The following is a 257,446-nucleotide window of genomic DNA, read 5'->3' on the forward strand; positions in this document are numbered from 1 at the left end:
GGGGTGTTGTCAGTAGAATTTTGAGGGGGAAAAAATGAATTTACTTCATTTTGGAATCAGGCTGTAACACAACAAAATGTGGGAAAAGTGAAGCGCTGTGAATACTTTCTGGATGCACTGTATAATTTTAAGTTGATCTTATTTTTGTCAAACTTTAACTTCTCAAATGAATAAACAGCGGAGACCTTGCTGCACATCTGAGCAGCTTTTGTCATCATCTAGAGGATAATGAGCGCATTTAAGGGCTTCTGGTACGTTTCCTACTTGAAACCAAAAATGTAGTAACAAAAGCAGATACCTAGAGCTTTGACGTCCCATTATTAATATAGAAAAATTGCAATTTTGAGAGTTTTACGGTTTGAGTTTTCCATCCATCCATCCATTTTTTTCCGCTTTATCCGGAGTTGGGTCGCGGGGGCAGCAGCTCAAGCAAAGCCGCCCAGACCTCCCGATCCACACACACCTCCCCCAGCTCCTCCAGGGGGAACCCCAAGGCGTTCCCAAGCCAGCCGAGAGATGTAGTCCCTCCAGCATGTCCTGTGTCTTCCCCGGGTCCTCCTCCCAATGGGACGTGCCCGGAACACCTCTCCAGCGAGGCGTCCAGGGGGCATCCGGAAAAGATGCCCGAGCCACCTCAACTGACTCCTTTCCACGTGGAGGAGCAGCGGCTCGACTCCAAGCTCCTCCCAAGTGACCGAGCTCCTCACCCTATCTCTAAAGGAGCGCCCAGCCACCCTGCGGAAGAAACTCATCTCGGCCGCTTGTACTCGCGATCTCATTCTTTCGGTCATGAGCCAAATCTCATGACCATAGGTGAGGATCGGAACGTAGATCGATCGGTAAATCGAGAGCTTTGCCCCTCTACTCAGCTCTCTCTTCACCACGACGATCCGATACAGCGACTGCATCACTGCAGACGCTGCACCGATCCGTCTATCGATCTCACGCTCCATCCGTCCCTCACTCGTGAACAAGACCCCGAGATACTTAAACTCCTCCACTTGAGGCAAGGACACTCCACCGACCTGTTTGAGTTTTAAGATATGAAAATTTGCCAGAAGAACGTACAGGAGTGCGGAATTCGTCTGGACAAGCACAACATGTTGGTGTGAATATATTTTTAGTGCAGGGATATTATGCAGCATTTTTGTAAAAATGATGTTTAATTGTTTGAATCTTATCTAATTCAATCCAATAAATGGGTCACAAGTCTTCCCAGTGCTGGAGCCGGGATCCAAACCCTTGCAAAGCCAAAGAACACTAAGTTTCAAAACAGTTGTCATACCCATGCAGGATAATAGTCTTCATAACCAGCCTTGTCAGTTGCTGTGATTGCATTAAAATCCTCAGAGATTAGTAGTGTCACCTCTGAAGTAGTCATTGATCACCAAGTAAAGCTTTGAGTAAAATGTCTCCCTCACTGAGATATCACTCATCACAGTTTGAGCAGACAATGCCCAGACTACAAATAGGAGTATCCACAAACTGAGCTCTGGCCACTTTCAGGTCTGCAGACCTCCGAGAGTGCTGCCACTGCAAAACAGCTTTGAAAACACAATCGAGAGTAGTGGAAGTTGGTCAACCTTGCTGATAAGAAGGAGGTTACAGTTTATCTGAATGAGCTGTCTGGGTGCCATGACATCACTGTGCAGTAGACAATCCCTCAACACCACAGCAGTCCTTCTCCATTGAAAGGACCCTTGGTACTCTCTGGTGGTTTCTCATTTTCCAGAAGCAAAGATCCAAACAGCTGTCCCGTGTCCCCTTCATAACGCATACGCCATCCGATGGAAAGCAACAGCAGAGCTCTTTTTCCATGTTGAGCTCTGTGAAGGTTTTTAAATGGTGGTTGCAGGGCCAACCATGATACAAACACTGAAAAGAAATAAAATAAGAGTTACCTGCAGACTGAAAGACCAACTGCCTGCAGAGTAAGATTGTGCACAGAAGCTAAAGTACTGTCGGCACTAAGTGACAACACGTGAGACAACCCACTACAACTAACAAGGTTAAATAAATGCAATAAAAAAGAAACATGACCTGAATGAGAATGATATCTTTATTTAAAATTCTCTGGTTCAAAGCTGTTAATCTATACACAAAAAGCACAAGAAGAACGAATTAGACAATTTGACATAGAAACTGAAGGTTGGCGCATTAGTGCCATTCCTGAAGCACTAATGTACTAAAGCGTGATAACACATGGAGCCACGTCACTGAGAGCACTTCCAGCTGAGGGCTTATTTCCATGAAGCTGGAAGGGAACCAGACACCACGATGTTTCTACATTTACGTTTGGGCTGTTAGTACGGCTGCAGTAAAGCAGATTATTTAGATGTAAGGAGCAGGGGAGGGGGCCTGCACCGCCACACTTGAGTGCAACCAGTTCCAGCTGTCTCATGTTGTAAAGTGTTTTAAGAGAATAAAAGTCCTCGGGGACCTGTGTTCATGAAAGGATACCCCTCCTCCCCCAAAGTAGCCTCTAGAGGCCTCACAATCACTGCCAGGTGAGTCCTCCTGTCTGCTCTGTCAGACCATCGGGGATCTGCACTGCTGCACAACAACAGCAGACGAAACATTATTAACAAGTGAACCCAACTTTTAACACAGGAAAGGGGAAAGGAACATACTGCAGATCAATCTTTTGAAGTGGGAATGCAGCAGCAGCAGCAGCGTTAGTAGCTTCACAAACATAGTTTGGAACGGAAGCTTTTGTCAATACAAAAGCCCTTTAAAGCCCCGAGAGGGCACCTGGCTTATGTTTGGATGCGCCATCAGATCCTTTTGTGTGAGAACTCACACAGGCACTGTTTTGAGAAGGCACCAGTGTAGTACACGACTAAAATTTAACAACATGTACAGTAAAAACATACAAGCATATATATATATATATATATATATATATATATATATATATATATATATATATATATATATATATTTATATATAAAAATCCTTCATGCAGTGTGTAACATATCTCATAGGATGAGTAGATTCCGCATGTGGTGAGTAGTGGCAAGCAAGAAAGATTGCACAAAAGCCTTAACAGTGACATTCAGAGATTTGAAGAGTGAATTTAAAAAAGTTACATATAAAATAAACACCACTTTCAAAGTGGTTGTCTTATACCATGTTTCTTCTAATTTGGCAAAAACGTGTTAGAAAAAAATGGCAAAGTCCAAATTTCTACTTAGTGTTTCACAAAGTGGTGCCTCAACTCTTAAAGCATAATTCCAGGAAATTACAACCTAGGGTGTCTTTTTAGATGTGTTGGGGAGGGTGTAATGTTTTCACTTGGGACAAAAGGATTTTAACTGGTGCATTATTTATTATCAGGTTAGCAAGCAGAAACTTTTGGTCACACATGTCACTGTGGAATTGTCTTGTGTATCAGTTTTTTGTTATTGTTGAGTTTGTGTGCCAAATAAATTCATTCATTCATTCATTCAAAGCTAATCAGCTCATTTATCTTACTGGATGTGGCGTTAATAATTCAGTAAACCACTTTTTGAAACTGCTGAACAGGTAAAAATGCTGTTAGTAGTGTCCAGTTTCATCAACATGCACTTGTTTACCTCACTAAATGTGAATCTTTTAAAAATGACTGATTACACAGTTAGCTTCTTAATGTAGCCTCTTATCCTCTGACCCGCGCTGCTGTCATGCTAAGTGTTTACAGATTGAGTTTGAGGGGGAGGAGGGGGGGTTTCTTGCAGCGTAAGCTCCTACTCAGCAGCTAACTTGTAATCGCTCATGGACAGTCCCAACAGAGATGATGACGTTTTCGCAATTTGCTCTGGGTTGTTATTGCCCCATCGTGCAATATTGATTAGCTAGTTATCTTCTGCTTGCAAACTCAGTGTTTGCATTCAAAACAAAATAATCCACAGAGTTCTCCTGAGTGAAAAGATGACCCCCCCCACCCAAAATATCTACAAACTGGGCCTCGGTTGGGGGGGGGGGGGGATTCTACTTTAACATACAACAAATTAAACATACCCACAATAACTGTTTTGGACCTGTGCAGTCTGTTTCACACAATTACAAAACAAACATTCTGTAGTGTTTGGATATTTCAGAAAGAGACAAATTAGTTTTCCATATGCAGCATGTAATACATATCTTAAATAGCCCCAGTTGCTCATTACTGTGGAAATCACAACTACTAAATAGTGTTAGACTGTACGTGTACAAAACCTCGTTGATTATAGCATCAGACTTGCAGACACTGGCTGAATGATTTAGTACAACATTCTTCTATCTAGACACAGTCCGATACGAATTTCCAGTGATGCAATGCAATAGGCTGGAAAGATGACATCACTCCTGTAGTTGCCAATTAAAAGAGCCGTTGAAATCCACCGGTGCTTGTGAGTCAGCACTGATAACAATAGTGTGTTATCTGGCATGAATAGCAAAGTTTAACAGCCCCACTGTTTGTCCATTTCTCTGTGACATTTAAGCAGACAGAAATATCTCGTCACCTAATGTCAAAGTTTTTTTTCAGAATGCGTGCTGTATTCTTTAAGTTCATGGGTCTTTCCATTCTGAATCAGCTTTCTTGTAAAGCTACAACTTTCAGGTGAAGCATGATGGCGGCAACTTAGCTAAGTTTCCCAAAGTGCAATGTCCATTACTGCTTTACAGTAGTGTTCAGAATAATAGTAGTGCTATGTGACTAAAAAGATTAATCCAGGTTTTGAGTATATTTCTTATTGTTACATGGGAAACAAGGTACCAGTAGATTCAGTAGATTCTCACAAATCCAACAAGACCAAGCATTCATGATATGTACGCTCTTAAGGCTATGAAACTGGGCTATTAGTAAAAAAAGTAGAAAAGGGGGTGTTCACAATAATAGCATCTGCTGTTGACGCTATAAACTCAGCAGTTCGAACATAATAATTTTATGTTCAAACTGCTTTTTTAGCAATCCTGTGAATCACTAAACTAGTATTTAGTTGTATAACCACAGTTTTTCATGATTTCTTCACATCTGCGAGGCATTAATTTTGTTGGTTTGGAACCAAGATTTTGCTCGTTTACTTGTGCGCTTAGGGTCATTGTCTTGTTGAAACACCCATTTCAAAGGCATGTCCTCTTCAGCATAAGGCAACATGACCTCTTCAAGTATTTTGACATATCCAAACTGATCCATGACATCTGGTATGCGATATATAGGCCCAACACCATAGTAGGAGAAACATGCCCATATCATGATGCTTGCACCACCATGCTTCACTGTCTTCACTGTGAACTGTGGCTTAAATTCAGAGTTTGGGGGTCGTCTAACGAACTGTCTGCGGCCCTTGGACCCAAAAAGAATAATTTTACACTCATCAGTCCACAAAATATTCCTCCATTTCTCTTTAGGCCAGTTGATGTATTCTTTGGCAAATTGTAACCTCTTCTGCACATGTCTTTTATTTAACAGAGGGACTTTGCAAGGGATTCTTGAAAATAAATTAGCTTCACACAGGCTTGTTCTAACTGTCACAGCACTTACAGGTAACTCCAGACTGTCTTTGATCATCCTGGAGCTGATCAATGGGTGAACCTTTGCCATTCTGGTTATTCTTCTATCCATTTTGATGGGTGTTTTCCGTTTTCTTCCACACGTCTCTGTTTTTTTGTCCATTTTTAAGCATTGGAGATCATTGTAGATGAACAGCCTATAATTTTTTGCACCTGCGTATAAGTTTTCCCCGCTCCAGTCAACTTTTTAATCAAACTACGCTGTTCTTCTGAACAATGTCTTGAACGTCCCATTTTCCTCAGGCTTTCAAAGAGAAAAGCATGTTCAACAGGTACTGGCTTCATCCTTAAATAGGGGACACCTGATTCACACCTGTTTATTCTACAAAATTGACGAACTCACTGACTGAATGCCACACTAGTATTATTGTGAACATCCCCTTTTCTACTTTTTTTTTTTTTACGAATAGCCCAAATTCATAGCCTTAAGAGTGTGCATATCATGAATGCTTGGTCTTGTTGGATTTGTGAGAATCTACTGAATCTACTGGTACCTTGTTTCCCATGTAACAATAAGAAATATACTCAAAACCTGGATTAATCTTTTTAGTCACATAGCACTACTATTATTCTGAAAACTACTGTATATCTAAGAGGCCGACATAAAAAAAAAAGAATATTTATTCATCTAGTGTTGCCATTTCCAAGGCAGCATGGGGGCCAAGTCGTAAGTGCACTTGTTTCTAGAACAGAAGGTTCCTGGTTCAAGGTCACTCGTGTCCATACTCCATGGAACGTGGAGTTGTGTCAGGAAGGGCATCCGGTTTAAAACGTATGTCAAATCAACATACGGATGCATGGATCTGTTATGGCAACTCTGAGCAAAAAGGAATAAGTAAAAGGAACTATTTATTCAATGTTGCTATTTCCACAATTTATGTTTTGCAGACGTCTTTTAGTGTGTAACCAGTATAAGGTGCTCGAACATGAGGCCAACTAATGGAAGCACTCCGTTAACCTATAAACACTCCTTCATCCTCTCATTCTGACATTTATGTTACCATAAAAAACAACTTGATTTTCTAGACAGAGATGTTAAAAAGATAAACATTTAAAGCTCCATTAAGAGACAGATGTGAGTGTCAAAGGTAAAAACAATCACTTAATGCAGCTTTAAGCAGAAATGCTTCAACATCAACAATGATGTTTTCAAATTAAAATGCTCCTCTCTCTCTTACAGGAGAAAAGGGGGTCATCACGTGTGAGCAGGGGTCAGGCACCTGGTAATGAGATACAGCCCCTCTAGTCAGTCCAGTGGTTTTTGGAGCAGGCAGCGCACGAGTGGTTGACGTGAAGGGAGCTGTAGCACCGAGGCTGCAACCTACAGACCCAAGACCCAAAGCTTTAGCCCTTTGAAACATAATTACATAATCGTGGTTGAGCACTATAAACTTAATCTGACGTGACAACCTACAGAATAACATGACCTCTGTTATCATCACCCTTTACACATTTAAGTAAATGATGCTAACTGCACAATCCGAGTCTAAGCCCCTCAGATGGATCCCATGACATGGGTTCTGCATGCTGCAGCTTTCGTTGTCCAGCTACAACCCTGATCGCAAAGACCTGGTATTGGGGTGATGAAAGTTGTAATGATTGCAGTGCTCAGAGTCTGCAAGGTGCAAGCTGGGTTTCCTCTCTGGATCTTCACTGTCAGCCGGGTCTGGCCGAGTGCAAGGTGGAGGACGCTTCTTAAAGAAGTCTGACACAAAGTACACCTGCAGGGCACAGCAAAAGAGAAGACATTTTTGGAAACAGCAATGTCCCACAGGCTGGAAAATATGACTGCATATATGTCTGGACAGATCTGTACACAGCTGGTTGCCGACACGCGCACACGCACACACACACACGCGCGCACACGCGCACACACACACACACACACACACACACACACACACACACACACACACACACACACACACACACACACACACACACACATCTGAGAAGAACACACAAGAGAGCAACCACAACCCCTGTAGGCCATAAAACACTATGCCCACAAGGCTCTGCACAGCACTGTGAAGGCCAAAGGTGTGTGATCACATTGCAATTAATCATATAAGCACTCGCATAAGCATGCAGGACCACTGTAGAATTTCCTTTAGACATTGGGTGTTGACAGCAGCTCCTTCAAAACAGGAAAGGGGCTAAACAGTAAAGACGTCCAGCTGGATGAATTGAACAGAATGTTGTATTTCCTAAGAAATTGCCCGTGTGTGTTTGTATCAAGCCCCACTTTGTTTTGTAACTGTTGCACTTTAGTTCACTCATGCTTCCTGCCAATACAGGTGTTTGTTTACAGTGAGAGTATTTACAGTGAGTTTTCTGGTTTGAAGCTTCATCCGAACCACCTATGTAATTTTAAATAGTGATTACTGAAATAAGTATTGATTGATTAACGCTTTAAAATGCAGTGAGGGAATGAAAACAACATTTTGCATCTCAACAAATTAAAAGGCCATATAATGAGAACAAACCCTGAAAAGTTATTTTGTTCTACCAGTGTAATATCCCATAGTCATGTCTACCACCTGCTGAATGGTTAGTGGACGCTGTGTTGATGATGGATTAGGAACAGGTGTGGCTATGACAATAAGTGACCATTTATGCAAGCAAATATAATAAATAAGAGAAGTCAACTGTTATTTTTGGATTGTTTCCACCATCATTATGTACTAAAACTCAAAGTCACAGGAGTGTACCAATTATGGGCCCCTTCACACATAGTGCATATTTGGTCGACTTACGGTGAAACAGCGCAAAACAGAGCGAAACAGTTTGGAATTAGCGCACCATGAAACATTGCGCCGACGGGCAGCCATGCACGATCCCGGTGCAATGTTTAGTGCACGCGATGGTGTCTTTTGAGCGGAACGCAGCTGCACGGGCTGTGGAACGAGCTGCACCACGTTGCACTGCTGATGTGGAGGAAAATAAAATAAAAACCACCTGTATAATTAGTGAATATCACTGGGTTGATATAAATAATACATAAAAGGCGACGCAATGCAGAACCCCACGGTTAAATAACCCTGGGTAAATAAAAATAAAATAAAATAAATGCCACTAACGGGATTTGAACCCACACGCTCTGATTACCAGATGGAAACTTTACCACTGCATCACAATCACTGTCTCATAACAGGAGTGTGAAATGGTTAAAATCAACAAGCAGATAAACGTATTTTCTAAAAAAGAAAAAAGCGCTGTGATAACTGACCAAACAGCATTTGTTATGGCATATTTCTGCTGATTTGTGATTGAAAGTGGCGTATTTGTCACACTGTTGGCCTGTTATATGGCCCTGTGGTGCGCCGCTCACTGTCCTTCAGACAGACGTGACATTCAGATCGCCTGCTGCATGTCCACATGAACTGGTGGTCCAGTCCAGCTGGAACAGTCTGTCAATGTGTGTGTTGTGTGTGCTGTGTGGTTTTGAACTTGTCAGTTTATTTTACTCCCAAAGCCAAAACCTGGTGGCCATCAAGGCCACCAAGACATATTATGTTATACTGTGTTGATATCATACAGGAATTTATCAGTGGCTCCCTGGAAGTAAGCAGTTCTTGGCACTCACATTGAAAAGAGCAACCAGTGCCCCCTGCAGGAGCCCCACCAGCACATCACTCCAGTGGTGCTTGTAGTCAGAAACCCGGGTGTAACCCACATACACAGCAAAGGCCACCAAGAAGAACTGGATTGTGGGCCGGACAAGTCTGGCCCACTTAGCCACCAATCTTGCCTGGACATAAAGCTGGAAAGAGAGATAAAGTTGAACAATGAAGAGGGCTGAAGTGACAGAAAAGAAGAACACATGTTTATATTAGTAATATTTTTCTGTCTATTCAATCATTACATTGTTGAAAGAAGCCAAGATTGATTTGGATTGTGAACAGTTTTACCGAATCAGGTTAAAATAATGTCTCTAGTGTTTGCACCAACACCTGTTTGCTTTGACTCAATCTTACATATGTAACGTAAGAGTGATATAAATCACCACCACAATTTCTGTTTTGCTGAAGTCATCCACAGAACAATGTAAGCTATAAACCAGCTCACAAACCACAGAACACTGTGCAGGCTTTTAGAGCAGACACCATCATAGTCCAAGCAGAAACAAAGTTCAGCCCCTATTCTAATTTTTTTGGTTATATATTCCAGAAGGTCACAGTTTGAAACCTTTTCCATACCTTGGAAAACCACTGAGGGTCCAGTTGGTTACCTGGAGATATTCTGTCATTGTCCCATGCTGTTTGAACTGTGGCAGGATTTTCAAGATGTTAAAATAGTTTTTTGCTTCCCATCACGAACTGTGATGTACTTTCATAATTCCTTGCATTTAAATGGACCCACTACTGTCACCGTACATGCTGTGAGGTCACTGAGAGGATTTCTGAGCACACCGAACTTGTGCTAAAGTCATACTACAGGTGTACTATCACGGTGGTGGTCAACAGGTTTGTACACTTGCTTCCAAAATCACCAGTCTTAATTTCAAACTTTGGTCCAAAGTATTACTTTTTACAGGGGCTTTCTTTGGCGTACTGAAGCCTACAGGATAGCAGGCGTGCCCGTCTTAAAAGAATTAAAGATAATGAATTTGATAGGCACAGATGAGACAACATTAAACCTTTTTCACTTTCTGCAAATGGTCTGAGATCATTTCACTTAATGTCGGCATTCTTTTCCCGAGTCCTTGACTCATCCTTTATGTATACAGACACAAACCATGGGCCTGCTTTTTACTTCTTAATTATCTGCTGAGCAGTGATCCAAAATCTTAAGCCTGCACTCACATGAGCTCATGTGGGGACCATTAGGCCTGATTCACATGAAGTTTCCATGGAGACAATAAAAGTTAAAAGAAGTGTGGGGGGGATATATGTACTATAATTTATAGGTTGCTCAGAGAGGATGACACGGAGCTTTGAAAATACTTAAGAAATTTGAATTATACTTCATCAAGTTAAGTTTGGTTTGGATTGGTGCCATGGCACCAGCTGCCTCTTCTCTGCCTGCAACCCAGAACAGAGATTCCAGCTGCACATTCAAAACACACTTACACAGGACTAAGGGTAGGTACAAATAAATGAACTATTAATCATCATTGTACGGTGAATGGTCTAAATCAATTAATCAAATTCAAAAAGTACTTAATTTATGCCATTCCTTTCAGTGAAAGCACAGCTTGCGGGTACACATTTTATTTTATTTTATACATTGGGTAGTGTCTATAAAATAGGTAACTGACATTTTTCAAGCATGGTAATAAATTATGCAAAGTTTCTATAATGAGTTGGAATGGTGTGCGAGTCCAGAATGTTTTTAAAACCTTATACCTCAACAGTTTTTAGAGGAAGAACTCAACCCTTTTATTTATTTCTTGTTACTTCTATTTTGTCATTTGATATTTAAATGGACCACAATGGAAATGAGTGTTTTCACTTTCTTGTGTCATCCATGCATTTTTAATGTATTTACAATTATATTATGTACTTACATTAAACTTACAAAATAAAATCACACATGCACGTGACCATGTGGTTAGTGCACTTGGTTGCAGTACGGAAGGTTCTCGGTTCAAACCCCACCCCTACCACATTTCTTCATGTAATGTGGGGTTGCGTCAGGAAGTGCATTTGGCGTAAAACTACTGCCATTTAAACATACAGATCCACCTCAGATTTGCTAGGGCAACCCCAAGTGAAAACAAAGAAGCAGCCGAAGGGACTTACTTTTTTTTTTTTTTTTTTAAACGCACACACGCGTGTATACACATACAAAGACGCCACTTTGCTTTTAATATATAGATGATTTACCGCCCCTTGCTGGAACGGCATGCAAGTCCAGAATGTAATTAGCAATGTCGAGTGTTGCATATCCATACTTTTTCCAAAAATATTAGTCTGATCAACTTTCCATTTTTGCAGCATTCATCTTTGACCCAAAATACATAAGCATACGAAATGGCAAAGGTCAGCTCTCCCCAGTTTGTCTGTGACTGAAGCCCTACATGCACACAGAGGCCACTTGGCCACATCTGCTGCAATTCAACTTATTTTATTAGTATAGCACCAAAACACAACAAAACTGTCTCAAGGTTTTTCATATGAGTAAGGTCTAAGCTTACCAACCCCACTGAGCAAGCACACAGGTGACAGTGGTAAGGAAAAACTCCCTCTGGTGATAATGAGGAAGAAACCTCAAGCAGACCAGACCCAGAGGGGTGACCCACTGCTTAGGCCATTCTAAGAGTTACAAGGTTTTAACAGATTGTACAAAAAACAAACAAACAAAAAACAAAACAAAACAAACAAACAAAAAAACAGAATCCTTAATTGAAAATACAGTACAGTCTATTTTGAGTATATAATAATGTCCAGCACCGGTATGCTGCAAGGCCAGGACCTCCGGTCAGTCATGGAACAGGTGTCGCATCCCAAGGTCTGTCCTCAGACCTTCTTGCCACACTGCAAGACGGTCTGTCGTTCAATTCCATATATGCTCAGTTCCTTTCTGTGTGGAAATTACAAATTCCATACAAAAAGGACCAGGTTGGAAGTGAACCCAGGACATTGTTACTGTGAAGCAACAGTGCTAATCACTAAGACATTGTGCTGCCCACAGTCCTGGCAAAATATCTTGAAATTATGTATTTGGCATATTGGCTAACCCCTGCAAAGATGCAGCCACCTTTTCACAATGGAGAACTACATTGCTGCCATCATGTTAAAATCCGTGTAATTGTGAAAACCATATTGGAAAATACAAGCCATCAGCAGAAGTGTAACATAATCTGACTATTTGACACTGTAGTAAGGAAAAATAGAAGTGCTGTGGCAATTCAGGATTTTTGCTGAAGTGGGCTGACTCACTTTGTAATTGCTGGGAGAACCCTGTAAAATTACACAGCATTTTATAAGACTATGTAAGTAACCATGGCAAGCTCATGAACTGTACTCACCGCTAGGAAGAGCATGCAGTACATTCCAAAAGAGGAATGGCCTGAGTAGAAGGACAACCTGAAAAACAACAGGAACCAAGGCTAAATGTATCTTATACTATTTTAGCATCTTCTTAGCATCAGTAACAGGTAAAATGTAGGTTTCAAATTTCCCCGAAAAGTGTTTCACACTATTCTTCCGTATGCAAAGTATAGTGCTGGGGTGTCAGTTCTACCATGTATTACAAACACATATTGATATATACACATTTTTAACACCTTGTCTATATACGAGGTATGTTGGAAAAGTATCCAACCTTTTTATTTTTTGCAAAAACCATATGGATTTGAATCACGTGTGATTGCATCAGCCAAGCTTGAACCTTCGTGCGCATGCGTGAGTTTTTTCACACCTGTCAGTTGCGTCATTCGCCTGTGAGCACGCTTTGTGGGAGGAGGGGTCCAGCCCCCTCGGCGGATTTTTATTGTCAGGAAAATGGCTGAGCGACTGCCGCTTTGCTGCATCAAACTTTTTTCAGAAACTGTGAGAGACAGCCAGGTGGAAACCATTCGGAAAATTCAGATGGCTTTCTGTGAAGATCTTATGGGCATCACACAGATTAAGGAGCATTAGAACCGGATTAAAGACGGCCCACAGCGGCTGAGGGTGCGCCGCGCTTCGAGCGGCCATCGACAGGCTGAAACGACCAGATCATTTCCAAAGTGAAGGCTGTGTTGATCCGGGACGTCGTCTGACTACCAGAGAAATGGCAAGAGAGGTGGACATAGCACTTTTTTGGCACATTACACTGTTACAGGAGATTTTGTAATGAAAGACGTGCGGCGGAATTCGCGCGTCAGGATGGAGCTGCGTAATGGCGCAGAACAAAAAGCACCTCCGTGTTGGAAGTCTCACGGGACATGCCCAGCTCTTCCACCATTCGGATTCAGATGGCTTTGGGTGGCTTCTCAGTCGAGTGAGTATCCGAGAAATTGTCGAAGAGCTGAACATGTCACAACATGTCCTGTGAGACCAACACAGAGGTGCTTTCGTTCCGCGCCATTAGCGGCTCCGTGGCGAATTCCTCCGCTCCTGTTTTCATGACAAAATCTCCTTTAACAGTGGAATGTGCCGGGAAAGTGCTATGTCCACCTTTTCTGCCATTTCTCTGGTAGTCAGACAACGTCCCGGATCAACACAGCATTCAGTTTGGAAATGATCTGGTCATTTCAGCCTGTCGATCGCCGCTCGGAGCGCCCTCCGCCATTGTGCGCCGTCTTTAAACCGGCTGTAACACTCCTTAATCTGTGTGATGCCCATAAAATCATCCCTGAAAGCCATCTGGCTTTCCACCTGGCTGTCTCTCAAAGTTTCTGGAAAAATTTGATGCAGCGCTGCTCCAGCCATTCAGACATTTTCCTCACAATGAAAATCCGACGAGGGGGGAGGACCAGTGCTCACTCAAAGCCTTCTCACAGGCAAATGACGCAACCGACAGGCATGAAAAAACTCAAGCATGCGCACAAAGGTTCAAGCTTGGCTGATGCAATCACACGTGATTCAAATCCATATGGTCTTTGCAAAAAATAAAAAGGTCGGATACTTTTATAACAGACCTCGTATATCACACTTGAGTATGAGGCACAGACACTTCATACCAGTAGCATATTGCAAGCACTTGCAAAACTTTAATTCTTGTTTTTCTTCCGATACCTGGACTCCATGATGTCTTGATGTCTGCCCGTACAGTTGATCACCTGCATGTATCCTGTGCAGATTTTGGGGGCGCACATAGCCATGAAGTTGGGTCTCGGGCGGCCGATTGTGAACTTGGCCAAGTCTGTAAATGACTGACTGACAGCTGCTCCAAACAAAAAGGTTCCTACTACTTTGTATAGGGCAGCTACATACTGGTTAAAGCTCGAGTTTGAGTAAATCTTCTTACTGTAAACAAGATATGCTTCTCCTGAAGTGATCTGTGGGAAGAAACAGACAATGTAAAAGACAAATACAAAATACAGTTTCAATTTTTGTTTTAGAAATTAAAATACAATTTCTAAATAATAAGTTAATATTTACTCCATTCCTGTGGCTATTTATCATTGTGACAAACAGTTCAAATTACACCAGGAGCTAACTGGGGTGAGAGGAATAAAGTTATGACAAAGCTTTGGGCAAAACTTACAATGACAACAGTGCAGGAGATGGTGACAGCAGCCAACATGGTATGAGTAATGGTGTCTTCTTTTATGGGATACATGATGCTCTGGTCATCACAGTAAATCCCTCTGTGATACGGCTTGTTCAGAATGTTCAAAATGATGAAGGGCAATGCAGCTGTATTGAAAACCAAGCAGAAAAACAGTGTGATTACACTGGGATACATTATGAATTGAAGTTGATAGCATTTGCAGAAATGGTGGAGGATAATATTGGTCAACACGATTTTTCTTGCATGGAGTTTTTCAACGGATTTTGTGTCATTTGGAGGCACTGAATCTGAATCTGGTGTTAGTTTCATCAATGACGAAATCTTTTTGAGATATGAAAACATATTTCTCGTATCAAGCATTGAAGCAAAAGCTGCAGGCTCACACACCTCTTCAGCGCCATAAACGATATTACGGCATAAGTATTCATAGCCTTTGCTATGAAGCCTTTGTCCAATTACTTAAATGCAATGGAGGGAATAAAAATTGCTGTAACTCCTCACTGCCTGATGTTTTGTTAAACCCCTTGAATTAAAGCTGAAAGTATATACTCCAGACATATCTGGATTGTTCCGCTTCAGCTAAGTCGTGGTGGTGTACACAGGCACAATTACAAAATTGTCACTGCCAAAATACTTAAGGACCCAAATGTAGATACTACTTCCACAATTAGGACTGAGGAAATGGGCTGAATCAAGATAAAAAAGTGTTGTTTTCAAACATGCATTCCTCTTTTTTGCACATTTTCAAACATTATGCTATTTGCTAATCTGCAAAGTGAATATGTCTGTTCAATGGCAGGCAGATTGTTTTATCACTCCCTCAGGACCTTCTGTTCTAAAACAGTCAAGACTCAGTTGTTCAATGTCAAGGCAGAAACACAGACACCACAGAATTGCAAAAATAAACAGTGAAAAATAGCATAAAAATCCATTTGTAAATCCATGTTCAAACACAAGACCACAGACACAAATTACTGTACATACACAAACATACAACACTTCAAATGATGTGGCTATATGCAAAAATAAGACCAAATATAGCTATTGAAGGTTGGGGAGTGCATGCATAATGTCAGTGAAGTGTCTAAAAACATCCATCCTACAAACTCTCCTTAGATCTCTGATGTGTACATGTGCAGTAATTCCACTGTACTTTTTTTTTGGGGGGGGGGGGGGGGTTCACCCATAGGTTTTCAGAAAAGCTGGTTTGTAGCTGGTTTGCCAGCATCTTGGCAATGACTGACGCCGCCTAACTGCTGGCCAATGCATGAATTGATAAAGGGTGGAGCATGGGCGAGATGAATGAAGCCTGAACATGCCCCCATTTCGGACTTACCAAACAAGTTAAAGCTAACAGGCAAATCTTGGTTCAGGTGTTTATTAAATATTATTGCAGACTCAGAGCTGGTTTTCATAACGGGTGGTTTGGGTACAGGTATTAAAATTTATGGCCAGTATATTTCCTCAGTAAACATGGCATAATAGTAGGGCTGCCACGATTAGTCGAATAGTCATGATTACATCGACTATCAAAATAGTCGGTGACTAATTTAATAATCAACATAATCGTTTATTTTTTTTAAGTTTTTTTTTCCTCTCAAAACTGCTGCTGCATCTTCTGTTGCCTTTCTGTCCTTGATGCACATGCGCAGTAGTGGTTATCCGGGTCAGCCGTGATGTCACCGGAAAAGTTATGCCCAAACAATATCACGGCTTACCGGAAACAAAGCTCAAAACTTTGGGGGCATTTTAACCACATTAAGAGAAAAACATGCAATGCAAAATCTGCAAGGCAGAACTTGCCTTCCACGGCAGTACAACAGCGATACAAGAGCATCTGAGAAGGAAAGATGTTGATTCTGATGAAGTGAGAGTTGTCTCGGTAAGCAAATTGGGTAGTTAGCTGCGAACATTAACATCTACAGTGAGCTACTTAGCTGTAAACGTTAACATTAACGATGATGATTTCATTAGCCTTAGCACACTTAGCGATGTCATGTTTAAATAGAAACTGTAATAAACACTAATATTTTTTATTTATTTAATCCTTTATTTAGACAGGAAAATCTCTTGAGACGTAATGTCTCATTTACAAGAGAGACCTGTTTTTATTTTATAATGCTACGTTACAGTGCTAAAAAAATATGTTTCACTTCAATGAACGACTGTTACCAAGTAAAAGTTGAATGAACTATCATCTTAATTGTCTTTATTTTTTATTTAGCACATAAGAGCAGCTGCATGCTGGTGCATTAAGCAGCATTTTACGTATGATCCGATTAGTCAACTAATCGCAAAAATAATCGGTGACTAGTTGATTATGAAAATAATTACTTGTGGCAGACCTACAGAATAGTGAAGATAACTTCACCAAGCTCTTGACACCTGTCAATAGCTCTAATATACAAATTAAATAATACTCAACAGAAATACTGGAGCACAGACCTAAAAGGTCTGTTAGTCCAATTAAACAGAGGAAGTCATAGTACCTCAGACATTTGTAATAAAATGCTCATAAAGTACAAATGCAGTTGTCAGGAAACTTTATAACCTTATGCAACCTTGTGATAGCATCTTTGGGACAGAGTGTTTTTTTTTTGTTGTTGTTGTTTGCATAAAGGAACTGCTGGAACCCATGAATTACTCATCGTGCCAGTGCAAGAAATTCTTGTGATTGTCTTCCCAGATACATGTTGTAAAAACTGTGTCCCGACCACAGGCTAATCTTGTGAAACCCAACAAGCTATCCATACATGATGAAATCAAATGAGCCATACATGCCTGCATAATATGTGTTGTACTGGCAGTTTCATGCTCCTCCTCTATAAGAGTTTGTGAGCCCAGAGCTCAGTGAACAACTTTGGACTGTATGTTGATTATTGTTGCCTTGCATCAAGTATTAATCTTGCTCATTCCGTCTCGTGTGATCTGTGACTCCTATTGAGTTTTTATTCTGACAGCAATCGAGTCCACAGCGGATAGCTACCTTTGTTGGCAAGTGGCTGCCTGCCTCAATACATTAGCACACACTAACAGTCACTAAAAGTGACCACAGCCCTAATTATTCCTAACTTTATGGATTAAAATCACTTCAACTGGCAAGTTATATAAAAATGCACCCCGTTTAGTTGACATAAATGGGAAATGAGTTACAGAGACCAAAACAATTTGTTGTACCAAGCAGTAAACATGGTTATTTCCTGAAAAGGGGCAACATTTTTAAATGAATTTTACAGTTTGGGAGTGATTACAATCGCTAAATGACTTGTTCCGGGGAGAACGGAGGCTCTCGCCTCACAGGGATCTCATTCTGTGTTTCGCAGTTATGAATCTCGTGCCATCTCGCGGTCCGTGACTCACGCGAGAGATCAGTTTCAGCAGAGTTCCGGTTCAGGGCACAATGCAAACAAAGGTCGTGAAGTGTGGCCAACAAGAAAACACTGGGCATGGCAGAAATTAATCATAGGGGCTACACCACCTCTAGATAACCCTCTCAATTTGGGAGAACGTGTCATCATCATAATCGCCCATGAATTCGCTGGATCAATGCCATCCATGTCCTCGTTAGTCATTACGTGGTCTGCCCAGAAATTAACAGTCCTTTTTATTTTTTTTAAAAACTATATGGATTTCATTCATATGTTTTTACGTCAGACATGCTTGAACCCTCGTGCGCATGCGTGAGTTTTTCCACGCCTGTCGGTGACGTCATTCGCCTGTGAGCACGCCTTGTGGAAGGAGTGGTCCCGCCTCCTCGTCGGATTTTCATTGTCTGGAAATGGCGGAATGAAAAGGACTTTTTTTCCATCAGAATTTTTTCAGAAGCTGTTAGAGACTGGCACCTGGAAACCATTCGAAAAATTTATCTGGCTTTCAGTGAAAATTTTACGGGTTTCACAGAGAATAAGGACTTTAACTACAGGTTTAAGGACCCCTTTAAGGACGGTCAGTGCGCCGTGCTGCGAGCTGCGACGATGCGGCACAAACCACTGGATCATTTCTAAGCTGATGGCTTTGTGGATACGAGACCGTCATGTGCTCTTTCTCTGGTTATCACAAGACCTGGACATCAGCCATTTTCCGGCAGATTTCACTTTTAACAAGAGATTTTGTCATGGAAAGCCGCGCGGAGGCTTCGCGCGTCACGACCGATTCGCTGATGAAGCGAGACAAAGGAACACCTCCGTTTCGGAGTGTTAGAGGACAAGTTGGGACATGTCCAACTCTCCACAAGTTCTTTTATACTCACTCGACTGGTAAGCACTGAAAGCCAAGACAGACATGTCCCAACTTGTCCTCTAACACTCCGAAACGGAGGTGTTCCTTTGTCTCGCTTCATCAGCGAATCGGTCGTGACGCGCGAAGCCTCCGCGCGGCTTTCCATGACAAAATCTCTTGTTAAAAGTGAAATCTGCCGGAAAATGGCTGATGTCCAGGTCTTGTGATAACCAGAGAAAGAGCACACGACGGTCTCGTATCCACAGAGCCATCAGCTTAGAAATGATCCAGTGGTTTGTGCCGCATCGTCGCAGCTTGCACCGCGGCGCACCGACCGTCCTTAAAGGGGTCTTTAAACCTGTAGTTAGTCCTTATTCTCTGTGAAGCCCGTAAAATTTTCACTGAAAGCCAGATAAATTTTTCGAATGGTTTTCAGGTGCCAGTCTCTAACAGCTTCTGAAAAAATTCTGATGGAAAAAAAGTCCTTTTCATTCCGCCATTTCCAGACAATGAAAATCCGACGAGGGGGCGGGACCACTCCTTCCACAAGGCGTGCTCACAGGCGAATGACGTCACCGACAGGCGTGGAAAAGCTCACGCATGCGCACGAGTGTTGAAGCATGTCTGACGTAAAAACATATGAATGAAATCCATATAGTTTTTGGAAAAAATAAAAAGGTACGATACTTTATGGACAGACCTCGTATTTACATGGATTTGAAACGCTGGTATCGCCGACCGAACGGTCCCCCTAAAAATCGGTTCACGGAATATCACCTCGTTTCTGCTTCAAACTGCACTCCCTTCATCATCTGTCTAAGCGACAGATATCTGAAACTTTTGTACAACAATCACTTCCACATAAATTCAGCATTATTTAATTATAAAAGGCAGCGAAAGCGATCAGAGCGCCACGGCTGATGCGTTCACTGCGCGTCGGTCATTTAAAGCGTCACGGAATTTCACAGGGTTTCTGCTTAAAATGGCCTTTACCTTTATCATCTGATGGTTAATAATCCCATTAATCCATTTGATTGCTTTGGGTGAAGAGACTTCGTCTCAGACGTGCTGCTGTGGTCCGAAATGACGCATGTGCAGATGCAAAGGCAGACCGATTTTTTAGGGGCGGACCGTTCAGTCTGCGACACTGGAACTCTGCTGGTGCTGCGGAGCTTTCTGGGAAGTGCAGGGGGATTATGGGAATTGTTAAAGTACTGAATGGCGGAAAACCAGCGTTGCAACTTCAGGGACACTAACCCGGTCTCCTTCTAGTGAGAAAGCTTCGAGTCTCGCAAGAAACATGAACTGCTTTACGGCACTATACAACCCCTCCTTTTGAGGCACCAGTTAGCCATCAGCTATAAGAAGAAGCCAATGATGGCTTTATTTCTTACATGTTCATCCTCAAAGCAAAGGCATCAAAAGAAGCAGAAAACGCTGTCGGAGGAAGCGAGGAAGAGAGAAAAAGCATGTGATCGAGCGAGAGTTCTCACACACACACACACACACGCACACACACACACACACGAGTCAACCTCTATTGGGCTTTCTCAGAAAGGTGAGAGCTGAAAGACGAAAGAACTGTGCAAAACTGAGGCAGACCTGGTGTTCTAGCTGAGGCACTTATTATATTGAGATAAACCCTCTGTTCTCTAAGTATTTCTATATACTGTCGTTTTCTTGACATGGCTCCATGGATTGCGTTTACCGGCTCCGATGAAAACAAATGTACATGTAGAGAGGGAGTTTTGCGACTTCTTTTGTGACATGTATACTCTGAGCTGTAAAGGGAGCTCCATAGAGATGAATGTGATAACAACAAAACAAAAAACCAAACAAACATAAAACCCTGCAAAAACAGCACAAAACTGACCAGAGTTGCAGAGTGCCTCTTTAACATGGGTTTTGGGTTACTTGGAGTGATTCCTTTTGGAGTAAGCCTCAAGTGACCATACAAGGAGCTGCAAGATTTGATATTTCCACACTGGCTTCATTTTTCCCCACAGGAGGTTATGGCTTCATAAATGCACACAAATCTTGGTGTTTATTATTAATAATAAAGCCTTCGTGTCATTGTACATATACATACATACATGCAAAATATTCCTCTGCATTTAACCCATCCTCGTTAGACACAATCCAACCACTAAGAGCAGTGGGCAGTCACAGTACGGCACCCAGGGAAAGGACAAATTCCAGTTGTTACTAGGGTTACTAGAAAGTTTGATAAATTACATGCAATTTGTTGCAATTCGTAAGCTAAATTACATATTTCTCAGTCCCATCCCCCCCTCTTCATTTTAGTCATAAAAAGTACATTTTTCCATATTGGTGACATCATAGGACCAGAGTCCATAGTCTGTCACATGGATTCGAATATGGTATTATTACTATTCAATAAAACCACATATTTGCATTGGACTGTTCCTGGTCTATTTCTACACTCTACAAGTTAAGCTTTTATAACACAACTGATGATGTAGTAACATGGATTTTTCTGCCCTGCGCTGACATCAGCATTTCTGGGCAAAGTGGCATAAAAGTTTTTCACATCAATATTTGACTTCCACAAGCATGTTAAATGTTTATATTTTTTCATGCCCATGTAACAGAAGAACCATAAATTAAGAATAATTTAGCAGGCTAAACATAGAGTTTGCATGAAAACCATTTGAAGTAAATTCATCTCAAAGACCGACTGAGAGATTTAAATAACTTTAATCATGTCAACTGACAACAGATTCATGGAGAATATTGATGCTTGTGCTGCAGTGGTGGGCACAGTTCCGCTAATCTGCTAACCGCTAATTCGCAAAGCTAACTTTTTCGTTAGATTATCTTTTCAGATAATTTTGAAAACTATCAGTGGATTAATTAGCTTCTGCTAAATTTAATTCCGCTAACTTTTAGTCCGCTAACATTTCTTTGCTGGCATAGTGAATAAGACCGAATGGCTAAACCATTTGTGAACCCTAAAACTAAACATTAATTCCTGTCTATAAAGTGTTTTGCAACAGCCAAGCTGCCATAAAGAACTCAGCCCTCCACCCACGCTTTAGTCAAAGTACATTTGCGTTTTTAAACATCATCAATAGTTCAGGGCTCTCCCTGCTAAGCAATGGCACAATGTCGCTGCACCAAAGTGTTGACTTTTTGCTGAAATGGTGATGGGTGTGTCTTTGGTTTGTTTTATTAACCTTTTTTTTTTCATTAGTGTTGGTGGACAGGGTCCCTGCGTGATATTTTTTAATCCCTCTTTCTCTACAATTCAGCAGATACATTTCAGCTGGAGGTTGAACATGGAAGCCTCGCAGTCAGTTATAGTACATGTACAACCCCTGGCAAAAATTATGGAATCACCGGCCTCGGAGGATGTTCATTCAGTTGTTTAATTTTGTAGGAAAAAAGCAGATCACAGACATGACACAAAACTAAAGTCATTTCAAATGGCAACTTTCTGGCTTTAAGAAACACTATAAGAAATCAGGAAAAAAAATTGTGGCAGTCAGTAACGGTTACTTTTTTAGACCAAGCAGAGGAAAAAATATATGGAATCACTCAATTCTGCGGAAAAAATTATGGAATCGTGAAAAACAAAAGAACGCTCCAATACATCACTAGTATTTTGTTGCACCACCTCTGGCTTTTATAACAGCTTGCAGTCTCTGAGGCATGGACTTAATGAGTGACAAACAGTACTCTTCATCAATCTGGCTCCAACTTTCTCTGATTGCTGTTGCCAGATCAGCTTTGCAGGCTGGAGCCTTGTCATGGACCATTTTCTTCAACTTCCACCAAAGATTTTTTGGATTAAGATCCAGACTATTTGCAGGCCATGACATTGACCCTATGTGTCTTTTTGCAAGGAATGTTTTCACAGTTTTTGCTAGATGCATTATCATCTTGAAAAATGATTTCATCATCCCCAAACATCCTTTCAATTGATGGGATAAGAAAAGTGTCCAAAATATCAACGTAAACTTGTGCATTTATTGATGATGTAATGACAGCCATCTCCCCAGTGCCTTTACCTGACATGCAGCCCCATATCATCAATGACTGTGGAAATTTACATGTTCTCTTCAGGCAGTCATCTTTATAAATCTCATTGGAACGGCACCAAACAAAAGTTCCAGCATCATCACCTTGCCCAATGCAGATTCGAGATTCATCACTGAATATGACTTTCATCCAGTCATCCACAGTCCACGATTGCTTTTCCTTAGCCCATTGTAACCTTGTTTTTTTCTGTTTAGGTGTTAATGATGGCTTTCATTTAGCTTTTCTGTATGTAAATCCCATTTCCTTTAGGCGGTTTCTTACAGTTCGGTCACAGATGTTGACTCCAGTTTCCTCCCATTCGTTCCTCATTTGTTTTGTTGTGCATTTTCGATTTTTGAGACATATTGCTTTAAATTTTCTGTCTTGACGCTTTGATGTCTTCCTTGGTCTACCAGTATGTTTGCCTTTAACAACCTTCCCATGTTGTTTGTATTTGGTCCAGAGTTTAGACACAGCTGACTGTGAACAACCAACATCTTTTGCAACATTGCATGATGATTTAACCTCTTAAGAGTTTGACAATCCTCTCCTTTGTTTCAATTGACATCTCTCGTGTTGGAGCCATGATTCACGTCAGTCCACTTGGTGCAACAGCTCTCCAAGGTGTGATCACTCCTTTTTAGATGCAGACTAACGAGCAGATCTGATTTGATGCAGGTGTTAGTTTGGAAATGAAAATTTACAGGGTGATTCTATAATTTATTCCTCAGAATTGAGTGAGTCCATATTTTTTTTCCCCTCTGCTTGGTCTAAAAAGCTAACTGTTACTGACTGCCACAATTTTTTTTCTTGATTTCTTATAGTGTTTCTTAAAGCCAGAAAGTTGCCATTTGAAATGACTTTAGTTTTGTGTCATGTCTGTGATCAGCTTTTTTCTACAAAATTAAACAATTGAATGAACATCCTCCAAGGCCGATGATTCCATAATTTTTGCCAGGGGTTGTAGTAGGGGCAGGTGTGCCATCTGGCGTCCGAGAGATGAAAATTCTGTCAGTCTGCTCCATTTCGTTAAGTTTTACCCCATTTCGCTATTATCAGTCCCCATTTCATCCCATTTAGCTAAAAAAAATGTAATAAATGTACTTAATTGAATCATATTTGGAGTCAGTCTATTTCAATTTGCGACGTTTAACCCCCATTTCGCTCCAATTTACTTAAAAATAATGAAATAAAAGTAATATAGCTGTGTGACAGGGCTCCCCTCACACTGGGCAGAGAGACAGCAGCCGGCAGCATAGTCACTCCCCACAGCAGACCGTGAGTTTTAAAAAAATACGAGGTCTGTCAATAAAGTATAGGTCCTTTTTATTTTTTTCAAAAACTATATGGATTTCATTCATACACTCAACAAAAATATAAACGCAACACTTTTGGTTTTGCTCCCATTTTGTATGAGATGAACTCAAAGATCTAAAACTTTTTCCACATACACAATATCACCATTTCCCTCACATATTGTTCACAAACCAGTCTAAATCTGTGATAGTGAGCACTTCTCCTTTGCTGAGATAATCCATCCCACCTCACAGCTGTGCCATATCAAGATGCTGATTAGACACCATGATTAGTACACAGGTGTGCCTTAGACTGTCCACAGTAAAAGGCCACTCTGAAAGGTGCAGTTTTGTTTTATTGGGGGGGGGGGATACCAGTCAGGATCTGGTGTGACCACCATTTGCCTCATGCAGTGCAATACATCTCCTTCGCATAGAGTTGATCAGGTTGTCAATTGTGGCCTGTGGAATGTTGGTCTACTCCTCTTCAATGGCTGTGCGAAGTTGCTGGGTATTGGCAGGAACTGGTACTCGCTGTCGTATACGCCGGTCCAGAGCATCCCAAACATGCTCAATGGGTGACATGTCCGGTGAGTATGCTGGCCATGCAAGAACTGGGACATTTTCAGCTTCCAAGAATTGTGTACAGATCCTTGCAACATGGGGCCGTGCATTATCCTGCTGCAGCATGAGGTGATGTTCTTGGATGTATGGCACAACAATGGGCCTCAGGATCTCGTCACGGTATCTCTGTGCATTCAAAATGCCATCAGTAAAATGCACCTGTGTTCTTCGTCCATAACAGACGCCTGCCCATACCATAACCCCACCGCCACCATGGGCCACTCGATCCACAACATTGACATCAGAAAACCGCTCACCCACACGACGCCACACACGCTGTCTGCCATCTGCCCTGAACAGTGTGAACCGGGATTTATCCGTGAAGAGAACACCTCTCCAACGTGCCAAACGCCAGCGAATGTGAGCATTTGCCCACTCAAGTCGGTTACGACGAACTGGAGTCAGGTCGAGACCCCGATGAGGACAACGAGCATGCAGATGAGCTTCCCTGAGATGGTTTCTGACAGTTTGTGCAGAAATTCTTTGGTTATGCAAACCGATTGTTTCAGCAGCTGTCCGAGTGGCTGGTCTCAGACGATCTTGGAGGTGAACATGCTGGATGTGGAGGTCCTGGGCTGGTGTGGTTACACGTGGTCTGCGGTTGTGAGGCTGGTTGGATGTACTGTCAAATTCTCTGAAACGCCTTTGGAGACAGCTTATGGTAGAGAAATGAACATTCAATACACGAGCAACAGCTCTGGTTGACATTCCTACTGTCAGCATGCCAATTGCATGCTCCCTCAAATCTTGCGACATCTGTGGCATTGTGCTGTGTGATAAAACTGCACCTTTCACAGTGGTCACACCAGATACTGACTGGTATCCCCCCAATAAAACAAAACTGCACCTTTCAGAGTGGCCTTTTATTGTGGACAGTCTAAGGCACACCTGTGCACTAATCATGGTGTCTAATCAGCATCTTGGTATGGCACACCTGTGAGGTGGGATGGATTATCTCAGCAAAGGAGAAGTGCTCACTATCACAGATTTAGACTGGTTTGTGAACAATATTTGAGGGAAATGGTTATATTGTGTATGTGGAAAAAGTTTTAGATCTTTGAGTTCATCTCATACAAAATGGGAGCAAAACCAAAAGTGTTGCGTTTATATTTTTGTTGAGTGTATGTTTTTACGTCAGACATGCTTGAACCCTCGTGCGCATGCGTGAGTTTTTCCACGCCTGTCGGTGACGTCATTCGCCTGTGAGCACTCCTTGTGGGAGGAGTCGTCCAGCCCCTCGTCGGAATTCCTTTGTCTGACAAGTTGCTGAGAGACTGACGCTTTGTTTGATCAAAATTTTTTCTAAACCTGTGAGACACATCGAAGTGGACACGGTTAGAAAAATTAAGCTGGTTTTCGGTGAAAATTTTAACGGCTGATGAAAGATTTTGAGGTGATACTGTCGCTTTAAGGACTTCCCACGGAGCGAGACGTCGTGCAGCACTCCCAGGCGCCGTCGTCAGCCTGTTTCAAGCTGAAAACCTCCACATTTCAGGCTCTATTGATCCAGGACGTCGTGAGAGAACAGAGAAGTTTCAGAAGAAGTCGGTTTCAGCATTTTATCCGGATATTCCACTGTTAAAGGAGATTTTTTTAATGAAAGACGTGCGGGCGGATTGCAGCGTCGGCTCGCAGCCGCCACGACACTCCGCCACAGGAAAAACACCTCCGTTGGAAGCCTTAAGGACAAGTTGGAACATGTCCAGCTGTTAAACAATTTCTCATATACTCACTCCACTGAAAGCCATCAAAAGCCGCCTGGATTTTACAAATGGTTATCAACACGGAGGTGTTTTTCCTGTGCCGCCGCACCGCGCTGGCTGCGTCCCGACGCGCGGACCTTGTATAGGAAGAGCACTGATCGGAATTCCATTTTGCATGGCAAGTCATTTCATCCAGTGTCTCTGAAGAGAAGTGTACCTATTTCACAATTTAATTGTATACGTTGTATTTGCAGTTCAGATTCTGATTATTTAGTATAAGCGAATGATCTCGTACACCGGTTCTGACAGAGAGAATGCAATCCTTTGTGGATCAGTGAAGCTCGTAATAGATTTGATACCGTTACCCAAACTGAATGTTTGCATTATAAACGAAATAAAACTTTGATCACTGGATTGAACTGTATTACACAATATTCACTGTTGAGTAGGGAATTCAATAAAGTAAAAAACAAAACAAAACATTGGCACATCAATGAAACTGGTCCACATTTGAAGAATGTAACAGCGTTCTCTACACCACCTAGGATTGTACATAGGAGGCCACCTAATTTAACCAGCATGTTGGTACGCTCAAATTTGCTGCCTCTCACGGATTCTTGCTCTTTACCCAAGATATTGGAGGGTAGTCAATGTAATTTCACATATCAGACAGAAACTTTTCAACATCCCAGGACAGGTAAGATATTTAAAATCAAGGGAGTTATCACATGTGAGACATCCAATGTTATTTATATGTTGAAATGTACGTGTGGACTAGTCTACATTGGAAAAACCACTAGGCCTTTAAAAACAAGAATTTCGGAGCATAGATCCAAAATTCGTAATCATGACAACAAAAGTCCTGTGGCTGTGCACTTTTCTGTGAAAAATCATAATGTGAGTTCACTCAGATACTTGGGTACAGAGCATGTACAACTTAATAATCTTAGTGGAGATATTAATAATTTGCTTCTGAAAAGAGAAGCCTTTTGGATTTATACTCTTAGTACACTTTCCCCTAAGGGTTTAAATGAGGATTTCGATCTGAGACCGTTTTTGTAAACTTTTTTTTTTTTAAACCACCAAGTAGTTTTATGATGTATTGATTGTCTGGTTTGTACTTTTGCCATTATTTTGTTATCTTGTATTGTTCTGTATTTTATTTTATCAGTATGTGCTTTGCATTAGTGTCTTTGTTTTCTTTTCTTTTGTCTTTGTCAGCTTTGGCGTTTATCTGATTGCTCTTATTAATTTGTGAGGATGTCTGCATCAGATAATTGGATCAGATGTTTTTAATTTGTTTGATTGGTCTTCAGCTGGGAGCAATCAATAATTATGTCAATATTTAGACAGGTGTGTAACAAGGAACATGCTGTCTGACGAAGGGCGTTCGCCTGAAACGTTACATTTATTTTTTGTTAAATAAAAATTTTTCTGTCTGGGAGTGCTGTGGCTGTGCGGATCATTTGGTTTTTCACTGTGATAGATTTTTTGTCCTGCACGCCTCTTTAGGTGCTTTGGATGTGCGTGTCTCCATTGCATTAACAGAATTTGCCTAGAACATTTTTTGTAATTTAATTATTTGAGTTTACTCGACTAATCGTTTCAGCCCTATAATCCACCACTAAAAACCTGCACAAACAACCTGAAACATAAATTAAATGAAGCATTGACCATGAAAACAAGGAAAAGAATACCATTCATGGTGGTTTTGGATTACTACTGATGAAACAAAGAGCAAAATACAGATTGCAAAAATACAATCGAGAAGCTTCCAAACCATGAATTTGAATCTAGAAATAAACTATGTTCCACTCAAAATATTTTACTATAATTTTCAGCTCTTGTTCAGTACATTCAAAGGTTTCAGAAAAACATCAGTTCGCTACTATTGCAATTTCTTTTGGATTAGGCCCATATTTTGCATAAATTGACTGGACTATAAGCACCAATAACAACAACATCATTAACTGCATTTGTAATTGTACAATAAAAAGAAGAAGAATAAAAGTGGCCTTTACTGTGATTGTATCACATCCCCTTCGGCTGCTCCCTTGTTTGCACTCGGGGTCGCCACAGCAAATCCAAGGTGGATCTGCATGTTGAATTGGCACAAGTTTTACACCGGATGCCCTTCCTGACGCAACTCCACATAACATGGAGAAATGTGGCAGGGGTGGGATTTGAACCCGGAACCTTCTGAACTGAAACCAAGCGCATTAACCACTTGGCCACCACCCCTGCCTTTACTGTGATTGTATATACAACAAAATTTGTCCTCTCCATTTAACCCAGCCTAATTACAGTTAGACACAGTCCAACCACTAGGAGCAGCGGGCAACCACAGTGCGGGACCCGGGGACCAACTCCAGATGCAGATGTTGCCTTGGTCAAGGGCAGAAAAAAAAGCAGACAACTTGCAATTTTGATGGTGGGAGGAAACCAGAGTGGCCGGAGGAAACCCACACAGACACGGGGAGAACATGCAAACTCTTCTCATAAAGGAAGTGGATATGGGTGGAATCACATCCTAGACCTTCTTGCTGTGAGGCAAGAGTGCTAACCACTGAGCTACTGTTCTGCCCAAACTTGAAAATGTTGAATAGGACTGATATATGTTCATGGGGTTGATGTAAAACACACACATCACTGTATATAAACTTGAAATCAGCACAGTTACACTAGCCAACCATTCAAATCAGGATGAGATTTGTACTTAAAAAAAACAAAAACAAAAACAGCACATTTATAAATCAACTTTGAAATCTTCACCACATCACTACATTGTGCATCTTTCACAAAATCTGTGAAGTGCACGCTGTTCCAACAAAAACCAAAGCGCCACGCCACCCACACAAAAACTGGTCATTTGTAACATGTCTCTCAACAACGGTAAAAGAGCTTTCAACATCAAATAACACCGGCGGCTCTAAAGGTCAACTGGAAATCAAGCACAGGCTGATGAGTGAGTAGCACACACAAACACACACTCACAATAGTGGCTTCTTTTTGCTTTCTAAAAGGTAATTTGATAATTGTCCTTTGTTCAGATTTTGAAACCTGACTTGCATCTTTATGAGAAGCAGCTGGGTGACACCTGTCCCCGTCTGTCAGCTTCACACCGCTACTACCCACAAGACGTCTGCTGGAACCCTGTTTAAACTATGGCTTCCCCGACAGGAAGTGGTAAACAAGTATAAAGGCTTGTTTCACGTTTTCATCTTAGTATCATCAAGCTACTCGTGGTGCCACCCACAGGACGATGTATAGTGTCTCCCTAACATCCTGTCTGAGATGACTCAGGACAGCAGCCTGATACAAATTTACTGATATAATTACACAAATGCAGAACCTGAAAAGTCACAACAGCAAATTCATCCAAAAATTCTGCCACCATGTACAAATGTTTGCCAGTTTAGCTTGAGAATATCTCTGTTGCAGAGTTGTTGCCATGGAAATATAGACCTGGAATGGACGTGCGCGCCTATTAGCGTTGCTCAGGACAGGGCAGCGCCATTGCTAAGGGTGGAGATGTGCAGATCATAAATAATAAAATGACCACTTGTTTCGCATTAGTGTCGCTACTTCTTAATGAATTTTAATAAATGTAGGCTTGTTTTAAAGCCCTTTGAAAGCTCTTTCCAATGAACCTATGCATGTGTGGGTGAAAAAAGTTTTATGTAAAATGAAGAAATTTGGGGAAATTATGACAAACTTCTGCTTTTCTCGCTCTATTGTTGCCATTTGTTAACAGGTTTGAATAAAAGTAGGCTTGTTTTAAAGCCCTTTAATTGCTCTTTCTAATGAACCCATACATGCCTGGGTAGAAAAAAAGTGTTTTATGTAAATTTGGAAATTTGGGGAAAAATATGCCATTATGTTCATTTACTGTGATGTTTTTTTCCCTGTCATCATAATTCTCGATGGATTTTTATAAATGAAACTTTGTAAGTTGTATTCAAGAAGATTAAAAGCTCTAATGAACCCATACATGCCTGGATAAAAAATCCTTATGTATTAAAATATAAATCTGAAGTATGCCTTGCCATTGTGGTCATTTACCTTGCTGAGTTTTCCACTGTAATATTATTGCTAGTCTTTTAATGACAACAACATGTATATGATTTTTACTAACATTTTATTACAAGTAGATATAAAGCCATTCAGAATGTATGACTTTTGACCCTCAGTCAGGGTAAAAAGTACCACCCCCATCCCCTCCAACCACACTGTTAAAATTTAAATGCCACCTGTGACCACCATGTACATATCATATTAAACAACAACTGCAAGTATATATATATATATATATATATATATATATATATATATATATATATATAAATAAACATTTTTGTTTCCGTATTTGTATGCACGTGAACGCAGCTTAATGAAAAGAACTTATGGCATCGAGTTACAGTCTCAGTATATCGATATTAAATTGAGACATAATGACTTTAAAATAGACATTTGTTTTACATAATTACTCTACATTAAGGCTATTGTACAGTTCATTTTAGTGCAGTTGATGGTGAAGCACTGGCTGCCTTTTTTCCCCTCTCATTTCGCTTCTGTTTAACAGGTGCGCTCTCTCCACCCTTAGTAATGGCCGCTGTGCGGCACGCCGCTAGACACGTGACGTCCATTCCAGGTCTATATTTCCATGGTTGTTGCCGTCTCTGTAGCTCAGTTTCAAAATAATTTATTACAAAAAAGTGAAGCTAAACAGCCTGGTGAAGTTTTCAGTGACATCTAGTGGTGAGGTTTCAGATTGCAACCAAGAGATGCAAGCGTGTGCGCGCATACACACACGTCACTGTGTATCAAACTAATGGTTACTCAGGGACACTCGGATGAGGCTTTTACTTGTATGACCATAAAGCCTGCATTGCTTAGCATAATGGGGTTGTTCCACAGATCGCCCATCATTCCCGTTTAATCCCGATTAGCAAATAGGGGCATGTTTTGAAGCATCATCGTAACATCTTTGTCAATATTGAACAAACTTGGTATACGTAGTAGTTTCGGCCATGAACAGCACCAGTTTTGAAATTGGGGTGAAAATTTTGAGCTGTTCAAAAATTTAATTCAAGATTCACCAAAACATCACTAGTGCATGGTAACATCCAGGTGTTTGTTGTCTTTACAGTTTCAATCAAGTTTGAACGTCTTTAATCGGGGTATTCCTATGTGCCAGGTTTGCACTTTATAAGCCGGGCAGGTTGCCAGGTCTGCACTTTATAAGCCAGCCTGTTCGGAGGCAAGCTGGAGTAAGCAGTTCCATCCTGTTTTTGCACTTTTTTGGGGGGTGGGGTGGGGGGGATCGTGGGCAATCATAATAAGATGCTGCCCTGTGGAATAGGGGTGGAACCAGCAAGCAAATGCCTCACTGCTGAGGAAACCCAGAAACTACACACACACAAAAAAACAAAAACAAAAAAACAAAACAAAAAAAGGCCAAAGGGACCTTGTATCACCTAGGTGGTTCTGTAATGTGGAGGATGCAGCGATGCAAAGTACAAGCCCATGCTTCTAGTTGCAACTCAGGTGAACATTTGTTAAATGCAGTCAAAACCACTTCAACATGGTAAAAGAGCATGCTGATATAAGTCACATGGTGCAATAATTCAAAGTGTTTTATGAAATGCGTTATACTTAAGGAAAGCTTTTAATTAAACAGTGAGGTACAACAATAAAGTCAAAGGCTTCAAAGCAAAAGAGTTTAAAAACAGTCTAGCACCAGTTTCATTCTGGGATTACACATTTATCTATTTAGCCACAAGTTAAAGGTGTTCAAAGCACCCTTGCTTTTTTAATGTTATGTAAAATGTTAGCCAAAATAACATTTATAGGCCTTGGATCTTGACCAGTATACAAACAGTTCATGGACTGAGTGAAGTCAGAGCACACCCAGGGGATGTAAAAACAAACAAACAAAAACAAAAAACTTCTTTATTTCTATTCTATTTAATTTCTTTTAATTTCTGCAGTAATAATAAAGCACAGATTCAACTCACTTTATATTATTAAACACAAATTTGAAGTTTGGATGAAAGCACTCAGATGATATCATCCATCAAGTCTGGACTTCTGTCACAGCTTTAGGTGTGTGCATCATGAGCAGTGCCCCTGTGGGTGATATTTACACCAGACAAACCGGCTACTCTCTTGAAAGTAGACAGACATACACACTGTTAATAGACAAAAATAGACCCGTCAACAGACAAACTTGGTCTCCAAGAGACCACGAGACAACCACACAGCCCAAACAACTGACCCTGTTCCAGAGTCTCTGCTTCAAGGCAGTGTGCCGTTTCTCAAACTCATAACTCTGGGATGTTTCATAAAGGATTTTTCTGTTCAATCCTCAAGAACAGTCACTATCCAAATGCTTCTGTGATTAAATACCTGAACTAAAATATGATGTACATATAGAAAAAAACACAACCTCCCCTTGAAGATGTAGGAGTCAAATTATTTTTCCATAAATCTTTATATACGGTGAAATCCAGGGACTGATTTAAGACATCGTCAGACAGATGGACAAATGGATGGAAAGACCAGGTGATTCCTAGAAACTGGGGGGGGGGGGGGGGGGGGGGGGGGTATAAATGTAGAAATAGAGTGTAGGAATGAAAGTGGGAAAAACACAGAAGAACCACTTATTCATACAAAAAAGAAGAAAAAAAAAAAGCCCAATTCTTTGGATGAAAAGAAGGAAATTATGCAGAGAGTTAATCACCAGCAGCCATCAAGATAATCTTCATCATGAGACTTATTATATGAAGTCACAGTATGCACACTTGAAGCCTTTGGGCTTTTAAAACAAGTTTAGTCTTTCACCTGACTGCAAATTTAGCATTCATCCACTGTGGCACCTCAGTATCTATCCCCACCGAAATAACAACTACTACAAGAGGGTCTCCAAAGAATACCACTGAGCACCAACATCAATGATGAGTCAAAATTTCAACATTAATACAACAATGGCAAATCTACCAGTGTGTGAAAGATTTTGTTCTCGTTTTCCTCAAGTTGGCTAGGCTGTTTCTCATCCTTTATTCACAGTCATTATTTTTTCTCTTCAACTCTGTCATTCTACTTGCAATTCTCTTGTTTGCAGCATTGTCCCACGCACTTCTTTTTATGTTGAAAATATAGAGGTCTCAATGGCCGGCTGCCAGATGTGCAATTACACGACATGATTTGTACCACAATCGCTCTCTGGGGCTGTGACTTTAGACTTGGCCTCTCCTTTTCTCTTTCTTTCTGTCAAGTTAACTTATTGCAACATATTTCCCAAGTCTAACTGCCTTGACCTGAATCAATGATTGAATTAAATCACAGGGATTATGGTGAGACTGGTACAGTAATGTGGAAGGGAGAGTTGATCCAGAGTAGTTGGTATGGTTTCTCTGACATAACCTGGAGTACTACATGTAGTATTTGTTGTTATTAAGGGTGTAACAATACATGTATTTGTATTGAACCATTTTGGTACAGGATGTTCATTTGGTACAGGGCTGTGCACGGGTGAGTTTTCGTTGCCTGTGTTTACATTCAATGTTGCCAACTTGGCGGCTTTCTCGCTAAATCTGGCGACTTTCCAAACCCTCTTGATGACTTATTTTCTCAAAAGCGACTAGCGACAAATCTACCTATTTTTCCTGGCATTACTGGAGACTTTTCTGATGTTTGGTGACTGAAAGTGAAAGTTTCTGTTGTTACTGAGCAGCAGCAGGTCTCCCCTCCTCTGCTGCAGCAGCCTGTAAAGTGCTGAGTGGAGGGATAGCTACAATCCTCCTCACTCGGACTCGCTCAGCCTACTGACCTTGTTTGCTGCGCTGTGATTAAATAGTCCCCAGACTTTGAGAAGCCCTGGCCTTGGGAAGTTATTTTATTTTAATAAGTGATGACCAATTTTAATGGCAAAATAAATAAACAAACCAAGAATCAAGTTTATTTGTGGTTCTAAAGGTGGTTTTACTCACTTTTTGTTTGCCTCTCCCACAATGTTTTTGTTTTGAAAACTTTATTTAAAAATATATATTAATAAACATTAAAAGAACAGTTAATAGAAAGAGATAATAAATAAAATAAATTGTACAAAAGTTAAGGGATTCTTTAACATTAATTCTCTTAAAAAAATCCTTATAGAGTGTGACAGTTTTAGACAAGTTCATTTTTCTATCAACAAATATGAAGGTTGAATAAAATTGAACAGGGCTTCATGCTGGAACTGTTGGGCTGCGCTTTACTTGTGGAAAGGTTTTGTTAAAAGCTGTTTACTAGGAATTAATTTGTTATAATATTTCATACATTTGCTGTTTATTTGAGAACATTTTATTTAACTTATTACAAGGCAGCACTTTGCAATTATTTTATTTTCCTGTTTGTATAATGTTACAATAAATTGTTGGTTTAAACAACAAGCAAATTTAGGTTTTACATTTTGTTCCCATACTGTACCGAAAATGAACCGAACCATGACCTCAAAACCGAGGTACATATCGAACTGTGACTTTTGTGCATTGTTATACCCCTAGTTGTTATAGTATTTGGTTTGGGGGAAAAAAGTGTCTTATCTGGGTGCTTGTTTGGCATATTCAGAAGGCATGTCATGCCTGTTTGCAGTGGTGGGCACAGTTCCGATAATCCGATAACAGATAATTATCGAAGATAATGTTTTCATTATCTGATTATCTTTTTAGATAACTTTAAAAATCATTATCGGACTAATTATCTTCCGATAACGTTTAGACCGATAACGTAGTAAACAAAGCTGAACAGCAACAAACATTTTTAAAACTTAAAATCAGTTGAGTACCTACCTGTTAAAAGTTTCCTAACATATGTATAGTTCTACCCTCTGCAAACAGAAGAGAGCTGCTTCTGTGACAAACTGCTCTATCCTCTGCAGGCTAAGGTGAACTGGTCAAAAAAAAAAAAAAATTCCTTTAACACCATACTGATACGCTGGCAATATCACCCAAGTCATCCAGAGGCACACATTTTTAAGTTATGGTTCAAAATGTAACCAAACTAATTTCGGACAAGTTATTTAAAATTACTGTCACATCTGAAGTTTTATAAAGTGAAAATATCAGCTATATGTTTTAGTTTTAAAGTAATGCGCAAATTTTTAAGGTTTTAGTGGGCACATGCTGTGCCCGGTGCATTATGAGTAGGACAGGGTAATCTCAGTATGTTCACAACAGGACAAATGCATTTCAGACACTCTGTTCAGGCGCCACGGACAACAGTATTAAACTCTAGTGCCTAAACTCTTCTGAATATATTCTCTGGGTTTACAGACGTTGTTATTGTATTTGCGTTTGTTAAAGTCCATGCATCTTAAATGTAGCAGACATGGATTATGTGGAATTTTGTTTTGGCAAATTTTCACTGTCTCTACTGCCATCTACTGGCCAGTAGTGTTCATGGAAGTTCATGGCTGTATTCGTCCTGAAGCTGGGCAGACACTGTATGATATTTTAATCACTGTACTTGGTTTCAGTTCAAACTGTACCAAAGAACTGTACAGTGTAAAAGTTCAGAGCGCCCGATTTATGTTCTCACACACATTGTACGTTCAAAAACCACACGTCGACTTGTGTTTCCAGAAGCAAAACGTAAGCTTTTTTCAAACTTAATTTACAAAAACTCTCGATGGGAGACATCAAAGTTTAAAACAAAACATTACAAGACAGCTCTGCGGTGTTTGCACATGCACAGTGCGAGCAGTTGGATGCTTGTTGCTCTTCAGCAGCAGGATACCCTCACGACGGCCGAACAGAATAATAGGGGTGCTAGGAAAAAAAAAATAGATTCACGTCCGAATTGCAATTCTTATTTATTACGATTCTGAATTGATCCAAAATGTCCAAGAATCGATTTTTAAAAAGCATTTTTTTTAAAACATTTTCTTGCTTACTTGCTGCGTGTACTGTTTGTCAGGCAATGGCTTCCGTACTACAGCATCCCCGGTCCGGCGTGCTTCAAACATTTGTGAGCTGCAGCTTAGCATGGCGGATGAAGAGTTAATTCAGCCAGCACCGTCTTTGCTGAAGGCAAATGTTTGCGCGCATTTTGGATTTTATTATTTGCTGCGTAAGAAGGAGCTTGACATGACTTATGCAGTGTGCAAAATCTGCAAAATGAAAGTCAAGTACTTTGCAAACACTTCAAATCCACAAGTCCACATGCTACGCCATCACTCAGAGATAAAAGGAGCGGAGCAGCGGTCTCTGCCGACTACTGACCAGTGCTTCGCTAAACTGCCAGCCAACTCTGAACGAGCAAAGCAGATGAGTAAATTTACATCTAGAATCACTTGATTAACCTTGTAAAGCTGCATTTTCTTAAACATAAACATTTTTAAAGTAATATAACTATTTCTCAGAGCTCTTTGAATCGAAAATCGATTCTGAATCGAATCGTCACCCCAAGAATTGGAATCGAATTGAATCGTGAGTTGTTGTACGATTCCCATCCCTACAGAATAATATCAAACAGGTTTGATTTTCATTCGACCATACGATCAGCGATCAGGAGGTGGTCATGAGACGTTAAACGTAGCTTGTCACGATGCAGGACGCGTCATTAACCTGAAACTCGGTCCAAAAAATTCTCGCACGAATGAAAAATCATCTGAAAAAGAGCCAAAACTCGCACAGTGTAAAGTCAACATTTATGTGTCAAGACAATATTGAGTGCATGTTTTACAACATCATAAAACGTGCACACATTCTTTCCACATGCAAAATATTTTGCGATGACACTTCCAGGGCTCCGAAAAATGCCTGTTTTTGCAAATAAAAAATGGAATATTTTACAAAAGCACATTTATCTGTAAACACCAACACACGACACACATCACATTAACGTGTTGGTTTACATAATGAATGACTGAACCAATAAGTGTTTAGCAGAGGCACATTTTACCCAGAATCCTTTGCGATCTGTCTGTGTTTGTTACAAAACCTCAGAATTAGTGCATTATTCAACATTAAAAGATATATGTTATATTTTAACTTGTACAAATGACAGAATTGACATTAATGGAGTTATTCTATCAGTATTAATGTTATTTATAAATCAAAACCATAAGTCAGCATGGCTTTATTTTCCAAGACCTCCGCCTGACCGGAGCGTTGTGATTGGTAGAGAGCTGGGCTTTGGCTGCTCTAAGCTTGCGACTGTCCTGGAAGCTGTGTAGTAAACAAGAGCTTCCAGCAGGGGGCAAGATGTTCAAAGACTGGATTGAGGGCTCATTGTTTGGGTTTATTGTCACTTTTGATGCTTTCAGAAGCGATCGTGGTGTTAAAACTCAAATTCAGTTTGTTAGTAGTTGCAAATGTACCATAGACAATACTGGAATTCATCGGTTATCTGTAACTTCTGATACATTTTTGGGTGGTTTATCGTTTTATCTTTATCAAACCCTAACTTTTCAGTTATCTGATTATCTGTTATCGAAGTTAATTTTTTGGTTATCTGTGCCCACCATTGCCTGTATGTGAGTTGTGTTCAAGGGCATTCTCATGCCCCTGGGCACTCCTGCATCATGAAACTTTCCTATATAAGGTCACTGCTGGAATACTTGCTGCAAAACTGGACACCTTTTGTGAGGACCCTACACAGCAAACAGGTCAGTTGAGGATGCAGTCAACATGGAACTGCATTACATCCTGCAGCACCTGGACTCTGCATGGACATATGTGTGTTCAACACCATCATCCCCGGCATTATCCACCAAAAACTCTCCAACCTCTCTGTACCAGCTTCTACCAGTCAGTGGATCTCCAACTTCCTCACAGACAAGACACAGCAGGTGAGGCTGGGGAGCATCACATCCAGCACATGGACAATCAGCACTGGTGCCCCTCAAGGGTGTGTGCTCTTCCCACTGCTCTCTCTACACAAACGACTGCACCTCAGGGAACCCCCTCTGTTAAACTCCTGAAGTTTGCAGAACATACCACCGTCAGTGGTCTCATCCAGGATGGTGATGAGGCTGCATACAGACAGGAGGTAGAACAGTTGGTCCTCTGACATGGTCAGAACAACCTGAAACTGAACCTGCACACCCACCCACACACACACACACACACACACACACACACACACACACACATAGACTCCATCAGGAAGGCACAGCAGAGGACGTACTTCCTCAGACAACTCAGGAAGTTGAACCTGCCCCAGGAACTGCTCATCATCTTTTACACTTCTATCATCCAGTCTATCCTGTGCATCCCCATCTCTGTTTGATTTCCCTCTGCTTCCGAACCTGCCCCAGGAACTGCTCATCATCTTTTACACTTCTATCATCCAGTCTATCCTGTGCATCCCCATCTCTGTTTGATTTCCCTCTGCTTCCAAAGAGGTCTACCAAAAAAAAAAAAAAAAAAAGTCATCGAAGCCAGCCTGCCCTCCATCCAGGACTTATACTGGTCCAGGACCAGGAAGCAAGCTGGTAGCATCTCTGCAGACCCCTCACACCCTGGACACACACTGGTTAAACGCCTCTCCTCTGGTTGATGTTACAGAGCTCTGTACATCAGAACAACGAGACACAGGAACAGTTTCTTTCCACAGGTCATCACACAGATGAACAATTTAACCTGCCAAAAAACTCGCTAATTCATACCTCATGTACAACATCAATCTGCTTGTCTGTTTCTCCTTTGCACATTTTTATTGTGAATTATTTTTAGTGTTTAGTGTTAAAGTATATATGCTTGTACAGAGAGAGTGCATTCAAATTGGAGTCAAATTCCTTGTATTCTTTGAAGACACTTGGCAAATAAAGGCTATTCTGATTCTGATTGCTGAAAGAAAGGCCTGAGTATATGACAGCAATGCCGCACAACAGTGTTGCTTTTGGCTGACAAAGCAAAAAGAATTATAGGTAATTAACAAGCACAGATGCTTTCTGACAGAATGACATGCTACACGCAGGACAATCAAATTCATGTTGTCATACTACAGGTCATGTGATGGTCATGTACAGGTCAGGTCTGGAAACATGTGCTGATGATACAAGTCGCCACATGACCCACATGACAGAACCATTTTGGGAACTGGATGGCAACCCCAAGTCAGACAACCGCTCCATTCTCATCTCTTGAAAGTAACCTATCTGCTGTAGTCAAGTCTCCAATGGCCTTTTCCAGGTGCTGGGGTCCTCAACACTGAGACACCTGCATGCTGAATCATGTGCACAAAAATGTGCCATATGGACAAAATATCACAGCTGATTTTTCTGCACAATGCAAACATAATCATCATCTGAGCCTCAGTTCACTGGTGTGAACCATGAAGAAAAAAAAAAAAAAAAAAAAAAAAATAATCAAATAATGGAGAAGATGGAACAACTCCATCTTCACACCAAACATCAAGAAGCAGATGAATTCCAGCACACAGGAAACACAGATAAATGCTAAGTAATAAGATGCTATGCTAAAAAGCTCAAAATGATTTCTAGTCTGTGTTAATTCTGTGTTGTACTTTCTGGCAGTGTATGTCACTTCCCATTGTGCTAATTTGGAAGTAGGGAGGCAGGCAAACATGCAACCACCTGCTCACATTGGTCAAGATCACACCGGGATGCAGCGTTTGTGTGGTGTACCTAGGGCTGTCACGATTATTACAATATTCGTCAATCGCGATTATTTTTCATATTCGATTACCGTGATTTATTTTATCCACAATTTGCATAAAATGACTCAGAATCTAACGTCACTGTGGCTGCAGCCTCGCTCTCGTCTTAAGGCGATCCATCTTGCTGTTTGGACGGCCGTCTTCTCAAAAGCCATCTAAAATGCGGAGCTGTCGGTGTGTGTGTCTGTGTGTGTATGCGCGCGGAGTCAACAGGCTGCAGCGCAGTCTGCAGGCTGTTGGGATGGGGTGCGTGAGGGAGATTCCTGAATGCAGGCGCGACACGTTACAGTCTGAGAACCATCAGTGCACAGCGAGCGCGGAGCAGAGAGACGATTTTAACCCGCGTGAACATGTTAACAAAACCAAAACATGAAGCTTTTACTTCTCTCTGAACTTTCTCTAAAGGTGTGATTCTGCCGTTACCATCCTGTTCACACCAAGTGCGTGTCGTATGCTGAATTTATGAGATCATGAGATGAAATAAACAGTCAAATATCTTTAAAAACATATTTAAAAATGAGAATATATGAATGAACTGAGCCACAAAAAAAAAAAAAAAAAAAAACCCTGACATGGTGATGTGTTGTTCAGAAGCACAGATCACAAAAAGCAGCTGAGAACTCTGAACTTTAACAGCTGTTATTTTCCAAAGGTATTTATTTGTTCAATCTTGAGCTTAATGTAGTGTTTAAGCACAAAACGTGACTGATGAGGAGAAACAGTTTCAGAAATGCAACAGAAACAACCACAAATCAGAAAAAGTTGGGACTGTATGAAATGAAGATAAAAATAAAAATGGTGCACGTTCCCAGTTTCTCCACTCACAGAAGCCAAACGTTCTTCCAGAGTTGTGTAATTATACTACAATAGTAGAATATAAAGAAGGGGAAAAAAAGAAAAAAAAAATAGACAATATATTCGTCAATCGCAATTATTTGTCTGACAATTAATCGTCTCCAGAAATTCCTAATCGTGACAGCCCTAGGTGTACCAAGGCCTTACGGCTCCAACCCCCTTCTGCTTCCAATTTGCTAGAACACAACACTCAGACATTTTTCTTTGTGTTGCAGTTATTGTGCTGTCCATCGGCTCTTGCCTCCTCTCTCCATTTCAAATATGCTTTGTTGAGAAGAAAGAACAAACTTGCACAGCTAAAGTCATAAAGTGTCAACACAGCTGATATCACCGATAAGCAAAAGATGGACATGTAATAAAACACTGCCACTTTCTGAATGTCTCACCCCAAACTGGACTGACTAATGCAGAAGGTATGTGCTGAGCCAACAACCTCTGGTGTAGTTGGCCTCTGGAATTCCAATTCACACGAGGAACGCCCAACTTCAGTCACACCAAATCCTGTTGCTGCTGCCCACTCTTTATTTTTAATCCTGCCATTTTACTCTGTCCATCATTTACACATACTTAGCTCCAAGAAGTGCAAACCGACACACAGACAGACAGGAAAGGCTGTACAAGTGGTGGGGAAGCAGCTCAATGTGGGAGGATGGATAAAACATGAATAGTTTGGTTTGAGAGGATCAAAGAGATGGTCAACAGGTTTAAACCTAAACCCATAAAGTTCTGCAGAGTCAGTTAACGTTTGCGTGAATACATTCAACAGACTGAAAAGTTAAAGGTTATCTTAAATAAATAAATAACAATGCAGCACTGTGTGCTACATTGTCAGCGACTGATGGAGATTTTTGAGTGGTTTTCAGAGTTGTCTCGGTGTGTTTCTACTTCTTTCCACAGTTCAATAACTTGCAGATTAGATGGACTGCTGACAAAACTGGACACCTTTTGTGAGAAGGAATGATGGAGTCTGTCTCTTTTAGTACTGTGATGGACTGGTGATTCCCAGGTGAACCACAGTTCACGTGGGAATACAGTGAATACAGGATTTTGGTGCCTGTGACCAACAACAGAATAAGTGGGAAAAAAAACTTGGCTGGATGTAGGGATGGGTATCGATACCATTATCGATTCTGCTTATCGATCCAATTCCCTTATCGATACCTCTTGTGAATTTTTTGTGTACTAAAAGTAGGCTTTACAGGTTTTATATGTCAGCGGGTCAAAGAGCTTTTTCTTATCGTGCACCCGCTCTGTGGAACGGTCTTCCTGTGACCGTGAGGCAGTCGGAGACCATGGACATTTTTAAGTTAAGACTTAAAGCCTATTTTTATTCTCTTTCTTATGAACTGTTTTTTTTTTATCTGTTTTATTTATTTACTTCTGTTTTTAATTATGTATTTGAATTTTTTAATTTTTATTTATTGATTTTCATTTTTTATGTTGAACTGTTGTCGTAGGTGTGCATGTGGGTGTGTCTGTGTTTGTTTGTCTATGTGGCCCTGTGACAGACTAGCGTCCTGTCCTGGGTGTGCCCCACCTCGTGCTCTATGACTGCTGGGATAGGCTCCAGCCCCCCATGACCCTTAATTGGACTAAGCGGATGAAGATGTGTGTGTGTGTGTGTGTGTGTGTGTGTGTGTGTGTGTGTGTGTGTGTGTGTGTGTGTGTGTGTGTGTGTGTGTGTGTGTGTGTGTGAGAACCGTTGTATGTGAGGCGCCTTGAGACGGCTTTTGTTGTGATTTGGCACTTTATAAGGTGATTAAATTGAAATTGAACAACATTTTATTGAGTCTTAAAGTAAATAAATATGAAATTGGTCACTGGATTCTTAAACTTTGGACATAATAAACTCTACATGGTGGATCCTTGATCTCTGGACATAAACAGAAAAACAAAATCTGTAGTGTTGTCAAAAGCATTTCCTTTCAGAAATTATTGGCATGAATGTCTTTCCATACGTCTGAGCTGAGCTCTTAAAGGTGATTGTGCTACATGTCAGGATGTAATTTGTAAAGAATGCAGGATGTCTCATTTTGGGAGGAAAAAAACGTTTTAGTCGATTGTAATTTCTTGTCTGTATTACGTTTGTAAGAGGTGTCATTTTATTTAAAACGGCAATTCATTTTAAAGTTATTTCCGACCGGACTCTGTCTCAGCAGAGAGCCACACAGCGTTTGGAGCTGTGCCAACGGAACAAAGGACAATTCTCATTTCTTGAGTGCAACAAGACAAGAGTCCCAGTTAGTAACTTTAATCCACACAAAAGTGACTCATGATATTTTAATGGCTTTGAGAGGGGTTAAGAAGCGGACTTTCCGTTTCTGAAGAACAGCGAATCAAAGACGCAATGAGCTAGTAGATTGAAGCACTGTTTCATTGGTTCATGCTTCAAAGTGGTGTCGCGCTGCAGAAACGGTTGATTACAGACCCGCTGCAGGGTCTGTAATCACCATCGAGGAATGATCATTTTCCCCAATAAACACCCTCAAAAACAACGGCTGCTCTGAAAGACCGATAAGGGAATTGTTAACCAAAAAGGCTATCGATATGGGTGGATCGAATAATTTCTTAACGATACTCGAAAAGAACCGGTTCTCGATACCCAACCCTAGCTGGATGGATACACTGACTCAAGTTGCACAATCTAATCTGCAACTGCCACTCACAAATCCAGAAATGGTCATAATTAAATTCAAAATGATGGACAGGCAGATAGTTTTCTTATAGACGGTGTGGTAAATATAACAGCGTATTTCCCAATGTCATAATTCTAGGCCCCCAAAATATTCTAGAAACTAATAAAGTGAAACTTGTACTGACCTGGTGAGACTTTTGAAGTGTAATTTCAATCAAATTTAACGCATCAGTGACTGAGGAGAAAAAAAAACAGAATAAAAAAAAGTAGAATTAATGTTCAGCCAGCCCAGTCTTACGTTTTTTTCATGCCCTGTCACCAAAAGCGCTCCATTTTCGCAATACTTTTTTTTGTTTTTTTCATTTTGCTATTTATAATCCTTCCCCTTCGCTTAACCATAACCATAGCATAAAGCCCTGGTCCCACCGAATAATAAAGCCATGAATAATAAGCCACGTATGGATTTGTCAGAAATTTCAGTGATTATTCAAATAATGAGCTATGTATATGAACATTGCGCAAACAATTAAAAAACACTGCATGCAAGTGATTGCGTCAGTCCATTGCATCACAGCGCAACTCATCTGATCAATTATAACAAGATGTTAAATTTATCATAAACATACTTTTACAGCTGCTCATAAGAAGGAATGAAAATGCAACTGTTTTACCAAGCTATTACAATATAAACATTACATACACTTACCTTTTAGACAATTTTTTACATAATTACCTTTTAGACTTTTCCAAATACGTTCTCCACCTCATGAAGCACAGGAGAGAGAGAGAGAGAGGGAGAGACAGAGAAAAAAAGCTCCAGCTGAAACGATCCTCTGTGATTCCAGAAGCAATTACAGGTGTTTTCAACAGGTGTTTTCTGAGAAAATGATTAATCCACTACAAAATAATTATTTTATATACACAGCGTCCAGCGCACAAAGCATGGCATCCAGCGGAACAAAGTGGGTGCGACTGTCACGACGAAGCGCGCGAGAGTGTGGCGCCAAAACAGCCTGTCCTGTCCTCGTAGCCGCCAGGTACTTGGATAATGGGCTTCTAACAGCCTCGTACTCATCACAAACATGCCTCCAACATCCTCGCAGTACCCCATACACAAACTGCCCCACGCTGTTTTTGTTCAATTTTGAACTTCTCAAAATTAGCGCCACGCTCAGAGATGAGCCTCGTTAGCCGAATATTGCGCCTCTAAGAGCTACTATTCTCTCACGTTTGTTGAATAACTGGACTCGTACCAAAAAAAACATGCTACGTGGCACATTATTCGGTGGGACCAGGGCTTAAGTGTGTCTCCTCCCCTAAACTCCCCCATAACCCCCATTATCACGAAATGAAATCATGCCGTCATGAACAGCACCCCATTTTCATGCCCCCATCACAAAACCATAGATTAATGTACTTTTTGTAATGCCACCATGAATTGCCGTGAGACTGGGTTGCGTTTTTTGTTCCTCATTTGTTTTGTTGTGCATTTTTGATTTTTGAGACATATTGCTTTAAGTTTTCTGTCTTGACACTTTGATGTCTTCCTTGGTCTACCAGTATGTTTGCCTTTAACAACCTTCCCATGTTGTTTGTATTTGGTCCAGAGTTTAGACACAGCTGACTGTGAACAACCAACATCTTTTGCAATATTGTGTGATTTACCCTCTTTTAAGAATATGATAATCCTCTCCTTTGTTTCAATTGACATCTCTCGTGTTGGAGCCATGATTCATGTCAGTCCACTTGGTGCAACAGCTCTCCAAGGTGTGATCACTCCTTTTTATATGCAGACTAAAGAGCAGATCTGATTTGATGCAGGTGTTAGTTTTGGGGATGAAAATTTACAGGGTGATTCCATAATGTTTTCCTCAGAATTGAGTGAGTCCATATTTTTTTCCCCTCTGCTTGGTCTAAAAAAGTAACCGTTACTGACTGCCATAATTTTTTTTTCCTGATTTCTTATAGTGTTTCTTAAACCCAGAAAGTTGCCATTTGAAATTACTTTAGTTTTGTGTCATGTCTGTGATCTGCTTTTTTCTACAAAATTAAACAACTGAATGAACATCCTCCGAGGCCGGTGATTCCATAATTTTTGCCAGGGGTTGTATCTAGAGAGCCCTGTGACAGACTGGTGTCCTGTCTAGAGTGTACCCCGCCTCACACCCTATGACTGCTGGGATAGGCTACAGCCCCCCATGACCCTTGACTGAAGTAAGTGGGCATATACAATGGATGGATATATCTGAAAGACTGACCATTTACTAGAAAAACTACCCACCATATGGTATTGTGCAAAGGTTGTGGAAACCCTGAAATTTTGATCAAAAATGAGTATCGGATGTTTCTGACATTTTTCTTGCACACACACACACACACACACACACACACACACACACACACACACACACACACACACACACACACACACACACACACACACACACACACACACACACACACACACACACACACACACACACACACACACACACATTATTTGCTAATACTAGCTACCAAACTGTGAAAATGTCTGACATCGTATAGTGTGTGTGTTTAACAGAACTGGTTTGTCAAAACATACTTTAGAAAACAGCAAGAACAATTAAAATGTGTGTCAGCATATGCTGCGACAAAGCTTTGCCTCAACGCTGCTTAGTCACTCAGTAACTAAAGTACCCAGAACACTACGTAACAGCTCACTGGCATTCATACTGTGTATGGCGGTATAAATATAAGACACACCAGTGTGACCCATCAAACTCCTCTACTACACATACAAATATGAGCAAGCAGAGAAAGGTTTAGCCCCATCTTCTCTCTCCATTTTCATCCAACACCCACCATCTATTTGTACCAAGTGTAGACTTACAGGCAAGGCAAGAAGAAGGAGGGATGGACAAACTAGAGACAGAATAGTAAAAGACTTATGGAGGAAATAAGGCAGGGCAAGGTGTACTGTGAACAAATCTCAAATATAAGACAGATATTTGAAAAGCAAATCCAACTGAAACATCCTTCTTTCCAGATAAATGTTATTATAAACATGACAGAATTATTCAGAAATCAAATCCAGCCATGGCTGCAGGCAGATATTTCTATCAGATGTCTCCATTAAAGGGTCAGTAATTGTGTTTTATTTTAAGAACATCTTGTGAGGAAGCATGTCCTTCAGCTGTTTGTGCATCTTATTCACATAAACACCCACAGTGTTGAGTTGAAAGCGTGGAGAAGTGATTTGAGCACAGAAAGCAAGCAGCAGAAATCTGTGCTTTGATTTTATTTGACCCTTTGCATATTTAATGTCTAAAGAGATACAAACTCAAAGAATCACATTCAGAGGTTCAAACGTATAATAGCAGGAGGAAGAAAAAACGCCAAAGCATACAGAGTGGAATAACTGAAGCAGACAGTGTGTGAATTTTGTGGTTTTAAGCACAGGAAATGTATAGATGCAAATATGCAGACAAATCCTGAACCACTCAAAAAAACTGTTTCCATATAAGCACACGGTCAGCATAACTATAAGTTATACCCAGCTGTTAATGCACGGCTGCGGCTGTCTCACAAGCTTGGTTTTGACTCGGTATGTATTTGGCTTAGTGAGGTGGGTGGCAAAGGGGAAGGGAGAGGCACAGGGTGGGATGGAGCTACTGAGAGACTTGACTAACCAACCACCCACCCAACCTTAATTCCTGAATTGCGACAGTAAAATGTCAAGGCTTTTCAAGTTCACCTGATTGGATGTTGTCAAGCTTGAAAAATACCCCAAATCGCTGCATAAGATAGAAGGGATCCCAAACCACAGAAGCGATACACACATGAATATAGCATCAATCCACTCTCTACTTCCCTCAAAGTTCACCATGGTTCTGGGATTACCACAGCAAAACCAGCACCCCACCACAGTGGTACAATCCACATAAACAGAAAACGGTGTTGAATGCGTAAAAAGACAGGTTTACTTTGTTGGTTCCATTATCAAAAGCTTATCTTTTGGGCTACACCAATCCACTTTTCCCTGCCAAAAGCCTTTTTGATACCAAGCACTGCCCTGTTACCGGTGGACATCTAAAACTGCTTAGAAAATCTCTCCACTTCCATGTGGAAAACATTAAAATAATTTCCTGATTTCAAATACTGTATTTTCTGGAGTATTATTCACATTGGCGTCAGGGTTCTCCCCAAACAATGGAATAACAGTGCTCAGCCGTTATACTCTGGCATCATCTCAAGATGTTTGTTTATTTGACAGGGCTTGACATTGCCATTTTCATGCTGGTCTGGCGGCGATTTGGCCCACTTGGACCCCTACAAATATTTGTAAAATTCTGTTTATTTGACCATTTTTACATTGCCATTTTCATGCTGGTCTGGCAGCGATTTGGCCCACTTGGACCCCTACAAATATTTGTAAAATTCTGTTTATTTTACCATTTTTACCGGCAGCAAAGACAAATTTCTTCACATCTCTGTGACATTAATCTTTAACAGTTTCTGCACAGGGAAGAAATGGCTCAGACCACTCGTCATGATGAAAACACGCTTGTTTTTGTCTCGCACACAATCCGCTGAGGAATCAAGATTAGCTGCACAATCAATGGGTCCGAGTCTGACAACAGATATGAGTAAATTAAGTAGTTTTATTTATTTAGTTATTTTAGAGGTTTCTTGAGGCATTTTGTAAATGTGGAAATGCTCTCCGACCTCAAAATGTTCCCCTGTGAAATAAATCAAGCGCATCCTCTCTTCTTCTATGGCGTGTAATGCCAGCCGGCATCCTTAATGTTGCATTAGCACCACCTTCTGCATCAGCCTGCTATAGCAGTACTAAATCCTCTCGATGAGTCCAATGTCTTTCAAGTATTTAAAAAGCCAACACTTCCCCCTCCCACTTGACTTTATGTCTAAAATACTTCCTACAGAAACTGCTTTAAGGCATATTCTTCTAAATTCTGAGAGGTCTTGCCTTTCTCTGGAATATTTATTACAATGCATGAGGACATCTCTAATCACCAAAAAGAACATCCTAAATAAGGCCTTGCCAACTCTTGGATGAACCTGTCCCAATACTCTTGATAGCTGACACAGAGTCAATTCAATGTGCACTGTATTTTATTAAATGTATTTAAGTAATATCACTGTGTGACGTTACTGCCTGAGCACTCTTTAATCATATCTTTTACAGAAATGTACATGTAACTGCTTTAGTTTCAATAAATGTTGTTGTGAGCTCATGATTTGGGTGCTATTGTGATTTTAAGTACCTGACTGTCCAATATATTGGAGACATGCCAAAAATGCACTGCCTTGGGTGATAATTACCAACAGCACCGCTATACTAAAAATTTCTGGGGAGAACCCTGCTGGAGTGCAAGTCACACCTTTTTTTTGTGTTGTCAGTTCCCTAATTTAGAATTTCTGTGCATTATTAAAGTGTACTTTTATTATCAACATTATTATGGACAGGTTAATGCAGGAGATCTATTATCAACACTGCTGAAAAAAATGCCAAGATACACGCAAAACTGCTCAAAATATTTGATATCCATCAAATTTTTGTTCAGTATTTTTGCAATGCAGCCAAAGCATACACAAAACACAACAATCACATCCACTGCTCACAATGAGCTACTTCAAAGTCATTTGATGAGATCATGTAGCCTACTGATTATGCAGTCCTGGCATTTGGTTACAAGTTAGCATTAAATTGTGTTTTTAAACACTCAAACAGATCCCAAATCAGCCCAGAGCTGCTTTCACCCACAAAATAAAATTCAAAACACTTGGGGCTTCTCTTTGGCCAAAAACTGTAATAATATTGCAGGGAAACACTGGATATTAAACACATTTTAAAGCAAGACAGAAATCCTTCTCACATCAAAATGGGTTTTTAACAGATAAAGTGAATTTTCACATTTGATAAAATGAAAAGTTAAAATGTGTAAGTTGAATTTTCAGTCAATAACCTAATTGTTTGTGTACTACTGTGTTAACCTTGCAGGCATTATGCTGACTGGACGTTAACATGGGAAAGAGTACCAAGTACATAGGTTGTGTTTGACTAACACTCGAGACAAAATAAGGGCCAGTGTTAGTGTGCCTGTATTACAACCCCTGGCAAAAATTATGGAATCACCGGCCTCGGAGGATGTTCATTCAGTTGTTTAATTTTGTAGAAAAAAAAGCAGATCACAGACATGACACAAAACTAAAGTCATTTCAAATGGCAACTTTCTGGCTTTAAGAAACACTATAAGAAATCAAGAAAAAAAGATTGTGGCAGTCAGTAACGGTTACTTTTTTAGACCAAGCAGAGGAAAAAAATATGGAATCACTCAATTCTGAGGAAAAAATTATGGAATCACCCTGTAAATTTTCATCCCTAAAACTAACACCTGCATCATATCAGATCTGCTCGTTAGTCTGCATCTAAAAAGGAGTGAACACACCTTGGAGAGCTGTTGCACCAAGTGGACTGATATGAATCATGGCTCCAACACGAGAGATGTCAATTGAAACAAAGGAGAGGATTATCAAACTCTTAAAAGAGAGTAAATCATCACGCAATGTTGCAAAAGATGTTGGTTGTTCACAGTCAGCTGTGTCTAAACTCTGGACCAAATACAAACAACATGGGAAGGTTGTTAAAGGCAAACATACTGGTAGACCAAGGAAGACATCAAAGCGTCAAGACAGAAAACTTAAAGCAATATGTCTCAAAAATCGAAAAATGTACAACAAAACAAATGAGGAACGAATGGGAGGAACCTGGAGTCAACATCTGTGACCGAACTGTAAGAAACCACCTAAAGGAAATGGGATTTACATACAGAAAAGCTAAACGAAAGGCATCATTAACACCTAAACAGAAAAAAAACAAGGTTACAATGGGCTAAGGAAAAGCAATTGTGGACTGTGGATGACTGGATGAAAGTCATATTCAGTGATGAATCTCAAATCTGCATTGGGCAAGGTGATGATGCTGGAACTTTTGTTTGGTGCCTTTCCAATGAGATTTATAAAGATGACTGCCTGAAGAGAACATGTAAATTTCCACAGTCATTGATGATATGGGGCTGCATGTCAGGTAAAGGCACTGGGGAGATGGCTGTCATTACATCATCAATAAATGCACAAGTTTATGTTGATATTTTGGACAATTGAAAGGATGTTTGGGGATGATGAAATCATTTTTCAAGATGATAATGCATCTTGCCATAGAGCAAAAACTGCAAAAACATTCCTTGCAAAAAGACACATAGGGTCAATGTCATGGCATAGGGTCAATGTCAATGAGCAGATCTGATTTGATGCAGGTGTTAATTTGGGGGATGAAAATTTACAGGGTGATTCCATAATTTTTTCCTCAGAATTGAGTGATTCCATATTTTTTTCCTCTGCTTGGTCTAAAAAAGTAACCGTTACTGACTGCCACAATCTTTTTTTCTTGATTTCTTATAGTGTTTCTTAAAACCAGAAAGTTGCCATTTGAAATGACTTTAGTTTTGTGTCATGTCTGTGATCTGCTTTTTTTCTAAAAAATTAAACAATTGAATGAACATCCTCTGAGGCCGGTGATTCCATAACTTTTGCCAGGGGTTGTACTCACCCACAACTACTACTATTAATTCTAGTCAAAAATCACAATCTGTGTAATTCATGGTTCATTTTCACCAGATCATGAGTCAAAGGGGAAAAGAGACAACTTTCATGACAAACTGAACAGTAATGATATGCCCTACTTACAAGAACAATGGCTCATAAAAGAACATCCTTGAAAATGAGAGAAAAAAAGGGACAGTGTGTGAGGAACAAGTAGAAACAACAGCAAAAGAAATATACTGAATGGAGAAAGTGGTACATTCCTGACAGGATTCGTGGCAGACAAAATATTAAAAGGAAACTGGGGGAGATAAGCGGTGTATATACACACACACGCATATCAACTTTCTATAAACATTTAGTTTCCTCTTTAAAGTCCTGCAAAGATGGTGAGTAGGCTGAATAATGAGAATGACATTTCCTCTCTCAAGATAAGACATTTCACTGGACAACATTATTGTTAAGAGCTGCACAAACAAACAGGAAAGGTAGGGTCCACTATAAGTGGAAGAAGTCTACTTCATATGGATTTTAAAGACAAAATTAAAACAAGTTTAATAATACATGAACAATACATGAATCTCTGGACTCAATCACATTTAGAGGATGGTCAGCAATTCATTTCAATTTATTGCTAACAGCACCAAATCACAGGTTACCTCCATAAACTGTATACGAGGTCTGTCCGTAAAGTATAGGTCCTTTTTATTTTTTTCAAAAACTATATGGATTTCATTCATATGTTTTTACGTCAGACATGCTTGAACCCTCGTGCGCATGCGTGAGTTTTTCCACGCCTGTCGGTGACGTCATTCGCCTGTGAGCACTCCTTGTGGGAGGAGTCATCCAGCCCCTCGTCGGAATTCCTTTGTCTGAGAAGTTGCTGAGAGACTGGCGCTTTGTTTGATCAAAATTTTTTCTAAACCTGTGAGACACATCGAAGTGGACATGGTTCGAAAAATTAAGCTGGTTTTCAGTGAAAATTTTAACAGCTGATGAGAGATTTTGAGGTGATTCTGTCGCTTTAAGGACTTTTCACGGTGCGAGACGTCGCGCAGCGCTCTCAGGCAGCGTCATCAGCCTGTTTCAAGCTTAAAACCTCCACATTTCAGGCTCTGTTGATCCAGGACGTCGTGCGAGAACAGAGAAGTTTCAGAAGAAGTCGGTTTCAGCATTTTATCCGGATATTCCACTGTTAAAGGAGATTTTTTTAATGAAAGACGTGCGGGCGGATTGCAGCGTCGGCTCGCAGCCGCCGCGACGCTCCGTCACAGGAAAAACACCTCTGCTGGAAGCCTTAAGGACAAGTTGGAACATCTCCAGCTGATAAACAATTTCTCATATACTCACTCCACTGAAAGCCATCAAAAGCCAACTGGATTTTAACAAATGGTTATCAACACGGAGGTGTTTTTCCTGTGCCGCCGTGCCGCGTCGGCTGCGTCCCGACGCGCGGACCTGTCCGCACGTATTTCATTAAAAAAATCTCCTTTAACAGTGGAATATCCGGATAAAATGCTGAAACCGACTTCTTCTGAAACGTCTCTGTTCTCTCACGACGTCCTGGATCAATAGAGCCTGAAATGTGGAGGTTTTAAGCTTGAAACAGGCTGACGACGACGCCTGAGAGCGCTGCGCGACGTCTCGCACCGTGGGAAGTCCTTAAAGCGACAGAATCACCTCAAAATCTCTCATCGGCTGTTAAAATTTTCACTGAAAACCAGCTTAATTTTTCGAACCATGTCCACTTCGATGTGTCTCACAGGTTTAGAAAAAATTTTGATCAAACAAAGCGCCAGTCTCTCAGCAACTTCTCAGACAAAGGAATTCCGACGAGGAGCTGGACGACTCCTCCCACAAGGAGTGCTCACAGGCGAATGACGTCACCGACAGGCGTGGAAAAACTCACGCATGCGCACGAGGGTTCAAGCATGTCTGACGTAAAAACATATGAATGAAATCCATATAGATTTTGAAAAAAATAAAAAGGACCTATACTTTACGGACAGCCCTCGTATATACTGGACAAAGCCTGCATGACATCACCCATAGACTCTCCACAGAGACCCAGAACAGCCCATATAAAGCCCATATCTGGGCGTCACCATGTTGACAGCAGCGGCAACTCATTAATGCATAAAGGGGAGGAGTATGGGTGTGATGAAACACGCAGCCCGAATACGCTCCTCTTTTTGAATACGAATTACCCAAGCTAACAGGCTAACCTTGGTTCAGGTGTTTATTAAATCATATTTTTAGGGGATGTGCAGCAGTTCTACTACTGATTTCCTTTGGTCTGGACATTAAGAATTATGAGCCGCTATTTTTTTCAGTGTGCATTAACAAGGGTTCAAAGGTTCAATCTGACCAGCTACCGCTTAGCCAAGGTTCATGTGTCATACATCATATGGACAAAGTGAGGAACCTTGGTGTAATTTTTGATCCTACGTTGTCTTTTGGCCTCCATATTAGAGATATTACGAGGACTGCTTTCTTCCATCTGCGAAATATAGTGAAGATTCTTCCCATCCTGTCTATGGCTGATGCTGACCCTGATTCATGCATTTGTCTCTTCTAGATTGGATTACAGTGGTCCCTCGCTATAACGCGGTTCACCTTTCGCGGCCTCGCAGTTTCACAGATTTTTTTTTTTTGTGCAATTTTGCATGCTTTTTTTTTTTTTAAACAGTGCATTGTGTTCTGCATCCTTATCAGGCGGGCCGGTCGCGGCACCGGTCAGCATCACCGCGATTGCTCTCACTGCCTCCGGTGTGCTTTCTGCGGGCTCGGTAAACGCAGCAGCGGTCCACTCACACCGCCCTCCTGTCTGCTGTGCAGAACTGCGCCAAATCTGGCAACAGGTCCAGAGACTACGCTCGCTGTTTTGATGCGGATGTTGACCACAGCCGCAGAGCTCCGTGGCCACCGAGAGAGGACTTGGATTCTTTGCGGGTCTCGCATCCGTACCTCCGGAGGCAGTGAACAAAGGGAAAGCACACGCATTGTGTTCTGCATGTGTCTGTTTATAATATTCTCGCACAGAAGAAAAAAGAGAGTGTTTACCCAGGAGAGAAAAGTGAGAAAATGTTAATGCCTGTTTGAGAAAAGTGTATAAAGTGTGTAGTGAGGGGTTTTACAGCCTCAAAACATCTATAATAATTGCAAAAAATAGCGCTGACTACTTCGCGGATTTCGCTTATCGTGGGTTCTTTTTAGAACGTAACTCCCACAATAAACGAGGGACCACTGTATTACAATGTTCTATTTTCTGGGTTGCCGCAGTCCAGAACTTGGGGTCTTCAACTGGTTCAAAATGATGCTGCCAGACTTTTGACATGGAGCAGAAAGTTTGACCGCATTACTCCCATTTTGGCCTCTCTTCACTGGCTTCCTGTCTCTGAAATCAGATTTTAAGGTCCTGTTACTGGCCTATAAAATTGTTCACGGACTGGCACAGCCCTATTTAGCTGATCTACTTAAACCCTACGTACCGGCCCGGGCTTTGCGTTCACAGGATGCAGGATTAGTTTGTGTCCCTAGGGTGAATAAAAAGTCTGAAGGTCAAAAGTGCCTTCTCTTATTGTGCCCCTGTTCTGTGGGAGGATCTCCTTGCATCAGTGAGGCAGTCGGACTCTGTGGACACTTTCAAACCAGATTGAAGATACATTTGTTTTCTCTTTTATATGATTAGCATATTGTGTTATTATGCTTTTTATTTTTTACTCTTTCATTGTGCTTTTAATCTTTTAATTATGCTCTTTGATCTTTTGGGCCATTTGTTTTGTTTTTTTTAGTTGTTTTCTGTGAAGCACCTTGAGGTAACGCTGTTGTGATTTGGCGCTCTATAAGTTGAATAAATTAAATTGAATAAAGGATCAGGCTACCGACATTGTCAGCTTACAACACAAGACAAGAGCTTCATTCAGCACAAAGATTGCAGCAGGGACATCTTAGAAGATCTGTTAGGATGTTTCACCACACAACAAGCCATATTATCCCGGGTGTTTATAATAAAATACTCCAAATGACAGACACACCCTCCACCACGTCTGAGGTAAAGGTGCCACAACAGGTGGAGACACTTGGCTGAGCTGCTGCCACTCAAAGGGACCACACTCCTAATTTTATAGAACCTATTTGTTTAAAACATCTTAAACTAAGAAGTTAAAAAAAAAAGTCATCCCCCCTGTAGAGCTGTTATGGAGGAGGGAACTATGTATAGAGACCAAAACAGCTTCTTTGCACCAGGCTGTAAACATGTTTATTTCTGCTCTACAGTTGGTCATTTTAACATGGACTCCTATGGGAATGTGGTCTCTTTTGGAACCAGCCTCAAATGGTCACTTAAGGAGCTGCAACTCTTTCTTCTTGAGGGAGGCCATCACAAGTTATCACTGGTACACCTCAAAGCGCTGCACACGAATATGACTGAGACCTTACCCACCCATGAGTACTGCACATGAGCAACAATGGTAAAGAAAACCCCGAAAGGGTTTTTTTTAATTCATTGATTTATTTTAATTTTATAGGAAAAACCCTCAAATGGACCAGATTCTGTGGGGTGGCCATCTGATATCGGAATTGAAAGATAACAGAGCAGAAGGCACAACACAAGACTCATGCATGAACCCAGCTTTCTTCACAACAAACAAATTAGAAATATATGAGACAAAACAAGTTTTTTTTTCATTAACTGAACATTCTGACTTTGTTGAAAAAAGAATTCATACAATTACTGTAATTAATTGCATACTTCTTTTCAGATCCACTTAAAAAAATAAATAAAAGGAAAACAATCGAATGAAGAAAAAAATGTAAATGATAAATAATAATAATAAAAATTATACTATGGACCATACAAATGAACTCTTGAAAACACAAGCTATAAAATTTCAAGATCTGATTAATTTTAAAACAGCAAAAATAACATTCAAAGCAAGGAAAAATCTACTTCCAAATAAAATCAAGAAATTTTTAGAGGTTTTTAGAGAGAGAACAGAGGTATAATTTCAGAGAAGAACTGAATTAAAAATGCTGTGTGTCAGAACAACTTTGAAAAGTATGTGTTTTTGTGTCAGGGGTAAAATTATAGAATAGTCTAACAGATGAACTTAAGCAAAGCAGAAACATTCATCAGTTTAAAAGAAAATACAAAATACAAATTTTAAATATATATCAAGATGGGGGGCTTCCGGTGATGGCTGCTTAGGGGAAAGACGTGCCTGTGGGAGCTGCGCCAATGCCTTAAGATATATTTCCTTTCTTGTTGGAGCTTAACTTACTTTACTGTTACTAAGGTTGTATTATGACTTTAGAACTCTTTTGGACCAAACAACACCAAACGATGTCGCAGAAACGCAAAACTAATAAGCAGACAAGCGGGGAGGACGAGAGCTTGGGCTCATCTCAACATGCCGAATCCACAGAGGAGCCAGGATGTGTGAGTGACGGTCATGAACTAGACCCTGCGCTCGCTAAAGCCTTTGAAATCATGACCTCAAGAATTATGGCATCTATCAATGAGAAGCTGGACCCTCTAACCAGTACAGTCAAGAAACATTCGGCTGATTTAAAGAAAGTTGACGAGCGACTGGATGAAGCGGAAGCTAGCGTGCTAAAGCTAGAAGATGCTAACGAGCCCCTCCATGCTAAGCTTCAAACACTAGAAAAACGAGTTGAAAATTTAACAGATGAAGTTGATATGCTTGAAAACAGGGGGCGTCATAAAAATATCCGCATATTTAACATCCCTGAGTGTATGGAGGGGAGCAATGCTTTAGACTTCTTTGAACAGCAGCTGCCGAGTTTCCTTGGTTTTGATGCGGCAGGAGGCAGAGTCAAGCTGGAGCGTGCACACCGGAGCGCAGCGCCTCCGCCTGGTGAGGGACAGCGGCCGCGACAGGTCATTATCAGGTTCCACGCATTCCCAGAGAAACAACGGGTAATGGCAGCAGTGCGACGAAAGGCAGCACAAGGCGACATCGTCCTGGAGGGGAGGAAAATCTCATTCTACCACGACCTGTCTGCGATGGTGGTGAGGAAGCGTAAGTCATTTGCAGCAGCGAAACAACGTCTATGTGAAATCGGCGCAGATTACACCATGTTGTTCCCGGTGAAGCTCAAAGTAATGTTCAATGGTACGCAGAAGATCTTCCTCTCACCAGCAGAGGTCCTCTCCTACGCATCCAGCGTAACTGACCAGAGCTGAAGGAGAAATTACTGGGCACAGACTGGTGGGTTTTGTTTGTTACAGGGTTAACTCCGTTGTATCTGATAAACTTATTATAACCTGTTTTATGTTCTATACCACTGTCACAACCCACCATGCCTGAAACCCCCTTTGACTAATAAGTTACTCCGATATGTTTATTCAGGGCACGCAGCTCCCCACAGACTGTATGCCATCTAATTTGCTAGTTTTGCACCCAGGTTTGGTGTGTTACAGGACAGCAATCCCCACACAACTTGGGGAAAGCCCCTTTCAAATTAGTTTTGTCATTTTACATACTTAATATGTTAATGTTCAGTGTTCCTGTTCTATTTAACTCAGCCTTGATCCACTTTTGTGTTTATACATTAAGATATGTACCACGCAGGTTTTATTTATTTTTTATTTCAAAGGTCATACTTTCATAATTTATAAGTATGTTTTGATAAATTAGACTCTGTTCTTGGAATGTAAGAGGTTTACAGAAAAGAATTAAGCAAAGAAAAGTTTTTGCTACACTCAAAAGAAGGAAAATTGATATAGCACTACTCCAAGAAACCCATCTGGATGATGTTGAGCATCAGAAGCTTAAACATGGTTGGGTTAATCAGGTATATTTTGCTTCCTTTACAACAAATAATAGAGGTGTTATAATACTTATTAACAAGAGAACTGCTTTTCAATTACAATCTTGCAAAAAGGACCAGTATGGAAGATATGTGATTATTAATGGTACTATCCAGGGTGAAAAAGCTACTATAATGAATATATACTGCCCTCCAAATTACACCCCAATTTTTTTGTCAAAGGCCTTTATGGAATTTTCAGAATTGTCTAACCCATTAGCCTTAGTGGGTGGGGATTTTAACTGCCTACTTCAGCCCACGGTAGACCAACATCCTTCCCGTAACTCTCCCTTAACCAATCAAGCCAATGCCCTCTCCGCTATTTGTAGGGAGATGGGCCTGACAGATGTATGGAGAACTCTCCATCCAAATGATAAGGAATTTACCTTCTATTCTCCACATAAGTGTCACACTCGAATTGATTACTTTTTTCCCCATATCCCAAATTCAGCAAATCACCTCCTGTGAAATAGGAAATATTGTGGTAAGTGACCATGCAATGTTAAGCCTGGAGCTGGTTACTGATACTATTTCTAATAAAAGTAGAAGATGGAGATTTGATGTTCGTCTTTTAAAAGATGAAAAATTTATATCATACATGACTCGTGAATTTAAAATATTTTTTGATATTAACTCAAAAACCAATGATAACCCCTCTTTACTTTGGGAAACATCTAAGGCATTTATTAGGGGTCTAACTATTGGCTACGCAGCTGCCAAAAAACGGAAGCAAATGGAGCAACAACAAAATCTCGAAAAAGAATTATATAATATAAAAAGTGTGCTAACCACATCTTTAGATCCACATTTATTGCAGAAAAAATGTGCATTACAAGCTGCTTTGGATGCCTTGTTAACACAACAAGCTAAAACTGCTACACTTTTCTCTAGACAGAGATTATATGAATCTGGTAACAAATCAACCAAATATTTATCATTTCTAACCAAAGCCCCTAATGATCCACAAACCATTACTTCTATAGTTGACTCTGACAATAACCGTCATTTTGATAATATGCAAATTAACCATTTATTTAAGGAATTCTATGAACAATTATATGAATCAAACCTACGACCGGGAGCCTCTGATGTTATGGAATAATTCTTATCTGAGCTCACTCTTCCCACTATATCTGATGCTCAAGGAGCCATGTTGAATGCTCCTATTACTAAAGAGGAGGCACTCCTAGCACTTAAAAAACTACAATCAGGGAAGACTCCCGGAACAGATGGAATATCATGTGACTTTTACAAAGAGTTCCACCATATATTATTAGACCCCTTTCTCTCTATGTTGGATCATTCATTTACCACATGCTTCCTTCCTCGAACTTTAAGGGAAGCTGATATCACACTGATCCATAAAAAAGGTAAAAACCCTGAACATTGCTCCAGTTACCAACCCATTGCTCTTTTAAATCAAGATCTTAAATTATTATCTAAAATTTTGGCGCTGCGCTTAGAAAAAGTTTTACCTTATATTGTTAAAGAAGATCAGACAGGTTTTATTAAGGGGAGAAGTTCAAGCCACAATATTCGAAGGCTTTTAAATATAATAACTATTTGTCAGGCACGAGATGAGGACAGTTTGGTCATCTCTTTAGACGCGGAGAAGGCCTTCGACTGTGTCGAATGGCCTTATCTGTTTCGCATCTTGCAAACATTTGATTTGGGGGACACATTCATTAGCTGGATTAAATTATTATACAGTAACCCTATGGCCTCTGTAATTACTAATTCTGTTATATATTAGTATATAATACTAGTATAGTAGTAGAACTAGTAATACTAGTTCTGTCATGGCGGACAGTGGCATAAAATCTCCTTGTACGCTGATGACGTATTATTATATATAACTGAGCCCAAATCCTCAATTCCTAGACTGATCGAGCAAATTCAAAGATTTGGAATGTTCTCTGGCTATAAAATAAACTTTTCTAAATCCCTTGCTATGCCAATGGGCAGCCTTCGAGAAAGAATTAACACATTAACTTCTTTTCCATTCCAGTGGTCATTATCTGGTTTTGTTTACCTTGGTATTCACATCACTCCCATGTTTCATCAAATGTTCAAGGCTAACTTTACACCTCTTTTGGACAATATCAGAAAAGACTTAAATAGGTGGAACACTCTTCCTTTGTCCTTGCTGGGTAGAGTGGCCATGATCAAAATGAATGTGCTCCCCTTGTATCCTTTACAAATGATTCCGTTATTGATTTCAAACAAAAATATCAAATTACTCAATGGTTGGCTAAGTGAATTTATTTGGCACAAAAGAAAACCACGACTGAAATTCTCAAAACTATTATCCCCCATCTCTGAAGGTGGTCTCGATGTACCAGATTTTAAGATGTATCAGCTGGCATCTAATTTGAGGTTTATAGTTGAATGGATTAGGGAGAACCCCACATCTGTGTGGCTTAATCTTGAAAAATCACAGATTCAATGTTCTCTTCTTGGTCTTTTGTCTTGTAAAAATGTAAAATCCTCAAGAAATTTGTGCAATAATAACCCCATTATTGTCAATACAGTGAAATCATGGTTTATGGCCAGGCGACTGGAGGGGAAATCTCTTTTAACTCCTTTGCTCTCGCCAATACAAGGGAATCCAGACTTTTTACCAGGTATGATAGACTCAAGTTTTATTGCTTGGGCAAACAAGGGAATTAAAAAGATGGGTGATTTTTTTAGATACCTGCAAGTTAGAGACTTTATTCATAAGAAAACAATTTTGATGTCTGATGCCAGTCCCTCACCATTAGAAAAATTAATCCTAAACTGTCCTACAAAGAAAATAATTACTTAACTCTATCGTACATTAATTAAATGTAATTCATCAACTTTATTAGAGGTTAAACAAAAATGGGAATCAGAAATGGGTATAGTCCTTGATGAAGAAAAAGTTGAAGTTCCATCTGTTGTCAGACAAAATATATTTCGGTTTGCAATCATGCTAGATTGCTCCAATTTAAAATAATTCACAGACCGCAAATATCTCCACACAAAAGACATTTGATGTATCCTCAAACCTCACCTTTATGTTTGAAATGTAAATCTGCCACTGGGACGTATGCTCATTGTGTTTGGTTTTGTCCTAAAATCCAATTGTACTGGAAGGACATTTTGGTGGATTTAAGACATATTTTTGGAATATCCTTACCTTTGGACCCTGTTTCTTTGCTACTGGGATACAGATCAACAAGCCTCGGTTCACCCCCTCGTAACAGATTATTTAACATCCTAACATTTGCTGCATGTAAAAATATTTTTCTTACATGGATCAGCGATAAGCCACCATCCAAAGCCACATGGCACAAACTCATTATTGAACTCTTTCCTCTGGAATACTTGACTTGTTACATACGCCACACTAAAAGCATCTTTATGGACATATGGACACCGTACCTTCGCTTCACTGACCAATCTGTATCTTCATTACTGAACAGTGCAATCGTTGATTGCTGATTTTGAACATTCTCACAATGTTTTTTTTTTGTATTTTTTTTTCTTTTTGTTTATTTATATACATGTATATGTTTATTTATATATATGTATGTATCTTAAGATTTTATTTGAAACCTGTCTGGATCAAGGGTTTGCTGAGCTATGTTTGTTAAGAAAATGTTAAAAAGCAAATAAACATATTTGGGGGAAAAAAAAAAAAATATATATATATATATATATATATATATATATATATATATATATATATATATATATATATATATATATATATATATATCTCTCTCAAGATGAAGTGCAGCCAGTTTAATCCAGGGCAGTAATGTACTGGAAAAAAAACAAACTGTTTTGTTCTTTTTTCTTTGTTTTCGATAAGAAAACTGAACATTGTTTCGAAACTGTAATAGTTGATACAATGGTAAAGTGGTTTGCTAAGCTGAGTTATGTAAAGGCGTACGAATATGTAAGTTTATACTTTCACCTACTCCGTTATGAACATGTCAGGAGAAGGAAATGTGAAAATGTTTGAAATAAATAAAATAAAATTCAGCACACTGTTGCTGTAAGATATGGATTTGACTAATGACAAACAATATGAACCTCACAAAACAAACACTTGTTTGAATGGATTCATTCTTAAATGAATTGTCAGAGCTGCTGTTTTAGTTTGAAAATTATACATCAATGCTAGATAAAAATACACCATTAATTATTGAAACTAATCAAATGTAATTAGTCTGAGGTATGGTTCAAAAATTGCCAGAATGTTGAGTGACTGAACCAAAATTTTGGATCATAGCTGTCATTTCTTAATTTGCTAAAAAATAAGCAAAAAAACAAAACAAACAAACACCCCCCCCCCCCCCCCCCCCCAAAAAAAAAACAAACAAAAAAACAAAACAAAACCGTGTGGGGAGTCACACTTTTTTTGCCAGAGGTTACTATAAGACACTTAACCAGCAGAGTGTAAACAAACAAAACACGGAGAACCTCACAGTCACAGGAGTGTGTGCCAAGAACATCAGACATCAAGAGGAAGATCTGCTGATCACGTCATAAAGCTTATTGTCAACTCACCGAGGACACAAGACAACACGTCCACCACCACGTACAGCTTCTTCTTCCACAGCTCCTCCATCTTTGCTTTTCGGTCTTTTTACTTTTTAAAAATAGTTATAACCGAGAACTATTCTGTGGTTAAAAGGCATTTAGGCGCTCTTCGCTCGTTTTTCTTGTAATAAAATTACAGGTTGTTGTACACACGAACAACCTGCACTACGAGTTCTTCTTCTTCTTTTTCTTCTTTTTCCGGGATGACGTCACTTCTACGCTTCACTACCTGCGCTCGCGCTGACATCGACACCGAATGGTTAACTCCGCAGTTTGTTTTAAAAAGTCGTTTCTGAGAAGATACGCGGCGGTTGTGAAGCCTCGGGACCCGCTGGTGGCATTACGTTTCAGGAGGCTGTCTGAAAACTGTTGCTTCGGGATCAGAGTGGACGACAAATCTGCGGAGACTCCGAGTCTCCACGACGCCACTGTTGCCAGATATCGCGAGATAAACCAGCAGCCATATAATCCCAACAGAAGAGCAACTTTAAAATGCTCAATTGATCTAATTAACTTTAATTTTATCTTATTACACACGTACCCCAAATAATTATATTTTACTACCGGCTGCAACAGAATAAACGTGAAAGAATCTTGGAGTTTGTATAGATAACAAACAATATTGATTGAGAATCATAACAAAATAAACAAGGCCAATAGAATTTCTAGTCTATTGGTCCACTATTCTATTCATAACAGTTAAATAAAAAATAATTACTGTAGGCAAGCACATTAAAACTGAAGTTATTAAAAATACATGATTTCTTTCTTACAACCATAACTAATTATACAACACGATTGGAAATAAGTAAAAGACTAATACAACAGAAAATCCACTTACTAAAGTTAGGGTTTAGGTTTGATACTTGTTAATATTATCAGGAAGATGATTCCACTCTGATGTAGTATGAAAGCCAAAGTTTCTACTCTCAAAAGTTATTTACATTTACTCTTATGTGCGCTACAGTTTGAGGATTTCATCATTGCGAGACATTATTTAGTACAGTTAGGATTATAAAGACATTTAGACACCCGACATACAAATTAATCATTGATACAACAATAGAAATCTACATTCCAGGAATCTTACTAAGTCAGCAATAATATTCTACTATTAATCTATGCCTTACAGTCATTATCAAAACATCTGGATGCTGCTTGTAAAGCCATTACTCACACCCAGCTCTTCACAAAGCTGCTTGTGAATGTTCATCTAGTCATCAAAATCTGTTATGTTTAGCCAGTGTTGTTTCAAATCAGGCTTCACTGAGTGTTTTTGCAGTGCCTGTTGCTGACCAGCAACATACCTGCAAATGTCAATGCAGAGCCCGTGCTGAATGCAACTATTAAATAATTCATAATTTGAAAAGGATGCACATTTGTTAACCATCCAGCAGGTGCCAGTGCTCAGCTCTGGAACAATGTTTTGAAATAGATTTAAAAATGCCCCTAAACAGTGTTTCAATTTTGGCATCACTAATTTGCAGTACTGATGAAAAACCTTGGCATCATATCGAACCAAAGATTGTATCGATTCTTCATTCTGTTTTATGTATCATCCCATGTTTGTCTGGGCATCATGTTACACAGCTATTATCACACACCCTCAAGTTTCAATTTCCTCTGCCAGAGTAATCCCTTAAGTGATGAAAGGGGAAACTGCTAGATAAACTTTTCCCATGGGGGTTGAGAATTTTTGCTCCCTGGTCCCTATCCTCCTCTGATATCAAACAGATTAGTAGGCTTGTAAATACCCATGGAGACACATAATTACACTTGTCTGGTTTGTAAAAACATGTTTGTATGAATAAGGTGAGAAATAAAGGGAGCTTCTCTTTCCTGTTGCAAATACTGTAAAGGTGCAAATATTCACGTGGGATTTATTATGCGAATTTCGCGAGTTAAACAAGGTCGCCAAATTAAATACCGCTATTTTAATACATAACGTACATATTCATAATGTAAACGCGAATATTAATACTGCTAAATACGAGGTCTGTTAGAAAACTGACCTTTATATTTTTTGCAAAAAAATTATATGGATTTGAATCATGTGCGTTTGCATCAGCCAAGCTTGAACTTTCGTGCGCATGCGTCAGTTTTTTCACGCCTGTTGGTTGCGTCATTCGCAACCGACAGGCAGGTATAAAGTTTGCATTAATGTTATCTTGGTTCTTCCTGGGTGGTTCTTATGGCAACTGATCCAATCCCAAGCAAGGACTATTTGTATATAAAAATGTATTTCCTAAAATGATACATTTTGGGTTTCAAATGAAATTTATGTAGCTTTTTACCCCTCGAAATCCTCAAAAAGCTTCTGCGTCGGGGGGCTTCGCCCCCCTGAGCCCCCCACAAGGGCATTGCCCCTCGACCCCACCGGGGGCCCTGCGGCCCACTGGACCTCCAACCTAAGGATTTGAACCCCCCCTTTCACATTCCTATGTACGGCCCTGCGTCTCCCACCAAAAAGTCAAAAGTCGCTTTTTATAAGCAGACCTGGCAACACAAGTAACTGTTGACGGCGAGGCTACTGCAGCTTCGTCTTTGAAACGTTTGAAGAGTCGAAAACCAGCTGTTTGATGCATTACCGCCATCACCTGAATCGGAGTGTGGACCAGATCGACAAGAAAATAAATCCTACACGAATAACAAGCAAACATCAAACGAAATAACAACATGAAATCATCTTAACTTCATGTGTTTTTTCTGTGTAACGGACCATCACTAATTCCTGTGTTATTGCTTGCGTCCTCCGTGAAACTTGTTTTGGAATCTGCCATAAATGGGGCCCTTTGTCTTCAAACCATACAACCTGTGCCAGTCAAGTCATGAATCAGCAAGTCCCAAGTTAAGTCTCAAGTCATAATGACCACCTTTGACAGCTGACTCAGGACTTGCAGATTGAAGACTTGAGAATGACTTGACTTGAGTCCCACCTCTGACCTGTGAGGTCCTTTCCTGCTTCTCACTCCCAAGAAAAATTGCAGCACCTTCAACCCTGCCACCTTTAACGCCGCCTCCTGTTTTTTGTTAGTGCCACCACCTGTAAGCCATACAACTTTCCGTTGTCACTCTCGCATATACCTCCATCCATCACTCCAGACCAGACATGACACCTCAGCCTGTTCCCTGTTGTCATGATAAATCACAATGTCATCTGGAAGCACAGTAGTCCGTGGACACGCTTGTCTGGTCTCTTCCATCAACCTGTCCATCATCACTGCAAAGAAGAAAGGACCCAAAACTGATCCTTGAAGTATCCCACCTCCATCTTGATCATGGTCATCATTCATCCTGGAAACCTCACCGCTGCCAAACCCTCACATACTCTTTTGCTACTCCCATCTTCCTCAATGTCAGAACTGTTCTGGCACCTTTTCATTGGGTTTCTCAAAATTCACAAAGAGAAAATGCAACTCTTTCAGACCTTATCCATCCTTCTCAATCAGCGCTCTCACAGGAACATTGTACCTGTATTGTTCTTTCTTGAGATGAAACCATATTGCTGGTCACAGATCTTCACCTCTGGTCACTGATCAGTTTTATGGCTCTGTAGTTACAACAGGACTGCACGTCTCTCTTATTCTTAAAAATTAGGACCAGTACACTTATCTTTTCTCCTCTTAGATTCTCATTTTCCAAAATGTTATTAAATAATCTGGTTAAAAGTTCTACTGCCATCTCTCCTAAAGATTGCCTTGCCTTCAGTGGTATATATGGGCCAACCACCTTTCCAATCTGAAGCATCTTCATAGCTGTCCTCATCCTTACTAATTTGTTGCACTTCCTGATTTACTCTCTCCACAAATCAACTTCCTCTCTCTCATTTTCTTCATTCATCAGCTTCTCAAAGTACTCCCTCGACCTTCTCAACACACTCTAGTCACTTGTCAGCACATTACCATGTGCATCCTTTGTCACCCTAACCTGCCGCACATCCTTTCCAGCTCAGTCACTCTGTCTGGTGAGTCACTACAAGTCCTTTTCTTCTTCGTCTTCTACTTTACGTACATTTTGCCATACAGTAGTGTTCAGAATAGTAGTAGTGCTATGTGACTACAATGATTAATCCAGGTTTTGAGTATATTTCTTATTGTTACATGGGAAACAAGGTACCAGTAGATTCAGTAGATTCTCACAAATCCAGCAAGACCAAGCATTCATGATATGCACACTCTTAAGGCTATGAAATTGGGCTATTAGTAAAAAAAAGTAGAAAAGGGGGTGTTCACAATAATAGTAGTGTGGCATTCAGTCAGTGAGTTCGTCAATTTTGTGGAACAAACAGGTGTGACTCAGGTGTCCCCTATTTAAGGATGAAGCCAGCACCTGTTGAACATGCTTTTCTCTTTGAAAGCCTGAGGAAAATGGGACGTTCAAGACATTGTTCAGAAGAACAGCGTAGTTTGATTAAAAAGTTGATTGGAGAGGGGAAAACATATACGCAGGTGCAAAAAATTATAGGCTGTTCATCTACAATGATCTCCAATGCTTTAAAATGGACAAAAAAAAAACCAAAAAAACAGAGATGCGTGGAAGAAAATGGAAAACAACCATCAAAATGGATAGAAGAATAACCAGAATGGCAAAGGCTCACCCATTGATCAGCTCCAGGATGATCAAAGACAATCTGGAGTTACCTGTAAGTACTGTGACAGTTACAAGACACCTGTGTGAAGCTAATTTATTTGCAAGAATCCCCCGCAAAGTCCCTCTGTTAAATAAAAGATGTGCAGAAGAGGTTACAATTTGCCAAAGAACACATCAACTGGCCTAAAGAGAAATGGAGGAATATTTTGTGGACTGATGAGCGTAAAATTGTTCTTTTTGGGTCCAAGGGCCGCAGACAATTTGTGAGACGACCCCGAAACACTGAATTGAAGCCACAGTTCACAGTGAAGCATGGTGGTGCAAGCATCATGATATGGGCATGTTTCTCCTACTATGGTGTTGGGCCTATATATCGCATACCAGGTATCATGGATCAGTTTGGATATGTCAAAATACTTGAAGAGGTCATGTTGCCTTATGCTGAAGAAGACATGCCCTTGAAATGGGTGTTTCAACAAGACAATGACCCTAAGCACACTAGTAAACCAGCAAAATCTTGGTTTCAAACCAACAAAATTAATGTTTTGGAGTGGCCTGCCCAATCCCCGGACCTAAATCCAATTGAGAACTTGTGGGGTGAGATCTACAAAGCTGTTTCTGATGCTACTATTATTGTGAACACCCCGTTTTCTACTTTTTTTTTTTTTACTAATAGCCCAATTTCATAGCCTTAAGATTGTGCATATCATGAATGCTTGGTCTTGTTGGATTTGTGAGAATCTACTGAATCTACTGGTACCTTGTTTCCCATGTAACAATAAGAAATATACTCAAAACCTGGATTAATCGTTTTAGTCACATAGCACTACTATTATTCTGAACACTACTGTATGTATTTTCCTTAGCTTTTGTCACCTCTCTTTCTTCACTTTGAATATCTCAAACACGTGCAGTGTGCAGCGTAAAAGGCCCTTTAAGCATTCGACGTGGTGTAGTTTGTTGCCATCTGCTGGCAAATATTTAATATTACTTGCATTTAAAGTGCTCTTGAAAGCGACTCAAAACAGAAATTAAATTATTTGAGTGATTGTTTACGTTTTTCAGTAGCTCAACAACAGTTCAAAAATCTGTGTGGTCTATGGTGATGTATGCCTTGTTGCTAGTTTTGGGTTGAGACAATGATAGTATTAATAATAATAATAATAATAATAAAAATTCATTCATTCATTTTCTTTACCTGCTTACTGCAATAAGGGTAATATGGTAATACTACTACTAATAATAATACATATTTTGTGTGTTTTTCACAGTTGTGTCTTTGCTCTTCCTAGATAATGTCAGCTTTACTCGGCTAAACCCTTAAGGTCACTCTCGCTCACACACACACACACACACACACACACACACACACACACACACACACACACACACACACACACACACACACACACACACACACACACACACACACACACACACACACACACACACACACACACACACACACACACACATATATATATACAGTGAGGAAAATAAGTATTTGAACACCCTGCGATTTTGCAAGTTCGCCCACTTAGAAATCATGGAGGGATCTGAAATTTTCATCTTAGGTGCATGTCCACTGTGAGAGACATCTGAAAAAAAAATCCGGAAATCACATTGTATGATTTTTTTTTTAAATAATTTATTTGTATGTTACTGCTGCAAATAAGTATTTGAACACCTGTGAAAATCAGTGTTAATATTTGGTACAGTAGCCTTTCTTTGCAATTACAGAGGCCAAATGTTTCCTGTAGTTTTTCACCAGGTTTGCGCACACTGCAGCAGGGATTTTGTCCCATTCCTCCATACAGATCTTCTCTAGATCAGCCAGGTTACTGGGCTGTTGCTGAGAAACATGGTGTTTGAGCTCCCTCCAAAGACTTTCTATTAGGTTTAGGTCTGGAGACTGGCTAGGCCACTCCAGAACCTTGATATGCTTCTTACGGAGCCACTCCTTAGTTATCCTGGCTGTGTGCTTCAGGTCATTGTTGTGTTGGAAGACCCATCCATGACCCATCTTCAATGCTCTAACTGAGGGAAGGAGGTTGTTCCCCAAAATCTCGCAATACATGGCCCCGGTCATCCTCTCCTTAATACAGTGCATTCCTCTATTGCTTTGACAAAGTGTGATCTAGATCTGACCCAGATTGTGGATTTTGTGGACATTTGAATTTAATATTGAAAAGCCCATTTGATGTACATTTTGCATTATGTCTCAATCAAAAGTGCCTCCATCATTCTCATTTGTGACAATGAGGTGCAAACTGGCACAATGAATGGACTACCTTTGATCCGCATCTGATCGGTATTGCGGACTTAGCTGATATTTGATTTTAACACTGAAAAGCCCTTTTGGTTTACATTTTCTATTATATTTTAACTTAAGAAAAATCACTTCTAATAGGACTTTGACCTTGAAATTTTTTTCCAAGGTAAAAATTTGTGGAATTGGAAACTTGTGTCGGCGGGGGGTTTGCACTGTACGAGTGTGGTACTCTAGTATTTATTTTTTCTGAAGTATTCTTGTGGCTGGAGTCTGACTTGTTAGTCTTGGGACTGGGATTCTTTGCCATTACGCATGAGGTTCCTTTAACCATCAGCTGACTTAACTATGGGAGGGGTTGCATTGCTATAGTGATGAATTGCAGTTATATATAGCAGTGCTCTGAGGTAATGGGTCTAATATTGCTAAATTGGAAGCTTGCCTGATGCAGTGTAAAATAACAACGGTTGGTTAGAAGTTAGAGATGATACCTGTGTGGGCTGTGCTCCTTTGTGCAAAGTAGAAAATACAACCCCAAATCAGAAAAATTTGTGACTACGGAAAATGCAAAATAAGTGAAGCACATTGATTCTTGCATTTACTTTAACTTGTTTTCTTTGCAGACCATATAAACCCAATATACCCTGTATATAATACAAACATGACACAGCTCTCTCACATAGAGAGAAAGCTGTCATGTTTTGTGTGGTCAACTTCATTCCCATATTTAATAAATGCAGTACGCTAAAAACAACCAAAGAAAAGTTGGCATGGGGTCAATTTATGGTGAGTAATGGGTTAAAAAAAATTACGTAATGATGCCATTTCAACCAGGTGGTCAACAGGTGATACAAAAGTAGTGTCCACTATGAAATACACAACAAGAGACATCATTGTCAGATACGTTGGACTACCAAGAAGTGTCCACTAAAGACTGAGGCTTTGAGAAGCAAAGGTGGGCAGAGAATCTCCAGTTTGTCAATAAATGAGTGAGAAAATTATTGAAATAATTAAATACAATGTTGCTCAAAGAACGATTGGAAAGGATTTGCATATTTCTCTCTTTACAGTGCATATCAGTAAACAATTCCGGTTATATGAAGGAGTTTCATTGCATTAAGAGCAAGAACACGAGCTTATGCTGAACACCCTTTATCCCCAATCTCTCAGACGGCACTGTATCAAGAACTGACATTCATCAATAGCTGACATAACCACATGTACAAGGGATTACTTTGGGCAACCTTTGTCAATAATGTTAATATAGCATTATATTCACAAATGCTAATAAAAACTTTACTGAGCAAAAAAAAGAAGCCTTATGTAAACCTTGTCCAGAAGCCGTGTTGTAGAAAGAATCTGGATTGTACCATCGCACAGTGGACACATGTATTGTGGCTAGATAAATCAGTATTCCAGATCTTTTTTGGAAGAATGTGACATCTTGGGCTCTGGAGCAGAAGCTAAAAGCACCATCCAGACTATTATCGGCAACAAGTCCAAATGAGGCTGTCGCTCAACATGGTAAAAGTACTTTACACTTCTGTGTTGGCAGAATTAATGCAGAAAAGTACACTGAGATTTTTCAGCATCATATGCTGCCTTCAAGACCACATCTCCGACAACATTCATGCACTTTTTTAACAAGACAATGCAAAACAAAATTTTGCCCACATATAGTACTGTACATTTACTAGACTCGCCTGGCTGCACTCCTAACCTGTACCCAATAGAGAAGGTCTGGAGAATTTTGAAATGTACTGTTGGACACCTTAAGACATGTTTGCAGGAAGAGTGGGGCAACATACCACCTGCAACACTTCATGGATTGCTATCCTCAATCTTAGCCTCTTTTTTTTTTTAATAGAAGGAATGGCAACATTACAAAGTGGTAAATGCTTTAAAGTTCCAACTTTTTTTGGAATGTATTACACTCCTTAAAGGTATGAACAGGTGCATATTAATAAATGAAGTTGACCAGAAAAAACTATTAAATATTTTTGATTCACCCTGTTCAAAGTAAGCTCAAAGTCAATGTAAGAATCACTGCTTTTTTTTATTTTGCATTTTCCATACCATCTCAGGTTTTTTTTTTTCTGATTTGGGGGTCATAGAACCCATCAGCAGAAATTTCACCTGATTATTCACAAATAAGTAGTGCTTCTCACAGGACACAATTCATCTCACAAACATCTGCAAGGAAATCAGTCTTCCAAACAATGGCAAAATTGTTCATTTTGATAGTGAAGTTTTCCCTTTTAGTCAGCACGATGGTTTAGTGGTTAGCACTGTTGCCTCACAGCAAGAAGGTCCTGGGATCAATTCTCACCTGTGGCCATTCTGTGTGGAGTTTGCGCGTTCTCCCCGTGTTTGCGTGGGTCCTCCCACATCCAAAGACATGCAGCTTAGGTGGATTTTAAACTTTAAACTCCCTGTAAGTGCAGGTGTGAATGTGTTTGTTTGTCTATACGTGGCCCTGTGACAGACTGGTGTCCTGTCCAGGGTGTACCCCGCCTCACACCCCAGGACTGCTGGGATAGCTCCAGCACCTTATGACCCTTAATTGGAGTAAGCGGTTAAAGATAAGTGAGTGAGTTAACCCTTTTTCTTTCTTGCTTTTGCCATTTTTATTTTACAAAATATAATTAGAAACATAATACCAGGCATTCATTTTATAAATTGCTGCAAAAGCAGAAATAAACTATTCAACAGATTGCAGTAATTATATTCCACATCCTGCCTGAATCCTCACAGCCTCTGTCTAAACAAAGAAAAAACACTGAAACGGCCTTGGCTTTAAGAGAAGAGCACATTTTAAGACAGGTCAGGAAAAACAGTGGCACAGATAAAGCAGATGGAAAGATAAATTTAAACAACCAGGCAAAATGTTCCCCGCCTGCAAAAACTTCACTGAAATCCTTACACACACACGACCTAAAAATATATCGATTTGCATAAAAAATAAATACATATGTATGAATTTTTTTTTTTGTAAATTAGCTACATTTTTTTTATGTTCTCAACTGCATTTTATATGTAAATATCCTGTACAATGCAATTTAAAATAGTTTAAAAACAGTTAGTCAAAGCTTGATGCATCAGTCAATTAGATTCTCATCAACACAACATCCTTAGATTGTCTCAATCTTCTGCTTGTGAATCAGACTGTTACATTGACCTTTGTCTCATAAATGCACACAAGGTTCAAAGAACATTTCCTGTACTCACTAATCATAAACTTCCTTTGTGCTCTGGAAAAAAACAACATAATGTGATGATATAAAAATGGCTGTAGTCTTAATACGTCTCAAAATCAATCGGCTTCACAATTTTGGTACCAACTGTAGACATGGAAATATTGACAGAGAATTTGTGACAGTTTAGACATTTAATTTCTGGACACCACAGCATTGTGTCCCAACACACTTTTAAATATTGTACTGTTTAATGCATAGACATAGGTGAGGCTTTCCCCCAAATAAAGTTTTCTGTGCATTTTTACAAGATGAAAAGGTGAGTAACCTTGTTTGTTCAGATTGTTCTGTTGTCTAACGATAATGGCATGTTCCTTTGTTCACATAATTTTACTTATGATTAATTCAGACTTCTTGATCTAATTCTCTCTATTCATGCTGCAGTTCCCAAAAGCAAATCAACATTATGCTCATCAATATTCTGCATAATTATGCGATCTGTGGTGTTTTACAAAACACAGAAACAGTTGGACGGTGGATGAGGTCAAACACATTACTGTAAAACTATCAAAGGCAAACAAACAGGGGTGCCAGAACTGTTCACTCTCATCTGGAACACATCTTTAATTACCTATGTTGTATTACAGTTCTTTGCAAATAGCTGAGCCTTAATCCAAAAAAACATGTACCAACGTTTCTATAATACTTGTCTGGAGGACGTAATGGAAAAATTGGTGATCATCAATATTTGGATAATATGGTAATCTGTGTTTGGATGAAATCGATTCCTCTCGTGTGATCACTGCTGTCCATTTGTCGTGGCTAAAATTTGAAAATTGCTTTTGAGATGAGAACAACATTTGTAGTCATTCAATCCCTGTGCCAAGAAAGAGTTGAGCAAATTTTGGCAGTGATGCAACTTCGCCTCCAAAATATTTCATTTAATCTCCTCCTTTAAATATTTGAGATGGCCTTTCAGATACTTGAAAAAGACCTGGACAGATTTCCAATAACTCTGGAGCACTGGTCTGTCTTGGGTCGAGGAACAGTTGCTACAACTCTGAAGTAGATGCAAATCCAGAGTAGTATTTAATATTTTTTAAAATGTCTCCCATTGATTTCCATGTTATTTGTGCTTTGGCAAAACAGTGCCCCCACCAGGACTTAAACAGAGGACTGTTGCACCTTGGTAGAGGTAAGCCTTCTCTTACCGTTGTCTCGTTTTATACTGTACAAATGCTCGACGTTTAAAAGAGACTTTTAACTGCAATAAGAAACTGTTCACAATGACACAATGACGGGTCATGACACTGTACCTTCAAACAACTAAAAAACAACAGCAGCAACAAAAAAAAAGCACAGGGAGAACGGAAATTAAAAAAGAAAAATATGTGTGCCAAATCTGCAAACGTTGAACACTTTGCTCCCAGTTATTTGAGTTTCTTCACTTTCAAAACTTCACATGCAGTCAAAAAATTACTATGGGAATGAAGCTTTGAGCCAGAAATATGGAGTGGACAAGGCTGGAATAGCAGAAAAAAGTCAAGAGCTCCAACTGAAGAAAGGCTGATTAATTCAGGGACGGTTTGAAGGAACAGATTTTTCCATTGTGAGCAGACTGCCAGCAACCAAATCACTGTTTTACACTCCACCAAACAAATCTGAAGCAGCTGCTGTGTCAAATGTGCTGCAGAAAGAAATGAAGAAGCACAAGAGTGACTCCTGCTGGATGATGCTCTGTAAAAGGTGAACAACAGTCAAATGTTTAGACATGGATCAATGAGAAAAAGAGGCAACAGTGGTTAAACATTATCCAAAATCTCTCTGCTGTACAAGTCATTTGGCTTTGTTGCTTCCAAGATCAATGTCATCACATGATTTGTGCTTCCAAAAGTACAAAATCGTATCGAAACAAACGTTTCTTTGTGGTTGCTCTAATCCCAGCAGCATAAATGATCTCCTCACAGAGAAAACCACGAAGGGTTCTACTCATAAATTCATCCTTCCCATGTTCCCTCACTGTGTGAGAGGCTGAGAGGGGTGGGCAGGAGGAAGGCTCAAGAGGCTGCTCAATGCCTGGAAGCGTGATGGGAGGGCAGCGGATGAGGGAGGCAGCAGGCTGTAGTCCACTTCCAACTTATTGGGGATGTGAGGTCCACTGTACCCTGGTTCACAGCCAGGGTCCTCAGAAACCAAAGTTCCACCATGCATGTGCAACTGGTAGAAACAGGAGCTTGGGAGGCGGTGGTCGTTGCAGTGGGATGGAGCACTGCTGCAGCCCCAGTGGGAGCTCTGCTGAGAGGACTGGGGCTGGAGCTGACATGGAGCCGTGTGACAACAAGCATCTGAGCAATGGTCCTGTAGATCATCCATGGGTGGGAGAGAGAAGGAACAGCCACAGAGCTTCTGAGGACACCCATCGCTGCAAAGGTCTGAGAGCCCCATCACCAACTCACCCCCTGCCAGGAATTTAAGAGGTTATATTAACATGAAAGACAAGTTAAAGTACTGATTTAGTACTGCTTTACTGCTTATTCCAAAACTTTTTTTTTTTTTCTTCAGTCTTAAAGAAGCTGTTAGTTTTCTTAATTTATTTACTTGCCAATTTCAATGCATTCAACACAATTCAGATTGTGAGGACTGATGGCTGCCTCTTGTCATAAATAGTGCCTGTCAGAAAATATGCTCCAGCTATTAGGTGCTTGTGCTGCTCATGCACACATTCATCCCGAGTCTTGTATTTCGCAAGAAACTTTTCACTCCACCAAATCTGAAACACATATTGCATAGTGTTCAGCTTCAAATTCTAAGTAGCACTTTTGCTAACTGGGTAATGAGGTATAAAGGTAGAACCAGAACAGGGCTGGGTGTGCTGGACCAAGCAAAGTGTGGAGGTGTGGTTCTATGACACTGGAACACACTGTGGAGCCTTGTCTGTGTTGTGCAGCAGTGCCCACCTGATGGCACTGGAGACCAGTTATTCACTAAGTTATACATCATGGACCACCTGTGTGTTTTCTACGTCTCCCTGCTTCACACACACCTGCCCTCACTGTTGATTGGCTGATCACAGATCCTGCTTCTCAATGGAAATCATACATGCGCTGCATTGAGAACCACGACTGTAGAGTCATACTGCACATTTAAAGTACAGTAGACTAAACTAAGAGTAAGTTTGATAACAGCACTGGGTTTCAGTTACATACCACAGACATAGTACGTTTTGGTTTAACCTGGTATGTACAACATGGCTACAGTATTGGCATATAAATCTGATTTCTGCCTGTGCAGAGACCATGTGCTGGTGCTGTACGTCCACCACACTATGGTACAACCCTGTGTCCTGACTGACAACCACCACTCAATCTCCACCTTCTACAATTAGCCATCAATCTGCTGCAGCCAGGTGATACATGGACATTCCCTTGGCCTTTTCCAGTTGCTGGAGAACTCAGCACTGAGGCAACTGCATGCTGGGTAATGCTCAGGCTAACATGCTACATGGCTGTAGTGTTGTCGCTGAGGCTCCCTGACAATCCAAGCTGTACCACTTATCTGAGTTTCCCTAAGTAGCTGCTCGGTACCCATTTGGTACCCAAGGATACTCTGGAGAAACATATCATCATCATCGCCAAACGTGCCTGGCCTCATGAGTTCATAAGCTCTTTAAAGATGTTTCTCAACCTCAAAGGTTAAGGTCCCAGAAGGATGAACGTCACATCCGAGACTCAATATAAGGGCCCTTGTTAATGCAAATAATTTTTACAGCCACTTTTCCTAAGACAAGTTGGGGGAGAGAAATTACAAGCAGATCTTGATGGTTTCATTTTAACTCCAGTGTGGAAACGTAAAGAGACAAAATTACAAAACTTGTGTCACTGTACAGTTACTTATGGTCCTGAATGTTTATAAAATAAATTGACCGTGGACCGTGACTTTGAATTTTAACAAAATAAAAATCACTGTCCTTGGCTGACCCACAGTCATTCCACCAAGTTTTTAGTCCCATTTGTATTAAAACACTTATTTTGTTTGCACAGGGACGGACAAAGACAATGGGCTAAAAACAATACTCCGCATGTGCTACTGCTGTGTGTGGATGTAATAATTGGCTCCAATAAGGTATTTCCTTCACACAATTTTAAAGTCGGCATTCACATGGGTGGAAACTGTGAACAAATCTGATGGAAAATATCAAATTTTAAAAATATTTAACAAGGTTAAAGGTTAGGATGGGGTAGAATATGAAACAATTGCACATATCTGACAATATGTGTGAAATGTATATGGTACATACAGGTTAATGAAAGGTTAAGTCACCTGTGTTTGCTGCACATTTGTTTTCAATTAGTCTGACAATACATCAGAGGTAAGTAGTTGTGATATGTTCCCAATAAACATTAATTTCTCCATCTCTCATTCTCTTCCTGTCTTTACCTACAGGCCCAGCCTGCTTTCTGTGGCATGCGCCGACACAGTTCACAGCTTTAAGAGAAAGCGGGGAGTTCGTCTGCGCCGGGGACGGCCCTCCTCCTCTGGAACACCAAGTGAGGGAAGCCACAAATGCGCACGCACGCACACACACACGCGCGCGCACACACACACACACACACACACACACACACACACACACACACACACACACACACACACACACACACACACACACACACACACACACACACACACACACACACACAATGCAACACATACAGAAAAAAAACATAATAATGGGCCAAACATTTATACAAGGGTGGAAATGAACCACATTAAAACGTTTCAGAAAATAAGGTAGGAACTGATTTCAAAATAATGTCAAACTGTGAAACCAAAGCAAGTCACTTAATAGACAAAAACTAAATCGACAAAAAATGTACATGTAAAATACACAAAAATGCACATGTATCATGCAGAAAATATGATTTGGAAAATGCTTGAAATGATATTATAATGGTTCATAAACAGAAAGACGGGTGATGTCTAACAGGTGACTTATTATCCCAGAGGATTACTAATTCACATCTTCAGCCATGGCCTTAAATTTCAAGGAACATTTTTTGTGCTACTGCTCTATCCTGTATGTGCTGAGCAGTGTCCTGTATAAGCAGTAATACAAGTGATGAAAGAAAAAAAAACAAATAAAAACCAACAACCTGAACTTTGGGACTCAGGGATCAGGTGGGACCTAACCCCTGGAAAGTATTGAAGATGTACAGGCTCTGAGGTCACAAATGAATGAGGTACAGTTTTTACTTTAACAGTAATTTGACTGTAATACTTCTGTTGTTTCACTTAAATTGTGTCTGTAATTACAATGGGTTAAATTCAGAGGACAAATTACACTGTATGTATCTACAATGACAAAAAAGGCCCTTCCCTTCTCCTTCTTAAATAACCTTTTCAATACAGGACTTTTACTTTATTGTTTTATCAGGTTGCTGCTACACACTCCTGGATCCTGTCCCACTCAGATGAAGACTATCAAGATCGCATTGTGGCCTGAAAATTTTGGTGAACGCAGCGAGGACGTGATTAAAATGGAAAAAAAAAAGTATGCCGCTTTCAAGTCCATACTGTATGTTCCTGCCAGGTTCTCACCACGTCTAACACTTTCCCACTAATTTCATTCTACTGGCATGTTCACGCATGTACCAAGTCCAATTCCTTCTTGTAATGTTTTTACTGCGAACAGTCACATCGCAGTACATACCATCCCTGGTTCTCAAGACCAGGCACCTAAGTGGCTCTACTCTACTCTTTTCTACTCTTCTATTTTACTCTTCCTTTTTAGATATTTAGATATACCTTAGTATACTAGCATAGTTCCACCTTAGAATTGGAAAATAATATATAAGATATACCTCACTGGATTTTCATGCGTACCTCGTTCACACTGCATCCATCATCATTATCAATACTGAGCCACACACTGAACTTTTTCTATTCGTTCTAAAAGTTTTCTTGTGTCCACATACAGGTAGACACAAGAAAAACAGCTCTTCTGCCAAATTTGCCCATCTTTACTTAAACACACACTTAAATATGATGTGTGGGACTGTGCACATGCTTTGAAGCAACCTTCAATTTGTAGGAGAAAGTGGGGAAGAATTATTATGATCACTATTACTATTGGTTGCCTTTCAGCACCATGGACAGCAACCAGCAAATTTCACAGAGCAATCCACAGACTGCTGCTCGGAGAGTCTGTCTGCGCCACACTAATACTACGTCAATGAATTCTCCACGAGGTTTAACTATGCTGTTAACAGTCATTGCAGTTGTTACTTCATCCTTATTAAGTTCTCACTGCATCCTGATTCAAACACATCCTCATCTTCAAAGTTCGATAATATCCTCCACATTCATGTAGCTCAGGGGTGCCCACACTTTTTCGGCTTGCGAGCTACTTTTAAAATGACCAAGTCAAAATGATCTACCTATATTACAAACCATAAACATACAATGGCTCATCAATTAAACTCAGTGCAGAACTGTAGTAAAACTTACTAATAATACTGACTAAAACATTTTACTTGTTAAAATTATCCTCATTATTTATTAGCAGTATGAAAAATGTCATCAAACGTTTTGTCCAGTAATGCTATCAGTTTGCTGTCATACAGGGGTAATGACAAAAATGTTTGGAGTGGTGGATAACTGCAGGGGATACTGTAATGTTTGTTAACTTGCCATGTACTTCAAACGATACTCTTACAATGTCAGTGTGGGTCAATGTGATGGAGCAGCCACAAGATTAACTTACCTGGACTACACAATGATTCTGGGCTTTTTAAACATGTCCAAAACCTCACAACAGAATGCAAATGCTCTAATATGGGGTCTGGGAGACTTTTAATCTATAGACACGTAACAAACAGTACAGCCTGGATTAGATATCCTATTAAACTGGCTGAATTTTGCGTAAGGTCATGGATCGTCAAAGCAGCCAAACAAAATTACAAAAATGGCTGTAGTAATACATACATATATCTTCAACCCCTTATTTGGTATTGGGTCGCGGGGGCTGCAGTAGTATTGGTTTTAAAATTCTTTTGGTTTGGCATAAAGTAAACAAATGATCGGGTATCTGGGAATATCCAGAAAACCTTTAACTCTAATAAGATTATTTCATCAAATGGATCACTTGCCCTCATCTGTTCCCATAAAAGTACCAAATTTTTTAATAAACACGTTTCTGTTAATATTACTATGAGATCAATGTGATGTGTCGGGCTACAGTGACTGTAATTCTTTCTGTACTTTTACTTACATGTTATTTAGGTACATTATAAGTGTGTAAAAGTACTTTTTTTCCTCCCCTCACAACTCTTAATTCAGTCAATTTTATACTGAGATTACTACATTTTGGGAACGGATTCCGGTAGTGAAAGCACTGAATCAGTACTTTGAGAAAACATAGAGGAGTTTAGGTTACATAATGTGATTTTTACCTTGTTTGTTCAGCTCCAGTTTTGATGGAGGTAAGGGAGACTCCAACTGTATGGGGCTCACAGAGCTGCGAGACAACAAGACTTGGGAGTTGTTGCTTCCCTCCAGCTCCCCCACTTCACCATCCTGGTCGCCATCATCTCTGTATTACATAGTAGAACTACTGTCAGGCCAGAAAAGAGTACACCAACACTGAGAATGTATGGCGTTTCTCCTGGTGTTGCTATATGGCAATACCAGGAGATGATGATTACGATGATTATCACACACAGAATTCTTGTGAATCTCAATGAAACCACTCTTTTATATTTAGGTTCTCAGTAGTTATCCTTTTTAATGGTTGGTGGCAGAGGTGTCATGATAAAAATTGGCTTTTTTGGGGGGGGGGAATGAATGAATGAATGAATTTGTACTGTGATATAATCAACCAAGTCCCAGAATTTCAAAATTTGCAAACCAGCAAATAACGGATTTGTTGGCTCACGATATGGCTTATTACCGATAATTCTTACAGCTTTCTTTTGCAACAGAAATATTGGATTAGTATTAGTTCTATATGTATTTCCTCAAACCTGAACACAGTATGTCATATAGAGAACAAGTAATGTATGATACAAAATGGCCAAAGAATGTTGGGAGAGGAAGTCTTGTGCTTTCTGCAGAATTGCAATGACTTTTGACATTTTTGATTTAACATAGTTGATATGTGTTTTCCAGCTTAATTTATCATCAATATAAACACCAAGAAATTTTCATCACCTTGCCCAATGCAGATTCGAGATTCATCACTGAATACGACTTTCATCCAGTCATCCACAGTCCACGATTGCTTTTCCTTAGCCCATTGTAACCTTGTTTTTTTCTGTTTAGGTGTTAATGATGGCTTTCGTTTAGCTTTTCTGTATGTAAATCCCATTTCCTTTAGGCGGTTTCTTACAGTTCGGTCACAGACGTTGACTCCAGTTTCCTCCCATTCGTTCTTCATTTGTTTTGTTGTGCATTTTTGATTTTTGAGACATATTGCTTTAAGTTTTCTGTCTTGACACTTTGATGTCTTCCTTGGTCTACCAGTATGTTTGCCTTTAACAACCTTCCCATGTTGTTTGTATTTGGTCCAGAGTTTAGACACAGCTGACTGTGAACAACCAACATCTTTTGCAACATTGCATGATGATTTACCCTCTTTTAAGAGTTTGATAATCCTCTCCTTTGTTTCAATTGACATCTCTCATGTTAGAGCCATGATTCATGTCAGTCCACTTGGTGCAACAGCTCTCCAAGGTGTGATCACTCCTTTTTAGATGCGGACTAACGAGCAGATCCGATTTGATGCAGGTGTTAGTTTTGGGGCTGAAAATTTACAGGGTGATTCCATAATTTATTCCTCAGAATTGAGTGAGTCCCTATTTTTTTTCCCTCTGCTTGGTCTAAAAATGTAACCGTTACTGACTGCCACAATTTTTTTTTCTTGATTTTTTATAGTGCTTCTTAAAGCCAGAAAGTTGCCATTTGAAATGACTTTAGTTTTGTGTCATGTCTGTGATCTGCTTTTTTCTACAAAATTAAACAACTGAATGAACATCCTCTGAGGCCGGTGATTCCATAATTATCGCCAGGGGTTGTATAAGTAGCACGTTATCCAGTCATGTGCCAATCCCCTGATACCATACATCTTTAATTTGTCCAATAGCCAAGTATGATCAATAGTATCAAATGCTTTCTGTAATTCAAAAAGGTCCCCTACAGTATGTTGCCTATTCTCGATTGCGTTGGAAATTTGTTCAACAAAATCCATTACTGCCAGAGAAGTACTGCGATTTTTTTTTCTAAAACCGTATTGCTGCTTGCTAAGGATATGAGTTTTCATAAACTCATTCTTGCTTTTTTTTTTAGACATAGTGCATGGACCAGGGTTCTAGCTACGACCATTTTAGTGCCGGGTAAATTATGTGATTGCAGCTCACAGCTGGGGGTCCATGAGCCCGCTTAAAGAAACCTGATGGTGTCCCGGATCAACACCCTGGCATGGGTCGAGGGGGTGGAGACCCCCAAAAGCTATAGGGTTTTATTCCTCTAAAATGTTATTGGAAAGCCCTATTTTAACTAATTTTGCGTGGTTTTAGATACACTGCAAGCAAGAATAATAGACAAAAAATTATATTTATGCTGTAATATTTGTAATATCAAAGTTCTTTTTTGCACGTTTCTGTCAAAGTCTAAGTTAACAAAATAAATAACATTGAAAAGGTCATAAATAACTCTGAAAGGTTTAAAAACACATTAATATTTGATGGACACAGCATTTGCTCTCTTCAAAAACGACACAGTACCTTTAATCCAGTCAAGCAGGCAGAGTTTTTCTGTCATCTTGACAGTTTTGTTTTTTTGGTTTTGTGTTTTTTGTGGGATTGCATTACTTTAATATAACCCTTAATTGTCTTGTTGGAACAAGGGCTGAACCTGGACTGATTTGATTGTCAAACCTGCTCTTCCAAAGATGAAACCTGGATGAAGAACTTTCTGAATCAGTTTCTCACACTTTCCTGATCACACTGTTGATCGTTTATGATCATTAAGTTTAACAAGCGTGTAGCGCTGAAGTCCGCTGTTCACACAAAGGATCATGAGATCATTTGTAAACAGTTTGTACAGTTTGTAAACAGTTCCAATGAAAGCTATTAACTTTTCAAGTGAAAATGAGTGAAGCCCCGCTCCATCTCTGTCCCCCCCCGTCTCTCTCTGCTGTTTGCGGCTGATTTGATATCAAGAAAATGAGAAATACATTTCTTATTTCTTTAATTATCATATCAGCCTTGTCACTTTTTAGCCCTAACAAAACTACTATAATCATTACATCACTGCAAAACAGCATCTGAAGTGTTGATGCAGGTGAGGTTGTACTTTGTGTTGTCTGCATTATAATGCAAACAACCTCTGAAATAAACCACAAACTACAGTGTGTGACAGACTGAGCTCGTAGCCTGTGTATCTGTTCTACTCACATGTTCCCTGGCTGTAGACTGTACTTTCTACGGCTGAGCCTGGTGGCCTGCTGGGTAAAGTACTCGTGGTGTTCAGACTTCTTCCACATGTAGTAGTACTCCACACACTCCCCCACAGAGCGCGTTCGTACCTCGAGAAAAACAGTGAACATTTTCTTTAATTCAAGCAGCAACGTGACACCTTCTCAAATATTCAAATAAGTACAACAAGTCATCTGTCTGCAAAAACTCAAAAGAAACACATCAGTATCTTGTGTCCTGAGAGCTCACCTTATTGGCCTGAATGAGGTGGAAATTTTTCCCATAAACCCGATAGCCTTGTTCAAACTTCCTGGATTCATCTTCACTCCAGCCACACAGCTCCCCTAAAGAAAACGGTCAAGAAGTAAAACTAAATATTCATTTCATTTGGTTTTGATCATGTGATACTGATATGAATTTAGTTTTTGTGTTTCTTTAATACTTCTGAAATATTTAACCCTTCTGAGTGGAATGAAACAGGAATAATATTGGTCTGAATGATAGAATATGATTAGTGTTATCATACCAATTACAACTGACCAGGAGGCCATGCTTTCACTTGTCTAATTGTTTGCTTGACTGCTTCTCAGCTAGATTACAGAAAGAAAAAAAAAAAAAAAACTACTGATGTGATTTTCATTACACTTGGTGAAGAAGAGGGGTGGAAGCCCTTCTGACTTGGACCTGCATAAAAGGACAGATTGAAACTTTCCCTCCCACCTTCTTAAATACCATAACAGAGGCAATTTTTATGATACTTTTCATATTTTTTTAACAACTGCAGATTCCAAGATCATCAGGTCAAACAACTGTACGCAAGTAAAACTTAGATGTGCCACCACTTTGCCAAGGTCTGGAAGAAGACCCACACTGTCACCCTCAGATGAGAGGACATTGGTTAGAATGTTCAGGAACAAACAAGAAACCACCAAGGCTCAGGCCTGTCATGAACTGGAAATTGCTGCAACACCAGCATCACTGTCCATAGTGAAGCAAGTTTTATATTCCCATGGACTGAGAGGGTGCCGATCAAGAAAGAAGGCCCTGCTTCAAAATTGACACCTTCAAGTTAGACTGGAATTTGTAACTGCTCACATGGACAAGCCAAATGTCTTTTGGAGAAAAGTTTTATGGCCACATAAGACCAAGATTGAACTATTTGGCCACAAATGACAAGAGGTATGTTTGGAGGAGTAAAGGTGAGGCTTTCAAATGTAAGAACATTGTACCAGCTGTCAATCATGGTGGGTGTAGCATCATGCTCTGGAGATGTTTTGCTGCCAGTGGTACTGGTGCATTGCACAAAGTGGATAGAACAATGAAGAAGGAGGACTACCTTCAAATTCTTCAACATCACCTCAAATCAACAGCTAGATGGTTGAAATTTGACCACAACTGGACAATGATCACTACTGCACAACAAAACTGGTTGTGTGTTGGATAAAGGAGGCTAAGTCTAAGCTTCTGGAATGGCCTTCCCAAAGCCCCGACCTCAGCCCCATTGAAAATTTGTGAACTACACTTAAAAGCCGGATCCATGCCAAGAAACCAACCAATTTTTATGAAATCTACCAATTCTGTCAAGACAAGCGGTCAAATATCCAGCCAGAATTATGCCAGAAGCTTGTTGATAAGTAAAATCATTTGGTCGAGGTGGAGCTTGCTAAATATTACGATGCCGCTTACAACTGAGCAAAAAGGGAAACTGGTGGAATTCAACTTTGAGACCAAATCGATTGTGTAAACCCAACGACAATATAATCCCATTTTGCAGTTAGAAAAGCTCCAGACAGAAAGACGATATGGAGGATTGGAAAGAAGTTTCAAACTGATAGAACTGTTCATAATGTTAGGGCCCCTTCACACATAACGTGATTGAAGCTAATTGGCGCACAAGGGAGGAGGAATTGCATGCCATTCGTAAAAAATCTGAGCCGCTTCAAATGCTTCGCACAGCTGTCGCCGCAACCATCCGTGCACACAAGCGGCCGAAAGACAGCGAATGCGCTGCAAGTGCCCATTTGACCCCTCTCTCGGCAGGTGTCAGCCAAATTCCAGATGCTACACATGAACATCTAACACCACTCGCCGAGCACTTAGAAAAGGCGTGGCTATTCGCGCTCCTGGCACAATAGTAGACAGCAGGCGACCACATTCGAGCTGTTTGTGAAATATGTCTAAGTGCCTCATGAGTGTGGCGTAACCTAACAACACACATGTGGCATGCCAGAGCGAACACAGAAACAGAGAGTGACACTTTGTTCTGTGCGCTGCAACAGGTGGGCTAGTTTTTCATGGTGTCGTGGCTGGTAGAATATGACAACCAATAACTACACCGTGACGTGCCGACGTCACCTTGCTGTCCTCACATGGGAATAAATTAAAACATATCGCTTCAGTTGACCACCCTGTCAATGCACCGCAACGCTGGTGAATATCATACCATGCTGAGAATCACCAAAAGGTGCGTGTCACTGTGGGATTTCCCCACATTGTAATAATTAAAACACATATCACATCTGCAACGCAGTCACCAGTGGATCACTGCGCCCTGGACACACCATGCTGGCTGATGTGTTCATGACATGGAGAGCAGACTCTTTATGAGACGAGAGCCCGGCTGATGTCTTCATGAGAGGAGCGTATCAGGTAATTCATGTAAAACATAAAAGGGAGAACAGTAATACACGTAATTTCAGTATTTCCTGGTGTACGACTAGGCGGAGGCCAACTCGGCTCTTTATAATAGGGATTAAGTATTATAAATCGTGGTGTTTTAATAATTTTTTCTCCGCTGCTGTGTGCGCGACTTTCCACGTGCTTGCACTGTGTTCGTGCATGCGAACACGAACATGCACGAAACAGTCACTGTGGTATTTTGCACGCCTGTCTGACTGTGCGTCCTTCCTGACAGCAGATGGAACGTTTTGCGGTTGCTCATTTTGTTTTTGGTTCGCGGATTTTCATCCGGTTTCTGCGTCTCTCATGTTCTGTGTGAAGGGGCCCTTAATAAAGGGAGATCTGGAACTAGTAGAGTGGTGTACGTATTGAGCACATCTTGTGAATGCCAAAACTCTTAAAACTGAGGTGAAATTAGAAATGAACACCAGAGATAAAATTCCCTGAGATATGCTTCAAGACGACTTATGACAGATATCAGCAACCAAAAGTGTATAGATTTTCTAAGGCTTTATTTTTGTGGCACATTTTTTTGGGACGCCCTGTATATAGTCGAGCCCATGTGTATAATTTTGACCCTGTGTGGATTTGAGGAGATCCAAAATAAATTAAAACTTGTGCATTCAGTTCTTGTTTTTTAAAGTCATTAATGATGTACGCTGTACAATCATTCCACCCTGGCAACAGAACAGTTCAAGGACATCATTAAATAGGCCAAAATTACCATGACATTCATGCCCATGATGAGTGCATGTAAACGTTTGGTCACAACCATATCTCTGCATTACTTTTTCCCCTTCAAATTTAAGTTTTAGAAATTTCTAATACCATCTTTTATCTGTCCATTCACATACAAAACTACATTTATAGAAACACTATGGTTCTATAAGACTTTTGCAAAAACACGTCACTGTGGAATTAATCAGCTTTGGTGGAGCTTTGCAGTATTGAGTGCCCTTTTAGTAATTAAATATTTGTGTGAGTCATTATCAGCACAACGTGTGAGAGGCTTATACTTTTTTGTCATAAGTGGGTGATTAAACTGCATGGGTCTTACCGCTGAACACTTTTACATTGAAGTGTAATCGTCTCAGTGCCTCTTCTGCATTAAAGCTGCATTTCACAAGTTCATACAGTGCCTGAGAGTTGAAAGAGAAGGGAAAAACATGCAAAAAAAGAAGCAATCAAATCAATTTTATTTATATAGCGCCAAATCAAACAAACAGTTGCCCCAAGGCGCTTTATATTGCAAGGCAAAGCCATACAATAATTACGGAAAAACCCCAACGGTCAAACGACCCCATGTGAGCAAGCACTTGGCGACAGTGGGAAGGAAAAACTCCCTTTTAACAGGAAGAAACCTCCAGCAGAACCAGGCTCAGGGAGGGGCAGTCTTCTGCTGGGACTGGCAATTCTCAAGCTTGCAGCAATGGCTGCAAGCTGTGACAGAAATAAAATTACTGCAAATGAGACGGGTCATACTGTCTAGTACTATTATTATTATTATTATTGTTTTGTAAAAATCATCATCACATCTGAGGTACATGTAGCTACTTCATGTAGTTTAATCATGAGATGAGGCATGATGAGATGTATATGTAAAACAACGTAGACAGATTTTCAAGTCTTGAGAGGAATCAGAGATCCAAACAGTACGAGTTAATATTTTGAATATTGATGTCTTTAAACCCATACAACCCACCAATGGATTTGAAAGGGACATTTTCTTTAAAAAGGGAAAAAAATACATAAAGTGTCAAAGTAGAAATTATCTTTAAGTTTACAAGTGTCTGAACATACTTGTAAGCATGCAAAATGTTTCCAGCAGGAGGGAAAGAAACAAAATTTAAGCTTAAAATAGTGATACTTAAAAAAAAATAAAAAATACACTACATGTTGCATTTGCCAACAATTAAACATTTGCATAACCCAAATCCTTTCAAAAATGAAATGCTCGCAATGACACCCACAAATCACTCGGAGATTCACAGAGGGATAAAACCAAATTTCAGCAGCTCTCCAGCTATATTGTTCACAAACCAGTCTAAATCTGTGATAGTGAGCACTTCTCCTTTGCTGAGATAATCCATCCCACCTCACAGGTGTGCCATATCAAGATGCTGATTAGACACCATGATTAGTGCACAGGTGTGCCTTAGACTGCCCACAATAAAAGGCCACTCTGAAAGGTGCAGTTTTATCACACAGCACAATGCCACAGATGTCACAAGATTTGAGGGAGCATGCAATTGGCATGCTGACAGCAGGAATGTCAACCAGAGCTGTTGCTCGTGTATTGAGTGTTCATTTCTCTACCATAATCCATCTCCAAAGACGTTTCAGAGAATTTGGCAGTACATCCAACCAGCCTCACAACCGCAGACCACGTGTAACCACACCAGCCCAGGACCTCCACATCCAGCACGTTCACCTCCAAGATCGTCTGAGACCAGCCACTCGGACAGCTGCTGAAACAATCGGTTTGCATAACCAAAGAATTTCTGCACAAACTGTCAGAAACCGTCTCAGGGAAGCTCATCTGCATGCTCGTCGTCCTCATCGGGTTCTCGACCTGACTCCAGTTCATCGTCGTAACCGACTTGATTGGGCAAATGCTCACATTCGCTGGCGTTTGGCATGTTGGAGAGGTGTTCTCTTCATGGATGAATCCCGGTTCACACTGTTCAGGGCAGATGGCAGACAGCATGTGTGGCATCGTGTGGGTGAGCGGTTTTCTGATGTCAATGTTGTGGATCGAGTGGCCCATGGTGACGGTGGGGTTATGGTATGGGCAGGCGTCTGTTATGGACGAAGAACACAGGTGCATTTTATTGATGGCATTTTGAATGCACAGAGATACCGTGACGAGATCCTGAGGCCCATTGTTGTGCCATACATCCAAGAACATCACCTCATGTTGCAGCAGGATAATGCACGGCCCCATGTTGCAAGGATCTGTACACAATTCTTGGAAGCTGAAAATGTCCCAGTTCTTGCATGGCCGGCATACTCACCGGACATGTCATCCATTGAGCATGTTTGGGATGCTCTGGACCGGCGTATACGACAGCGCGTACCAGTTCCTGTCAATATCCAGCAACTTCGCACAGCCATTGAAGAGGAGTAGACCAACATCCACAGGCCACAATTGACAACCTGCAAACTCAACTCTGTGCGAAGGAGATGTGTTGCACTGCATGAGGCAAATGGTGGTCACACCAGATACTGACTGGTATCCCCCCCCCCAATAAAACAAAACTGCACCTTTCAGACTGGGCTTTTATTGTGGGCAGTCTAAGGCACACCTGTGCACTAATCATGGTGTCTAATCAGCATCTTGATATGGCACACCTGTGAGGTGGGATGGATTATCTCAGCAAAGGAGAAGTGCTCACTATCACAGATTTAGACTGGTTTGTGAACAATATTTGAGGGAAATGGTGATATTGTGTATGTGGAAAAAGTTTTAGATCTTTGAGTTCATCTCATACAAAATGGGAGCAAAACCAAAAGTGTTGCATTTATATTTTTGTTGAGTATAGATGACAGGTTTTAATTCAAGAGAAAACGTGGTGCTGTACCACACAGCTGCTTGCTCTGCAGAAAACAAGCAACTCTGCAGCACTGTTTTGCTCATGTGAGTGGTGGTGTTTCTCAATGATGAAACTACTGTGTAGTTTCCAGTTCTGGCCATCTGGGAGCAGTAACTTGCATGTTTTCCATTTTTTTTCCTGCTCTACTCATGTTCATTTCCTGAGCACGTCAGGATGTGCAGGGTACTGGTCACCAAGGGCTGGATTTGAGACTCACTGTGACACACTTTCACACCTGTTAGCAGTAGGTTTCACTGGCAGTACCTGTTCATTGTCTTGGACAGGATCCCCTTGCCCTCCTGTGCACGTTGCCCCATCCTGCCCTTGTGAGCTCTGTGCCTTCAACAAGAACTCTTCCACTTCCTCCAAGGGCAGAATTCCTGGACTCCACAGCAACTGGTCCTCACTGTGGTAGGCTGAAGATACAGCAAGACACAATGGATAGAGTAGAAAATGTGGATGATGGACTGGAACAAAAATGAGGAGAAAAAAAAAAAAAAGAGAAATAGTGTGCAAATTAAGGGGAATCTTGTCAAATAAAATCAGATAAGTGCAGAGAAGATCTCTCTCTCTCTCTCGCTCTCTCGCTCTCGACATCATGGCGAAGAGCAGCAGGTTTGCGTCCGTGGATAATGATGACATAAATGCTCTTCTATCCAAGACAGTGAGAGTACCGCGAAAAGTATCAAGAAAAGTTCTGCACTCTTCAAGGATTTTTAGCGAAGGTCAACGAAAAAGATTTGCATGGTGTTTCACCCGATGAGTTTGAGAAGCTTCCCACTGCTGCGCTCCAAGTCTGGCCAGAGACTAAAACACAGCACCATAAACTTACTACGGTATGGGATATCCGGGTAACTTAAGGATAAGGGTACTGACATTATGGGGAATCCTGAGTTTGAACGGGAAATGACTTAGCAAATTTTTCACACAATTGTAAAGATAAATTTATTAACTACACAGATGTATAATAAAACAAATGATGACTGGTTTATCGGGCAGCATAATGGTGTCACCCCTCGGGGATCATTGTTGCCCGCGGCCTTCGGCAACACTTTCCCATTCAACTGAATGGGAAACTGTATAGGATGTTCTTTTGGCTTTTCCCTTTTGGGGTTCCCACAGCAGATCCGACTTGGATCTGCTTGTTGATCTGGCACGTTGTATGCTGGATGCCCTTCCTGACACAACTCCACATTACATGGAGAATGGGCAGTGGTGGCTTTGAACTTTCCGATCTGTTAACAAGTGCACTCACCACTTGGCCACCATGCTTACATACAGTTTCGTTCTCCTGCAAAGACATCGGCCTCCCCAAACACCTCTCTCCAGCAACCTCATAGCTCTATAAGGTCTTCCAAGGAGCTCAAAGGGAGAAGACCCAGAGACATGAATGTCCCTGACATGACATTCACATCTCTGTCAAATGAATGTCTCTAAATTGTTTCTACAACTTTTTCATGGCTAGGTGATTAAAAGCCTGGCTCTTCATTTTGATCCAGGAGAATTGCAAACCTCGTCTCTCTGGTTCCCCAGTCAGCTTCTCAAGTGCTGCAATCAGAGTATCCACTGATTCCACAAAGATCACAGCATCATCCATGAAGTCAAGGTCAGTAAACCTTTCCTCGCCAACAAAAGCAGCTAGTACCAGAACACATCCCTGATGAATGGCAGTTTTCACTGGGAAAAACTCAACAGTCTCTGCCTGCTGCCACTCTGTACAGTACTCTCAGTAACTGTGTATAGGCTGGCTATGATGTCCAGTAACTTCTTGGGGATCCCAGAAATTCTCAGGATGTCCAAGAGAGCACAGAGTGGACTGTACATGCATGGCTATTATTTCATACTGACTTTAAATACTGCATCTTTTAAAACTGTTGCCTTAATCTTGTGTGCTGCATGGCTGCTTGTTTTTGTCTTTACATTTACCTCTTGATGTTTTAAAAACCTGAATTGTAACTCTTACCATTTTATTATTCATATTTCTTAGGTTAGGTTTCCTAACCTGTATCATTGGTTCATTGGTTTTCAGGCATAAATTGTGTTTGGGTCTGCAAATTAAAATCACCTTGCTGATTGGTGCTGGTACAGATACAGAAATTAATGTGTTAATTAATGTGTAATGTTTTTGAAAGAAAGAAATAAAAGTTCTCAACACTAAATGTAAAACAGTTACTATATCACAGTGTTCAGCAAATATGGTGGAAGCAATAATAATACGCCAATTTTAAAATGGATTACCTTTGTCCTGGTAGGTGTAGGGGCAGAGAGGCGGGATTTGTGCCTGGTACATAGATCCAACCATAATCTCCTGACAAGTAAAAACAATGAGACAGTCAGCCATAGTTGTAGAATATTCGACTGACTCATAAAAGCTGAAACGTTGTTAAAGTAAGCACTCTGTGGTCATGGTTTTTGTGCAAAAGTGACTAATTAGCTATTAGTTTTTTTGGAACAGGTCAGATTTTATTGATGTGAGCATTAGTCCATATCAAAATAAAATCTTTATGCGAGCAGACCCAAAACAGGGACAACTAAAGAGTTATTCATGCATTTTTGGTAGGCCAGTGAAAAAGCAACAAATTATCGACTGCCATGTGATTCCACTGGCATCATGACAGAATCTCACCTATGAAATTATGGCCATGTGGTGCACTTCTCTTTACATTATCCAGTGTGCAGTGTGCCATGTTATCTGCCTGAGTGGTTCCACTTTGGGGCTGTCGTGATGCAGAGAAACGTAATGATGCCTGGGACTAGCACATGCTTCCAGACCTCAACTGGGATGGTTTCGATTAGGCAACATGTCAAATATTGTATTTTGTTGCTCAGGTTTTTTTTTTTTTTTTTTACAGAATTGGGTCTAAAGCCCCTTTCATACTGGGCCTGCGTACAGTTGCATTGTGCTTCATATCGAATGCGGAGGAATGGCTGCGATATTGCGCACAGCATACTGCGCAGGGGAAAGTTTGGCCCGCCTCTTCTTCTTCTTCTTCTGTGGTTTTGAAGCTTCACTGCCAGCAAAGTTCAGCAGAGTCCAGCAGGATGAATAAAATCTAGCAATGCAGGTATGTACTAATAGAAATCCTAAAGGATTTTATGCCAGACTGGTGTAGGGTAGCATACAATTGTGGAGGCATGGTGTACAGTAGAGCAGTGTTGTGTAGATTTGCGTACAGTAACAGAGTGTTGTGTAGACTCGCGTAGAGCACTGGACACATCCTTGATCGCTGTGTATTTGTTCACAGCAGGGGGCTTTGCAGGAGCACGATCAGCTTTGTTTCCGTGGAGCTGAGGGCCAACGTAATAATATTTCGTGTTGTGAGCTGTGATCTGTCAGAGCGAACTGCGCCTCCATTTATGCAAACCAGGCGGCAGTTTACAGAAGCATGACTTTCAAGTGTGGAAAAACTTCCAGCAGCAGTGGGCATTCGCATGTGAACAGCTTTGATCCACAGACATGTGACATATAAAAACAGAAACCTCAGGGTGATCGCAAATGGCTGCATTCTTTTTTGAATGACTGAGTCACTAAATCATGTACAAGGCAGCCCTTTTGTGTGCGCATGTACGTACGTGTGTGCTACAACACATCCAAACACTGAATGCATTCATCCAGAGTGAATCAGCTGGAGAGAAGGTGAAGCGCGTGGGTGTGTGTCTGATCCATGTACACAGCGCCTGTGCATGCGTGATCAGAACTGGTAATCAAACTCACGCGCATGCGTGTGACTGACTGCATGATCACACAGCCACAGCCCGGTGATCAGAAACACCAGGGTTTAAAAAAAAAGGCAGAGACACAGACAGCGTTATCCCCCTCTCTGTCTCATACGTACGCATTTTGGGTGTACAGACAGGAATTAGAGTTTTGGTATTTGAGAGATTTGAGAAATATTTGGCGTATTTGCAGCGTGTATAATTTTGGTGGAGTATTTACAGTGTGTGGTTAGTGTGGTGTTTTTTTTTGTTTTTGTTTTTGGAAAAATGAGGTGTCTTATGAATGTTGAGCAAGCGCTTCAGTTTTTTTTTTCGGGTCTTTAAGTCCTGTTAATGCACGATTCCTGAGAAAATAAGTGGCTCACAACTTTTAATGTCTATACCAAATGAAACTCTTACGACAATCACCACACAGTCCCCAATAATATGATTTAATAAATCGCCCGAAGCAAGGTTAGCCTGTTAGCTTAGCTGGTTCAGACTCAAACAGAGGGGCGTTTCTTTTGTCACACGGAGCCACCCATGCTCCACCACTTTATGCATGAATGAGTTCATCATGACATAGCCTGAGTCAGCACTGCCACCGCTGCTGCCAACACAGCACCCGCTATCAACACAACATCCTGGCAGAGCAGAGCAGCAGTCACAGTGGGCGGCTCATCTCCCTGCACTCAATCTCCTTGCACTCAAGGACTGAGTGGCACAGGAAGTCCTTCCTCCCCACAGCCATCAAACTGTTCAACACCTCAGTCGATGGCAGAGGCTCCAGAGCTGGCTGTTGTTGCCCCCTGACACTCCACATGAGCATTGTGCAATGGACTGATGTCCCTCTATTTTTTTATTATTCAATTTATTTACTGATTACGTTTTATCCTTTTATCATATTTTAAATTTTTGTAATATTTTAATATGTATATGTCGTGGACATGAATGAGCAAAGCTCTTCAGCATCTCTCCATGTCATTTAGGTCCTACCAGACTTTTTTTTTTTTGAGTAAATGCTTCAGGGGAGCATTAGTATGGCTAAAACCTTTCAGTGGACCCCCTGCCTTTTTAAACATTTTTCTTTATTTGCCTCTCACATGCCTGGAAGCTCCTCACCATCTAACCAGGTCATTTAGTTCCTTCAGACTTTTTTCCAGTAAAATGCTTCTTGGGAGCATGAGCATGCCTAAAACCTTTCAGCTTCTGGGGGGCTCCACCCCACAGACCCCCCTTAATTACAGCCCTGTAAACCCCGTCACTTTAAGCATTTTTTTAAAATGTAGATGTAAATTAATATTCAAAGTTTTAGTTGACAGTAGGGCTGTACAATATAGCCAAATTATTGTATCTCAATATTGTCATATCAATATGATATACAATATGACTATAATTTCACACAAAGTGCAGTGAAAATTAAACATTCTTAAGGGCCTCTTCACACATAGTGCGAATTTGGTCGAACTGCGCATAAAGTACACATGATGCAGGAATCGTATGCAAAACGTGTAAAATCGTACCTGCCTGTAATGCCTCATACACCTGTTGCTACAACTATTTGCGCACACTGGCGGCTGAAAGACAGAGTGTGCACTGTGCGAGCCCATCAAACCCTCTCACAGCAGGTGTCGGCCAAATTCCAGCTGACACACACTCAATAATCTGATGACATTGACTGGAATCCATGTGACCCTCAACTTTAACAAGATTCCCAGTACCTGCACTGGCTACACAGCCCCACAGCATGATGGAACCACCTCCAAATTTTACTCTAGGTAGGAAGTGTTTTTCTTGGAATGCTGTGTTCTTTTTCAGCCATGCATACCGCCCCTTGTTATGTTCAAATAACTCAATTTTAGTTTCATCAGTCCACAGCACCTTATTCCAAAATGAAGCTGGCTTGTCCAAATGTGCTTTTGCATACCTCAACCGACTCTGTTTGTGATGTGTATGCAGAAAAGGCTTCCTCTGCATTACATCATACAGCATCTCTTTGTGCAAAGTGTGCTGTATAGTTAAACGATGCACAGAGATGGTATCTGCAGCAAGATCATGTTGTAAGTCTTTGGAGCAGGTCAGTGGGTTGACTATGACTGTTCTCACCATCCTTTGCTCGCTTCAGCTTATCTGAGATATTTCTTGACCTGCCACTTCGGGCCTTAACTAGTACTCTGCCTGTGGTCTTCCGTTTCCTCACTCATGTTCCTCACAGTGGAAACTGACAGCTGAAATCTCTGAGATAGCTTTTTGTATCCTTCCCCTAAACCATGATGTTGAACAATCTTTGTTTTCAGGTCATTTGAGAGTTGTTTAGAGGCTCCCATTCTGCCACTCATTATAAGAGATGCAAAGAGGGTAAACATTTGCAAATGGCCACCTTAAATACCGTTTCTCATGACTGGATTCACCCGTGTAAGGAGGTCAAGGGTCAATGAGCTTACCAAACCAATTTTGTGTGCCAATAATTAGTGATAAATGTATTCAAATCAATAAAATGACAAGGATGACCAAATTTATGCACCTGCCCAATTTTGTTTAAATAATTATTGCACACTTACTTTAAATACTAGAAAGTCATTTCACTTCTCAAATATCACTGTGTTTGTCTGCTATATGATATATTTAACTGAAATTTCTGATCCAGACAACCAATGATTTATAAAGGAAAAATCATGAAAATTATCAGGGTGCCCAAACTTTTGCATACAACTGTATAGACAGTCTACAGTTAAGACAGCAAACTGAAATAAGTTTAAAGATCTTAGTGAACTTGAGATGCATCTGTGTGATCTACCTTATGGTCTTCATTTGAGGGAATGGAAGCATCATTTGAGTCCTCATCTGATGAGCTGACTAATATGTCTTTCTCTCCACCTGCGGGACAACATCACATGGAAAAAAAAATCACGTGAATGCACCAGAATATTAAGATTCCCTTTAAAAAGCGCGCGTGTGTGTGTGTATATACACGTGACGGTTTGGTGCACAGAACTGGACACAGAATATATGGTATGACTTTGCACACCATGATTATACACACATGCATATTTGTTTCCATAAATGACCAACACTTCATCTCATGTCCACAGACTGTGTGTCACTTTAGTTTCATGATCTGTGCAGGAGGTGGGGCTGACCCCTCAGTCTGTTGTGTGTGTCTGAAGAGTAAAGAGGTACAATGGACAAGCCAGTTGAAGCAAGCGACTGAATTATTCCAATCAGAAATGTTAGAAGCATAAACAGAATTGGTTAATTTACATTTTCCTTCCAAAATAGGATCCTAAAAGTGAAAGTGTACTGATCTGCATGTTTGTTGAACCACTTTCCCCGAATGAGATCAGCTCACGTTTAAAAAGAAATCACCACCAATGTGTTAACAAGCTGACATTTTGTATAAATTAGTGTAAAATTTCGTGAATGAGAAGACCACTGAATAACGACACTGTGTACAATGATTTCAAATCTGTACAGAGTGAGGTTTTATGAAATGCCAGCATTTGCCCAAAAATAAAACAAACTTAAAATGGACAAACTATTGAAGGCACTCTGGCTCCACGCATTGTTCGACATAAACAAACAAAAACCAAAACACTTAACACACTGCACAGTAAATTCATCCCAACGTAAATGAAAAAAGAAAGTTTACATTTACACTTTGTCTCACAGTGCTCACATGTCTCTTTGCTGCTCACAGATTGAGGCTACTACCATATTTTCCACAGTATAAGCCACACCTGTCAAAAAGTGCCTCTTGAAGAGGAAAAAAAATCATATACAAGTGGCACCTTTTTCTGTATTATGAGCTCTTTATTTTGAGATTTTTGTGCTTTTTTTGTAATGATTTTTTTTTATGACTGGCATTTATTCTTTTATTATTGGAGTTTATTTTGTTTAGTTGTTTTGTTTCTTGGGAAAGTTCAATATAAATAGTCATTATAATTATTACCATTAATAACAAACTTGTGAATTTGTGGTATATAGGTCACACCAGAGTACAAGTCGCAGGGTCTCCCAAACTATAAAAAACCCCCCCAAAAAACAGAAATACAGTATATGTAACAGGAGTGATCAGGAGTTCTTATTGATACTGCGCTAACAAGGGAGGCAATGACAATATATTGAATATCTCACTGTGACCTCGACACTGACCCCAAGTTTACCATAACTGACTGGGGTCAGGGATCACCCAAGTACACCCTTATGTTAATTATGAATGAAATTCGTCAACTGGTTCTTGAGATATCACACTAAGTGAAAACAGACAGACAGACATGCTAATCGTGATACTACCCCCCCCGTCCCCCCCATTTCATACCAGGGGGATAAAAACCAAACTTGTACCAAACCATGACAGCTACAGTGTGGAAAATAAGTATTTGACCCCCTGTCAGTTTTGCAGGTTTTCCCACCTACAAAGAATGGAGAGGTCTGTAATTTATATCGTAGGTACACCTCAACTGTGAGAGACAGAATCTTTAAAAAAAAAAATCCAGAAAATCACACTGTATGATTTTTAAATAATTAATTAGCATTTTATTGCATGAAATAAGTATTTGATCCCCAAGAAAAACAGAGCTTAACAACTGGTATAGAAACATTTGTCTGCCATTACAGAGGTCAGACATTTCCTGTAGTTCTTGACCAAGTTTTCACACACTGCAACAGGGATTTTGGCCCACTCTTCTATACAGATCTTCTCCAAATCTTTCAGGTTTGGAGTTTCAGCTCCCTCCAAAGATTTTCTATTGAGTTCAGGTCTGGAGACTGGCCAGGCCACTCCAGGACCTTGAAATGCTTCTTACGGAGCCCCTCCTTAGTTGCCCTGGCTGTGTGTTTGGGGTCATTGTCATGCTGGAAGACCCAGCCATGACCCATCTTCAATGCTCTTACTGAGGGAAGGAGGTTGTTTGCCAAAATCTCACAATACATGACCCCATCCATCCTCCCTTCAATACGGTGCAGTCGTCCTGTCCCCTTTGCAGAAGAGCAACCCCAGAGTATGATGTTTCCACCCCCATGCTTCACAGTTGGGATGGTTTTCTTGGGGTTGTTCTCATCTAAACATGGTAAATGGAGTTGACTCCAAAAGGCTCTATTCTGGTCTCATCTGACCCCATGAACTTCTCCCATGCCTCCTCTGGATCATCCAGATGGTCACTGGTGAACTTCAAACGGGCCTGGACATGTGCTGGGTTGAGCAGGGCGACCTTGCTGCCCTGCAGGATTTTAAACCATGACAGCATCATGTGTTACTAATGTCATCTTTGTTACTGTGGTCCCAGCTCTCTTCAGGTCATTGACCAGGTCCTCCTGTGTAGTTCTGAGCTTTCTCAGAATCATCCTTACCCACAAAGTGAGATCTTGCATGGAATCCCAGACTGAGGGAGATTGACAGTCATCTTGTGGTTCTTCCACTTTCTAATAAATAATCATAAAAGTTGTTGTCTTCTACCAAGCTGCTTGCCTGTTGTCCTGTAGTCCATCCCAGCCTTGTGCAGGTCTACAGTTTTGTCCCTGGTGTCCTTAGACAGCTCTTTGGTCTTGGCTATGGTGGACAGGTTGGAGTGTGATTGATTGAGTGTGTGAACATGTGTCTTTTATACAGGTGCAATTAATACAGGTAACTGCAGAATAAGAGGGGCTTCTTAAAGAAAAATTAACAGGTCTATGAGAGCCAGAATTCTTGCTGGTTGGTAGGGGATCAAATACTTATTTCATGCAATAAAATGCAAATTAATTATTTAAAAATCATACAATGTGATTGTAGAATAATTTTTAGGTCCTTATTTGAACTATGATGAACTATCAAGTGTCCTGATCTGAACTGTATGTCCTCTGGCTGAACTAGCAGGTGTTCAACCCAAAAAAAAGGGCTCTATTAGTCATTCGGTCTGTCAGGGGCTTTCCAAGGCCTTTTAGGTGCTTTCCCGCAGGCCACGTGCAGGGGCCTCAGGCCAGCTGCACCTGTGGCTGAGGCCACGTGCGGGGGGGCCTCAGGCCAGCTGCACCTGTGGCTGAAGGTCTTTTAAAAAAATCAGTTGTAAATCCTTCACGTTTTAATGGGAGCGTTTGTCACATTGAAATAATGGCCTAACACCTGCTTAGGGTTCACTAGAGGACGCTTCCAATAGAAAACCATGTCTTGGGAATGAAATAAATAAAAAAGTCGAAGGAGGAGCGATGCTCGCGGGTCTCCAATAAATAGATGAGCGCGGTTGTCACATATTCAGTCTCTCTAGTGGACTCAGTTTGTCTAAGCTCTGTGTCGAAGGCTTAAATAAACTTAAAAACTCTGTGCATTTTATCTTGCTTAAGGCTGAATTATTCTAAAGTGTTGTGTCCTTTTCTAGCATATCACTTGCAATTAGTTTGTGTTATCTAAAAGACGACATCCCGAGAAGACGAAAGACGAACCACGACAGAACTTGGCGAGCCAGCTTCAGGAGGGTCCAGGGGCATTCCGGCAGCCTGGGGCAGTCCAGCTCATCCCTCCAGACCGTAAATAACAGTGATCACGACTAAAAGGTAAGCAGAAACCTTTTATAACTTCTGCACGATCTGGAGGAGTGAGTCGGGATTTCCGCCCAAGTTGACAGGTGATATTTTTTAATTGCCTCTTACCCAAAAGAACCTGGACTAAGAAAATTGATAAGAGACTAAAAAAGATAAGATTGAAAATTATCAGGCCTTGTAGATAAAATGCTCAGAAGGTGTGTGTGTTCCCGGGAAAAAGAATGTCTGTGTGAGTGAAAGGTCAGGAATGTTCATGAACTCTGGTGCGGAAAAGAGTGCGTGGAGAACTAACCTGGATGCTTGGGGAATAATTGGTGTTGAAATTCGTTACTAACGTGCCGGCTGATAGCATGCGCTGTAGGGGTTAATTTAGGGGAGTATACTGACAAATAGATACAAGGTAATACAAGGTTATTTAAAGAGTTTAACAGAGACTGAAGTGAAATAAGTGAGAAAAAGAGTTTAACAGAGAATACGTGCAGAGGAAGCACAAGATAAGCGCCTGAGGGGGCGCAGTAGAAATACCGTACGTGATAAAGAGATTTAAAGAGAAAAGTGCAAAGTAGCACAGCTGACAGTAAGTAAAAGAGCTCAATAAAGGACGTCATTTTTTAAGAAAAGAGAAAAACTATAAAAAAAAAATAAATAAATAGAGAGTTAGTGCAGAATACATGAGAATTAATGAAGCAGAAAATAGTGCAGTAAGGCACCAAATACACGCTTGTGGGGCGTGGGAGAAGAATAAGTAATTAAGTACACAGTAATATGAGTTTTTTATAAGAAAAGAAAAAGAGAGTATTTTCAGTGCAAAGGCACATTAAGCTCACGAGGAGCTCAGTAAGTGAAAAAAAAAGTAGAAGAAAGTGCAGAAAGGCACAGGATACGCACGCGAGGCGCGGTAAGGCGTAGAAATAAATGAAATATTGTATGCTCAGAGAGGAGCTTGTGAAAAAAAAAATATATTAAGCACAGGATACGCACGCGAGGCGCGGTAAGGCGTAGAAGTAAATGAAATATTGTACGCTCAAAGAGTAGCTTGTTAAGAAAAAATAAATAAATAATATATACGAGTTGCTGGCAGCGCCGGAGAAGCTGTCTAACGTGAAGAAGAGATACATACTTAAACAGAACACATTGGTGTTGAGTGAATAAAAAGGTTGTTTAAAGCCGCGGAGTAAAGGGTGGCAGAGGTCTAGATAGAGATATATAGAAAGCTGTTTTTAATAATTTTTGTGTATAAAGCTTTTGAAGACTGGTGTGTGGGAGAGCGGAGAGTAAGCGGGGAGTTGCAGGCAAAGCTGTGAGGGCTTGCAGGCTGGCTGACATACAAGATTAATGTAAAGAGTACGAGGAGGAGGAGACGTTTAGACCCAACAGAAGGACTTGGGAGGTGCATGACAGGCAGAGAGGAAAGTGTGAAACAGAGACAGTGAAGAAAAAGACAGGAGAAGAGACTGCTATGTAAATACAGAGAAGGTAGATATTATTTCAAAGAAAGAAAACTAATAAACAAACATAGCAGAAAAAGACGAGAAGCAGAAAGTTAAAAAATTAGAAGGAAAATAGAAAGTCGGGAGCAAAGACATTAGGAAGTGTTAGGGTTGTAAGAGGAGTAAAGAAATAAAATTGGTTATAAATCAAAAGAGTTAAAGCTTAGATTATAGTGAAAAAGCTGACAGACTGATCAATGCTTGGGACAGTCATTGATGGGAGACTTAAGTGATAATGAAATAATACTCCCAGAACATTACTTGACTGACGGAGACATCGAAACCCAGGGAATCAGGACACATTTTTGGCTGGAAAGGACCTATTTTGACAGGGTAGGAGCAGAACATTGGCAGGACGAACAAGAGATCAATCAGAAATTATGGCAGATTACTAAGGTAATCAATCTGAAGCAAAAGAAAGAACAATTCCCTCTAATTAATTGGGAGCTGCTGATAAGACGTCTGTGGCATCAGGGTTTAACCCCGTGGCTGGAGCTGCTTTGTGCTGATCCTAATAAAGAAATTAGCATACCATTAAATCATTTAATAACACTGCCAACCGATCCAGGTGAAGAACTGTTTCCTAGGTTGACTCTGACTGTGGTCCCAAGGAAGGTTCGGTGGGAAACAGGTACATTTTCGTATTTAGTTAAAGAAAAAGAAGACGGGCATAACAGTTGGAAATTTAATCCTTTTAAGGGTTTAAAATACAAAACAGGTGTTACAGCCGGCAAGTTATTGGTCTGGATCAGGACAGCCCCTGAGGGACTACCAGAGCACCATAGAAACATCTCATATAGCGTTTGTCAGGGTTACATGGGTAACTCTCAAGGTCAAGGTCGGGAAAGTACCCCGCTAGACTTAGTACTAAGAAAATATCCAGGAAAACGCACTAAGGCCAACCAATGTATGAGAAAGTAGCACAAAAGGTCACATGGGGGCAGGCAATGGCCTTTGGAGGGATCATTTGATCCGGTGATGTGTGAAGCAGTTGTGGTAGAAATACAGAAAAAAGAAATTAAAGATCAGCAGAAGAACGTAAATAACAACAAAAAACGCACTGAAGAAAAAGAAGTTTTGGCCTTGTTCAAGCAGGAAGCACAGAGGCTACAGCAGAAAAGAGAAAAAATGACAGAGGAAAGATCCAAAGAGACTAAAGCCAGTGCACCGAGCTGGGAAGCAGAGCCACCCCCATATAAACGTCATGATATGGGAAAGACAGCTGGACAATTTGTATTAGGAACTCGTGAAGAGGACCAAGGCATGGATGTGGAGGGCAAATTCACACTGACACTAAAAGCTCGAGAGCCACAAGGAGACAGGTCCTCAGTCTGTCAAATGGATCATACAAGGTCTCCAAGTCCGAAAGTAAGTGGTCGCTTACTACGACCAGCAGGGGGGGCCACAAATAACAGTGACACGGAGGCAGACAAGGATAAAGAGAGAGACCTGAAGGCTCCGCCTGCACATTGAGGTCCACTGAAAACCGTCCCCTCCCACCATAAGTCAGCCGACTGGACCTTCACAGGCTATAGAGGCTCCGAAGAGTGGCACAAAAGCTTCTGTGACACACTGGATCTGGCCAGAAGAGATAATGAAGAACTAGCTGAGCAGCTTCGGCTAGCAAAGGAAAGAATACAAAGACATAGGGACGCCGAGGAAAGAAGAATATTACAACAATCGACGCCCAATCAAGGGAATCACATTATAGAGCCACCCACCCGAAAAATTTCTGGTGAGATCGTCATTGAGAGTGCAAAAGAGGCCCGACTCAGGCAAAGACAACAATGTGTAGCCAAAGACATAGCGGCTTTAGAACAGGATATAACCAACTGGATAGACTGCCTGGAACCAGTCAGTCGCACTCGATCTGGAAGACAGTATGGAGCCCCCACAGAAGAAGAGGAGGACGAAGACCTCATATGCCCATTGGTGGTTAGAAATGGTCATCATGTGTATACCCCATGGAGCTGGACAGACATGGTGGGGCTGGCCAACAGGCTGCCAGACATCACCCAAGGAGCTGGGAGATGGATAACTGCCTTAGAAGAAGGCACTGCAGGGGTAACCTTGTCTTTAGGTGACATAAAAGCCTTGCTAATGCATGTCATGGGAAAACATGACACTGAAGAATTAGCAGGAAAGGTTGGACTAACACAAATGATGGGCACTAATCAACATGATGAAGTCCCCTTTAATCGCTATAGAAACTCCATGTGGGAAGGACTGAGAAGAAAGTACCCTGAGGTCTTGGATCCCTCTAAATTGGATGATGAGGAGTGGACACCTGAAGAGTGCCCAAAGAAGTTCCTGCACTGATTCCAGAAGAGATGGGCGGAGGAAACAGGAAATGCATGGAACCATTCTCCAGCAACTGAAATCCTGTTTAAAATAACTGTAAAAAAGGCTCTACCAGATGAGGTTCAGAAAGCCCTAGATGGAGTCGTGGGACTATCAAAAATGAATTGGGCTTTATACTCTGAGCATATTTGTCACCATCTTGAAATCTACAAGAAAGAAAAACAAAAAGAAGAAGATGCAGCAAAATCCCTGACGAAAAAATTGGTGCAGATGCAGTTGGGAGAGCTAACCAAAGTCAAGAAAGAAAAAACAAAGACCCAGGCACCAATGATGACCCCTGTTCCTTCTGAGCCGGCAAGCACGGGCCCTACGGCAAACACTGCTGCCACCATACAGGCACCTGTGGTAACAGCCACACAGAGCCCCCAAGGAGCAGCAGGAAGCACTCCTACAGGAGAAGTCTCAGCACCAGTGGAGCATCACTATCACTACCATAGCACTGGCACACCCGGAAATGGACCCACCTACAGTCATGGGTGGAGAGGAGAGTCACGGAACTTTCAAGGTCAAAGAGGAGGGTGGCGAAGAGGATCTCGCCAACCTTCATTTGGAAGCAGATTCCAGAACTCAGCTCCCAGGAACAGTCAAGCGGGACCGCCTATGGGATCAACACCCCCAATAGGGGATCAACCCTCTAATGAGTGTTGGAGCTGTGGACAACCTGGACATCGAATGAGAAATTGTCCGGCCCGACCTTGGGTTGGACCCTCTGCCTATTGGCAATAGGGGGGCCTAAAGAAGACAGAGGGGGAAACGGTGGCATTGGCTATTTCGATGATACCTAAGGAAGAGCCAACCGTCACCGTTAATATACAAAACAGAGATTTCCCTTTCATGGTGGATACAGGGGCAACATACTCTTGCATAGGGAAAATGGGCGCTCATCTCCCCCTCTCTGGGTCTGTAATTAAGACCATCGGCTTCTCTGGGAAAACTCAAATAATACCTTTTACACGCCCACTTCCTGTAACGATTGCAGGAAAAACAATTGAAGCACCCCTGTTATACTCACAAAATACACCTGTGAATTTGCTGGGAAGAGACATTTTATGTAAGCTACAAACCCAGATAGTGTGTACCCATCAAGGACTGCAAATACACTTTCCTGACGAAGCACTCACCAACATTATGGTGCTTATGGACATGGAAAACAAGGTCCGACCTGTGCAACCCATGGTATACTGGCTGAAGTTACAACCAGAAAATTCAAATCTCCAACTGGAATGGGAAAAATGGAAGCCCTGGGCAGAACAACACTATGCAGCAGTATATACACCTAGTTTACCTTTACATGTCACCCTGATGTTCGATGCCAAACAAGAACAAACTGACTATGCATGCTGCTGGGATGCATTGATGAATCAACGGCTGTTTCACATAACCACCACAGAAATTTATTTAGGCCCCCAAGGGGCCGCAGCTTCTGTCAAGCTAACTTCAGCTGAACAACAATGGTATCAAGTGCCGAATGCCACGCCTCATGTGACCCTTTTAGTCTCAGAAAAGTACGAATCCCATGACCTAGGTCCAATGGTAAAGACAGCCTCAGAAGTTGAAGAATGGCAAAACATGGAAAGTCCACAAGTACATCTGTCAAAAGACCAGCAGTTTGTACGAATTAACTTAAAAGTAAATGATGAGGCTATAGCTCAAAAAGTGGAGCTCAATCCTAGACCAGAGGGACAGATGGTGTTATCGGCCCAACAAGAGAAATTGTTAGAGCAAATACCACCAGTGGTGTGGTCAAAAAGCAAAACGGATGTAGGACTAGTAAAAACAGCCTTACCAGTAAAAATAAAAGTAAAACCGGGAGCAAAACTGCCTCACCAAAGGCAGTATCCATTAAAACCTCAGGCTATTGAAGGCATAAAACCAGTAATTAAGGGACTAATGGCAGCTGGAGTTTTAATAAAAACTGCAAGCCCATGCAATACTCCTATCTATCCTATCCCTAAAAACAATACCAAAGAGTATCGGCTGGTACATGATCTGCGTCCTATCAATGCAATAATAGAAATGGATGCACCTATAGTACCTGATCCGCATACTATAATATCAAGCATCCCTGCTGGAGCAAAATGGTACACAGTAATCGATCTGTGTTCAGCCTATTTCAGTGTGCCTGTGCACCCAGACTCACAACATTTGTTTGCATTCACATTTCTGGGACAACAGCTAACGTATACACGGCTACCTCAGGGACTGAACCTGTCCCCAGCCATCTTTAACAAAGTCCTGGCTGAAGATTTACAACACCTTGACATACCCAGTACATTGGTGCAATATATGGATGATCTCCTTATTGCATCAGAGACTCAAGAACAGTGTGAAAAAGATTCATTAATTGTATTGCATGCATTGGCAGATGGAGGTCATAAAGTAAGTAAGGACAAATTGCAGTTCTGCAAACAACAAGTAGAATACTTGGGAAGACAGTTGTGTGGGACCACGCGATGTATAGCCCCAAGCCAAGTGGAGGCTATAATCAAGGCTCCCAAACCCCAAACAGTGGGACAGATGCTTTCATTCCTTGGGATGGCAGGGTACAGTCGGCCGTGGATTTGTGATTATGCTATAAAAACTGCACCTTTGCGTGCCATGATTAGAGCAGTGGGGCAAACAAGCAATGCAGCTCTCCTCGTCTGGACAGATGAGGCAACGGGAGCTTTTGAGGCCCTAAAACAGACATGCAATCTGCTCCCGCGTTAGGTAACCCAGATTATGGGAAACCTTTCCATTTGTATGTTACTGAAAAAGCTGGTTATGCTTGTGCTGTACTAATGCAGGAAACAAATGAAGGAAAACAACCATTGGCCTATTATTGTACAAAGCTTGACAACATTGAAACAGGATTGCCACCATGCTATCAGGGTCTAGCAGCAGCTGCCTTTGCATTTCAAAAAGCATCATCCATAATCATGGGACATGCAGTAACGTTGTACACGTCACATCAGTTACATGCCCTGCTAACCAGTCAACGTTTTGTCTTAACACAAGCTAGACGCACTGGATATGAAGTTGTGTTGTCCGCTCCAGAAATAACAATACAACGTTGTCACACGGTGAATCCCGCCACCAAACTGACCACACTGTTAGATGGTACTCCACATAACTGTGTGGCAGAGACAGAGAAATTTTTGAGAGCCAGAGAACATTTGTATAATCACGCCATAGATGCAGATCTAACCCTGTTCGTGGACGGCTCATGCTTTCGGGATGCCGCGGGATTGCATGCGGGTATGGGGATAGTTAAACTAAACACGGATGGCGAGACCTTTGAATTACTGGAGTCCCAAGGAATTGATCAGCCTTGTTCAGCCCAACTGGCAGAAATCAAAGCCTTAACTATGGCTTGCCAGATAGCTAAAGATCAACGTGTTAATATCTACACAGACTCAGCCTACGCTTATGGCGTATGTCATGTACATGCAAACATTTGGAAACAAAGGGGATTCCTGAGAGCAGATGGCACCCCTGTCACTCATGGAGAAGCGATTTCCCAACTGTTACATGCTCTCCAATTACCGTCTGAGGTAGCCATCATTAAATGTGCAGGTCATCAAAAGAATAATAACATCATAGCTCAAGGTAACAACCTAGCAGATGACGCAGCTTGCAAAGGAGCACAAGGAGAAAATATGTTTCCCCTGCTAACCATCCAAGATTGTGCCCCACTGGTTTCACTTGACGCACTGATAGTGGCTCAAAGTAGGGCCAGTGGAGAAGAAAAACGAATGTGGGTTAAACGAGGCGCTATTGAGACACGCAGTCAGGGGCCAGCGGACAAGCTGTGGCGCAGTAGTCATGGACATTTTGTGTTACCCACCAATTTATTACAACATGCAATCATTTGGGCCCACGGACCCGATCATTGTTCGCGAGTCCAAATTATGAACAAACTAAAAGCTGTCTGGTGGTCACCATATATGGCAGCTACAGTGGACCGTTTGTTGAATGAGTGTGAGGTATGTGCACAGTACAATGTCCGGAAATCATTCACAGCCCCTTTAGCCCACATTCCGGTCCCTGATGGGCCATTCAGACATCTTATGATGGATTTCATAGACATGGGAGCTGAAAACCGAGTTAAACGAATGAGATATGTTTTGGTAGTGATATGCAGATTCAGCCGATGGATTGAGGCAGTAGCCTCTGCAAATCAAGACCATAAAACGGTAGCCAAATTCTTGTGCCGAGATGTCTTTCCAAGATTTGGCATTCCAGATACTATCTCATCTGACAACGGTAGGGCTTTTGTAGCCAAGGTTACACAAGAAACATTCAAACAATTGGGTATCAAACAGAAGTTTGGGTGTGTTTATCACCCTCAATCAAATGGGGCGGTGGAACGGGCTAATGGCATTTTAAAGAACAAACTAGCAAAAAACATAGCAGACAGCAATGGCAAACTAACCTGGCTGGATGCGTTGCCGCTTGCTTTATTGTCAATGCGCTCATAAACTAACCGACTAACCCACTTGACACCATTTGAAGCTCTTACAGGTCGGCCGATGCCTATTCCATACCTGAAAGGACCCTACGAAGGACCATCGCTGGAGCAGCTACAAGACGAATGGCATAATTATCTGAGACAGTTAACCCAAATACACAAAACTATCTTTTTGCAGGTCAAAGGTGCTACAGAAGACAGAGAAGCAGAGATTCCACTCGAAAATCAGAGCATCCAGCCTGGTGATCTGGTTTACGTCAAAGTGTTCAAAAAGAAGTGGGACAGGCCCCGCCGAGAAGGGTTGGTGGCCCAGCGCCCCTGCGGCCTCGGCAAGCTCGTCTTGGCAGAGCCGCCGGGCCAAGGGGGGAAGCAAGAGAAGCCAGAGACCCTACAGCAGCACCGAGGGACGGCCACGCCTCCCTGCAGCCAGAAGAAGCACCGAGGGAAGGCCACGCCTCCCTGCAGCCAGGCGAACACCGGCCAAGGTGCTCACAGAGACTGATTGAACAAAGACGACGCACAGCTTCAGAGAGTAGTGGATCCCTGCCAGATAGAGCAGCGACAGACTCAGATGCAGACTCAGAAACAACTGGAGACGCAGGCCAACAGACAGACAGAAATACAGACCGACAGATAGACAGGCCACAGGAGACATCAGACTCGGACAGCAACTTAGTAGATTTACCGACAGAAGAACCACAGGAAGTACAACCCAGAGAAAGCACAGATACACCACACATCCCTAGTGACAGCTCATCTAGTGACGGCTCACTCAGTAGCACATCTAGTAGCACATCTCAACAGTCATCAGAGCAATGATTAAGGAATTATTCAAGGGATTGACAATACTACTGGTGGTCAGTATGGGAGAAAATAGACATCCAAAACATACAACGGACTGTGCCGTGGCCATGGCCGCAATAGCAGCTAAACAAGGCATTCTAAACACAGGAAAAACATATAATTTGGTATACATTAAATCAAAAGCCTACAAGAACATAGGAATACAGGGAAAGCTGGGGGATTACATATTAGGCGAAGCCATTAGCATCAAATGTGAAGAGGAGGGAACACTCAACATAGAGGTAATTTGTGATAAAAGAGGATGCAGGGAAACCAAGCAAGACGTAACTGTTACAGTACATGAAGCCACAAAATGGGTAAAAATCAAACCAAGGAAAAAGAGGACAATTAGAAGCCTAGAAACAAGCAGTCACTTAGGGAGATGGGATCCCAGTACAGACCTAGCCCGTACACAAGGGTTGAAGACAAATCTATTTTACCAATGGTTGAAATTTTTGGCTAGGCAGATCAGTGAAAAGCCGTGCATAGCCTGTCACTGGAAGGGTGTGATACCTCAGGCTAAACCCCTACCTGATATCAACAGCTGTTATAGGAGCCCCCAACATAACTCAGACCAAGCAGAATGCTATACACAATGTGTTATGAAAATGGCAGTAGGTGATGAAAAATATGCTGCCGACATTAACTTTGTCCAGTGCCCCTAAGTACAGAAGGAACCGTTCCACCTATGATTAAAATAGAGAAAGGGATGATACACCCATTCTGTATAGCTAAAGGATTAGTAGCACAATACATAAGCGATTGGCAGGTAGGGACGACCCAGTCAAAACACCACATACAGTGTATGCAAAAGCAGCAAGAATACAAACCGGCCAAAACAGCATGGAACATTACCATCTGTCACACCCTGCCAGCAGCAGGCATACAGTGTGAACAAATAGTACCGGCCACAGGGGGGTCTGTAATTGGACTGAATCTCACCCATGCTTCATGGGTATCTACTCCAAATTTAGCTAAGGGAACGGTACCCTTAGCTGACATCTTTTGGATATGCGGACAAAGAAGGAAACTCCTGTCATCGCTGTCCCCTAATTGGAAAGGCCTTTGTGCTCCTGTGATGCTCACAGGAGCTATAACAGTAATTGAAATGCCAAATTCAATACAACCCATGCCACAGAAACTTCGTAAGAAAAGAGGAATAATGACGTTTAAAACAGACTACAACATCACAGTAAGAAACGGGATACCAGAAGGGATACCCCGACAATTAGAAGCCATAGACAGTAGCAGAGTTAAAGCAGATGAAGACGCGGATAAATGGGGATGGGCATTGGCTCTGTTCGGGGTTACTCCAAAAATCCGTTCTAGGTTCCAGGAGGTGCAGTGGATTAATTACTTGTGGTATAATCAGCAAAGATACCTGAACTGGACATTGGCAGCAGTAGGAGCCTTAACCGAACAACTGCACGCCACCTCGCTAATGACAATGCAAAATAGATTAGCTATCGAGATGATGATGGCTGATGAACAAGGAGTTTGTATTATGATCAAAGCCACCGAATGTTGCACAGCTATTCCCATGCATACAGGGGAAGACGGAAATTTGACAGAGCTCTTTATCACACTTGAAGAGATGCAACAGGAACTGTTAAGTAACTCCATAGGAGGGAGAAATGAAACTGATGATTCTGGATACATTGTAGGGAATGGAATGAATATTGGCCCACTGTTTTCACTGTTTGGGGCTCTAAGGAGAGGGTGGATATCATGGAAAGACTGGTTATACCAGATAGGTGTAGTCTTGGCACTAACAGGGGTGGCGGTCTTGCTGGTAATATGTTGTGGTATTCCCTTGATAAAATTTCTGGTCAATAAATTGATTTCATCCACAGTAGGACAGCTCCCACTGTTAGCCATCCGAGCCCTAGAAGAAAGCACAAACGAAATAGACAGAGAACCAGAATATATGGAAATGGATGAAATACCAATTATCCTCCCCGACAGCCCCCAGCTCCCTAATATTGTGGCGTACACCCCAGATAGGGAGGACTGGGATGGACCGTGCTTGGTGATATTGTAGACGAGGAAGAAGACATGCACGCACATTTACATTCACACACATGCACCCACAAAAATGAGGGATAGGATAGACAGTATCTGAAAGAATGACATGGAGCTGTAATAATGAACGTATATGTATATTACTAGGACACAGGAGTATGGCTGAGAGACCAGACTCCCCTGATCAGGGACCTATGCCTGATCTGCCTCTATCAAGTCTGATTGGACTCTCAGAACTGTTTGGAGAAGAGGATATACAGGAGGGATGGTCGAGACATGATTGGTCGCCACAGCCGCCATCCATCCAGCAGCTAAACCAGTTGGCAACAGAAGGATCTTCATCGTTCCAGCACCTGGCGATGACGGCTTCACAGAATCTGCCTGCAGCAAGAGTCGGCCCAAGGACTCCACCATCACCTGAAGGACCCTTTGGACTCAGGAACACACCCCTTCCGCAGATGCCATGGAGACAGTCACATGTGCCAGTGGCAACGATACCCTCCAGGGGAGGCAGCCAAGGTCGGCCATATGCAGCAACTGCCCGAGTGCATCCTAGACCCAATTCACTGCTAGGACCTGTCCCCAGCTTTCCACCCCCAAGGCAGGAGAGATATTCTGATCAGCCCAGTGCCTCTGGAGGAGGATCAGCAGGGGTGGACCTTAGCCGAACTCACCCACCAGGACAGAGGGGAGCTTTGTACAGGCTGCTAAATGCCCAGAGTGTCCCAACCACTTGCCTGTGCGACATCAACAATACTCCCCCCACACACGAAATGCCTTCCCCCTTGTACTTCCTGTCCCCTGGACTGCACAACCTTAATCTGGTCATGGTCACCCCACTGGACATGGCAATCTTGGTTCGAGAGCTTCGTCTTCCACAAGAGTCTGTTCCAAAAACCTTGGAGCAGCTCCTGCCTCTCACAAATCACATTCCCCATGGGCTATTTGAGGAAACCATGCCACAACTGAGTCAGACAGCTGCATACCTGTTAAGGATACACCGTGACAATGCCAACATCTCTTGTGCTCAGGAGGGCCTCCATACTCAACTGTGTGGTCTTCAGTCTAGTATGGACATGCTAGCCAGTATGATGGAGCATATGGAGAGGGAACAGCTAGGGCTGGCCACCACCACCCTGAATGTGGGCAAGAATTCTCTGGGGGCCCTGTACAACCTGGCCAAGCAGCACAAGGAGCTGGAAAGATCCATCAGAGAACTGCACGACTGTCTGAAAGCCAGAATTCCTGATCCTTCCCCCACTACCCCTGAAAGGCCAACCTCCCCATATTCCCCAACTTCTCCCAAAACTTCAGACGCTGAGTAAATGCTGAGGAGCGCGGACTGACGTAATGGCACTGAACACGGACTATGATCTTGGCTCTTGAGTTTGAATTGCGGACTGGTTTCAGAAATCTGAGTGTAAATAAAAACAAAGAAGGATATATGTTAGTAACGAAGGTTGGGTAAATGTCTGTCCTTACCATCATCTGCGTAACACAGATAAAGCTAAATGCATACACATAGATATCACATTGCAAAGTTATAAAAAGGGGACCCTTACACGGCGTGTTTGTAGATTTAGTAGTAAAGATGCACCATAAGGACCCCTTTTTCTTAAATTATAGCATGCCTCAAGAGACATGCATCGCCTAAATTTGGCGTCTGGCCAAAAAGGTCATTAGAAAACAAGCTGAAAAAGAAGAAAAACAAAGTGGAAAATGTTGAGAAATGGCCTATAATGAAAACCATTATATGATTGACTAAGGCAAATGACTTAAGGACGGACATGAAGGGAAACCATTTATTGTGTTTATCATTTAACTAGACATAGCTGCGCTAACCTTAGAATAGTTTCTTGATTGGTTGACTAAATAGTGGTAACGTAGGGGTTATTTGATGCATTTAAGTAATAAATGTGTGACTCTTTAACAAAATAATATGTAGAACCAAGTATAATGGGTTGGAGCCTCTGGTTGAGTGAGACAATAGATGCCAGAAGATGATTGGTTGCACTAATGTCAATGTAAAGCCTTTACTTTTCCATGATTAAGAGGTTGCTGTAACTTGTTTTATGTGGCCATTTTAAGTGCCTTGAATTACACCAAAACTCAATGTTTGAATGTCACCTTGCGTTGATATAATCCAGCTAACTGATCACCTTGTGCCTTAGTATGTAGGTTCACCTGCACTTCAATATATTTACAGTGTGAAGTATCACTGATATTCATATCCGCACCAGAGTTATCAGTAATTCGAGTGATGTGTTTTTCTTTTTAATTGCAATGCACAAATGAAGATGTCTTGTCAGTAAACAACCCAAGAGTATAGTTGATGTAATGGGACTCTTTCGAGTCCCAGAGGAGGGACTGTAGAAGAATTTTTAGGTCCTTATTTGAACTATGATGAACTATCAAGTGTCCTGATCTGAACTGTATGTCCTCTGGCTGAACTAGCAGGTGTTCAACCCCAAAAAAAAGGGCTCTATTAGTCATTCGGTCTGTCAGGGGCTTTCCAAGGCCTTTTAGGTGCTTTCCCGCAGGCCACGTGCAGGGGCCTCAGGCCAGCTGCACCTGTGGCTGAGGCCACGTGCAGGGGGGCCTCAGGCCAGCTGCACCTGTGGCTGAGGCCACGTGCGGGGGGGCCTCAGGCCAGCTGCACCTGTGGCTGAAGGTCTTTAAAAAAAATCAGTTGTAAATCCTTCACGTTTTAATGGGAGCGTTTGTCACATTGAAATAATGGCCTAACACCTGCTTAGGGTTCACTAGAGGACGCTTCCAATAGAAAACCATGTCTTGGGAATGAAATAAATAAAAAAGTCGAAGGAGGAGCGATGCTCGCGGGTCTCCAATAAATAGATGAGCGCGGTTGTCACATATTCAGTCTCTCTAGAGGACTCAGTTTGTCTAAGCTCTGTGTCGAAGGCTTAAATAAACTTAAAAACTCTGTGCATTTTATCTTGCTTAAGGCTGAATTATTCTAAAGTGTTGTGTCCTTTTCTAGCATATCACTTGCAATTAGTTTGTGTTATCTAAAAGACGACATCCCGAGAAGACGAAAGACAAACCACGACATGATTTTCTGGATTTTGTTTTTTTAGATCCTGTCTCTCACAGTTGAAGTGTACTTATGATAAAAATTACAGACCTCTCCATTCTTTGTAGGTGGGAAAACCTGCAAAACTGACAGGGGGTCAAATACTTATTTTCCCCACTGTAAACACAAATATGAACCGAACCATGATTCTTGTTTCACACGTCACAATCACCTGAAAACATTTGTACATCTATGAGCTTTTATGGGTGAGAATTTTTTTTTGCGTTTTTCCCCAGATCAAATCTGAAAAATAAATCAGTTTTCTTTATACAGAAATTTTGAGAATGGTGAACTTTAAACTCACAGTGACAAGTAATCTCTACATCACAAATTAAAAGAATTAAAAATAAACATAAATGCCAAAATGATGGTGTGGATAAGTAAGGGCACCCTTTAGTGTAGCACATGTAAACGCTCTTTCTTACACCCCGTTTTCTTCAAATAAGTCAGGGGATGGATACATGAACATTCCCAATACACTGACTTCACACAGACACACACACACACACACACACACACACCTTCAAAAGCTTAGTCCAATTAAGGGTCGTGGGGTGCTGGAGCCTATTCCATTTACCTCAATTATTAAGAAATACAAACAGTACAGTACTTTATGTTAAATATGTCCAGAGGAGGCAGTTCCCAAACAGCGAATTGACAATAAATCATTCATGCAATTGCGTGTGAGTGTATATATATATATATATATATATATATATATATATATATATATATATATATATATATATATATATTCAATATTAAAATAGCCAAGTGGCCTCTGTGTGTGCGTGCGTATGGCTTTGATCATGGGGAAACCAGGGACAGCTGACATTTGCCATTTAGTATGCTTATGTATTTTGGGTCAAAGATGGAAGCTGCAAAAACAGAAAGTTGATAGGACAAATATTTTTTGAGAAATCAGCAATTTTAGCTAACCAGTAAACAATGGGCATTATGTTGCAATGTATCATGGGAGTTCAGGGTCTGGGGGTTTTAAATGTTACTGTGGTTCATGTTAGTTTAACAGTGTTGTTCGTGTTATGATTTATTGTGTTTTTGTAGTTCATTTGGTTTAGTCAGTTTAGTTAAGTTTCATGTTGCCATTACCAGTAGAGAGTTAAGTTTCATGTTGCCAGTACCATGACTGAAAACTGTTCTGCATTTGATGTCTTCCGTCACTGTCTGTTTGTGCATGTCTAAAAATAGAAGCACCTGCTTGCAGCAGAATGTGGAAAAGACAAAAAGCTCTCCGTGCATGTGTGCATGTAACTTCAATCACAAAGAAACTGGGGAGAGCTGACATTTGCTGTTTGGTATGCTTATGTATTTTGTGTCAAAGATGAACACTGTCAAAATTGAATGTTGACAGGACTAATATTTTTGGAGAAGCTACGGATATTAGCTAACAACACTGAACAATGAACCTTGCTAACTACATTCTGGACTCACACCCCATTCCGCTAGCATTCTCTCGTATTTTTGCTAATTTATTTATTTAACCAGGTTAGCCCCATTGAGATCGAGACCTCTTTTGCAAGGGAGACCTGGACAATTATAAAGTTTCCAATTCACCTAACCTGCATGTCTTTTAATGTGGCAGGAAACCGGAGCACCTGGAGGAAACCCACGCAAACACGGGGAGAAATATGCAAACTCCACACAGAAAGGCCACAGGTGGGATTCAAACCCATGAGCTTCCTGCTGTGAGGTAACAGTGCTAACCACTAAGTCACCGTGCTACCCAATATATGTGACACAATATACGAGATACTGCCTAATGTGACACACACACCATTGTATATGTATATACACTGTACATGTGCGATACCTTGTAGGCGTTGCAGCAGATCTGAGGTGTTTGAAGTGACAGAGGGTGTGAGATCACCGCGGGATGCTTCCTCTTCCTTCGGAAAAAGATCCTCAGTTAGCCGATCCTGTGAGTAACAACACCACAGAAGAATGAAGCCCAGGAAATGGCACATATAAAAGAATACAACGATCATTTTTGTTACATTTTTGAACATGACATTTTTGAACAACACATCCTGTGGTTCTTTAATATTTGTATACTAGTAAGAATTTTTTCAGTTTTTACACATTACAGTCTATTTTTGGTATACAACCCTGCTTTTATTCATATCTACAAAAGTATCAGAGATAGAGTTAGACACTACGTCATAATTTTTTAACAGTAATAGATGGAGCGAGATCAATCAAATGACTCTGAATTTTGTTCATGAAAGTTTAAGTATTCCAAGAGCTAAATGGACACAGCATACATCACTTAAAAGGCCTTTCTCTTGGCTGTCAATTAGTTCTTGTCATTGAAAAATCCATGTGACATTAAAGGAAAATATACTGCAGTTCCACAGTGATCTCAATCTGTTGAGATCCAAATTATCCCAGAAGTGTGCCGCTCATGCTAAGTTGCCCCTTTGCAAGATAGCTTCTAGCAGCATGTTTTGAGATGCATGTGGCAAGTGAAGGTTTGAATAAATGCACATGTAGCCAAGCCTAATCTGGTATCACCTCTTCATTATGGATGAAAGGAGGAGGAATATCTCCAGCCCGTATTATTCAGTGGTTTGCCAGCGCTGGCAAACCACAATTGATGATCTTGTAATCTCATATGGTGAAATATGAACCACCGTATCTACATATTTTTCATCATTTTGTCAACTTAGTCAGCTCATTGCAAGCATTCTTATTTATTATATACAGCTAAATCTTCAAATACACTAATAATTTTACACAGCAAAATACCTCTCAGTCATGAATGACAGACAGTGTCTTCAAAGTTGTGCAGAAATTTTTTGCTTGCATGGATTTTTCCACAATGAGAACCATTGAAAAAGCCAAGATCAAAGCCTTTCAAACTGAGATATGTTGTGTCCATTTAGCCCTTGGGATTCTGCGCCTGCCTCTGCTCATCAATAAAACAATGATACAAAATCCTAGTCTTTTTTATTATTATTATTTGGGAGGGGGTCTATTGGTAAAGCAGTGGGCTTCAGACCAGAGGATCCTCAGTTCAAGACCCCCATCAGACTAGGGAAAAAAAAAAAAAAAAAAAAAAAAAATCACTAAAGGCCCTTGGGCAAGGTCCTTAATCTCCCAGTTGCTTCAGGTGTGTAGTTGAGCACATTGCATGGCACCACCCTGACATCAGTTTGTGAGTGAATGAGTGAATGAGTGAATGTGAGGTGACAATGTAAAGCACCTTGAGCTTCTGATTCAGATGGGGGGGGGGGTACTACATAAAATGCAGTCCATTTTGTTCCCCATTTCATAGCAATATATGTTCTGGGTCTGAAAAACTCCAAACATTCACTGAAATCCACATGTATCATTTACATCTCCCCCTGGTTGCTCCCGTTAGGGTTGGTTACAGCAGATCATTCATCCGTCTCAGCCCTGTCATCTGCATGTTCCACTGTCACCACCAATGACTTGCATTTCCCTCCCTCTAACATTCATAAATCTCCTATTTGGTCTCCCTTTTCCTCCTCCTACCATCCTAAGCATCCTATCTCCCTATATACCCTGGGTACCTGCATGTCTAAACCATCTCAGACTCACAGGTTTGCCTTTGTCTCTAAAAGCGTCCAGCTGTGCTGTCCCTCTGATATGTTCCTTCCTAAACCTGTCCATCCCTGTCACTCCTAAAGAAGTCACAGCATCATTTGCTCTGTTATGTCCAATCCTGCCCCCTGCGTTTTTGTTAGTGCCATGGCCTTTAGGCTGTACAACATATCTGGTCTCAACAACTGTCTTATCTTTCCTTCATTCTTGCAGATATCCTTCAATCTCAAATCACTCCTGCCACTTTCTCCACCCACCTCCACCCTGCCTGCACTCTTTTCTTCACCTCATCTACCACTCTGCCTTACTTTGGTTGATTTAAAAATCAATGCACATACTTCTTGGAAGCAAATTCTGACATAAAAGTCTACAGAATTAGACTGGTCTTTAAGAAAACTTTACTGAATGGTATCTGCCAACTTCATGCTTAGAGGTACTTTATTAGCAAAAATTGAAAATTGGGATGTGAATGAATTAATTTATCATTTGAGGACTTAAAACATGCACAAGCCATACAGTATGACTCTCTTGAAAATAATCAGCAACCGTCAGATATGAAACACCTCCTTCTCTGGACAACCAAGACTTCAATGTGATCACCAGCAACTTTCAAGGTCTGTTTAAGGAAGAATTTGCACACTTCATTTAGTTAGCCAGCCTGTCTGCAAGTCGTGTCTGTAAATCCTCCAAGACAGATTACATGTAAATTCCTGATAAATAGCCTGATTTTAAACCCGGGAAAAATTTAATCGTGGCACTGAGGAGATGATAGTTTGTGTCATTTCAACTGGATCCTCAAGGAACCACAGATATGTGGTCAAAATTCACAAACTGGGCACTTCTATAGATCTTACAGTTCTTGCAGATGTCTCCAGAATTTCCTCATGATAACACAGTCATGCTCCTTGGCAACACCACCCATATTAAAACAAGGGTGCTCTGAGAGCACAATATCCTCCACTGGCAAATGCTGCTTTGGTACAAGTGCTTGCTACATTCTGATAACATTTCAAGGAATTGTACCAAGTTTCCTGAAATTCCTCCTAAATAGTGATAGAAGGTGATTTCAGAATGCAAGTACCCACTCACGAAACTGGCAGTGTCTAGGTTTGTTAATCAAGGGCCATAACTCTGGTAAAATGAGCCCAACTGTAATGATATGAAAATATGCGTATTACCAACCTATAACAAGGACTTGTACCACATTTCATGAAATCCTCCTATAAAGTGTGAGAGGAGTTGATTTCAGAATGCTTATATGCTTTTTGGGACGGACAGACAGACAGAAATCGCCACGACATCAATCAATCAATCAATTTTTTTTTTATATAGCGCCAAATCACAACAAACAGTTGCCCCAAGGCGCTTTATATTGTAAGGCAAGGCATACAATAATGATGTAAAACCCCAACGGTCAAAACGACCCCCTGTGAGCAAGCACTTGGCTACAGTGGGAAGGAAAACTCCCTTTTACAGGAAGAAACCTCCAGCAGAACCAGGCTCAGGGAGGGGCAGTCTTCTGCGGGGACTGGTTGGGGCTGAGGGAGAGAACCAGGAAAAAGACATGCTGTGGAGGGGAGCAGAGATCGATCACTAATGATTAAATGCAGAGTGGTGCATACAGAGCAAAAAGAGAAAGAAACAGTGCATCATGGGAACCCCCCAGCAGTCTACGTCTATAGCAGCATAACTAAGGGATGGTTCAGGGTCACCTGATCCAGCCCTAACTATAAGCTTTAGCAAAAAGGAAAGTTTTAAGCCTAATCTTAAAAGTAGAGAGGGTGTCTGTCTCCCTGATCTGAATTGGGAGCTGGTTCCACAGGAGAGGAGCCTGAAAGCTGAAGGCTCTGCCTCCCATTCTACTCTTACAAACCCTAGGAACTACAAGTAAGCCTGCAGTCTGAGAGCGAAGCGCTCTATTGGGGTGATATGGTACTACGAGGTCCCTAAGATAAGATGGGACCTGATTATTCAAAACCTTATAAGTAAGAAGAAGAATTTTAAATTCTATTCTAGAATTAACAGGAAGCCAATGAAGAGAGGCCAATATGGGTGAGATATGCTCTCTCCTTCTAGTCCCCGTCAGCACTCTAGCTGCAGCATTTTGAATTAACTGAAGGCTTTTTAGGGAACTTTTAGGACAACCTGATAATAATGAATTACAATAGTCCAGCCTAGAGGAAATAAATGCATGAATTAGTTTTTCAGCATCACTCTGAGACAAGACCTTCTGATTTTAGAGATATTGCGTAAATGCAAAAAGCAGTCCTACATATTTGTTTAATATGCGCTTTGAATGACATATCCTGATCAAAAATGACTCCAAGATTTCTCACAGTATTACTAGAGGTCAGGGTAATGCCATCCAGAGTAAGGATCTGGTTAGACACCATGTTTCTAAGATTTGTGGGGCCACGTACAATAACTTCAGTTTTATCTGAGTTTAAAAGCAGGAAATTAGAGGTCATCCATGTCTTTATGTCTGTAAGACAATCCTGCAGTTTAGCTAATTGGTGTGTGTCGTCTGGCTTCATGGATAGATAAAGCTGGGTATCATCTGCGTAACAATGAAAATTTAAGCAATACCGTCTAATAATACTGCCTAAGGGAAGCATATATAAAGTGAATAAAATTGGTCCTAGCACAGAACCTTGTGGAACTCCATAATTAACTTTAGTCTGTGAAGAAGATTCCCCATTTACATGAACAAATTGTAATCTATTAGACAAATATGATTCAAACCACCGCAGCGCAGTGCCTTTAATACCTATGGCATGCTCTAATCTCTGTAATAAAATTTTATGGTCAACAGTATCAAAAGCAGCACTGAGGTCTAACAGAACAAGCACAGAGATGAGTCCACTGTCCGAGGCCATAAGAAGATCATTTGTAACCTTCACTAATGCTGTTTCTGTACTATGATGAATTCTAAAACCTGACTGAAACTCTTCAAATAGACCATTCCTCTGCAGATGATCAGTTAGCTGTTTTACAACTACCCTTTCAAGAATTTTTGAGAGAAAAGGAAGGTTGGAGATTGGCCTATAATTAGCTAAGATAGCTGGGTCAAGTGATGGCTTTTTAAGTAATGGTTTAATTACTGCCACCTTAAAAGCCTGTGGTACATAGCCAACTAACAAAGATAGATTGATCATATTTAAGATCGAAGCATTAATAATGGTAGGGCTTCCTTGAGCAGCCTGGTAGGAATGGGTCTAATAAACATGTTGATGGTTTGGATGAAGTAACTAATGAAAATAACTCAGACAGAACAATCGGAGAGAAAGAGTCTAACCAAATACCGGCATCACTGAAAGCAGCCAAAGATAACAATACGTCTTTGGGATGGTTATGAGTAATTTTTTCTCTAATAGTTAAAATTTTGTTAGCAAAGAAAGTCATGAACTCATTACTAGTTAAAGTTAATGGAATACTCAGCTCAATAGAGCTCTGACTCTTTGTCAGCCTGGCTACAGTGCTGAAAAGAAACCTGGGGTTGTTATTTTCTTCAATTAGTGATGAGTAGAAAGATGTCCTAGCTTTACGGAGGGCTTTTTTATAGAGCAACAGACTCTTTTTCCAGGCTAAGTGAAGATCTTCTAAATTAGTGAGACGCCATTTCCTCTCCAACTTACGGGTTATCTGCTTTAAGCTACGAGTTTGAGAGTTATACCATGGAGTCAGACACTTCTGATTAAAGCTCTCTTTTTCAGAGGAGCTACAGCATCCAAAGCTGTCTTCAATGAGGATGTAAAACTATTGACGAGATACTCTATCTCCCTTACAGAGTTTAGGTAGCTACTCTGCACTGTGTTGTTATATGGCATTAGAGAACATAAAGAAGGAATCATATCCTTAACCTAGTTACAGCGCTTTCTGAAAGACTTCTAGTGTAATGAAACTTATTCCCTACTGCTGGGTAGTCCATCAGAGTAAATGTAAATGTTATTAAAAAATGATCAGACAGAAGGGAGTTTTCAGGGAATACTGTTAAGTCTTCTATTTCCATACCATAAGTCAGAACAAGATCTAAAGATATGATTAAGTGGTGGGTGGGACTCATTTACTTTTTGAGCAAAGCCAATAGAGTCTAATAATAGATTAAATGCAGTGTTGAGGCTGTCATTCTCAGCATCTGTGTGGATGTTAAAATCGCCCACTATAATTATCTTATCTGAGCTAAGCACTAAGTCAGACAAAAGGTCTGAAAATTCACAGAGAAACTCACAGTAACGACCAGGTGGACGATAGATAATAACAAATAAACTGGTTTTGGGACTTCCAATTTGGATGGACAAGACTAAGAGACAAGCTTTCAAATGAATTAAAGCTCTGTCTGGGTTTTTGATTAATTAATAAGCTGGAATTGGAAGATTGCTGCTAATCCACCGCCCCGGCCCGTGCTACGAGCATTCTGACAGTTAGTGTGACTCGGGGGTGTTGACTCATTAAACTAACATATTCATCCTGCTGTAACCAGGTTTTCTGTTAGGCAGAATAAATCAATATGTTGATTCAATTATTATATCATTTACCAACAGGACTTAGAAGAGAGAGACCTAATGTTTAATAGACCACATTTAACTGTTTTAAGTCTGTGGTGCAGTTGAAGGTGCTATATTATTTTTCTTTTTGAATTTTTATGCTTAAATAGATTTTTGCTGGTTATTGGTAGTCTGGGAGCAGGCACCGTCTCTACGGGGATGGGGTAATGAGGGGATGGCAGGGGGAGAGAAGCTGCAGAGAGGTGTGGTAAGACTACAACTCTGCTTCCTGGTCCCAACCCTGGATAGTCACGGCATAACACCATTTTTGGCCAATGGGGATAAACGCAACATCCCGCGGCGTGGGTCTGGACACTGAAATAAGGAACTAGCGACTTCTAGTAACGTAAAGCAGCTTTGAACCATTTTTTTCTGAAGGGACATTTACTTACATTTATATCAGCCTTCATGTCTCTAGGTTCTCTGCCTTTGAGATCACTATATACCTGGGGAACAGCTTATGGAGTCCTGAGGTCACTAGGTGGAAGTGTTTGGTGAAATTAGAAAGGTCTTGTCTCAGAGTGATGCTGAAAAGCTAATTCATGCATTATTTCTTCTAGGCTGGACTATTGTAAATCATTATCATCAGGTTGTCCTAAAAGTTCCCTGAAAAGCCTTCAGTTAATTCAAAATGCTGCAGCTAGAGTACTGACAGGGATTAGAAGGAGAGAGCATATTTTACCCATATTGGCTTCTCTTCATTGGCTCCCTGTTAATTCCAGAACAGAATTTAAAATTCTTCTTCTTACTTATAAGGTTTTGAATAATCAGGTCCCATCTTATCTTAGGGACCTCACAGTACCATATCACCCCAATAGAGCGCTTCGCTCTCAGACTGCAGGCTTACTTGTAGTTCCTAGGGTTTGTAAGAGTAGAATGGGAGGCAGAGCCTTCAGCTTTCAGGCTCCTCTCCTGTGGAACCAGCTCCCAATTCAGATTAGGGAGACAGACACCCTCTCTACTTAAGATTAATCTTAAAACTTTCCTTTTGCTAAAGCTTATAGTTAGGGCTGGATCAGGTGACCCTGAACCATCCCTTAGTTATGCTGCTATAGACTTAGACTGCTGGGGGGTTTCCCATGATGCACCCAGTGTTTCTTTTTATTCACCGCTTTTTGCTCTGTATGCACCACTCTGCTTTAATCATTGGTGATGATCTCTGCTGTCTTCCACAACATGTCTGTTTCCTGATTCTCTCCCCTCAGCCCAACCAGTCCCAGCAGAGAGTGCCCCTCCCTGAGCCTGGTTCTGCTGGAGGTTCTTCCTGTTAAAGGGAGTTTTCCTTCCCACTGTCGCCAAGTACTTGATCATAGGGGGTCGTTTTGACCGTTGGGGGTTTTTCTGTAATTATTGTATGGCTTTTGCCTTACAATATAAGCGCCTTGGGGGCGACTGTTTGTTGTGATTTGGCACTATATAAATAAAATTGATTTGATTTGATTTTGATTTGATTGAAATCTTTGCAAGAGAATTGTTATGTGCGACGCGAGTTGAGGAGCGCGACCAGCGTCTGACTGAACCCAGCGCTAAAATAACCAGAAAGCGGTTCCATAAACAAAACAAATTTATTTCCCTTCTGTGCAATAATTGTGTACAACATAAATGTGCGGTTGTCTGGCGAGGTGAAGGACGGCGCGCTCTCCAGCGCCCAAATGGATCGACGCCCGACGCTTCTGGACCCAGACTCACCGCCAAACACCCCCCAGGTGGACACAACAAACTGACTCTGTGAAGGATGGAAAAGGTGAGGTAAGTCAACAGCTACAACAAATATCCTTCAAAGGCACACACTATCAGCAACACATTCAGGTCTGAATTTAAGCTTTATGTAATGAGCAGCTTCTCACACAGGTGGAGGATCATCATTCCGTATGCCACGGCAGTGAGAAGCGAGCTGCACAATTCTCATCAATGTTCAAATATACTGCGTAACAAAATACCAAATTACTGTTAACACTTATTCAGACAATCATCACCTCTGATGTGTGCTGACAGCATGTGTCCCTCACCCGTCCTCCTTCACAAGCACGATGTGTCAAACCAAGGCGCGGTCCTCAGCGTCTCACAAACGAACGTCACAAGGTCGAGTTCCCGGCAATTCTGCTCGAATCACTCATGGCTTAAATGCAGAACGCCATCTCATTATCTGCTTCAGCTGAAAGTCTTTAAGTTTGCACGTGAGCATCATCCACAGGTGCTGCAAGTCATTAGGCCTGCACGTGAACATCCTCCACAAGTGCAGCCAATAATGCTGATGAGGGTGAAGGACTCTTCTGCCAGCACCTTCTCCACAGACAAAAAAAACAGTTTGCATACCACCTGGAGAGCAAAGAAAAGAAACAACACCAAAATGTCCAGCCAAACCCCCCAACACACAACAAGAATGAAGGTCCAAGTCTTTAGGGGTTCTAGTGCTTCCTGGACAACTGCATGGTTGTGAGACCTGGACACTAACCAATAACCTAAGGCAACGACTACACGTCTTTGGTACTAGGGCTCTTTCAGGACCTTTGGGTACCACTGAAATGACTTTGTGTGAAACAGTTACTTTAGGATTCTCACACAAGCAGTACTGCTAGCATTGTGAGGGAATATCAGGCACAACATTTCAGACATATGGTGCATTTCTTTTGGCATGATCCAGCACATAAGTGCCTCAGTGTTGACAAACCTACCAACTGGAGAAGGCCAAGCGGACACCCACATTTCACCTGGCTGCAGGAGATAGGTCATAAGATGGTTACTTTCAAGATGTGGGAATGGACCCGCAGTCTGTCTGGATGGTTGAAATCTAAGACCCAAGGTGGTGCTGTGATGTGGTAAATGTGGCAAAGTTCTCCACCTTTCTCAAAGAGTTGTCCGTGAGTCATCCTCGTGTTCCATAAGTATATTCACATTTAAATAAAAAAAAAAAACTTAAAAGTGTTACAATATACAGCTGTAATATACTGTTGGAGTGGTAAGCAGAAATATTGTTTTTGGATATTTGGGGAATTAGGTGGTCTGCGAGATTTTGTTTCATTGTTAAAGTGGTCCTTGGTCTGGAACAGGTTTGAGAAACACTGCCATAGGGGAAAACTCTAAAAGCAACATTATTTTTGACATACAATCATGGAAACTGTTAAGTTGTTTACAATTTACAGATGACAAGACACAGGATATTACTGAACCTTTGCAGTACTGATAATTACAATTTTATTAATAATTTGCACATACAAAAAAGTTTATAATAAATATGATTTAAACTGTAAACCTCACAGGTATACAGATGTTGGTATCAAACTTATGCCAATATCAATGCGATGTCAAGTATGCTTACTATACTATAAATGAGGTATTACTATTGAGTGCTGGAGGAAATCTGGATAATTACCAGGTGTATCTCACCTTGTCAAGAGTCATTTCTGGTAGACTGGCAGCCAAGTGACAGGTCTCATTCTCAGGCTCTGAGACGGTATATCCATACAGAGCCAGCAGCTCCTCCAAGGGAGGCTCACTGGCCTAAAACATGGGAGAAAACAAGAGATTGATTGATTGAGATTAGTGTATTGTAGCCCAGTGAATTATTGTACAATGAGAAAAAAAAAATTCAAAACTGAAGAAAGAACTCACTGTGAGACTCAATGAGTGAGAATGTGACTAAAAATGTTAAATGTGACTCAAAATGGGCCAACCCACCATAAAAACCAAAGGTTAGTATCAACTACATGACCTACTGAGTCATCTGGATAACAGTTTTTTGTTTATTTGTTTTTTTTTTTTTTTAAATGGTACATATCTAGGGTTTGTTGGATTTTCATTTGAGGCAAGTGTGACATTATATCAGATGTAACTTTAGCAGTCAGAAGAAAAGTCAGTAACAGCAATGAAATAAGAACTTTTATTATTATTATTTTTTTTGCCTAGTAACAGTAACAAAATATCTTTATTTTCCAAAGGAAATGAAGGAAACACTGCAAGATCAGAGACACAGTAGAGGACATTAGATAACATACAGACACAGATATATCCAGATGTCATCTTTGTATGTGATTACATTTTAAATCTGAATTCTAAAATAATATTTAAAACAGCAACAACAACAAAAAAAAAGAAAGTTCAATATTAATATACTTCAAATTCACACATTGACATTCACACTCAGCAATACAATGTAATTAGATTTTTTTAACTGAATTTTTTAACTGAACTGAAATTTTGAACAGGCAAATAAGATGCACCTTGTGATTGCTGTATGAATCAAATATTTCTTTCAATTAATTAATAATGTTAAAACACTGAAGGATATTGTTGAATAAGTGAGGAGAACAGAACATACAGCTGTTTCAGGAATGTCTTCTTTGCCCGCGTTAATTTGGTCATCAAATTATTTTAATGCGTCACAATAATTTTTAAGATATCTCTCAAACCACATACGGAATGAGAAAACACAAATAATTGGCCTTGCTGTTCCAATATGTCTGAAGGTGAATATAAATGGACTTTCAGGAATACTGTGTGAGTATTCTTCACTGATTTCTATATTAATCCACCAGATGGCGGACGCAGCCCCTGAGCTGTTGCCAGCAGCCGCCCTCTTGCTTAGCGTTATTACGCGTTGTCAGGTATTAGACTAAATAGAAATCGATGATGCGCTGACTTAAACTTGGGTTAAAGTGATCTTAAGAAGCCGTTTTGTGCAGAGGTCGGGTGCAGCAACAAGATGACTAAGGATTGTGGAGTGAGCTTTCATAAGTGAGAATATATGTAATATTAATGCTTTGTCGTGATAACTACTGTATCTTACATCCGTTTAGCGATTCAATTAGAAGTCTCATTTTCATGTCTCAATTTACCCATTTTTAATTAGCCTCTGGTTTTTTCTTCACATCAGGTTTTCCATCCTGAGATATTCTGTAAAGCAAATTCATAGAATGGAAATGCTTTTTCCTCTCAATTTGGTGGGTCACATGACAGTCGCTTTGATGTTGTATATTCTATTAATATAAGAATATACACGAATGAGATATACTCCTAAATTATTGAATAATCTTACTTTCACCCTGGCTGGCTTGGCTGTTTTATTTTATTTATTTTATCTGAAATTTATTTGAAATTTTCGTGGAGAAGCGCTGTGTAAAAAGCGGCACCGCAGGTGGGGTTGACAGCAGCTTTAATATTAATATGTTTAATATGAGCACCCGACGCTCTTACTTTCACCCCTGATTATTTCCCATCTTTAACTTCATAATGAAATTAATTAAGGATCAGACTAGTATCTTGTCTCGTTGCAGACATAATGTGTTTGACAAACTGATGGTATTATTTTCTATCCTGCTTCACAACATCTGGACTGGGACGAACAAATTCGTTCAATCTCTTACATAAATAGTCTGATGCTATTCTGTATTTCTTTTGACAAATAGTGGCTGTACCAAATGTGGGACTGAATTTGAATAAATCTAACAGCACAGTAATAGCACAGTAAAATGCAGATTTATGATGAAACTCTCTGAAAACATTGAGCATGCCCATCGATTTCTATTTATGCCTGGTTGTTAGACTCTAACTAAGATGGCGGCGCTCTGGCAACAACCAGTGAATGAGCAGATTGCCATGGTCTTCCAATTAGTCAGTAAATAGAAATCAATGTTATTTCTACAATTATAATGGCTGATAAAAATTTTTTTTACCCCAGTGTGGGATTGTGCTGCCATCTTCATGGGGGAGAAGGGCGACACCTCCTACTCCTCTAACATTTGCAAACGTCTCTTGCTTGTGAGGACCTCCATTGATGTACCTCAGGATCTCCACTGGGCCACAACAAACTACAAATTCAGAGGCTTTTCACCAACCTACCACACACACACACACACACACACACACACCACACCACAACACACACACACACCACACACACACACCACACACACACACACACACACACACACACACACACAACCACAACACACACACACACACCACAACACACACACACCACCACACACACCAACACACACACACACACCAACAGTCATGTAAAGCAGATGGCAGTAAAATGAAGTCATACTACTCTCTGGGCCTCTGCAGCACACGTGCGCACACAGGTAAACACAGCAAGGGATCAAATAGTGGTTGATCCTGTCTCATCCTATTACCAGATCAGCTGACTCCTGACATTTAAACTGTCCCTTTAAGAAATTTCTGAGACATACCATCAGGTGCCATGCACTCAGCACTTAAAAAGAATTGAAACTACAGTAGTGTTCAGAATAGTAGTAGTGCTATGTGACTAAAAGATTAATCCAGGTTTGAGTATATTTCTTATGGTTACAGGGAAACAAGGTACCAGTAGATTCAGTAGATTCTCACAAATCCACAAGACCAAGCATTCATGATATGCACACTATTAAGGCTATGAAATTGGGCTATTAGTAAAAAAGTAGAAAGGGGTGTTCACAATAATATTATTGTGGCATTCAGTCAGTAAGTTTGTCAATTTTGTGGAACAACAGGTATGAATCAGGTGTCCCCTATTTAAGGATGAAGCCCAGCACCTGTTGAACATGCTTTTCTGTTTGAAAGCCTGAGGAAAATGGGATGTTCAAGACACTGTTCAGAAGAACAGCGTAGTTTGATTAAAAATTATAGGCTGTTCATCTACAATGATCTCCAATGCTTTAAAATGGACAAAAAAAAAAACCAGAGACGCGTAGAAGAAACGGAAAACAACCATCAAAATTGCTAGAAGCCATAACCAGAATGGCAAAGGCTCACCCACTGATCAGCTCCAGGATGATCAAAGACAGTCTGGAGTTACCTGTAAGTGCTGTGTGACAGTTAGAAGCCGCCCTGTGTGAAGCTAATTTATTTGCAAGAATCCCCCGCAAATTCCCTCTGTTAAATAATGTGAACGTGAGGCATAATTGTAAAGCGCTTTAAGCGTCTGATGCAGATGAAAGCGCTATATAAATGCAGTCATTTACCAGTCCATTTAAAAGACGTGCAGAAGAGGTCACAATTTGCCAAAGAACACATCAAACTGGCCTAAAGAGAAATGGAGGAATATTTTGTGGACTGATGAGAGTAACAATTGTTCTTTTTGGGTCCAAGGGCTGCAGACAGTTTGTAAGAAGACCCCCAAACTCTGAATTCAAGCCACAGTTCACAGTGAAGGCAGTGAAGCATGGTGGTACAAGCATCATGATATGGGCATGTTTCTCCTACTATGGTGTGGGCCTATATATCGCATACCAGGTATCATGGATCAGTTGGATATGTCAAAATACTTGAAGAGGTCTGTTGCTTTATGCTGAAGAGGACATGCCCTTGAAATGGGTGTTCAACAAGAAATGACCCCAAGCCACTAGTAAATGAGCAAAATCTTGGTTCCAAACCAACAAAATTAATGCCTCGCAGAGTGAAAAATCATGAAAAACTGTGGTTATACAACTAAATAATAGTTATGTGATTCACAGGAGTGCTAAAAAAGCAGTTTGAACATAATAGTTTTGAGTTTGTAGCGTCAACAGCAGATGCTACTATTATTATGAACACCCCTTTTTTCTACTTTTTTTTTTATTAATAGCCCAATTTCATAGCCTTAAGAGTGTGCATATCATGAATGCTTGGTCTTGTTGGATTTGTGAGAATCTACTGAATCTACTGGTCCCCTTGTTTCCCATGTAACATTAAGAGATATACTCAAACCTGGATTAATCTTTTTAGTCACATAGCACAACTATTATTCTGAACACTACTGTATGTGATAGATTTATTTAATATACAGTGTAATTTGTCAGCATTAAGCAACAAGAAAAACAGAAGAAATACTAAGGTAATCACTGGCACTAGCCCTAGGCTTCACTAAAAGACCCAGAATTTAGATAAAGTTGAGGCTGCGGCCTGCTCGTTTCTAATAAAATGAAATTAAAAGAGTAAAAAGCATATAAACATGCTATGTCAGCATGCTAGTCATACGAAAGGGAAAATAAGTTGCGTCTTAAGTCTAGACTTGAAAGCCTACAGAATTTGACTGTTTTATTGACACAGGGAGATCATTCCACAGAACAGGGGCACGATAAGAGAAAGCTTTATGACCTGCAGACTTTTTATTCACCCTATGGACACTAAGTAGTCCTGCACCTTGAGAACGCAAAGCCATGCCGGTACGTAGGGTTTAATAAGGTCAGCTAGGCAGGGAGGTGCCAGTCCATGAACAATTTTATAGGCTAGTAGCAGAACCTTAAAATCTGATCTCACTGGGACAAGAAGCCAGTGAAGAGATGCCAAAATGGGTGTAATGTGGTCAAACTTTTTGCTTTGTGTCAAAATTCTGGCAACAGCATTTTTATCCAATTGGAGACCCCTAATGCCTGACTGCGGCAAACCAGAAAATAGAATATTGCAGTAGTCCAATGTAGAAGAGACAAACGCCATGAATCATCATCTCAGCATCAGCCATAGACGGATGGGCCAAATCTTCGCTTATTTTGTAGGTCAGGGGTGGTCAAGTTCGGTCCTCGAGAGCCACGTTCCTGACACTCTTAGTTGTCTCCCTGCTCCAACACACCTGAATCCAATGAAAGACTCGTTAGCACACTTTTAATGTGCCTTTCATTGGATTCAGGTGTGTTGGAGCAGGGACACAACTAGAGTGTCAGGAATGTGGCTCTCGAGGACCGAACTTGGCCACCCCTGCTGTAGGTGGAAGAAAGCACTCCTCATAATATCTCTAATGGGAGATCAAGGACAACGTAGGATCAAAAATTACCCCAAGGTTCCTCACTTTGCCAGTGTGATATATGACACACAAGCCTCGGCCAAGCGTTAACTGGTCAAATTGATGCCGATGTCTCACTGGACCAAGAACCATCATTTCAGTCTTATCAGAGTTTAAAAGTAGGAAGTTGCTAGACATCCAGCTTCTCACTGATACAAGGCATCTTCTAAGGATTTTATGTGGATGAGATTACCAGCATGTATCGGCATGTATAACTGAGTATCATCAGCATAGCAGTGAAAGGCAACCCCAAATTGCCACAATATGTGCCCAAGGGGGCTATATAAAGGGAGAAAAGCAGGGGGCCTAAGACGGACCCCTGTGGAACCCCAAACTCATGTCACTAAGGTTAGACGTAGTGTTATTGTACAAAACACAGTGAGAACGACTGGTCATGTATGACGTCAACCATGCAAGGGCACTCCCAGTAAGCCCAAAATGATTCTCCAGCCTATCGAGTAGAATATGATGGTCTACAGTATCAAATGCAGCACTGAGATCTAACAGCACCAGAACTGTAGTGGTGTCTGAATCCATTGCAAGTAGAAGATCATTTACTAATTTAGTGAGAGCTGTCTCTGTGGAATGATATTTACTAAAAGCACACTGGAGTGGCTCAAAAAGATTATTCTCGGTAAGGTAGCCCACAAGCTGCCATGAAACCACTTTTTCTAAAATTTTAGAGCAAAATGATAGATATGACCATTGGCCTACAGTTTTTCAAGACACTACGGTCAAGATTAGATTTCTTAAGTAATGGTTTAATCACTGCAGATTTGAAACATTTAGGAAACAGATGCAGAAGTTAATGAGAGATTAATCATTTCCAGCACAGTCAGCCCAAGAGTGGGCCACAGATCCTTAAACAGTTTTTGTTGGTATAGTATCCAATAAGCAGGTTGTGCTTTTTGTAGACATTCCGAGTTTTGTCAGCACGCCTTGTGAGATACTATCAAATTCTGTAAATCTAGGTAATGCCTCAGTAATGGCGCCCACCTCAATAGCATGGTGTAATGGCTGGGTTATGGCATGCTGGAATATGCTCAACCTAATGTCTTCTATTTTCTTCTCAAAGTAATCCAAGAAATCTTGTGCTGTAAAAGGAGAGCGAACTACAGGTGGTTGTCCATGTATAAGTGTTGCCACCATGTCGAACAAGAACTTGGTTTATGCTTGTTTTTGTTGATCAAATGAGAGTAACAGATCCGCTTTGTAGCCAGTAGTGCATTCTTATAGTCTAAGATAGCATCACGCCACGCAAGGTGGAATATTTCTGCCGTTGAACTACGCCATTTCCGTTCTAGACCTCTAGCCTTATGCTTGAGGTCACGCAAGTAGTCACTGAGCCAAGGTGACTGTGTTTTTGGGGGGGGCGTGGTTTTAACAAAGGTGGCACAATCATGTCGAGTGTAGTTTTGAGCACTGAGTTTAAACTATCCACAAGATGTTTTCCAAACGTGAAGCTAAGATATCAGGCAGTCTAGGTTCGAGTTCAGTCATAGTTGAGGAGTTGATGCATCGCCGTAGTGATAAATAAGGTTGTTGTTCCACTAAACACAGCAGAGAAACTGTAAACCTAATAAGTGAGTGATGAGAGACCACCGAAGCAAGAGGTATGATGTCAGTATTTGTATCAGCAATATCATGTGTGAGAACCAAATCCAGGGTATTTCCACTAATGTGCGTCGAGTCCAGAATGCATTGCTGAATCCTAATGCATCCACAATTTTCATAAATGATTTGCAGGGGGGATCAGAAGGCTTATTATATGAATGTTAAAGTCACTAATAATCAGAATGTTATCTGCACTCATTGACAAGTTAGAGATGAATGCACCAAATTCATCTAAGAATTCAGAGTATGGGCCAGGGGTCATACATGCAGTGACAAAGTAATACAGCTGATTTTTATTTTTCTGACCTTGGCAATACATAGCATCGTGGGCAGAGTAGAGAATCAGATGCTCAAATGTGTTATATTTGTGACCCCAACAGCTAATAAGCTAAACCTAGATTTCTAATATGTGACTAAATGTATATGTTGGTGGGGCAGGCCTCATTTAAGGGGACGACAGCTGTAGGTTTAAGCCAGGTTTCACCATAACCCAATCATATCTAAGTGATGATCCATAATTAGATCATTACTCAACAATGATTTGAGGATATGATCTTATGCTAAAGAGACCCAGACTAAGAACCTCTGTGGGGTTGACAGTTGGACTGTTTGGGTTTAGGGGTGGTTACAGAGTAGCATATATAAGATACCTGGAAGTAGGTTTAGGTTTAAGACATTCCACACGAGTGGTAGGTAGCAGACACGAAACCCTTGATATTGCGGGGCCATCCTCAGTTTCAACATCATCCAATGTAGTAATGGGTATTAAGTTTGCAAAGCATATCCCTCTATGATTTTTATGGACACGTCCTACAGAAGCAGGCCACAGTCTGAACTTGTTAAAAATAAAAAAAATTTGAATACAAGTAAATTTCACTGTGAATAAAAAGTTGATATACATTCCTTAAAACACCAAATAAACATTGTTGTTGTTGTCCATTGACAAACTAAAGCATCATCAAATAAAATATTCATCCTTAATTGCGATGTGTTTGACATATTTTAGACATGAATGGGTATTTTTTTTAACTAATCTTTAGAGATTTTAGTGATTCATTACGTAAATCTCACTCAGCAGTCAGACTTTTTCCATTACTCTGGAATGACTGTGGTCAAAATATTAAAAATTCTATGAGTAACAAAGAGAGCCTGTAACTTATTTCATACATCTGGTTACTGAAGACAATATTTCTCTTTACATAAAATCTTCCGATCCCAAGAAAGCGTTAGAGAAATCAAACAAGATCATTAGCAGTAGTTGTGCAGTCATTTGACTCTATCAATCTACAACAAGCTGATGTAAACTGTGCCTAACAGTTCCTCACACTGCAAAAACAACCAACCAAACAAACAAACAAAACCCCCCATATACATAGTTCCTCGCACATGAATTTTGTAAACTCTGCAACTACCAACAAGGAAAACATCTGCATTGATACTGAAAACCGCATAGGCCTTTTCCACACAGAAAATGATCACTCATCAATAAGGGCCTTGACAAAGAATCAGACAAATAAGCAGAATCAAGAGATAAAATTTCTAAATTTCCTAATCCTATCACCCACAAAGCTCAACTGGTTCTACACTACCTTTGGAAAACAGCCATTTTGTGTTTTGAGACCAATCAATGCAATGTGGAAACTTTTGTGTACAGCAATGATGGAATAAATAAATGCATTCCATCAGCTGGAGGTCTTACAATAGCACCACCAGATTTGTGCTTTTCTGGAGAAAGTTCTACCAGAACATGTTAATGTTGACCACTTATAGCTACATAGAATTATTTTTTTCTTGACTGTTGTTAGAGGTCTGGACACAGATACATTATGTATAGGCCACTCTCCCAGGTTACTGGTTGGGAAAGATCAATGGATCCAATAAAGGTCCAGCCATCCAGCACATAACAGCTATTCTTTTGGCACTGCTGGTCACACATGTGCAGTAAGGCTGATGTGAGTCCAACCCTCCACCACAAACTAGTTCCAGTGTTTGTTTTTAACTGGATGCATTATACAGGACACAGGGCTCTCCAGCACTGACAGACCACTGATAGAGCTGACAGTGTGTTGGTATTGTTGCTCATACAATCAGGCTTAAGGCCAGTGTTTGCATCTGCAGCGCTGCACATCTGCGTCACTTCTGGCTGATGCAAAAAAGAGAACTATGGGTAATCCAATGACTCAGAGGCTTTTTGACATGCTCTGAAGCACCATCCCGACACTCATAAACAATGCTTTGTTTCTGCTGCCAGAACCACGGCAAAACAATGGAAATGAAGTGTTTGATGTTTATGTCAATAAACAAATGCAGATTGATTCAACACACAATAAACCCAAGCATAGCTTTCTCAAACAGTAACTGAAAGGAGCGATAAGGTGCTATAACAGCTGTTGCATTGTGATGGATTGAGGAAACATGAGTAACAGAAGCGGATGTTGATATCTGTTTGTGTCTCTTTTTGTCCTGTACAAATCCTTTTCTCATTCATTAAATGCATTCCTTGGCAGCTGATGTCACCTCCAGCGAGTCCGGTGAAATTTTGTGCACGCTCAGAACTTTGAGCAGACATCAGATGGAAAGCTTTCCTGGTGGTTGCACATTTGTTTACCATTTTGTCCTGTACTTGTTCTTAGCTTGCCAGTGAGTGTCCAGTAGGCGTTAGTCGTGTCCATGCATTATCCTTTCATTTATCTGTTCACGCCCAAAAGTACTGCACACCTGCAATAATCACTATGCACTAATTCCATAACAGTGACAAATCCACTGATGCCATGCTTTGTCCCACTTGAAGCCACTCTATATAAAATAATCATTTTGTAGCCAATGACGTATTTGCTCTCAAACTTGGCTGATAAAACCATCTCTTATCGCTCCCAGAATCACATTATTTAGAGTATATATATATATATCTATATATATATCTTCGAATGGATTGGTTAAAACAGTTGCATTTTTCATTCCTTCTCATGAGTTAGATCATGGATCTGTAAAATCATGTTTATTATACATGTAACAACTCCTCATAATTGTTTAGATGCGCTGTCCGCAATGACACGCATGCAGTGTTTTCAAATACATTGCACAATGTTCACGACTAGTTCACGTAATTAATGCATGCCAGAAGTTTGGACATTTCCAAATCTTCTTTGCGCAGTGGTATGCAGCCACGCACAGTTTACAACAAATTTACTCATTGGCACACAAGATTGCGTGCCAATGCCGAGATGAAATTCGTACAAGTGTCAAGGTGCCTTAATTACCTACACTTATGCTAAAAATCTAAAGTTGCAGCTTCTTCTGGCTTTTTTTTTTTTTTACATGTGGTGCTTTCTGGTATAGTATGTTGCCCCCAGTGGCAAGCAAACACCATTTGCCTGCATATGTTAGACGTGAAGTCCACTGCTGGTCCACTCGTGCTGGAGTATAGAACTATGGAGGGCCCTCTGAACTGTGTCAAGGGGGACTATATGAAATGTGATCATATTCATGTGAAAGAAAAAGCAAATGTATGTAAAATTGTTAAAAAGTAATCATGTGTGAAGCACAGGCGTTCATGGCCACATGCATACACTGTTTCTGTGTTTAAACATGCAAAACCTGTGCGAATAAAATATTCCCTTGAAAACGTCACAGATTTTCACTTCTGTAGCAAAATTAAACCTGTCAGAGCTGTGAATGAAGTAACAACAGGAGACCCAGTACGGAAGTGTATTGCATTTACTGGATAAAAAAAAAAATTTGACCGCTGATCTTGTAATTATGAGAAAAGATCTCATAATTATGAGATCAGGATCTTGTAATTACGAGATTAGGATAAAATTCAACCTCAAAAATTCAACCTAAATAAAATAGAAAAGCAGGAGAAGCAATCGATCCCTGTCTCAATCATCCAGCATTAGCCAATCATGTCTTGCTCCATTGGTCATGTTACACCGAAATCAACCGAAAGAAAAAAGAGACGTGATACATTCAGCCAATCATGTTTTGCTTCATTGTTCATGAGACATTGAGACCAAATCAAAAGAAGAAGACAAAGACGTGATAAATTGCTATACGGTTGGATGATTAGACAGGGATCGATTGCTTCTCCCTGCTTTTATGTTTTTTTAAGGAGGACATTTTTTAGGTTGAATTTTTTGAGGTTTAATTTTTTTGTGTGTGTGTGTGTGGGGGGGGGGGTTTGAGGCTCAATAGACGGTTTTCAATCACGTGACCGATTTGCTGCAGGACAGGTACTGTCGCCATTCTGGATTACAAGGAGGCTGAAAAATGAAGAGAATGTCCGGTTATTACGAGGCTTTAAATCCTCGAGATAAAGCTAATTATCGTGATAGATGTGTAGCAGTCGGTTCAGTGGATCCGTATCTTATACCAGATAGTGAGTTTAGTGTTAATGTAACGAACTGGCCGACCTTGTCACACTGCGATATTGTGAACTACGAAGCTGCCGACCAGGTCAGCCTCGCCGGCCTCGTGCAGAGCATCACAGCGGAGCTCTGAAAGAGGAGGTTGTCTTGAAGTCCTGAGCGATTTCTCTCACCAGGCGCTGGAAGGGCAGCTTGCGGATAGGCAGCTCGGTGCTCGAGGACCACAATGTAAATAAGCATCCGTATTGGAAGCGTTCTTGTGTTATCCTCTGCAGTATTTTTATGTATTGTTATATATTTTATTGCGAATAAAATAAAATTCTGGGAGCAGTGGATTTCTGTTAGCGGCGGATCTCTCACAGCGACACGGTGCCGTGAGGCTTCTTCACACCTACGTTGAAAACTTCTGCAATTGTTCGCCAAATGCACGAAGTGTATCACAGCAGCCACTGCGTCGTAATCCAGAATGGCCGCGGGCCACAAAATGACGTGACCGATACGTCACATGAAAACCCTCTATAGTTTGATGCTAAACAAATTCAACCTTAGAAATTCAACTTCAGGCTCTGATTTTGATGCGAAAAAATTCAACCTTAAAAATTCTAATTCAAACTCTGATGGCACAGATTTACTTCCATACTCGACTGCCCAAAGAAAAGCCTAAATCAGCTAAGACGCCTGCACACAACACACTCAGCAAACTTTATTGATCCAAGTAAGACGTGCACTTGTGACTGTTTTTACTTTATGCATAAATTTTAAGTAAATAAATAAGAATGCTTGCATTAACATTGTGTCCACTAATGTCATTAATAAGCAACAAAAGAAGGTTTTTACAATATCATCTAATTGCTGAAGTCACAAAAATACTGAGATATTACTTTTGTCCATATTGCACACCCCTAGTGTAAAATACACAGAGCAGAATGCTGCATTCCTTATGTAAATTAAATTATTATTATTTATCATCATCATTATCTTCTCATCAGACATATTTAACTTTGTGAAAAAGAATTTGAAGTTATAAATTCAGGTCTGCTTAGTTTGAATGCTATACTCATACGTATCTTCAACCGCTTGTTGTCTGAATGCTTTCTTATTTAAATACAGTTTTATAATGTTGACAAAAGCTATTTTTCCATTCACTAGCACTGTTCATATCGCAATTTAATATAAGAAGTGTATTTTAAAATAATATTTAAATACAGGTAAAGGTTTTCATTGTTTTTTAAGTTCTTTTAAAAAAAAATGGGAAGTAAAGTACATTTGTCCTCTGCTCTTTTTATATATATTTTTATGATTTAAAATAAATCTGATCAGATCTGTGTGTTCTTGCTCAGTACAAATCAAGGTTTTAAGGTCACAGTACACACAGTACAAATTATGGTCCAGTCCTCTCAGTTTTCCCCATACACATATAGAACAAAAGACTTGCATGAAATAAAATGACTAAATAATATCACTTGAAATCTTCAACAATATCCAGAGCAGTGGTGATTCGATCCACCGACATCAATATCCTTTTTGCTTAACAAGTCACTTATGGTCCTTCAGAGCGGGCCGTTGTTTTTGAGGGTGTTTGTCTGGAAAATGATCATTTTTTACGTTGATTACAGACCCTGCAGCAGGTCGTAATCAACCGCTTCTGTAACGGCACCACTTTGGAAGCTTGAAATACCAAAAACAATGCTCCGATCCGCTGCTTCGTGGTTCATTGCTTCACTGTTTTTCAGAAGTGACAAGTTCACTTCTTAACCCCTCTCAAAGCCATTTACAAATGTCAATCGTGAGTCACTTTTTGTGCTGATTAAAGTCACTAACTGGGACTCTTGTCTTGTTGCAGGTAAGAAACGAGAATTGGTCCTCCGTGCCGTTCGCACAGCTCCAAACACTGCGCCGCTCTCTGCCGACTCAAGTTAGAGTCCGGATGGAATTAATAACTTCAAAGCGAATCACTGTTTAAATCAACTGATACCTCTTTTCAAACATTGTAACACAGACAACACACTAAACGTTTTTTTTTCTTCCCTCTCAAAATGAGACATCCTGCATTCTTTATGAACTTACATTGATGGTGACTTGTAGCACAGCCAGCTGTAAGAACTCAGCTCAGAGGTATAGAGTGACATTCATGCCATTAATGTCTGAAAGGAAATGAGGAAAAAACTACAGATTTTGTTCATTTCTATTTATGTTCAAAGATCAAGGATCCAGTGACCAATTTTATACTTATTTAAGAATCAATAAAATGTTATTGACATAGAAAATCTGTAAAGCCTATTTTTAGTACACAGAAATTCACAGGCGTTATTGATAAGGGAATCGATAAGTGGAATTGATAATGGATAGATGTCGATAAATCTTAGCAATACCCATCCCTTATTATTTATGTTAAAATGTGTTAGTTATGCATTTGTTCTCTGAGTGGGGGCTCACTCTCCCACACTTTGAAAACCTCTGACCTAGAGTGTCCAGATCTTGAAGTTCTTACATCAAGTTCTGCATTATAATTAAGATAAATATCTGACATGACAATCTCATTTCATAGTCAATGTAATTTTTTAAAAACGTACACAACCTGTGGTATGGTACATGCAAAATATTGCAGTTTATCGGCTTCACAGTTCTTTGTTGTACCCAAATTACTACTGAGACAAGGAAGCAAACTGTGACCTGTGAAGATGGACATTGGAAAATCGAATAAAGCACAAACAAGTCATCTTTTTATCTGCCTCTGGTCATGTAGTTACTAAAATGGCTCCTGGGAAGGACTTCAGACCAAGGCTGTCTAACGCAATCTAACATTTAGTCTATTAAACTTACTTCCTCAACTACGGTTAGTCACCCCCACAGGCATAGCAGCCTCACAAGCGCCGTTGCCAAGAAACGCCTCCAATGTGTGAGAGTTTTTGTTAACTTCCAGGTTGGCCGTTGTCAAGACCTATCCAGCCTTTGTTTCGTTAACTGGCTTTATTAACATTTTCTGACAACATATGAACTGCAGAACCATGTGCTTAGCTCTTAGCCTAGCAGTTCTTCTTCTACACTTTTGTCAAGCCTTTTTGTGCACACAACGCTGCTCAACGTGACAGAAATACCCAGTGGCTAATGTAACTGTCACAAACAGATCATGACAATCATCTGCTACAACCAGGAAGTTCTCCTATTGGAGGAATACGAGCGACGTAGGGGTGCTCGAGTGTTCCATCAAGTGGTGGTACATGATCACCGCATTTTTTCAGGTAAGAGACTGAAGTTTTCGACTAAAATAAGGACTAGCCTTCTCTGTACCAAGGCTAAAAGTTTAGTCAGGTAACGTGAAACTTTAGCCAACTAAGTGCTTTGTACAACAACTAACGTCAAACAATTAGTCAACTACGTGAGTTTATTCAGCCTAAACAAGATTAGATTGCTCATGAAACTAGGCCCAAGTTGGACTTCTTAAGTTAGGTACACGCACATGATCTAAATATGGCGTTTGCTGCTGTGGATGTATCAGCTGTAACTGTCTTGAAAGACTTCCAGGCAGTAAATTGGGAATCCCCTTATTTGATGACCTAGTTGTAATCCTCCCCTGCAATCTAGTTTTTGAATGGCATCCTGTGATGAGTAGAAGTTAGGAAATTCTATGATGAAATATCGCATTGAAACGTTGAAGAAATTTGCTTTGAAGCTGAGTAAGAATCGGTTTTCAAATCATATAGAACATTTAATTAATGTAATTATCTACCTTTCTGCAAAGTTGGTGGCAGTTGAAGCCTTTGCATGCATATTTTTATGATCCTCCAAAACCGATGTTGAGTCGGCAAGAAGGCGGACCATGGCGTAACTGTGTGTATTTTAGCTTGGAAACTACTGTTAGAAAACAGTGTTTAACAAGCAGTTTGTTGCAAATCACATGTTTAAATGAGAATAAGTAGGTTTGATGGAGTACCATCACTTTGAGATGTAAATTATGAGAAACCGGTCACAGCTTTCTGTTATTTTTCCTTTAAGAAAAAAGATGTAAATACCAAGATCTTCAGAACTTCAAATGCTCAAAACTTTCTTTATATTTGACACAGAACAAATATTTAAACTGGAGTGGCTACACGCCCAACCGTTGGTTCAATAAAGTAAATATGTGAGCATATACGCCCACCACAACCGACAATGAGCGCGCTTGTAAGCTCACTTCTGGTTTCAACGCGGGAGGGAAAAAAGGCGGATATTTTTTCTTTGGCTGCAGGAGGGTTCGCACCCCACAGAGGGGCGGTGATCTAAAGTGGTTCTGTTTGGCTCATCACACCCAGAGAACAGTGTCAACAAACACCGTCTTACAGCCAACAAGCAGCATTTTGTCAAAAACTGTTGCGTCGTCGTTAACAGGCTTCCATTCAAAATGCTTATGGAGTTTGTCTCTTTTGATCCATTGCGGTGTTTTTGCAGTAATTAAAAACGACGCCATTAAATGTGTCAAACATACGCCACAATAGAGCCTTAAAAATTGGTGTAAAAAAAAAAAACGTAGTTAGATGCACAAAACGTGTCAATACACAATCACGGTTGGGCGAATAAGATAAGACATTATATTTATCTGCCTAACGGTTGTGCATGTAACATTCAATGTATGACTTATCTGCCCAATGGTTGGGCGAATAAGGTAAGACATTATATTTATCTGCCCTACGGTTGGGCATGTAACGTTCAATGTATGACTTATCTGCCCAACGGTTGGGGGAATAAGGTAAGACATTATATTTTTCTGCCCAACGGTTGGGCGTGTAACGTTCAATGTATGAGTTATCTGCCCAACGGTTGGGCAAATAAGGTAAGACATATTTATCTGCCCAACGGTTGGGCGAACAAGGTAAGACATTATATTTATCTGCCCAACAGTTGGGCATGTAACGTTCAATGTATGACTTATTTGCCAACGGTTGGGCGAATAAGGTAAGACATTATATTATCTGCCTAACGGTTGGGTGTGTAACGTTCAATGTATGACTTATCTGCCCAACGGTTGGGCGAATAAGGTAAGACACTATATTTATCTGCCCAACGGTTGGGCGTGTAACGTTCAATGTATGACTTATCTGCCCAACGGTTGGGCAAATAAGGTAAGACATTATATTTATCTGCCCAACGGTTGGGCGTGTAACGTTCAATGTATGACTTATCTGCCCAACGGTTGGGCAAATAAGGTAAGACATTATATTTATCTGCCTAATGGTTGGGTGTGTAATGTTCAATGTATGACTTATCTGCCCAACGGTTGGGCGAATAAGGTAAGACACTATATTTATCTGCCCAACGGTTGGGCGTGTAATGTTCAATGTATGACTTATCTGCCCAACGGTTGGGCGAATAAGGTAAGACATTATATTTATCTGCCCAACGGTTGGGTGTATAGCCTTTGCTTATTTAAACACCATTTTGAAGGTCTCTTTAAGCACTTTCCTGCCACACCATTTCTGCTACAATTCCTTTGACTTTAATTTTTTGTCACCGCTGTTTGTTTCTCCAGGTTACCCTGGAGTTGCGTCAGGAAGGGCATCCGGCGTAAAACTTGTGCCAAATACCAATGCAGATCTGGCTGTATACCCCAAACAAAACAGGAGCAGCCGAATGGACAGCAACCACCACCTACTGAAGATTTGTCAAGGGTTAGAAAAAGGTTTGGGGAAGTACAAGAGAAGTTCTATCTGGAAAAAAGAAAAAAAAAAATTCCAATCCATGAGTTGTACGATTCCTGGAAGCAAAAGGTGACAAAAGTCCAGTGTGTGTCTGTCTGTCTGTCCCGGGGCGCTTCCTGGAACTTGTGATGCTGAACGTCCTTTCTCTTTCTCTATCTCTCCTCTCTCTCTCTTTTCTCTCTGGCTGCCACGAGAAGGAAATAACTACTTCTTGATATTTCCCCAAAAGCCGCTCGCAGTTTACCGGCGGCGGAGTCATACTACTTTTTTTTTATTATTATTCCAGAGAGTAACCTGGAATAGTTGGCGACACACCCCGCCGGGCTGAGCTTTGTGTTTTATACAGCTTTTCTATCCATACACACACACGGAGGGACGGAGAATGTCTCTTAAAGCCGAGAAGGCGGCGAGAGGCGATACGCCGGAGATCCTCTCCCCGTTTCTTCCTCCTCTCGCCACTTTAAATGCCTCCTAACTCCCTTACCGCGGCCTTCAGCGGCCGGCCGAAGCGTCGACAGCCGTGTGTACCGAAGCCGCTGACATGAAGCGTTCAAATCGATGCGGTTTGTCTCATAATTCGCGTTATTACACTCCTCGTTTCTCTCACTTACCTCCGCCATTCTGTTTCTGCGCAGGCTGACTGACGGTGCCCGGATGTTGTCGCTCTGCTCAGCTCCGTGTCAGCAGCAGCGACCAAAACTTCTACACACTATTTCAAAAATAACTTTTTTTTTTTTATTTTTATTATTATTTTTTTTAATCTTCACTTTCAAGTGCTGAGTTTTCACAAGAAAAACTTTGTTTAAAAATAAATGCTCCTCCTACTTTTGGTATCAGTTCTGTTTTTTTGTTTGTTGTTTTGTTTTTTTATTTAACTTTGAAACGCAACAAAATAAGCAGAAAAAGTCCATTAAAAATTACGTTTAATATGTATGAAGACGTATTCTTTTATCGCTGCCACTCTGTCAGAGAAATATTTAGGTTATAATAATATCAAATTTTCATGTAGTGTCTTTTGAAAATAGAGTGACAAGTCCATTTGTGTGTGTGTGTGTATGTTGTGTGTAAAAAAGAGTGGACAGACAGAACAGACAAAATGAACTGCTGACTGGCGGTCAGAAGTCTTGAAAACCGTTATTAAAGCATTAATATGGATTTTTTTTAAAAAAAATCCTTAAAATAGTGGCTTCAAATGCATTTTAATGGTACACCAACTTCATGTATTAAAAGTACACAGCCTTTGGGTTTTTTTTATTTAAGTCATAAAATAATTTTCTCCAGCACCATATAAACTTATTTATTAGACCTTAACTGGGGGATTTATAATATTGACATTGCCAATATGATAAAAATTGGTGTTGTCTGGAAAAAAAAAAGATAAAATAAGATCAACTTTATTTATAATAAAGGAAATTTATTTAGTCAGAGTACAGAAACTTTAAACAGTAAACAATGTTTTGCTTATTTTTTTGCAATAAGTACAACAAATTTACTCTGAATAACTTAATAACCCTGAATAGCTCTGTTCAATATGTATTCGTCCTGCAGAAGGATGAGGAATTGTACAGTCTGATTGCCACAGGTAGGAAAGACCTTCTGTGGCATTCTGTGGTGCACCTCAGTGGTCTCAATCTATGGCTGAAGGCGCTCTGACAGGATGTCAGTGGGGCATGCAGGGGTGTGGGAGGTGTTGTACAGGATGCTGAGCAGTTTCCTCAGCATCTTCCTCTCTGACACCTCCACCACTGACAAAAGGTCAACCTCCAGGACAGAGCCAGCTCTCCTGATGAGCTTGTTGTGTCTGTTCATGTCAGCTGCCCTCAGCCTATAATTCCACTGAAGGGGAAAATTTCAAAAGAACAGATGGTCTTGAACTACTTACGTAGCGACCCATACAGTTTATGATAGCGATGTCAGAGATCACATAGGGGCTTCCCATGACTTGCGCAAGGGATGCCGGGAAGCACATGGCAACAGCCGATCAGAGTAGATATGCACGGTGACGATGGTTTGCTGCTCGTTTCAACAAATAATCCATTATGGCAGAAAGCACTCTGAAACATCTTATTTCGGTATAAATCTAACATGTTTCTCATATATTTTGTAAAAGTTAATGTGAAATAAACACTTCTAAATCTTAAAATGCTGTTTCTGTAACCAGATAACACCTCTGAATTGATGTACTATACATGGATGTTGCATGCATGCACCATTTATGTGCATCACGTGAAGTCAAAGGTAACGTCCAGTAATTTCAAAACCTCATGCATGCGCACACTATAGAGTCAGAGGCTTACTAGCCAGGGGTGGGCCTGGATGGGCCTGGGCCCGCCCACTTGTCAGCCAGGCCCGCCCCATCCAATGAGAAGGCTGAGTCGACACTCGACAGTCACCTGTTGTTGCCTCATTGTATTCCTATGATATGGTATTGCATTAGCACTGAGTGACAATTAATACATTTTGTCAAAAAAATCTGGTTCATCTTCTGTGATTTTTATTAATTCATTTTCAGAGTACAGTGGTCCCTCGCTATAATGCGGTTCACCTTTCGCGGCCTCGCAGTTTCGCGGATTTTTTTTTTAGAGCAATTTTGCATGCATTTTTTTTTAACGGCGCATTGTGTTCTGCGTCCTTATCAGGCTGGCCGTTCGCAGCACCAGTCGGCATCACCACAATTGCTCTCACTGCGTCCGATGCACTTTCTGCGGGCTCGGTAAATGCAGCCGCGGGCCACTCACACCGCCCTCCTGTCTGCTGTGTGGAATTGCGCCAAATCTGGCAACAGGTCCAGAGACTACACTCACTGTTTTGATGCGGATGTTGACCACAGCCGCAGAGCTCCATGGCCACCGAGAGAGGACTTGGATTCTTTGCGGGTCCCGCATCCGTACCTCCGGAGGCAGTGAGCAAAGGGAGAGCACGCGCATTGTTATCCATGAAGAGTACTTACGACGCGACTCTGACGTGTAGCGTCTGTATGCTCACTTTGCCAGTGCTGTAGGCTAAGTGATAATGTTGCTTGCGATGTCCAAACGAGGCATACTTTTTCAAACGGTGTATTATAATACCTACACTCTACCTAAGGTTGGGCCCCTCTGATTTTTTCTGGGCCCACCCGTTTTATGATTTCTGCCTACGCCCCTGGTCAGAGGACAGACTCATGCCTGGCTGTGTGTCATAAAGAATTATGTGCACTCCCTATACCAATTATGCCCAACTTTATGGCACACACGCACTTCCTCCTGAAAACAGTGTTAAAAAGAAAAGAAACTATTCCTTATGGAACTCCCTCCAGATAAATATGTTCTCTTCATTAAAATGAGTTGTAATTTTACAACATGTTTCAAAAATAAACCGACATTATAATGCTTGGGTTTCAGTAGAAACTAAATTTTGTCAATTTTGTGAAATTTGGAGGGCCACACAGCTTTAATAGAAATTATGGCGTTTCTGTCATTGCCACAGACCCCCGACACCCCCCATGTCTGATATTTCACTATGTAATACTAATGTCCTGTGAAAGAACACTTCTTGAGAGAGCTGCAAATTGTGCAAAATGATTTTGGGGTATGCAGCAACCAGAAAATAGATTTTAATCGACAGATTAAAATCTATTTTAAATCTAGATTTTAAATCGTTCAGCCAGGAGCTAGCTATAAGAAGCTATGCCAATAGTCTCATTGTGGACACCATTGCAGAGCCAGCAAAGAAACTGAAGAAAGCTCTGTTGGAGGAAATAAAATAGAAAAAAAATGAGAGTGACCAAGCAAGAAACCAGACAAGAGCGAATAAATGGTAAATGGACTGCATTTATGCAGCGCTTTTCCATCTGCATCAGACGCTCAAAGCGCTTTACAAATAATGCCTCACATTCACCCCGATGTGTGGGTGCTGCCATACAAGGCACTCACTACACACCGGGAGCAACAGCCCAAGGGCCCTTAAGCGATTTTCCAGTCAGGCTGGGATTTGAACCAAGGATCCTCTGGTCTCAAGCCCAAAGCTTTAACCACTAGACCATCACCTCTCCTATCCTAATAAAGAATGAATTGATGAGATCAGGGTGAAGTTTGATGCACCAAATCAATCCCAAAGCAACTTCTTCTTTTTTTTTTGTCTATGTAAGATAACAAAGATGTCTCTGCAGAATCTGAGTTTTTCCTGTTGCATACTGATGTTTTTTTCAGGGACGCGCTCTGTCTGCTGCACTGATCAACGCTTGCTTGGACTCAGTGTTGTGAAAACCAGTGTCACAAGTGGCTACAGCCTAGGATGTAGCCACACATCTGGTCAAGTCAACCCTAAGCCACATAAGCACTGCAAGTGACCTCAACAAACCAATGGGACAAGCCAATGCCCCTTTCATGGTGTAAGAAAGGGGGCAATCTCAGTTTCCCCTTTCTGTTGCAAACAGAGAGCTAAGAATGGGAGTTCAAACAGGTTGAGTATGAGCCACATAGGTGTGCAGCACCCCAACGGCACTAAGAAGGGGAGAGGGTTAAAACTGCACCACCTTCATTACTTGAGCAACAAAGTGGGAAAAATAAAGCATCTTTGGCAAGAAGGCAGGATTAGGCCAAAGAAATACCCCACGGCTGCCATCTCTTCACTGCATGCTAGTAATTTTACTACTTAATATATTTGATATGGTTGCAGACTCAGCTGTCAGCAATTCCTGTGATTGCTGCCGTCATTATAAAAAGTGGTCTGATTGGGCAGGATGACCAAAAAAAACCCCCAAAAAAAACCAAACAAACAAACAAAAGGTATAAAAAAGATCTAGAAAGCCCAACTGGACAGAAGAGCAGCTTGCCTGCTTTTGGCACAGTTCGTGGAGGAGAATAAGAGTTTTAAGAGGGAAATTGGGTCCAGGGATCATGGTACAAGGGGAGGGGCAGACTTAGGAATGAATTACCCAACAAATCAACGCATCTTTCTTTCTTCTTGTGTGCACAAGTGACGGGTGTGGGAAGCACTGGTATGTGCCACAGTCCAAAGCAAAAGCAGAGATTGCAGAACACAAGTGAAGTACTACCATTAAGGCTCTGGCTGCTGGCATCGCTTACTTTGATATTAATAACTGTATGAATGAATTTACATGCAATTTACATTTTTTCCATAGCCAGGTATCACAGTGTTGTGATGACCTTCATGTAAGGCGTTAGAGGGAAAGTAAGCTCATTCCTGATGAGGTCAGTCACAAACATTAGTATCCCTGCACGATCAAGCATGTTACTGAATCACTGCAATAGAACATACGGTGAATGTCTCTCCTTCCTCTCTGTCTTTCCACCATCTTGTCTGTTTAACACACTCTTAGGCTTCTTAAAAGTCCTCCTCCCTCCTCTTAACAGTTTTGCACCTTGGAGCTCTCTTAAGGCCTAAGATGCTTTGTGAATAACTTTTATCTTACCAAGGGAAAATTCTAAGGCCCCCTTCAGACATAACACGATTGAAGCCGAGTGGCGCACGAAGGAGGAATTGCATGTCACTTGTGAAAAATTGGAGTCGCCTCAAATGCCTCATACAGCTGTCGCCACAACCATTCGTGCACACCAGCAGCTGAAAGACAGCGAGTGCCCTGCGAGTGCCCATTCGACCCCTTCTCGGCAGGTGTCGGCAAAATTCCAGGTACCACACACGAACATCCAACACCGCTCGCTGGGCACTTAGAAAAGGCGGGGCTATTCATGCTCTGAGCACGAGAGTAAAGAGCAGATGACCACATTCAAGCTGTCTGTGAAAATTGTCTAAGTGCAACACGAGTGTGTGTTATCAAGCAACACACATGGGTGTGACTGTGCCGACCCCCCCCCCCCCCCCCCACACACACACATACACAAATGGCTTGTGGAATGTGTCATCATCGTCATTCCCACCCCCAAAACAAATGGCTCGTGGAGTGTGTCATTGTCGACGTCTCCCCCAACACCACACACACACACACACACCACACACACACACCACACACACACACACACACACACACACACACACACACACACACACACACACACACACACACACACACACACACACACACTCCATGAATCCAACATTGTCAGCTTTGGCTGAGGGCCCCAGAGTTCGGGCCTTGTTCAGCACAGTGTGCTGCTGGAACAGCTGACTGCTGTGTACTGCAACTCAGCCGGAGAACACACAATGCACATGTGTGAGCAGGTGCTCATGCCCTCATGACATGCTGATAATTATGCACAGACACCATCACATGAGGACTGACCAGTCTCTGATCGTGTGGCACGGTGTGAAATTAATGAACCGGCCGGGCAGGCTGATGTCACTTTCACCATGTAAATTGCTGTTTGCATGACAGACAAAAAGAGTGGAAAGTAAATAAAACAAATAAGGGTAAAGGCGTGAACTCATTCATTGCTCATACACTTTGCTGCGACATACAGCGCCTGTCAGCTGACTGCCGTGTCAGTTCACTGCAATGCTGGATGCCACCACGAGATGCATGTAACTGTGGGATTTCCCCACATTGTAATAATTAAAACACATATCACATTTGCAATATGGTCACCAGCGAATCACTGCGCGCTGCACACACCATGCTGATATGTTCATGATACAGGAGCTGGCTGTTCAAGACATGGAGCCAGCTCTTCATGACACGGGAGCCAGCTCTTCATGAGACAAGAGCCCGACTGATGTCTTCATGAGATGAGCGCATCAGGTAATTCATGTAAAACATAAAGGGAGAACAGTAATACACATCATTTCAGTACTTCCTGGTGTACATCTAGGCGGAGGCTAAATCTGCTCTTCATAACAGGAATTAATTATTATGAATTGTGGTGTTTTTTTGTTTTTTTTTTTGCTCTGCTGCTGTGTGCAGGACTTTCCACATGCGTGCGAACATGAGCGTGCACGAAACCATTGCCGCGGTATCATGCGCACCTGTCTGACCATGCATCCGTCCCAACAGCAGGTGGAATGTTTCGCAGTTACCCATTTTGTTTTTTGTTGGTGGATTTTCTTCTGGTTTCTGCTTCTTTCGCCCAACATCGTTTTATGTGTGAAGGGGCAAATGGTAAATAACTGCAATGGATGCTTTTCCATCTGAATCAGACACTCAAAGCACTTTAGAATAATGCCTCACATTCACCCCATTGTGAGGGTGCTGCCATACAAGGCACTCACGACACACCGGGAGCAACTAGGGGATCAAGGGCCCTTAGTGATTTTCCGGTCAGGCTGGGATTTGAACCGAGGATCCTCTGGTCTCAAGCCCAATGCTTTAACCACTAGACCATCACTTCCTTTATTGTTATTGTATGTACATAGATAATCTTGTCCTCTGTATTATACCAGTCCCTTCAGCTGCTCCCTTGTTTTTTCACTCAGGGTTGCCACAGCAAATCTGAGATGGATCTGCATGTTGAACTGGCAGAAGTGTTACACCAGATGCCCTTCTTCACACAACTCCACAGTACATGGAGAAATGTGGCAGAGGTGGGGTTCCTTACACAACGGGAACCTTACACACTGAAACCTAGTGAACCAATCACTTGGTCATCATAAGAAATGCTTGGGGCCATAAGAAATGTCTAAGAATTCAAGGAATTCTAAGATTTTTCTTAGAATGACTTTACTAAGAGCTACTTTTAGCCTTAGGATGCTTTGTGAATATGGTCCTAGGCTTTTAATGAGGCCCTGGACTCGGCCATCAGAAGTGTTGCACTTGTAGAGACATTCACTTATCTCAGTAGTGCGATTTATGTCTCTGGGTCCTCAGATTTTGAGATCAAGAGATACCTGGGAAGAGCTTGTGGAGTCATAAGGTCCATGGACAGAGGTGTTTGGCGATGGTGATATCTTTGAAGGAAAATTAACTCCCAGGTCTTTATATCTACATCTTTTTGCCAGGTCTTCATCGTAAATGACAACTGGTTCTCAATTGACCTACCCGGTTAAATAAAGATTAAATTAAATGAATGTGCTGGTGCTTCTTGTCTTACTGTATGTTTGTGAAGTTAACCAGTGACCTAAGGCAGCGACTTGATGTCTTTGGAACTTGATCTTTTTGGATTCTCTTTGTATCAAATGAACGCTTACTTAGAGCGTTCAATAAGAGAAAAAAATGACTCATAACCATCCCAAAGACCTATCGTTATCTTTGGCTGCTTTCAGTAATGCTGGTATTTGGTTAGACTCTTTCTCTCCGATTGTTCTGTCTGCGTTATTTTCTATCTATCTTTATTAGTTGGCTATGTACCACAGGCTTTTAAGGTGGCAGTAATTAAACCATTACTTAAAAAGCCATCACTTGACCCAGCTATCTTAGGTAATTATAGGCCAATCTCCAACCTTCCTTTTCTCTCAAAAATTCTTGAAAGGGTAGTTGTAAAACAGCTAACTGATCATCTGCAGATGAATGGTCTATTTGAAGAGTTTCAGTCAGGTTTTAGAATTCATCATAGTACAGAAACAGCATTAGTGAAGGTTACAAATGATCTTCTTATGGCCTCAGACAGTAGACTCATCTCTGTGCTTGTCCTGTTAGACCTCAGTGATGCTTTTGATACTGTTGACCATAAAATGTTATTACAGAGATTAGAGCATGCCATAGGTATTAAAGGCACTGCGCTGCAGTGGTTTGAATCATATTTATCTAATAGATTACAATTTGTTCATGTAAATGGGGAGTCTTCTTCACAGACTAAGGTTAATTATGGAGTTCCACAAGGTTCTGTGCTAGGATCAATTTTATTCACTTTATACATGCTTCCCTTAGGCAGTATTATTAGAAAGCATTGTTTAAATTTTCATTGTTACGCAGATGATACCCAGCTTTATCTATCCATGAAGCCAGAGGCCATACACCAATTAGTTAAACTGCAGGAATGTCTTACAGACATAAAGACATGGATGACCTCTAATTTCCTGCTTTTAAATTCAGATAAAACTGAAGTTATTATACTTGGCCCCACAAATCTTAGAAACATGGTGTCTAACCAGATCCTTACTCTGGATGGCATTACCCTGACCTCTAGTAATACTGTGAGAAATCTTGGAGTCATTTTTGATCAGGATATGTCCTTCAGTGCGCATATTAAACAAATATATAGGACAACTTTTGTTGTGTGTTGGGGGGTTTGGCTGGACATTTGGGTGCTGTTTTCTTTTCTTTGCTCTCCAGGTGGTATGCAAACTGTTTTTTTCTGTGGAGAAGGTGCTGGCGGAAGAGTCCTTCACCCTCATCAGAACTATTGGCTGCACCTGTGGAGGATGTTCACGTGCAGACTTAAAGACTTTCAGCTGAAGCAGATAATGAGATGGCGTTCTGCATTTAAGCCATGAGTGATTTGAGCAGAATTGCCGGGAACTCGACCTTGTGACATTCGGTTGTGAGACGCTGAGGACCGCGCCAGGGTTTGACACATCGTGCCTGTGAAGGAGGACGGGTGAGGGACACATGCTGTCAGCACACATCAGAGGTGATTATCGTCTGAATAATCGTTAATAGTAATTTGGCGTTTTGTTACGCAGTATATTTGAACATTGATGAGAATTGTGCAGTTGCTTCTCACTGCCGTGGCGTACGGATTGATGATCCTCCACCTGTTGTGAGAAGCTGCTCATTTACATAAAGCTTAAATTCAGACCTGAATGTGTTGCTGATAGTGTGTGCCTCTGAAGGATATTTGTTGTAGCTCTGTTGACTTACCTCACCTTTTCCGTCCTTCACAGAGTCAGTTTGTCGTATTCAACTGGGGGGTGTTCGGCGGTGAATCTGAGTCCAGAAGTGCCGGGCTTTGATCCATTTGGGCGCTGGAGACCGCGCCGTCCTTCACCTTGCCAAGACAGCTGAATATTTATGTTGTACATGAATTATTGCACATGAGGGGGAATAAATTTGTTTCTTGGAACCGCTTTCTGGTTATTTAGCGCTGGGCCATTGTCAGATGCTGGTTCGGTTCTCTGACCCGCGTCAGCACATAACAGCTTTTTTGCATTTGCGCAATATCTCTAAAATTAGAAAGGTCTTGTCTCAGAGTGATGCTGAAAAACTAATTCATGCATTTATTTCCTCTAGGCTGGACTATTGTAATTCATTATTATCAGGTTGTCCTAAAAGTTCCCTGAAAAGCCTTCAGTTAATTAAAAATGCTGCAGCTAGAGTACTGACGGGGACTAGAAGGAGAGAGCATATTTCACCCATATTGGCCTCTCTTCATTGGCTTCCTGTTAATTCTAGAATAGATTTTAAAATTCTTCTTCTTACTTATAAGGTTTTGAATAATCAGGTCCCATCTTATCTTAGGGACCTCATAGTACCATATCACCCCAATAGAGCGCTTCGCTCTCAGACTGCAGGCTTACTTGTAGTTCCTAGGGTTTTTAAGAGTAGAATGGGAGGCAGAGCCTTCAGCCTTCAGGCTCCTCTCCTGTGGAACCAGCTCCCAATTCGGATCAGGGAGACAGACACCCTCTCTACTTTTAAGATTAGGATTAAAACTTTCCTTTTTGCTAAAGCTTATAGTTAGGGCTGGATCAGGTGACCCTGAACCATCCCTTAGTTATGCTGCTATAGACTTCTATAGACTGCTGGGGGGTTCCCATGATGCACTGAGTGTTTCTTTCTCTTTTTGCTCTGTATGCACCACTCTGCATTTAATCATTGGTGATTGATCTCTGCTCTCTTCCACAGCATGTCTTTTTCCTGATTCTCTCCCCCCAGCCCCAACCAGTCCAAGCAGAAGACTGCCCCTCCCTGAGCCTGGTTCTGCTGGAGGTTTCTTCCTGTTAAAAGGGAGTTTTTCCTTCCCACTGTCGCCAAGTGCTTGCTCACAGGGGGTCGTTTTGATCGTTGGGGTTTTTCTGTAGTTGTTGTATGGCTTTTGCCTTACAATATAAAGCGCCTTGGGGCAACTGTTTGTTGTGATTTGGCGCTATATAAATAAAATTGATTTGATTTGATTAGAGAGACTAAGATGAGGAGTAACCCTTGGATTGTGAGGGAGCACCAGTTTAGACATTTTGGCCCTGTGGCATGTTTCTCTATGCATCAACCAGCAATGAGTGTTGAGACCCCATTGGTCAGAGAAGGACAAGGTGTCACCCATGCTTCAATTCAATTCAGTTTTTGTAATTATACAGTGCCAACTCACAACAATGCTACCTCAAGGCGCTTCACACAAGTAAGGTCTAACCTTACCAACCCCCCATAAGTGTACAGTGGTAAGGAAAAACTCCCTCTGATGATAATGAGGACGAGACCTCAAGCAGACCAGACTCAGAGGGGTGACCAACTGCTTAGGCCATTCTAACACTTACAAGGTTTTTACAAAGCTTTATCAAGCTCAAGAAACAGAAAAGCCAAAATAGCATCAAAAACAAAAGTGCATTATTGAGATGAGCATTGGCACTACAGGCAGGGCATCACGAGATAAGTCCAGCACCCTAGGGTGCAGGGCCAGCGTCCATCACTTCACCAGTTTCACTTAGTAAAAGCTGTCTTCTTGGAAGACTGCATTCCAAAAGCAGACTCTAGTGGCTCAGAGAGGCTTCACCTGGCTGCGGCAGATCGATGGTTACTTTCAAGAGATGGGATTTGAGTGGTCGTCTGTCTGGGTTGTTGCCATCCAGAGCCCAAGGTGATTCTCTGGTGTCATGGATGCAGCAAAGCATCCCACCAGCGCATGCACACAGACTTGGCTTAACTGATTTAATTCACTTATCAATTGATGAAATGGAATGTGGCATTGTTTAGGTTAAATCAAGACACGGTTAAGACCCAAAATGCAGGGAGACAGAATGAAATCAACTATATTATATATAATATTGTGTAAACAGAGTAACTGAATGCTGCACAAATATGGAGGAGAAGACACCAGATCAGGGAGACACCGACTTGAACAGAATGGTTTGTGAACTGAGACCCAGGGCAAGATGGTTTGTGGATAGAGAACCAAGAGCAGCCGCAACAGAGCCAGAGGACTGAGGCCAGGTACCACTAGGCAGTGCTGAGTTTCTGGCTATTGTGGAGAGGCAGGACCAGGGTTTGTAAACAGGTGGTGTTAATTGCAGACAGGTGAGTCAGTCAGACCAAGCATTCATGATATGTACACTCTTAAGGCTATGAAATTGGGCTATTAATAAAAAAAAAAGTAGAAAAAGGGGTGTTCATAATAATAGTAGCATCTGCTGTTGACGCTACAAACTCAAAACTATTATGTTCAAACTGCTTTTTTAGCAATCCTGTGAATCACTAAACTAGTATTTAGTTGTATAACCACAGTTTTTCATGATTTCTTCACATCTGCGAGGCATTAATTTTGTTGGTTTGGAACCAAGATTTTGCTCGTTTACTAGTGTGCTTGGGGTCATTGTCTTGTTGAAACACCCATTTCAAGGGCATGTCCTCTTCAGCATAAGGTAACATGACCTCTTCAAGTATTTTGACATATCCAAACTGATCCATGATACTTGGTATGCGATATATAGGCCCAACACCATAGTAGGAGAAACATGCCCATATCATGATGCTTGCACCACCATGCTTCACTGTCTTCACTGTGAACTGTGGCTTGAATTCAGAGTTTGGGGGTCATCTCACAAACTGTCTGCGGCCCTTGGACCCAAAAAGAACAATACTCTCATCAGTCCACAAAATATTCCTCCATTTCTCTTTAGGCCAGTTGATGTGTTCTTTGACAAATTGTAACCTCTTCTGCACATGTCTTTTATTTAACAGAGGGACTTTGCTGGGATTCTTGCAAATAAATTAGCTTCACACAGGCGTCTTCTAACTGTCACAGCACTTACAGGTAACTCCAGACTGTCTTTGATCATCCTAGAGCTGATCAATGGGTGAGCCTTTGCCATTCTGGTTATTCTTCTATCCATTTTGATGGATGTTTTCCGTTTTCTTCCATGCGTCTCTGTTTTTTTTTTTTTTTTTTTTGTCCATTTTAAAGCATTGGAGATCATTGTAGATGAACAGCCTATAATTTTTTGCACCTGCATATAAGTTTTCCCCTCTCCAATCAACCTTTTAATCAAACTACACTGTTCTTCTGAACAATGTCTTGAACGTCCAATTTTCCTCAGGCTTTCAAAGAGAAAAGCATGTTCAACAGGTGCTGGCTTCATCCTTACATAGGGGACACCTGATTCACACCTGTTTGTTCCACAAAATTGACAAACTCACTGACTGAATGCCACACTACTATTATTGTGAACACCCCCTTTTCTACCTTTTTTTTTTACTAACAGCCCAATTTCATAGCCTTAAGAGTGTGCATCTCATGAATGCTTGGTCTTGTTGGATTTGTGAGAATTTACTGAATCTACTGATACCTTGTTTCCCATGTAACAATAAGAAATATACTCAAAATCTGATTAATCTTTTTAGTCACATAGCACTACTATTATTCTGAACACTACTGTACATTGTATGTAAATATAAGGCTTCAGCTGTATCTATATTGCATACAATAAAATAATTATTTATTGATGCAAAAAGATTTGATGTGACCTTTTTATCCTGCTCATTTAGAATGCAGTAGCCAGACGCTTTGTACATATTCACAAAGCTGAACATATCACTTCAAGTAATTGGTTCAAATACAACAGAAATTATTTTAAAGGCTTTGGTAACCATACAGGACTATAATGTTTGTAATTCTGAATTGTTTATGTAAATGGAGTCTGAGACATATTCAGTTACTTGTAAATGTTCATGTATCCATTAGATGACTTGTCTCAAGAAAACTGGCTCTAAAAGTAACAATTTACTCCTTATATTTAGAATAAATTGCCCCATCCCGTCCAGCCCCTCTCCAGGAGGTTCGAAGAGGAGTTTGGGGAGGCTATGGAGGAAGACTATCGGTCGGCCTTGAAGAGATTCTGGCAAACCGTCCGAAGCCTCAGGAGGCGGAAGCAGCTCTCCACCAGCACTGTTTACGGTGCAGGTGGGGAGCTGTTGACCCTGACTGGGGGATGTTGTCGGGCGGTGGAAGGAGTACTTTGAGGATCTCCTCAATCCCATCGTCACGTCTTCCGAAGAGGAAGCAGAGACTGGGGATTCAGAAGCGGACTCATCCATTACCCAGGCCGAAGTCACCGAGGTGGTTAGAAAGCTCCTCGGTGGCAAGGCTCCTGGGGTGGATGAAATCCATCCTGAGTACCTTAAGTCTCTGGATGTTGTGGGACTGTCTTGGGTGACACGCCTCTGCAACATTGTGTGGTGATCGGGGACAGTGCCTCTGGATTGGCAGACCGGGGTGGTGGTCCCTCTGTTTAAGAAGGAGGACCGGAGGGTGTGTTCCAACTATAGGGGAACACACTCCTCAGCCTCCCCAGTAAGGTCTATTCCAGAGCACTGGAGAGGAGAATTCAACCTATGGTCGAACCTCGGATTCAGGAGGAGCAGTGTGGTTTTCGTCCTGGTCGCAGCACACTGGACCAGCTCTATACGCTCCATCGGCTGCTCGAGGGTTCATGGAAGTTCGCCCAACCAGTCCACATGTGTTTTGTGGATCTGGAGAAGGCATTCGACCATGTCCCTTGGGGCACCCTGTGGGGAGTGCTCTGGGAGTACGGGGTCCGGAGTCCTTTGCTAAGGGCTATCCGGCCCCTGTACAACCGCAACAGGAGCTTGGTTCACATTGCCGGTAGTAAGTCAAACCTGTTTCCAGTGCACGTTGGCCTCTGCCAGGGCTGCCCTTTGTCACCGGTTCTGTTCATTATTTTTATGGACAGAATTTCTAGGCGCAGCCAGGGTGTAGAGGGGGTCTGGTTTGGGAACCACAGAATCTCGTCTCTGCTGTTTGCGGACGATGTGGTTCTGTTGGCTTCGTCAAATCAGGACCTTCACCGTGCACTGGGGCGGTTTGCAGCCGAGTGTGAAGCATCCGGGATGAAAATCAACACCTCCAAATCCAAGGCCATGGTTCTCGACCGGAAAAAGGTGCTTTGCCCTCTTCAGGTCGGTGGAGTGCCCTTGCCTCAAGTGGAGGAGTTTAAGTATCTCGGGGTCTTGTTCACGAGTGAGGGACAGATCGAGCGTGAGATCGGTGCAGCATCTGCAGTGATGCGGTCGCTGTATCGGACCGTTGTGGTGAAGAGAGAGCTGAGTAGGGGGGCAAAGCTCTCGATTTACCGATCGATCTACGTTCCGATCCTCACCTATGGTCATGAGATTTGGCTCATGACCGAAAGAACGAGATCACGAGTACAAGCGGCCGAGATGAGTTTCCTCCACAGGGTGGCTGGGCACTCCCTTAGAGATAGGGTAAGGAGCTCGGTCACTCAGGAGGAGCTCGGAGTCGAGCCGCTACTCCTCCACGTCGAAAGGAGTCAGTTGAGGTGGCTCGGACATCTTTTCCGGATGCCCCCTGGACGCCTCGCTGGAGAGGTGTTCCGGGCACGTCCCATTAGGAGGAGGCCACGGGGAACACCCAGGACACGCTGGAGGGACTACATCTCTCGGCTGGCTTGGGAACGCCTTGGGGTTCCCCCGGAGGAGCTGAGGAAGGTGTGTGTGGATCGGGAGGTCTGGGTGGCTTTGCTTGAGCTGCTGCCCCGCGACCCGACTCCGGATAAAGCGAGAGAAAATGGATGGATGGATGGATGCCCCATCCCAACTGTTTTTGTAATGTGTTGTAGACCTGAAATGCAGTAATGGGTGTATATTAACAAATGAAAACATGAAATATATTGGATACATACTGTCTGCAACAAAATAGAAGTCAAAGTAAATGTATTGGCTCACCCAAAGAAAATTAGCTTTTAAGTTAGTTTTAATTGTCAAGTAAGTAAGTTATCATGATTTTCTTTAATATGGGAACTTTTAATTCTGATAACCTCAGAGCAGACAAAACATCAGACAAAACAACTGTAATCTTTGGTGGATCTCAGATCCCAGGTTGTGAACCAGGGATTAAAAAAACAGAAGAAACTATTTTTAAATTCCAAAATCAAGCAGTTCTCTTACAATGGGATATTACAACATTCCACTTGTGAGAAGCTGACTGTAAATTTTATTTTAGCGCAAATTTTAAGATTTCTAAAAAGGTTCAGCATGCCAAAATTAGATGATGATCAAGATGTACATAAATAAATAAATGAAAAAATAAATAGTGTAAAAATAATGAATGTTTATGAGCGCAAAGGTAAGAATATTTTCATGACTTGAAAGATTCTTTAACGAGGCAAAACTGCCACACTACTGAACTCAGCTTGCACCATTTCACCTCAGTCTTTTAGGACATGTCTCCTTTCCTCAATCCAACGAAAAATCACAGGAACCAATTCTTCATCTGATAGCACCACTATTGCCACGAAAGATGCCTTCGAGCACACTGCAGCGGCTGGATTTAGCTTCCTCAAATCATGGAAGCATTTTTACGAAAAGCTAACAGTGTCGTTCAAGACAGCGAAATGCATGGGACAAAAATGCACCAAAAAAAATAGAACTAAAATAAACATGCCATGACATTAGTCATACAATGAGACAAATAATGAATGTCACTTGACATACAATCAAATGACAAGGATTGATTTTGGTGTCATATAATTTTTTCATTCAACATACAGTTTGTTCACAAAGTATTAAACCCATCCCTCCATTTTCTGAACATGATTATTCAAATTAAGGGTAATGGGGGGACCTGAAACCTATCCCACCAGTCATTGTGAAAGAGGTGGCGTGCACCCTAGAGAGGGCGCCAGTTTATCGCAGGGCCAGTGCATATAGACAAACAAACTCTTTTACATTCCCACTCATACCTGTGGACATTTTTGAGTCTTTTACATGTCTTTGGCCGGAGGGAACCCACACAAACACTGGAACAGGACACAGGCGAACCTGGAACCTTCTCCTTGTGAGGCAACAGTGCTAACCACTAAGAATTCTTTAAGTTGTTCCACAGGGAACTGAGTGAAGTCTGGAGTCGCCATTGTTCAAGTTCAAGTTTAAATTTATTTGCCATTTGCAGTATTAAAACCATGCTGGAAAAAGGGTGTAAGGAGCTCAAAGTGCATTAACTAGCAAGACATACACAAAACAATAAAAAGACATTTAAAAAAACGCCATAAAAACGATGAAGCCACAAAATAATTTAAGATACATTTAAAACTAGTCACAGAGCATTGATCATTGCCACAGCTTGTGGGAAGAAACTTTTTATGTACCGCGATGTCCCACATTTAATAGACCGATAGTGCCTACCTGAGGGATGAAGCTCAAATAAGTCATTGGCAGGATGCAGGAGGTCTCTAGTAATGGCCAAAGATCGGGACTTTTTTTGTAAATGTCCTCCAGGACAGACAGTTCCACATCAATAGTCCTACTGGCTGAACGAACCACTCTATTCAAAGCCTTTCTTTCTTTAGCAGTGGCATTTCCAAACCATGCAGCGATAGTGTTTGTAAGAAGACGTTCAATACAGCTGTGATAGAAATTTAAAATAATATTCTTAAGAGTGAATTCTTTCAGCTTACGCAGAAAAAAAAAAAAAAAAAAACGATGTCGAGACTTTTTAACAATCTCACTGGTGTTAAGATTCCAGCTCAAGTCATCAGATAAAAACACTCCAAGAAATTTACAGTTTTCAACTGTTTTCACCTCAGCCCCTTTAATATGATGGGAACATAAGATCTATTTTTACTGGTCAACAACCAACTCAAAAGTTTTTGCAGTATTTAACTTCAAATTGTTTTCCCCGTGCCAGGAAACCACCTTTTGCACTTCAGATCTATATAAAGAGTCATCATGAGAAGAGAGCAAACCAATAATAGTTGTCATCTGCATACTTAAATATCAAATTGTTAGGAAAGGACACAACACAGTCATAAGTGTACAAAGTGTACAACAATGGGCTTAAAATAAGTTCATTAGAGACACAGCCAGTCTTTGTGGTCTTCCAGTTAAAAAAACTAAAAATCCATTTGCAAATGGTATCACTCAGACCCAAAAGTCTCAGTTTCTGGATGAACCTTGCAGGGACAAGAGAAATAAAGCAGAGCTATAGTCAATAAAAAGCATTCTAGCCTGATATTTTTCTGTGTCCAGGTGTTTGTACACTGAGTTCAAGGCAAATGAAATAGCATCCTCCACGCTTCTGTTCTGTCTGTATGCGAACTGGAGTGGATCAACAGACACAGGGATCTGGGCTTGAATGTACTCCCAGCAAAAGACGTTCAAAGGTTTTCATCAACACAGATGTAAGCATGACTGGCCTATAGTCATTTAGACAAGTAATAGGTGACTACTTCTTCTTCTTCTTTGCCTCCAGGCGATCCCAACATGCCCCACATACTGACGTTGCCAGAACAAAACAGCACTAATTGCAATAAGGACTTTAAGTGCAAAGGTAACATGCAGACAGAGAAACAGGTCAAACCAGATTAAATGCACGATTAGATGATTAAGATTATTTTCCACGTCTGTTTTCATTTCTTAATATTCCTTATTTGTTTAATACTTGGGCAGCACGGTGGCTAAGAGAACATGATGCCCCCATCCAGAATTGCACCAAAAGTGTTTTAGTTGAGTGTGTCAAAGGTGTGTGTGAACTGGGCTTGGCCTGTCAGCATTCCTTTGAAGAGTCCACACGTAATGCCAAGCAGCCATCCACAGAGAGATGGATTAATGTATAAGCTCCAACTGGAACAAACATGTATGATTTAAGTTTTACATACATTTTGGAGTACTAAACGTTAATTAAAAATACATATGTTTGCTGAGTAAAAGTTCACAGAACTGCATTTAGTGGAAACTTGTTGGTTCCCTAGTGGTGTTTAGAATGAGCTGAAAAGCTAATCCACCGATGACATTTGAAGATCTCCCACTTGAGCTTCAGAGCAGACCTTCAGAAAGCCTATGGGTGACATCAAGGAGACATCACTGGTTCTAGCCTGGCACAGACAAGCACATTTATTTGCAAAGTGAATGGGTCTAGTTTACCAGGCTAGGTTGGTCCATTATATATACGGTGTATTGTGGGGGTGTAACAGATCATAAAACCCATGGTTTGGAGGGACTGGATCATTTTGGATCAGAAAAAAAACAACTGTGCTTTCCATTTTTAAAAATAAGTTAATGAGCAAAGAAAACATGGCCTTAAATAAAACAAGGTATCCAATGTTTGATATATTTAAAAAAGACAACTTAACTGCTGTATTATATCACATCATGAACAGCGCAAGTGAATAAAAATAGCCTTTGTCAGAATCATGAAACATTAAAAAAAGAGAAAGAAATGGAGAAAAAACAATCTAAGATTTTAACTTAAAATTCTTTTTCAAAAATATGAGGTTGGGATAAATACATTAGTCATACCCACTAACAATACCCACTACCCACTAACAGCTTGGGACTCTGACGAGGGCGGTCACATGTCCTCCACTCTCCCTTATCTCTGTTCTCTGCTTTTAACCTTCAAGTCCCTACTTCACCAGACTGTGAATTCCTCAAATTATATTGGATACTGGATCTATGGGACTACTATTGGATTAACCATGGAATTGATCTGCTGGTCTCTGAACGCTATTGACACCATTTTTTCTACAATAAGGTCAGGACGGGGGATCCTACCTGCCCAGATGGAATGTATCCTGCGGGCTATGTTCTCGACTTCTGGAGTTCCTGGCGTGTGGCATGCTCGGCGCCTTTCTCCGTTGAGGACGTCGAGGATTTATTCATTTTTGGTCTTATGGTAGCAGGGCTGGTACTTTTTGGCTTATGTGCTGCCCTGATCTACTGGAAAACTGACAAGACGGCAGCATCAAGAACCATGGCCCCTCGCTTGTCCGTCATGATTAATGAGGGTGGCAAGGCAGTGCATTTTCAGACTGTGATGACTCTTGAACTCAAACACAAATTGGATGACATCTTGGAGCAGATGCGTGCCTTGCAGTTGAAGTTGAAGATTTCAGAGGGCAGTGAATATTCTTAATTTATAATTGGGATTTGGTTGTGCAAGTGGAACTGTTAAAAAGTGTTTTTCACTGCTCAAACCATAACATTACAGGCTTATCAAGCTTGAAGGTCAAACTGCCTGACTGTTTTCCTCCAGAGGAATTTTTTTTCGGCCTGGGGAACATTGGCTGTTTCTAAACTGCTTTTCACAGGACTGAAGCATGCTCCTTTCCCCTTCGGTGGGGGTGGTGCAGTTTTAGCTGCAGCCCACGTTCCCTCCCAAGCTGGCGGTGGCACGACTCCAGTTGCAGCGGCTACCACACACTCACATCACCTCAATTTGGATAACGGACTGTTTCAAGTTTAGTGCACATAACGTCAAATGTATATGTGCTGTCTTAATTCTGATGTGTGCCATTATTATGGTAAACAAGTAATAATTGTGGATTAATTGCTGTTTGTCTGTGGAAATGTGAGTGTGGATATAATCTCGTTGTTGTTGCACTTGTAATGACAATGACAATAAATCTCATCCATCATCCATCCATCCATCCTAATCTAAATAATTCAGTTCAGTGGTGCTGCCAAGCAGACACTCGGGAAAAGTCGGAAATACTCGTTATTTTCTGGAGCTGTGAACTTTCAGCCCGTTCAGCTGCGCACATGATCGCAATGCTCAGTCCAGTGGGCTCACAACAGGGAAGAGATGATGGACACTTCATCCTCAATTCCTTTAATTTTTGAGAGGTTCTTTTAGATTTTGGGTTCAGATGTGTGCTGCGCGTGCAGCTAGCGGAGCATGAAGCACTCCACTGCACTGTAGATGAAGAGTGAAATCAATCAAAGGCCTCTAAATTTTGAGTTTAAGTCACCCAAGTGCTAAATAGACACAACACACTTCACTTAAAATGCCCTTTGCTTGGCTTTCAGATGGTCTTTGTTGTGGAAAAATCCATGCAGCAGTTTTTTTCCTCCACACAACTTTAATGAAAAGTTTACTGTAATTCCACAGTTATCTCAATCTGTTAATATCTAAATTATCCCAGAAGTATGCTGTTCTCACTAAGTTGCCTCCTTGTGAAGATAACTTCCACAAGCATGTTTTGCAATGCGTGTGGCAAGTGACGGTTTGGATGTACATGTAACCAAGCCTAATCTGGGATCACCTCTTGATTCTGGATGAAAGAAGGAGAAATATCTCCAGCCCATATTATTCACTGTTTTGTGAGCTGCAGCGATCATTGATGATCTCATTTGCAACTGCACTGGGAGGTCTAAGTGCTCTTGCAATTGTGTGTGCAAGAATCAAAATATCTGTGTGAAGGTGCAGAGTGTTGCTGCAATGGCTTAACCCATGAACAAATGGAATAAATGACAATATGTGTGTATAAACTGACCAACATAATGTGAGATGACTTCAGTAATGACTAGCAAATATAGATACCCTTTATCTAACTGTATTACAGGAATCATGTTTATGAGATATTCTTGTTATGGACTAAGCATATGGTGAAATATGACTCATCATAGCTGTATATAACATATTTTTCATCAGTTTTTCAAATGTGTGGGCTTGATACTCTAGACTATGAATGAAACATTGCTAGCATTGTTATTTATTTTTATGGCTAAATCTTCAAATACACCAATAATACAGTACTTACACTGTAAAATACCATTTAGTCATGAATGACAGTCACTGTCTCCAAAGTAGTGTAGCAAAAAACAAATACAAAACTGCCACATGGATTTTTCCACAAACACCATTGGGAAGCCAAGATCAAGGCCTTTCAAATGATGTACATTGTGTCCATTTAGCTCTTAGGTTATTTAAAAGTGAAATGCTGGACCTGACTCTGCTCAAGTAACTCTGCCAACAGAGTAGTTACTTTTGATGTCACACTATGAACTATACGTTGACTGAAATAGAACTTCAAAATGGTAAAATTCAAGTTGGATCAAATATTTCTGGAATGAAGCCAATGATGTCCTTCAAAAGGCTGCACTTAAAAATTCCAACTAAACATTGACCAAAATGACACTTCAGAATGGTGAAATTCAAGTGGAGTCAAAATTGATTATGCATTTTTCATGTTTTGTTTGATCTTGAAATTTAAACTGTGATGCTGAAAAGTGAACTCACTGTTTTGTAGGACTCAATACACCACTTCTACTCATCAGATTTAAATACACAATATAAATGTTCTAGGTCAACTTTGACCTTGACTGAACTTTTAAAAGGTCAGGGTTGAAGGCCAAGGTCAGTTAGAAAGTGTCTCTCTAAGAGGAACAATATGAGCCAAACTGGAAGTTTCTATGGTGAGTAGTGCTGAAGTTATGGCTGATTATGCGATTGTCACTTTTTCCAATTTCAATTCAATTTCAATTTAATCAACTTATAAGGCACCAGATCACAACAAAAGCCATCTCAAGGCACCTCACACAGAACAATTCAGCATAAAAATTAAATAAATAATTTAAAATGAATAAAAAAATCAAAATACATAATTAAAAACAGATGTAAAATAATAAAACAGATAAAAATTTAAACTATTCATAAGAAAGAGAATAAAAATGGGTTTTAAGTTTTGACTTAAAAATGTCCACGCACTCCGACTGCTTCACGGTCGCAGGAAGACCGTTCCACAGGGTGGGTGCACGATGAGAAAAAGCTCTTTGACCTGCTGACTTCTTCTTCACCCTGTGAACACAGAGAAGTCCCACATCCTGCCACCGCAAAGCACGGGCCGGCACGTAAGGTTCCACCAGATCAGGCAGATAAGACGACGCCAGTCCATGAAAAACTTTATAAGTCAATAATAAAACCTTAAAATCTGCTCTCACAGAAACAGGGAGCCAGGGTAAAGATGCCAAAATGGATGTGATATGTTCAGACCTACAGCTATGTGCCAAAGGTCTGGCAGCATTCTGAACCAGCTGAAGACCCCTGATGCTGGACTGCAGTAACCCTGAAAATAGAACATTACAATAATCTAATCTAGAAGAAACAAAAGCATGAATCATGAAACCTTTTCTGTGACCTTGACACTTAAGGTACGATCTTGAAAAATGAACACACTCTATTCTAGGATTATCTGAACCATATGTCCAAATTTTAGGATGATAGATGCAGAACTGTGCCTGTGAGACTGTTAACTATCCAACAAACGAACAAACAAATGCAGGCGATCACATAACCTCCATCCAATGTGGTTGGTGGAGGTCATAAATAAATGCAGCCGGCATTACATGAAGTCACTCGCTTGATCACAGTGCAATGTATTGACATGGGTCCTGTTAAGACTGGGGTGCTTTCCTGTAATTGGGATTCATACAGGCTCCACACAGTTTTTGCCACCCCTCTAATGATGTGTAGCCCCCTCCCATAGAAGACAGCTGCAGAGGTGCTCCCACTGAAATTGCCAATGTTAGTGAAGTGTTTTATGATGGCCAACGAGAACAATCACACCAGCAGCTCCCATGAAAAGGTCATCTGCAGGGCTGGAGGACCACATCTGTAAGTTATTCTGCATCCCTGTATGTAATAGTTTGGGGCTAAACACTTCAAGGTAAGTGCATCACTCTGTCTCCTACTTGTGGTATTATTAACCTCTGCTTATAATATCCTCATTTTATTTCTTTGTTTGGCTGGTTGTTCTCTCTTTTCTCTTTTGATAAACCCTATCTCCTTTTTGCATTGCATAAACTGACATCTGACTTACTAAACAAGTCCCTTCGGCTGGTCCCTTGTTTTCACTTGCGGTTGCCACAGCAGGTCCAAGGTGGATCTGCATATTGATTTGGTATGTTTTACGCTCAATGCCATTCCTGACGCAACTCCACATTACGTGAAGAAATGTGGCAGGGGCGGGGTTTGAACCGGGAACCTTCCACATTGTACCAAGCTACTTGCCCACCACCCCTGCACAGCATGGCAGCTGACTTACTACTCAGATTTAATTTTTCTTGTCATTACCATATGTCAAACCTTGAAATAAAAGAAATGTTTTACATTAAGAAAACACATACTTACTCAAAAATGTCTGATTTTACATATTTCCAAAGGTGGTGTACAAAATCATGCAAAATATTGTTTTCAACCTCCCCCAACACTTTCTGTGTTGCAAAATCTTTACAGCTTAATTTGGGTGAAATCACTGTAAACAATGTACAAAGAATGATTGTTTATGAGTGCAATGGTAAGAATATTTTAATGACTCAAAAAATAGAACATTTAAGGAGTCACTATCTCACCAGCGTTTAATGATGAAAATATTCTTTCCATTGCATGAGGGGAAAACATTCATAATCTGTTTTATTTATGACATTTAAATAGATCTATGTCATTTGACATTTTGCAAAAAATTAGACAGGTGTTTTTTTCTCAGAGGAGGAAAGAGAGGGCAGTGGGACCCAGATGTTCACTCTGCCCTGGTGACAACCCGCTAACACACTGCCAAGTTCAGTGAGAGGGATGGAGGAGCTTTGTTATTAGGATTTTTGTTACGGTAGGTGCTATGAGTATACAAGAACCCCAATAAGCAGGTCAGCCCAGACACAAAGGTGAAGTCCAACACAACACGAGTCTATCACAAAAACCAGTGGATGGACAGGAACAAACAAAAATAAAATCTTAACCCACTCAGGGTGAGGAGAATCTGGGATGTGAGGCGATGAGGATAAACTCAGACAGCCGTTACAACAAGGGGTGCAATAAACAGAACAGGTTACTTACACCCGCATGGGACAATACATGACACAGAAGACATGTAACACTTGTCAATGGACCCACAAAACAAAGATGCCAAGGGAGTGGTTTAAATACACAAACTAATAAAGCATAGGAGCAGTAATCAAAAGGTGACACATGTGAGAAACAACATGTGAGAAACAACATGGGGGTGACAGATATTACGACATGCACAGGTGACTGAACATGACCATAACACATAATTACACCTGAATAGAAAATGCAAACACCAAACGATAACTGATAAACTCAACCAGGAGCGTAACATAATAAAATACAGAAGAACCAATATCACAGAGACAAGGGGAAGAGGCAGAGACCAGACCGGAGTTCCATATAAGGAGATGAATGACCAAGAAGGGCAAGGGTTCACGGAGTAGGCACAAGGAGAACGGACCAAGGTGACTAGCACAAGACACACACCCGTTCAACACACCCACAGGACTCAAACCACAACATGCAACACATGCACTCACACACAGACCAAAGGGAGAGGGGTGCCCACACACAGGAATTGGGAGGACTGATACACATATACACACACACACACACACACCGCAGAGTGCAGAGAGACAGGTGGAATGACATAACACACACAGACACTGGGACACGCAGCAGGGAGACAGCCCCCCACCCCCCCCACACACGCAGACCAAGACACAGATGCAGAATCAATCAATCAATCAATCAATCAATCAATCAATCAATCAATCAATTTTTTTTTATATAGCGCCAAATCACAACAAACAGTTGCCCCAAGGCACCTATTGTAAGGCAAGGCCATACAATAATGTAAAACCCCAACGGTCAAAACGACCCCCTGTGAGCAAGCACTTGGCTACAGTGGGAAGGAAAAACTCCCTTTTAACAGGAAGAAACCTCCAGCAGAATGGGGAACCGAGCCCAAAATGAACCAGCAGGGACTAACAGGGCACACCCACAACAGATTTTATCTTTTATGTTAGTATCCACTGCTGTGTTTCCCTTCCCCTAGTATGTCTGTCTGTTTGTTTTGTGAGTCTAGGCTGCGTGTGGCTAACCTTTTGACATTTCGCACCTACAACCTGTCATCCATTCCTGTGCAATTTGAAGACTGGCTCATTCTTCCACTCCTCACCAGTTTGTTGACTTACCTCCTCTGAAAAACTAATTCATGCATTTATTTCCTCTAGGCTGGACTATTGTAATTCATTATTATCAGGTTGTCCTAAAAGTTCCCTAAAAAGCCTTCAGTTAATTCAAAATGCTGCAGCTAGAGTACTGACGGGGACTAGATGGAGAGAGCATATCTCACCCATATTGGCCTCTCTTCATTGGCTTCCTGTTAATTCTAGAATAGAATTTAAAATTCTTCTTCTTACTTATAAGGTTTTGAATAATCAGGTCCCATCTTATCTTAGGGACCTCGTAGTACCATATCACCCCAATAGAGCGCTTCGCTCTCAGACTGCAGGCTTACTTGTAGTTCCTAGGGTTTGTAAGAGTAGAATGGGAGGCAGAGCCTTCAGCTTTCAGGCTCCTCTCCTGTGGAACCAGCTCCCAATTCAGATCAGGGAGACAGACACCCTCTCTACTTTTAAGATTAGGTTTAAAACTTTCCTTTTTGCTAAAGCTTATAGTTAGGGCTGGATCAGGTGACCCTGAACCATCCCTTAGTTATGCTGCTATAGACGTAGACTGCTGGGGAGTTCCCATGATGCACTGTTTCTTTCTCTTTTTGCTCTGTATGCACCACTCTGCATTTAATCATTAGTGATCGATCTCTGCTCCCCTCCACAGCATGTCTTTTTCCTGGTTCTCTCCCTCAGCCCCAACCAGTCCCAGCAGAAGACTGCCCCTCCCTGAGCCTGGTTCTGCTGGAGGTTTCTTCCTGTTAAAAGGGAGTTTTTCCTTCCCACTGTAGCCAAGTGCTTGCTCACAGGGGGTCGTTTTGACCGTTGGGGTTTTACATAATTATTGTATGGCCTTGCCTTACAATATAAAGCGCCTTGGGGCAACTGTTTGTTGTGATTTGGCGCTATATAAAAAAATTGATTGATTGATTGATAGTACACTCAGCTCTCATTCATAGATCTCAGATTATTCTGCATTGTGTGAACGTTTTTGAGATTGGATTTAAATTGGTTTGTTTGTCCTGTGTTGTCTCAGCCAGCCATGCCCAGCCTCACCTCCTGTTCCCCATGCAGAGGCCCCTTCTGGCCTCCAAAGACAATTCTGCTCACCTACCCTACAATGCGACAGCCTTATTTCAAAATTGAGTAAATTAATTTTTTCCCTCTGTCTTAGCTTGTGGCATCATATTCAAAAAGACTTGAGGCTGTAATTGCTGCCAAAGGTGCATCAACAAAATACTGAGCAAAGGCTGTGAATAGTTATACGAGGGCTGTCAATAAAGTTACGGTCCTTTTTATTTTTTTCAAAAACTATATGGATTTCATTCATGTTTTTACGTCAGACATGCTTGAACCCTCGTGCGCATGCGTGAGTTTTTCCACGCCTGTCGGTGACGTCATTCGCCTGTGAGCACTGCTTGTGGGAGGAGTCGTCCAGCCCCTCGTCGGAATTCCTTTGTCTGAGAAGTTGCTGAGAGACTGGCGCTTTGTTTGATCAAAATTTTTTCTAAACCTGTGAGACACATCGAAGTGGACATGGTTCGAAAAATTAAGCTGGTTTTCAGTGAAAATTTTAACGGCTGATGAGAGATTTTGAGGTGATTCTGTCGCTTTAAGGACTTTTCACGGTGCGAGACGTCGCTCAGCGCTCTCAGGCGGCATCATCAGCCTGTTCAAGCTGAAAACCTCCACATTTCAGGCTCTATTGATCCAGGACATCGTGAGAGAACAGAGAAGTTTCAGAAGAAGTCGGTTTCAGCATTTTATCCGGATATTCCACTGTTAAAGGAGATTTTTTTAATGAAAGACGTGCGGACGGGTCCGCGCGTCGGGACGCAGCCGCCGCGACGCTCCACCACAGGAAAAACACCTCTGTTGAAAGCCTTAAGGACAAGTTGGAACATGTCCTGCCTGTTAAACAATTTCTCATATACTCACTCCACTGAAAGCCATCAAAAGCCGCCTGGATTTTACAAATGGTTATCAACACGGAGGTGTTTTTCCTGTGCCGCCGCACCGCGTCGGCTGCGTCCCGACGCGCGGATCCGTCCGCACGTCTTTCATTAAAAAAATCTCCTTTAACAGTGGAATATCCGGATAAAATGCTGAAACCGACTTCTTCTGAAACTTCTCTGTTCTCTCACGACGTCCTGGATCAATAGAGCCTGAAATGTGGAGGTTTTCAGCTTGAACAGGCTGGTGACGCCGCCTGAGAGCGCTGAGCGACGTCTCGCACCGTGGGAAGTCCTTAAAGCGACAGAATCACCTCAAAATCTCTCATCAGCTGTTAAAATTTTCACTGAAAACCAGCTTAATTTTTCGAACCGTGTCCACTTCGATGTGTCTCACAGGTTTAGAAAAAATTTTGATCAAACAACGCGCCAATCTCTCAGCAACTTCTCAGACAAAGGAATTCCGACGAGGGGCTGGACGACTCCTCCCACAAGGAGTGCTCACAGGCGAATGACGTCACCGACAGGTGTGGAAAAACTCACGCATGCGCACGAGGGTTCAAGCATGTCTGACGTAAAAACATATGAATGAAATCCATATAGTTTTTGAAAAAAATAAAAAGGACCGTTATATTATTGACAGCCCTCGTATGCATGTCATTTCTTAGTTTTTTATTTTTTATAAATTTCCAAAAATGTCAAAAAAAAAACATTTTTCATGTTGCCATTATGGGGTGTTGTGAGTAGACATTTGAGGAGAAAAAACACACACACACACACACACACACACACACACACACACACACACACACACACACACACACACACACACACACACACACACACACACACACAGAGAGAGAAAGAGAAACAGAAACTGATGAGGACAACGTGACATGAACCCCAAGGACCTGTGGGAAGTGAGTAGAAAACAGACCATACCAACATACTCAAACTAAAGGGAGAACCATAAAATAACCAAATACAAAACCAGGGAAGAAAAGACAGAAAACCAAAATGGAACTCAAGAATGTAAGAGTGCAAAACAGGGAAACAATATCACGAACAGATATGGACACTTAACATAAGGACACAGACCATAAAGACCACTAACAAGGACAAAAACACAGACACGGGACAGACCACAACAGGTGCTGTGTGTCGATTCCCTGGGGCAAAAGGACGCACACTTTGTATTAAGTGAATCAGTTGACAATCAAAAAACACCTCTATCAGATTTGATTGGCGTGTTCATCTGCCCATCAATAGGATTTACAGTGGATTTATTAGTATGGCTTCTACAGAAAACATGCACTCCACAGCCCCACGTGTATCAGGAACCTGGACCCAAAAAGGCTGCGTACAATTGCAAGACTCATACTGAGAATTAGAGTGTAAAAATGGGTTTACTGAAAAGCAGAGCAAAGGTCAGTACACAGGTGGGCAAGGCAGAATCAGCAACGGTATCCAAATCATAAGACAAAGATGAGGTCAAAAATAGGCAAACGGTTCAGTACATGACAAGGCAAAAAAGAAGATCAAGAACTTTGAGAAAAATGCTGGAACAATGACACAAGGAACAACCAACTGGCAAAGATATGGGGGAAAACAGAGGGTTTAAATAACAGGTGTGATTAGAGACAATGAGACACAGGTTGGGAAAATAACCAGGAAGAGGGCGTGGCAAACAAAAGGGACAAGACACACCCAGACCAAACCCCAAGCACACGACAAGCATGTGCAGTCAGACAAACACAAAGCAAACAAAACCTGAACAAAAGAATAAACCCAAACATGAATACAATGAAAATACAAAAATGCACACATGAACTAACCACCCATATGACAACATGAGGCTGTTTTTTACAAGATGTGGCCACAACGTGCTGTCTGTAAAGCTCCAAAACTCATAATGACACACAAAATAAATAAAATATACAATAAAATATATTTGTTGAACTAGACCACTGCGCTCGTGGGGTGCAAACCTCTGCCAACACTAGTTTCCAATTCCACAAATTTTTACCTTGGAAAAAGTTTTCAAGGACAAAATCCTGTTAGAAGTGGCTTTTCATAAGATAAATTAGATGTGATCAAATGCCAGAAGTATATATTTAGTTCACGCCTTAGTTTTTGTTTGGGGAGGGGATGTTGTCAGGTTTTTTTTTTTTTTTTAAACTTTTTCAGTTTCTGAATCCTTTTTCAGATAATTTTCACAGAACATTGGTTATTTTTACTATGCACAATTTGTCATTGCTTTTTGCAACTTGGTTTCCAGACAGACAAACGGGCATAAAATTGGGACCTCCATCCAATTTTGGTGGTGTAGGTAAATCCATAACAGAAAATGAGAATGACTGGGGCACTTTGATTTAGATATAATGCAAAATGTACACCAAATGGACTTTTCAATATTAAATTCAAATGTCCACAAAATCAGTCCGAATCAAACATTGTCAGGCGATAGTGACTGTCAGCCTGTACCTCACTTTCAAATATGAGAGTGACTGGGGCACGATTGATTAAGATATAAATCTTATGCTGCGTTTACACATAACAACGAAAAGTCACAAATGCCACGAAGTATATGTAACGGAGGCCAGCAGGTGTCACTGTGCAGATGTAGTTAGTAAACCTCACTCCCAACAGCTCAAAAGGATTCTCTGGTCACAAGGCCTGAGCCCTGGGTTTTAGCTTTCTGGTTAGAGAGTCCGACTCCCATGCCGGAGATCGTGAGTTCGCGTCCCAAGGGGAGCAAATGGGCGGAGTAATAACAATACAACACAGAGTGCAGCCGCTACAATGGTGCCATGACCCGGGTGGGAGTGAGTTTAGGGGGGTGAGTGTAACGGAGGCCAGCAGGTGTCGCTGTGCAGATGTAGTTAGTAAACCTCACTCCCAACAGCTCAAAAGGATTCTCTGGTCACAAGGCCAGAGCCCTGGGTTTTAGCCTTCTGGTTACAGAGTCCGACTCCCATGCCGGACATCGTGAGTTCGCGTCCGGAGGGGAGCGAATGGGCGGAGTAATAACAATACAACGCAGAGTGCAGCCGCTACATATATACATTCTTGGCTGCTGATCACGAGTGTGATGATTCAGGGCAGAGGCGTCTGGTGTCCTCAGGAACTGCTGCAACCTGTTACCACGCGTTACGATTAATGGCACATGTTGCTGGAGAATTATTGTCCAAGAACTTGTGGATGAGATGGGGATAAGCACAGGTTTGGTACATTCCATTTGACAGAGGCTTTGTGCATGCCGAAGGCATAAAAGAAATTGTGCAGATTGTGCAAATTGTCCTAATTGCAGAGCACAAACAACTGTGTCTGGAAGTTTCTCATGACATGCTGGAATGTACCAACAGCTTCCCCGACTTCCTAAACACCATCATCACTGGTGATGAGACGTGGGTTTATGGATACAATCTGGAACCCAAATTTCAGTCATTGCAATGGAAACATCCAACATCACTGAGCCCAAAGAAAGCACGGCATGTTTGTAGCAATGTCAAAGTCATGTTGATTGTTTACTTTGACTCACGTGAGGTGGTGCATTGTGACTATGTGCCAGAAGGCCAAAATATTAATAAAGTGTATTACTGGGAAGTCATATGCCGCCTCTGTGATGCTGTGTGCCACAAATGACTGGATTTGTGGGCACTGAAGGGCAATGCCATCTTCTGTAATGTTATTTATGGCATTGTAATTTCAGAGCAAAACTACTCAGTTACTTAGATGATGAGTCTAAGTAGGACCCCAGGATGCAGGACAGCCAGGACATGAGGGGTTAAATTCTGGACAAACATGGTGCTTTAATCTTCCAAGGTGACAGTGAACAGACAGACAGTGACAAGGCAATTCCATGTGACAAAAATCCAAACAAAAACTATGCAAGACTTGGTGAGATAATGAGCAGGTAAATAACTAAAAACAACTGTCAAAACACAGTGGGGTGCAAACACTTACTGATATGGGAATGAGATGGAGATGGACAGGATGCGTGACAGGAAACAAATGACTGACATAATCGACTGGCAAAAAACAAACGTACAGGTGCATCTTAAATACAGCTTAACTAATTAACGACAGGTATGCAAAAGTAAGAACGGAAACGCTGCGGCACAAGAAAAATAAGGGAATACATCAAGAGACAAAAATAAATGGACAACCTGAGTGAATGGAAACAAAACAAGATCACGAAATATCAAACCAAACATAAAGTGCAAGAACTGTAAAACCCACAAGAACCAAATAGACAACACCATGAAGAAACAGTACAGAGATCACATAACAAAAACCTGACACCTGACATCAGAGAAGATAAAGGCAGGACTAAAACAGGGGCCGCGTAAAAACCGGGGACACAAAGACAATCTTATATGTACATGAAGAACCCAAGAGCAATAAACAGAGGACATATGGTGGGGAACAAACGTCAAGACACGACAGGAATACAGACAGATGACGTAACACACCCACACGTAGGGGAGCAAACATGACGCAGGGAGGCAGACACATGCTCACACATGAACACCGCTAACAGCAGGGACACACACACACCCATGCCAGATGATACAGATGCAGGCTGAGGGGGGGCACAACCAGGGAACCCACAAATTCCCACACTCTAAAAAAGGACTGCTGTCTCAATGAGAAAAATGTATGTAACAATTTGCATCGATTTTTAAAAAGTTATTTCAACTTTTGGCAGCACAGTGGCTTAGTGGTTAGCACTGTTGCCTCACAGCAAGAAGGTCATGGGTTCGATTTTGCGTGTTCTCCCTGTGTTTGCGGGGGTTCTCTCCGGGTGCTGGTGGATGGATTGGAATCTTTAAATTGTCCATAGGTGTGCGTGCGGGAGTGAATGTGTTTGTTTGTCTATATGTGGCCCTGCGACAGACTGGCGTCTTGTCCAGGGTGTACCCTGGCTTGCGCTCTGTGACTGCTGTGATAGTCTCCAGCCCCACGCGACCCTTAATTGGACTAAGCCGTTGAAGATGAGTGTGCGTGAGTATTTCAACTTTCAACTGAGTTAATGCCACAAGACTCTTCTAATTAAGTTGAAATAACTTTTTAAAAAATCTACACAAATTGTTACATCAATTTTTCTTGTCGAGACAGTGGTGCAGTTTTTAGAGTACAGACACCCGTCACCCGGGAGACAGATATGACAGGTAAAAAAGACAAAGATTAGATAGGACTTTATTGATCCCTTGGAAGACTCCCTCGGGGACATGACTAACAAGGCATGCCCCCAACAAACCTGCTTTAAAATGCTGAGTTAACAACTTTATAATTTTTACAATGTAGTTGTTGTTTATGTTCAGTGCCACCAACACAGAAATCCAACCACAATTCAACTAAAGGAATGTTACACAAGGAAGTATACAGTATGTGGAAAAACCCACATCCTCTGTAGTGCTCAACACTGTCTATAGAATAATGCACACAACTGCAATATGAAGGTTTCTTTTAAAAAGTTTGTCTTTGATTAGTTTTGCTCTGAATTTGCAACACTATAAATAACATTCCACAAGATGGCATTGCTGTTCTGTGTATGAGCTGATCCAAGAACAGAAACCTACAGAGCAACAGTTCTCCCTACATTTACTTTAAAAAGCCAGTTTTTTTTTTTTTTTTTTTTTTTTTTTTACTTTTTAAAAATGAATCAATAAATAACGTTTATCAAGTTTGAGATTGATAGGTCAGGCTGTGTTGACTCCATGCTTGGCTTCTCATTTTCTCACATCTTTTCTGTTTGATAACCCACATTATTCATTATTATTATTATTATTATTATTATTATTATTATTCATACTTTTGTCCACATTTATTTTGATATGTATTTGTTAATACCATTATTGTAGGTTTAACTACGCTATTATACTTTATACACTAATTACCGTTTTTTTTTTTTTATCTTGTTAGCTTGCCAGGTACGGTTGGCTTATAAACGGCTAATTTAGCTCTTCTAACTAAAACTAGCTTATTTTCATTATTTACAATTTTATTTTACATGGTGTAGATTTTTAATGATTCATCAGTTTATGTGTTCTTTTAAAGATATCAACATATAGTACCTAAGTTCTTAGGTTTCCATTTGATAGCATATAGATTATGCTTATTTTCCTATAGTATGCTAGCAGAGTTACTTTAGATAGATACCAATACACATTACTACATCATAGCTTCTGTTTCTATAATAAAATACAAGATTTATAGCTTAGCCTACTAACTACAATTTAATTTTACTACTAGTCTACATACTAAATTACCTATACTACAATCTTCTCCTGCATTTATATTTAGGTTTTAATACCTACTCCTGTATATTATATAGTACCATATTGATTGTATATGTTGTTTATTACCCTTAATATTTAAATATAACTTATATATATGATGTCTTATCTTTCTTATGTCTTATTATTTATTATTATTATATATACTTTTTCTTGAGCCGCTTGGGTGGGTAGGGAGAGTTCCCATGGGATAAAAAAGCTTTTCAACCTACCATCCCTGGTTCTCAAGACCAGGCACCTAACTGGCTCTACTCTACTCTTTTCTACTTTCCTATTTTACTCTTCCTTTTTAGATATTTAAATATACCTTAGTATACTAGCATAGTTCCACCTTAGAAATGGAATATAATATATAAGATATACCTTACTGAATTTTCATACATACTGTAGTACAGCTGGAACTGTGTTCATGTTCAGTTTGCACTTGATGTTTCTGTGTAGGATCTCAGTTGTCCAGGTGGTTTCCATAGTAGAGAAGCTTGAATCTTCGACTGGACTGGGTTGCTTGACGCGAGGACGTTTTGCTTCAAATCGCAGAAGCTTCCTCAGCTAAAATTCTTGCTTTGGTAGTCTGACTTCTGTCTTGACTCTTGTAGAGAAGAATAAACAGAAGCCAACGTCCTCGCGTCAAGCAACCTAGTCCAGTCGAAGATTCAAGCTTCTCTACTTTGCACTTGATGTTACATACAAATACAAGTCTAATGCTTTTATAGATCTAAATATTCTGTGCGCCACCCCCCCCCCCCCATATTATTTTGTCTGTATTGTAATGGGTATTAGGGGCCTTTCTGGGCCTCTGTCAGTCATGGAACCCTAGAATCCTTCTCCTCATTCTCCCCTTTTTCAGCACCCCTGATTCTGTGTACTGAAATAAGTATTTGTCTCAACTTTGTGAACAATCAGGACAAAGAAACACAGTCAACATAAAATGTTTGTGACGTGTCACTGCCGTCTCTTGCTCACTCTCCCCCTGTCATTCTTTCTCTTTCTCTCTCTCTCTCTCTCTAAACAGGATGTTTGTGTCTCTGCAGGGCTGCAGCCGACCAGGACAAACCTGATGATCAGATAGCGTAGCTGCTCAGTGCCCAGCTCTGCCAGCGTTGTGACAGATTAACTGGGATTTACAGCTTTCATTCGGATTCACGACTAAACCAACACCCAGCAAGACACAACAAAACACAGGAGGCCGTAGAGTCGACAGCGCGCCTCTCCGGTGCACGTGCTGCCTTGACAGTTTTTAATGCTTCAATACCTATGTTTTTCTTTCAGAATGCTCCACAGATCAGTAGGATAGTATTTTCTGTATGAGAGAGGCAGTGTTATGATGGTCATGAGAGGGAAATAGCCAGAAACATCGGTAAATGTTCCCTCTCTTATCTAACCGGGAAGATAACTGATGTGTTTGCCAGCTTACAGATAGTCACAAGTGCAAATACGGTGCTTTATGGTGCCCAATAATTCAGCTCTCAGCGATGGCTGCAGTCAAAAGGTGACATCATCAGACTCGGGAGACTTGGGTTTCCGTGTATTGTACTAGGCTGCGTGTGAACTCACACAACGCAGCCTGGGCAGTGTTTGTGTGGAACGCAGGATCTAAGTCATGAGCACAGGTTGTGCTGTGGTGGAACATTGTTACTCAATTTCAAGTCATTGAACAAGAATGTGGAATGACAAAGTGAAACAAGGTCTTTTTTTGTTGGGGGGGGGGGGGGGGGCAGTAGGGGGGTAGAAATACAGGGAGCATTGTCAGAGTAGGTTGACTACTTCCCTTAAAACCACTTCAGTTTAAAAAAAAAAAGCCAAACGCAAAACCAAAGTCATGACTTCCCAGAAATATTGTATTATATAAGAAAATGATTACATTTATTGTATTACATACATAATAGAAATACACAGTCAGCTGATTCTTTACAGTCTTCTTGCTTTCAATTCCATGAACATGACACAACCTCATAGAAAGTTGTGTCATCAGTCAGATGTTCATTCGGTATTAATGAGGGTACTCAGGGAGTCAAGCTGGCAATGTCCAAGAATTCTCTGTTTATGTTGCCTTAACTGGGTTGAGGTGCAGCCGGGGGGGGGGGGGGATCATCATATACAGCTTGATTTTAAACAAATTATCATTTTTTTGATTGTTACTCATTTCTCTGTATCTCTAAATCCAAGCTTCTAAACAGATAATTTGACCTTTTCCTGACTATAGAAATAATTTTTTAATCTATTCATTTCAGTCATTCATTTTCTACTGCTTATCCGGGTCTGGGTCGTGGTGGCAGCAGACCAAGCAGCTCTCCCACACTTCCTTATCCTCAGACAAGTCCTGTAACTCCAAGACAGCTGGGAAACATAATCCCTCCAACGTGCCCTGGGTCTTTCCTGGGGCATCCTCCTAGTTGCACCTCCCTTGGGAGATGACCAAGGGGCAGGCATCCTCACCAGATGCTGAACCAGCTCAGCTGGGTCCTTTTGATGCGAAGGAGCAGCAGCTCTACTCTGATAGTCAAACTTCTCACCCTGTCCAGAAGTATAAGCCCAGATACCCAATGGAGGAATCTCATTTTCTCTTGTAGCCGGGATCTTGTTTTTTCCATAAATGAGTAAACTGAGTTTTTAATCCATTATGTCCAAATTAATATTCATAGGCACCAAATTGCTGTATTTTCCAGACTGTCACACCAGAACATTAGTCGAATCTATCCAAAAATGTGTCATAAAGATGACACAACATATTTTTTAATTTAACCTTTATTTAACCAGGTTAGTCCCATTGAAATCGAGACCTCTTTTTCAAGGGAGACCTGGACAATTATAAAGTTTCCAACTCACCTAACCTGCATGTCTTTAAATGTGGGAGGAAAGCAGAGCAGTCGGAGAGAACTCACACAAACATGGGGAGAACATGCAAACTCCACACAGAAAGGCCACAGGTGGGAATCGAACCCATGACCTTTTTCCTGTGAGGCAACAGTGCAAACCACTAAGCCACTGTGCTGCCCCAATATATATATGTTGCATCGGCCTATAAGTCACATTTATTTTTGAAATGTAGTGCAACTGCTTCATGAAACAAAATTGATTTAACTGGCACATTATTTATTTATAGTACAAACTCCACATAAATGGGCAGAAGCTAAGAGGCTAAGTAATGTTATTGTACAATAACTTGTTTTGCCACCACTGAACAGACAATAACTAAATGTAACTGAATGTTTTAAAACTCCTATGCATTTTGACATTAACTTAGCCTCCTTGTTATCCTCTAACTGTCCTCCATAGTGCAAACAAGTCAAGCAGTGAGTAGTATGAAGGTTATTCCCTCCTTTTATTTAAGAGCGTGTGAAGGTTAATCCCCATCTTTATGTAAGAGCATGGTCTTTCACTTTCAGAGCATGATTTATTAATTTCATTCATTCCACAAGACTCAAGACATACGAGGGCTGTCAATAAAGTATAGGTCCTTTTTATTTTTTTCAAAAACTATATGGATTTCATTCATATGTTTTTACGTCAGACATGCTTGAACCCTCGTGCGCATGCGTGAGTTTTTCCACGCCTGTCGGTGACGTCATTCGCCTGTGAGCACTCCTTGTGGGAGGAGTCGTCCAGCCCCTCGTCAGAATTCCTTTGTCTGAGAAGTTGCTGAGAGACTGGCGCTTAGTTTGATCAAAATGTTTTCTAAACTTGTGAGACACATCGAAGTGGACACGGTTCAAAAAATTAAGCTGGTTTTCGGTGAAACGTTTAACGGCTGATGAGAGATTTTGAGGTGATACTGTCGCTTTAAGGACTTCCCACGGAGCGAGACATCGTGCAGCGCTCCCAGGCGCCGTCGTCAGGCTGTTTCAAGCTGAAAACCTCCACATTTCAGGCTCTATTGATCCAGGACATTCTGATAGAACAGAGAAGTTTCAGAAGAAGTCGGTTTCAGCATTTTTGTTATGTGCAGATGCAGGTTGAGGAGCGGACCAACGTCTGACCGAACCCAGCGCTAAATAACCAGAAAGCGGTTCCAAAAACAAAACAAATTTATTTCCCTTCTGTGCAATAACTGTGTACAACATAAATGTGCGGTTTGTCTGGCGAGGTGAAGGACGGCGCGCTCTCCAGCGCCCAAATGGATCGAAGCCCGACGCTTCTGGACCCAGACTCACCGCCGAACACCCCCCAGGTGGACACGACAAACTGACTCTGTGAAGGATGGAAAAGGTGAGGTAAGTCAACAGCTACATCAAATATCCTTCAAAGGCACACACTATCAGCAACACATTCAGGTCTGAATTTAAGCTTTATGTAAATGAGCAGCTTCTCACAACAGGTGGAGGATCATCAGTCCGTACGCCACGGCAGTGAGAAGCGAGCTGCACAATTCTCATCAATGTTCAAATATACTGCGTAACAAAATATCAAATTACTGTTAACACTTATTCAGACAATCATCACCTCTGATGTGTGCTGACAGCATGTGTCCCTCACCCGTCCTCCTTCACAGGCACGATGTGTCAAACCCAGGCTCGGTCCTCAGCGTCTCACAAACGAACGTCACAAGGTCGAGTTCCCGGCAATTCTGCTTGAATCACTCATGGCTTAAATGCAGAAAGCCATCTCATTATCTGCTTCAGCTGAAAGTCTTTAAGTTTGCATGTGAGCATCATCCACAGGTGCTGCAAGTCATTAGGCCTGCATGTGAACATCCTCCACAAGTGCAGCCAATAATGCTGATGAGGGTGAAGGACTCTTCTGCCAGCACCTTCTCCACAGACAAAAAAACAGTTTGCATACCACCTGGAGAGCAAAGAAAAGAAAACACCAAAATATCCAGCCAAACCCCCCAACACACAACAATTTTATCCGTATATTCCACTGTTAAAGGAGATTTTTTTAATGAATGACGTGCAGACGGGTCTGTGCGTTCGGACGCAGCCGGCGCGGTGCGGCGGCACAGGAAAAACACCTCCGTGTTGATAACCATTTGTAAAATCCAGGCGGCTTTTGATGGCTTTCAGTGGAGTGAGTATATGAGAAATTGTTTAACAGCTGGACATGTTCCAACTTGTCCTTAAGGCTTCCAACAGAGGTGTTTTTCCTGTGGCGGAGCGTCGCAGCGGCTGCGAGCTGACGCTGCAATCCGCCCGCACGTCTTTCATTAAAAAAATCTCCTTTAACAGTGGAATATCCGGATAAAATGCTGAAACCGACTTCTTCTGAAACTTCTCTGTTCTCTCACGACGTCCTGGATCAATAGAGCCTGAAATGTGGAGGTTTTCAGCTTGAAACAGGCTGACGACGGCGCCTGGGACCGCTGCACGACGCCTCGCACCGTGGGAAGTCCTTAAAGCGACAGTATCACCTCAAAATCTCTCATCAGCCGTTAAAATTTTCACCGAAAACCAGCTTAATTTTTTGAACCGTGTCCACTTCGATGTGTCTCACAGGTTTAGAAAAATTTTGATCAAACAAAGCGCCAGTCTCTCAGCAACTTCTCAGACAAAGGAATTCCGACGAGGGGCTGGACGACTCCTCCCACAAGGAGTACTCACAGGCGAATGACGTCACCGACAGGCGTGGAAAAACTCACGCATGCGCACGAGGGTTCAAGCATGTCTGATGTAAAAACATATGAATGAAATCCATATAGTTTTTGAAAACATAAAAAGGACCTATACTTTATTGACAGACCTCGTACTTCTCATTCTGGTATTTTTCTTGTCAGCAGCTTGTCACATGTGTAGATTGTGTCAATTTGTGGTTGTATATGACCATTTTTTGACACATACGTCACTTTGAAATATAAGTCACCGGACCAGCCAAAGAAGCTGCTATATACTGTACTGTATGTGTACTGCACACAGCAAAGTTCCTGACACCCACATACTATTACCAAATACGAGGTCTGTCCGTAAAGTATAGGTCCTTTTTATTTTTTCAAAAACTATATGGATTTCATTCATATGTTTTTACGTCAGACATGCTTGAACCCTCGTGCGCATGCGTGAGTTTTTCCACGCCTGTCGGTGACGTCATTCGCCTGTGAGCACTCCTTGTGGGAGGAGTCATCCAGCCCCTCGTCGGAATTCCTTTGTCTGAGAAGTTGCTGAGAGACTGGCGCTTTGTTTGATCAAACTTTTTCTAAACCTGTGAGACACATCGAAGTGGACATGGTTCGAAAAATTAAGCTGGTTTTCAGTGAAAATTTTAACAGCTGATGAGAGATTTTGAGGTGATTCTGTCGCTTTAAGGACTTTTCACGGTGCGAGACGTCGCGCAGCGCTCTCAGGCAGCGTCATCAGCCTGTTTCAAGCTTAAAACCTCCACATTTCAGGCTCTATTGATCCAGGACGTCGTGAGAGAACAGAGAAGTTTCAGAAGAAGTCGGTTTCAGCATTTTATCCGGATATTCCACTGTTAAAGGAGATTTTTTTAATGAAAGACGTGCGGACGAGTCCGCGCGTCGGGACGCAGCCGACGCGGCACGGCGGCACAGGAAAAACACCTCCGTGTTGATAACCATTTGTTAAAATCCAGTTGGCTTTTGATGGCTTTCAGTGGAGTGTGTATATGAGAAATTGTTTATCAGCTGGACATGTTCCAACTTGTCCTTAAGGCTTCCAACAGAGGTGTTTTTCCTGTGACGGAGCGTCGCGGCGGCTGCGAGCCGATGCTGCAATCCGCCCGCACGTCTTTCATTAAAAAAATCTCCTTTAACAGTGGAATATCCGGATAAAATGCTGAAACCGACTTCTTCTGAAACTTCTCTGTTCTCTCACGACGTCCTGGATCAATAGAGCCTGAAATGTGGAAGTTTTAAGCTTGAAACAGGCTGATGACGCTGCCTGAGAGCGCTGCACGACGTCTCGCACCGTGAAAAGTCCTTAAAGTGACAGAATCACCTCAAAATCTCTCATCAGCTGTTAAAATTTTCACTGAAGACCAGCTTAATTTTTCGAATCATGTCCACTTCGATGTGTCTCACAGGTTTAGAAAAAATTTTGATCAAACAAAGCGCCAGTCTCTCAGCAACTTCTCAGACAAAGGAATTCCGACGAGGGGCTGGACGACTCCTCCCACAAGGAGTGCTCACAGGCGAATGACGTCACCGACAGGCGTGGAAAAACTCACGCATGCGCACGAGGGTTCAAGCATGTCTGATGTAAAAACATATGAATGAAATCCATATAGTTTTTGAAAAAAATAAAAAGGACCGTTACTTTACGGACAGCCCTCGTATGATATCCACACAGACAAACAGGAAAAAGACGTTTACTCAAAAGCATCCCAAATTTCATCGGCTTCTATTTAATTTTCTTCCTCCCAACCTAATGAAAAGTAGTACAGTTTGGCAGAAACCTGCCCAGTCTAAAAATTCTGATTAACTGTGGGAAAGGGTTTACCACTGAGCATTCATTGTGATCTAATATATTATGACATTTATGGGAACTGCTTAAAGATGAGGCAGGAAAAGTGGAGTCAGGCCATAGCGGTGTTCCGAGCACGGTCTTCTTCACTGGCTGCTGCAGTCCTCATGGAAACAGTGGAGGGCATTTCCTGTGAGACGTAACGAGCTTAAATAAAAACACAGAAGTGGAAAGATGTGTGTGGATCTGGCCTGGTCCGTCCGGTTTTAGTCCGCCTCCACCCATGGACTCTCATATCACTCAGTTCTCTACCCAAACCACTCACATTACATTTACCATTTTGTCCAAACTCACCCTGGAAGTTGTTAGAAAGATGTCGTTTGTAAAATTTTCTCAATGTAAAGACATTACGGGTAAAGATTTTTATTGCGATTGCTCTAAGGATCAAAGCTGACAAAATGCAAACTCTAAATGTGTTCCCTTCCAATCTGACAGACACAACTGATTCTCTGTTGGTTGGATTTCCTTAGATGTTGTTTTTCAAATATGCACAAGAACCTGAGTGTGAATTAGGCCAGTAAGTGGTGTCATTAAGTCACTGACGCTCAGACACATGGGGCTTTCACACAGCGGGCTCACCGGTGTGTACACACACGTGCCATAGATACAGCGCACAACCGGCCTACTGTCTGAATCCACAGCACATCTGCAATCACACCCAACCCGCTGCTCCCTCCACACAATCACATGAGCTGAGAGTGGACGCAGGTTGTTATGAACCATTACATCATGACTTAACGGCCGCTGGGCTTCAGTGCTCAGAATCACATAAATCATATGATCCTAACTAGTTACAGTCTACATGTTGTTACACAACAACTTGATTTAATCTAATGTCAGATTGTACTCTTGAAGGCTAAAATCCATTTTCAAAATTAAAATTTTGTGGTGACAGTTAGTAATAATAATTATATAACCGCTGAGTGGATCCTTGTCATTTGATTGGTGCTTTGTATGTCACATGACATGGATTATTTGCCCCATTTGTTTTGCATTGCATTTAGCGTGCAAACATGGTTCCATTTACTGTGCAAATTTGGTTCCATACATTTTGTACCATTGCACGCTGCAAACCCCGCCTACACACATACTAGTGGGCAGTGGTGGACACAGTTCTGCTAATCTGCTCACTGCTAGTTATCGAAGCTAACTTTTTTGTTTTCAGATTAACTTTTCAGCTAACTTCAAAAACCATTAGTGGACCAATTAGCTTCTGCTAAATTTAGTTCCGCTAACTTAGTCCACTAGCATTTTTTGCTGACATAGTTAGTAACAGTCAAAAACATTTGTAAACCCTAAAATCATACATGTTGGTTCCTGTCTGCTACGTCTTTTGCAGCAGTCAGGCAGCTGTGAGGAGCTGAGCTCAATTCTACCCCAGTAGAGGGGACTAGCTGCCAGGCTGCTAGAAAAAAAAAGAATGGAACATTCCATCTTTCACCTCATGAAATATTCATACCATCGAACTCATAAACATTCATTATTTGTATATTATGATTCTATTTTGTATAAGACTATCATGTTAATACATTTCAAAGTACAAGTATTTTACATAATCAAATTTAATCGAAACACCATTAGTTAAAATAAAATACTAAAAAAGATATGAAATAACAATTATGTACAAATACATTTCTCATATATATATGTGTGTGTGTGTGTGTGTGTGTGTGTGTGTGTATGTATAAAATAACCTATACATAATAATTTCAAATACAAAAAAATCAACAACATAACAACAGTCCATGCCCAAAAACACACACATACACACTTTAAAACTTAAACTATTTTTTTTTATTTAAATTGAAAGATTAATTATAAATGACAGAGCAGGAACTCTGTAGAGCTTGATGATGTCATGCAGCTGGTACATTTAGAGGAGTGTTTGAATTGGAAAGAGTTGGGGAATGAGAATAGATGTGGGATGAACTCGTATCACATCTCAATGTGACTCTTCTGCACGGAGATGGGTTCAGTCTGCATTGGAGCTTCTGAACCCGGGTATTTGTTTGTGGGATATGGGGTATTTTGTGTCTGTACATTTGGTGGTTGGGAACTACAACAACTTGAGGTAGGAATGTGAGAATTTTCAAGTGGAAAACAAATCACAGCTCCCACTTTGTCTGGAATGTAATTTACCTAAAATTAATCAACTCTTCCATGACCTCAGAGACATGTCCTAACAAAGTATAGTTTAAAATCTGTATTTCTTATTGTGATGTACACAAGCAAACAGGCGTTTTTTAGTACCTCCTCCACTGCTCTGTCAGTTAACGGAGAGAATAACACTGAACAATGTAAGAAAAACAACCTCAGTTGATTGTTTTCTCACTTGTGACTTACTGCATTTAGGTGTTTCTCTAAGTCTACAGCTTTTGTACCCCTCAAAGGCTATATTTAACCTAAAATGTTCCAAAGCCACAAGAATGCCGAGTGACTGAGTGACTATCTTGGAGAACTGGCAGTCCACTGAGAAATAATGTCTTTATCTTTTGGTCTACATCCATAGAAAACAATCCATCAGGGTGAGAGTCGCATGAAAAACATTCAGTTCAACAAACCCTAAGCTTTTTGGAAATATATTGTGATTATTTGCCTTTATTCCTTTTGTGATAAAACACGAGGGGTATTACAGCCTGCTAATGAGGTGTGCAAGACCAGATTCAAGATTGTTGGACAGGATATGTACTGTGCTCATGCAGGATATGTGTTAGCCTGTGTATGTGTATTTTGGGCACTGGCTGTGGTCTTCAGGCTTGCCCTTTAATGGATCATGTGGACATGTTCATTTTCCTGCATTAGTGGTTTGATTGTTTTGGTTTAGACTCCAAGGACTACAGCATGGAGGTCCATGCCAAGGACAAGGTTGAAAACCGTTTGGTGTGAGTACGCCTGCATGTGTCTGTGTGTGTGTTTAATTTACTTTAACTCGGTTGTAAAGTCGTTTTGGAGATAGTGGGTTTGAGGTGTTCCAACTAAAAGACCAAACCATTGGAAAAGGTGATCTCAGAACAGACCATTCCTGAATGTTTATTGGGGGGGCACATGAACCTTGAACCTGAACACATGAACCGCTATGCTTATTTTCACACCACATTCCCGTCATTTATTCCCATGCAACTCTTCCAGTTCACTCGTCTCCCGTGTCCTCTTCACACTGCTTCAATAAACAAAGCCTCAAGCATCACGGCCACCTTTGCTGGCTCATCCTTGAAGCACGCTCCCTGACAAGACAGATGTGGAACAACGGGCAGACGAGACTCCGCTGTGTGGGCCTGTTCATATATGAACGTGAACACACTGAGTCTCCAGGTCAATGGAAACAGCTGCCTCACAGATTCCCATATTATCAGCTGCAGAGTGACTAAAAATATGGTTATTCATCATTGTGTGCTGTTGTGCAGTTAATAATTCCATATAAGGAAGTTTTCAGTGTGTTCAAAAAATAAAACAGCAACAAAAACAAAACAAGAGCAATTTGAGATTTCTGACGTTCCCCAATCCGGATCCGGATCACCTCCAAAATTCAGTGGAGTCTTCCATGCCCTCCCCTGATGTATTTAGAGGAGGTGATGGTCTCGTGGTTAAATGTTGGGCTTGAGACCAGAGGATCCTTGGTTCAAATCCCAGCCTGACTGGAAAATCACTAAGGGCCCTTGAGCAAGGTCCTTAATCCCCTAGTTGCTCCCGGTGTGTAATCAGCACCTTGCCTGGCAGCAGCCTCACATCGGGGTGAATGTGAGGCATTGATGTGTAAAGCGCTTTGAGCGTCTGATGCAGATGGAAAAGCGTTATATAAATGCAGTCCATTTACCATTTATCTATCTGTGGTGCAAATAAAGAGAAACTTGGTGCTACCGTTCTCAGGGTGCAGGACTACTTTGTGTCCCGAGGGTGAATAAAAAGTCTGCGGGTCACAGAGCTTTCTCTTATCGTGCCCCTGCTCTGTGGAATGATCTCCCTGCGTCAATAAAACAGTCCGATTCTGTAGAGACTTTCAAGTCCAGACTTAAGATGCACTTATTTTCCCTTTCATATGGCTAGCATACTGCCAATATGTTACTATGTTTTGTACTATTTTAAATTCATTTTATGAGGAAACGGTGCGGAAAAGTCTGGGTCTTTTAGTGAAGCTTAGGGCTAGTGGCCGGCGATCACCTTATTATTTCTTTTTTTTTTTCTTGTTGCTTAATGCTGACAAATTATACTGTATTTCTTATCTTTCTGATGCCTGATTCTGTTTTTTTCTCTCTCTCTGTTTGAGGTGCAGCTCTATCCAGACATGGGAGTGAGTGTCTTCTTCTGCAGGCCTCCCGTCCTGTGCATCAGCATGGACTCCCAAAGCTTCCCAAAATTTCCTGTATATTTGTGTTGTCAATTGTGTCGGCAGCATGGCCCAAGCAGAGGGTCACCCCTTTGAGTCTGGTCTGCTTGAGGTTTCTTCCTCAAATCATCAGAGGGAGTTTTTCCTTACCACTGTCACCTGTGTGCTTGCTCTAGGGGTTGGTAAGTTTAGACCTTACTTGTGTGAAGCGCCTTGAGGCAACATTGTTGTGATTTGGTGCTATATAAATGAAATAAATTAAACTAAAAAATTGAACTGATCCAGAATCCAGATCCGGATCAAGTCCAAAATTTAATGAAGTCTTCCATGGCCTAATATGTATCTATTGTGCAAATTTGGTGAGAATCCTACTAACAGTAATCCTTCAAAGCCTATATAAAGTGAAACTTGATCCAGAATCTGGATCCAGAACCAGATCACCTCCAAAGTTTATTGGAGTCTTCCTTGGTCTAAGATATATCCGTGGTGAATATTTCATCAAAATCTGTGTAGCAGTTTTGATGTAATCCTGCCAACAGACAGACAAATAAATAAATACACGCAGATGATTTTATTACATCCTTGGCAGACATAATAATTTCATATAAATCTCACATCTCGTAACCACTGATGCTAGACAGCAGATCCTGGTCTTATATTAGACAACATCCTTGGTCACATTAAATATTTTACTTGAAAATGACTGGAAATGCTTGTTTTGACTGTTTTACCTCATGAAAATTCTCTCCCTGTATTTCTGTAATAGGTCATCACAACTTTTCCGTTGTCTTTGTTCTTCTTCCACTATAAACCTCATAATGAGTATCATTACACTGAGTTTGTGCAAGCAGGGCTGCAGTTATGTACAGTGTGTCTATGTACAAGGAAGTGACAATACTGGAAGGGAGTCGACATACTTGCCAGAGGACTCCAGGAGTGCCGCGGTGCAGATTTCTGTAGGAAGGCCGTCCCATAGTCTAACATACTCAAATAACATTTGTGAAGAAGCTGTGTTGATGCATAACTGTTCTGTAGAGGAAACTGAAGAAGTGACCTTAATAGAATGTACAAATTCATGATGAATATCAATCATTCAAATTATGGTGACATAATGCATATGAAATTTAATACATAGCCATTCAGTCTTTTATTCACTTTCTTCCAGTTTAGGGATTGTTTTATATGTTGGTAATATTCGTTCATTCTCATCCTGGTCTGGGTCATGGTGCCAACAGATCAAGCAGTTCATCACACGCTTTCTTATCCTTGGCCAAGTCCTGTAATTCTTACAAGGGGATCCCAAGGCATTCCTAAGCCAACTAGGAAATATAATCTCTCCAGCGTGTCCTTGGTCTTCCACGGGCCTCTTCTTGGTTGGACGTGCCTGAAAGACCTCCCTAGGGAGAAGACCAGGGGGTATCCTCACCAGGTGCCCGAACCACCTGAACTGGCTCCTTTCGATGCACAGAAGCAGCGGCTCTACTTTGAGTCCCTCCCAGATAGTTGAGCTTCTCACTCTGTCCAGGAGTGTAAGCCCAGATACCCGATGGAAGAATCTCATTTCTGCTGCTTGTATTCGCTGTCTTTTTCTTTCTGTCTTTACCCAATGCTCATGACCATAGGTGAGTATAGGAGCGAAAATCGACTAGGAAATTGAGAGCCTCGCCTTCCATCTCAGCTCCTTCTACACCATGATGGTCCGGTACACCAGAGGTGGGCAACGAGGCCCAAGACAGTGCAGGTTTTCCTTGCAATCAATCATCTCAGCAGGTGGGTTTGCTGATGAGCTTCTCCCCTGAACATAAACACCTGTTCATCAATGGAATCACCTGCTGAGGTGACTGGTTGCAAGGAAAACCTGCAGTGTCTTGGCCCTTCATGGCACATGATTGCCCACCCCTGCGGTACAGCAACTGTGAGATTTTAGACACTGCCCCATTTATCGATCTCATGCTCCAACTTACCCCCACTCTTGAACAAGACCTCCAAATGCTTAAACTCCTCCACTTGGGGCAGTAACTCTTCCCTGACCCAGATGGAACATTCCACCATTTTCCAACAGAGGGCCGTGGTCTCAAATTTAGCAGTGCTGATTCATCCAAGTCGCTTCACACTCAGCCTCAAACCTGCTCAGTGTGTATCAGAGGTCACTGCCTGATGAAGCCAACAGAACCACATCATCTGCAAAAAGCAAAGATGCAGCTCTGAGGTCACCAAACAGGACAGCCTTCGGTCCCTGACTGCACCTTGAAATCCTGTCCATGAATATCCTGAACAGGATTGTGACAAGGGGCACCCTGGTGGAGCCCAACACACACCGGAAATTGATCTAATGTAATGCCGAGAATGCGGACACAGCTCCAACATTGGTTATATATAGGGATCAGATTGCACATTGAAGCGAATCCAGGAACCTATACTCCCGCAGCACCCCCGCAGGATACCCCAAGGGACCCGGTCATATGCCTTATCCAAGTCCACAAAACACATATAGACTGGTCATACTCCAAAAACCCCTCTAATATCCTTGCAAGGGTAAAGAGCTGGTCCACTGTTCCATGGCTAGAATGGAACTCGCAAGGCTCCTCCTGAGTCTGAGGTCCGACTAACGATCTAAGTTTCCTCTCCAGTATCCTGGCATAGGCTTTCCCAGGGAGGCTAAGAAGTGTGATTCCTCTGCAACTGGAACACACTCTCTGGTCATTCTTTTTTAAAGACGGGGACCACCAGCCCAGTTTGCCAATCCAGAGATACTGTCCCAGACTTCCATGCAACATTGTATAAGAGTATCAGCCATGACAGCCCAACAACAGAGACGAACTCAGGATGAATTTCGTCCGTCCTTGACAACTTGCTACTGAGGAGTTTTTAGAATACCTCTGTGACTTCCACTAGGGTGATGGCATTGGTTTTTGTGTTACCAAATTTGGTCAAAATAAGATCAAAACTCAACCTATTTTGTTTTTCATTTGTATGGGTTGATGGATTGACAGAGACTGATACGACCATCACTACTACTCCTACTCCTACTAATAATAATAATAAGGATAATAGTGGGCTGGTCCAGAGGAAAAATGCCAGGGCTGAAATTTGTTCATACTCCGACCCTGAATCCCACACAGACTGTTTGCTGGCTGTGACTGATCTCGATTCAGACTGTATTTCATTGACAAACATACTTCATTCAGATCGAACAGCAGGGTCACATGGTTGGAAAATTCCAAAGTGCATGTGAGTGGATAGAAGAGAATGTGGCCTGGTGCGAACTCGGCCCCAGGTGTGAAATTGGTCCAGAGCTAATCCTACCCCTATCTCACACCCTCATACCAACCCTCACCCTAACCCAGGCCAAATTCTCCCGTGGGCCGAGTTCTCTTGTTACCATGTGAGCATGCAAACTCAGACTATCTATGAGCTCCTCAACACTGAATATTAAACAGATTTATGGCAATTTCAGAAAAAATAATATTTAGTTTTGGACATTTTAATAATTATATCTGTTTTGTTTCTGTTTTTCATCTCCCATTTCTGCTCATGCCACATTTGACCCCTTTGCGCCACTTTTGCTTGGCCATTCAAACACTGGTCATTCTTTTCTCATTCATTTACAAACTCACCTGTGCTTCTTCTTACATGCAGTCTATGTGGGGTACAATGAAATCTCAAGATTATCAAGACATTCTGGAGTGAAATGTGCTGCCCAGTGTCAGAAAGCCTGGTCTTAGTCACAGGTCATACGGAGGTCCTCCAACAGGATAATGACCCCAAACACACAGCTACAAACACCCTAGAATGGCTAAGAACAAAACATTGGACTCTTCTGAAGTGGCCTTCTATGATCTCTGATTTAAATTCTATTGAACCGAATTCTATCGAATTCTATTGAAAGAAATCAATCAATCAATCAATTTTTTTTTTATATAGCGCCAAATCACAACAAACAGTTGCCCCAAGGCGCTTTATATTGTAAGGCAAGGCCATACAATAATGATGTAAAACCCCAACGGTCAGAAATGTATACAACTGTGTAAAGTATCTCTTCTAGATTGGACTACTGCAAAATGTTCTATTTTCTTGTTTACCACAGACCAGCATTAGGGCTCTCCAATTGGTTCAAAATGCTGCAGCCAGACTTTTGTCATAAAGCAGAAAGTTTGACCAGATTACACCCATTTTTGCATCCCTTCACTGGCTTCCTGTCCCAATGAGATCAGATTTTAAGGTTCTGCTACTAACCTATAACATTGTTCATGGACTGGCACCTCCCTACCTAGCTGACCTAATTAAACCTTACGTACCGGCCTGGGCTTTGTGTTCCCAGGGTGCAGGACTACTTTGTGTCCCTAGGATAAATAAGAAGTCTGTGAGTCATAGAGCTTTCTCTTATCGTGCCCCTGTTCTGTGGAATGGTCTCCCTGTGTCAATAAAACAGTCATATTCTGTGGAGACTTTCAAGTCCAGACTTAAGACGCATTTATTTTCCCTTTCGTATGGCTAGCATACTGGCATAGTATAATTCTACGTTTTTTTACTCTAATTCATTTTATTAGGAAACGGAGCGTGCCGCGGCCTCAACTTTACCTAAATTCTGGGTCTTTTAGTGAAGCTTAGGGCAGGAAATCACCTTAGTATTTCCTGTTTTTCTTGTTGTTCAATGCTGACAAATTATACTGTATTTCTTGTCTTTCTGATGCCTGATTCTGTTTTTTGTTTCTGTTTAACCCTCTGGGGCCGACGCCATCGTATACGATGGCTAAGACCAAGCTTTACTAAATTATAAATAACTTTTTAATGATATGAGATAGAAACTTACTTTTTTTTTTTTTTGCTGAAACGTTAACTCCGCTGACTTTCGAGCCAGCCCTCGGCTATCTTTGTACTCCTCATAAAAGCTGTGTGATGACATGCGCAGTGTGAGTGTCCAATCGGAATTGGTTCACCGTCACATGGTTTTATAAAATCCAATAGTAGGGCAGATTTACCTCACGTGAAAAGTCAAAGATCATTTTCAGGAGTGATATGTTACTAGTTGGCTCGTTTGAATAGCCCCCTGGGTGCTCCAATGAGTACATACTATTAGTACATACTCAGTGCACCCTGCGCCATTACGCACAGCGATCAGTGAAAGCAGAGGGAGCAGACGGAGAGCCTCTGATGACAATCTCACATGAAAGCTGCTTTAGGAGCAGCACAGAACAGTCCAAAACAGAGTAGAAGTAGAAGTTTGTGTTGTACCCTTTGTGTAATAGCAGACAGAAATTGCTTTGAGATGAACAAAAAATGCATAGACCATTTTGTATATATTGTTCAAAATGTGCATTTGTGTTTATTGTTTGAACTTTTTTGTTGTACAGTCTTTCACACAAGACCTCAAATTACCTTTAAAAAGTGTCAAAACATTTGTTCATTATAGTTTGCTGTGTGTTTTGAATAAATGTGTGTGGAAAATTATTTTGCGCTTCTCTTTTTTCTTTCTTATTTTTGTTTGTAAACCTTTATTGCACTTATAAAACAAAATAAAAGGATATATATTCTGAAAGCACAGGTTGTCCTGAAAAAACGAGACATAAAACGTGATTGTAGGATGCAGGGAGAGCTGTTAACAGCAATAATAAAACAATTATGCCAGGCGAATGAACTGTCCAAAAAATGCCCTCGGACTCCAGAGGGTTAAGGTGCAGCTCTATCCAGAGATGGGTGTGGTATTTGTGCTGGAGACCCTCCTGTCCTGTGCACGAACAGCATTTCCTGTATATTCGCTTCGTGAATTGTTCTGTAATTTGTGTCTGTAGCATGGCCCAAGCAGAGGGTCACCTCTTTGAGTCTGGTCTGCTTGAGGTTTCTTCCTCAGAGATAGGTTTTCCTTACCACTGTTGCTCTGGGGGTTAGTAAGGTTAGACCTTACTTGTGTGAAGCGCCTTGAGGCAACTCTGTTGTGATTTGGCACTATATAAATGAAAATAAATTGAAATTGAAATTGAACATCGGTGGAAGGAGCTGAAACATGCAGTCTGAAGAAGGCACCCTTCAAACCCGAGACAGCTGGAGCAGTTTGCTCTTCAGGAGTATGCCAAAATACCTATCAACAGTTGCAGAAGTCTCATTGAGAGTTACAGAAATCACCTGATTGCATTGATTGCCTCAAAAGGTTGTGCAACAAAATGATATGTAAGTTAAGGGTACCATCACCTTTGTCCAGGCCAGTTTCATTAGTTTGTTTGGATGAAGGTTTTTTGTGGTGAGACAGCAGATTGGTATCACTCTGAAGAAGCTGCACTGAGAGGAAGAGACTGAGTTTTATGCACAACACAATGAACTGTTTTTGCATGTTTTGGCAATAAACAAACAAACAAACAAAAATAAAATCCTGAACTGGGACGTGGGCTGACCACCAGAGCTGCTGAGGAGCGTGGACCACTCAGGAGTGCTTGTCATGGTGACTCCAAGAGGAGCTGGTGATGAGTCAGCCACCTACACACTTCCTCTCAAACAGAGAGGTAAGACTCATTCATTAAGGCAAAGAGCAGGTCACTCGCACATGAAATGCCACACGTAGGGACAGACTTCAGATTACGTGCTAACTGGGCCTAGCGGTAGGTCAGTTAAATTTAGAAGCTAGTTTAATGCTAAAGCTAGTTTAATTGTTAACACTGAAAAATGACTCCAACTCGCGCTGTCACATAAAGTCTGTGACTGCAGATAACTAAGAATGAGTATGATGATATTTTTACCGCCAAAATGTGAATGCAGCATAAGGCATCAGAGGGGCGGTTCATCCCGTGCACACATAACAAGAGCAATCAGATTTCTGACGTCCACCAATCCGGATCTGGATCACCTCCAAAATTCAGTGGAGTCTTCCATGGACTTATATTTATCTGTGGTGAAAATTTGGTGAGAATCCATAAAATACTTTTGACGTAATCTTCCCAAGCCTCATCCCCATCCAGAATCTGGATCCAGATCCAGATCACCTCCAAAATTGAATGGAGTCTTCCATGGCCTAGTATGTATAGGTATTGAAAATGTCATCAAAATCAATGAAGTAGTTTTGACATAATCCTGCTAACAGTAATCTCTCAAAGTCCATGTAAAGTAAAACTTCATCCAGAATCTGGATCCAGATCCAGATCACCTCCAAAATTTAATGGGTTTTTCCATGGCCGAATATCTATCTGTGGTGAAAATTTCATCACAATCCATACAGTAGTTTTGACATAATCCTGCTAACAGACAGATATTTACCTCCGCCAAGGTGGTTATGTTTTCACCGGCATTTGTCTGTCTGTCGGTTAACAGGATAACTCAAAAGGTTTTGAACGCATATGAACCAAATTTGGAGGATTGATGGGAAGTATGTTCAGGATCAATCGATTAAAATTTGGTGATGATCCGGATTAAACTCTGGAATATAGCATAATGTATTAGTTTGCCCTTTTGTGAATCCACATCCTTCGATATTGATATGTGGCGTGGCAGAGGAATGCGCTCTACTGAGTGCCCTTCTAGTTTATATTGTATTTGTTTAAATTACCCTGCTGGACATAGACTCAGTGTACACATTCCCTGTGTCTGCATACTGTGGTGGGCTAGGGTATCCAGAATAAATATATTATTTTATAGATATGGAGATGGACCAGCTGTTGCCTGGTTCCAGGTGTCTTGGATGGAGTGAAGTGTGGTACCAGCACATGCTCCCAGCTGTGACTTAACTATTATTTTTAACATTATTATTAAATAGCGCTGTTACTGAATTCAGAGTCAATATATTCTCTTCATATTCACATAACTGGAGAGGCCATGACATAGAATGAAAATCATAGAGTTGTGAATGTTTTATTTGTCAGTAGAGTTGTTCATGGCATGGGTGCTGATGTGTTGTTTCAGCCCCCGTGTGGGCACTGGACAGTGGAACGACATTCCCAAGTTAACCATGCACAGGGGTCTCTGAAATCAAGAAGCAAACTATCTTGCCACCAAGTGATTGCCAAGATGACATGGCACTGGACAGATGTGCAACTTGAGAAAAAGAAGGATAAAAAAACCCAGACAGAAATGTAACTTTGGTGAGAAAAGGTGAAATTGAAAGGCATTGTAACTGTTACATTTAATTTTCTTTAAGTTGTGAATATTTAGTTTCCTAGGTCGGGCCGCGAACAAAAATTAAGTTATGACACAACAATAATTTAGCATTTGTTTCTCCTCATTGAATAAACTTGTTATTAGAAAATAAAAAAAAAACTTGTGTGGTTCATACAGTTTCTCTTTATAAATACATTTGCTGAAGATCTAAGGGTTTAACCCTCTGGGGCCGACACCGTCGTATACGATGGCTGAGACCAACTTTACTAAATTATAAATAACTTTTTAATGATATTAGATAGAAACGTACTTTTTTTTGCTGATAAGGTAACTCCACGGACTTTCGAGCCACTGTCCACCATCTTTGTACTCCTCATAGAAGCTGTGTGATGAAGTGAGCAATGTGAGTGTCCAATCGGAATTGGTTCACCATCACATGGTTTTCCAAAATCCAATCGTAGGGCAGATTCACCTCACGTGACACACCAAAGATTGTTTTTAGGAGTGATGTGTTACTAGTTTATTATAGTTTGCTATGTGTTATGAATAAATGTGTTGAAAATTTATTCCCCGCTTTACTTTTTCCTTTCTTATTTCTGATTGTAAACCTTTATTACACTTATAAAACACAACTATAGCATATATATTTTGAAAGTACAGGTTGTCTTGAAAAAAAGAGACATAAAACTTGATTGTGGGATGCAGGGAGAGCTGTTAACAGTAATAATAAAACATTTATGCCAGGCAAGTGAACTGTCCAAAAAATGCCCTCGGACCCCAGAGGGTTAACCACTGAATCTGAAACTTGACGGTAGATGCATGAAACGACGTGGAATAAGTTTCTTTGCCAAAGGGTATTCCATGTGACATCAGTGACCCTATGGCCTTGGCGGAGGTTTGCGCTCTCTGAGTGCTTCTAGTTGCATATTCATTAAGGCAGACATATTAAATGGACAATATGTGTTATTTTGCACATTTGAAAGACAATCCTTGGTGCATACTGTTAGTACATCAGGTCACTCATATCATATGTTTGCCGGTGCGACGGAGTTTGCACATCTTTTCATACAGCAAACCATTAGTCAGCTCTTGGTCCACAGCTACTTTCTGTATATGTTACACCACTTGGTGGGATCATACATAAACATGGGATTAATTATTACTGCTATGCTTTGGGGGTGATTTGGGTGCGATTAGTGAACTGATGTTGTTTGAATGAGTTGAACATTGCCCTGGATCACAGTATTTATCACCTTCTCAAGGGAGCAACAACTATGACAGCAGAAATCAGATGTGATACAGTCAGCCAAAAAAATTCTACCACACTTAAGTCAGACTCATAAATCCTTCATTTGAAAGATTAATGTCCTTGTCTGCGTTGCTGGATTGGGATTGTTAACCCCATGTGTTTGGTGATTCGACAGTACTGTGTCTGGTGCAAAGGACACAGACTCACATACACAGTCATACTTATGCACGCATGCATGTATGCACGCACACACACACACACACACACACACACACACACACACACACACACACACACACACACACACACACACACACACACACACACACACACACACACACACACACACACACACACACACACACACACCGAAGACTAAACTTTCCCAGGCATCAGAGGAACAGTTCTGAGAAAGTCTGGCATGAATGTTTACGTGACTGAGGTCGAAATTATTTTTAACATGATTGGCAAAGCAAAGACTTGAAGCCTATTTAGCTTTTAAGCTGCCTTCGGTAAAGACAGCAATTCTGAAACAGAAATGCTGAAATTTCCAGGGATGTCAGCATAAATTCTCTCACAGACTATTCCATTTTTGATTTTTAACATTTTTCAAACAAAGTTCTGAAAAGGCTTCTAGTGTTTGACTCATTTGCTTTAGCTTGACTGACTAGATGCCGAATACATTCCACACCTTATTCCTCTTCCTTCCTGTTGATTTCTCCCTTTTCCTCCTGCTGATAAATGTAAAGTCCAGTCTCATCTCCTCACTTTCCATAGTCTTAAAGTGTGAGTGCTCATTGTCCACCACAGATAAGAAAAAGGCTCACGTGAAAATACGTGGCACATCCTTCTGTTATCATCTGTGTATCCACTGATGGTGCTATTTTGAGCTGAAGCAGATAGAATGGCTATCTAAAGGAGCAGTAAGGTTGCTTCTCAGACACACGGTCACCTGGAGCTCTTAATGACCTCAGAGCGCTTCTGATAACCCACCAGCAACACTATTTTCCAGATACACTATCAGAGCTCTGCTCAAGACCTTTAACAGGGACACATACAGATAATGCCAGAATGAGAAAAACCTGATATGGTCAAGGAAATGGTTGAAGATACATACATTGCTGTATAGGTGTCCTTGTGGGAAAATGCTGGAGAATTCTGCAGAACTGTAGGGTCTAGAGAAGTGCCCACTATGTGAATTCCAACCACAGACTTCTTGTGGCTTCCCTGAGGATTCAGTTGAAGTCTCATAGACTACTGCCTGCTCAGTGCCCAAGATTAAATCTGGCCGGACTTCAAGATCAGACTGTTTCTTAGGAATTTACGTGCAATTTGGTTGCAGGACTTGCAGACTTGGACAGAACTGATTATACGAATAGGTTGTGGTAATTCTTCCACCAGCAGACCCTGAGAGTTGCTGAGGTTTGGATTGGAGCCACTAGTGTCCATAGAAGGAGGTGTTTCAGAGTCGTAGTGAATAGGTTGATGGAAATCTTAGGCTGTACAGGGAGCTAAGAAAGTGAGCTATGGTGGTCCTCGGTATGTGATCAGGTGGTGCACCATCTGTGGTAGAGTGACCCTTGATCTGCTTACACTACGTTCATCCAAAACCTACACCTCGTCCCATTGCAGTTATGGCAGAAGATAGTTCTGTCCTGACAGATGCCTGGCTACTTAGACACTTCTGGCTTAAGGGTTCTTGAACCACCAAATCTTGGTGAGATTACAAACACCTTTAAACAGGTGAGAGTCAGAAAGCTCCAGGGATCTGTGGTATTAGTGGGAAGCTGTTCTCCTGGCATTACAATTTTTGATTCAGTCTGGCAGCCAGGGACCATCTCTACATTTGATTCTGTTGGTTGGACTGCTCTCTGGGACATCCTGAGAATTCATGGAATCCCCAAGAAGTTACTGGACACCATAGCCAGCTATACACAGATACTGTGAGTGCTGTATGGAGCGAAGGCAGAGGCTTTGAGTTTTTCCCAGTTAGGAATGTGTTCTGGCTCCTCCACTGTTCAGTGCCTGTATGGAATGGATGTTGGGCAGAGTTGTGGAAACCAGTGACTTATAGGTGGTTTTGTTGGTGAGGAAAGGTTTACTGGCTTTGACTTTGCAGACAATGCTGTGATCTTTGCGGAATCCGTTACAGCACTTGAGAACCTGAGTGAGGAACCAGAGTGTTTGGGTTTACAGTAGTCCTGGGTCAAGACTAAGATTCCGGCTTTTAACGACTTCCTGCTATCAGAAGTGTATCTGCATGTGGTGAAAGTGTGGAACACAACTGAGACTGGTCTGGTCGAGGTTTCTTCCTGTAATCAAAAAAGCCCCTGAGGGAGATTTTCCTTACTACAGTTGCCAGTGTGCTTGCTCAGTGGGTGGGCATGGATTTTTTTTTTTAAGTAATTCCAACTCAGCCAGTGCTGACTAAATGCCATGAGACTTTTATAGTCAGACTAACTCATGAGTTATGTGATTTAATATCCTTAATTTGTATTGTCCTTTACAAGGTTAATTAAGTTGAACCAATGTAATTAAAAGATTTTGGTGCTATTGAGTAGCCAAAATATTTATTTAAGTTATTCTAACGTCTTTATTTTACCTCAGTTTTACAGAGAAATCTTCATACAAATTGTTACCTTAATTTTGCCAAATTTTTTAACTTATTTCATTTAAATCAGAATAAATTACATGTGGTAAATCCAGTTTTATGATCAAACTGTTGATTCTAAAACATTTAAACACACACACACACACACACACACACACACACACACACACACACACACACACACACACACACACACACACACTCATCTTCAACTGCTTAGTCCACTTAAGGGTCACTGGCGGACTGGAGCCTATCCCACCAGTCATAGAGTGTGAGGAGGGGTACACCCAGGACAGGACGCCAGTCTGGCGCAGGGCCACATATAGACAAACACATTCACACCTGGACACACATGACAATTTAAAGTTTTCAATCCACCTAACCTGCATGTCTTTGGATGTGGGAGGAAGCCGGAGCACCCAGAGAGAACCCACACAAACACGGGGAGAACATGCAAACTCCACACAGAAAGCCCAAAGGCGGGAATCGAACCCATGACCTTCTTGCTGTGAGACAACAGGGCTAACCACTAAGCCACTGTGCTGCCTAACATTTTAAACACCTTGCATTATTTATTAGTCTAGCTGCGGATGGAAAGAGGCTGTGTTTGTATCTTGAGGTTTTAGTCCTGATGGACCTCAGCTGTCTGCCAGAGGGGAGGGTGACAAAGAGTTTGTGTTCTGGGTGAGAGGGGTCGGCCACAATCTTCCTTGCTCGCCTCAGGGCCCTGGAGGTGTGCAGGTCCTGTAGGGATGGCAGATTGCATTCAATCATCTTCTCTGCTGCGTGGATGATACACTGCAGTCTGCTCCGGTCCTTGGCAGTGGCAGCAGCGTACCAGACGGTGATGGAGGAGGAGATGATGGACTCAGTGATGGCAGTGTAGAAGTTCACAGTCATTGTTTTTGGCAGGTTGAACTTCCTCAGCTGCTGCAGAAAGTACATCCTTTGTTGTGCTCTCTTGATGAGAGAGCTAACGTTCAGCTCCCACTTGAGGTCCTGGGTGATTGTGATCCCCTTGTAATGGAACAACTCCACAATGGCGACTGGGGAGTCACACAGGGTGATGGGGAGCGGCCAGGACTAAGTTCTTTCTGAAGTCAACAACCATCTCGACTGTCTTGAGGGCAATGAGCTCCAGATTGTTCTGTTTGCTCCATGACCACCAGGTGATCAATCTCCTTCTGTAGACAGACTCATCCCCATCAGAGATGAGTCCAATGAGGGTTGTATCATCTGTGAACTTCAGGAGCTTTACAGACTAGTGACTGGAGGTGCAGCTGTTGGTGTACAGGGAGAAGAGTAGAGGGGAAAGAACATAGCCTTGGGGGGATCCAGTACTGTTGCTGCCTCCTATTGGACAGGAAGTGAGTTGGGCATGCCAAGCTGAGAGAGTTTGTCCTGCCGCAGGGCCGGGATGATCATATTGAAAGCAGAGCTGAAGTCCACAAACAGAATCCTGGCATAGGTTCTGGGGAGTGCAGACGCTGGAAGATGAAGTGGAGGGCCATGTTGACTGCATCATCTACCGACCTGTTGGCTCTGTAGGTGAACTGCAGGGGATCCAGGTGAGGGTCAGAGATGGCCTTGAGGTGTGAGAGGACAATGTGCTCTAAGGTCTTCATCACCACAGAGGTCAGGGTGATGGGTCAGTAGTCATTAAGTCCTGAAGTTCTTGTTTTTTTGGGGGATGGGATAATGGTGGAGGTCTTGAAGCATGCCGGCACCTGGTATGTCTCCAGTGAGGTGTTGAAGATATCTGTGAAGACCAGGGACAGTTGGTCTGTGCAGTTCTTCAACATGGACTGGAGCCGTAACTCCATAAACTCCATAACCCTATTCGCTGTTTTGCAGTTGTGAATCTCGCGCCATCTCGCAATCTGTGACTCACACAAGAGGTCAATTTCAGCAGAGTTCCGGTTCAGGGCACAATGTAACCAAACCTCGTGAAGTATGGACAACAAGACAACATCGGGGCACAGCAGAAGTCCATCATAGGTACTAAATCTCTAGATAGCCCTCTCAACTTGGGAGAATGTGTCATCATCATAATCGTCCATGAACTTGCTGGATCAACACCACATTATTACTAGCCATTGTTTCGATGCGCTGTGAGACACCAAACCTCTGCTGGAGCCACAGTGCATTCAAAGAAGCACAGGGGGCTGCCAGGGGGATTATGGGAAACATTAACGTACTGAATAACTCCACAGAATTCAGTCATAGATGGTCCAAACTATACCTTTTTGAAATCTGTATGATCAGACAAATAATATGAAACACCTTTCAATGTGATTGGAGCATTTTTAAATTTTGACCTCTGTGTAATTCTTCAACTGACCTGGCTGCCTAGTGTAAATACAAGTGGACATGCTGCTTTTTCAAAAGAGTAATGTCTAAGAGGGTCTCTGTGCCTAATTTGGTGTTTGCATCACCATGTGAAGGATTCCTCTGTAAATATTCACCTATTGCTGCACTAAAGGACTTTTTAATTCTGGGCACAACAAAATGTGACACATGCATGGCTAGAGTGTAAATTCTATATTCTACTGTCCTTATAATATAGAGAAACTATGCAATCCTGCTGTAAGAATCTTTTCTAATTTCCAAACTAATCAAGGGAGCTATTTTACCACCAATAACTAGCAAAATCTATTTAAGCATAAAAATTCAAAAGAAAAAATAATATAGCACCTTCAATTGCACCCACGACTAAAACAGTTAAATGTGGTCTATTAAACATTAGGTCTCTTTCTTCTAAGTCCTGTTGGTAAATGATATAATAATTGATCAACGTATTGATTTATTCTGCCTAACAGAAACTTGGTTACAGCAGGATGAATATGTTAGTTTAAATGAGTCAACACCCCCGAGTCACACTAACTGTCAGAATGCTCGTAGCACGGGCCGGGGTGGAGGATTAGCAGCAATCTTCCATTCCAGCTTATTAATTAATCAAAAACCTAGACAGAGCTTTAATTCATTTGAAAGCTTGTCTCTTAGTCTTGTCCATCCAATTGGAAGTCCCAAAAACCATTTTATTTGTTATTATCTATCGTCCACCTGGTCGTTACTGTGAGTTTCTCTGTGAATTTTCAGACCTTTTGTCTGACTTAGTGCTTAGCTCAGATAAGATAATTATAGTGGGCGATTTAACATCCACACAGATGCTGAGAATGACAGCCTCAAACACTGCATTTAATCTATTATTAGACTCTATCGGCTTTGCTCAAAAAGTAAATGAGTCCACCCACCACTTTAATCATATTTTAGATCTTGTTCTGACTTATGGTATGGAAATAGAAGACTTAACAGTATTCCCTGAAAACTCCCTTTTGTCTGATCATTTTTTAATAACATTTACATTTACCCTGATGGACTACCCTGCAGTGGGGAATAAGTTTCATTACACTAGAAGTCTTTCAAAAAGCGCTGTAACTAGGTTTAAGGATATGATTCCTTCTTTATGTTCTCTAATGTCCTATACCAACACAGAGCAGAGTAGCTACCTAACTCTGTAAGGGAGTTAGAGTATCTTGTCAATAGTTTTACATCCTCATTGAAGACAACTTTGGATGCTGTAGCTCCTCTGAAAAAGAGAGCTTTAAATCAGAAGTGTCTGACTCCGTGGTATAACTCACAAACTCGTAGCTTAAAGCAGATAACCCGTAAGTTGGAGAGGAAATGGCGTCTCACTAATTTAGAAGATCTTCACTTAGCCTGGAAAAAGAGTTTGTTGCTCTATAAGAAAGCCCTTCGTGAAGCTAGGACATCTTTCTACTCATCACTAATTGAAGAAAATAAGAACAACCCAGGTTTTCTTTCAGCACTGTAGCCAGGCTGACAAAGAGTCAGAGCTCTATTGAGCTGAGTATTCCATTAACTTTAACTAGTAATGACTTCATGACTTTCTTTGCTAACAAAATTTTGACTATTAGAGAAAAAATTACTCATACCATCCCAAAGATGTATCGTTATCTTTGGCTGCTTTCAGTGATGCCGGTATTTGGTTAGACTCTTTCTCTCCGATTGTTCTGTCTGAGTTATTTTCATTAGTTACTTCAATCCAAACCATCAAACATGCTTATTAGACCCCATTCCTGCCAGGCTGCTCAAGGAAGTCCTACCATTATTAATGCTTCAATCTTAAATATGATCAATCTATCTTTGTTAGTTGGTTATCTACCACAGGCCTTTAAGGTGGCAGTAATTAAACCATTACTTAAAAAGCCATCACTTGACCAGCTATCTTAGCTAGTTATAGGCCAATCTCCAACCTTCCTTTTCTCTCAAAGATTCTTGAGAGGGTAGTTGTAAAACAGCTAACTGATCACCTGCAGAGGAATGTTCTATTTGAAGAGTTTCAGTCAGGTTTTAGAATTCATCATAGTACAGAAACAGCATTAGTGAAGGTTACAAATGATCTTCTTATGGCTTCGGACAGTGGACTTATCTCTGTGCTTGTTCTGTTGGACCTCAGTGCTGCTTTTGATACTGTTGACCATAAAATTTTATTACAGAGATTAGAGCATGTCATAGGTATTAAAGGCATTGCGCTGCGGTGGTTTGAATCATATTTGTCTAATAGATTACAGTTTGTTCATGTAAATGGGGAATCTTCTTCACAGACTAAAGTTAATTATGGAGTTCCACAAGGTTCTGTGCTAGGACCAATTTTATTCACTTATACATGCTTCCCTTGGGCAGTATTATTAGACGGTATTGCTTAAATTTTTCATTGTTACGCAGATGATACCCAGCTTTATCTATCCATGAAGCCAGAGGATACGCACCAATTAGCTAAACTGCAGGATTGTCTTACAGACATAAAGACATGGATGACCTCTAATTTCCTGCTTTTAAACTCAGATAAAACTGAAGTTATTGTACTTGCCCCACAAATCTTAGAAGCATGGTGTCTAACCAGATCGTTACTCTGGATGGCATTTCCCTGATCTCTAGTAATACTGTGAGAAATCTTGGAGTTATTTTTGATCAGGATATGTCATTCAAAGCGCATATTAAACAAATATGTAGGACTGCCTTTTGCATTTACGCAATATCTCTAAAATCAGAAAGGTCTTGTCTCAGAGTGATGCTGAAAAACTAATTCATGCATTTGTTTCCTCTAGGCTGGACTATTGTAATTCATTATTATCAGGTTGTCCTAAAAGTTCCCTAAAAAGCCTTCAGTTGGTTCAGAATGCTGCAGCTAGAGTACTGACGGGGACTAGCAGGAGAGAGCATATCTCACCCGTGTTGGCCTCCCTTCATTGGCTTCCTGTTAATGCTAGAATAGAATTTAAAATTCTTCTTCTTACTTATAGGTTTTGAATAATCAGGTCCCATCTTATCTTAGGGACCTCGTAGTACCATATTACCCCATTAGAGCGCTTCGCTCTCAGACTGCGGGCTTACTTGTAGTTCCTAGGGTTTGTAAGAGTAGAATGGGAGGCAGAGCCTTCAGCTTTCAGGCTCCTCTCCTGTGGAACCAGCTCCCAATTCAGATCAGGGAGACAGATACCCTCTCTACTTTTAAGATTAGGCTTAAAACTTTCCTTTTCGCTAAGGCTTATAGTTAGGGCTGGATCGGGTGACCCTGGACCATCCCTTGGTTATGTTGCTTTAGACGTAGACTGTGTTTCATATTATTGTAATGGCCTTGCCTTGCAATGTGGAGCGCCTTGGGGGCAACTGTTTGTTGTGATTTGGCGCTATACAAGAAAAAAGTTGATTGATTGATTGATTTTATTCCATTTCCCTATACACAGTATCTATACACAAAATCATCTGGCTGTCCTATAAAATGTTGGTGAGATTGCCCCTTTTCTCCTCTGAGGCATTTCTTCAGTGGATGGTTGACTGCAGGAGAGCAGGCCAGCAGGGTTAAGACCCAAAAGACCTCCTTTTTCCACCACCGCACATCCTCCGTTGTTCCCACTCCACTTTGCATTCCGAAATGTGTAACTCACCGCTCCAGCCTACGTCAGACTGCCCTGACGCACAGTGCTGCAGACACACAGGGGACGCAGTGAAGCTGAAGCACGTATACTACATGCATCACCACTACACCAGTATTTACAGGACTCTGCGGTCATTTTTTTTAATGATCAGCTAAGCCGTGGCTTCATTTCCTCTTTATGCGACAGAACCAAACATCCCGGAAGTCTGTTTCCAGCTTGTACCAACAAAGAGTGAAGGCCTGCAGCGTGTTTTCACGTAGTTATTAATGACTTGTCAGAGTGTCTGTACGTCTCTGGCTGCTCAGGGTAAAGTCAACAGTTCTGGAAGTCATTCATTAATCAGCGATGCCTGAGTTGATGTGCAAAAGAGGCCTGTGGCTCCTCAAAATCAGCGATACCAACGGGAGTGTAAGGGAGAAGAGAGGTTCATAGAAAGGGCTGCTCCTTCTTGTTTCATCATTGCCTCAGTTTGCAGCAGTGTGGTGCTATTCTAACCTGTCTGATTCAGGGACAACATTTATCTCAGGAAGAGAAAACAGAAAAGAAACAGGGTCCTCTTTAGAAATAGAAGAAAAAAAAAAATCGGAACATTTTATATGATCGCATCCTAAGGCATCAAATCAGAGACCATGTCACACACCAAAGGACACAGTGAACTCCCCACAGAGGTGTGTGAAGCGTGATGTCCTGGAATGGGGACTTATTGTTCTCTTTCAAAGCAGGTCTCACGTTGCCAAATTCTGGCACGCAACTGTTTACTTTAGTGGCTAAAAGAACAATCAGATCCCAAACTGGAGCATGCTACAGCATGTAAACTCTGGTAAGAGGAATAGATCTTCTTGACCAATCAGGAAATTTTTTTTGAAATGAGCAAAACAATTAGGACATTGGGGACATTATGATCCAAAGAAGTGAGTAATCGGGTGTATTCAGTGCAGATAGGGGAAAATATGCATCGTTTATTTTAATTTTATGACCTTTTTTTTACATTCACCATAAAAGCTGGAGGAGGTCATGAAATTTTTACTGAAGACTCATATCCAGATAGGCAACAACTGATTCTATTTTCAAGGTCATAGGTCAAAGTTCAAAGTCAGTAAAATCCCTGTCTTTAGATTGAATTTATTTTCAAAAATTCATAACTCTGTAAAAAAATATCAGATTGTTTTATTAATATTTATTAAGAATTAATTATTATTATTCTTATTATTATTACCTCCAACAGTGAAGTTGGAGGAGGTTGCATTTTCACCTGTTTGTTGGGCAAAGTTGGGCAGAGGTTATTTTATCGCTTGTGTTTGTTTGTTTATTAACGGCCTGGAGCCCACAATTTTTCATATATCAATCAATCAATCAATCAATCATTTTTTTTTTATATAGCGCCAAATCACAACAAACAGTTGCCCCAAGGCGCTTTATATTGTAAGGCAAGGCCATACAATAATTATGTAAAACCCCAACGGTCAAAACGACCCCCTGTGAGCAAGCACTTGGCTACAGTGGGAAGGAAAAACTCCCTTTTAACAGGAAGAAACCTCCAGCAGAACCAGGCTCAGGGAGGGGCAGTCTTCTGCTGGGACTGGTTGGGGCTGAGGGAGAGAACCAGGAAAAAGACATGCTGTGGAGGGGAGCAGAGATCGATCACTAATGATTAAATGCAGAGTGGTGCATACAGAGCAAAAAGAGAAAGAAACAGTGCATCATGGGAACCCCCCAGCAGTCTACGTCTATAGCAGCATAACTAAGGGATGGTTCAGGGTCACCTGATCCAGCCCTAACTATAAGCTTTAGCAAAAAGGAAAGTTTTAAGCCTAATCTTAAAAGTAGAGAGGGTGTCTGTCTCCCTGATCTGAATTGGGAGCTGGTTCCACAGGAGAGGAGCCTGAAAGCTGAAGGCTCTGCCTCCCATTCTACTCTTACAAACCCTAGGAACTACAAGTAAGCCTGCGTCTGAGAGCGAAGCGCTCTATTGGGGTGATATGGTACTACAAGGTCCCTAAGATAAGATGGGACCTGATTATTCAAAACCTTATAAGTAAGAAGAAGAATTTTAAATTCTATTCTAGAATTAACAGGAAGCCAGTGAAGAGAGCCAATATGGGTGAGATAGCTCTCTCCTTCTAGTCCCCGTCAGTACTCTAGCTGCAGCATTTTGAATTAACTGAAGGCTTTTTAGGGAACTTTTAGGACACCTGATAATAATGAATTACAATAGTCCAGCCTAGAGGAAATAAATGCATGAATTAGTTTTTCAGCATCACGCTGAGACAAGACCTTTCTGATTTTAGAGATATTGCGTAAATGCAAAAAAGCAGTCCTACATATTTGTTTAACATGCGCTTTGAATGACATATCCTGATCAAAAATGACTCCAAGATTTCTCACAGAGGTCAGGGTAATGCCATCCAGAGTAAGGATCTGGTTAGACACCATGTTTCTAAGATTTGTGGGGCCAAGTACAATAACTTCAGTTTTATCTGAGTTTAAAAGCAGGAAATTAGAGGTCATCCATGTCTTTATGTCTGTAAGACAATCCTGCAGTTTAGCTAATTGGTGAGTGTCCTCTGGCTTCATGGATAGATAAATCTGGGTATCATCTGCGTAACAATGAAAATTTAAGCAATACCGTCTAATAATACTGCCTAAGGGAAGCATGTATAAAGTGAATAAAATTGGTCCTAGCACAGAACCTTGTGGAACTCCATAATTAACTTTAGTCTGTGAGAAGATTCCCCATTTACATGAACAAATTGTAATCTATTAGACAAATATGATTCAACCACCGCAGCGCAGTGCCTTTAATACCTATGGCATGCTCTAATCTCTGTAATAAAATTTTATGGTCAACAGTATCAAAGCAGCACTGAGGTCTAACAGAACAAGCACAGAGATGAGTCCACTGTCCGAGGCCATAAGAAGATCATTTGTAACCTTCACCTAATGCTGTTTCTGTACTATGATGAATTCTAAAAACCTGACTGAAACTCTTCAAATAGACCATTCCTCTGCAGATGATCAGTTAGCTGTTTTACAACTACCCTTTCAGAATTTCTGAGAGAAAAGGAAGGTTGGAGATTGGCCTATAATTAGCTAAGATAGCTGGGTCAAGTGATGGCTTTTTAAGTATGGTTTAATTACTGCCACCTTAAAAGCCTGTGGTACATAGCCAACTAACAAAGATAGATTGATCATATTTAAGATCGAAGCATTAAATAATGGTAGGGCTTCCTTGAGCAGCCTGGTAGGAATGGGGTCTAATAAACATGTTGATGGTTTGGATGAAGTAACTAATGAAAATAACTCAGACAGAACAATCGGAGAGAAAGAGTCTAACCAAATACCGGCATCACTGAAAGCAGCCAAAGATAACGATACGTCTGTGGGATGGTTATGAGTAATTTTTTCTCTAATAGTTAAAATTTGTTAGCAAAGAAAGTCATGAAGTCATTACTATTAAAGTTAATGGAATACTCAGCTCAATAGAGCTCTGACTCTTTGTCAGCCTGGCTACAGTGCTGAAAAGAAACCTGGGGTTGTTCTTATTTTCTTCAATTAGTGATGAGTAGAAAGATGTCCTAGCTTTACGGAGGGCTTTTTTATAGAGCAACAGACTCTTTTTCCAGGCTAAGTGAAGATCTTCTAAATTAGTGAAACGCCATTTCCTCTCCAACTTACGGGTTATCTGCTTTAAGCTACGAGTTTGTGAGTTATACCACGGAGTCAGGCACTTCTGATTTAAAGCTCTCTTTTTTAGAGGAGCTACAGCATCCAAAGTTGTCTTCAATGAGGATGTAAAACTATTGATGAGATACTCTATCTCACTTACAGAGTTTAGGTAAATACTCTGCACTGTGTTGGTATATGGCATTAGAGAACATAAAGAAGGAATCATATCCTTAAACCTAGTACAGCGCTTTCTGAAAGACTTCTAGTGTAATGAAACTTATTCCCCACTGCTGGGTAGTCCATCAGAGTAAATGTAATGTTATTAAGAAATGATCAGACAGAAGGGAGTTTTCAGGGATACTGTTAAGTCTTCTATTTCCATACCATAATCAGAACAAGATCTAAGATATGATTAAAGTGGTGGGGTGGACTCATTTACTTTTTGAGCAAAGCCAATAGAGTCTAATAATAGATTAAATGCAGTGTGAAGGCTGTCATTCTCAGCATCTGTGTGGATGTTAAAATCGCGCACTATAATTATCTTATCTGAGCTAAGCACTAAGTCAGACAAAAGGTCTGAAAATTCACAGAGAAACTCACAGTAACGACCAGGTGGACGATAGATAATAACAAATAAAACTGGTTTTTGGGACTTCCAATTTTGATGGACAAGACTAAGAGTCAAGCTTCAAATGAATTAAAGCTCTGTCTGGGTTTTTGATTAATTAATAAGCTGGAATGGAAGATTGCTGCTAATCCTCCACCCCGGCCCGTGCTACGAGCATTCTGACAGTTAGTGTGACTCGGGGGTGTTGACTCATTTCAATCAATCAATCAACTTTTTTCTTATATAGCGCCAAATCACAACAAAACAGTTGTCCAAGGCGCTCCATACTGTAAGGCAAGGCCATACAATAATTATGAAAAACCCCAACGGTCAAAACGACCCCTATGAGCAAGCACTTGGGCCACAGTGGGAAGGAAAAACTCTCCCTTTTAACAGGAAGAAACCTCCAGCAGAACCAGGCTCAGGGAGGGGGCAGTCTTCTGCTGAGAGACTGGTTGGGGCTGAGGGGAAAGAACCAGGAAAAAGACATGCCGAGAAGGGGGGCAGAGATCGATCACTAATGATAAATGCAGAGTGATGCATACGGAGCAAAAGAGAAAGAAACAGTGCATCATGGGAACCCCCACAGTCTACGTCCTAAAGCAACATAACCAAGGGATGGTCCCAGGGTCACCCGATCCAGCCCTAAATATAAGCCTTAGCGAAAAGGAAAGTTTTAAGCCTAATCTTAAAAGTAGAGAGGGTATCTGTCTCCCTGATCTGAATTGGGAGCTGGTTCCACAGGAGAGGAGCCTGAAAGCTGAAGGCTCTGCCTCCCATTCTACTCTTACAAACCCTAGGAACCACAAGTAAGCCCGCAGTCTGAGAGCGAAGCGCTCTAATGGGGTAATATGGTACTACGAGGTCCCTAAGATAAGATGGGACCTGATTATTCAAAACCTTATAAGTAAGAAGAAGAATTTTAAATTCTATTCTAGAATTAACAGGAAGCCAATGAAGAGAGGCCAACACGGGTGAGATATGCTCTCTCCTGCTAGTCCCCGTCAGTACTCTAGCTGCAGCATTCTGAACCAACTGAAGGCTTTTTAGGGAACTTTTAGGACAACCTGATAATAATGAATTACAATAGTCCAGCCTAGAGGAAATAAATGCATGAATTAGTTTTTCAGCATCACTCTGAGACAAGACCTTTCTGATTTTAGAGATATTGCGTAAATGCACAAAGGCAGTCCTACATATTTGTTTAATATGCGCTTTGAATGACATATCCTGATCAAAAATGACTCCAAGATTTCTCACAGAGGTCAGGGTAATGCCATCCAGAGTAAGGATCTGGTTAGACACCATGTTTCTAAGATTTGTGGGGCCAAGTACAATAACTTCAGTTTTATCTGAGTTTAAAAGCAGGAAATTAGAGGTCATCCATGTCTTTATGTCTGTAAGACAATCCTGCAGTTTAGCTAATTGGTGAGTGTCCTCTGGCTTCATGGATAGATAAATCTGGGTATCATCTGCGTAACAATGAAAATTTAAGCAATACCGTCTAATAATACTGCCTAAGGGAAGCATGTATAAAGTGAATAAAATTGGTCCAGCACAGAACCTTGTGGAACTCCATAATTAACTTTAGTCTGTGAAGAAGATTCCCCATTTACATGAACAAATTGTAATCTATTAGACAAATATGATTCAAACCACCGCAGCGCAGTGCCTTTAATACCTATGGCATGCTCTAATCTCTGTAATAAAATTTTATGGTCAACAGTATCAAAAGCAGCACTGAGGTCTAACAGAACAAGCACAGAGATGAGTCCACTGTCCGAGGCCATAAGAAGATCATTTGTAACCTTCACTAATGCTGTTTCTGTACTATGATGAATTCTAAAACCTGACTGAAACTCTTCAAATAGACCATTCCTCTGCAGATGATCAGTTAGCTGTTTTACAACTACCCTTTCAAGAATTTCTGAGAGAAAAGGAAGGTTGGAGATTGGCCTATAATTAGCTAAGATAGCTGGGTCAAGTGATGGCTTTTTAAGTAATGGTTTAATTACTGCCACCTTAAAAGCCTGTGGTACATAGCCAACTAAACAAAGATAGATTGATCATATTTAAGATCGAAGCATTAAATAATGGTAGGGCTTCCTTGAGCAGCCTGGTAGGAATGGGGTCTAATAAACATGTTGATGGTTTGGATGAAGTAACTAATGAAAATAACTCAGACAGAACAATCGGAGAGAAAGAGTCTAACCAAATACCGGCATCACTGAAAGCAGCCAAAGATAACGATACGTCTTTGGGATGGTTATGAGTAATTTTTTCTCTAATAGTTAAAATTTTGTTAGCAAAGAAAGTCATGAAGTCATTACTAGTTAAGTTAATGGAATACTCAGCTCAATAGAGCTCTGACTCTTTGTCAGCCTGGCTACAGTGCTGAAAAGAAACCTGGGGTTGTTCTTATTTTCTTCAATTAGTGATGAGTAGAAAGATGTCCTAGCTTTACGGAGGGCTTTTTATAGAGCAACAGACTCTTTTTCCAGGCTAAGTGAAGATCTTCTAAATTAGTGAACGCCATTTCCTCTCCAACTTACGGGTTATCTGCTTTAAGCTACGAGTTTGTGAGTTATACCACGGAGTCAGGCACTTCTGATTTAAAGCTCTCTTTTTTAGAGGAGCTACAGCATCCAAAGTTGTCTTCAATGAGGATGTAAAACTATTGATGAGATACTCTATCTCACTTACAGAGTTTAGGTAAATACTCTGCACTGTGTTGGTATATGGCATTAGAGAACATAAAGAAGGAATCATATCCTTAAACCTAGTTACAGCGCTTTCTGAAAGACTTCTAGTGTAATGAAACTTATTCCCCACTGCTGGGTAGTCCATCAGAGTAAATGTAAATGTTATTAAGAAATGATCAGACAGAAGGGAGTTTTCAGGGAATACTGTTAAGTCTTCTATTTCCATACCATAAGTCAGAACAAGATCTAAGATATGATTAAAGTGGTGGGTGGACTCATTTACTTTTTGAGCAAAGCCAATAGAGTCTAATAATAGATTAAATGCAGTGTTGAGGCTGTCATTCTCAGCATCTGTGTGGATGTTAAAATCGCGCACTATAATTATCTTATCTGAGCTAAGCACTAAGTCAGACAAAAGGTCTGAAAATTCACAGAGAAACTCACAGTAACGACCAGGTGACGATAGATAATAACAAATAAAACTGGTTTTTGGGACTTCCAATTTGGATGGACAAGACTAAGAGTCAAGCTTTCAAATGAATTAAAGCTCTGTCTGGGTTTTTGATTAATTAATAAGCTGGAATGGAAGATTGCTGCTAATCCTCCACCCCGGCCCGTGCTACGAGCATTCTGACAGTTAGTGTGACTCGGGGGTGTTGACTCATTTCAATCAATCAATCAACTTTTTTCTTATATAGCGCCAAATCACAACAAACAGTTGTCCCAAGGCGCTCCATACGGTAAGGCAAGGCCATACAATAATTATGAAAAACCCCAACGGTCAAAACGACCCCCTATGAGCAAGCACTTGGCCACAGTGGGAAGGAAAAACTCCCTTTTAACAGGAAGAAACCTCCAGCAGAACCAGGCTCAGGGAGGGGCAGTCTTCTGCTGAGACTGGTTGGGGCTGAGGGAAAGAACCAGGAAAAAGACATGCCGAGAAGGGGGGCAGAGATCGATCACTAATGATTAAATGCAGAGTGATGCATACGGAGCAAAAAGAGAAAGAAACAGTGCATCATGGGAACCCCCCACAGTCTACGTCTAAAGCAACATAACCAAGGGATGGTCCAGGGTCACCCGATCCAGCCCTAACTATAAGCCTTAGCGAAAAGGAAAGTTTTAAGCCTAATCTTAAAAGTAGAGAGGGTATCTGTCTCCCTGATCTGAATTGGGAGCTGGTTCCACAGGAGAGGAGCCTGAAAGCTGAAGGCTCTGCCTCCCATTCTACTCTTACAAACCCTAGGAACCACAAGTAAGCCCGCAGTCTGAGAGCGAAGCGCTCTAATGGGGTAATATGGTACTACGAGGTCCCTAAGATAAGATGGGACCTGATTATTCAAAACCTTATAAGTAAGAAGAAGAATTTTAAATTCTATTCTAGAATTAACAGGAAGCCAATGAAGAGAGGCCAACACGGGTGAGATATGCTCTCTCCTGCTAGTCCCCGTCAGTACTCTAGCTGCAGCATTCTGAACCAACTGAAGGCTTTTTAGGGAACTTTTAGGACAACCTGATAATAATGAATTACAATAGTCCAGCCTAGAGGAAATAAATGCATGAATTAGTTTTTCAGCATCACTCTGAGACAAGACCTTTCTGATTTTAGAGATATTGCGTAAATGCACAAAGGCAGTCCTACATATTTGTTTAATATGCGCTTTGAATGACATATCCTGATCAAAAATGACTCCAAGATTTCTCACAGTATTACTAGAGGTCAGGGTATGCCATCCAGAGTAAGGATCTGGTTAGACACCATGTTTCTAAGATTTGTGGGGCCAAGTACAATAACTTCAGTTTTATCTGAGTTTAAAAGCAGGAAATTAGAGGTCATCCATGTCTTTATGTCTGTAAGACAATCCTGCAGTTTAGATAATTGGTGTGTGTCCTCTGGCTTCATGGATAGATAAAGCTGGGTATCATCTGCGTAACAATGAAAATTTAAGCAATACCGTCTAATAATACTGCCTAAGGGAAGCATGTATAAAGTGAATAAAATTGGTCCTAGCACAGAACCTTGTGGAACTCCATAATTAACTTAGTCTGTGAAGAAGATTCCCCATTTACATGAACAAATTGTAATCTATTAGACAAATATGATTCAAACCACCGCAGCGCAGTGCCTTTAATACCTATGGCATGCTCTAATCTCTGTAATAAAATTTTATGGTCAACAGTATCAAAAGCAGCACTGAGGTCTAACAGAACAAGCACAGAGATGAGTCCACTGTCCGAGGCCATAAGAAGATCATTTGTAACCTTCACTAATGCTGTTTCTGTACTATGATGAATTCTAAAACCTGACTGAAACTCTTCAAATAGACCATTCCTCTGCAGATGATCAGTTAGCTGTTTTACAACTACCCTTTCAAGAATTTTTGAGAGAAAAGGAAGGTTGGAGATTGGCCTATAATTAGCTAAGATAGCTGGGTCAAGTGATGGCTTTTTAAGTAATGGTTTAATTACTGCCACCTTAAAAGCCTGTGGTACATAGCCAACTAACAAAGATAGATTGATCATATTTAAGATCGAAGCATTAAATAATGGTAGGGCTTCCTTGAGCAGCCTGGTAGGAATGGGGTCTAATAAACATGTTGATGGTTTGGATGAAGTGACTAATGAAAATAACTCAGACAGAACAATCGGAGAGAAAGAGTCTAACCAAATACCGGCATCACTGAAAGCAGCCAAAGATAACGATACATCTTTGGGATGGTTATGAGTAATTTTTTCTCTAATAGTCAAAATTTTGTTAGCAAAGAAAGTCATGAAGTCATTACTAGTTAAAGTTAATGGAATACTCAGCTCAATAGAGCTCTGACTCTTTGTCAGCCTGGCTACAGTGCTGAAAAGAAACCTGGGGTTGTTCTTATTTTCTTCAATTAGTGATGAGTAGAAAGATGTCCTAGCTTTACGGAGGGCTTTTTTATAGACCAACAAACTCTTTTTCCAGGCTAAGTGAAGATCTTCTAAATTAGTGAGACGCCATTTCCTCTCCAACTTACGGGTTATCTGCTTTAAGCTGCGAGTTTGTGAGTTATACCACGGAGTCAGACACTTCTGATTTAAAGCTCTCTTTTTCAGAGGAGCTACAGCATCCAAAGTTGTCTTCAATGAGGATGTAAAACTATTGACGAGATACTCTAACTCCCTTACAGAGTTTAGGTAGCTACTCTGCTCTGTGTTGGTATATGACATTAGAGAACATAAAGAAGGAATCATATCCTTAAACCTAGTTACAGCGCTTTCTGAAAGACTTCTAGTGTAATGAAACTTATTCCCCACTGCAGGGTAGTCCAACAGGGTAAATGTAAATGTTATTAAAAAATGATCAGACAGAAGGGAGTTTTCAGGGAATACTGTTAAGTCTTCTATTTCCATACCATAAGTCAGAACAAGATCTAAAATATGATTAAAGTGGTGGGTGGACTCATTTACTTTTTGAGCAAAGCCGATAGAGTCTAATAATAGATTAAATGCAGTGTTGAGGCTGTCATTCTCAGCATCTGTGTGGATGTTAAAATCGCCCACTATAATTATCTTATCTGAGCTAAGCACTAAGTCAGACAAAAGGTCTGAAAATTCACAGAGAAACTCACAGTAACGACCAGGTGGACGATAGATAATAACAAATAAAACTGGTTTTTGGGACTTCCAATTTGGATGGACAAGACTAAGAGACAAGCTTTCAAATGAATTAAAGCTCTGTCTAGGTTTTTGATTAATTAATAGGCTGGAATGGAAGATTGCTGCTAATCCTCTGCCCCGGCCATGCTACGAGCATTCTGACAGTTAGTGTGACTCGGGGGTGTTGACTCATTTAAACTAACATATTCATCCTGCTGTAACCAGGTTTCTGTTAGGCAGAATAAATCAATACGTTGATCAATTATTATATCATTTACCAACAGGGACTTAGAAGAGAGAGACCTAATGTTTAATAGACCACATTTAACTGTTTTAGTCTGTGGTGCAATTGAAGGTGCTATATTATTTTTTCTTTTTGAATTTTTATGCTTAAATAGATTTTTGCTGGTTATTGGTGGTCTGGGAGCAGGCACCGTCTCTACGGGGATGGGGTAATGAGGGGTTGGCAGGGGGAGAGAAGCTGCAGAGAGGTGTATAAGACCACAGCTCTGCCTCCTGGTCCCAACGCTAGACAGTCACAGTTTGGAGGATCCCAAAAAAATTGGCCAGATTTCTAGAAATGAGAGCTGCTCCCTCTAAAGTGGGATGGATGCCGTCTCTCCTAACAAGACCAGGTTTTCCCCAGAAGCTTTGCCAATTATCAATGAAGCCCACCTAATTTTTAATTTAAACTCATTTAAACTAACATATTCACCCTGCTGTAACCAGGTTTCTGTAAGGCAGAATAAATCAATATGTTGATCAATTATTATATCATTTACCAACAGGGACTTAGAAGAGAGAGACCTAATGTTTAATAGACCACATTTAACTGTTTTAGTCTGTGGTGCAGTTGAAGGTGCTATATTATATGCTATATATAACTATGCAGACTAAGAATCAAATTTCCATACATCGGTCACGGCCCGGGTTAACAACGTCCGCCACCGGTGTTGTTACCCAACAGGGTGCCGGTGGAAATTGGGCTAGTGCTGGGCAAAGATGATGAAGAAGAGGAGGAGAACATTTCCACAAACAGCGGGAGAAGAAGAAAACTAGAAGGGTGCAAACGAGAGTGGGGACTTTGAATGTTGGTAGTATGACTGGTAAAGGGAGAGAACTAGCTGATATGATGGAGATGAGAAAGGTAGACATATTGTGTGTGCAAGAGACCAAGTGGAAGGGAAGTAAGAGCAGGAGCATCTGGGGTGGGTACAAGTTGTTGTACCACGGTGAGGACAGGAAGAGAAATGGTGTTGGGGTCATTTCAAAGGAAGAGTATGTTAAAAGTGTGTTGGAGGTTAAGCGAGTGTCTGACAGGGTGATGAGTGGGATATTGGAAACTGAAGGGGTGAGGAAGAGTGGAGGAAGGTGCACACAGGTGGACTACATTCTTTACAGGAGATGCAAGCTAAACGAAATCACAGACTGTAAGGTGGTAGCAGGAGAGAGTGTCACTAGACAGTATAGGATGGTTGTTTGTAGGATGACTTTAGAAGTAAAGAAGAAGAAGAGAGTGAGAGCTCAACAAAGGATCAGATGGTGGAAGCTGAAGGAGGACGACTGTTGGGTGAAATTAAGCAAGCAGGTGAAAGAAGCACTGGTTGTAGGGGAAGCAATTTTGGACAACTGGAAATGTCTGTGGTGAGGGAGACAGCTAGGACAGTACTGGGTATGACATCTGGACAGTGGAAGGAAGACAAGGAGACTTGGTGGTGGACTGAAGAGGTCCAGGAAAGCATAAGGAGAAAGAGGTTGGTGAAAAAGTTTTGGGATAGTCGGAGAGATGAAGAAAGTAGACAGGAGTACAAGGAGATGCGGTGTAAGGCAAAAAAGAGAAGTGGCAAAACCGAAGGAAAAGGCATATTGTGAGCTGTACAAGAAGTTGAATAGTAAGGAAGGAGAAAAGGACTTGCACTTGGCCAGACAAAGGGACAGAGCTGGAAAGGATGTGCAGCCAGTTAGGGTGGTAAAAGATGCACATGGTAATGTGCTGACAAGTGAGGAGTGTGTGCTGAGAAGGTGGAGGGAATATTTTGAAGAGCTGATGAATAAAGAAAATTAGCAAGAGAAAAGGCTGGATGATGTGGTGAGAGTAAATCAGGAAGTACAAGAGATTAGTAAGGAAGAAGTGAGGGCTGCTATGAAGAGGATGACGAGTGGAAAGGCAGTTGGTCCAGATGACATTCCAGTGGAGGCATGGAAATGTCTAGGAGAGATGGCAGTAGAGTTTCTAACCAGATTGTTTAATAAAATCTTGGAAAGTGAGAGGATGCCTGAGAAGTGGAGCCGAAGTGTGCTGGTTCCTATTTTCAAGAACAAGGGTGATGTGCAGAGCTGCAGTAACTACAGAGGCATAAAGTTGATCAACCACAGCATGACGTTATGGGAAAGAGTAGTAGAAGCTAGGCTTAGAAAACAGGTGAAGATCTGTGAGCAGCAATATGGTTTCATGCCGAGAAAGAGCACTACGGATGCAATGTTTGCTCTGAGAATACTGTTGGAGAAGTACAGAGAAGGCCAGAGAGAGTTACATTGTGTGTTTGTGGACTTAGAAAAAGCTTATGATAGGGTGCCAAGAGAAGAGCTGTGGTATTGTATGAGGAAGTCTGGAGTGGCAGAGAAGTATGTTAGGGTAGTGCAGGACATGTACAAGAATAGTGTGACAGTGGTGAGATGCGCAGTCAGAATGACAGACTCATTCAAGGTGGAGGTGGGATTACACCAAGGATCAGCTCTGAGTCCTTTCTTGTTTGCAGTGATGATGGACAGGTTGATGGATGAGATCAGACAGGAATCTCCATGGACTACGATGTTTGCAGATGACACTGTGATCTCTAGTGAGACTAGAGAGCAAGTTGAGTCTAGTCTGGAGAGGTGGAGATATGCTTTGGAGAGAAGGGGAATGAAAGTCAGTAGAAGCAAGACTGAGTACATGTGTGTGAATGAGAGGGAGCCCAGTGGAATAGTGCAGTTACAAAGAGTAGAAGTGGTGAAAGTAGATGAGTTTAAATATTTGGGGTTAACTGTTCAAAGTAATGGAGAGTGTGGTACAGAGGTGAAGAAGAGAGTGCAGGCAGGGTGGAGTGGGTGGAGAAAGGTAGCAGGAGTAATTTGTGACCGAAGAATATCAGCAAGAGTGAAGGTGAAAGTTTACAAGACAGTAGTGAGACCAGCTATGTTGTACGGCTTAGAGACAGTGGCACTAACAAAAAGACAGGAGGCAGAGCTGGAGGTGGCCAAGCTAAAGATGTTGAGATTCTTTTTGGGAGTGACGAGAATGGACAAGATTAGGAATGAACATATCAGAGGGACAGCTCAGGTGGGACGGTTTGGAGACAAAATCAGAGAGGCGAGATTGAGATGGTTTTGACATGTGCAGAGGGTATATAGGGAGAAGGATGCTGAGGATGGAGCCACCAGGCAGGAGGAGAAGAGGGAGGCCAAAGAGGAGGTTTATGGATGTGCTGAGGGAGGACATGCAGGTGGTTGGTGTGACAGAGGAAGATACAAAGGATAGGGTTAGATGGAAACGACTGATCTGCTGTGGCGACCCCTAACAGGAACAGCCGAAAGACAAAGAAGAAGAATGTGGCATGGTTGCTGTTGCCAGATGGGCTGGTCTTTGTATTTCAGAAACTGACGATCTATTGGGATTTTCACACACAACCAGCTCTAGGGTTTACAGCGAATGGTTTGAAAAAGAGATGCTATCCAGCAAGCGGCAGTTGTGTGGACAAAAATGCCTTGTTTATGTCAGAAGTGAGAGGATCATGTCAGTATGGAAAAACATCTCTGAGGAATGTTACCAAGACCTTGTTGAATTTATGCCATAAATAATTAAGGCAGTTCTGAAGGCAAAAGGGGGTCCAACCCGGTACTAGCAAGGTGTACCTAATAAAGTGGCCGGTGACTGTATACTTTCAATAGCCACATCATAATGTGAAGCTCTTCAGCATCTCACCATGTCATTTAGGTCCTTCAGACTTTTTCTGCAGTAAATGCTTCTGGGGAGCATTAGCATGGCTAAAACCCTTCAGCTTTGCACCCCAGACCTCTCCTACTACAGCCATCTTAACCCCTGCCACTTTTAGCATTTTTTTATTTGCCTCTCACATGTCTGGAAAGTCCTCACCATCTCATTTAGGTCCTTCAAACTTTATTTTCAGTAAATACTTCTGGGGAGCATTAGCATGGCTAGTAACCTTCATGCAATTTACACACTAAATAGTCACTGTCTGACCCCATGTGCTGTCAAGGTGTATGCTGCCTTTCTCTTTAGCATTCCTGGATTCAATGTTGACTCAACATTTAGCATTTCCTGTTTCAGTCATAGCTTTCCACTGAATTCCCGCGAGATCCCCTCTATTCACGTGAGTTATCCTCGTTCTCTTTTTTAAAATTTTCTTTTCTTTTTTAAAAATTGAGACAAACAAAAAGTTACACAAAAACCTTACAGAGGATAAGCATACCAGCGCAAAAGCAACATAATAAAAAACAGGCTAATATCCTCTGCTGCAGCTCCAGGAAGTGTTCAATATTTTACATTTCCTGTTTCACTGTGAACTCAAAATTTGGCACTTCATGTTTCAGTGCCAATTTGCCACTAAATTCCCACAAGATTCCACAAGATCTCCTCTATTGTCAATACAGGAAGTGTCGATCCAGGAAGTGTTCCACATTTGACATTTCCTATTTCACTGTGGACTCAAAATTTGGTACTTCCTGTTTGGGACTCCTTGTATCATGAATGAGCTTGCATTGCTTGGGTGTCGCTTCGCTCGTAATATTTAAATTTAGAAGAAGCAACCTATTGCACATAAAATTTTAATAAACTCTGGTCAACTATAAACATTACAAAACAGTCGAGTGACTTGTTAGAATATGCAGAATGTCAAAGAACCAACTGATTGATAAATGTGTTTGTGAGAAGTGGCAAAACTTAATGGAATTGACATTGTGGAAACGGGTGTCTTGACTGGTGTGGTATGTATGACATCAGCTACCGACGTAACATTAACAGGTGGTGTCCCATTTCTGAGGGAACGATTTCAGCCGCTATCCTTTGTCACACCATTCCTGAAGAGCCTTACCTGCTGAAGGCCACTGGAAACCAGAGGTAGGGCTAAGACAGGAGAAATGAGACTAGGTTTATCACGGTGTATTTGAGGCATACTCTGTGTTTTGACAGCTCTTTATGGAAACCCAAGAGGACAATTGAACTCTGGTAAAAGCAGGAAGTTGCAACAAGTGATGACTAGAACAGAATGAAAGTGAGCCAAAAGAGTCGACACACGTAATTCCCGTAGACTGCACAAACTGTCAGTGACATCACCTATAGGCTTTATAGAGCTCAAATGGAACTGCTCCAAATGTCACCATTTTGGCACTACTTGCCAAATTTTTGCCTCATTTGAATGCAGAATTAGAAAGGACAGTCTGCCTATTTGTAAGGTGGGTTTAGAACTTGACCTGCGTTCACATTATTAGCTGAAGTGAATTGAATCTGACCTTTTTTGTGTGTCTGCATGTGATACAGTGTACACTTTAGCAAATTACAAGATATATGTACTTAATCTAGTTTTGTTAATCCTTACCACATAATGTGGTTGTTCAAAAAATAGATATAAAATATACAATCAATTGTATTGTATTTTACAGTATATTCCGTTTAATATTTTAACAACCAAGGTATGTGGGACTGGTTGACAGAACTAGATTAAGTGAATGTAGCAGGGACTGTTCATTCAAATTTACAATTCATGGAGAGTTATATTGTAGCCTTGTGCATCTTTTCATGTCAATTTCATTTGCAATTTCAGGGGCACTTGTAAAATATTGAAAATAATAAAATAATAAAAAAAATGGCTGTTTGTTTGTTTGATTGCTGACTTTGACTTCACTGGCTATGCTGTGATCATTCCGGAATCAATGAATACCCTGATTGCAGCTCAGTGATGAATTTGAGTGTGTGGGTTTATGAATGTCCTGGATGAAGACTTCAGTCTTTTAATGATTTAATGGACTCAACCTTCAGAAATGTACCTGTTTGCAGTGAATGTAGCTTGCAGCGACATTATTCTCTTATCTTGGCAGTGATGTTCATGTTTCTGAGTCCTCTGCCTTTAAGATCGAGAGCTTAAAGCTAATGTCCAAGGCTGTAGGGTCTTGGTGCTTTCTGTCTTAGTTGTGAGACTAACCAGTGACTTAAGGTGACGACTAGATGTCGTTGGTACTCTGTCTCTTTGGAGATACCTTGGGTACCACTAGAATAATTTGGCATCAAATCAAGTTACTTAGGGAGAACTGAGTATTGAGAACCCCACCAACTGGCAAAACCATAAAGCACGCTCATGTTTCTCGTGGCTGTTTGTAAATTTGTAAATTGTTTTGTCAGTTATGTCGGTAGCATGGCCCGAGCAGAGGGACACCCCTTTGAGTCTGGTCTGCTTGAGGTTTCTTCCTCAAATCATCAGAGGGAGTTTTTCCTTACCACTGTCGCCTGTGTGCTTGCTCTAGGGGTTAGTAAGGTTAGACCTTACTGATGTGAAGCGCCTTGAGGCAACTTTGTTGTGATTTGGCGCTATATACAGTACAGGCTAAAAGTTTGGACACACCTTCTCATTCAATGTGTTTTCTTTATTTTCATGACTATTTAGTACATTGTAGATTCTCACTGAAGGCATCAAAACTATGAATGAAAGGAGAGTGATGGAGTGCTGCGGCAGATGACCTGGCCTCCACAGTCACCGGATCTGAACCCAATCGAGATGGTTTGGGCTGAGCTGGACCGCAGACTGATGGCAAAGGGGCCAACAAGTGCTAAACACCTCTGGGAACTCCTTCAAGACTGTTGGAAAACCATTTCAGGTGACTACCTCTTGAAGCTCATCGAGAGAATGCCAAGAGTGTGCACAGCAGTAATCAGAGCAAAGGGTGGCTATTTTGAAGAAACTAGAATATAAAACATTTTCAGTTATTTCACCTTTTTTGTTAAGTACATAACTCCACGTGTTCATTCATAGTTTTGATGCCTTCAGTGAGAATCTACAATGTACAGTACTAAATAGTCATGAAAATAAAGAAAACGCATTGAATGAGAAGGTGTGTCCAAACTTTTGGCCTGTACTGTAAATGAAAATGAATTGAAATGAAATAAACTGAAGAGGCAGATGGACCGGTTGTCTGCCTAGGTAGTTGTCATCCAAGATGCAAGGTGGTTCAGTAATGTGGAAGATGTGGTGATGCACAGAACCAGCATATTTCACCCCATCCTGACCTCATTGAAGGATATAAATAAATACCAACCTCAGTCTGTCTTAAAAAATACAAGAGGACACGCTCATACTCTGAAAATCCGATAGATTTCGTTCAAGTGCAAGAAGCAATACACTGTTCAGTCAAGAGGCCGATCCTGAGAGGATCTTGGTGAAACCCAGTCATACTCATTTCAAGTAATTGGAGAAACACTCATTTGGGATTGCACATAGTAACTGAGAGATTTTCCATATCTCCCTTCTGACCTGCAAGGGGGAATACCAATATTGAAGGATAGTTGGTCAGCTGTCGGTGTGATACCTCATCACACACTGAGAGATCTGCAGAAGAAAAGAAAGAAAAAGAAAAAAGAAAAAAAAAACACTTGCCAAACACAAAATGCATATCCATCTGATTTACAGATTGCGGCTACAAACAACTCAGTCACCTTCGTCCAACTTAAACTCATCTTATTTCTCTCCTCTGTCCGCAGCACGATCATCTTTCACTTTGTCAGCCGTCCTGCAGTTGCCTTTGCCTTGGTTCCCAGTTTCGTTCTACATCTTCCAGCATCTTTCCTCCAGGGTGAATGAGGTTTTCCCTGGGGTGCATTTCAGCATCTCACAATGTGGGAAAACTGACAAAACACACCGTATATCTTCGCAAAATAAAAGTCCCTACATTCACTTCCAGGTACTGCACCAGCCAGCGGTTGGATAATAGTCACAGGGGCTTTAGCAATTTTATGGGAATCTGCATTTGAGATTTTTATGTTGTTTTTGTTGGCGGGGGGGAATGAAGCTGAGGTCGTTTGGCCTTTTTATTAGACACCACTGCAGATTGAGATATAACTGGAGCCAGATCAAAATAACTTCATGATATATGTTTTAAACCACTGGACTTCCTGATGCATACACTTTTACTTTGGCACAGCAGGTTTAGGGACTACTTGACTATGTGTGTCTGTTTGTCTGTCTTTGTGTGTCTATGTGGCTGATGGGTACATGATATCTTGATAAAGAATATCAAGGAGTTTGTACAGATTTCATTAAGACCTTGAACATGTTTATTGTTGGGTATGTTTTGATGGTATTTGTGGTCATCAGGGGATGACCCTTGTAAACCTTGTGTATATGATATCTTGGAAAAGATACACAATTAGCATCAAAACATACCCAACACTGAACTTTTCTGAGGTTCTTAGTGAGATGAACTTGTGTACAAAATTTTACTTTGTATAACAATGTACTTTGCATATTAAAGTAGAACTTTGTACACAAGTTCATCTCACTAAGACCTCGGATAAGTTCAGTGTTGGCTGTATTTTGATGCTAATTGTGGCCACCAGGGGTACAAGTGAGGGAAATGTTGTGTACAAAATACTTTGAGAAAGACTTAGTGTATCAAGGTAAAACTTTGTACACAAGGTCAGCTCACTAACACCTCAGTCAAGTTCAGTGTTGGCTGTGTTTTGATGCTAATTGCAGCCATCAGGGGGAGGAGCCTTGAAAACCTTCTGATATCTTGAGGATTCTTCACATATAAAGGTAAAACGCGGTACATAAGGTCACCTTACAAAAACCTCAGACATGTTCTTGGTCTGATTTTTGCAACCCAGTCTCACGGCATGTCGTGATTCAGCAACACGAAATATACATTCATCTATTGGTTTGTCATATTGGGGGGGGGGGGGGGGTCAGGAGTGGTTATGGTTAGGATTAGGGGAAGGAGTAGGGTTATTAATAGATAAAAAAGAAACCCCATTAGGAAAATTTGAATCATTTCATGACAGGAGGACGAAAAAAAAAACGTGAGACTGGGCTGGATTTTTGCCACCAGGGGGCAGAGTCTCTGAAACCCATATATCCAGCCTCGTCTTGTGTTTTTTTCGTGCCCCCCCTTTTTTTATTTTGTCATTTATAATCTTCCCCTTTTCCTAACTCTAACCAGAACCATAGCGTAAGTGTCTACCCTCCACAAACATTAACCATGACCCCCCAGACTCCCCCATTTCATCCCACATTTTGTACCCCATCATGAAATTAATTCGTACCCCTGTTACGAAAAGCGCCCCATTTTTGTACCCCATCACGATCCCATAGATTAATGCACTTTTTGTAACCCAGTCCCACGTACTGCCATGAGACTGTTTGTATATCAGAACCACATGGTCTTCATGGACTGTTACCAAACTTCCTCCTGTAGATTGTGCCTTGGTAATACTTTGCACAAGTACATTGCCCTTGTTTTTTGTAAACACATAGAGTTTGAGGATAGGTGTCCACTGAATGTTTAATTAACAAGTGTCTCTATCTCCCATAATACCCACATCATCTTACCTTGCAGTAACCATCCACAACAATGTACCATGGAATTTTATGAAGTCTGATATTTGCAGCAGGGGTCGACTGAACACTTCAGCCACGCACTTACATAACGACATAATGAAACACACATCGCCACGTAGCCAGTGATGGAAACATAACATCTTAAAACTGTGACATTAACTTGTCCTTCACTTCTCAAGTTCTGTCTGAAATGGTTTTCTTGTAATCGGTCATTGCTCTGAACTTTGCAATCAAACATGTAAGATGAAATCCCCTTTCTACAACCTCCAGCCAGCCCCGTCTTCACTATATTGATGACATTTTAGAGAATAAGCGCTTAAAAGGAGAAGGAAAGTGTGACACTTGCCTTCCCGTCCATACTAGTCTGTTCCACTGGGAGAGGTCTGACCTATCTCATACACTGGAGAAGCAATTTTTCCATTTTGAAAACAATGACTCATCAAATCACAGATAGGAAAAGAGCTGTGACATCATTTCTTGGCCTGCCATATCACTTTGTGTGCTTTATCAAAAGTTTTTTTTTTTTTTATTTGGATGAAATATAGATTTCAAAGTGATTTTTGACAAATAAGTTGGTAAAACAGCATTAAGTGTAGACTGGTGGATCTTATCAGAGATCACAAGAAGAACTTACCAAGCTAATGAAGGATGAATAGAATGTGTGAATGAAGTGAATAGAATGTGTTAGGACAACTAAATGTAGCAATTTTAGGACAGACTGAAGCAAATTGGTGCTGTCTGTCATCCAAAGACAAATGCGTGTTGTCTATGGCGACGCCGGTGTGGATGTCAGTACAGTCAGGAGGTGGGGAAGGAATTTAAAGGGCTTTAAACTTTAAATTCAACTGTATGTTCAATTATTTATAATAAAACTGAATAGTGAATTAAATGTACACTTAATAGATAAATTATTAACAGTAAACAGTGTACACTAAACTACACTATTTTAATGTTGCTGTGGAACAATGTGAGATAAGACACCCATAAAATTTAATATATTGTAATGATCATAGTTCTAATGTTCACGTTGTCACGCAAGGGTTAACTGTTCTCGAGTTGGGAGGGGGAGTGAGGGTGTGGTGAGCAGGAAGAGAAAAAGAGGAAAAGAAGGTGTCGTCAGCGTGAGTTGTGGCTGCAACAGCAACTCTGTTGTCTTTGGTGTGTTAAAAATAAAAGCTCTGGAAGAGAACCATGGTCCTTGGCTGACTCCCTGCAGCGAGGGGTATTACATTGGTGTCAGAAGCTCGGAATTTGCCCACTGCATGAGCCACTGCTTTAAGCGGGGGGAGAAGATGTCCTCTAGCTCGAGTGCCCGGCTGCAGGTAAAGAAGGAGGCCGATGAATGCGCAATAGACATTCCAGAAAACACCGTGATTGCCTCGGAGTGCTGGAGTTCACAGCGGCTGGACAGCACTGTTACCCGCCGTCGGGACGCCATGCAGCCCACTCTTGAATGTAGCACGGGACCTGAGACTAACAAAGATGGCGGTGCCCAGAAGCTCTTTGTCACCCGCTCCACGACACCGCTGTTCTCCGGCAGAGGGAGCTGGGAAGCTTACCGGGCACAGTTCGAACTGTTAGCAGCCACTGCGGGCTGGTCTGAGAAGATTAAAGCCGTGCAGCTGGCACTTTCATTGACAGAGGAAGCTGCAGACTGCCTCCTGCTCCTGACCCCAGAGGAGAGAGGGGACTACTCTATGTTGGTCGGAGCTCTGCAGAGACGCTTTGGACTTTTTAATCTGAAAGACTCCCTGCGGTGTGAGTTTAAACACCATGTCAGGCGGCCGGATGAGCCCCTGCGATCCCTGGCACATGAGATTGAGAGCTTGGGCAGACGCGCATATGAAGGAATGCCAAGCACAATCCTGAATGAGCTAGTCTGTGACCAGTTCATCCATGCCCTGACACCTGTGGAGCTGCGCTTACACGTACAGCTCGCCCACCCCGTGACACTAGCTGAGGCGCTTGAACTGGCCCTAGAGAGGGAGGTCGCCACCTGTGCCATAAAGCCGTCAACACCTACACCAGTGATGGCTACCACTGTGAAAGAGCTGCCAGAACAGAGACCGGTGTGGGTAGAGGAGCTGGTACGTGCTGTGAAAAATCTGTCAGTGGGACCTAGTGTGAGCGGAGTGCAACACAACCTGCCTGCTGTCTGTTGGGGGTGTGGCAAGCCAGGACACATGCTCCGTCGCTGTCCAGAAGCTAAAGGTCAGCAGGGAAACGGGAAAGGGTCCGTGTAGCCCGGATGACACGGACCCCGTCAACCATTCACCGGGATCCGCATGCTGATGCGGTAGAGACTGTGGGCTGGACAGAGGTGGGTGACCGCTGCCATGTTCCTGTGCTGATTGGAAATGTTTCCTGCCCAGCCCTCGTGGATACGGGAACTACTGCCACATTGGTGAGACCTGATGTCGTCCCAGAAGGGACCGTTCTAGAGCCGACGTCAGTAAGGCTGCGGACAGTGACTGGTCAGACGGCTGAAATGAAGGGCAGAGGAACGTTTGTTTTCACAGTAGGGAGTTTGACAGTGACTTTTTCGGCATGGGTGGCTGAGGTGAAAGACCCATGTGTCTTGGGCCTGGACTTTCTCAGAAGCACAGGGTGTGTAGTGGACCTCGGGGCAGGTATGCTCATCTTGCTGGGAGGGCAGACTACCCCACTAATCCCGCACTACAATCAGGTTCTCCCGGCAGCGCCCACCTCATGCACTGCTGCACATTCAGAGCTAGCCACTCCTCATCTGGATGAGATCCAGCCCAGCCCGCCCACACCACTCACCCCAGCTGTGCTGTCTGCAGATGTTTTAGCTCCGCTGGATGCCCCAGTGGATCGCGGGGAGGCCATCCGGGGTATCTGGCAAGGAAGCTGCGTTGGTCTGGCAGCAGGTAGAACTGTGGCAGGTTCTGTGGGAATTTAAGGACATTTTTGCACTCAGTGACAATGAAGTGGGCCTCACACACCTGGCGGAGCACAACATTGACACTGGGGATGCACGGCCCATCAAAGTGCGACCCCGTCGCTTGCCTATGATTCGACAGGAGGCTGCTGATCGTGAGGTTCAAGCCATGCTGGAGGCGGGCATAATCGAGCCCTCAGACAGCCCATGGTCTTCGGCTGTGGTCATGGTCCCTAAAAAGAATAGCTCAAGGTGGAGGTTTTGCGTGGATTATAGGCCCCTAAACAAGGTGACAAAAAAAGACTGTTACCCCCTTCCCCGAGTTGATGAGACCCTGGATTTGGTGTCCGGCTCCTCATGGTTCTCTTCACTGGACCTGCGCAGTGGGTATTGGCAGGTGCCCATCACCCAGGAATCCAGGCCAAAGACAGCATTCAGCACCAGCAGGGGACATTGGCAGTTCAAGGTTCTCAGCTTTGGACTGTGTAACGTGCCTGGGACATTCGAGAGGCTTATGGACAATGTTCTGGCCAAGGTTCCCCGACAGGAGTGCTTAGTGTACCTGGACAATGTCCTCGTCCATGGGAGGTCCTTCGAGGCTGCGCTGGACTCCCTGAGGCTGGTGCTGGGAAGGATTGCTGCTGCCGGGTTGAAGTTGCACCCGGAGAAGTGTCACTTTATGCAGCGGGAGGTGGAGTTCCTTGGCCACAAAGTGAGCAGCGAAGGCATCAGCACGCTCCAGGTAAAAATTCAGGCTATCTGGGACTGGCCAGTCCCAGATAACCAGAAGCAGCTCAAGAGTTTTCTCGGGCTGGCCTCTTACTATCCGAGGTTCGTGAAGGGTTTTTCCTGCATTGGAGCCCCTCTTTTCCGTCTCCTCCAGAACAACCAGCCTTTCATGTGGACACCAAACTGCCAAGAGGCATTTTCTACCCTTAAGCAAGCTCTCACAAATGCCCCTGTTCTCATCACACCGGATCCCACTTTGCCATTCTTGCTGGATACGGATGCCAGTGATGTGGGAATGGGAGCAGTATTGGCGCAGGTGGGTCCTGAAGGGGAGCGGGTGGTGGCATATTTCAGCCGTGTTTTCAATAAGAGTGAGAGATGCTATTGTGTGACCAGACGTGAGCTTCTTGCTGTTGTTTTGGCTGCCCGGCACTTCAAGTATTATTTATGTGGCGTGCCCTTCACAATCAGGACTGATCATGCAGCCCTTCAGTGGCTGGTATCTTTCAGGGAGCCGGAAGGCCAGGTTGCAAGGTGGCTGGAGGAGTTGCAGTCTTTTCACTTCAGTGTCGTGCATCGACCAGGGGCCCAGCACGCCAATGCTGATGCCCTGTCCCGGCGTCCATGTGCAGTGGACGGTTGCAGCTACTGCGACCGCAGGGATGCCAGGGAAATGGAACTCAGGGGGGTGGGGTTGGCTGCTGAACAAACATGCTGCTCTCTAGAGGTTGTTGGGGCTGCGGATTGGGCCTCTCAGCAGGAAAACGACAAAGAGTTGAAATGTGTGCGGCAGTGGGTCCAAAGCGGGGTCAGACCATCCTGGGAGGGGGTGATGGGCCTGTCGGGGACTGTTAAGGGCCTGTGGAGTAAGTTTAGCATGTTACGCATGCTAGATGGGGTACTCCAGCGAGCATGGAAGGAGCCTGCCACAGGGGAAGAGAGATGGCAGGTAGTGGTCCCCAGAACCCTTAGACAGATAGTGCAGAAAGCGTGCCATGGGGGTACAGGCTCAGGACACTTCGGGAGTACTAAGACCCTCCGTCGGCTGCGCCAGGGGTTCTACTGGGGTCAGCATCGCCGTGATGTCGAGGATTTCTGTCAGCGCTGCGATGATTGTGCAGCCTATAAAGGACCCCTTGATCAGTCCCGGGCCCCTCTACAGCAGCAAGCAGTTGGGGAGCCCATGGAGAGGGTAGCGGTGGACATCATGGGCCCCTTTCCAGTGTCTGACAGAGGAAATAAGTATGTGCTCTGTGCGATGGACTACTTTACAAAATGGCCAGAAGCTTATGCTCTGCTGGATCAAGAAGCAGAAACAGTGGCAGACGCCCTGTTGGAGGGCATGTTCAGCCGGTTTGGAACACCTGACATAATCCACAGTGACCAGGGCCGGAACTTCGAGTCCAAGGTTTTCACAGCTTTGTGTGACCGGTTGAATGTGCAGAAAACACGCACCACACCATTACATCCACAGAGTGACGGGTTAGTGGAGCGTTTTAACCGCACAATGCAGCAGCAGCTAGCAATCCTTACTGCCACCCACCAGCGCGACTGGGACAGACACATTCCCCTGGTTTTGATGGCCTACCGCTCTGCTGTCCAGAGCTCTACAAACTGTACCCCTGCCATGCTGATGCTGGCTAGGGAAATCCGGACACCAGCTGAGCTGGTTTTTGGGCGGCCACCAGACACAACACGGGACCCACCAGGGCCGGAGTATGCAAGAAAGCTGCAAGATCGTCTCGAGATAGCCCACACGTTTGCCAGGGACCAGCTGGAGAAGGCTGGCATGAGACAAAAGAGGAATTACGATTTGAGGAGCAAGGGCAGAAGTTTTACGGCCAGTGAACTGGTTTGGGTCTATTCGCCCAAACGTAAGAAGGGGCGTTGTCCAAAACTGGACAGTCACTGGGTTGGCCCATGCAGGGTGCTAGAGCATGTCGGGGAGGTGGTTTATAGGGTTCAGGTGCCCCCAAAGGGCAGGAAAGTAGCCCTCCACCGGGATAGATTGGCACCCTATAGGGGAGGGGCTCTCCCTTCATTTGAACAAAGTTCTGCCCCACTCTGTAGCCCAGAACGCTCAGCAGGACCAGATTCCCCAGTCCCATTTCCAGTGACATCCACTATGTCTCTGCTGCCATCTGGGAATGAGCGTGGGCCAGCCCCACGCAGGCCACAAAGACAGAGACGGAGACCTCCACGGTTTGGGGATTATTTGTTGACCCCTCGAGGGCGAGGGGCTTCATAAAGGGGGGGGGGCAGTGTAATGATCATAGTTCTAATGTTCACGTTGTCACGCAAGGGTTAACTGTTCTCGAGTTGGGAGGGGGAGTGAGGGTGTGGTGAGCAGGAAGAGAAAAAGAGGAAAAGAAGGTGTCGTCAGCGTGAGTTGTGGCTGCAACAGCAACTCTGTTGTCTTTGGTGTGTTAAAAATAAAAGCTCTGGAAGAGAACCATGGTCCTTGGCTGACTCCCTGCAGCGAGGGGTATTACAATATTATTCTAGATATTATCATCACTATGTTTATAATAGTAGAACAATCAAACATAATAGATATTTTAGAACTTTTGACATTTATTGCACCTCAACCGGACACAACTGGCTATCAAATAAATCAAAAATTAAATTATGCTTGATCATATGTATAATCTTGCCTTTTGTCTCAGTGAGGGGAAAATAATGTCTGTAGTTCCAGTTGGAAAACACAAAGGCAAAGGCTATTCACCCAACCGTTGGGCAGATAAGTCATAGATTGAACATTACACACCCAACCATTGGGCAGATAAGTTATACATTGAACATTACACGCCCAACCATTGGGCAGATAAGTCATACATGGAATATTACAAGCCCAGCCGTTAGGCCGATAAGTCATACATTGAACATTACACGCCCAACCATTAGGCCAATAAGCCATGCAATGAACATTACACGCCCAACCACTGGGCAGATAAGTCATACATTGAACATTACAAGCCCAGCCGTTAGGCCGATAAGTCATACATTGAACATTACACACCCACCCGTTAGGCTGATAAGTCATACATTGAACATTACACGCCCAGCCGTTAGGCCGACAAGTCATACATTGAACATTACACGCCCAACCATTGGGCAGATAAGACATACGTTGAACATTACATGCCCAACCGTTGGGCAGATAAATATAATGTCTTACCTTATTTGCCCAACCGTGATCGTGTATTTGACATGTTTTGTGCATCTAAACTACATTTTTTACACCACTTTTTTAAGGCTCTATTGCAACGTGAAACGCGGCGTATGTTTGACACATTTAACAGCGCCATCTTTAATTATGGCGAAAAAAACAATGCAATGGATGAAAGCAGACAAACTTCATAAGCATTTTGAACGGAAGCCTGTTAATGACGATGAAACAGTTTTTATGAACAAAATTGTTGCCTGTAAGATGGTGTTAGTTTGATACAGTTCCCTGGGTGAGCTGAGCCAAACAGAACCGCTTTAGATCACAGGCCCTTCATGGGCTGCGAACCTTCCTGCAGCTAGCAAGCAAATATCCGCCCTTTTTCCCCCCGGAAGTGAACTTACAAGGCGGCGTATTGGTCGATTGTGGTTGGGCGTATATGCTCACGTATTTACTTAATTGAACCAACGGTTGGGGCTATAGCCACTCCGAAACACAAAACTTGTGTGTGTCTGTGTTGTGTATGACCGAATGCGCGTGGGTTTGTATTTGTGCATGACCTCCTGCCCATCTCTGCCTCTGGTTGACAATACCATAAAATTTTACTCTTCCTTAGCCAATCACCATCACTTATGTGGTTGTCCGGCGCCCCCCACCAAAGAAAAGAAAAGTAAAAAAAAAAACTAACTTTGCAGTTCAGCTGTGGCTTAGAGATGAAAACAGCTTAAATGACTTATATCAGTAGACTGAAACTGATACTGTGGTTCATTGTACATTCAGACTAGTTCACATCATGTGACACAATGGTGGCACAAACAGATCATGTGCTTGCATTGCAAACCAAACATCCCTGGGTTCTCCCAGTCCCCTTGTGTTAATTTTTTGCAAATTACATCTGTTTGGTACTCAAAATATACATTTCTTACTCATTTTTTTCTGTAAAGATATGAGGGTATCATTCTGTAAGACCAATCCCTATACATTCCATACATTATCTATCTATCTATCTATCTATCTATCTATCTATCTATCTATCTATCTATCTATCTATCTATCTATCTATCTATCTATCTATCTATCTATCTATCTATCTATCTATCTATCTATCTATCTATCTATCTATCTATCTATCTATCTATCTATCTATCTATCTATCTATCTATCTATCTATCTATCTATCTATCTATCTATCTATCTATCTATCATTTTCATTTTTTGCCATTTGTCTGGGTCTGTGTCATGGTGGCAGCAGACCAAGCAGCTCATTCCACACTTCCTTATCCTCGTCCAAGTCACGTAACTCTTCCTGGAGGATCCTGAGGCATTCCCAAGCCAGCTGGGAAATATAATTTCTCCAGCCTGTCCTGGGTCTTCCCCCGGGGTCTGCTCTCAGTTGGTCGTGTCTGGACGCCCTCTCTAGGAATACAACCAAAGTGCATTTTCACCAGATGCCCAAACCATCTCCACCGGCTCCTTTCTATGCAAAGAAATAGTGGCTCTACTCCGAGTCTCTTCTGGATAGTGTTGTGAAAGTGTAGTGACACGGACCCACAACAGGGGGCGCAAATGAACGGTCAATAGATGAGCCAAAAGGTAACAATTTAATGTTGTGAAACGTGCACAACGAACATACAGACAATCTCAGAATATAATTACAGTCAAATTACAAAGGTGACGTGTGGGCAGGCTCGAGGATAGAAGACGTCTGTCCTGAGAAGAGCCGGAACCACACGATTTCCGCCCCCACAGAACCTGGTGAATACTGGAGCCGCCAAGTCCCGAATTCCCAGGTGATCACCGTCCCCGACTGTCGGATCTGGTACTGCTGGCGAAGAACAAAGACAGTCAAGTGTGGGTGTGTGTACACCCAGTAACAACAGCGGTGGGAATGCCACCTCCACCTCTCACTCAATATGTTGCAGCGGTCTCAGATGAAAAGGAGCGCCGTCTTGCACAGCCTCCGCAAAAACGACCGGTTCTCCTGCAAACACTCACAATAACAGATTTATAAATCTCACAAAAAGGCTGAGAGTATTACCTCCAATGAAGTATGATATCTCGGCGATGAGGTGGAGATGACGTCTGGTCTTTATGGAGTGCGATGATGAAGAATGTGTGACAGCTGTCAGGAATTAATGAGTGACAGCTGTCACTCCCGGCTGTGTCCGTGGCGGCAGCACCCTCTCGTGCCTGAAGCCCGCACGTCAGGCAGGGCGCCCTTTGGTGGTGGGCCAGCAGTACATCCTCTTCTGGCGGCCCACACAACAGATAGTTGATCTTCTCACCCTGTCCATAATATAATCCCAGATACCTGACGGAGGAATGTCATTTCCGGCGGTTGTATTTGTGATCTTATTCTTACCCAAGGTTCATGACTATAGGTGAGGACAGGAGTGTAAATCAGCTGGTAAACTGAAAGCCCTGCCTTCTGGCTCAGCTCCTTCTTCACTCAGTCTCACTTTTTTTGTTTTTTTTTTCGTGCCCCATTAGGAAAATGGGGTGCTTTTCATGATTTTTTTTTTTAACTTTACTATTTATAATCCTTCCTCTTCTCCTAACTCTAATTATAACATAATTCTCTCCCTTCCCTAACCCTACCCATAATCCCCCAGACCCCATCCCGCATTTCGTGCTCCATCACAAACAGCACCCCATAGATTAATTTACTTTTTTAAAATTTTTTGTAATGCCATCAACAAACCACCCCAAACCATCTATCAACCTCCAGATCTAGAAATGCTGAGCAAAAACTCAACATTTCTACTTAGCCAAAAATTTACCATAAAGAGTAGGTGACACCAAGAAATGTGCACAAATAAGAACTAGAATTGATGAAATGTTGATATTTAAAAAAAATCCTGAACAATAAAAGTCAATGATCAGTGTGCGGGTGAAGGGAAATCTAAACTCCAAAAGCCGTTTCCTGACTGCACTCGATTGCAGCCCTCAGCAGCAGCCATTATGTTGACACATCACTGGGAGAACGCGACCAGCTGATTCAAGACCAAGTCAATTGGAAACATGGTGGAAGTCAACCTAATATCTATAGGTGGTGCAAATTTAGTGATAATCTGTGAAGTAGTTTTGACATAATCCTTCAAAGCATATATAAAGAGAAATCTTGATCCAGAATCTGGATTCAGATCCAGATCACCTCCAAAATTCAGTGGAGGCTTCCATAGCCTAATATCTATATGTGGTGCAAATTTGGTGAGAATCTGTTAAATAGCTTTGAAGTAATCATTCAAAACCAATAAAAGTGAAATCTTGTTCCAGAATCTGGATCCAGACCACCTCCAAAATCCAGTGGAGTCTTCCATGGCCTAATATCTATATGTGGTGCAAATTTAGTGAGAATCTGTGAAGTAGTTTTGACATAATCCTTCAAAGCATATGTAAAGAGAAATCTTGATCCAGAATCTGGATTCAGATCCGGATCATCTCCAAAATTCAGTGGAGTCTTCCATGGTCTAATAGCTATCTGTAGTGAAAATGTTGTCAAAATCTGTGCAATAGTTTTGACGTAATCCTGCCAACAGACAGACAGACAGACAGACAGACAGACAGACAGACAGACAGACAGACAGACAAATAAATAAACGTACAACAGTATTACTATCTGTTCCACAGATATTGTTTACCCTCCATGAGATGCTGACATACATTACAATTACACAGTGTAATATGGAACAAAACTATTTTGGTCATAGTGGTCTACAAGTTTATGGGAGGCAAAATACTACACATCTATGGAACTTCATCTCCACAGCTGGAAATCTGGACACATGTGCTCTAATCACCTCCTGTGTCTCTGGTCAATGAACATCTCTCAGGCTGCTCATCAATGTTGTCATCTCCGGCATGGTCATCCCGCCAGAGGACCTCCACAATCTCCATCAATTCACCAACATACTCTATGCAAACAATGGATCAAGAATTATTTAATGAACTCACCATGTCTACTGTAGATGTACAAGTTGACCTTGTCTATGAATTGAGGTCAACTTTCAGTCTAAATTTCCTAAGACGTGCCTCACTCAAGTATTGGTTGAAGCAAATTTGCCCCAACTTTGTCAATACATTGACAAGTATTTAAAATGAACCAAGTAGAGCAAGAATTTTAAATAAAAAAGGTGAAGTTGGTAATAAACACTGATTGATGATACGTGTTACATAAAAATGACAGTTATTGAATTGCAATATATACCATGTATGTAAATAGTTTTGCTTTGGTATACCACACACAAATTGCACGTCACACAAATCAGAAGGCAAATTACCACCAAGATCCGGCAGCAGTCAACTGGTGAGGAAATGAATGACAAAAGTTGCAACAAGCAACCTCAAACTATTTATATAGCATCAGGTTCATTACAGATCAGCAAAATAACTAAAACAACATATCAAACTTATACATAAAATCTAACCAGAAATCCTTCCAAAACAAAGATTTTCAAATTACCTTTACTTCAACCATGTTTACACAATGTTGCATTCACTGTGACTGTACGACTTGGGGGCCGCGATGATGCTTGATGCCTGTGAAAAAGAGCACATATACACTGTATGTCCACCAAAGTTTTATGGGAAATGGGCTAAATTTATATAGCGCTTTTCCATCTGCATTAGACACTCAAAGCAGTTTACAATAATGCCTCACATTCACCCCGATGTCAGGGTGCTATCATACAAGGTGCTCACTACACATTGGGAGCAACTAGGGGATTAAGGACCTTACCCAAGGGCCCTTAGTGATTTTCCGGTCAGGCTGGGATTTGAACTGAGGATCCTTTAGTCTCAAGCCCAACGTTTTAATCATCCTTATTATGTGCTCTATTAATGTGGTGAATTTTGAGATGATAGCATGTATTGTTTTTGAGTTATTGCAAAGCAGAGAAAAGCTGTGTTGAGCTTCAGACCAACTTTTTGTTGGTCTATGGAAAATCCGCTCCCCAAAAGCTATGCTCCAGCAGCACACAGACAGACACATACAAAGACAGAGATATGCACACACACACACACACACACATACATGCGCACACACACACATACATGCACACATTTTATGTTGTTTTATGTGGACACTGAAAAAAAAGAAAAAATATCCACATCGTTTCCTGAATCAATACGGATTCTACAACTTACAGGGTGTGAAACTGCTGAATGAAGATCAGTCAGAAACACTAAATGCCCTGGAATCCACGTTACCAAACTCACGTGTACGGCGACAGCCCCATCAAAATTCAGTTCCTGGTTTTTCCAGGACCTCTCTCTATGTCTGAACATAAATAAATCAATAAAGTCAGAAGATCTGATTAGGGCAACTCACAGCTTGATTATAATATTTGTTTGTACACTAGTCATTTTGATAAGGGCCTCATTTATTGGGAGGAATTGTTTGAAGCCCATGTCCAGTTACAGTCACTAAGCTGGAACATATTTGAATGTTATTACTTCTGTTTCCATCTACAGATGTTAATGAATATTCATGACGTTTTTGGGGATATGCCAGCTATTTTGGTCATAATCAACTGATAAAGAGAAGGGCAGATTGCAGTCTAACCACTGCCTGTTTAGCCTGCTTGTCCACAGTTTTCGGAGTTCTGCTGCCAGCAGCTTTCTCACAGCAGCATGGTGCCTTAGTAGATCGCACTGTTGGCTCACAGCAAGAAGGTCATGGGATCGATTCCCACCTGTGGCCTTTCTCTGTGGAGTTGTATGTTCTCCCCATGTTTGTGTGGGTTTCCTCCGGGTGCTCTGGTTTCCTTCTACATCTAAAAACTTGCAGGTTAGGTGAATTGGAAACTTTATAATTGTCCAGGTCTCCCTTGCAAAAGAGATCTCGATGGGACTAACCTGGTTAAATAAAAATTTCTCACCCTGTTGATCTCCCAGATGAGGCCGTGGACATTATATTCAGCACAGCTGTTGGTAGCAGTATTTAGGGATACTGAACATCGAAACCAAGCTGTTGCCTCCTCAGTGGGCCAGTGTCAAAACAGCTGTCTTCAAAATGTCGCGAGTGCAGGACAGACGAGTCGCTGGGTGACCCCTTGTCTCTCGTGTGGCGAACTTGTTGCACCCACTCATTTTGATGAACGGGATGCTTAGGAAACTTAAATAAGATGACTCCGTCTGCACGAGTGTTCGAACAAAAGCCCACAACACATCATAACTCCAGAAATGAAGCACTTTCACACAGAAATACGCTCGACTCCCAACAAATGTGACTGCGAAGAAAATGGTTCTCCCGCTCACGTCACTTCCAGCTCCTTCTCCAATCTCAAGCCTCGCTTGCAAGTTTGGAGTTTTTTATGGTGCACGGTTCAAAATCCGATTATTTATCACTTCAGTAACCGCGTGGGAAATATTCATTTCAAACTGTTGTTTAATTTTAGTCTTAAATTCTCAAAAATATATTAAATATCATGTCACCTACTCTTTCATGTAAAGCAAAAGTTTTATTTTAATGTCAATGTCAGGCTTAGTGTCTATTTACAGAAAATTAAAATAATAAATGGAATTAATAAATGAATGAATTAATAAATAAAATAATAAAAATAAATTTGCGACAAGGAAAGTTGTTTGGAGATAATTAGTTTTATTTATTTATTTATTTTGGGGGGAACAAAGACGTTCTGGATTCACCTTTTTTTTTTTTTTTTAAGTATTTTTTAAAATAACCCTAAAAGAAAAGGGGGTGTGTGGGAACAAAAAAACAAAAAACAAACAAACAAACAAACAAAAAAGAGGCATTTCAAAAAGTTAAGGAGCGTTCAGGGGGGAAATCCCGCCCCTCAGCGGCTGGGCGGGGCACAGCTGCAGTGCGCGGCTCACGCACCAAATTCCGAGCACAAGTTTCACATTGAAGCTGACATATGGACACAGAGGAGATATGGACTTTCAAAGAATAACTGTTTTTAACAATTAAACATTTTCCACCAGCACATCAGCACAAGGAGAGAGAGAGAGAAAAAAGTGTTTCTACTTTTACGCGTCGATCCGTCGCGGGGATGTTGAGTTCGGACCGTTAACTTGCAAAAGCTATCAACTGTTTGACTGATGCTGGAGTGAAAAATAACGGCTTTCCACTGCGGGTCTGTATTCTTCACAATCAGCGCACTCTGCAGTTCCATACTGTCTTAAAGAGCTTCTTGTAAAATTATTTATAACAACATAAATAAAACTGTCATCTTGATGAAATTCTCTTTATGGCTCCCATGCACTATTTAATTTAATCATTAATAAAACCCTCATCAGGACTGAAGTCATCTCAGCATCATTTCAGGGTTATTTTGAGACATTTAGATCGATATTTAGGAGTCACATTATTTGACATTTACAGCATATAATTTATCATCACTTTTACAGTCACATACCATCATATATACATCGATAATATTGATGTATATATGATGGTATGTAAACATTGTGTCACTTTTGTGTTCTATATCTTTATAGAACGTTTAATTGTGCTATATATGTGAAAAGACTATTTCGTCACCATCATTGCACAAATTTGTAGCTTTGCACAGCTTTAAAATACAAAATAAACTGTGAAGTAATTAAGAACTAGTTCAGTGTTTAACGTTGAAAATTTGGTGCTAAGTAACTTATTATTTTTAATCAATGGATACACTATGTATAGTTTTAATAGAAATATAGCATACAATGTACCATAATATTAATAATAATAATAATAATAATAACTAGAGCACCGTACTTATAGAGCGCAAACCTCTGCCAACACTAGTTTCCAGTTCCACAAAATTTTATCTTCGAAAAAAAATTTTCAATGCCAAAGTCCTGTTAGAAGTGGCTTTTCATGAACTAAATTAGATGTGATCAAATGTCAGGAGAATGTATTGAGTTCATGCACGTGAATCAAAGTTTTTTTGTGGTGTTTTTTTTTTTTTCAACTTTTTTGTTTTTCAGATAATTTTCACAGAACATTGGTTATCTCTGCTATACAATTTGTTATTGCTTTTTAGCACTTGGTTACCGGCTGATAACATCGACAAACAGCCATAAAATTGGAACCTCCATCCAATTTTGGTGGTGTAGGTAAATTCATAAAAGAAAAATGAGAGTGAATGAGGCACTTTTGATTGAGATATAATGCAAAATGTAGACCAAATGGGCTTTTCAATATTAAAATCAAATGTCCATAAAATCCAAAATCCGGATCAGATCTGGATCAAACTTCGTCAGGCGATAGTGAGTGTCAGTCTGCACCTCACTTTCAAATATGAGAGTGATTGGGGCATGTTTGATTAAGATATGATGTAAAATATACATTAAATGGGGTTTTCAATGTTAAATTTAAATGGCCACAAAATCTGTAATCCGGATCAGATCTGGATCAAACTTTGTCAGTCGATAAAGGATACCATCCTACATAACACTTTTAAATATGAAAGAACAGAGTAATGAATTCTTGAAAATTTGTTCAGTGTTAAAGATTGGGATTTTTACATTTTTCCAATATTTTTCCTGACATTGACATTTGACCTATGACCTGGAAAGTTGATTCAGTTCTTGCCTATCAGGATATGAATCATATGTAAAAATTTCATAACGATATATGAAAAATTGTGGGCTCCAGGCTGTTCACAAACAAACAAACAAACAGACAAACAAACAGGGGTGAAAACACAACCTCCTCCAACTTCACTGGCAAAGGTAATAATAATAATAGTAATAATAACAACAACAACAACAATAATAATAATAGCAATAATAAATATTAATAAAACAAATATTTCATTTTTAAAATTACTTTAATTTGCTTGAGACCCTTGAAAACAGATTTTTAATCTGACTTTGTCAGTAATTTTATCTACATTTGATTGGCAGGTCCTGGAGCAGGCCAGTTGTGATGCTGCCAAGTTGAAAAGCTTTGCTGTGTCCAGTGCGGTGGCGACCTCTGCTGGTAAGACTGAGAAGGTCAAGAAGTTCAGGCAGCATGGGAAACACCCTGGAGGAAGGCATGAACGCTGTCATCGTCAACCACTACAACAACTCAGGGAAGTGGGACCCGCTGCGCAGCAGTGGGGTTTGTAAGAAGGCCATTCTGCTGTTCATCTGCGTGCTGATCGTCCTGGAGAACCTGATGGTCCTTCTCGCTCTCTGGAGGAACAAGCGTTTCCACAGTCGCATGTATTTCCTCATTGGAAACCTGGCGCTGTCAGACATGCTGGCTGGAGTGGCCTACGTGGTGAACATCTTCACCTCCGGACGTAATACCTACTTCCTGACCCCGATGCAGTGGCTGGCCAGAGAGGGGAGCATGTTTGTGGCGCTCAGCGCGTCTACGTTCAGCCTTCTGGCCATCGGCATTGAGAGACACATGACGATGGTGCATCTGCGTCCATGTGAGACGGCAAGTCGTTGGAGACTTCTTGGCCTCCTGGCGGCCTGCTGGCTTGTGTCAATGTTGCTCAGTGCGCTGCCTAGCATGGGCTGGAACTGCCTGAACAATCTGCCCTCTTGCTCTACTGTGCTGCCACTCTACGCTAAGAGCTACGTGGCCTTCTGCATCAGTATATTCAGCGCACTGTTGGTGGCCATCGTCATTCTCTACATTAGGATCTACCGCCTTGTGACGTCTAGTGGGCGCAGGGTCAGCAGTCGGCCTTCAGAGCGCTCGCTGGCATTGCTGCGAACGGTAGTTATCGTCCTTGGAGTGTTTGTCATGTGCTGGGCGCCGCTGTTCCTGCTGCTGCTGCTGGATGTGGGTTGTAGTAGTCCACACAGCTGCCCTGTGCTCCTCCAGGTGGAGTGGTTCATCGCTCTGGCTGTGCTCAACTCAGCACTCAACCCTCTGATTTACACCCTGTCCAGCAGGGAGATGAGGGCCGCCTTCTTCAGGTTGCTGTGCTGCTGTCAGAGCAGCATGGAGTCCATCGGGAGTCCTACAGTGGGAAACCCCCACCTGGGTACTGTTGTCCCCACAGCAGAGAACAGCAAGACTAGTTTCGGTGGAGGATTGGGCAAGTCCAAAATGAATAAAGAGAAAGGTTCCACGCCGATGAGCTCTGACAACAAGCATGGCGATCCCTCCACCACCGCTGTGCCCCACCCCTCTGGACCCGCCGACCTGCTGTCCGCTGTGCTGGTCAAAGCTGGAGCGCTCCCACCACTCAGTAAATTCTAACTGGACACATCTTACTGAGGGTTAAAGCAACAAAAAATTAGGCAGAACTGATACTGACGACCAAGTGAGGCATCATGAAGCATTTGCAGTTTTTTCCAAACCCACTAGATGGCAGTCTTTTTTTCAAGAAAACGTTGACAAGACTGTCATCTATTGTGTGCAGAACAAACATCAGATACATCATGAGGTCTATGGTGGTGTGCAGCCACTTTCTCTTAAATGCACGGCAGCCAGTGCAACGGCGATAAGACAGAAATACATCGATAAAGTGCAATTAATATTTAAAGCCACTACCTACAGCAAATGTGTATTAACATTCACAACATCTGAAAAACTGACATGTCGTGTTTGTCCTAGTCAATAATGTCTGTTAAAATTTTCAGAAATATTAAATGTGCTGTGCAAAACATCCAACACAACATGGATGTAATTTTTATGGATATTCTTACGTGTACAGTAATTTGTTTCTTGGTTTATTGCAAATTCAAATCTTCTGAAATGAAAAGTTACTATTGCACAGATTTGACATTCATAAACGTCAAGGGCCCTATCTTCCACTCAATGCATTGAGCAACGCACAGCGCAGGTGTTATTACTGGCTTCAGACCAATGCAGGTGTCATTTTTATGGCCATGCCCTGTTTTTTTTTTTTTTTTTAAACTTTAGAGTGCACTTGCACTCTTTTGTGTACCGATGACTGTTATTAAAATAATGTGTTGTCGGGCGCACTGCTGGAGCATTACTTTCAACAACACAGCTTTTTTCTACTTTACAATAACTCAAAAACAATAAATGCTATCATCTCGAAATTCACCACATTAATAGAGCACATAACAAGGATGATTTAGGGGAGGTGATGGTCTAGTGGTTAAAACGTTGGGCTTGAGACCAGAGGATCCTCGGTTCCAATCCCAGCCTGACCAGAAAATCTCTAAGAGCCCTTGGGCAAAGTCCTTAATCCCCTAGTTGCTCCCAGTGTGTAGTGGGTGCCCTGCGATGTGAGGAGTTGATGTGTAAAGTGCTTTGAGCATCTGATTTAGATGGAAAAGCGCTATATGAATGCAGTCCATTCATTTCTATTTAAGTGATTAGATGGTGATTAACTGTGATGCACCATATCAGTGGCAAGAGCAACTTTGTTTTGCCTATGTAGTATCCCATAGGCCTGTCTGCCACCTGCTGGATTGTTGATGGTCGCTGGATGAATGAATTATGGAAAATTAGGAACAGCTGTGCTACAATGTACATGCAGTCTGTCTGAACACTCAGTTTGCTTCACCCACTGGTGAATGTCAAAATCATCATCAGCTCACAATTTAAGCTGGCAACTGCAGGGAGAAACATCAGCAAAAATGAGCAAATATGGGACAAAACAAACAACAGAATAGAATAGAGCCTTTATTGTCATTGTACATATATACATACAATGAAAATTTGTCATCATACTAATTACAGTTGGACACAATCCAACCACTAGGAGCAGTGGGCAGCCACAGTCCGGTGCCCGGGGACCAACTCCAGATGTAGAGACTCTGCCTTGGTCAGGGGCAGAGAAAGGAGCAGACCCTAAATAAGCATGTTTTCATATATATGTATGTATGTATATATATATGGAGGAAACCCACACAGACACAGGGAGAACATGCAAACTCCACACAGAAAGGGCGCAACGCAATCCCATGACCTTCTTCCTGTGAGGCACCAGTGCTAACCGCTGTCACCGTGCCAAATGGGACACTTAAACCAGAATTTAAGAATAGATAGAACATGTGGCTAGGGATAGGACCAAAACTTTTCATTCGTACTGCATATTAGTGATGGTCAACTTGAAACAATGTTCTGGAACCTTTGCAACAACCGTGTTTCAAAACAATGTTGCAGAATCTGTATCCAAAACAATGCATCATGTGCTGTGCTTAAATGGGGCCTCATTCCACTTCTTTTGCTCCCTTTGGTATTGAAGCACAATATAACACAAGAGACTCAACAGCTGCAGTCACTGCACGGTCTACATGTGCACAAGCACATACGTTGCTTATATTTTATACAGCACAATATTCAGATACGCCGCATATCAATGGGGTCATAAAGTGCAGGTGCTTAAATCTACGGTAACACAGTTGCAATCAGGGCAAATTTTTTATTTTAAGCTAAAATATGGCCGTATTTTACTGTCATACAATTCCGTTACTGTAGAATTGCCTATACACCCTGCTTGTACATAGAATAAAACTGAGTTGAAAACAACCATTAAACAAAATTTTAGGAAATAGTAACTGACAAATATAAAACATCACCTCCTTGCTTCAATTAATTCATCTGATAGAGCTTAGATAGATAGACAGATAGCTGCTGTCCGCCTGTGTGCTTTGATGCGTTGGCACACATCTCTCACTACGTTCTTTCAGCTTTTCCCATTTCACTCGGGACTGCCACGTCAAATCTGATATGGATCTGCATGTTGATTTGGCACATGTTTAACGCAAGATTCCCTTCCTTCCTTCCTTCCTTCCTTCTTGCCTCCACATTAGATGGAGAATGATTCCAGTGAATCCCAGTTCTTAAAGCGGGTATCAGATGACAATCTGTCTATGCTTAAAAACACACATATGACTTTTTAAGTGACTAAATCCAACCTCCTTTTCACCCTGTGCCCTACTTTATCCTCAGATTACACACTATATCACCAGCAAAGTGGGGTTGCACACACACTCTAAATGCACTTTAAACTGTTTTAAATCATGCACCATATATCATCAAGATAGGGCCCAGGATGTATATGGTGAAGTGGATATTGTAGAGTTGTGCTACATGCAGAGGGACACGTGGTCAGTTGTTGGTGCTTCCTCTGTTGTATTTAAATAGCAGACACAATCACACACCAACAAAGACGACAACTGTTCTTTCTGCAAACACTACTTAATGTGAAATCCACCCTGATTATTATTTTCTTCATCAAAATTCACCTTTTGAATTTTAATGAAAAGCTAATGAGCAGCAAACAAACGCAGATGCATGTTGTGAAATCTACTGAGGGGATTTTACTTTCCATGTTCAACTGCAAAATCTCAACACATACTAAAGGAACCACTCTCCAAAATCAATGTGGCATTAACCAGTATACTGTCTTACATTAACTGTTGTGTTGGAGGTTTTTCTCAGTGTGTAAGAAGAGATGTTTCACAGATTTCCTCCTTGTTTTTGGAACTGACGTTTGCTGTGTGTTTTTGGTGATTATAAGCAGAAAACACAAATTTGAACCGTTATTTTGCACATGTTTCTACGCATTCTTAAATCATTTTAAAGGTGTTTATTTTCTGTGAAAATCTTTACCATTTAAACACAATTTGAACTATGATATGTGTTTTTCTTTGTGTGCATATAAAAAAAAAAACCTGTGGATGCAGGTTGTCACTCATCAGGGTATTGAAAAAAGTGATCACATGGCTGACCAACAAAAGTCTGCAGAGTAAACGAGATAAAAAATCATCATGGTACTGACATATTTTTATTGAATTTTTTTTTCTTCACCATTTGAAGAGCACTGTGAGAGGAAAACATGACTGAAAATGTAAAGCTGCACGCACACACACACACACACACACAGACAGTTGGATGTATGAAAAACTGAGATAACTTTGAAAATGTTTGATTACCACTAATGGGGTGAAAGGTAACATCCTATAGGTGGCGCCAGAGGAAAAATCTACATGGAACAGATTTGTCTTATGTGTGGTGTGTCCAGACTTGGCTCAGCCACAGCTGAGTGAAATAAACACAAATATTAATCTTACCATTACTAATGGCAGCTTCCACAGACACGGTTGCTTGTCATCGGCACGTGTAAAAAAAAAAAAAAAAAAGAACCACTCACATGTCCACTAACCACTGGTGACCTGGAGTGTTCCATTTAAATGATTTCTTGATTGCAGACTGTAAATGACATTTGTTCTGTCTGGGTTGGTGTAGTGCCTGATAACATTATATAGCAAAGAAAAATAAAACCTTATTCCGTTGTATGAGTGTATACGTGTCGTTGTTATATTAAATCAGTGACTTACTGCTTTTGACATTTAAGAATAACGCCTGTGTTGATCCTCTGTGTAAATTGTCAAGCTACAATAATACCAACCCAGGTTTATTAAGATACGTGTATAACATGTATAATTTGGGATTTGGGCTGTCATTTCTCACTGTATTATCTGCTGTTCACTCGCTGGGGGAGTTTTATCTGAAGTGAAGGTTTACTTTTTCAACTTGGGCTGTATTTTATTTATTTATTTTTACATGTTTTAAGGTTCAGCTTTTCATTTGGTCCAAAAAACAAAATGATTGGCCCAGTATTGTCATCTTTCCCTGAAGAAAGAGAAATAGAAATGCACACAATTCCTGTTTGTCAGAGTATATTTGATAAAAGTGGTTAAAAGTAATGAAAGTGGATCAAAGCAGTGTAGTTTCTTCTGGGGTCCAATCAGACCCTCAAACCAAAGTTTTCATAATTTTCAGAAAATGTCTTGGCCAAAACGTTTTATTAATGAATGTGTTATTAATATGGCAGAAAGATTTGCAAAATATTAGCCTGGTATGATTTACAGTGTTTGTGTAGCACACAAAAGAATACATCTGGGATCTGACCCAACCCCACACAGTCAACTGAGGATTAACCTGCTGCACTCATGATTTAATATGAGCAGAGATCTTTGCCCAGGTGAAGGGTAGTTGGCAAATTTCAGTGTTTTTCATTTTTTTTTTTTTTAAATTGAAAGCATACCTTTGGAATCAGTGATTGTGGAAAATGATCCAACTTCAGAATCAGAATCGAATTTATTGCCAAGTAAGTTCTTTCTCAAATACAAAGAATTCGATCTGGTGTAACTGGTGCATAAACAACAATAAAAAGAAAAGGAAAAAATACTTCTCGAAGAAGTGAAGGAGTCAAATAGAGAAATGGGCAAAACTATGTTTACTGTCAAATATAACATAGTAGTGGAATGGAGCTGTGCAAAGGCATGCAGATGTACAGTACCTTTCAGTACAAGGATGATCAATCTGTACTTTGTAGATACTTTGTACCTTGTTTGGGGAGCAGGATAAAAGGGGTTCTCTGGCATTATTCATAAGTCTAACTGCAGATGGAAAGAAGCTGTTTTTGTGTCTTGATGTTTTGGTCCTTTTGGCCAGAAGGGAGGGTGACAAAAAGTTTGTGTCCTGTGTGAGAGGGATCGGCCACTATCTTTCTTGCTTGCCTCACTGCCCTGGAGGTGTACAGGTCTTGTAGGGATGGCAGGTTGCAGATTGTAACTTGTGCTGTTTCCTAAGTGTTAAGATATATATTGTACATTTTGATTATTTTTAATGGCATTATTCCACACACACTGATACAGTTGGTGGCACTATGCACCTCTAAAGCTGGTTTATAATCCACCGATACATACAAATAAGAGGTTTTTTTTAATGTTATTTTTAATTACTAAGTTCATTCATTCATTCATTTTGTACCACTTATCCAGGTCTGGTTTGCAGTGGCTGCAGACTAAGCAGCTCATCCCGCACTTTCCTATCCTCTGCCAAATCTTGTAACTCTTCCCAGGGGATCATGAGGCATTCCCAAGCCAGCTGGGAAGTACAATCCCTCCAGCATGTCTTGGGTCTTCCCTGGGGCCTCCTCCCAGTTAGACATGCCTGGAGGCGACCGGGAGGCACCCTCACCAGATGCCCCAACTACCTCAGTTGACACCTTTTAATGTGAAGAAGCAGCGGCTCTACTCCAAGTCCATCCTGGATATATGAGCTTCTCACCCTGCCCAGTAGTGTGAGCCCATATATGGAGAAGTCTCTGCTTCTTGTGTCCACGATCTTATTCTTTCGGTCATTTGCTAAAGTTCATGACCATAGAGCGTAAATCGACTAGTAAACTGAGAGCGTCGCCTTCCGGCTCAGCTCCTTCTTAAACACGATGGTCTGACACAACGTCCATAAAACATCAGACACCTCTTCAATCCATCTATTAATCTCACGCTCCAACTTACTCCCAGTTGTGAACAAGACCCTGAGATACTTACACTCTTCCACTTGGGGCAGTAACTCTCACCTGACCCAGAGGGTCCCTTTGTCCCTTTGTCCGACAGTGGACCATGGTCTCAGATTTAATAACTAATGAGTGTTAAGTTTGTTTTCAGTCTGTAGTGGACCATCTAACCAAGGTGAACGCCTTAAGGCAGTGATTCCTCATGATTAAGTGTGTTGAAATCAGCAACCACCCTGAAATCTTGTGGTCTGTGAGATGTTAGCAAGACCACAACAATCATGGCAGCAAAGATGAAGCCTGAGAGATGCATAATAAACAGAAATTGGGCCGCTCCTGACAATGGCAGAAAATTCCAGCAAAAAATACCCTGTCCGGAAGGTCACTATAATAATCCATTGCTTGGCAGAGTTTGGCAGCGATCAGACCCATTTCACAGAGGTGTTGGTGGAATAATGCTGGGCGGCAACAAACTTCCATCCAAACAACTCAAGTCATAGCTGGGACAGGCAACCAGGGATCTTTTTTTGGGAGGGGGGGGCTACAGCCTAAGAAGATTTTTAGTCCTGTTTACTGCACTTAGAACAACACACCAAACCCTTTACTCTCTCCTTGCGGGTGGTGAACCCACATGGAGGTGAAAGGGGAAACTATGTTTTCTGGGGCTGAACCTGAATGAGCCCCACAGTTGTAGACCCGGCACTGCCTGGCAAACTCCCCCTCAGGCCTGGCTCCAGGAGGAGATTCCTCCATATGCCTTCTTCACTTCTGTAGATCACAAAGGGTCTTTTTGAGTCACTCTTTGTCAGTATCATCACCTGGGACCAATTTGCCAAGGGTGGCCCTACCAGGAGCTAATGCTCCAGGTTAAACAGCTCCCAGAATCACTGGAGCCTGCAAACCCCTCCACCATGATAAGGTAGCTGAGGATAGGGAAGTGTGGGATGAGCTGCTGGGTCTCCTGCCACCACGACCTGGATCTGGATAAGTGGCATGAAAATGAATGAATGATGTGGATCAAAGGTTAAAAATGGGAATTTGCAGGAAACCGCCAGAGCGACATCTATTCTTGAGCATCAGTGGTTACTGAAATAAAAGGAGGATTGGTTGAGTTGTGGTCAAATATAAAAAAAAACAAATGTTGCTTTTAAGGGTTCAGTCTGAGCTTACAAAACAATCAATTAATTGTTGCAGGTAATTATATATTAATGACCACAGAGCTGGAAGTAATAAATTCCACGTCTGTTAACGAACAATTCAACATAGCAGCTTTAAAAACTGCAGTTTTAAGCCAGTTTTATTCCGTTTCATGAATAAAGTATTTTTCATGAACATTTTTCAGTATACCTTCAAATTTAGCTTTATGAGACAACTTTTTTAAAACACCTGAAACAAGCAGTCAGTGTACGAAGTTACCTCAGTAAATGGTGTTAACTAACCCGCCGTGACGAGTCTTTACTGGCGACTTAGACACGGTGGATTTGTGTCATTCTCTGTGCACAGTGCTTATTTGCATATGACTAATGTGAACACGGCGGAGGACAAGAGATTCACACCACCCTCTGTCATCATGATCCGGGTTTTATGGAGGTGCACGCGCATGACACGTGTGCACGTGTCACCTGTTTTGATGTCTGCGTGTACTGAAGGAAATGTGTGTGTGCATGTGTGTGTGTGTGTGTGTGTGGCTCAAAGGACAAAGCCTCCATCTGGTGTGAAGCACTGAACGTGTCAGTATGAAACACTTCTGTCATCCTGAAGGCCCTTTTGAAGCCGCTCTTACATGGAGAGGAGCCAGGCAGAGGGCAGCCAAAGGTCCCATTTCAGACACCCCCCATCCCCTTCCATCCACCGCACGAAGGGAGGCTATTCTCTCTTCTAGATGACACAGAGAATTCTCTTTCTCCTCATCGAATCCGCAGCTCCCCGATCCAATCCAGCGTATTTACATGTGGCAAAAAAAAAAAAAAAAAAAAGTGGAGACCCAGACAGATTTTGGTGATAAGCTCTGCAGGAGCAGGGGGCTTTATCCACGGACCAGCTGGGGAGTCAAGGCAAAGGTCACCCCCCACCCCCCCCCCCCATCTTTTCCCCCAAAATGCCATCTTTTCCTGTAACAGTCATCTCTACAACATGTTTTATTACAGCCTCGTGCACACCAGGAACAACAGACAGGTGGAGCAGCAGACCAGTCTCACTTTCATGTTGTTCCTGTTCCTCGAACTCTGCAAAAACCAGCAGCTGCTCCCTGACAACGTGCACACACCTGCTCAGACCGACTTCTATGTCCATGTCCTGTGCCGCCTGATACATCTGCAGGGATTAGCCTGTCTGGGATGGGGGGGGGATGAGTGAGGATGGCGAGCTCAGGCTGAATGTTGCGTCTGGTCCCTGACTTGTGGCGTTGAGTGTGCACAGCTGGCTGAGTGCTCGCTCCATGCAAACAACACGGCCTGATTGTTTCATCCATTATATGAAACCTGGAAATGTTAGTCCAACACAAACATTTTGAAGCAGCTGATTACCTCAAGATGTTTATTTAACGCAGACGACTCAACCAACAAAACGTATTTGAAGTAACATGAAAAAGGTTAATGTTTTTAAAATGTGGCGAGCTTAGGCAGTGTTGGTGCATTAGTGCTGTGAGGCAGGACAACACAAGAGCAGCATAGAAAACCTGGTCTAAAGTAAAGTCCAGAGTTTTTGATCACCATGTTCACATAAAAACCTACATATAGATCTGGGTATCGTCACTGATTTCCAGAACCAATTCAACTCTGATTCACAAGGTCCCAATTTGATTAATTTCCTGATTTGATTGGTTTTGATTCAACATCAGTTCAGTCAGGGATATTACAGTTATAATAACTATTTTCTTTGGATATGAAAGTGTTGCGCTTAGAACTAATGCTGTAAATTTTACAAGGAAACCTAACATAAATTAAATATGTGCATTTTCACATTAAGAACTGACCCCTAGTAGTTACATTAATGCACAGTTGCAAAAAGCACATTCAAACTTGTGATGCTGTGTTTCACTTTTGTAGAAAGGTTCGGGATCCCCACTTCATGCAAATGTTTGTGTGTCAGTGGTTCCGGTGTATTAATGAGTTTTTGGAAGCCATAATTTTAAAAACAACACTATATGGCTGTATATTGTGACATCCAAAAGTTGCAGCAGACTGTTATTTTGGGGGGAAGGCATGAAGAAATGAATGAGGCGAAGTTTGCAGACTTCACACTGGAGAAGGTGCACCTTCTCCAGTGTGGTTTCTACAGTGGTTTCTACAGTGTTTCACTTCCATTTTAGCCTTCAGCCTTGACAGCACATTTGGTGGAGTACCACTAGCAGCCATGTTGACACAGGTGTTGCACAACTACCTCTTGCAAGTTTCGTACACAGGAAAAGGCATTATATTAATGAGGCACTGAACTGCTTCACCTCAGGGAGCTGAGGTGGCTGCTCCTATAAATGACCCATGCGCTTTGATGTCTCATGTGAAGATCCATTTCCTTGTCAGAAAATCTCCCAGTTTCGTCTGCTGTATAATTAAGTAAGTTCTACAGAGGATCTGAGAGCCTTTAGTGCTGGTGCTCATCTGTATTACACAGCATCAAGTGGATGAGAGTCTGTGACTCCCCCAGGAGGAAGAGAAGCCAGTTTGACACAAGTTGCTTCCACAGCCAAAGCAGTACCTGTTTACAACTGGGTAGACTGACATAGTGTACATAGTGTACATTAAGTGTTTTGCCCAAGGACACAGACATGTAGCAAGAGCGGGATGCAAATCTGGGTCAACAGATTTATCCATTCAGTTACCTGCTCTACACTCTGCTCTCGATCTGCTCTAGACAGCTGTCTAAGCAGCAGTCACCAAATTCCAGCAAACATTGCCAATTTTTGGCCCAAAATTGAGCTTTTTTTTTTTTTCAAATTGTAGCCAAAATTTGGATGTAATCACATTTCTTGTATTTACCTACAATTTACATACTGACTATTTGCTGATTTCACTTGTTTATGTGTACGATTCATAAGGCCCCTTCACACATAGTGCAAATGTGGTCGAATTGCGCATGAAGTGCATATGAAGCAGGAATCAAATGCAAAACAAGTAAAATCGAAGCTGACTCCAACGTCTCGTACACCTGTTGCTACAACTATTTGCGCACACCAGCAGCTGAAAGACAGAGTGTGTGCTGTGAGAGCCCATCGAACCCTCTCGCAGCAGGTGTCGGCCAAATTCCAGCTGACATAAACATCTAACACCGCTTGTTTGGCACTTAAATGTGTGGCCATTCGCACTATCATCACGAAAACAGTCAGCAGACGATCACTGTCGAGCTGGATGTGAAATTCGCAAAAAGCCACTGGCATGCCGTGGGGGGTGCACATTTGCCTAAAATGCTTATATGTATGTACAGATCTGATCACATGGGGGCCGGACAGCCCAAAAAGATTAATAAATGGAATAGTTTTGACTGTGTTGAATGTTTGGTCTCCAAAGTAAAGGTCAAACAAGGTCAACGTCCATTGGATTCTATGACATGTGACATATGTTACCCTGTAACACAATAACTAAGCATGATACATGGTCTAAACTATTCCTTTTTAAAACCCTGTTAAATCAACTAATAATTTGCATCAATTTTACCAAAACTGGAGCAACTTTAAATTTTGACCCCTGAACAAACTGACACCTTTGTCACCATTCTTGCTGTTTTTACCCAGTTCACCCTATTGATGTTTCAAATCCCACAAAACCTCGAAGAGGTCACCACGCTGCAAGATTTCAGTAACATTGAGCTGCATTGAGATGCTCTGTGTTTACGTGCCGCCGCCGTGTTTACATGCCGCCGCTGTGTTTACTACGTAAGTTCTTTGACCATTTCAAGATTATTGTGAACATATTATTTGGGGTTGACATTTTAGGTGTTCCTGTGAGCGGTGAGAACATGGAGGAGGTAGAGGAAAGTGTCTGCTGTCGGGAGCAAATGCGTGTGTGCGAACGGAGCAAGTGGCAGCCTGACATTTCGTGCATCGCACAACGGCGCGGCTTTTGATCAATCTGCCTGGACTTGAAAAGGCTAAAACCTTTCGCCCTTGTGTTTGTGCAATATGCTGCGACACACTGGTCAGGCATATTGACAAACAAGTCCCTGAGAGCTGTGTTTAATCAAAGTTTCTGCCGCTAAAAAAAGTGTAAACAACGGCCGCCAGGCGCACAAGCCGATGCGGTCTACACGTAGTGACGTATTTTAGGCTTGGTGCTCAGCAGGAAGCTGGTCACAGGGCGTGCACATTTTTCAGTGGCGGGACGTTCAAATGTTAAATATAACGGGAGAATTGCGTCCATTTTCCCAAAATGCTTAGGTTGACCGAATTATATAACCTTTGTTACATGTAATAAGACTATGTTGTCTTTAAGTGTCATATCCACTTTAAGCACTCAGAAGAAGAAAGAAGTCTGTGTGTCGGTCCTGAGGCCCACCTGGGCCAGACCCCAGCTCACTGCACGTTAATTCCTCATTTACAGCTGGCTGGACTGAGACAATGAAAAGAAAAGTGTCTTATCCAAGGACAGACAGGTAGCATGATCAGAAATCAAAGTGAGTTGGTTGCCCCCCTGAGCCACCTGCTCTGTCTTTCTTTCTAAAAAGTAGTTACTTAACTAGAGCTTTTACCACGATCATTTGAACTTTTTTTTTTTTGAGAAACTCTTCTGATACATATAACATATTGAACATTTGCTGGCCCTCTTTAAACAGTTTGTGCTGTCTTTTTTTAGGCCGTGCACGTGTCCTCTGGCTCTGTGATGGTCACAGGTGTTCCTTCCTCCAAGCTTGTCTGATGGATTAACAGCTGCCGCAAATTGATTACACCCACCAGATCTGACATTCTGATTCCGATAAGACACCTGCACACACACACACACACACACACACACACACACACACTACGAGTATCTCTATACCACACAGGGAGGAGGGTGCCATTTGTTTGTGCCTGCACAAACATGCTCATAAAAAAACAAAAATTCTCAAAGTCAAGTCAAAGCTTCACAAAAGCTGCAAAATGTGAGTGATTGTTGCTTGATTTTTTTTTCTTCTTCTTCTTTAAAAAAAAAACAAACAAAAAAAAACATGCTGCACCACCGCTGCCGTTATTATTCATATTCCTCTCCAGGGAGTTTTGTTTGAAAAATGGGACTACAGTTGCCTCCCCACTGTCTCCCTATCTCTCTCTCTCTCTCTCTCTCACACACACACACACACACACACACACACACACACACACACACACACACACACACACACACACACACACACACACACACACACACACACACACACACACACACACACACACACACACACTTGTTTACAGTCTTGCACAGTGAGACAGCGTCTCCTCTCCATTTCCTTCCTCATTTCCTTCTCCCTCCCGTTTTGTCCCTCATTCACTCCTTCTCACCAGCAGAAAGTGAGAGCTCGTCTTCTCTCTCTGTCACGCGGGTAATCAGTCTCTGCTATTTCATTTGGCTCAGTAATGAAAGCATTCCCAGTGCCTTTCACTGCAGCCGAGCCCAAATAATGAGGGCTGTCTCACCCCTCCTCAGCCACGCCTCACCCTCCTGTTCTTCACCTTCCTGCTCCCAGCCCTGCTGTTAATGGAAGAAGGAAAGCAAATGTGTGTGTGTGTAGGATGCAGTCTTGCCAAGTCCTGTGTGTCTCCAGGCTGCAATTGATTCTAGTAGATAAAATTTGATCAGCGACAACCAATCAGAATATTTGAGGAAAAAATAAACACATGAGAAAAAAAAAATTCACGTTTTTATTAAAATTTTGTTTCAGCCATAACAATAACAACAACAATAACAATAATAATAACCCAGGAAACCCAGGATTAAGGATAAAGAAATGAATTAATTCATTGGTTAGAAACTGTCTGGTGGCATAGAGATGCCACAGCATTTTAGCTGAACATGCTTGAAATGAGTTTTATCCACACAGCACTGCAACCAGGCAGTGGAACATGGGAACACCGTTAAAACAAATACAGCTCACCAACTGGCGTGTAATCATATGCCTTACTAAAAACTCTATGAACAAAAATAGAACACAATGTGTCATCATTAACCAACATTTTTCAGTGATCTGTGATTGCCTTCAGCTCATAATCCAAACTCTGCTTGACTGTAAATCAGTGAGAAAACAGTGACAGATTTCTCCTTACAAACACACTACTGTCAACCAAATAAAACACAAGCAGCCAAAAAGTCATAGAGGTCAGCGAAGTCAACACAAGTCACCACAAGCATCCCATCAACATACAGGATGCCCGTATCAAAAATACATCAAATCAGCAGGACAGCGGCATCCCATTAGTGTGCATGTGTAGAAAACAACCTGAAATACTACTGCTGTGAGGGAAAACCTTCGCGACCAAACGCTGGCTCCATGTACAAAATAATAGAGGTAAAAACAGTGGAGGTTTTATATGTTTTACATGCCAAGCAACACAAATTAATGTTTATTCTTTTCGGTAATAGCTGTATATATGTAATGATTATGCCAGGTAGACAAATACCTCCAGAAAACCAAGCCCTAACCTCTGGAAGCCAATGCAGAAGTGCCAAAACAACCAATTCCTTAAATGGCCACTTGAAGCTCAAAAAGTGAGTCAACCCCCACAGTAGAAGCCCATGTTAAAATGTCAAACTTTACAGCAGCAATATACAGTTTTACAGCCTGGTCCAAAAACAAAATAAACACGGTTTTGGTCTCTATAGCAAATTCCCTCAGTCCTGATGACTGTACAGCGGGTGAATTTTGCTTTTAAGTCATCTGTTTAAGCTCTTTTAAGACACAATCTTATAACTAATTTGGGGTGTGGCCCCTTTGAGTTAGACAGAGGTTGATGGCTCCTCCAGCACAGGCTGCTACCTGTTGTGTATTTGACTGTGTTTGTCCTTTCTGAGCATTTTATTACAACTATCTGATATAACATGGCTTGCTCTGTGGTTAATTATATTAACAGATCATCTAA

At 41.4% G+C, this 257,446-nt stretch overlaps 3 protein-coding genes and 1 long non-coding RNA gene across 7 annotated transcripts; 1 reads left to right on the forward strand and 3 right to left on the reverse strand.

Annotated features, from left to right (window-relative positions):
- Positions 1-3,869: 3,869 nt before the first annotated feature.
- On the reverse strand, positions 3,870-5,026 carry LOC117518607. The gene is made up of 2 exons (XR_004563031.1): positions 4,436-5,026; positions 3,870-4,403 (listed from the first exon to the last, which is right to left on the reverse strand). It is a non-coding gene; the product is annotated as an uncharacterized LOC117518607 (long non-coding RNA).
- A 1,289-nt stretch (positions 5,027-6,315) lies between these two features.
- On the reverse strand, positions 6,316-63,177 carry plpp2b (phospholipid phosphatase 2b). 2 transcript variants are annotated; one of them, XR_004563030.1, is made up of 7 exons: positions 62,716-63,177; positions 14,675-14,826; positions 14,203-14,465; positions 12,510-12,567; positions 9,123-9,299; positions 6,990-7,257; positions 6,316-6,950 (listed from the first exon to the last, which is right to left on the reverse strand). XR_004563030.1 is itself a non-coding variant. In XM_034179790.1 (6 exons), exons 1-6 carry the CDS (start codon positions 62,774-62,776, stop codon positions 7,084-7,086), a joined length of 885 nt encoding a protein of 294 aa, XP_034035681.1. In that variant the 5' UTR covers positions 62,777-63,177; the 3' UTR covers positions 6,316-7,083. The 2 variants fall into 2 exon arrangements, 1 of the variants encoding a protein (XP_034035681.1); XM_034179790.1 differs by having other exon boundaries at positions 6,316-7,257.
- Positions 63,178-72,237: 9,060 nt separating this feature from the next.
- On the reverse strand, positions 72,238-143,280 carry mier2 (mesoderm induction early response 1, family member 2). Of its 3 annotated transcripts, none has more exons than XM_034179789.1 (13): positions 143,175-143,280; positions 127,819-127,980; positions 125,534-125,647; positions 115,849-115,954; positions 96,039-96,118; positions 91,784-91,853; positions 89,810-89,961; positions 87,010-87,091; positions 83,523-83,617; positions 83,253-83,383; positions 80,253-80,392; positions 77,243-77,336; positions 75,124-75,260 (listed from the first exon to the last, which is right to left on the reverse strand). In XM_034179789.1, exons 2-12 carry the CDS (start codon positions 127,846-127,848, stop codon positions 77,281-77,283), a joined length of 1,056 nt encoding a protein of 351 aa, XP_034035680.1. In that variant the 5' UTR covers positions 127,849-127,980; positions 143,175-143,280; the 3' UTR covers positions 75,124-75,260; positions 77,243-77,280. The 3 variants fall into 3 exon arrangements, with proteins under 3 accessions (XP_034035677.1, XP_034035680.1, XP_034035678.1); XM_034179787.1 differs by having other exon boundaries at positions 77,239-77,336; XM_034179786.1 differs by lacking the exon at positions 77,243-77,336 and having other exon boundaries at positions 72,238-75,260.
- Positions 143,281-240,083: 96,803 nt separating this feature from the next.
- s1pr3a (sphingosine-1-phosphate receptor 3a) lies at positions 240,084-243,507 on the forward strand. The gene is made up of 2 exons (XM_034179791.1): positions 240,084-240,315; positions 242,075-243,507. The coding sequence occupies exon 2, from the start codon at positions 242,184-242,186 to the stop codon at positions 243,372-243,374; it is 1,191 nt and encodes a 396-aa protein (XP_034035682.1). The 5' UTR covers positions 240,084-240,315; positions 242,075-242,183; the 3' UTR covers positions 243,375-243,507.
- The last annotated feature ends 13,939 nt before the right edge of the window (positions 243,508-257,446 follow it).

The sequence above is a fragment of the Thalassophryne amazonica genome, chromosome 10, assembly GCF_902500255.1.
Source record: "Thalassophryne amazonica chromosome 10, fThaAma1.1, whole genome shotgun sequence".
NCBI classification, from domain to species: domain Eukaryota; kingdom Metazoa; phylum Chordata; class Actinopteri; order Batrachoidiformes; family Batrachoididae; genus Thalassophryne; species Thalassophryne amazonica.

Bases quoted from the DNA above. Each gene is read 5' to 3' on its own strand.
- plpp2b (XM_034179790.1), bottom strand. From the start codon at position 62,776: ATGGAGGAGCTGTGGAAGAAGAAGCTGTACGTGGTGGTGGACGTGTTG. The intron at 14,827-62,715 runs GTGAGTTGACAA...TTTTCAATACAG, and splicing joins CGTGTTGTCTTGTGTCCTCG to CTGCATTGCCCTTCATCATT. The intron at 9,300-12,509 runs GTGAGTACAGTT...CTCTCTTTCCAG, and splicing joins ACTGCATGCTCTTCCTAGCG to CTTTATGTCCAGGCAAGATT.
- mier2 (XM_034179786.1), bottom strand. From the start codon at position 127,848: ATGAAGATGGCAGCACAATCCCACACTGGG. The intron at 125,648-127,818 runs GTAAAAAAAATT...CCCATGTTTTAG, and splicing joins CAGCACAATCCCACACTGGG to GCCAGTGAGCCTCCCTTGGA. The intron at 83,618-87,009 runs GTAAGACCCATG...CGTTTTCTTTAG, and splicing joins CAATGTAAAAGTGTTCAGCG to GGGAGCTGTGTGGCTGGAGT.
- s1pr3a (XM_034179791.1), top strand. From the start codon at position 242,184: ATGGGAAACACCCTGGAGGAAGGCATGAACGCTGTCATCGTCAACCAC.